Source organism: Vicugna pacos, chromosome 9, assembly GCF_048564905.1.
Source record: "Vicugna pacos chromosome 9, VicPac4, whole genome shotgun sequence".
In the NCBI taxonomy this organism is placed as follows: domain Eukaryota; kingdom Metazoa; phylum Chordata; class Mammalia; order Artiodactyla; family Camelidae; genus Vicugna; species Vicugna pacos.
Genome location: NC_132995.1, coordinates 69,476,944 through 69,721,837, shown reverse-complemented (window position 1 = coordinate 69,721,837; position 244,894 = coordinate 69,476,944). Strand labels below are relative to the sequence as shown.

General features: G+C 40.8%; 3 protein-coding genes, 2 long non-coding RNA genes and 2 other non-coding genes across 21 annotated transcripts; 5 read left to right on the top strand and 2 right to left on the bottom strand.

Moving 5' to 3' along the window:
• The first annotated feature begins 3,348 nt into the window (after nt 1-3,348).
• On the top strand, nt 3,349-24,708 carry RTCA (RNA 3'-terminal phosphate cyclase). Of its 2 annotated transcripts, XM_006197364.3 has the most exons (11): nt 3,349-3,602; nt 3,701-3,801; nt 5,374-5,517; nt 7,916-8,039; nt 10,721-10,779; nt 12,104-12,245; nt 12,494-12,618; nt 13,681-13,739; nt 19,788-19,882; nt 21,035-21,139; nt 24,349-24,708. In XM_006197364.3, exons 1-11 carry the CDS (start codon nt 3,558-3,560, stop codon nt 24,448-24,450), a joined length of 1,101 nt encoding a protein of 366 aa, XP_006197426.1. In that variant the 5' UTR covers nt 3,349-3,557; the 3' UTR covers nt 24,451-24,708. The 2 variants fall into 2 exon arrangements, with proteins under 2 accessions (XP_006197426.1, XP_015099378.1); XM_015243892.2 differs by lacking the exon at nt 3,349-3,602 and having other exon boundaries at nt 3,702-3,801; nt 5,359-5,517.
• Nucleotides 24,709-29,461: 4,753 nt separating this feature from the next.
• Nucleotides 29,462-61,227, bottom strand: LOC140698288 (uncharacterized). Of its 3 annotated transcripts, XR_012075969.1 has the most exons (6): nt 54,425-54,526; nt 52,351-52,400; nt 49,592-49,704; nt 41,761-41,874; nt 30,924-31,061; nt 29,462-29,744 (listed from the first exon to the last, which is right to left on the bottom strand). It is a non-coding gene; the product is annotated as an uncharacterized lncRNA (long non-coding RNA). The 3 variants fall into 3 exon arrangements; XR_012075967.1 differs by lacking the exon at nt 41,761-41,874; XR_012075968.1 differs by lacking the exons at nt 41,761-41,874; nt 52,351-52,400; nt 54,425-54,526 and adding an exon at nt 60,992-61,227.
• TRNAA-GGC (transfer RNA alanine (anticodon GGC)) lies at nt 36,273-36,345 on the top strand. The gene has a single exon. It is a non-coding gene; the product is annotated as a tRNA-Ala (tRNA).
• On the bottom strand, nt 46,135-47,659 carry LOC140698289 (uncharacterized). Its single transcript, XR_012075970.1, has 2 exons — nt 47,611-47,659; nt 46,135-46,386 (listed from the first exon to the last, which is right to left on the bottom strand). It is a non-coding gene; the product is annotated as an uncharacterized lncRNA (long non-coding RNA).
• On the top strand, nt 54,636-200,563 carry CDC14A (cell division cycle 14A). 11 transcript variants are annotated; one of them, XM_072968120.1, is made up of 16 exons: nt 60,562-60,689; nt 62,660-62,750; nt 78,641-78,716; nt 90,086-90,178; nt 114,595-114,674; nt 129,493-129,559; nt 132,482-132,544; nt 144,995-145,082; nt 151,821-152,051; nt 158,700-158,838; nt 170,043-170,202; nt 179,764-179,879; nt 181,662-181,709; nt 183,830-183,952; nt 184,673-185,006; nt 200,140-200,563. In XM_072968120.1, the coding sequence occupies exons 1-16, from the start codon at nt 60,596-60,598 to the stop codon at nt 200,167-200,169; spliced, it is 1,833 nt and encodes a 610-aa protein (XP_072824221.1). In that variant the 5' UTR covers nt 60,562-60,595; the 3' UTR covers nt 200,170-200,563. The 11 variants fall into 11 exon arrangements, with proteins under 11 accessions (XP_072824220.1, XP_072824222.1, XP_072824223.1 ...); XM_006197366.4 differs by lacking the exon at nt 60,562-60,689 and adding an exon at nt 61,292-61,871; XM_072968121.1 differs by lacking the exons at nt 60,562-60,689; nt 200,140-200,563 and adding an exon at nt 54,689-54,777 and having other exon boundaries at nt 184,673-185,209.
• Nucleotides 193,702-193,774, top strand: TRNAA-AGC (transfer RNA alanine (anticodon AGC)). The gene has a single exon. It is a non-coding gene; the product is annotated as a tRNA-Ala (tRNA).
• An 18,901-nt stretch (nt 200,564-219,464) lies between the features above and the next one.
• GPR88 (G protein-coupled receptor 88) lies at nt 219,465-223,365 on the top strand. Of its 2 annotated transcripts, none has more exons than XM_072968118.1 (2): nt 219,465-219,832; nt 220,232-223,365. In XM_072968118.1, exon 2 carries the CDS (start codon nt 220,301-220,303, stop codon nt 221,450-221,452), a length of 1,152 nt encoding a protein of 383 aa, XP_072824219.1. In that variant the 5' UTR covers nt 219,465-219,832; nt 220,232-220,300; the 3' UTR covers nt 221,453-223,365. The 2 variants fall into 2 exon arrangements, 1 of the variants encoding a protein (XP_072824219.1); XR_012075966.1 differs by having other exon boundaries at nt 219,565-221,570; nt 221,701-223,365.
• The last annotated feature ends 21,529 nt before the right edge of the window (nt 223,366-244,894 follow it).

Here is a 244,894-nt window from a genome sequence, read left to right as displayed (position 1 = left end):
CCATCTATTCACTACTTAATCCTTTCACTTGAGCTCAAAGGAACCAAACAACCCATTTCTTCTCTTCTTAAAAAATTAATAAAATGATTGATTATGACCTGGCAATTCCACTCCTAGGTATCTATCCAGGGAAAATAAAAACATATGTCCACACACAGACTAGTACCAGAATGAGCATAACAGCCTTATTCATATTAACTCCAAACTAGAAACAGCCCAAATGTCCTTCAATATGTGAAGGAATAAACAGAACGTGGTGTATTCATAATGGAATATTATTCATCAGTAATAATGACTGAAATACTGATACATGCTTTAACATGAGTGAAACTCAAAAATATTATGCTAAGAAAAAAAGCTAGATCCAAAAAGCCTGATTCCACCTATATGAAATGCTCAAAGAAGGCAAATCTACAGAGACAGAAAGCAGATTAGTGGTTGCTTGGCACTGGGGGTAGGAATGCGGAGTGACTGTAAAGGGCAAGAGAAAGGTTTTTGCAGGACTGGGAATTTCCCATTACCAGATTGTGGCGATGGCTACATAACTCTGTAAATTTACTAAAAATCATTGAATTGTACACTTAAAACAGGTGAACTTTATGGTATGTATATCTCAACAAACCTGTTAAAAATTGTATTATATGGTACTATACAAAAGAATAATGTAACATACAGATGAGTCACATGATAACAAAAACCTTGAACTCATCATCACTCAGTTTAAGAAATAGAACCTTTCCTATGCTGGTGAAGGTCATGGTCTGCTTCTCCTTTTAACCCTCCCTCTCCCCTTGAGACAACCATTATACTAAATAGTGTGTTTGTTGTTCATTTGTTTCCTTTAAAATTTACTATATAGGTGGATCCCCTGACAATATAGTTTACTTTTGCTTGTTTTGAGTCTGATAAAAATGGTATCAAGTTGTGTATCTTTATGCAAGTAGCTTTTATGATGATAGCACAATTTATCTATTCTGTATTCAGTGAACATTTGTGTTGTTTCCACTTCTTTCCTATTGCCATCATTGCTGCTATGAACATTCCTGATAATTCCTTTTAATGCAGGTGTAAGTTTCTTTAAGGCAGTGCTTTTCAGACTGTAATGAGCACTCGTATCAACTAATCCAAGGTCATGGAGATTTACATCTATATTTTTTTCTAAGAGTTTTATAGTTATAGCTCTTACATTTAGGGCTTTGATCCACTTTGATTTAAATTTTTTTAATATGGTGTAAGATATTCAAGTCTTTAAAACATCTTTTTGTGTATAGTGTGAGACAGAAATCCAATTTCATGTCTTCCTTATGATTAACCTATTGTTCAACACCATAAATTGAAGACATCCTCTTTTCCCACCGATCTGCCATCTCCTCTGTCACAGCAATATGTTTAAGGGCTCTAAGTAATCTATTTATCACTGAACCAATTTCACATTATTTTAATTTTAGCTTCATAGAAATACTAGGTTTCGTGAGGACAAGTACCCTCCACCTCATTCTTTTAAAGTTATTCTTGCCCTTTTGTTTTTTCATATAAATTTTAGTATGACCATTTTAACAATATTGATTCTTCCAATCCAGGAGCATGGGATATCTTTCCATTTTTTAAAGTCTTCTTTAATTTCCATAATCAATGTTTCATAGTTCTCCATGTATAAGTCTTTCATCTCCTTGGTTAGGTTTATTTCTGGGTCATATAAATTTTAGAATTGGCTTGTCAGGCTCCTTAAAAGAAGTCCTGGTGGGCATTTAATTGGAATTTCATTGAAACTATATTTTCAATAATATATCTAAAGATTCTTTGGGGTTTTCTATGTAGGTAATCATATCACCTGTGAATAATGATGTTTTTTTTTTTTTTGCCTGTCCAATTTTATGTCTTTCATCTCTTTCTTGTAAAATCTGGCTAGACTTCCATCATCTGTTGAAAAGAAGCCAAAACTGTGGGCATTCTTACCTTGTTACTGCTTTTAAAAGGAAGATGACTAATGTTTTACTGTTACATACTGTTATTAAGAATGAAATTTGCTGTAGGGTTTTCCAGATGTCCTTAACCAGGTTAAGGGAGTTTACATTTATTCTTAGTTTTGTTTGATTTTGTTTTTATCACATGTAGACCTTGATTTTTTTTCAAATGCTTTTTCCTCATCTATTAATGTGAACTTAGGTTTTTGGTATATCCTCATAACATTTTTCTGATGTTAGAATAATATTCAATCCCAATTTGGTCATATTGTATAGCATTTTATAAACATTCTTGGATTCATTTGTTTATATCTTGATTGATCCCAGTGCATCTAAATTCATAAAGTTGGTCTATAATTTTTCTTCCCCCTGTCATCTTTGTCTGGTTTTTGTATCAAAGATTGAAATAACTATTTGCATTACCAGAATTTTCTCTGTTACAAAAGTGGTAGAACATTGGGAGTAGGAGACAATGATGTTATCATCAGACCCCTGAGGTTTCTATCCCAGTTTTCTAGTTAACAACTGTGTGGCCTTGTAGCAAAATTGTTTAACACATGCAGCTATAAATCAGTAAAAACAGTACATACTTCAGCAGGTCATGAATCCATGCAGCAGCTAAGTGCTTGATAAGTGTTGGCTGTTATTATTACACTTCGTCATATTCTAATTGCTGCTCCCCTTTACTTAACTAGAAGTATAGTACATTATTATTATTATTATTATTATTATTATTATTATTATTATTATTATGAAGAATGACATTATAATTGATTACTTCTCAGTCTTTCCTATATACTTCCAATCACTTCAGGGCAGAAACTACCTTGCTCTTCTTTGTATACCTAGAGGCTTGCATATTATTTGGTACTGAGTGTTACGAATTGATCCACAAGCAGAATCAAGAAGTTGGCTGTTGTTCCTGGCGCGCGCGCACACACACACACACACACACACCCCGGGGAGGAATGAGAAGGTCATGCATTGATGAACGCACCAGGGCACACATATTTCAAGGTAAAGGCTGCAAAGAAGGCGAAGAGAACGTGGTCGGTGCACCGGAGGGACCTTTCTTACACCTTCAGCTCTAAAAGTCTCCAGTTCTGGGTATGGCAGGATCCTCAGGGAGACAGAGATATACACAGATGTTTGCACAAGCCTGCGGGACAACTGGAGGATCAGTGGCTTCCTGCAATCTGCGCGTTTTGCTGAGTTCAGGGCAGAAGTCCTCCAGGGACACGTTTCCTACCGTGCTGCAGAGCATCTCCCCTACTGCCATCCCATCTCGCCGAAAGGTTCCGATTTGCGGGAATTTTCTGGGCGCCGCCTCTTTAAGCGCCGCGCCGCGCGGCGCGCACGCGCACGCGCACTGGCTGCGGCCGCCTGGAACCCGGCGTCTGGGCGCTGAGCGTCTGCGGCGTTTCTGCTGAGTCGGGTGTCCCGGGAGCAGGCTTGTCTTCCGCCTTTACACCCAGCCCCGGGGCCCCCAGCGAGCACCGAGGTTTCGAGCTGCGGGGCCGGAGCCTGCGTCTCTTGTCCCTCCCGCTCGAGCCGAGGCTGCGTGGCCGCGGGCCGGGCCGCGGGGCGCCCCCCATGGCGGCGCCGCGGGTGGAGGTGGACGGCGGCATCATGGAAGGGGTGAGTGCGGGGCCGGGGGCCTGGCGCGTCGCGGCTGCCGCCCGGCCTGGCGCACAGGGCTTTCCCGTCTGATGTGCTCTCTCGTCTCTCCGCACCAGGGCGGGCAGATCCTGAGGGTGTCTACGGCCCTGAGCTGTCTGCTGGGCCTCCCCTTGCGGGTGCAGAAGATCCGAGCCGGCCGCAGCACACCTGGCCTCAGGTAAGTCGGGGGGCTGGAGGGTGGGGGCGCGGGGCTGGGGACCGGGGCACAGGGGTACAGCTGTGGGACTGGAAGGTGGGGGCCTGGCTGCGAGGTTTGGGACCTGGCGGGGGAGGCGGGCCGGGGGTGTTGGAGGGGTAGCGGGGGCCGGGAAATCTGGAGCCCGGCGGTGATGCTGAGAACATCCCAGCCCCATGGTTGAGGACTCTGCAGCCGGGCCGCAGGGGCCCGGGGCCAGTGCTCCGGCCTGGGCGGTTATGTTGTGCAGTCTTGAAAGCCTCGAAAGGGGCAACAGAAAATAGGCCCATGTTTAACTATTTGGCTAGAATTATCTTTCCTCATGAGTTATCTTTTGAAATGTTTCCGCACCGCATTAGGCATTCCAAGTACCCAGAGAGCTCGAAGCAGCAGGCAAGATACATCAGGGCAGAGCAACCTCTCCGGACAGAGAAAACCCCACTTTTAAACCAGTGCATTCTCAGCTGTCGCACATTTCAGCCTCATTAGAACAGGAAAGGCCCCTGAGATGTGTTATTCCAGCTGTCATTCAGATATATAGGAAGCTGACCAGAATTACCAGTTGTGGAGAGGAAAAACGTTGACACTTGACTTTGTTTCTTCTGTCTGGGAAGCTAGGTATGCCACCAGATAGGTGTCAGGTATATGCACCTGTTAGAAGAGGACCCAGGTTGAAGCCAGACTGATTCCTTTGTATGTATTTTATATATATTTCATCCTAATACGTCAGCTAACTTTTAGTCTTTTATCCACACTCCATTTTGAAATTATTAAAAGGCTGTTACTGGTATGTGGGAACGTTAATTCCCTTTGTCACAGCGGTAGTTTGCAGCAGTCCGTTTCACCAGTAGGGAACTGAATTCATTAAGGCTGTGTTAGGTGCCTTACTAGTTTGCTAGGGCTTCTATAACAAAATGCCGCAGACTAGGTGGCCTAAACAACAGAGATTTATTTTCTCACATGTCTGGAGGCTGGAAGTCCAAGATCAAGATGCTGACAGGGCTGGTTTCCTCTGATGGCCATAGGGAAGGTTCTGTTCTAGGCTTCTCTCCTTGGCTTGGAGATAGCCACCCACCTTGTGCCTCTTCTCATGGTCATCCCTCTGTGCATGTGCACCCCTGGTCTCTCTCTCTCTGTGTTCTAATCTCTTCTTTTTGTAAGGGCCCCAGTGAGAATGGGTTAGGACTCTTTTTACACAATTCAGCCCTTAACAGGTACCGAAGATTATTCAATGAAGTGCAAGCGAGACTGGTGGCACTTATGTAGTTTTATTAGTTTTCCTCTTTTGCACACTTCTAATTTGCAACAATATATCAGTGTATGTGTTTATAGCCAAAATAACTGCTCTGGAAGGACCCCTTAAAAGGATGCCTACTAGCAGGTAGCCTTGGTGCATAAAAACCCAAAATGAAGCTGACACTGAAGATATATAGCACTGACTGTGGTTAGACCTTGCTGTTTTCTTGCCATTTTAGTTTTTTTAAATGAGTCATCAAATGTGGGGATATAGGCAGTCTGAATGCACACGTTTTGATGCAGTATTATGACCTGAAGGCCTCAACATTTATCTGGACTGGAAATGATCCGAGATTTGTGCGATGGGCAACTGGAGGGGGCGGAAATCGGCTCAACAGAAATCATGTTTACACCTGAGAAGATCAAAGGTGGAATCCACACAGCAGATACCAAGACAGCAGGGTATGTGTCACTCATATTCTACTTAGGCATGGGTTCTGGAGTCAGACCTGGATGCAAATACAGGTACTGCCGCTTAGTGGACAAGTTGTTTAACCTCTTTGAGCTCTAGTTTCCTCACTTTTAAAATGGAGCTGAAACATTTATCTTTCCGGGTGAGAGACTATGTAAAGTTTCTGGTGCCTAATTGCTTATTAACTGTAGCAATTCTCTCCTAGGTATAGTATAGCCTATTTGTTTCTTTACTTTTTATTGTTTAGAAAATGAATATCTGGGAACGACTGTTTTCATGCTCTGTAGTGACAGTAGTCTTTGTGTCGTAGCATATGTAGTTCTTGGCTTACAGCTAATTATGAACAGAATTCTACTTTTAGTCTAGGTATTTTTGCCATCTTTTAATAGATACTTATGCAACTCTATAAATTTCTGGATGTGATCTTGGTCCCCCCCCCCCACTGGAAATGGATATTTAACAATTAAATTGACACTTTATCCTTTTCCAGGAATCTCTCCTTTTATTGACAAAACATGGAGAGAAGTTTTTGTGTTTTCTATATTATTGGTTGATTACCAGAGTCCTATCCATTTACCAGGAAATTTGATAGAATAAGAAACAGTACTGTAAACCTGATGCCAGTTTGTTTCAGAAATTATTATTTTAATAGATTATGATTTTTTTAGTTTAAGAAAATGTTTAGTGCTAATTGAGATTTAAGTTACGATGTGAATAGACCTCCAAGAAAAGAGATTTGCTGCTAGGCCCAAGGTGATGTTTGCTAAGGGAACTAGAGAATTTTGAGGTATCTCAGGCATTCTCCTGTACAAAAAGGGGGGGAAGTTACAATTAACCAACTATCTACAAATTAACTAACATTCTAAAAAATAGAATTTTGAAGCTACAGGAGAGAAAATAGAAACCATGTATTCCGACCCTTCCTCCATTTTGTGAATGAGAGAATGAAGCCCTTTTGGTGTTACGTGCTTTGTCCGAGGTCATAGAGTCAGGACGAGAAGTCGAATTAGACACCAGGCCTTCTGGCTTCTAATCCCCTAGAATGTCTGGGAAATGAGTTTAAAATTGATAATCCAGCTCCATTCAGGAGTGTAAAATAAGCTTGTTCCTAGCAAGAAAACACGTCTTTCTTACTCACATTGTAACTTTTTCATCCCTAAGTGGAATTACAGCACCATGTGTTTTTCTCAGGTGTCTACCTTTGTCTTTGCAACTCCTTACTCTAAAGTTAAGGTTTTTCTTTACTATTCTTGGAATCTGATTTTTATCCAGTGGAAAAGAAACACTTAACTATGTTGGGTTCCTCAGAGGGAATAAACAGAAGTTTAGTAGTTATCAACCTATGGTTTGTAGTAAACTAAACATTTCCATGTCTTTTTCACTTACTCCTAGGTGCAACCCCTTGCCAATAGGAATTATATTGCATACATTTTCTCTTACAATGCCTAACACACGGTCACTAAATATTTACTGAGTTAGTGAAATGCATTATCAGTGCTAGAGGCTGTCTAATTCAGTGCACACGCACCATTGCCGTAAGTAAAGGCTATCTTTTGGTATGTAGAGGCTACACTGAACTCCCTTTCAAACTACAATCTACGTATTAACATGATTGCTTCTCCTTCACTTTGGATAAGAAGGGAGATAGCAACTCATTTAGGAAATCTCACCATTTTGTTTTATAAAATGCTACATAGTCTATAATTATTTCTTGTGATTTCTCACGTTTGACTATAAGGACCAAACAGAGGTGAGTTATGCAAGGATTATTTCCTTGAAGGTTATTTTCCATGTAAATATTTAGCTATCAGTCTTTGTAAAATATTACTCTGTCATATCACAAATTCCATGATGGTAGAAACTTTAGCTTGGTATCTGGAACCATGCCTTGTGCATGGTGGTGACTCAGATATAATCATTAGAATATTTCTAGACCTTGATGGTTTTGAATGCATTTTCATAAACTGTTAATTTCAAGAGTCCTTTTATAAAAACCTTATACAGATACTTCTGGTTGGTTTGTTTGTTTATTTATTTATTTATTTATTTATTTATTTATTTATTTATTTATTTATTTATTGCTTCTTTGTAATACAAAGAAAAGTGTTAGAACTTACCTAAGATCACCCAGCTAATGTATTTAGTATTGGATTCAAACCCAGATTTGCTTATCATTTAAGGTCAGTTCCTTCTACTGTGAAATATTATCTTTCTTTAGGATCCGTGATGTTATTATTCAGTCACTGGAGTGTTTTTTAACTTTTAACTTGAGAGCATGTACCTGCCTTCCCAGTCATCTGTGCTTCGGCTAATTGTGATGTGTAATCATGTCTCTTTCTTGAGACTTTAAAAAGAAAATGCAGCTAAGCTATCCTGCCTTCTCTTTAGGAGTGTGTGCCTCTTGATGCAGGTCTCAATGCCCTGTGTCCTTTTTGCTGCTTCTCCGTCAGAACTTCATTTGAAAGGTGGAACTAATGCTGAAATGGCACCACAGATAGATTACACGGCCATGGTAAGGGCTTTTGTTGCTGTTGACAAACTAAGATGACCTCATATCTTCTTCTGGACCTCCATTCTCTGTATAAATGTATCTTGAGTGTTTTTGTATACGTACCTGTGTATTACTTCATGGTGTCTGGTTCTATTGTGGAAGAGGTTAAGGGGTTATGTTTACTTTAGATTGTGTGTTGTATCTTAGAACAGTGTTTATCATGAATTCTTTAAAACCCTCAAGTTATTTATCATATACATTATATTACTTATTATATAAGTCTGTTAGTTTCTAAATAAATGGATTATGATTTGGAAGAAAAAACTCAAAATAAGAATTAAATACTATGTTGACAAGATTGGTGAGGGTGTGAAGAAATTGTAACCCTTGTACACTGTTGATGGGGATGCAAAATGGTGCAACTACTATGTAACACAGATGGCTTTTTCTCAAAAAATTAAAAACAAAACTACCATATAATCCAGCAATCCCATTTCTGGGTATTATCCAAAAGAGTTAAAATCAGAATCTGAAAGAGATACTAGCATTCCCATGTTCATTGCAACATTATTCATAATAGCCGAGATGTGGAAACAACCTAAATGTCCATTGATGGATGCAAGGATTAAAAAAAAAGTGGTATATACATACAATGGAATACTATTTAGCCTTAAAAATAAAGAAATTCTAGGGTATGTGACAACACAGATGAACCTTGAGGACATTATGCTGAGTGAAATAAGCCAGTCACGTAAAGACAGTACTGGCATGACTCCACTTACATAAGATTTCTAAAGTACTCAAATTCATGGATTCAGAGAGTGGAAAGGTGGTGAGGAGAAGGGGGAAGTGGGGAGTTAATAATCAACGGGCATAAAGTTTCAATTAAGTGATGAATAAATACTAGAGATCTGCTGTACAACATTGTAACTATAGTCACCAATAATGTACTATATGTTTAAAAATGTGTTAGGAGAGTAGATCTCATGTTAAAATTTCTTAACCACAATAAAATAAAATTTAAAAAAATACTATATTTTGACTATAAATTTTTATTTTTTTATTGAAGGATAGTCGATTTACAGTGTTATGTTAATTCTAGAGTACAGCATAGTGGCTCAGTTATACATATATTTATTCCTTTTCATATTGTTTTTCATTATAGGCTATTACAAGGTACTGAATATAGTTCCCTGTGCTGTACCTTGGACCTTGAGTTGGGTACAAATTTTTAAAATGATAATACTCAGTATTGGCATGCTCATACAGCTAGTGGGAGAAAAAAGTGTTCTTTTTTTCCCCCAGGTTTATCGAGGTATAATTATTTGTACTAAAAGTCACCCTTTGCAGTGTACAGTTCTGTGATTTCTGACATATGGTTATGAACCAGCCACCACAGTCAAGATAGAGAATTACTGTAAAAAACTCCGTCATCCCTCTTTATAGTCATTCCGCACCTCAGCCCGTGGCAACCAGTGATCTGTTTCTTTTGTGGTTTTGCCTTTTTTCAGGGTGTCATGTAAAGGAATAATACTGTATGTAGCCTTTGAGTCTATTTTTTTCCACTTAACAATACTTCTGAGATTCATCCATGTTGCTTTATCAGCAGTAAAAGCTAAGGACTGTTGTGTAAGAGGGGTGTACCAGTTTATCCACTCATCAGTTGAAGGACCTTGGAATGTTTCCAGTTTGGGGCGATTATGAGTAAAGTCACTATAAACAAACACATACAGGGTTTTTTTGTGTGAACTTGTTTTCATTTCTCTTGGGTAAGTACCTAGAGAGGGATTGCTAAGTTGTAATAGTAAGTGCATATATATATAACTTTGTGAGAAACTGCTAAATTGTTTTGGTGTCCAAAGTGGCTGCATTGTTTTGCCTTTTCACCAGCACTGTAGGAGAGTTTCATCTCTGCTTCATCTTCTCCAGCACTTGATATCCTCAGATTTCAGTTGAATTTTTTTTTTGCCATTTTATGTATGGTACAATCTTTTAAAATTCAGTTTGATAGGATGTATAATGAAAGTTAAAGTTAATCTCTCTTTACCTAGTAATTCTGCTTCAAGGAAATGACCGTAATTAAATATTGCAAAATGCAGCAAAAGATAATGTTAAACGTATTGAAGCAGAGCATTATATACTATAATTAATACTATATAATATATATCTTTATGTAATGAAAACTTGGAGAATGATTATACTAGAATGCCATGTAGTCATTCAAATATTTTTTAGGAGGTATTTTATGAATTTGGGAAAATGCTTTTGTCTATAATGTTAAATGGGAAAAAAAGGATAAGACATTGTGTATGCAGTGAGAGTTCAACTATATAAAAACTGAGAAGGCAGAATGGAATGCTGTTCACTAATAGCCCCTAATTTCTTATGGCGCATCATATTGAGAAGGGTTAGGAAATACTGGCCTGTGGAGCAAATAACCCCTGGAATCAAGTATCCTGAGTTCTGATATTTTTTTCATTAGATAGACTTACACAGCCCTGACTAATTAAATGTTAAACTTTTAATTTTAGCTACATGTCAATTATTTTATTTTAAAAATAGAACTAGCCTACGCATTTTTATACCACTGTTTATCTATAGTACCTCATTACTAGTTCAGTGCAGAGCACCAAATATGCTTGTTGAAATCAGTGCATATTTGTGGTTAAAGTAACAATAATCTAATTTTAACAATTTTTCAGGTTTTCAAGCCAATTGTTGAAAAATTTGGTTTCACATTTAATTGTGACATTAAAATGAGGTAAGTTACTTATTTCTTAGCCCTTTGACCCACAACTTATGCTAAAAATAGTGGGGAAGTTAGACCTTAGAGAACTACTATTCTGGCAACCCGCTTAAATACATGACATTTCTTGTCGGAAATTGTTGTACTTTGTGACTTAAAAACAATAAATGGGCATGAGGACTTGAAAGCAGCCTTGTAGGATGTTCGCTTGTTTCTTGGGAGAAATAGTTTCAAGGGAATTACTGTACTGAGGTACCTTCATATCTGGTGTTACGCATGCTCAGCACAGACTGAATGCTCACTCTGTGCAGACAGCCGGACTGGGCACTTCAAGGTCATAAAAGGGATTCTCTTCCACAGCGCCACCAGTTATTTTCCTAAGAAACACATTGGGCATTCAGGTTTCTACTCTGTAAGGCTTCCCTTCTGCCACATAATAACAAGGCTAGATTTCTTGGTGTGGCATCTAAGTGCTTTGCAGTCTCATTCCTAGTTACTGTTCTAGCTTCATTCTCCTCCCCTCCTTTCAGCATATCATGTATTCTAACTACATGATCACTGCCATTCCTTAATCATACTGTGTACCTTTGGACTTTCATATTTTTGTTCGTGTTTTTCTTCCCCTGCTCGTCTAAAAACTGGAAATCCTGTATTTTTTTAAAAATGAAGCTCTTGTAATTTCTTTTTGTGAGTTATCAGTGATTGTGCCTCAGATGGAATTCACATCCTTACCCCTATTGTAGTCCTTCGTACAGCCTGACTTGTGTTCTAATAGGTTATACTTGGAGCCCCGTCCTGCCAGATGGGGGCGCTCCTGTGGGTAGGAGCACTGTCTTCCTCATCTGTGTGTTCTCGGCATCCTCTGTAGAGTAAATGACACTAAATATTTGAGTTACAGTTTTATTAGCGGTTTAGCTACTAAAGGGCACCTACTGTGTGCCAGACAATGTTTTAGGCAGTGGAATATAGCAGGAGCAAAATAGACAAAGTTCCTACCATAAAGGAATTTATATTTTAGAATAGCACTGTCAAATAGAGCTTTCTGCATTGAGGGAAATGTTCCCTATCTGTCTGGTATGGTAGTCACTTGCTACATATGTCTCTTGAGCATTTGAAATGTGGCTAAAATGACTGGGGAGCTGAGTTTTAAATTTTATTAAATTTAAATAGTTACTATAGCTTGAGTCTATGAGTCTATTGGACAGCACTGATATAAAGCATTTGGAAATTTCAAACATGAAATTTGTGGTTGGATATCATTCCCATGTTATTTTATTGCAAATATTAAGCTTTTTTTTGGTCATGCAATCAGTTTATGTATTTATCATACTTTTCATAGGGGCTACTACCCAAAAGGGGGTGGTGAAGTGATTGTCCGAATGTCGCCAGTTAAACAGTTGAACCCAATAAATTTAACTGACCGTGGCTCTGTGACGAAGATATATGGAAGAGCTTTTGTTGCTGGTGTTTTGCCATTTAAAGTAAGTTATTTAGATGTTCTTAGAAGTGTATGTATGTCTTGATAAGTATTGTATCATCTAAATTTTGAAATTATTGAAAGAATTTAAATTTTTAATGAAGAGAGTAAAATATTTTCTGTGCTCTCTACTCTTGAACATTGAGTTTTTATAGGATGCTTGTTAAAGTTATTAGTTATATGTATTTGAAGACTTGAAAGCAATTGTCAAAATAATTTATTTTATTCTATTTTTCTGTCTTGCCAAAATAGGTAGCAAAAGATATGGCGGCGGCAGCCGTAAGATGCATCAGAAAGGAGATAAGGGATCTGTATGTTAACATCCAGCCTGTTCAGGAACCTAAAGACCAAGCTTTTGGCAATGGAAATGGAATCATGTGAGACAGTATTCTTTTTCCTAGACGTTGGTTGAGAGCCCTGAAGTAATTTTCCCATTTTAATTAAAAATTTGTAGTTTTTTTGTTTACATTTATAGTTTTAAGAAGACATATTTTTAAGGGCATTCCCACTTAAAACAACAATATGATGAATTATGATTATTTTATTCTGAATTTTTTTCTGAGGACAGTTTACCTTTTATTACATTATAAGAGCCTTTTTGTGTATATAGTGAACTTAAATGTTTAAGGTACTCAGACGTTAGTCTTTGAAGATGATCCTAAGAGAGAGATTTCCAGTTGCTTTTCTGTACCTCAAATGTGAGATCATTTTACAAGGAAATTTTAGATATGGCAAAGATATTTAGAAAGGAAATGTAACTAGTATATTAACCCAATTAGGAATTATTGATTTAAGTGTTATAAAAATGCTTTAATGTTTTTGAAGAATAAAAGGACCTTTTGTGGATATTTAAATTTAATTTTAATTTTATTTATTTATTTTTAGTGGGGAGGTAATTAGGTTTATCTATTTATTTCTTTCAGTGGAGGTACCCGGGATTGAACCCAGGACCTCATGCATGCTAGGCGTGCACTCTTACCAGTGAGCTGAACCCTCCTTAAATTTTAAATTATCTTTTTTCAAAGTTTCTGTTAAAGGGTTTAAAGTAAATACATTTTCTACATATAATACTATCTAAAAACTATAAAACAAAGCCAAAAATCTCTGTAGAAAGTCCTTTTCATTTAAGATAATCATGGAATATAGTCCAGTGTCTGTGTGAAATAGTACCCCTCAGTGCTTATGGCATAGCCTCTGGGAGGGCCGTTCCTCACCTGTGAGTAGAATCTAGTGTGACTTCTTGTCAGAAGTGCTAATGCCCAGGTGAAGATGGAGAATACTGATCATGCTGCTCTCTGTATGAAGAATTTCACTTTTGCAATACACTAGCCAGATCAAATTCTGCATATTTTAGCAGTCACCGTTCTCCGGTGTTGCATTTGCATGTAAGTTTAGAACATTTACGGCATGGGCAGTAATATTTTTTTCCCCCTTTGTAGCATTATCGCTGAGACATCCACTGGCTGTCTGTTTGCTGGGTCGTCGCTTGGTAAACGAGGTACAGATGAATGAACGGGGTCCACTGTCCCCAGGGCTAGGGTAAAATTCTTTAATTATTGGTCACAATTAGAATGTTAGAGAATGAAGGACTACAAATTTAAAAGGACATAGTGAACTGATTCTATTTTAGAATCAATTAAATTTTCAGTCTTTCCCCCAACTTTACACTCTGAAAAATTTCAAACTTTTAGAAAAGTTGAATTGGTCAGCTAGTGGACATGCATACTGTTTTCCTAGATTCACTGGTTATGAACTTTTCAGCTACATGTTGTGTGTGTTTCTGAACCATTTCAATGTGAGTTGCAGGTACCAAGTCTCACCCCTGAGCACTGCAGCGTGTGCATCCAAGGAGCAACACCTGCGGGATCACAGTACCATTTTACACCCAGAGAATCTGTTATATTCAGACATAACCGGTTGCCTCCAGAATATGCTTTAGAGCAATGTGGTGTTTTTGTGTTTGTTTGTTTTGGTTTGGTTTTTTGCACACACACAGCATTTGGTTGTCATGTCTGTTTAGTTTGCTTTTTACCACAGAATAGTCTCTTTATAGTCTCTTTACCCTTTTTCCCTTTCATTATACTGACATTTTGAAAAATCCAGGCCATTTTCTCATGGAATTTTCCATAATTTGGATTTGTCTGATTATCTCATGATTAGATTTATTCAGGTTAAACATTTTTAGTTTGCACAGGTGATTTTTTTGTACGTTCTGCCATATCACATACATCACGGTTTACGTAACGTCAGTCTGCCTTTATCAGTAAAGCTGGCTGATCACTTGGTTAAGGTGGTGTCCTCCCGATCTTCTGCTATAAAGGTTCCTTTTCCCTATGTAATTAATAAATAATCTGGGATAATACTTTGAGACTGTCTGGTTATCCTCTATCCATACAACTTTCATCCAGTGGTTTTAGCATTTCTTGATGGTTCTTCCCTGATCAGTTATTACAATGTTGATTCCAAAATATTGAGTATTTTTGTGAAAGGTAAATTTGTTTAAGATTTGGCATATTTGGGAGAGGAGATACACGTATGCATCTGTTTGTTAATATTTAAAGTTATTCTTGCCATTGAGGCGACTTCTAGCTGAACTTCTCATTGTTTGATAGTTGTTTGCTTTATTCCTCCTTTGTAGCATCTTTAAAAGATGCTTCCCCTCGCTGTGCTGTTTACCCCCATTATTACTGCTGCATACGGGAAACTTCAGGTAATTTCAGTCTGCTCAGTTGGCAGATCTAGATCCTGGTTGGGTATCAGCTCTAACCAGCATAATAGAATAGATAAAATTAGCATCTCCGTTTGACCCGACATAAGTGAATTCTGTTTAAACGTGTGCTGTTTAAAGTGTGGTTGGTGGACAGGCAGCCTGTTGGCATCATCGGGGAGTGTGCTAGGAACACCAGTTCTGGGGCCCCCCTCATAGTGTATCAGATTAGAATTTTGGGCATTGGGGCCCAGGAATCTGTTTGAACGAGCTCTCCAGGTACTTCTAAGGTATAATAAAGTTTGAGAAATAATGATCAAAGGTACATATTTAGTGTATGCTCATCACTTGTTAGCTGCAGTGAGGAGTCAACATGAATAGTGAGCCACTGCATGCAGTGCCTTCAGCAGTCTCGAGAGGGCAAAGACAACACAAAATATAAAGCAGAGCCTAGAGCCTGTATGTTACAAGTAATAAGTGCTTGGCCGGCATTGGGTGGTATGTGAGGTCAGTTTGTATTATCATTGGGTTCCAAGATGTGCCAGGTACTGTGTTTGAAGGGTTTGGAAATGAGAGCTACCGTTTCTGCCTCCTGGCTTCATCTGGCAGAGGAGACAGCCCAGTGCTGTGATTGTGGTGTCCCAGGCACCATAGGAGCACAGGAGAACAGCTAATTCTCTGGGGGCTGATCGACCCCAAATCTGTCTTGTGCCGTTGAGTGACCCTCCAGTGGATTGCGCAGATAAGTAGAAGTTAGCCAGATAGAAAAGTGAGAGCTAAGGAGGAAGGACAAAGGGAAGCACTGACATGAAATTGTAGTTCTGTGTTTGGGCAACTATAGCCATAAATGATGAGTACAGGATCTGGGTGGGAGAGAGGAGAGAATGAGGTTTGAGGCTTCGACAGATTTTAAAGGGCTTTAGAGGCCTTATAAAGGAGTTTGAAAAACATGAAGATTTTAAGAAACGATGTAACATCAGATCTTCGGAAGTAAGTCTGCTAGCTGTGTAGAGGATTAGAGGAAAACCATAGTGGAGGCAGGAAGACAAGAGTCTTACAGCAGTTCAGGTCAGAAGTGGTGAGGGCCCACACCAAGGGTGCAGTGACGGAGGCTCGGAGGTGAGTGCCGACATGGGGGTGCTTAGGACAGCGAATAGACAGTGTGGTGATCAGTTGGATATGGGAGGTGAGGGAGGCAAGGTGAAGAATGACCTTGGTTTCCAGCTTGGATAACTGGAAACATTTACAACTTGTGCACATTGGAGGTAGTTAGTTTGCCAGGGTAGATGACAGTTTTAGATCTGTTGCATTGACATCATAAAGTAACCATTTCTCTGTTACCAGCAATACTTGGAAATAACTATTGCCAGCCCTGAAAAACTTTTTTTTCTAATATTCCATCAACTTTTCTTCCCTTTGTCACATGAGACAGTTTTTTCTTTGAAGTTGTCTTTGGACAACAGGCATGTAGAGTGCACAGTACTTCTTTTTAGACTCACAGTTGTGGGAGGGAATAGAAGATAGAGCAACGTTCCTTTCAGGTTGCCTGACTCCTTCTGGTGCCCGTCCTTATTTCCTGTTAGGCACTTAAGTCAAAGGTGATGCCATTAGCAAATGCAAAGACACCTTGTGGTCTTCTCTCTTGGTCTGGGTAGTGTAATATGTTTAGGATCTGACAATGTCGTGGTTCCCATTGTCTAGAGCCTCTTTCATTTCTGATTTAAATTACCTAGAAAATCACTAGACTCTGTATCCTAATGTTTAAGTGTTCTTATCAGAAGCAACATTGGCTGGTTGTCCATGCCACTGTATGTGGTAGAAGCAGTAGGTTCTAACTAGTCGTGTTCTTTGTCATTGTCTCAGTTACTAAAACTGTTTTTCTTACCGAACTGCAGGTCTGGCTGCTTGCTGCTTGAAAGCCAGTACAAAGAGAGGCACATGTTGGTAGAAAGGAAAGTTTGTTTTATTCTGGAGGCAGACAACCAGAGTCGGGCAGGGCAGACTCCTGTCCAAAGGCCCACCCTCCCCTCCCTCAGCCGGTCAGTGGGCAAAGCTTTTAAAGAGGGGTTTCAGGGGGGTGCAGGCGGAGGGAGGGGGCTACGCACAGAACAGCGCAGTCAGCTCTGACCGTCAGCTTGAAGTCAGTCATATGCGGTCTGACCAGCATCATCGTGGTTGTTGTCAGTGCAGTTAGTCTTCAGCTCCGGGGTGAGTGTGTTCCCATTTCTCTGAGGCCAGTTCTGCTTCCGTCATGGCTCAGTCGGTCGTCACGCAGGTCACTTCTTCCACCTGGCGGGGGTTTCAGCGTCTACAGGGCAGCTCGAAGGACACGGCTCAGAATATTATCTGTAGGCCGTGAGGAGGAAATACAGGTTGTTGACTTTGTTTAATGACTAAACTATTATTTTGTTTTGTTGGCTGTTTCCCTTTGTTTCTGTATTTTCTTATTTCTCTGATTAAACTTACTCTTTGACTAAAGTTTTTCTACAGACAAGAGGCGGGCAGAGGACATGGGGGAGGGGTGTCTGTCCTGGGAAGGCCAGTTGGGGTCCTGCTCCATTTCATTTTGATTTTAGTTTCCTTATCTATTGAGTGAGAGAATTAGCCTGAATAATCTCTGAAAAACTTCCAGCAATAACATTCTTTGATGCTGTTACAAAGGTGAGGTTTTGTTTTATTGGAGAGGATCTTGCAGTTTTGGATGAGGGCAACGTACTGTGACAGAGAGCACTTACCTGAGAGCGAGAAGACCTAAGGTTTGGTCCTGTGTCTGCCGTTATCTTGCACGGGGACGCTGGGCTTTCCTTATCTGAAAAGTGAGATTGGGCCGTGATCTGTGTAAGAATCCCTTCCAACTTTGTATGATTGGAGTGTGGACGGAATGCATTTTATCTTTATGCTGTTGAATATCTGTGTATTTGTTGATTACTCTTGTCTTTCACTTAGTTTTGTTCTTTACTGTGAGACAAATCAGTCTGCTGAGATGAATGATGCCTCTGGCTTTTCAGTTCTGTTTCCTGTGTGGAAACTGCCTATAGGAAGCACTTCCTACCCTCCTTCAGAATATGTGGTAATTCATGGCCTCTCTCTCATGCCCTAATCAGCCCTTTGGCTTTCTCTGTTCAGTCTGATAACTATTTTATGGTTTTGTCCTTTTAATAAGCTAGAAGAAACCCCAAATCATTGAATATTCATTTTAATTTGTTACATTATAAACCATTGAGACCATTTTAAGAAATACCAGAAAATTATTTGTCAGTTAGAAAAGAAGTAAGTTTCCAGAAAAAATTAGGATTTTGCTTTTTTGTTTGGAACTAACACTAATAAGAAAGATTTCCCACGTTCACTTCATTTTGTACAGTAGCTGCAGAGCACTAGCAATAGCTGGTAACGGTGCAACGTAAATCCGTCCATACCGTTACGAATGGCGCCACCACACCACTGTCAGGGCGGCTGGGGAGGAGGGAATGTGGATGCTCTGAGAGAGATCCTGCCACTTGGCGGAGAAACCTCAGTGCACCTGCTGCTCTCTAACACTGCGCAGCCAGGACCCCTGCCTTGTCCTTCATGTCCTCTGTGCATATTTGACTTCAAGGACTCACTCGAGTCCTTTGTGCTCTGTGAAACCTTCTCAAGTTATTCGAGAGCCTATGATCTGTTCCTTTTCTGAGCTCTCACTGGGTACACAGTTTCTACCATAGAGCTTTGGCACTTCCTCATATGTCAGAGAGTTAGAGGATAAGTATTTTTTATGTCTCCTTATCAAAGGCACCAGTTTCTATCACTTAGTATGGTACACACACAGTAGGTGCTCATTATTAACTGTTCTTATTAACAGCTTATTATGAACTAGTCTTGGTTATGGAAGCTTTATAAATATTATCTGTAACTTTTAACAACTTTGCAACTTAGGTATTGTCATCTCCATCTAGAAGAGTCAAAGTAGCTTCCCAAGAAGTCAACATTCATAAATGTTCCAAACCATTTCATCCAGTCATGTAAACACTTGACTAATTGATATTGTGAAGATAGAAAATTTATTATATTATTATAAATGCAATAAAGGAAAAAATAGTTAAAATTTGATTTCTACTTTGCTGGGAAATTTTATCAAAGCATATGTATGGTCAAATGAATTTCCAAACATAAAATAAAATAAAAATTAATCACATTCTTATTTTTAAAAAGACACTTTCATTTATAGCCAAGGGTTCATTTAGTTTAAAGTGAATAAAAGAATTACTTGACATTCCACTACTACTTCTGATGGACTTATTTTGTATTCAGCATTGTACCAAATATTTACAGTGTGTGTGGAGAAGCAGGGAGTAGAACATGGGGATAGATATTCTGACTTATTTTCAAAATAAAATAATATTTGTTCAAATTTTAAAGGAATACAACTTTTTAATATGTGATCTGAGAATTTTTATCTGCTCTTCCTTGGATGAAAATGTATTCTCTTGACTTTTAAAAAAATCCTGTAACTCTAATGGAATTCCCTGCAGACTAATTGTAACATATGAATTGCAAATTTAAAATTTTGAAATCGAGGCATAGTATTATAGGGTCATAACTTAGTTATAAATTGATTTTATAATTAGTACTTCTTAAGTAGGACCAAAGCAGCCTGTTTTTTTCCTCCCACTGGTACCTTTAATAAAGTATCTGCATATGCTAAACTCTCAGAAGATTAAATATACATAAAGATCTTCTCCCCAAAGTTGCACTGGATGAATTCAGAGCCTGAAAGATGTTATGCCAGTGCTGACTGGGGTATATTAAACTTTTTGCTTCTTAGTAATTAATTGTGTGTTTTTTACATTGTGCCTGTTTTAGGTGTTAATGCAGACAGGGTTGGAATTGAAGCTGCTGAAATGCTATTATCAAACCTCAGACATGGTGGTGCTGTGGATGAGTATCTGCAAGACCAGGTAGTGACACTTTCAGAATAAAAGCCTTCAAGCCTATTAGATTTCAATGTTGGGCCGTTAGATTGAATATAAATTTTAGTCACTGACTTTCAGACACTGATTGGTATGTCCTTATTCAGTCCACTTATGAAGTATTATCCTGGAATTTATATACCTCAACTTTCAGTTCTCACCTTACGTGACCTGGCTGTAGCATTTGGCACAATTGAGCACTCTCCTTCTTGAAATACTTTCTTCACTTGATTTCTGAAATACTGTTATCTTTCTGCCTCACTGGCCGTGCATTCTAGTCTCTGTGCTAGTTTGTTGTTTGCATCTTCTCAACTTAAAGTTTTGGAGAGCCCTTGGGCTTAGGCTCACACGTCTTTCGTTTATCTGTATTGAGTCCCTCAGTTATTTTGTCCAGTCTCGTGGCTTACGTATCTGTACCTGTCTGTATGCTGACAGCTCCTAAATTTACATCGCTAGCCCAGACCTTTCTCCTTAACTCCACTTACTTACATGCCTTATGCTTGACAACATCTCCACTTGGATGTGTCAGAGACCTCTCAAACTTAACTAGTGAATATTTCCAAATATAGTCTTTTTATGGTCACTGTCTTGGTAGAGTTTCCTTTCTATCATGCGTTTTCTTCCTTAATCTCTAATTAGCAATCTATGTTTTGAAATGTATTTTTCAAGATTTCTTGACCAGTTTATCTTAAGACAGTTTCCCTTATTTCTAGTCTCTTCCTTCTTACTACTCTGTACTTGAGTAATTCTGTATTAGTGTATTTATTTACCTGTTAAAGTGTGGTTTTAGAGCATGGAAGAAGCTTGTCACATTATATATACCAGCTTGCAAAGACAGTTGGTCTGATTAAATAAAGTATCTTTCAACTCTATATTTTATTCTTAACCATTAATTTTTAAAAATCTGTATTGAGAACTGCTACTAAGCATTTCTGTGCTACACCACAGACTTTTGGTAACATGGTTTTTTGTTTTTTTTTTTATCATCTTTAGGACTTCTGGAAACCTAAAGAAATAGACTTTTTTTTTTTTTTAGCTATTTTGATTTTTAGTAGTATTTTCATATGGAAAGCAGTAGCATTTTAACCCCAAATATTAGTAAATGTGTGAGATTTTTCTTCTTTGTTCTTTTTTCAATAGCTGATTATCTTCATGGCATTAGCCAGTGGAATTTCCAAAATAAAAACAGGACCAGTTACACTCCATACACAAACGGCTATACATTTTGCTGAACAATTAGCGAAGGTGAGTATTCCATCAGAAAGAATAATTGATTTTTATTATGGCCAATTTGGGGTCAAATTTTAATAATCAGAAAACTTAATAGTAATCATAAATTAAATTAATTGCTCAAGACCAGGTAGTTTCTTGGTAGCAGGACTGTGCTTTAAGCAGAGCCAGGAGATCATACATCAAAGCCCCTGTGTGGTGGGTGCTGCCTTATAGTAAGTGAAGGTATTTTAATGAGAACTATGAAGTCAAATCAGAAGGGGTTTATAGTTGGCTATAAATGTAAATTATTTATATAACATTTTAAATGTTTTATTTTCTTGTGATTCTACTGAGGTTTGCTAAAATTTTAACATTTACCAGCTCTCTTAATTTTAGAAGAGCAATTTACAATTTTTAGTGAAAAAGGATTTAACACTGAATAAGCTCATATTTATACCTTTTCTACGGGATTCTTAACTTAAAAAAAAAATTGAGATGAGGAGGGTTAAATATAGGTAGAGTGCAGTGCCTAGCGTGCACAAGGTCCTGGGTTCAATCCCTGGTACCTGCATTATAAAAAATAATACATAAATAAACCAAATTCCCCCCCCCCCCAAAAAAAAGGTTGACATGTGTATTTTATCTGAGACTAATTTCTTTATAGAAAATCTGGAAAGTAGAGGAAGGAACCTGCCCATAACCCCCCCTTGCCAGTAAAACCACTTTGACATTTGGGTATTTTCCTCCTCTTTTTTTTTTTTTTTTTTTGTCCTTTTACATTGTTTTGTTAACAAATAACCAAATAACTCAGGAGAAAAAACAAAAGAATTTAGATGTTCTCATGAAATACATTTCAATAATACATAGAAATTTAATAACTGCAGTATACTCTCAACATTAAAAAGAGATTCTAATTTTAAAATTAGTCATAATGAAGTTGTTTACAGTAATTAAGATTACTATGAGATTAAGATTGAGTAATCTGTGTGTAAAATATAGAAGGAGATGTATTGAAGGATATTAGAAGTCAGACTATGGTCCTATTCATGTATGCTGCCAGACACTTGCTGTAATGAGTCCAATTTGATATTTGAGACTACATTGTTGTCAATTTTCACTGTGCTTGGTGACAGGAGCTCTAAAAATAACCAGAACCACTATGCTGTTAAAATGCAAGTTTGTGAAAAAAGCATATTTGCTTTTATTTGTGTGTCATATTACCTTTCTTTTTTTAAATTTTCTTAATTAAAAAAATTATAATGGTTTAATTCAAACAATTACAATGTGAAGTTTATATGCCCAAATACATGACAAAAACAGCACAAGGGACAGGAGGAGAAAAATACTCCCAGTTTCTTACACTGCATGTGATTTGTACATTATTTGAAAGTAGACAGTAGACAGTTAAAATGCAAAACTTAAAACTATAGAAGTTTTAGGATTAAAGATAGAACAAAATATTTATGACCTAGGTTTCCTCCTCTCTTGAAATTGTTTCTCTTTGCATTTTTTACTTTATGCATGCAGCTTCATTTCTTGCTTTTTTCAGCCACATGTAGCATATTTCCATTTTGCTCTAGTCTTCATAATGCAATTTTGTAAAATAATATAAAATTTATAACTCAGAATTTTATGAAGGAAGGTGCTGACCTTAAGCATTTTAAAAAATTATAAAAATAATGCACAGGAGTAATAAAAAATTAAGCATTACAGAAGTATACCAGGCACAAAGCCACTGTTGCCCTACTCCTAACGTTTTATTTGTATGATTCTTAATAATGTATTCCATTTTTTGTTATTAGAAAGCGTAGATAGATTTTGGTTAAATGTGGGGCAAGGCTTCATAGGAGGGGAAGGCAGATGATATTTGACGTCAGGATACTTGCCTGTATTTTTTGTTATTCTCCTTACGCCGTATTTTGTGGCTCTTATTTGCCTGTCTCCCCACGTAGACTGCCCTCCTTGACAGCAGGGACAAGGTTGTATTCATTGTAGTTTTCACTTTCGGCAGCACTATGCGTGTCGTAGACACTCGCATGTTATTTGAAGTGAATACACAGTGGAAAGTGCTGTAAACCGGAATTTTTAGCTCTGGTTTCTTGTTCAGCTTTGTTGTGTTTTAACTCAGTAACTTGGGGTGCAAGCTGCTTCGTCATTCTGTGTTTCAGTGCGGATCATTCATCAGTAAATTGGGAGACGGTGCTGTAGTCCCTACGGCTCATTTCAGCTCTACCTTTTTCTCATGTTCCTTAGGTTTATGCATAGGCTAGAAATGATTTTCATAACTGTTACCTGTGTTTCATATTTATATCGTGCTTATAATTGGAAAAGGTATGTATATATACATAAAAGTATGTAAATTTTTTGGCTAGCTAGCTTAGAATTCAGATTTAGTGTTTATTCATTCAGCAATAATTTGCAGTGTCCACTGTGTGTCAACACGCTGCCACGATACTGAAACTGGAATAATTTGTAAATATTACGTTCAAAAGGGCCTCAGAGTGCTGGTTTTGTTTCAAAGAATCCTAAGATTTTAAGCATACCTTTGTCACAGATTCAGTCAACCTGCTCAGTTGTTTTGATTTTAATCAGTTTTCTTAGAATGAATACATTTGCTTTTTTAAAAAAATCATGTTTTCACAATACAGTGATAGAGATCAAATATTTCAAAGCTAAACTTGAATTAGTTAACAAATGGAAAATACAAGGTTAAGCCCAATAAAGATGAAGGAATATTTTTAACTGTCACCTCCCCTTGCCTTCCTGCTCTGAACTAGATCTTTTAAATAGTATATTTAGGGAATTAAATTGGCAGGGAAATTAAAGTAATTTGATACTTGACAAGATAAAAGAAGTATAAATGCTTCAGTGCCATGCTTTAGAAAAGTTGTAGGAAGTAGGTAGTGGAGATGCGTTATCATTAACAACTGGGATTTTTAAATTGATATTTGCTTAAGCTGCACTGCTGGGGGTTTCTGATTCACTAGGTACAGAGTGGGGCTCAGGCTGTATATTCTGACAAAACCCACAGGTATATGTATCTCTGAACAAGAAACATGCTTCTGGAACAAAATGTTTTATATCTAGGCTGTTGAATTTCTCATGAGTCATTTGATCTTTGTATCTCTAGCTTCAATAAAATGAGTTTGGTATTAACTACCTGCCTATGTGAGCTGAAGTTATGGGCTCTTCCCTCTGTCCCTCCTATGTTACTTACATACCAAATGGCCTTCTGGTTTCAGGCTAAATTTACTGTGAAGAAATCAGAAGACGAAGAAGATGCCTCTAAAGACACTTACATTATTGAATGCCAAGGAATTGGGATGACAAATCCAAACCTATAGGGTATTTGCCTTCTAAATGATACCTCAGTGATGTATTGCACTAATTCTCTTCATAAATACTGTAAAACAATAAGTAGTAACTTATTAAAGGACCTGACTTAAATTTGGAGATGAAGTACAGAATGTTCAGAGAAATCTCACTTTGACCGTATCTCCTGAGATACATACGGACAGTGAAATTTAAGAGTTGGTGAATATGTATGAGAGCTAATTTCAGTATTATTGAAGTATTGAAATAAAATAATCTTTTCACCTGAAGTGTGTTTTTCTTTTTGATACAGTGTTTTAAGGTAGGGATGTAGATTTGATCTGTAGTTTGTGTATAATTTTAATCACTTCACTGAAATCTCATGTAGAATATAATGAGTCAACTTTATGCACATGCGCTTGCTCTGTCAGCAGTAACATTTAATAAGCGTCTCATTCTAATTACATGTCTTCTTTTTAGTGGGCACTTGGTAAATACTGATTTTGAATCTGTTGAATATGTTGTGAAAGCTAAACAATGAGAATTGCAAAATATCAACCCTAGTAGATTTGGCCAAATCAGCCCCAGGTATGTTTTTGTTTGGCTTATAGTATTAAAAAAGAACAGAATGTGCTTTTCATTACTCTCAGTTATCTTATATCTAGCCTGCTCCCGCATTTAGATTACTTTCTGGTCCCTGTGGGCAGCTGCGGTTGTGACTCAAATGAAACTGGTTTGCTACACCAGCTAAATACGCCATGTTGTAATATAGTGAGGAATTTTCTAAAACTTAGTTCTGTCTTGGACCTTATCTGGTGATGATTAAAACATAGTTCAAGATACAGATCCAGAGGATGGTATTATAAAACATTCAGCAAGTGCAGAATTAACTTGTATAAAACAGTATAAAGAAAAAAAATGACTCCATATACATAACTGTAATTCTTGTCGGTGATTTCTGTGACCTTGAACAGTTGGGTTCAGTTTGTTTTAAAGATGATGATGGTAGTATTGCTTGCTATTTTCATTTTCGGGAAGTAAATTTTGTAAGTTCATTTCTATAACAAATAAGATATGAAATACCTTTTTATTTGAGAGTAAAACTACACTTCTAGTATAGTTGTTGGAGGGGTTGTGATAAATTTGGGGGGCTTAAGACTAATGTGGTACCTACTGTTTCTGACACGGTGTGCAGCAGTGTTACAGAGGTAGGTTGGAATACAGAGACTGGGAATTTTGGAGCGAGAGATTTAAGGTCAACAGCGTACAGGATGAGTTTATTATTAATCTTGGCTTGGGTGTGTCACTATTGTTGAGTCTCAGCTTGGTCAAAATAAAGGTGAGACTACCACAAAGAAATTTTTGTTAATTCCTGGAAGATACTTATTTTTCCAAGCAAAATTATATTTCTGTTCCTACTTCTGTATCTCAAATTGTTATTTCAGTATGCTTTTTTCTTCATTTCTTAATGATCACCTAATGCAAGTAATTCTGTTGATTTTATACTATGCATGCAATGGTCTTTAAGAATATTCTTTAACCAGTGGCTTTCAGACAGTATTCATACCACTTGAGTTTCACAAATCCTTCCCTTGTATTTCAAGTTGCAGATGTCAGTAGTTTTAAAGAATTTGTTTCCAGATTTCTCTACTTAAACAGGTACTTCCAAAATAGAGTTGTCTGCTATCAAGGTAGGACTTTGCAGATTCTCCTTTTTAGCTTCTCTTTCACAATCTCCATTTTCCCTCTTTACAAAGAAAATGTATTCTTTACCCAGTCTAATTTTACTATGGTGCAATCCCTCAGAGTATAAAAAAAATCTCAAAGGCACCAAATACAGGGACAATTTGAAATACTAGTTTCTGAAAAGCCTACTCAAACTAAGACATAAGCCTGCATCTTATTTTATATATTCGCATGCTTTTAAGTAAAGAGAGAAAAGCTTTCCTATTTACTTTCCACAGATCAACATTACATCTTTAAACAAAACTTACTTTTCTGATTACCAGGGGAAGTATTTTCGGTAGCTTTGCCAAAAGGCTACTAGGAAGTTTAAACCCCCCTTTTTTTTTTTAATTTTTGGAGAGTGCTACATAGTAAGATGAATTATGAATTATAAATTCTTTGCTTTCTACTCATCTTTACCAGGTGGAATGCATTATAGCTCCTATAATCTATATTATTAATGTTCTGTAAATAATACACCAAATAATTTCTGTTTTTAAGCCCCATACTTGATAACCTTTTTGTTATTTTCATTGAACTCCATCTCATCCCAGTAGCTAACAATATTTGTCCACAGATACATGATCTAATTTTTTAAAAAAGTGCATCAAATTGAGATATATTTCTGTAAATTTTATACTTATACTTAGTAATATTTCAAAGAATATATTTGTTATGCCCATTGCATAATGATGCTCATTGTGGTTAAGCCACAAGAAATTTAGAAAATTTTTAAGAGTCTTCACTGAAAATTTAAAAACTTAAATTAATCTACATATTTTTATTGCAGAGAAATGACAAGGTGAACTTTTAAGCATTAAAAATATGACAAAATTATAGGTAAAGTGGAATATATTCTTTTAATGGAGATGGTGGATATCAAACAGCTATGGTTTTTAGAGTCTAGTGGATAAATTTGAGAGTGTTGGAATAGTTTTATTTTAAAATGACAATATTTATGACATTGAAGTTAGATCCTTTGCTAGAACTATTGAAACTTCTGATGAAAATTTTTGAATCACACATCTGTTTAAACAGTATTTTCGCGTGTGCCTGTGAGGGTATTTCTGGGAGAGACGGGCATCCGAATTGGTGAGCTGAGTAAAGCAGATTGCCCTCCCCAGCGTGGGTGGGCCTCATGTGATCCTTGGAGGGCCTGAGGAGGCAGAGGGAAGTTGAATTTGCGCTTTGCCTGGTTGCTGGGGCTGTCGGGACATCAGTCTTCCTGCCCTCCGTGCTCCAGTTTCCCAGGCCGTCAGACTCAGACTGGAATCAACACCACTGGCTCTCTGGCTCTCGGGCCTTTGAACAACACTTCCGGCCTCGCTGGGTCCCCAGTTTGCAGACACGGGACGTCGCAGGCTCCACAATCACGTGAGCCGATACCTTGTAAGTCTCTCTGTATGTGTATGTAGGTCTCTCTCTCTTTCTCCTATTGATTCTGTCTCTGGAGACCAGACTAACACAAGTGATGTTATCAGAACTACAACTCTGTAGGAGGGGCTCTCTGGGACTGATGGTCATAACTCTCAAGAAGCGGTACTTTTGAGAGAGCGTTGCAGTTGGTGCTCTTAAAGGAGGGGGAGTGCAACCTGGCAGGTGCTTGGATGGTTCAGGTGGCGTGGCCCGGCCGGTGAGGGAGCGCAGTGGAACTAACATCCGTGCTTCAAGGAGGCACGGCAGGGCACGTGGCAGGGCAGCTGAAAGAAGCGTGGAACCACAGCTGGCGGGAGCCGCTGCTGGAGCAGTCCTGTCAGGAACTGGAAACAGGAAGAGCCCTTTCTCTTGCCTCTTTCCAAGCTCCACCTCCCCCTTCCCTTTCGCAGAATCTTACCAGAAGCCACTTAGCAAGGGAGTCTGGAAATTACAGTTTACACACCCAAACATGAACAGAATTTTGAAAGGTGTGCTTGGAGCTGAGGGACAGGGAATAACCAGCAGAGTCTATTGTTTTGGTCTTTCAGCATCCATTTATGTTTCTGTCTTAATAACAGTAACATCATTTGCTTTTGCTTGAGAAGGTACAACTATCCTTTTTACAAACAAAGGTATTTCCATCCTCTTCCTCAAAAGAGTGGCCCAACAGCCACCTAAACCATCTCTGGGTAATGTTATTGTCTGTTTTACCCAATCCCAACGAAATAAATATGTAACATACAAACCAAATTATAAAGTTAATCACCAATATCAGTCCTTATATAAAATAAAGAGGAACAATGAAAGGGAAGGGAAAAATAAGTAAATATATATCAGTATATACTTAACAAGCAAGGAAAAAAATTTGCCACCTGCTGCAGTCCTCATGTGTCCTCATGTCTGCTATAAATTCTGTTTCCTTTACCCTCAGCTGGCAGCACAGCCAGTCACGGTTCTTTTCCTGGTGGAGGTAATCCAAACTTTCACTCCCAAAGGGTCTAAATCTTGGTAGTCTGTCTTTTTTTTTTTTTTAACATGGAGAAATAAAATACTTTATTTCTAATATCTAAAAACAGCATTCTAATATAACATTATTTCAGGAGGTAAGCCCGTGTACACTTTTCCATATTTTTATATCGTCGTATAATTTAAAACCAGTGGAAAATTCCTGAATAGCCTAAATCTATTATTCGTGTTGTCTTTAATGTGTTGGTACAGTTCTGCCTTAAGTTGTACTATCAGATTTGAAAGCACTCAGAGAATGCCTTGGGCTCCAGACTTAATCCTCCCGAGCTCCATTGTTACAGCAGCCACTCAATTTACCCTTAGTAATTGGGAGCAATCGCCCCAGGAAAAACAATGATCCCTTCTTTGTTATTTCAATAGCTTGAGCAGCTCCGTGTAGCCATTGGAAATCTAGTCTTCCAGTTCATTGGAGCCATTGTCCTGACGTCTGGTGGAAGCATTCTGTCTTTGGGAATTAAAACCTCTAAGCGAACAGCAATCAAACTTGCAAGGAAGGGAAACAATTTGGGGGGGTTGTAATTAACTGTGGTAGTGGAGGAGCCACTACCACTTCTACCCCTTAATCCATGCATTCTGGCCACCCAAGAAAAGAGTGCCCTGTGTTAGTTTCTGATCCCAAGGATCACCCACGTCCTGTAGGATAGTGCCCTGACCTTTCAGTGCATTGCTCCCAATTCAGGAGGCTGTTTTATCCGCTCTGCTGCTTCGAAGGGATGTCCTACCTGGCAAACCGGTACCCTCAGCGGTATGAGCTCAGTGGCACTTTTTTAGCTGAAAAATGAGTTCTAGGTCAGAAGCAGTATGGTATAGAACAACCCGTAAGTCCACAGATAGTCATTGTATTTATCTGTTGTTGCACTACAGATTGCTTCAGAATTTAGCAGCTTAAAACAACACATATTTATTATTTCATGATTTCTGTTGGTCAGGGATATACGACCAGTTTAGCTGGGTGGTTCTGGCTTATGGCATCTCCTGAGGTTGCAAGTCAAGCCAAGCCACTGGGTGGAGCTCTAGTCATCTCAAGACTTGAATGGGGTTGAGGGATCCACTTCTAACCTCATTTTCAGTTGTTGGCAGGTTTCATTCAGTTCCTCCCAGACTGATAGGCCGTAGGCCCTTCCATGAGGCTTTTCACAAGGCAGCTTGCTTGCTTTCCCTAGTGTAAGTCAAAAGAGAGAGAGAAAGACACCCTAAAATGAAAGCCACAGTCTTCTTGTAACCTTGTGTCTAGTGGTACTCATCATTTCTGCCATATTTAATAGTTTAGGCGCCAGCCACCAGTCCAGCTTATAGCAGGGGGATGGGATTACCCAAGGGCGTGAGTAGCAGGAGGTAGGGCTCATTGGGAGATACTTTAGAGGCTGCCTACAACAACCATACTGACTGACGGAAGCACAGATCACTAAGGTTTTGGAGTAGAGAACTATTCTTTTAAGAAACAGCTCTTGATTTGCTACTGGACCCTGGTAGAGACTGAACTTCTAATCTGGGACATCTAGAAACCCTATGACCTGAGCGTCTATGACGAACTGGAGGTTTTCTCATCCACCAAGATAAAAGGAATCCAACACCAAGTGGAAATGCTATAAACAAGATTAGGTATAAGCGACTCCTGAAGATACAAGCATCTGACTGAGGAAGAAAAAGCTCAGGCCTAGTTTATAGAGGATTTTTGCCATGTGTTAGCATCAACTGGAAGCAGGTGGCTACAGCATTACAACCCTTTCAGGGGTGGCCCCGCAGAACCGTTGTGGTGGAAAACCCTCTTGGTGAGTAGACCTTTGAGAAATACATTTGTTTGTCCACTTTGTCTGGATTGAGAGATGGTCAGAAGTGCAAATATACTGATTCATGGACAGTCATTGGCAGTTCGTCTGAAAGTTGGGGATTCAGAAAAAAAACACTGGCAGATAGGTGACAAAGAGGATGGGGGAAGAAGTATGTGTATGAAACTTTCAGAATGAACAGAGTGCAAAAAAGATTGATGTCCCACATGAATACTCAGCAAGGGGCATCCATGTAGAGGAGACTTTCAGTAAACAGGTAGACACAGTGACCCGCTCTGTGGTTGTCGGTCAGACTCTGCAGTTACCTCGGTGCTTGCTCGGTGGCCACAGTGGTGGGGATAAAGGTCATGCGTGGGGCCAACAATGTGGATCCTTCACCAAGGCTGGTCTGGCTGTCCTCATTGCGGGCTGCCTAACTTGCCAACAGCAGAGACCAATGCTGGGCCCTCTAAGCAGCTCTGCTCCCTGAGAAAGACCAGGAGGCTACCCCATGGCAGGGGGATCATGATGGAGGAGGCGGCAGTTTGTCCTCACTGGAAAGCACTTACTCAGGATGTGGATTTGCCTCCCCTGATCACGATGTGTCTGCCAGCATGACCATCCTTGTACTAATGGAGGTTTGACAATATTGCTTCTGACAGAGGAGCTCATTTCCAAGTTATCCTTGTGTTAGGGAATGACAGTTTCTTGAAAAGAAAGAAAAAGAAAAAGTAGGGAGATAATCTATCATAATGTTAAAAGTAGCTGTCTAATGGAAATTAGAGTAATATGTATATATATTGCTGTTTCTTTCAATATTTTCCTATTTTCCAAATAATCACGTATCTGGAATAATAACATTAAAATAAATTATGATGGCAATTGAAGATAGTTTTTAAATTGTACTCCTGAAAGAGTCAGTTTCCTAAGAAAGAACTGCTCAGAGATGACTCTATTTTAATCATTTCAGTTCTCTTATTTTCAAACCATCAGACACAGACTGTTGTAATCTCAGCCAATGGCATTTCTGTACAATCTCAGTGATTCTCAAACTGCAGTGTACAGAAGCCTCTTTGAAGAGACTTACACAGATGGAAACTCCCAGCCCCCTCTTCCGTCCTGGAAATGGTGACTGGGTGATTCTTGGGGGGGATGCAGGAATCCTTATATTTTGAAAGGAGCTCAAGCACATGACCCTGCTGGAGGTGGTCCATGTTACATCCTTCAGGGAACACAGCTCCAGGAGGCTGCAGGGCTGGGGAGAAGCTAGGCCGCAAGGAAGTCACGATTCTGGGGTGGGGGAAACAGGTGCAAGTTGCTATTCTGTTTACAATAGGGTCAGATTTCAGAAACACAAGTAGCAAGACAACCCCAAATCCTTTTTGCCTTTGCTTAGCATTGATTCAAAACGTGGCCAGTCACTGCACTCACGTTACCAGTCGAGGTATGCAGGGCAGCTCGCTATCTGCATGAGAAATGCTGCACAGTACAACGGGTACCGGTGTCCAGTTGCTCTTTCACAACCATCTCACAGCTGCCTCCAAAGCCAGTGGAGACAACAGATCTGAGTTTGAACACTGGCTTCATCATTTATTGGTTGTTGACTCTAGGTGAATTAACTAAGCCATTGGAGCCTTGGATTTTTTTTCATGGGAATAATATTTTTGAGATCTTATGCAGAGTATGACTTCAGTTGAAACACTTAAATCATTGTAGACTTCAGTTCTTCTGTAAAATAAAGAGGACTAGAATCTGGTACTCTCTCTAGCTCTAAAATTCTTTGTATATTTTACTGGGATCCTATTTTTATTATAAACTAAGTGAAAATATTCAGGTACTTGAAGAAAACATTAAAAAATCACAATCTTGACATAAAAGCCATTCAAATAATTCTGCTTTGCTGGGCAGAAAATTTTTTATTAACCAGTATATTCTTAAATAGAATAATGATGGGTAAGATAGTGATTACGTCAGGTGAAATGGGACTACATGGTGAAGCCAAAGGGTCTCCTGGATCACAGGCAGTCTTTGGACCTGCCCTCTAAGTGCCACCTTTTCAGGCAAGTCTTGTGACTGTCCTCAGTGGACTTTCTGTCATGGAAAAAGAGTGTCCAGAGATGAGAACCTGGAGTTTCATCACACTGACCCGGCTCCAAAGTGAGGTGTTTGGAGAGTGGACGACGCTAAGTTCCTAAGGAGCCTTTGAGCTAAAATAGGGCATGGCATCTCATCTCACTTCTGATGTGTCTCAGATTTCCCCCCCTCTGTCACCACCAGAGAGTACAAAAGGAAAGATGTTCCCATCGAAGGCCAGGAGCCCACGTCCTGCCTTTTCCCACTTCCCCTCACTTTCCCGGCACCCACCCGTCCACGCCAATTGTCCAGGTGCATGTGGACAGCTGACCTTTCCTGCGCAGTGGGATTCTGAGGCACAAACACTCCCTAGGTGAGATTTTTCTCCCCAGGCGCGCTTCCTGTTGCTCATCTGGTTTACATAGTTATTAAATGTCCCAGCTGTGCAAACCTGCCAAGCGGACTTGCAGGTTTAAAGGACTAAAGGGGCACTCCTCTTGGCATTCCTCTTCTCTCTTTTAGGTCTGTCTGAAAAGCATGGTCAGGAGCACAGTTACTCTCATGGCCTTTTCCCCTCTTTCCACACTCTGGTTATTCTGTTCCCTCACCCTCAGAGGCAGCAGGTAGCATCACTGAATCTCCTTGAGTAAGCTAGGTTCAAGAAAGCTAATGAAAAGGCTAAGAGTGAAGCACAAGAGAAAGCAGAAGGGCTAGTCTCAAGTCACTCAGTGGGAAAAAGTTCGTGAGAATCAGGGGTCATGGAGAAGTTACGTGTCAAACCAGGAGAGCACTGAGGAAACCAGAAGCAGATACAGAGCACCACAAACAAACCCTGAAACTGAGCCCAAGTCTGCCGCAGAGAGGAAGAACCAGACCGTGTTCTCCTCGTATGAGGGACCCAGTGACTGACTTTCCCAGGGGCTGGTCCAGTGCAAACTGGAAAACTAGGCACCTTGCCTTCTCTGAAGGAACTCGATTCCATTCTGTATGTGGTCCAGATCTATACTCTGGCTTTTGGTAAAAGCTGCTCTGATTCTTCTTTGTGAGTTTGGCTGGTGTAGAATCTCTTTTTCTGCCCTAGAGATGCTGCTTTTTCTGTCACTCCTGTATTATCCATCAAGATCCTAGATAATCCATTTTTTTCTGTCTCTTTTTTTTTTTCTATCAGACAGTGGTATTCTTTGGATTCTTCCTCTTGAGTATCTCTCTCTTCTTATTTCACCTCCCTTGTAGCTGATCTGCAGTCACACTCACGTTTTCACCCCGTGCTTTTTTTCTGGCAGGCATTTTGGTTATTCTCAGTTTCCACACCTTTCTCTTGGAGATATTTGTTAGCTCATCCCAACTTCAGTTCCTATTTCCCCTCATTATCAATCATTTCAGATAAAGTAGGGATTATCTCTTAGGAATTCTCGTGGCTCAAATACATCTTTAGTCTTTTCGTTGTGGCTACCAACTTGATAACAGTTTTATTGTCTTGCATTGGACCAGTATATATCAAACTGGATGTTCTATATAAGAATTTTTAAATGTTTATTTTTCTAATTCAATGATTATTTAAAAATTAAAAGGAGCATATTCAGGATCATGTGAGTTCCCATTTTATAGCCAAATGCTGCTACAAAATTTCAGTATTCACAGTTGCACATATAACTGCACAGGCACCAAAGAGAACAGGGTGGACTTAACATATAATTTGAACAAAGTGGAGGCTGGACGACATCTTGAAGTATTGTACAAATGAGTATTTTTCAGTGGTTGAAATACGGAGAACAATGGGAAAAGCAGGTCACCAGAGCCAGACTAAAACTGTACTGGATGCAGTTAATACTCTGCCTTCTTTAAACCAAATCACGTCATTACTCATCTTAAGTTAGTATATTAATTAAACTGATGTTATTAATTTGAATGATGGTTATTAATTCACTTTTGGATTTGATTGTAATTAATTTATAAAATTTAAAACTTTTTAGTCGTATAAGAGTTATAAGTGTAAGGACTTTGTAACTTTTAAATCTGAGGATATTTGCACACATTATAATAAAAAACAATTTATCAGGCTTCCCCTTCCAGCCAAGGTGGAGTAAATTTACTCTTCTGCCTGAGATAACTTAAAAAGTGAACAAGATACAAGAAATAATAATTTTCAAAATATTAATAAAGACCAGGCAGTGAAGGATAGTGTCCTTTGAGAGACTGAAAAGGAGCAGTGAGCGCTGTGAGTACAGCAGCTGACAGCCAAGAGACAGTTTTCAGGTCATGGCACAGGGAGGGAAAACCCAGGCAGGGACTGGTGAACTCTCTGAGCTGAGGATACTGCCTGGGAGCTTGAGGTGAGCTGGATGGCTAGAGTCTGCAGGACAGAGCACTGGAGAGGAGAGAGACCAGGCCTCGCAGAGAAGCCCGGAGACCTGCAGAGGGTTCCCCTCAAATAGTCAGCAGAGTCCTGAAGAGGGAGTGTACGTGAGGAAGCGACCTGAGGCTATGAAAGGATCACCAAGAGGATCAGAGGGAGCAGCTCTTGGCTAGGCAGAGTGCCTGTCCGCTGCCCATCCCCATCCCCAGACCCCAGCCAAATTAGGAAACCTCACAATTCATAGGACATCGTATAGAGCACTCAGAACAGTCATGGCTCAGAAGCGAGGAATAATCAGCGCTAGAATAAATGCCGAGCTGGGCCCACTTAACAATCTTGAAGGACAGATCCCAAAGGGCCAAACTGTCTCCTGCTAACTTAACTATGGCCGAGAACTAATCTCAAGGCTATTTACAAGACTACAAAAATATCCAGCCCCTAGCAAAGTAAAAATCACAACGTTTGGCATCCAATCAAAATTTACCATGCAATCAATGCTGCAGGAAAATATGACCCGTAATTATAAGAAAAATAAATCAATAGAAACTCACCCAGAACTGACAAAGATGTAATTATACATGACAACATTAAAATATTATGACTATATACCGTATGTTCAAAAAGTTAGAGGAAAGATTGAGTATGCTAATTAGAGACATAGAAGACATTAAAAAAAAGGCCCAATAGAACTTTGAGAGATGAAAACAGTGATACCTGACAGATATTGATAAACTGATAGTCTTAAAGACAGATTAGGCATTGCAGAAGAGTAGATTAGTAAACTTGAAAACATAGCAATAAAAACAGTTTAAAAGGAAACATACAGAGAAAAATGAATTTTAAAAGGTGAACAGAGTATCAGTAAGCTGTGGGACAACTTCAGGCAGTTTAAAATACATGTGATTAGAGTCCAGGAAAGAGTGGGGAATAGAAAAATATTTAAAGAAATGAGGGCAAAATTTTCCCACATTTGATGAAAAATATAAGCCCACAGTTCTAAGAAGCTCAACAAACCCCAAGCACAAGAAGCATGAAGGAAGTTACACCAAGGTCTTACATAATTAAATTGCCCCAAACCAGTGATAAAGAGAAAATCGTAAAAGCAGCCAGAAAGAGACACGTGACATAATAGAAGGACAAAGATAAGGACAACTGCAGATTTCTCTCAAAATCAGTGTAAGCAGGATGACTTGTGAAACAGTATCTTTAAGTTGCTGAAGGAAAAAAAAATTGTAAGCAGAAATATCTTTTAAAAATGAAGGCAAAATATTTCTTTTGGACCTGCGAAATCTGAAAGCAACCATCAGTAGCCCTATGCTGCAAGAAATGTTGAAGAACTCCTCCAAGCGAAGGACAGTGACACCAAGGAAGCCTAGAGTTACACGAGGGAGTGATGGGACCAGGAATGGAGGCACCCTGGGTAAATCGCTGAAGTTTTCTTTTTTTCCTTATTTCTTAGAGCTCTGTAAGAAAGAGTGGACTGTTGGGGGGAGGGTATAGCTCAGTGGTAGAGCGCATGCTTGGCATGCACAAGGTCCTGGGTTCAATCCCCAGTGCCTCCATTAAAAAATAAAATAGATAAACCTAATTACTGCCCACCCTCAACAAAATGTAAATCAAATAAAAATAAATTAATGAAAAAGAGAATGGACTGTTAAAACAAAAGTAATAACGTTGGGGTTTAAAATATATGTAGAAGTATATTATAGAAAACAGTAGCACAAAGGCTGGGAGGACAGAAATGAGAATTTACTAATTTCTTATGCTAAATGTGAAGTAATATTATTGGTTCTGCTTCTGTGGTTGTGCCCTAACTGATTGAGGCTCCATGAAATATTTGTTGGGATTACGAATGGGATTAAATTAAATCTATAGATCCGTTTGGAGTCTTTTCATTCATAAACAGGGTAAATCTATTCACTTACTTCTATCTTCTTCAAAGGCTTCTAAGAAAGTATTATCATTTTTTTCCATAAAGGACTTGCACTTCTTTTGCTATTCCTAGTTACTTTATATTTTTAGTTACTATTGGAAATGTTTTTTAAAAAGTAAACTTTATTTATAGAGCACTTTTAGGTTCACAGAAAAACTGAACAGAAGGTGCAGAAATTTCCCATATGTACCTGCCCCAACACACATAGCCTCTACCACTATCAACAACCCACACCAGAGTGGCACATTTGTTACAACTGATAATGACACATCATTATCACCCAAAGTCCATTATTTAGTTTAGGGTTTACTCTTTGGACAGTCTATGGGCTTAAAAAAATGTATACTGACATGTTTTCACCATTATAGTGTTGTACAGAATAATCGCACTGCCTTAAAACTACTCTGTGCTCCACTGATTTATCCCTCTCTTCCCCCAGCCCTTGACAATCACTGATCATCTTGCTGTTTCCATAGTCTGCCTTTTCCAGAATGTCATATAGCTGGAATCATACAGTATGTAGCCTTTTCAGATTGAATACTTTCACTTAGTATAAGTTTCCTCTATGTCTTTTCATGGCATGAGAGCACATTTATTTATAGCACTGAATAATATTCCATTGTCTGGATGTACCACAGTTTATTTCTCCTTTCATTTTATTGAAGGGCATCTCTGTTGCTTCCAAGTTTTGGCAGTTATTGAATAGAGCTGCTGTAAACATTTGTGTGCAGGTTTTTGTGTTGACACAAATTTTTAACTCCTTTGGATAAATATCAAGGAATATGATTTCTGAATTATATGGTAAATAATCATTTCACCTGTCTGCATTTCTCTGATCTTCTCAAGGTATGGCCTGTCCATTACCCATAGTGTTCTTGGCCAGTGAAGCCCTAGGATCTTAGGAGTGAGGTCAGACTCCTGAATTTTTTATGCTTAGGTGTATCTGTAAAGCTTTTTTGTTTGTTTTGCATGACTGCTATTTTGGATGTAGTTGAAAGAAGTTGACCAAGAGCCCATGGAGGGGCTGAACCAACGGGAATTTGGGGGCTGACCTAGACAAAGTTGTGAAGTAGGAAGTTTTGCTTAAATGCCCCCTTTCTCCCCCCATGACCTTTGCTGACTGATCACTGCCAGGCAATGGACTACCAGTGTGAGGGGCAATTATTCTTCAGTGGTGTGAAGGCTGAGTAGAATATAGTATCACCTATTACTCTGTCTTGATAGAGTATTTTGTTTTTTTGTGGAGGGAGGTAGTTAGGTGTGTTTGTTTGTTTGTTTGTTTGTTTGTTTGTTTGTTTAAATGGAGGTACTGGAGATTGAACCCAGGACTTCGTGCATGCTAAGCACGCAGTCTACCACTGACCTATACCCTCCCCCTGATAGAACATTTTGGAAAAGAGCACTTATATTAGGGATCAGCACACTTTTCCTCTTTAGGTAGGAACACAAAGGAGGGAAGAAGTTTGGTAGATTTGACTCTAGAGAAAACGAACAAGCAGCAGGAATCTAATGGAGTCCAATCCTTGTTTCCATCCTAGCAGTAGAGTTGGAAAGGACCATGGGCTTGAGAACTTTTAAAATTTCTTAATCTTTTCAATACTCTAGTGTTTTCTTTTTAACATTGCTATTTTCCCTTAAATTTCTCTCATGTTAATAGTGAAATCCTCACAGAGAGTTCCTGTGTTTTTCTCTGAGGACAGCAGCACAGGGACAGGTGGAGAGACTACAATTAACTCCAGATCTTGTGCGGGGTGACAGGGTCCCAAGAAATAGTGTGGGGAATGCCTGCAGACTGAGTCCAGGGCAGGGATAGACACGATGGACGTGGAGAGATGTCCTGGGTCCAAGAAAGAGCTAAGTTTGAGCAAAAGAAAAGTGCCCATGGTGTTTCCTGGAAATAGATTACTTTTGTCTATCAGAACTGACATTCTAAAGATAAAGACCGTTCCAGTAGTTTTTTGCCTTTATAACAGAGATGTCAGCAACTGTATTTCGAACATTCTAGCTATTTTTATTCCTATTTGTTATTTCACAATTCCACGAAATACTGAAATGCTAGAGGTGGATTGTCAGGATGCTCTGTCAGAAGTTAAGTATTGTTTTCTCTAAATAGAAAATTGCCAGAGAATTGCCTTGGAACTCGGAAGGAATTCCACCCCCAGCAACCACCAGAAGGTCATTGAGGGGGTTGCCTTGGAATCACTGGAGAGCCTCCCTGAGATGGTTCCCATAGAATGGAATCACTGAGGGAAACTTCTCTCGGAATAGTGGATTCGTGAGGAATAAGCCTTCCTTAGAGGAAAAAAAGCACCACTTGGGAGAGAAGTTGTTAGAATCGTGGATAATTGGGTTTGCTTGCAGGCTGAAGTGGAAAAGTTAATACATATGATGAGATTAAAGATTCGAGAGAGAATTAACAATAGGCAAGATCAAGGTCTCACACTAGCAGAGAGAGAGAATGGGGTCAAGGGCTGTCGTTGAAGTATTAGCCTTCGGATAGATAGAGGAGGAATATTTCCTTCTCTCAAATTTGTAGGAATAAAGACATGGTAGTTAGAGATACAGGGAAATATTGAGGTTACCGAATAAAAATGAGTCGTGATATTTGGATTGTGGCATTAAGTCTTCACAAAGGCTTTGTTTAAATGCAAATGTCACCTGGGAGGTGGCTAATATTAGCCAATTAGCATAGATAATCACTGATGATTTTAGCATTGGTTAATTCTCAGATTAATCAGTTACCACTTAGGAAAGCATAAGAAAATGCAAAGGCTACAGGCTGTCCCCGGACAAAATTATGAGATAGGAGAAGTTAATTTTCTTCTTCTTGTCACTTCCTCTTTCAGCACCCTTATTGCATGTTGGATTCAACTTAATCCCAATTTCCCCTTTTCTTCAGAAGCTGATTCTGATGCTCTTTCCCAAGAATTTAGCATCGAGGTAGATGTCAGCCAAAATGGTAAGTTTAGCTACAATTCTCATCTTTGTGTTCCTGAGGGTCCAAGTGCCCTTAAGAACTGTGTGGCTGACTCTAGAAGGGACCTAAAGCTGGTGGAAACTCAAGATATGTTTATTCAACCAATTTAACCCAAATACTAGAAAATACATGTTCTTTTCAAGTAAACACGGACATGTATGAAAATTGACTATGTACTTGTTTGTAGAACAAATTCCTAAAAGTTTTCAAAGAATGAATACCAAATATAACACATTTACTGACATCAATGCACTTAAGTTAGAAATCAATCCAAAAAGGCATCTTAAAAATCCTATACCTTTGGAAATTAATCCATGTGTTAAAAAGAAATCATGGTAGAAATTAGATAATGTTAATAACTGAATGATAATAATATTGTATAAGTAAACACCTGTAGAAGACAGCCAGAATACTACTTAAAAGAGATGTGGAAAAATGCTTGATCACATTATCTTCATGGAAATAAGAACCACAGTGAGATACTACATCATGCTCACCAGAGGTTGGCAAAATTTTAAAATCAGAAATGTTGACAAGGATGTGGAACAACAGGAGCTCTCATGTGATGCTGGGGGAAGTGCAAATTAATCCACTGCTTTGGAACAGAGGTTGATATTGCTCAGTGAACTTGAAGATATATGTACCTTACAACCCAGATTTCTTCTAAATCTGTAACCTGTGGACTCTTGTATATGTGCACCAGTGTATCTGTACAAGAACGTTTACAGGAGTATTACTAGAAATAGCCCCCAAAGGGCAAACAATTCAAATGAGTATGGAGAATGGCTAAAGAAAGGGTGGTTTAGTCATATAATGGAATACTATAAAGCAGGCAAAGGAATAACCAATGAATTATTGCTACATGGAGAAATAATGGAATATGAAAACAACTTAGAACCGAAAAGGCAAGTCACAGAGACATACATCCAGTGTAACTCCCTTTATGAAAACTTCAAAAACAATAAACTTATTGTATTGGGGTATAATTACTCCCAAGATATTGGGAGAACTTAATATTTAGAAAAGTAATTACTCTGGGGTGGAGGGAGGGAAAGACAATAGACAGCAAAAGGCACAAAGCAAGTTTCCAAAGTGCTGGTGATATTCTGTGAAGGCACATGGAATGTTGCTGTAGGAAAAATACATGGAAGTCTTCTATGCCATTTTGCAGGTGTAACATATTTCTATTGTACATACATGTAGTGTAGATATTTCATGATATATTTCATGACAACAACAGAAAAAATTACTCTGGGTTGGGGCAGGATATAGCCCAGTGGTAGAGTGTGCACTTAGCATGCACAAGATCCTTGGTTCTATCCCCAGTACCTCCATTAAATAAATAAACAAACCTAAAAAGAAAAGAAAAGAAAAGAAATAAAGAAGAATTGAAGTAGAATTTAGGACTTGTGAATTAACTGGATGAGGTAGGTTAAAGGAGAAAAACCTTTGAGGATTATTCGATTTCCTTGCTTGTGAGGCTATTTTATGAATTAATAGAAAACTTTTGGAAGGCTAACTATAAACTGGCAAAAATATTGCTTTCATTGGAGTTCCAGGCCCCTGGGGGGGGGTGCCTCTTTTGAATTCTGAACCATGTTTGTGTATTACCTACACAAAAAAATGAAAAGAAGAATCAGAGTAGAGGTCTTCGTGTAGCTCAGATATGGATGTTCTAATTTAATAAGGGAAAAATCTGGTAGTAGCAACATGACTATGGAAGTGACTTCACCTATGTTTTGTGATCTGCTGCTGAATTAGGCTAAATAGTAAATCTTTTGCATTTATCATAGGCTAGGATGGGAGTGACAGTTGACCGCCTTCCGGTCAAGGGCCGACTCTTGCTAAGGTAAAATGTGGGAGCCAGGGTTGCCCCTTCAGTAGGTCAACAGGTGGGGCCGTCACCATGATTGACATGTTTAGCCTAACAGCACAAAGAAACTGTACGCTTTGCCCAAGGGCATCCTTGTGGCTGCAACAGCGCCCTTTAAAAACAATGAGATGAGGTTGACTTGACACTGTCTCACCTACTCTTTCTATATTTTTTCTCCTGGTCAGGAGGCTCACCTGTGCATAATCCCGCATACATATTAGCTAGTCCGCAGAAAGCTGCTAACCTATAAGGACTTCAGATATTAATCCTCCAAGGGGGTTCTGCATTTTTGTCCAAAACCCTTAAAACTAAAAAAAAAAAAAAAAGTTATTGTAAGCTTTCTAATATTTTACGCCTTTTTCTTTATACTGTTTAACTTGCCTCTCATTTTCCGATGTCATTTACATAATATAAACATTTTGATCATTGTTTAATTTTTATTCATACTTTGCCTCATTTCACAAAAGATCTGTGGAGAATTATAATAAGCACATACTATAAAGTGGTGAGCTACAGATAAATAAAAAATCAGGCCCAGAGAAATAAAAACTAGAGTAGAAAGTCATGCCAGGTATAAAAGTAGAACACAGAGGAACTACCAGAATTGAGTTTCAAGTTTGGTCTAGGATTCCTGGCAAAAGTGAAAAAGGAGACGTAATATGGTTCTAGTCACTCCCTCCTCCCTCCCTGCCCTCCTCTCCGCCCCTCTACCCCTACCCCTCGCTTCATCCCCCTAAAGCCCACTATTTGCTTAAAGGAAATACATAGCTTTTCCTACACATGACCCTAGAAGAAGGTTCTCACGTGGGCTATAAGCTTTTATTACTACCACTGACTCTGCATACCTCTGCATAATAAAGGACACAAAATCCAAGAGGAAATAAATTTTAGCGGAATTAGAATTGAGCGCTGGGCAATGAAGGAAACAGGAGGTGTAGCTGACAACGACTTGAGAGAGCTGTGTATTTGTTTACCAGTTTATATCTCAGTAGCAAATAACCAGGGATTTAAGAATCCTCATTTGTGTGCTTTGGAAATACCACTCAATCTCTTGATACAGTTGCATCATTTTGCGGGCGGTGGGGGGTGGTTCATATGAAAATAGTTGAAGGGATGTTCGCTTGAAAATTCTGTTGGCTGAACTTTGATTCTGTTATTTTATACTATATTTAAGTTGTTCTCTACATAATTAAATACCTTTATTTAATGAGCCACTGGGGAAATAATCGTAGTTTCTAAGGAAAAGTTCTGCTCAGTATATTTATGACTGACCTGAATGAAGAGAGAACACATTGATCAAAACTGTAATGGGCACGAAGCTGGCAGGGTGAATCTGAACCATGGGTGACAGAGTCCGGGTCTCCTTTCATCTTGGGCCCCTACATAACCACATCCCAGGTTGTCTAAAACACGATCAGATCCAGCCCAAAACCTCTCTGCCTGTGTGCGGAATTCTTCAGACCACTTCTCATCCTGAGCTTCTGTTCCCAGCCCTGCTGCTCTGTGACTCTGCTGGTTCGGCCTCTCCTGTCCCAGGATTTGCGGCTGGTCTCCTTGCTCAGTGACCTATTTGGACCCACTTCTCCAGTGAGGCCCTTGGCGCTGTTTCCTGGAGATGAGCTGATTGTCAGCCTTTGGCTCCGCGCCCGGAAGCTCCGTGGCAAGGGTGCTCCTGCCTTCCCTGCTCCGTGAGCCTGACCCGGCTTGGCCCCCACCGTACGTGAGGGCGTCGTGGGGGGTGCTCAGTGTTTATCTCCTTTGTGTGGTCGCTGGAGTAGAAGAGGGAGGAGACCTAAGTGCTGCTTTAAGTTGTTTCACGAAACAAAAAAGCTCAAGGGTGTATTTACTCCCTCATCCTTCCTTCCTCCATGGTCCGTTGTGTGCTGGCTGCTGAGAACACTGAGATAAAAATGACACACTCTCTAGCTTCAGTTGAATTAACAGCAAGGGAGGAAGTAATTTTAAGGCAACCTTTTGTGTATGTGATTGATTTGTCATGTAGTTACCTAGTAGACATAGCTAATGGGACATTTAGGCAAGAGTGACAAGCCAAAGTGGTGTGTCTGTCACGGTTGCTTTTAATTGATCTAGCACAGTGGGTCTCAAATTGGGGTGATTTTGCTCCCCTCTCCTCCCTGAGAGACACTCAGCTATGTCGAGAGACGTTTTTGGGTGTCACAACTGAGATGGTGCTCCGTGGCGGTCAGATGTCAGGGATGCTGCTAACATCCTACAATGCATAGGACGGTCCCCTCAGCTGGCGGTCTGAGAGTTAGAATCCCTGGCTAGTGTGTGTGTCCATCGCGTGTTTCTGAGGGAGCGACTGTTAGGAAAGCTTCCTTTAGCCTGATATTTATTATTTTTATTACTACTAGTAGTAGTAGCCAACATTTATTGAGGGCTTACTGTATGCTGGGCATTCATGGTAAATGGATCGCCAGATTTAATCACTGAAGTGTTTTATTTGCTCTATTTTACGAATGGAGAAACAGGTTTAGTGGGGTTAAGAAACTTGGCCAAGATCTCATTGCTAACAAGTGGCAAGGTGGGGAGCTAAATCCGGGAAGCCTGGCTCTCCGCTCTTCACCACCAACTCGGAGACCAGGCCCTCTCTTCAGCTGGGCTTCAGCTCATAAGAGGCTCCTTTAATGACAAAGGCCGAGGGAGCTCAGTCCTCTGTCGCTTACAGGCTTTTATGGGAGGCTTGAGGGGAAAGAGAGGTTAGCATAACAGTGTGCAAATCAACCCAAATTTGGAGAAGGAGAATTGAATCCTACGGTAAACACCAACATCTTGGTCATGATGAATGGCTCGCCCACACGCATGTGCAGCTGGCTCGTTCCTCTGACCCAGTTAAACAGGATTCAACCAAAATGGTTGGTCACATCTAGTTCAGGGACGATTGTTTTGATCCAGAGTGAACCACAGCACCGTAACTAGCAGAACGGAGCTGGCAGACTCTGATGCAGTCAGCTTTCATTAGCTTACACTTGGCCCTACTCTTCACCATTGTACACTTCTGCTTTATTAAGAGCTTCCAGGCAGTTTTGGGTAAAATTTTAGGATTAGACTGCTCTTTTGTCAGTTTGGGTTTTCCAGAGGCAAAGCAGCAGTCTACTGTCACCCATACCTTTTCTTGCATTCCAGGGCCTGAACACTCCTAGGCTGTAATTAGATCTGGTTCCTTAACCCTATAATCGAACTGATAGGAGGTAATGGAACACCGCGTCTGCCCATGTGATAGGGCAGAATTCTTCTGCCTTCTCACCTGAGCACAGCAGGCTTGAACCAGCCGGAAGGATGAAAAGGTAACTCAGAATATGTGGGGTCCTCATAGCCCAAGAGGATATCGTTATGAAGAAGAGGAAGTATGGGCCCCACAGATTGCAGGTCAGTGTGAAACGAGGTGGTTTTGGTTCCACTAAATTTCCAAGATGAGTTGCTCTGAGAAAGATGTATGTGTGTTTCATTTTGAGGTCCTAGGAATTTTTAGAAAGAGTAACTTCCCTACGATTCTTATCTGTTTGGCTGTCAGTGAAAACACGCTTGTACTCAGGGCCAGTAACAGCTTCTAGTGGGTTAAATGTCAAGGATGTTGATTTTCTTTTTTTTATTATCTCTGTAGTACGAACTGTCACCATGTAAAGGGGAGGCTGGCAGGTGAAGGATTTTTGTGGGTAAGCACCTCTTTTCTTGCTTGTTATCGAGACTGGTGTATTATCTTTCCCCCATATCATGCAGCAGGTCTCAGAGACACTGTTTCATTAATCGCCTCTCTGAATTCCTAGGGCCACATTTTTTCCCCCTTCTCATCCTTTAAAAGTTATACAGAGGTTGAATATCTTAGATTGAATGGTGACATAGGAGTGATAATAGTAGCTGTCATGTACTGACTACAATATGTCAAACACAAGACTGACTGCCTTCAAGGCGTGTTCTCTCTTCATCCGCAAAACAGCCCTTTTATTTATTTAGCCCCATTTTACAGAGGAGAAAAGTGAAGTTTAGATTAAGTCCCGTAGCTGGTAAGAAGCCAGATAGGTTGGGATTTGAACGCAGGTCGGCTGATACTGGGGTTCCTGTGATGATTAACTGCTCTCTCACCTGGGTACCCTTCTTGGGCTCAGGGTTTAGCCAAAGGATTACAGAGCAGAGAGACAATGCAACAAGAAGTGAAAGAATAGAGTAAGGGTAAAGGAGTGGAACTTCCTTGCAAGAGACTGCTTGGATATCTTTTTTTTTAAATGGAGGTACTGGGGATGGAGCCCAGGATCTTGTGCACGCTAAGCGAGGACTCTACCCCTGAGCTATATCCACCCCTTGATTGGATATCAATTTGTTTCTATTTTTCTCACCCAGGTCCTGCCCCTGTATTTTATAGAAGTTCTAAAAGTGGCAAAGTGCTCTAGGAAAACTGATGTAACCTTCCAGGTAGATAATACAATATTTCACAAATACCATTTTTAAGGGCACGCACTCAAAACATTTTCCTAGCGTTGTAGAGCTCAGGCCTATTTCAGATAGAATTTCCCACCCTGCCTTTTTCCCATTAAGAGGCTAGTAGAAGCTTAAATAAGACTCTTTATTAAGAAGCTGCTACTAGTGTAGTAGTCATTTGATCAGAGATGTAATATGTTGACTTGTAATTTCTATCCAAAAGTCTGTGTGTCTCTAGAAGGATGTTTCACAATACTTAAGCTTTGTACTCTTTGCACAGACCATAAATCTTTAAGGGAAAATAGGAAATCTAGGTTCCTCTTGAATGTTTTCCAATACTTCTTGATTCAGCTGTTAACCTGAAATTTTTTCACCTGCTTCATCTACAAAAGGAAGTTGCAGAGTGGTAGTTAAGTGAACTGGTATTTCACTGTGATGTCTAGTAATGGCTAATATTAATCGGTCACTCAGCTCTCTGGCCCTGCGCTGTGCTTTACCTCATGCTCACAACCCAGTATGTAGGTACTAACGTCATCTTCCCTTACAAATGATAAAAGTGAGGTTCAGAGAGGTTTGGAAACTAGCACGTTGAGTGACAGAGCCTGGACTTAATCATAGGTCTGACTCTAAAGTTAATATTTTCAATTTTCCTCAGTGGTGTCTGGGCTTCAGACGAATGAGGATGAAATGAGAGCCTTTTTTCTTTTATTCTCTGCTAGAAATCTGAGTGCTCTATTTTTGAACCCTGACACAAACTTATAGCTTTAAAACCCATTATTGGCCTTTTTTACTGTAAATGGAAGCTCAAGGCATCAGGAGGGCTGTTTGTGTTGCAACGCTCCCAATGTCTCAGCTTAGTCTTAGAAAGTCTCCATTATCTTTCTAGTTTTAGGTCCCAGAACTTCTTTGCATGTTATCTTTGACACGATGTACTCTTACGTCCCTGGCTTCTAAGACTTCCATTTGCCAATACCTGCATCTCTGTGCCCCAGGGCTTTCTCTGCAACACTCATGCACCAAAGGGAAGTGTCAGAGAACTAACACCCCCAGGGGCTGCCCTCAGCCAATGGCTGGTGGGAGGGGGTTGCCCAGCGGGCGAGCTGGGGGTACTCTGGAGCAGCTGGCTTCCCACCATGACCCAGTGCACCCAGTGGTAGCTGGGCTTGAAAACACACCCTCTCTTGGTGGACTTCCCTGCCCTGCCCACTTCCCTACTCCCTGGGTGAAGTTCTCTGCACTTCCCTAATCTACTTCTTGGGAAACCTAAAGTAAGACACTGGGTATATGGATATAATTAAATCTTAATAAAGCTCAAATGGCCCCATGTTAATAAATACTGACTTTTGGCTTATAGTTCACATATTTGCAATTAAAAGCCCCTCCTTAACAAATAGTTTTGAGCAATGTACCCAGGCACTAGAAAATGGAAAGACTGAGAAAGCCTTCTTTCCCAGATAATCCTTGGGCTTTTCTTTTTCCATCTGTGATAATAAGAAATATATATTTGGCCTTTTCCCTGTTCCTAACACAGAGCTTCTAAAACCCATGGTACTATGTGAGTGACAGGGGCGAGAGGAGCATCATCTGTTATTCACAACAAGTCTTACCTGAGTTTGTGCTAACGAGGTGACTCCTGGTCAGCCCCTGGACACCTTCTGGAGGGGGTGGGTATTGGTTACCAACCTTGTGATTAGAGGATTGGAACTTTTAGCCTCACCCCTAATCTGGGGAGGGGACAGAGGCTTGAGATTGAATTCACTAATGGCAGTCATTAAAAAAAAGGATTTGGAGAACTTCTGAGTTGTTGAACACATCAAATTGCTGGGAGGATGACAAGCCCAGAGAGGACGTGCAGGCTCTGAACCCTGTCCCCAGATCTTGCCTTACGCACCTCTTCCACTTGGCTGTTCCTGATTTGTATCCTTTGTAATAAACTGATAGAAGTAAATAAAATGTTTTCCTTAGTCTTGTGAGCTATTCTAGCAAATTATTGGACCTGAGGAAGGAGTCATGGGAACCCCTGATTTATAGCCGGTTGGTAAGAAGTACAGATGGTGACGTGGGACTTGTGACTGGCATCTTGAGGTAGGGGCAGGCTTGTGGGTCAGACCTGTGGGGTCTGTGCTCTCTAGAGAGATAGTATGAGAATTGAATTGAGTTGAGGAACACCTAGTTGGTGTCCACAGATAACTGGAGAATCACTTGGTTTGAAAAGCCCCCAGGTATTTGGTGTCAGAAGTGTTGTGTGTAGAAATAGTAGAGAACTACCAAAAACGATTTTTTAAAGATAACGTTTCCTGCATTTGAAAGGCTTTTTAGCACGCTATGAGCATTGCCAGATAGGGGGATGAGCGTAAAAGTCTGTTTCATGCCAGGTGAATTAGTTTTGTTTCTGTGGTATCTAATCACTAAAGTCTAGGAAATTATTAACTAGACAATAATATTCAGTGCTCTTAAGTGATTTTCCTTTTGGAACATTTTATGACCGTTATTCAACCTAGAATCTGTGAAGTAGACATTACTTTATGGGCAGAGCGTCTGCACTCCTCTCGAGAGCCTGCAGTTTTTCCTAATGCAACAAACTCAAAGACTTAGCATGTGAGACTTCTTTATAACTATCACTAGAAAAAGGGTTCTAGACACTCTCCCTTTAATGTAACTAAAGACATGCTTTCGGTTCTCCTGTGGGACCCAAAACTGTTGTAATTCTAAAACCATTTGAGAGCCTGCCTGTTAAAATTGTAGAGAAACTGGCACCAGGAGTTAAGCTCCAGTTCTCTTATTACCTCTGTCCCAGTGTCTCAGTTTTGGTGTCTTTTGACGAAAAAAAAAAAAAAAAAACCTACCTGAAGCTTCTTCTCATTCTCTTTCAAGAGTACTTCTTTCTCTACCCACCTCTTAAAATGTTGATATTCCCCATGGCTCATTCTGGTTTCCTTCAGCTCTCATTTCATGGACACTTTCTTGGACACAATTTTTTATTTGAAAAATATGTATATAAATGTTTACTATGTGCTGTGCACTGTTTTAAGCACTTTGCAAACTTCTTTTTTAAAAAATGGCGTCATCTTAATGGTGTTCTGAAGTAGGTACTCATATTATTCCCATTTTATGGACTGGGAAACTGAGGCACAGAGAGGTTAATAATTTGCCCGAGTTCCCACTTCTGGTAAGTAGAGGGTCAGGACTTGGACTCAGAGAGTCTGTCTCCAGAGACCATACCCTGTCAGCTCACCAGGCTTATCCTGCAATTTAGACTATGCTCACTCTTTGGAGATCTTCATACTGATCAGTCAAGCCCATCCACCTCTCCCAAGCTTCAGATCTGTACTTCATATATATTTCCATCTAATTTTCCAGCAAATACTTCAAATTCTAGATAACACAGTGAGCTCATTTTATTCCCTATGAACATCCCATAGAAGATGGCATCACCGTCCAGCCAGCTAAAGAGTCACAGTTCTGGGACTTATTCCTGGTTCCCTTCTCCCCTCCACTTCTGTATACATCTGTTTTGTGTATCCTGTCAATTGCACTTTCTACAGATGCCTTAAGTTTGGCCTCCTCTTTCGGCCCACTGCCACTTACCCTCATGGTCTCTTTCCTGAATTACCGAGTAGCAGGGGTTCCAGTTGCATCAACAATGTCTCTCCACCATCGGGATTTATACCTGCTTGGGTATAGTTCAGCAAAAAGTCTGTCTATAAAAAGAAAAGAGAAGTCTATGAAAGGGGAAGGAGAATCCAGCATAGAGGAAAGAGGAAACATTGATGAATTTGTCCAAGGAAAGCTGGTTTCACGTGTTTGAAGGGAAGAGAACTGCTTGGTAAAGTATGATGTTTCTCACTCGTATCTGAGACTCGTAGCCTCTGGGACTATATACTGTTGCTGAAAACAACATAAAATGGAGAATAGGAACCTTCATTATTGGCTACATATTAAAACTTGTTTTTGTACGTTAGTTTGAATTTTTATTTATTCTTGAAATAATCTTGTTAACAACACTAAAAGAAATGTTAAAAAAAAAAGTCCCATAATTCACTGCCCTAACAGGACAAGTGTGTCCATAGCTCAGTCAAGATTAATTACTCTTCAAATGAAATGCATACTTTTATATTTACATTTATATTAAAATACTTAATGTATTTACATTACATGAGTAAGTCCACAAATGAAATGGCCATGTAGGTATTTTTAGTGTGTTATTTTGCTAAGTTTTAGAGTAGGACCTGATATAAACTGGGAAATGTATTATGTTTTTCCAAAATCAAGGCATTGTTCTTTATGAAATCTTTTTAAATTTATAAAACAATAAATAATGAAACAATATATAATATACAAATCACCCGTAATCTGTCGATTCCAATGCCACCATTGTAATGTAAACTCTTTCAGTTACCTTTCTAAACGTTTTTAATTTTTGTTTCTTAGGCAATAGTATTTAAAACACACATTATTTTTAATAATACTTTAAAAAACATGGAACTTGATACAGAAGGTGACAATGTAGTGGTTAAGGTGATGCACTTTGGGGACAGTCATACCTGGATTCCAGTCCCAGATGCATTAAGTATTCAATTTTGGGCACATTTGAACATCTCTGAACCTCAGTATCACTATCTGAAAATGATTACACGTGATTAAATATTGTGGTTAAATCATAATTACATGAAAGGCTTGCCACAGTCTGGAACATAATAGGTGTTCAAAAATAATAACCGGTATTACCAGCTATATTCTATATATATGTATGTACATAATCTTTCTAATCATCATTTGACTTTTTCACAATAGTCAACTCATTAGATGAGTTATAATATTATATATTTAACCCTGCTATCTTTTCTAATTTATTGTATTAAAAGATTAAAAGAAGAGAAGACATTGTTTCAATTTCCATTTCTTTGATTATTGAAGATTTTTACCACATGCATTTAATGGCTGAATTTATTTTTTTATAAATTGTCTGCATCCTTTATTGTGACAGTTGTGATTTCTTATAGATTTGTATTTATTTTCTACATAAAACATAATAACTCATTATTTTCTTGTGTCCTGAAAATATTTTCTTTGGTGTGATACTTACTTTTTCACGTGATTAAGTTTTTAGAGTCAAACCTTTCAATATTTTCCTCTGCAGTTTCTTCTATAAAGGCCTGAGCTTTTACCTCCCGAAGTGATTGGATAAATAATCAGTCTTAATTTCAATTATTTAATTTTTAAAATACTTAACTCTTTCTTACATGTGAAATTCATTCTAGTGTGGGAGAGGCATTTAAATATTCCCCCACATATTTCTAACCGGTTATCCTAATATCATTTATTGAATAGTCTTCTATCACTTTAAGAAACTGCTTTCTATATTTCAAATTTTTTGCACGATCATTCAGAACCAATATCGTTATCCAAAAAATCCTGTGATCCAATCTCATCACTATATATCTCAGAGTTCCAAAATACTATCTGAGCCTCTACCCTATGTAAACTCTATCTCATTATATAAACAACTTTTCATTCAAAGAAAATGTCAGTGCTCTAGAACCTGAAGTATTGGTTTTTACTTTGCCGTCTCATCATCTCACTTCTTTTATAAGCCTGTTTGTCACTGACAGTCTATGCTTAGTAACAAAGAGTAAAGGGGCTTTTCTGAGATTTTTACGTGGAACTCAGAGCCCACAGCTGAGTTTCTTCTCTACCCCAGAGGTCCTACGTCATCCCAGGCACTCACAGGCGTTATGCTGAACTGTGGCTGATAACAGTAGGTTTGGGCCTTATAACGTCAGCCCGTTAGGCACTGATATTCATGTCTTTTCCCATCATCCTCACATTTCCTTAATACCTTTTCATCATTTTCTATGCACTGCACCAGAACCATTGAACCAGTTACGTGATTTTTTCCGTTTTTAGAAATGTTCTGTGACTCCCATTGCTTGAAGGATAAAGGTCCACATTGTTTTTTAGTAGTCTGTAAGGCCATTCACAGTCTGGCTCTTGTCTTTTTTCCAGCCTCAACCCTACCTTCCTTTCCCAAAACAGGAAGGTATGTTCTGACCAAGCACAGGTACCTACACTCTGACCAAACATCCTAGGTCGGGTTCACAAGGTCCCATCATTCAGAGTTGAAGTATGAGTCAGGGCAGGAGGCTCAGGTAGACTTGACAGTGACCCCATCCCACTCCAGCCATAGGCAGTGGACACCTAGATATCACTTTCCCAGGATACCTTCTTGGCATCGTGAAGTGAAGAACTGACAAAATAACTACCCCTTCCCTCTCCCCCCACTCCCACCCAGCTCCTTAAAGTACAACAGTGAAGGAGTTCTTTGCATCATAGTCCTTGGGTCCTACCTGTAGATCAAAACACAAGTCTTTCCTATTGCAGAGGTCCAGGGGAAGGGCTGATGTTCACCGTGGAGACAAAAGTAGAAGGATTCAGGATGCATTACAAGGCATAGCAGGCAATTCACATGGTATGACTAGGTGTGGGAAATAAGTTACGATGGGTCTTAGCTAGAAGTTGACTTGAGTAATTGGTGAATGTGGCAGTATGTACTGAGCCTGAGAAGTCTGGAGAGAAAGAGGTTTAGGGGTAGAAATAAAAAGTTCTGGCCAGGGACAAAGTGTTAGGAAAGGGTTGAGTCAGCTTGGTTAACTGAACTGAAAAACTTGTCAGGTTTTTTTTTTTTTTTTTTCAGTTCCAGGAGGCAAGTGGGTAATACTTAGGTTAATGATGCGCCAAAGCCAAAATCACTTTCAGAGAAATTAGTTAAAGGTAGTGATGAGATAAAGTCCATCAGGAAAACCTGACTAGGAAACCCACGCAAGAGCACCAAGAAAGGCACCGTGATCTAAGACAGATAGTTCGCGTTAGATGACAATTATGTCTGCACACTGGTGAATGCTTTTCTCTCTTAAAGGGAGATGGCAAGACTGGGGCCTGCTGGACCCTTGGGGGCTCCAGGGCACATATGAAGCCTTGTAGCCTTTCTGATTTATTTTTTAAAATTGTTAGGCGTCATCAACTTGTCCTCTTAAGAAATCAAGTAATCGAATCATTCATTTTAATTTATTTCTAAAAATTTTAAAAAGTTTTTTAGAAATCAGCTTCTTATACATTGCACCTTCTTTCAGTTCATTAAAATATTTTAATAAAATGTAATTCTTGTATATTCTACTTTTTACATTTGCTTAGGGTCCTTTATTAAAAATACCCACAATTTAGAAGAAATATACATTGCCTTACCACGTTCATCCTCAGTATATGCAAATTACATTTCAGGAATCTCAGATAACTCTTCCCTCTATGAACTTAATTTATGCTCAGCAAAAAATGGGCAAATTCAACTTTGTCTTTTTAATAGTAACAGGAAAAAGGAAGAAGGAAAGATCCTATTGAGTGGGCCTTTGTCTGTATTCTTGTTATAATTCTGCTTCTTTGGGGATTAATGGAGTAAGCTCCAATCTATTTACAATTAGTTTAACTACTTTGCGGACTATTTCCAGCAACTTAAAAATCCCCACCTGACTAGGCTTTTCCCATTTAATATATTTCACTTTGGTGCCCCATTGCCCTCTGGATAAAGTCCAGATTTTTAACCTTTATTACCAAGATACTTTCCCGTCTCCTCCCACTTCATACTCTGCGCTGGAGCCGAATGGAACTGCTTCAGATCCCTGAGCCTTTCTCATGATTGGTTCCCAGCCTATAGACAGACTGTTTTCTCAGCCTGGGACTTTCTCCTTGCATCTTCCTCCTTGCCACCTCCCCTGCCACCTTCCACAATCTGGCTACCTCCACCTGGCTAACTGCTATTCAACCTCAAGTCTATAGGATTCTGCATGGGACTCTTTCCTCACTTCCCAGCACTGATGCTCATCACAAAAGCTCATCCTAATGCTCTGTACTTACTCCGACCTATCCTGTATCTTGCTTATGGAGCCTGCCTGCTTGTATGTATCCTTGCCTAGAATGCAAATTCCTTAAGAAAAGAATCCACCTTGTTCTTGATTGTAATCCTAGCACCGAGCACAGTGCCAGGCAAACAGCAGACAGTACAAATTTGCTGAATGAATGAATGCTAAATATAAAAAGCAAATGTGTATTTGATGTTATGGGAAACAAAACATGGTTATGAAGAGAAATATTTTAACTAAAATTTGTACAATATATTTTTGGATAAGCAGAAGTTGTTTTTATCTGGGTGCATATTAGACAATTCATATCTCTATTATCCTACACTAATAAGTCCAAATTATACTTGAGATACAATCTGAAGAATGGCATAGACTCCTCATGCAGGAAGGCTTGGTGCATAGAGGATATAAAGTGTGGTGTTTCCCATGGGGATCAGTACAATCATAGGTGTTAATCACCACCACCACCATAGCAAGAACAACCATCAGAAATCTATCTGCTCAATACTTGTATAGCATCCTGTGATTGGAAGAATGGAAACCAAGCGTCTCTCGTTAGTTTGCTGAAATAGTGTTTTCTCCTGGAGTTTCAGCACAGGAGTAGGCACCAGAAAAGCTGGGATTCCAAAGGAGCATCAAGGGTCACCATGGGAACCACGGGGAATAACATCTGTGTTCCAGGCTTCTGGAACAGAATGATTGAGAGAACACGAGCCAGAGCAGGGGAATTTAGGAATCCATGGAGGATGTGCGAATGGGGTCGCTGGCCCCAGTACATTCTAGGGACAGTACCACGGCCTCAGGCAATCAGGAAGGAAAGACAATGTTAACTTGTCTTCAGCTGATCAGAAGAGCTTCTCTGTGAGTGTATATTTTGCTTCTATTATTTTCTAGGAGCAAATTAAGTAACAATACTTAGATCCAAATAGATACAATTTGAGGCTTGTGAAAATCAGACTTTGGAAATAGTTTGGTGTCTAATACAAACTTTAGCACTAATAACAAATATTTGTATACCATAGCATCGCATCATAACAGTCTTGTTTAACTTTGTTATTATTCCTGTGAGCAAAGAGATAACTATAATCCCCTTTTCCACCATTTAACACTATTAAATCCCCTTTTAATAGTCTAAGATAATGCATACAGTTGATGATAGAGTGATGCCTGAAATCCAGGCGTCTGATTATAAATCTGGTATTTTTTCCACTATGCTAGGCTACAGAGGAACTGATTTCCATATCCAAGTGATTCACATAAGTTCATCTCCCGACATTTTAATTACTCATTTATTTATTTATACTCCAAATATTCGTTGAGCATCTGTTTTGTAGCAGTGGCCTCATCTGTAAAATGGGAATAATAATAATACCTACCTCATAGGCAACTGGTGTGAGACCTGACATAAATTGCTGTGCTTGGTTTTTGATAAAACTTGTTATTGTTTTCCTGATAGTAACATGTACATAGTATAGTAGGGACATGTACCAAGTGTGCATGTGGGAGTGAATGCTGGAAACCTGAGGCTAACATATGTAGCTCACTAATGATGTTTCCCAGCACAGTGACGAGAGGAGGTGGTACTAAGTTGAGGCAGTTGTGATGGGCGTGAGGAGTGGTGTGAGGAATATTATTTTATGTTTTTGGAGAAAAAAGTTCACTTCTTTATTTCTTTTCCGAAAAGAGTAGGAATGACAAATAAGTATAGGTGGATTACTTATGTAAATTTAAAAACTGCATTATTAGCCTATTTGAAAAATTTAGCTAAGTGGTCAGTAAATCGAGCAATCTTATGTATATTGACCTGGTCATGGAAATTTCTTTTACTTTCTAAAACTACATCTCTTTACTGGCCGCAAAATTCAAGGATAGGATGATTACTGAATTGTCTTATTTGATGTTCACTAAACCAGTATTTCTTTTTTTTTTAAATTTTTTTGTGGGGGCAGGTAATTAGGTTTATTTACTTATTTATTCTTTTTTTTTTGAGTAAAGGCAGATTTAATCTGAGAGATACATACTGCATAGAGGTAAGGCAAGAGAAAGGCAAAGAAAGAGATGTGGGAACTGGGTGCTCAGGTTAAAGTAGAAGTAGGTGCACACTCCATAGATAAGAGTGCGGGCCTTGCCGTCTCCGAAGGGGAGGGAGCAAGAAAGGGCGGCTGGGCGTGGTGTTGCCAGTTTTTATGAGCTCAGTAGCTTTACACACCTACAGGTGGGACCATTCCAACTACCCTGGGGAAGGGGCTGGGATTCCCAGGAATTGGGCCACTGCCCACCCTTTGGCCTTTTGTGTTATTTATTCTTGGAGGAGGTCCTGGGTTCAATGCTAAGCATGCGCTTGACCACTTGAGCTATCTCCTTCCCACCAACCTGTATTTCTTAAACTATGTTCTGTAGAATGCTGGTAATCTATTAATAAATCACAGGGGTGGAAAAACAATTCACATTTTTATAGAAGCCATATGTCAAGAATAGCAATGGCAGATAATGAAACATCTTTGATTTTTTTGATTCTGAGTTTCAATTATTTTCTCTAAAATTTTGAAAAAACAGTTAATAATATATGTTATTATTGCTTGATATTTTATCATCTCAAAAGTTTCAGAACCTATGAGTTAAACACTGTAAGATGAGCTAAGTTAAGAGAAAACTGAGAAAAGATTGTTGGTATTAGAGCAAATAGTGAATACTGGTCTTGTTTTTGCCACCAATCAGCTATATGACTTTGGAAAATTGATTACCTACGGTGGGCCTCAGTTTCTTCTTCTCTTTTCTTTCCTCTATTCTGCCACATAATCTTTTATAAATGAAATATTTTGTAGAAGCCCTGCCTGCTCATCCTTCCTGCTCCATCCCTATCCCCAGGTGGGACCTCTGCTACCTCAGACTCCATGGAGTCTGTTCGAAAACTGGATCTAGCTGATCTTCCAGGTCTCTTTTGGTTTTTACTGTCTTTGTTTCTGATTTGAAATCTTAGGCAGAATTAGTAATGATGCAGAAAATGGCTGGGTCAGGACAAGATCTTAGCATCTGTGGGCAGTTTTTTTTTTTTTAAATTGAAGTACAGTCGGTTTACAATGTTGTGTTAATTTCTGGTGTACAGCATTCTGATTCAGTTACACACACACATATATATATTCCTTTTCATATTATTTCCATTATAGGCTATTACAATGTATTGGATATAGTTCCCTGTGCTATATAGTAGGACCTTGTTGTTTTATCTGTTTTATACATAGTAGTTCGTATCTGCAAATCCCTAACTCCCAATTTATCCCTCCATATCTCTCTTCCCCCCTGGTAACCAAAAGTTTGTTTTCTATGTCTGTGAGTCTGTTTCTGCTTTGTAAATAAGTTCATTTCTGTCTTTTTTTAGATTCCACATATAAGTGAATCTAAAAAATATCATACGATATTTTCCTTTCTCTTTCTGGCTTACTTCACTTAATATAACAATCGCCAGGTCCATCCAAGTTGCTGCAAATGGCATTATTTAATTCTTTTTTACGGCTGAGTAATATTCCATTGTAGAAATATACCACAACTTCTTTATCCAATCATCTGTTAATGGACATTTAGGTTGCTTCCATGTCTTGGCTATTGTAAATAATGCTGCTGTGAACATTGGGGTGCATGTATCTTTTTGAATTAGAGTTTCCTCTGGGTATATGTGTGGATAGCTATTACATGGGCCACATTGTCCACACGTTTTTGGTATTCTGGTTGTACTGTAGTAACTTTCTTGGTATATATTTAAATAAAAGCTGCTTTATATTATTTTTGGCATTAGGTAAGCCATTTATCAAAATATTTAAACAATTCAAATTACTTTGAATTTCAAATTACTCAGCAGTGTAGGTTTCTACTGTCTCTTGGTTCACAGTTAAACTGAAAATTGATTTTTAGAAAGAATTCAAAACATGTGTTCTATGTTTTCTTTTACTTGCTTAGATAACATCATCATGACTGAACAAGCAACGAAAAGAGCATGTTCAAATCAGATATTCTGGGAAATGATGATAATTTTAAAAGAATAGAATATGTAAATATAACAGCTGCCAGGTCTTTGACTATCCTGAGCAACTTTTTCTTTTCCCTTTTCCAACAAGAGAGAATATTCTCCTTTTTTTTTTACAGCTAAATAATAAAACTTAGTTCTACTACATCTTTTATTGCTTTTTTTCCCATCTGAATTTTCCATCAATGCTTTTTTTCTGATTTCAGAACTGGTCACACCAGGTCACTACTGGCCTGCATTCAGTTCTGGGACACACTTTTTGGATGTAGACATATTGGAAAAGAGAGTGACTGGACAGCAAGGGGGCTTGAAACCTTGTCATTTCAGAAAAGGCTGAAGAAAATAGGAATTTTAATCTGGGAAAGACTAGGGGAAGAAGTGGTGCAAGAGCGCTGCCTTTGCATTTTTGAAGAGTTGTCTCGTGCAAGAGTAAGTAAGGGTGTTTAGCACACTTCAAGAGACAGAATTAGAACCAGAGGGCCAGAGGGTGACAAGGTATTTCAGAGCTGCCTCCAGCAGTGAGCTCTCTAGCTCTGCAGGTGCAGGAGCGTAGGCTGTAGACTGCCTCTCAGGGCGTCGCAGGCAGGTTTCAAGCTATGTTTGCAGAGTTAGAATAAATATTGTCACTTTCCAACTTGAGACACTTCTATACTTAGTTAAATTTCTACGTATAACATTACCTCCCCTTTCTGCAGTTGAGTGAAATCTTAATTCTCTTAGTACTTCCTTTATGTGTGAAACACTATTCTTTACTGCTGTTTAAGGTAAAAGTTCCTAACATTTATATTGTGTGACAAAAAAGAAGTTTCTTCCATTATCTTCCTCTATAGACTGAAGTCATGCCTTTATTGTGAAACTACAACCAATAGAACTTTGACCTCATGATAATTGAGAGAAAAAGGGTTTTATGATCTCATTAGAACTTTGACATGTATGTGTGTGGTGTACACTATCTTGTTCACAATTTTTCTTGTAGGTTTTTAAAATACCAATTAGATTGTGCAGATTTTGGTTTTAGAGAGATTTGATTATTGATTGTTATTATTGACAATTGCTTATTTTCCTTTCATGCGACTTCAGAAAAAAACATAGGGACTTCTTAACTTCAAAAATTTCATTCTAATGCTCATATTATAAGTATGCTAGGGAAAAACTTTTTTGGTTCTGACTTTTTAATTTTAAGGACTTTTATTTGCCTGGGTAATAATTCACTCCTCATGACCTAAATTTCTAAGCAGAATTATATGAAAGAAAATGTTTTTGTAAATTCATTTTAGAAAATAAGAAGAGGGTGTTCAATTAAATCTATCTTCTCTGAAAGTGCAGATGTAGAGTTCTTTTCATTAGACTGTGTACTTTGTAAAATTAAAAGTTTACGCATTGAGCGAGAACTTGGGTTTCTTTTTCTGAATGCGATTTTTCTAATACACCACAGATAAAAATTTGTTCCCAAAATTTATTAAGCAGATTTAGATTCTACACGAATTTTAAATCATTACTTTTGGAAATAGACTGCCATCATTGAATTAATTTAGCTTTATAAACAAAGTGGTTAAGTTTAATGAGACATTCATACCCTTTGTTTTTCCATAACTTTCATATATAAAATCTCAATTAGAACTTTTCAACAAAATAATATGAATTGGTCAACATGATTGCTGACACACAATTTGGGGAAATAAATACCAGGCAAAATTCAACTGTTGAGTGCGGACAACACGTTTAGAGCTGCTTCCTTCTTTAGAATTTGATAGACGTGGCTGGGAGCCCATATAAAACACGAACTGCATCTCAACAGAGTGGAACGCTCATCACAACTCGTCTTTTCAGGACTTCTCCGGTTTTAGAAACTCTTTTGCGAGATTTTTTCCTCGTGGGAAGATTAGGTGATGGGAGAAGGTCGTTTTTAGTGCTTCTTCCAGCTTTGAATTTATATCGTTCTTGCCTTACAGTTTAAAGATTTGAATGTTAGGATAGGTTTTTCTTTTAACTATCTTACAAAGGCATGTTCGATTAGAATTACTGAGATGCTCCAAATATTTTTTTCTGAATACCTAAGTAATATTCTCTTATCATTTTCTGTGGCTTTTTAGCTTTTCGGATAGCCCAGCAAAGCTAACAGGCTGAGACCAGAGAGTTGAGCTTTACTCGCTGGCCTCACGGCGCTCCTGCGGTCGGTCGACCCTTCCCTTGCGCGCCCCCTTTCTCCAAGGGGCGATCGAGCGCCTGCGAGTCGGAAGGCTGCCGCAGATCCCTTCGGTTTCTGAAGAAACCACTCAGCGCGCATGCTCCCCTGACGCTGGGTCTGTAGCGCCATTTTCATATCGCAGGGACTGCCCTCTAATTAGGCACGCCCGTAGGACACCGAGCGTTAAAGTTGTTCGAGCTGTTCGAGGAGCTTCACAGAAACAAGTCAGGGGCTCCTCTGAGATGAGCCGCCGCCTGCCGCGCTCCAGCTAAGACTGCGTGAAGAATTCTTTTGTGTTAGTTCCCCCCGTGGACGAGCGGCCCTCTCCTCCCCCCCGGTTCCCCCCACCCCGCGCTGGCCCCGCTCCTCCGCCCCGCCCCCCTTCGGGGCCACAGCAGTATACAGGTTAGGCATTTGTGATGATTTTGCGCCCACAGTGGCGACCCAAATGAGAGGACGTGGGGAACCGGATGGGAACGTTTTACCCCGTGAGAACAAAGCACAAGTTAATTCAGAGTCCAGTACGTGTAGAGGACACCAGTAGATGTTCTTCTGAGCTAGGAGGTAGGGTTCTCTTTTCAATATAGTTTTTTCCCATAAAGGTAGAGATCTGTCAGTGGCGGGGATGGGGGTTGGTTGAAAGATTAGCTATAGTTAAGGCGGAGATCGGAGACCTGAGGTCTTTAAGTGTGTGTGTGTGTGAGTGTGTGTGTGTGTTTGTGTTTGTATGCATGTGTGCCTGCAAGAGTTTAGAAGAACAGGGGTGAGTGGGGCGAGAGAGGTGGAGAAAGAGAGGGAAGAAAAATCTGGAGTGGGAAGAAGACTGTGCGTGAAGAAAAAACTAAGGAGCGCGGGCGCATCCTTGCCTGCGAAGCTGCAGCGGCGCCCTCCGGGACCACTCAGCTCCGCGGTTTCATTCATAAGTTTCTGGTCTGGAGACTCGCCCGGTTCCTCTGGGCCCAGGGCCCCCTTTCCTGTACAGCAATTGGTGGACGGCAACAAAGCCTTAGCAACCAGCTCTTAGTGACCCTCCCGGCGCCTGGTAACTGGGGCGCGGGGCAGGCGGAGAAAGGAGCGGGGCTGTCCCTTTAAGGGATGGCCGCGGAGCTGTGAAAGTGGAGGGGACTGAGGGAGGGCGGGGAGGAAGGTCTGGGGGCGGGCCCAGGGGGAGGAGGAGGAGGAAGAGTTGCTGCTGAAAGGAGGTGGTGAAGGAGGAGCCGGAGCAGCTGCTGCCAGCCGGCGGGCACCGGAGTCCTGCCTGCTGCCGCACGAGTAGCCACGGGCGTGATCGCGGCCAGACGTCTCCTCCTCCATGATCACTTTGGGAGCCGGGGGAAGACTTTGCCCGGCCTTGAGAGCTGGTCTGCATTTCCCAGGCGGGGCGGCGGTGGCGGCGGCGGCGGCGGCGGCGGCGGCGGCGGAGCAGCGGCAGCAGCCGGGTCGGAATCCGAGTGGCCGCAGCCCCGGGCGTGTGCGCCCCGCGCGGAGCGTGCTCGGGTTCCCCACGGAATGTCCCCGGGGCGCCCGGCGCGCTGACCCCCCAGCCGCCTCCGCCTTCGGCGCCTGCTGCCTCTCTCCGGCAGGCTTGGTGTTTGGGACTGCAAGCTTCCCGGCTCCTGGGCAGTGGGGAAGCCCCCGGGGGCGGGTGACCTCAGCTGGCCACGACCCAGCCCTCCTCCGTGTGTATCTCGCTTAAGATGGCAGCGGAGTCAGGGGAACTAATCGGGGCTTGCGAGTTCATGAAAGGTGAGGAGCAGCCGCCCCGCATCCGCCAACCCTCCCCCGCCCCCAACTCTTCACTTCTCGCCTCTACGTCCCAACCGCTGTCCCCGGCATCTCCTGGGGCCCTCAGTGTACTGCAGCCGCTGCGCGCGCTCTCGTCCCCTCTAGGTACTGTCCTCTCCCCGAGGACCCCTTGCTTCCGGCTTCTCTGTCTTTCTTGCCTCCCTCGTTCCCTCTGCAGCACCCTCGGGAGGCCTTCCCGCCCGGTGGTGGGACAGCGCCGGCCTCCTGCGTGCAGCGGCTCTTGAGGATCCTGCGCCGGGTGATCCTTTCGGTTGCCTTTATCCCACTATTGCTGGGCTCGGTTTTCGGGACACCTCCAACCACACCCCCCTGTCTCTCCTCGCTTCCTCTTGAAGGCTCTGGAACTGCAGGGGAGAGGCTCGCCTCTTTCTTCCCCTTCTGCAGCTGCTGAGGTCTGGAGATTTCTGAACCAAACTTGCATCTCCAGTTCTACGGGTACCCTCAGCTTCTACCTGCTCCCGCTGGCCTGAAACTAGAGAAATTTGGGAGCTTTGCCCCCGCGCTGAGTCCCTCAGTCGAGTCCTTTTCTCGCTTCTCTAACTGGTATGCTCTTGGGTCTCTCGCTTTCTGGGAGAGATCAGGTTTCTGCAAGAATTCCACGTGTTAACGGGGTCTTTAAATAATGGGTAGCAGTTGTTATTTTGATCCTGGTGTATTAGCACCACCCTCCATCTCCAGCTTCCCTACTTCTCATATGTTTTCTCCCGTCTTTTAAACTTGTCTTTCAGATCGCTTATATTTTGCTACTTTAAGGAATAGACCAAAAAGCACAGTAAATACCCACTATTTCTCCATCGATGAGGAGCTGGTCTATGAAAAGTAAGTTTCTATTTTTTTTCTCAACCATTTAGTGTGTTGGTTCTTTTGTGAGGAAACACTGTGCACCTTTATGGAAGTTTAATTCACTTTCCCCCAGTGGTGCAAGTAACAGTACCGATTTCTTGAGGCTCATATAGTTTGGGAGAGGTGCAGGGAAAGTTAACATAACTTGAACCTGTCATCACGTCATTCCTTTTAGACCTCTGTCTGTATTAGTTCTTCCTACCACCACAGCAAACTACAAGTGTAGATTCCTAACACTCCCCAGAGCAGGACCAGGGAGACACAGGCTCTGTCCTTGCCAGATTCTGTAACTGGCCTGTGAATCAGTCACTAAGTATTTATGGAGCACCTACAGAGTACAGGGCAGTGTGTGTATCACAGGTGCTTCAGCTTTGCAGTTCACAGGGCTTCTATTGTATCTCAGGATGTTTTCGTTTGTGTGGCTCATACTTGGAAAGTGGGACACACTTACCAGCTGGAGGTCGCTGTATCCAAGTCATATCTATGAGTAAGATTTTCCCTGTGTAATAATTTTATTATTTTTTGCCTTCGAGGAAGTGGTATGGAAGTGTTAGTTTACTTTCTTTGGTAACTTTGCCCTTATTGGATTAGGATTTGAGAATATAAGATCCAAGTAGGGAACTGTTTTCTGTGAAAGACCATTGATCTACAGGAAAAAGATACTGTATAGTATAGTAAAAATTTAATTAAAAAAGAGATAAACCTCTGTTCAATAAAAGCAATGTATAAATAAGTAATAAGAAGGTGGAATTGATTTATTATGTCCTCTTATTAAAAGAGCTGGTGTTTCAGGATAGTCCAATATATTCTAACAAACATTTAATTTTACTTTCTTGTTGTCTTAACCAAACATGCAATTATGTGGACATAGTTACATGACCCACAGTCACTCTAGTAAGCTTCCTAGGACCTGTCCTGTTAAGAGGGATGTTGGCAGTTCTGACTAAGGATTTCAGGGTACCACCAGGCTTTGGAAGAGTGAGAGTATTCTCCACCTTCAAGAGCAGATCTTCTATTTGAGGGAAGACAATCTTCAACTGTCATTTCATCATAGAGACTCTTGAAACTGTTGTCTTCAGGACGTTTCCCTCAGTGGTGCTGGGAGCAGGATGCTTCTTGAATGGTTGAAGTGAAAGTGGGAATGAAAGAGCTCTTTGCTGCCGCTCATGAATGCCCAGAGTTGCTGCAGCAAAGAGGTCTAAATCCCTGGTGTCAGATTACAGCTCTGCTCCTAGACGGAACGGAGTACTGCACTGCCTGCTCCCTGACCTCGTGCACCTGGTGATGTCACTGCCAGCAGTGTCGATGGAGTGTTCATTCTGTTGTTGGGAACGTGTACTGCTGTGGCTTTATTCTTCTGAGTGTAGGATTTGGGGACCTTTTGTGAGTCCGAGGGAAGAGACTGTGTCTATGCCATTATGTTTAATTCTTCAGTGATGTGCCCGAGGTTAATATGGCATTGAACAAGCTCCCGGCCTTGAGGTTTAAGTTGCTTCTCTTGGGGTTGCTAGATGGTAGACCTAGCAGGAAATTATGTTTAGTTACCTAAACACAGTGCTCAAGGTTTATTTTTTTTTTATTTTTTTTTAACTCTAATATTGATATATGAGGAAATTTTTTTGTGGGATTTTAATGTCAGTATTTTAGGTTAGGGCTACAAATCACACTCTTCTTGTATTGATTCTACTGTATTTCTGGTGTCCTGGAAAGAAAAACTTCCTGGAAAGGCCATCCAGTTTACATTGTGGGGTTTGATGTCACTTGAAACTGTGATGAGGACTTCAGTCTCAGCAAAGTGTACAATGATGATGGGTACACGTGTTACCTTTGAGGACGCCAAAGCTTTAGATAGAAAGACAGAACTGCAGTTAGAGATAGAGAAAAGATACCTACCACAGAGAAACATAACCCCCTGTGGCAGCATGAATTCCCAGGCAGGTGGGAGCTCATCTGGTTGAGGGGTTCAGAAAAGGCTTCATGGAGGAGTTCAGATTGGCTTACAGGATGCACAGAGTTTTTTCGGGCAGAGATGAGGAGGGAGGCTCTGGAGTGTGTGAGGGAATAGTGAGTCCTCCAGTTTGCCTGGTGTGTATACAGGTCAAGTGAGGATGTGTAATATGAAGCTGAAAGGTCAGTTGGGGCAGATTGAATGGCAGGGTGAGGAGCTGCAATTTCCTTTATATGCTGTGGGACTCTTGAGGATTTGGAGGTGGTCCATGGCATGACTGGGGCTGTGCTAATTGCAGATAATGGCAGACATTTAGTGAGCATTTAAATGCATGCCACGCGCTTTTCTAGGAGCTCCGTGGCTATTAATTTTATTTTCACAACAGTTTTGAGGCAGATACTGTTGTCATCCTTAGTGTGCAAATGATAGTAAGGGACAGAGAGGTCAGGTAACTTGCTCAAGTTCACACAAGTAAGAAGTAGCAGAGGTGGAATTGGAAACCAAGCCCTCTGGTTCTCAAGTACATGTATCCTTGCTCAAAAAACTAATATGATGGCATCATTTAAGATGAATCAGAGGGGAAGTAGAAGCCCACTTAGAAGAGTTCTGAAATGTTCTAGGGGAAGAAATAAAGGCGGTGATTAGGATTGTAGGCAATGGTGGTAGAAAGAAGGGCTCTGAATCCATGTGACTCAGCAGCAGATCAGGTGGATGGGTTGGTGCGGGTGCTGAGGCATAAAAGGAGTCAAAAAAGTCTTTGGAACATCACGGTGAGCCTCCTGGAGGAGGGGGGCATTAACCAAAACAGTAAGTAGGGCAGAAGACTTGGCTTTAGTGGGGGGCTCAGGCATTCCATGTTGGTCAGGTTGAATTTAAGAAATTTATGGGATGTGCATGTCAGCGTTGGATATCACAGAGATCTGAAGTTCTTAAATTTGGGAGTTTTAAGAAATGAGAAAGCTATGATTTCTGGGGAGAAAGAGAAGATATTAAGGTCTGTATTTCGGAGGCCTGACCAGGATGAGAGAAGCAAGGGAAAGAGGTGGCAATAAGCAGCTAGAGATGTGGACAGACAGCGAAGGGGAGAGAAGAGCTGCGAGAGGGAGAGAAGCAGTGGGATCCGTCCTGCGGGCTCTGCTTCTGGGGCCGCTGGATGAGGGAGACTGCAAAGCCCCTGGAAGGATGCGTAGGAGTCGGGGTTCTTCCGTGGCTGATGGCTTGTGGCGAGAAAATTCCTGTCAGATCGTAATGTCCACGTCTCTAAGGAAAGGAGACCATTAGTGTACATAACCACACAGGGTCTTTTAAAGCCCTGTACCTGTCTACTTATTTGCTGAATGTATAAATGAAACACTGCCTTTCTGGCTAACTGATCACCTTGGAAATGCAACTATTATTTTTGAATCGGGAGGTAGACTCTTTAAATATTAGTCCTTGTGTACTCTGGACACAGCTGTGTTGTGTGTAGGTGTTTGTTTAGTTTTAGAAGGATGATAGCATTCCGTGATTGAGATGGCAACCTTCTGAGAAGCCAGTGGAGAAAACTGAACAAAGTGGCATTAGGAGGTCAGGCTGCCTATTACGAATGAAAGTCTGAATTTTCTGCTTGGTTTTTAAACAGAACTTATCACATTAATATAAAGGCCTGAGTGGCTCTAGTGAAATGTGGTTGGTAGTAAAGTACACATTTGTCCTTGGGTTATGATTTCACAGGTCAGAATTAAAATCAGAATATAGCCTAACGTACTTGTAGGAAAAAAAATAGCCCCATAAAAAGAGAGCCTTTTAAAGATTTGTCTGTGTTTGATTAAGCTACGAACAACCCACAACTCTCCAGAAGGGCTAGTTCTTTGGTTTTGGAATTGGGCCTTGTCCTCCGAATAGAGGCTTACTTTTTATAACTTAACTCAAATTGTTTTGGCTCAAAAGTTAGCAAAATCAATGATGTTAATTATTTTAACCTTTGTGTGCCCCTCCTAGCGGTGGCGGGCAGAGGATTGGGTGTTAATGCACAAAAGTCAGTTGGCTGTAAAGGGCGGTGCAGACGGTCTTCATTTCAGCCTGCCTGTGTGCATTTCTTCTCTCCTTGTGTTTGCAAAGGAAAGGTATTGAAAATGCAGGAGAGAACTCTCCATGGGCATACTCTGGGGATTGAATATTAAGCAGTTTCTGAAATGATTCAAAGGGTTTCACCAAATGTTTTAGCATGGAAGAATGAACAGCCTCTAATGAGGGCTAATTAGCTAACCGAAGATTTGAATAATTTAAAACGTTCGATTTTCATTTAAACTTTATTAAAGCCGCCTGATATGAATGCAACTAGGAATTTTGGATAAATAATTTATAGAAGAATGATTTCTTTTATGTAGATGGTAGCATAGGTTTGAGTTGAAATGTGAGCCTAGCCCTTGAGAGAAATACAGAAAAACTTCTGTTGCCTGCAAATATTTGTGGGAATGGAGTATTTAAGTTTGATAGAAGTGAGAAGAAACCCTTTTGATTTTTCAATTTTTATTTTAAACTTAATGTGTAACAAGTAGGTTAATTTACCAGAAAGGTGAATACTATCTCAGCCAGCTATATGTGATCTTGTATAGAGCCTTAGAGCCATCATTTGGTACCTCAGCTCTCTTTATAAATTGCTATGATATAGACAGAAGAGGAGACAGAGGTGAATTCAGAGACAAATTTCACCATGAAAATAAAAATGAAATTATAACAACAGCTAACGTTTATAGTCCCGTGATGGGCAGTATTTGATATCCTTTACACACATTAACTCAATCTTCAGAACAACCCTAGGAAATTAGGTGCTATTATTGTCACCACTTTATAGAGGAGGAAACTGAGGTCCAGGAGGGTTATGTAGAGCCAGTAAATTGGCCCTGAATTCCATACTCTTATGCTTCCATCACGTTCCCAGTTGTCCTGGGTATGAGGCTAGTGGGGAGGGTGCAGACAGCTTTGCCCTTTCCTGGTTCGTGTGGCCCTTCTGACTTGGGTGGTCATGACTTCGGCAAGAAACGTGCTGTTGACAGCGTGTGCACAAACTTTTTGTCCAGGCTGTATCTGGGAATGTGTGTTAGGAATTAAGATGTTTCTCCACAATTCCACTTTTGTGGGTGTAATTTTGCCTTTTCTTCTTTTGGTGAACTGCCCCCCACACCCCCTGAAAAAAGAGAGAGAAAATAAATTGAGTTAATTATCATTATATATTAATAGGAGAAATGAAAACAAAAGCCCAGTGTTCGTAAGCCTATGAAAACTGTTTTTGCAGGCTTTCTGGTGAAATGTTCTTGCTTATAACTTAAGATGTAATGATTTCTGCATAGAATTCTCCTAAAAACTTAGAATACTCTTTAGCTTTTCAAAGATGGTATAGGTTTCTACTTTCTTCCTCCTTTCTCCTTCCTTCCATCCTAACCTTGCAGAAATAACGTAGGATTGTTCAGGGCCACTTTTTCCATTCTCTGTTTTGAACACAGCTTTAGGTGTCTGCTTGTGTGTGTGTGTACACCTGCGTACATAACCAGGCGTGCTACACAGTATACGTGATGAGGAAATAGACATGTCTGTATACACTCACCGGTTGATTCTTAATTCTGTGACCCACTAGGATCAACTTTTACTTTCAGGATATCGATTTATTAAATACTTGCTGGTTTGACCTCATAGGCATTCGCAGTGGGTAGTCAATCTCTGCTCTTCATAAGGACAAATAGTCACTTAGTTCTTTCAACTTGAGATAAGCCCAGTGAAAATGCAAGATTCAACTGAGGTGCTGAGGACTCCGTTAGCACTAACCAGGCTAGTCCTACCCAGGCAGCCTAAGAGAAGGATCCACTGGGCTGTGAGAGTCCAGTGAGTAGCTGCTTGCCGTCCAAGTGCTTTGTTCGCCAAGGCACCACAGGGCGGCTTCATTATTTTGTTTGAAGTAGATCCCTGAGACATCAGATGTTCTCATTTGTAAGTTCACAAACACATTCCAAAGCCAAAAGTAAATGACTTTTATTTAGGCACGGCTTAACACACCTTTGTGCATAAAAAAAGAGAAAGAAAAAAGACTCTTGACACATTTTTATGGGAAGTGAAAAAAAAGCATAACTTAGAAGTTGTAAGTGGTTGAAAATCACTATAGGAGAAACTTGACCTTTAGGTGGGATAGATTTTGGTGCAGAGCACTGTGCTAATGCTTTTAGGAAGACACAGATATGTAAAGAAGGAAGTGAAAACAAACAACAGTACAAGGAAATATACGACAAAACCTGTAAGTGTACATACTAAAAATCCAAGAAAGGAAGACAGATTACTGCCCAGGGTGATAAAGACTTCATAGAGTGATGTTTAAACTGACTTTTGAAGGGTGTGTAAGAGCAAAGGGTGTATTTTATGATCTCTGTGAGGACAAGTATTGCCTGTTTTTGCTTACCACTGTATCCCTGCACCCAGCACAGTGCCTGGCATAGAGATGGTGTTCAGGAAATTTTAGCTGAATGAATGAGTGAAGAAGGAAAGAAGGAAAGGATGATTTCCATGTTTGGGAATAGCGAGATTCTGTTTGGTGAGGCAAAACACTTGAACTGCAGAGAGGTCACAGGTGAGGCTGGACACGTGGTTGGGGACTGGATTATGGAAAGCCATTTGGATCTCAGTTCTGCTGGTTTATGAATGACAGGGAGACTGAGCAGAGCCCTGCTTTAGGACTAGTACTCCCGTGGCTGGGAGGTGGGCGGAGGGAGGGAGTGGTCTGTTAGGCTATGGCAAGATTGGATTATGGTTGTAGCAATGGGAACAGAAAGTCCAAGTGGAGGAGAGGCTAGAAAGGATGGACTGACTGTATTTGGGACTGACCAGATGAGGGGTTTGGGAATTGAAAGTAAATTCAAGGTTTCTGGTTTGGATGATTGGGAGAAAGTGACACCTTAAAGTAGACCATGTGTCTAAGTTAGAAGGAGGAGTTGCCTTTTTCTTGCTCTGTTTTATTTTGGAGATGGGGAGGCAAAGTAAAAAGGGGAGATCTATAATGAAAATAAAAAAAGAGTCTTTGTCTTCTGTGATCTTTAAGCGGAAAATAGACAATGCCTGCCCTGGATGTTTAGGTATTTACTTGTTTAAAATCTGGGGAGGTGGGTGAGGCAGCTGATCTCAAGTTCCTTTCTGGCTCACTGACTTGGGCTTAAGTGTGGAATTCATTATTTCTTTAAAATTTCTTTTTAAGGTTTAGTTTCAATTTATATTACAAAAGTTGGTTTTATTAATCAACTAAATACTTCCAGGACCACCGAAGACTCAGATGTTGAATGAGAACCATCAAAAAAAATTGCACTATTTATTAAAGCACATAATATTCCCAGTCCTTGACAACTTGGAAACACCTGGTAAAGGATCACAGTTATTTGTAAGTGACAGTAAATTCCTTTATGGACAATAGTTTATGTGAACTATAGTTTTTGAATAAAGTGTTTCATTTATTAATTTAATATTTTGATCTTCAAGATGTTCACAAACTATTGATGAAGGATTTGTTAGTTTGGACTTCTTTTGTTATAAAATTTAATTCTGAGAACCAGAAAAGATGGTGTATTTCAAATTTGCTCTTCTTGATGGATCTACTCTAATCCTGCATTTTTCCAGTTTTGTCTGGGAATATGGCATTTCAGTGAGACAGTTTCTACAAAGAGTTGGAAAATTCCATCTTAGAATATCAAAGCAGTCTGTGATTTCTGTAAACCTTTCTAAAATGAATCCACGCTTCTGCCTTCTTAAAGAATTTACCGATTATGATTTGCTTTTTTTCCTGTAATACTCAGGCTCTAGTATTATGAATCCGTTGGTTGCACAGTTTCACTGTAATTCAAGGATAGTTTTAGGAGCCCCTGAGAAATGAAGGGCTCTCTGCTTATGTAGCAGAAGGTGCCTGTTGGCTAAACATCTTTTGTCTTTTAGTGGTTTTAATTTATTCAGTGAGTTTTGTTGGTAAATGACTTTTATGAGTTGAGTCCTTTCTAGGTGCTCCTCTCTTATTGTTAGGTTAGCTTTTGACATTACTATCAATGTACCAGCCAGTAATAGCTGCCTCCTGCCTACGGTCTGTCTGATGAGTCTAATATACTATGGACATAGAAACCAGATATCACATTTTATTAATTAGCCTTTGGTAGAGAATAAAACCATATAGACTGAGACTGAGACTGTCATAAACATCGCTAAAGGGCATGGGTTTGTGGCAGACTTTAGAAGAGGCAATGTGACTTTGTTTTTTGGTATACTTGTAATTTTCACTGATGTTCCAGCTTGAGGTTTCTGAATCGGGGATCCTTGTGTAACCAATTTCTTATTCTACACGTTTCTTTTCCTTTTAAGAGAATGTGGAGTTATAATATAGCATTTATATTAGTCCTGGTAATCAAATTATTGATCCTCTGCAGCTGAATTAATCTGAAATGCTAAAAACATTTTACCTTTTTTCTAACTGTGAGATAAAGTTTTCCTTTAACCCTTTTTGGGTTAAAAAGTTCTCCTCTAGGACTCTTTGAATGGTGGGCTTGGAAAATAGTGCCTTTCTGCCCTTCCTGTTCTGCTGGACCCTTTCACTAGTGTCAGATGTTGTGCTTTATTCCATGTGCCCCAAAGCAGATTGCTCGCAGCTCTAGAAAGCCCGGAAGGAAAGGTTTAGGATGATGTTAACTTGGTAAAACTGTCAGACAGAACTGAAGGGGCCCCTAAGCAAAAAGGAGTTGGGGTGATGCATAGTTGGTGTGAGTCTTTTTAGATTGAGGGTTACTTCTGGAGCAGGTCACATTTGGAGCAAGCTCATAATAAAGATGCAGGTGGTAGAGGAGACTGGGGATGGGCACTCCCAGCCTCTCCCTTCACCAGAGAGGTGGGCCATCTCGCCATTTGACATCCCCCTCATTGTCATTTCCTTCTTAGGTTGTTTTTGTCAATTTTGTCTATTTAGTCCAATTCTGTATCCAAAGCTAGTGAAATGTGACGTCTGGCATCTCGCCCCACATAAGTTCTTATGGAGCTTATAGTCCAGTGGGCCTTAGGGAAGCTGTTAATCAAGTATTCAGACGTAAGACTATCTGTAAATTCTTTGAAGGAAAGACCTACCATTCTCTGGAAGCACGTAGGGTTGGAACCTGGCCTGCAGGGTGGAGATAGGGTATAGGCGTGTGTGTGTGTGTGTGTGTATGTGTGTGTGTGTGTGGTGGCAGGGGAGAGATGGGAAAGAATTCCCTGAAGAAGTGTGACAGGAGCTGAGACCTGAAGGTTAAGTGGGTGTTAATGAGGCCAGGGAGGGTAATGTGCCAAAGGCCTGAGGCAGGAATGAAAAAATAGCTTGGTTGGAGCTTGCTGGTTGGAGCTTGCTAGTACTAAAATGGGGAAATGTGCAAAATGAGGCCCCAGAGAGAGAGAGGTAGTGGCTGTGCCACCCTGGGCCTCACAGATAAGTCTAAGGTTTTGGTTTTAATTCCAAAAGCTTAGAAAGGTAATGCGATCATTGCTGGGTTTTAGAGTAATTATTTTCCTTTTCAGGGCCTCACTTGTTATATGACATGTGAGGAGGGCTAGTCTTTTATGTACAAAGGATCAGTCACCATTCTGTTTTCTGCTGAAGTCACATGCATACTGTCTGCATAGCCCTCTTGCCTTCAATACCTGCCATTAAATAGAGGGGTTAATTTACACTGCTTGAGAATGTTTCTGTGGGAGTGAATTTTAATCTTGCCAGTGCATTCCTGAAGAAGTCTTCTTTTGTTTTCATTAATCTGAGACTCAAGGGGATGCTTTATTAATTGACTTGCTCCAAAGAGGGAAGTCACAGAATTGCAGACCCTGATGCTGAAGGTTCCTTGGTATCATCTGGTTTGTTTTTTGGCTTTAAGGCAAAGTGACAACACTAACCCATTTTATGGGAGTGGCAGCTGAAGCCTTAGGTGGGCCCGCGGCTTGCCCCAGGCTAATAAGGTAAAGAAAGAAAGAAAGAAAAGAAAGAAAGAAAGTTAATAAGTGGAGGAGGGTTCCTCCTATTTCCAGCATTGTGTATCTGGCCTTCCCTAAAAATGTGGATAACATACCAAAGGACAGGAGTGAGAGTTGATACTGGGGGTCTCTCTTTCCTTTGTGATCTCAACAAATGTCAAACTTTATGCCTGGAAGTAAACAGTAGGGGTGCTGAGGTTCCTACCTTGTGAAGCCTCTTTCCAGATAGTGAGTTTGTTCTCCAGCTGTGGAGAAAGCATAGTGAATTTCAGGGAGAAAGCTGGGAGATTCTTCCCCTTCTCTGAGGAGACGCTCCGAGGGAAATACCTTTTGTACCCAGACCCAATGCACTGAGAGGGCAGAGCGCATCAAACAGGGCGAGCAGCCCTTGAGGAACGTTCGTACTGTTGAATGGGTTTATCCAATGTGGATCACTAGAGTCATAGGCAACCTAGATTCTATTTTGTGTATAATAACAGTCCATTATATATAATGGCTAGGAATGTGGTATGATAGGATAATATAAAATAATACAACATAATTCAAGATAATGTAATATGATAACTGGAAAGAACCTTAGAAGCCATCTAATTCAGAAGTTTCATTTGATAGATGAGGATGTGGGGTCTTAGAGAGACTAAGACATCAGCCCGGGGACACTGAGTAATCAAGCTGGGACTAGAACCCATTGATTCGCAGTGGTCTTTAGTTTTCTGTCAGATTCTGTGTGACTCACGTGGAGCTGGGACGCTCCTTAGATGTGCGGCCTCTCTTCCCTAGGAAATTGACGTCAACGTGACTTCGTTTTGTTATACTTGAGCAAAAACTCGGACGTGTACTTTGATCTTAGATTAGTGTTTGCTGAGCATTTGAGGCCTTTTTAAAATTTGATCGTTGTGAGTTTCAGCCAGGTACAGGGTCTTTATCACCAGACTGGAGGGGTGCTGATAATATTCCAGTCACAGGGAGAATATTAGCAGAGTGTGTAGCCCAGAGGGCTGTGCTGGTTAATTTCACCAAGATTTTGCACATATGTTCGTGCACGCACACACACACACACACACATCTCACTGTGCCTTGGAGGATACATCTGTCTTAGCATTTATCAATGGTTATTATGTTTGCTTGTCTGTCCCTGGGTGGTGAGCTCCTTGTGGGTAGGGACTGGTGGTCAGCAGGCTTTCAGTAATATGAATGAGTGACTAGATGAAACATGTCAGCAGTGCTGGTAAAAAAAAATTTGAAGTGTTGGCATGCCTTATAGTGATCTTATGAAACTTTTTCATCTAATTTTTTTGTATTGTTAACACTGATTAATATGACAGCTTATAGTGCCTTGCTCAAGAGTAGGTCGTCATAAATTTTGTTAAATGCGTATTGCTCACACTATAGTTTCTTTTTGCTGAGGAGCTGAAAATTTTCAGATGAAACTTCTGATCCGTAGAATAAGGTACAATGGTGCTTTAAACAATGATTCCTCTGGGAATGGACCTCCTTAAATTAGAGTTTGTTAGAAAAACCAAACAAAATAATGGTATGGCATAAACTTCATAAATCTTGTGAGAGGAGCTAGACATACTGGGTATAACAGAAGGGCTTCTAGGCCCAACTTCTTTTTCCCTTAGGAGCTGTGGGTAGTGGGCGACTCTGGTCAACATTGGCTCTGATCCTTGGACTCCCATTCCTTGGTCCTTTCCAGAAGATGACCCTCTTCTCCATTCCCTTCCCTCTTTCCTTTCAAAACAGGGAAGACTTCGCTTTTAGCTGTTTACACTTACTGAATAAAGAGACCGATTGACTGATTTTCCCTTATTAATTTATTAGTTTCATTCTAGCTATTGACCCAGCATTTGCCAACCTTACAAGGGGAAATTTACAAATAGGTAAGGGAGATTTATTCAGTTGTTCATTCATGTATTCATTTGGAGGGGAAGCTCAGGTTACCCTGAAATAATAAAATAATATATCCATGGTTTTTCTTGCCCAGATGAGGTGAGCTTCACACTTCCTCCCCCATCCTAGAAAAACTGGGGGCCCTTGTTTGACTGTGGCTCTAGAGGCCTCTTCCTGGGAATTGCCAGAATGGAGAAGACACTAGCTGTGTCGCTGCCCTCAGGTTTCTTTATTGTGACTCAGCAGGGCTTATCTCTGCCCCTTGTCCTCTCCTTTTTCACTGTCCCCAGGTTGATGAGCTTCCCTTTCTGCTCTTCTACTCTGAGTCCAAGAGTACTCAGCTCTTCTGCTGAGTAGAAGAGCTTCTCTACTACTCTGCTCTCCTGCCTCGGTTCCAAGCTGCCCAAGTGTTTATTTTATACTTTCTAGCATATTTGACTTATTTCAATTGATTTTTGTATTTCAGTATTTCCCTCTGGCTAATGATCTGGCTTGTAAATATGTTTCCATTTTCGCCACCTCGGTGAGGAAGATTCTTACAAAGAAGCATGTTGCCGGAAGGTGTTTTCTGTATTCCTGGTGCTTTGTTATACCTGAGTCAGTGATAACCTAGCATGGTGTGAGCAACTGTGACCAATTTTTTCAGTGCTGTTGACATTTTCAGAAATGTATTTAGCTTGTTAGAAAACTATATCTATATATAAAATATATAAAACTATATGATTATATGTACATATATATTCTTAGAACTGTAAGCACTATGAGGAAAGGATATATAAAATGACCTTAAGATAGAGTCTGTTGGGTTTATATTTGTCTGTGACAATACGACTTTTTAAGACCTGTGCAAAGTTTTTGACTGAAATTCTTGGTGTGGCTTAAAAACCATGCCTCCTTTGGTGGGCTGTAAAAACTGGCCCATTGAGCTTCAAGATATTGTGAGGTGAGAAACCCTCTGGGTTTAGATTGCTTGTTTTTCTTCTACCCTTAACCTGGAACTGTGGCCCAGATACAGAGAGGTCAACCTCTTTCATTGTAGCTATTTGATGCTCTCATAGCAACTTGTCTCTTTGTGGGACAGTAAAGGGGAGTGGGGACTAGGTCCTCTTCCATTTTTCCATCCTCTACTGTTCCAGGTCCCAAACTGGCTTTTTGGAAATATGACCCCCTTGAATAAAGGGGGACAAGAATTACCAGGGCCTGATCTCACTGTTGGGAAACAAGTGGGCCCCTGAAAGCGTAGGACATTGTCATTAAACATTTCATCTTACTCGTGGTGCTTGGTAATTTCTCCAGTTATTTTAAATAGTTTTTCTATTTATTTATATTCCTTTAGCTGTTTAATAGTTTTATTTATTTATTTATTTATTTATTTATTTATTTATTTATTTATTAATCTTGATCAGTGCTATCTGAGCCAAAATGATGGAAATGTTCAGTGTCTTCATTCTCCAGTTTGTTAGCCATTGACTTTTTATCATGTGGCTTTTTAACTCTTGAGATGGGCTAATATGATGGGAGAGCTAAAATTTTAATTTACTTAATTTTAAATCTAAATAGCCACATGTGCCCAGTGGCTACCATGTTGGAGAGTACAGATCAACTTAAGGACAAAGTCTGTATTTGGTTGACTTTTTCTTATATTGTTGGATTATACTGATGTATATTCATGGTGTTTGGTGAAATAGGTGTGTTTGTTAACCATGTTGCTACACATAACTAACCAAGCTGTGTTAGAAACTGTACAGCTTTGAGTTAGACATTGAAGTTGGCTATAATGGTTAGTAAGAAACTGGAATTAGATAACCTGGATTCTTTATGCTTTCCTGAATTTTTTTACAAAGTGATTTAAACAAGCTGAAATAATTATAACTAAAAATTCCAGATTCACCTTAAAATTTAATGTGTCAATATTCATGTTCAAGAAGGAAAAAAACAAAGTATATTAGTCAAGAGTTGCTTCCAATAACCCAAGGACAAGGAAATTTCTGTGGGAGAAATAGGGCTGCCTTAATCAGTGCTGGCGGGTGCTTCTTTGTGCAGTCTTTTCATTTTGGTTCTTGTGCATGGATTACTGTCAAGTCTTGAACTGTTAAGTCATCAGGTGTTACAGGCATATTTCATTTTGGATTCACGAGTATTTTGTTTATACTTAGAACACAGCATCACACTGGGGGCTTTAGAAGTAAGCCAAGCACCTTTAACTTCAAATTGTTACAGCTTTCCTTTTTTGGCAACTCTGTTCTTACTCTCATGAAGCCACTGTGCAGGGACAGCTAACTGTGGTGTTACCTTGAATATAAGGTCCAAAATATTATCAGCTGGTTTAACATGGATAAAATACATACGTTTAGTACTCTTTCCTGAAGTAAGGCAAGTGGGTATTGGCAGATTTGATGTAGTGTAGTGGCATGTCTGTGATAGTGTAATTTGGGTAGCTGAAAAAGATCAGATGAATCCTTCAAAATAACGTTCTTTTGGGGATGCTTTTTTTTTTTTGAAATGTGTTGATATTTAGTAAACTTATAGCCCAGGCTAAATTGAATTTGGGCATCAATGAGCAAAATATTTATAATGAAGACTCATTTATTGAAGTCTGATATTATGTGGAGGACGTTCTCCTAAGCATATTAGGTATGAGCAAAGGCCCTGAGTGAGGAGCTTACACTGTCATTGATCAGGTAGGTTCTGATTCACAGTATATGCTAGTACGTGTCATAGGCCAAAAGAGTGGCTCAGATGGGAAGTTTTGGGAACTTTGAGGCAAGGGTGGTCAGTGTTCCCTGAAGGTGACTGGAAAGGCTTTATGGAGAAGGTAGGGCTTGAACTGGGTTTTGAGAAAGCCAAAGAGTGGTAGAAAGAGAAAAGGAGGGCACTCCAGGCAAGGACACCAATATGAGAGGCTGGGATTAAAAATATGCATGGAGTATCTGGGGACGAGGCATGGACATATTTGCTGGAATGAAGATTCCACATGGGGCCTATTAGAAGAGAAGATCAGCCTGGAAACTTGGGGTGTGATGGGTAGAGCTTTGATTTCTGAGCCAAGGAATTGTCCTGAAGGGAGTAAAGAGCCATTAAACATTTTTGAACAGTGGGAGGATATGTGAGAAGTGAGATTTTATGAAGATTAATTTCTCGAGTGGAATACAGATCAGTTGGGCAGGAGAGAGAGAGAATTGAAGCACTAAAGATGTGAGATGAAGATCTGGACTTCTGATGCTAAAGCAGAAACAGAAAAGGAAGAGGTGACTTAGAGTAGTAGCTTCTGTGTCTGAGTGACTGGGAGAAGCAAACTGTTTCCAGTCTGGAGGAAAAACGGACTGAGTTTTAGACATTCTGAGTTCCAGGTGATGGAAGGGAGCAGATGCGAAGTAGATGGGAGATCCAGCAGACAGTTGAAGATGGAAAAGACTGACGCTGGGTCTCAGGGTAGGAGCTGTATGTTTTCCATAGTCTTATCGTTTAATTCACTACCACAGATGATCTGCAGGCTGATGTCTGTATCCTGGAGAAGTGAAGGGATGGAGAGAGGGAGACGAGTCAGTGTGTTGCATGAAACAGAAAGTTCAAGGAGAATGAAACAGAAAAAAAGACCACTGGCTCTAAAATACTTAACTGAGAGTGAGGTGTGAGTGGAATAGTTAGAATTGGAACTTAAGAGGACAGGAGCTTTATAACTAAGGAATTGACAACTAAAACCAGGGCGTGTAGGCCACCTATGTGTTTTGTTTATGTTGGTTCTTTCATTGCCTGCTTTTCAGTCCTTTTACTTCATGCCCTGGGAGGGAGATAAAAGGAGGTAGAACTTAAAACTGTCCAAATAGTTCCCCATTGAGAGACTGGTTATAGTAACTGGAGGGCACTGGCAGGGAGAAACCATTTGTCATTTGGATTGCTATGTATCAATTATATACTGACCCTTATTCCCGAAGATAATTACAACCTGAGTACAGCTTTAATGAAAATAAAAAAATGAGCATTGATGTTACTGAAAATTATATATTTTACTAAATACTACTTAAAAAAATCTCAGTTTCTATGCAGATTTTGGACCTCTGAACTTGGCAATGGTGTACAGATACTGCTGTAAACTAAACAAGAAACTAAAAGTGAGTATTGTGGTGATGTTTATATTTTGGTATTAAAAATTTAACCTGTGAAATCTAACCAGTGGGATTGCTGTGCACACACCGTTCAGTCAGGTAATCTTGATCTTCGGACATTTATGTGAGGAGTTCACCTAGAAGCTGAAATTGATCTCCCTGATTACCCCACAAAGGACATGTTAACCTCTTTCATTTTTCAGGATCAATGGAAATATGAGCTGAACGAAGTCACTGGAATAGTGATCTAAGAAAGAAAGCACAAATCCTTTCAGGTTGCTGTTCTTGAGTCTATCAAATTCCCTCCTAGGATGATTTTTCTGAGCCCTTCAGGTCGGCTTCTGGATGCTGTTACCAGGCATTGCAGGGGGCTGGCTCGTCACTGCACGGCAGGAGCTCTGGAACATAAGCTATCTCTGTCTGATCGAGATTGAAATTTTTGCCTGGTTCTTGACTATCATCTCTATAGAGTTAACAGCCAAGTGAGATGGATCAACTAGCGGTGACAGAGCATGGACTTTACCTGTTATGACAGAATTTGGGTCATACAGTCACTGTTCATTCATATTTTTGATTTTACATGTGGCTTTTTTTCCTTCTTAAATTCCAAGCATATATGAGGAAAAGTGACACCTGTACTCCTAGTTCTGGTAAACTTATTTCATCACATAGAAAGACAATTTTCTTTTTCTCTCAAATTTCTAAATGGGGATCTTAAATATAATGTTTCAGTTTGGAAGGTGAAATCTACCTCTTAAGAATAGCCACTAAATTATACTGCTCAAGTAGTTTAATCTTTCTGCTGGGTAAAATGTTACTGGTGTGACATAGTACAGTACCTTGTACATATTGCCTTCTTAGTAATAATTTTTTGATTTGATTTTTATTGTACTTAGGTATAAAAGACAGTCTATCATGGAGAATTTCTTGTAAAATACAAATGCACCATTTTTTTGCCATTGATCTCAAAATGCTAAATGGACATGGAATAATCCCAAAGAGAGTTTTTTTTTAAGTAAAAAATCATATAAGATCTGTTGCAATCAACTTTTTAAGGAATTAATTTCCAAAGTATTGTCTGACTTGGAAAGATGTAGTATGTATATTCCTTTAACTAAACCAATTTACATCTTTCAGAAAAGAAGTTACTATCATTCAAAAAATAAGTTGAAATTTTTGTAATCACCAAGGAAGCAAATAATATCCTCAAAAGGATTTAATAAAAAATATTAAATGGACTTTAAATGGATGAATTAACAAGGAATTTGAAGGATTCATAAATAATTAAAATCTATTTCTTCCTTTTGAGGACCTGGGAATTTCTTCCCTTTCCTGATTAGTCCTGTTAGTGTGTAGTTGGTATGAACTGGGTATTATAATCAACAGTGTGAGACCCGTCTGCTCTCTAGGAGCGACCAAAGAGAAAGGAAGCATTTTTAGGAAAACATAGTTTCTGGTCTGACTCAGTGTTCTACTTACAACAATTACTTGAGTCGATGGATTGAAGTAAGACTATTTTTCTACCACGTTCTGTATTGAACAGAATGAGTAAGGGTATACAAGGACGTGTTTCGACTTGTTTTCATTTGCAAAACTTTCTTTCAACATTATCAAAATTTATTACAGTTCAGACAGTCCCCTCAGTTCATTTCAGTGATCAGGTGATCAGATGGATGCCTGGAATGAACGACAGTTTTAGCTTTAGTACAATTAGTGGGCCCCTTGTTACTTGCTGAGGGAATGAATTTTAAGTGTTAACCGGTCATGGGTTATCTCAGTGAAGTATACCAAGCAGAATGTCTTTATTAAGAGCCGAGGACTGACTTCACCGATTCAAGGCTGCAGTCACTTCAACCTTGTGGACTCTCAGTTCCTTCAGCTCTGAAATAGGGATCATAGAGCTCTCACAGAGAGGTGGCTAGGATTGTATGTATAGAGGTTAGAAAATATATGTAAAATTTGTGTAAGAAGGCTTTGTAAATTTCGAAGTCCTATACAAGAGAAAGTTACTCAGGTAACCTTTGTGAATTCTGATAGGAAATACAATGAAGACAGTTCTTCAACAAGTTTATGAACACTTTCTCTGCCTCACAGCTCTCGTTTCCATACGAGAAAGCTGGCCTGTATAATTTCAGGAATCTAAATGACCATTTAGTCCAGCCTCCTGATTTCATAGGTGCAGAAAGGGAGGTCCAGGAGAGGCATGTGACTTGCCCATGGCTGCAAGGTAAATGTGGGGCCAGATTTCAAGGCCTTGGCTGCATTGTTCATGCTCTTCTCTCCACCTCCTCCGGGAGCTGCAGCCTCTGGTTTCTCATCCTCCTGTGCTCCCCACAGCATTGCCCTAACCTCACCTTGCAGTCCCATGGTGGTCTCAAAGCCTCTCTGCCTCTTTTTTTTTTTTTCACTCCAGTGTCTATTCCTGCCACTCCCACTGCTTTGCTTCCAGGAACTCCAGGCTTTCCGATTTTGGATGTACCTGCCTTGTTACGCATCCCCAACATTGTCTCTCTTGTGTAATCCTCAGACCTTCAGTCTCCCTATTTTTTTAGGCTATCAGCTCCCTTCTGATGTCTCTTGTCTGCAGCCCACAGTCACTCATTTTGTTAAGACCTTTGGGCACCTTACTCCCATGCCTTTTGTCTTGCTCACCTTGACAACTCCCACCCTTGGCGTCTTCCCAGTGGGTGATTTCATTCACTAACTTACTGATTGACGGAAGATTGCAGTATCCCTGCCACTCCCAACCTTGCACTTTACCCTGAACCATGTCGCTGCTCTACACAATGGCGTGTGACACCCAGTCTGACGGGAATGCCCTTCCCCTCTGACTTGATAACGCTTCATCCTTTAAGACCTTGTTCAGGCACCACCACTTCTAGGAAGCATCTCTTTGTGCTTCTGGACAGGGCTGGAAGGTTGGAGGTGCCTCCTTTGTTTTCCCATAATTCTTTGTGCAGATACCTATTATTGATGGGTTATGAGTTTAATTTTATTTGAAATTATAATTTCAATTATAATTTGCAGTTTTCAGTTGCATCTATCTTTTTCACTGGACTATGAGCCCCAGAGGATGGAGGCATGCTTTATATTTTTGTGTTCCCAGGTGTCCAGCACAGGGCCACTAAGCACACAGAAATTTCTGTTGACCTTGTCATGATCCCCATGACTTTCAGATCCTCTTTTATCCTTTTGCCTCTAAGGTTTCAGAATAGCCTGCCTTCGGCTTGTGGACATCCTGACAACGTACCGACTTCTTCATCATTTGCTACCCCACCTTTGCCTTCCTTACTCTACTGAAACTGCTCTAGTGACATTGTAAACGCCAAACCTGGTGGCACTTACTTGCTCCTCAGACTTCTTTACTTCTCTGAATAATTAGCACTATTTTCACAAATAAAACTTCTTAGGATTCTTCTATATGATTTCGTAACACTTTTAGGTGCATTTTATTTTCTACTTTAGAAATTTTTATGTCTTCCAATTAAGCTTTCATGATTTTTTTCTCCTTTATTTGATACCTTATATAGATAGGTATTATTTTGCAGTACATTCTATTTCAACCCGAAATTTTGTATTTTTTTATATGTGAAAAGGTTTGTTATTCAAGTTGACTATTTGAGGTGGTGATTTATTGCTGTTTTTCCTGTGTGTGTCAGTATTCTGTTCCCAATGGCCTTCATTTTAATTATGTGAATTAAAATGGAAAATTATCCATCAAACACCTGTGTAGATTAAAAAACCAAAAACAGAAACCACTGTCAACAACCTTTTTTCTTATTTTAAGCTATACTTTAAAAAGTGTAAGTATTAAGAGTTATACAGTCATGGGTTGTAGTCTGCTATTTCTGGTCAATAATTACCATCATAAAGGAATCAGTCAAAGAAGGAAGAGTTATTGAAGTGAGAACAATTTGTAATACTGTGTATGTTGTTTAAGTTGAAAATGTCATCAGTGATTGATGGCCTAGGCCAAGAATTGTTAATCTGGTATTTCAAGGAATCCACAAACTCCTGAAATTGTATATAAAATTTTGTGTGTATTTACATTTTTCTTCTGAGGGGATTCATAACTTTTTAATAGGTTCTGAAAGGGATTTTTGGCACAGGCAGTGCTCCTGGACCAGAATATAAGAGTGTCTAAAAGAGAAGACTGTATTAATAAAAGACAAAGTAGTGGTATTTTGAAAAGCAGGACGCCTTCTTCAAGGTTAATCAGTTAAGGAAAATCTTTCAATTACTGATTCAATAATTTGAAAGTTCTATGAACATAATGTAATTGAACTGAAATAATATTCCTAAAATAATCAATGCAATTTTAACTGTTGATGTCACTTTTCCTGAGAGAAAAATGAAACTCCAGCCTGGGGGAAGAAAAGATCTAAGAGAATCACTGAAAAAAGGGGACGTTTTCTAGGGCAGTGATTTTTTTTTTTAATACCTGCTCTTATGACTCAACAGGACAATTACAGTAATCTTGGGGACTATTTTTAAAAGGCTTAAAAGAATATTGACAGAAATGTAATTTTAAACGTACAAAACATCCCACGTGGCCCTTTCAGGTTGAAAGGAGAAGGTGGGGGTGGGCATTGTGAAATGGACAATTGTATTAAAGCACTGAAAGTACCTGGCAGATGGTGGGGGCTCAGGGAATGTCCTTGTTGCTGAGTGAATCAGTGCCGTAATCCTGTCTGGTAAACCGGCACCTGCCGCGGGGTCAGGTGCTTGTACACAAGAACTCCTTTCATACAAGGATCAGACCACCCTCTTATAAACATGTTGAAGATTTCTTCATGAGGTTATCTTCTGTCTCAGGTTCATGGGCTCTGGGGGTAAGAAAAGCAAGCTACGTTCTGGGGATAGTTCATGTAATTTAAAGAGCTATCAGGGGTGTGAAAATAGCGTTAATTTCCATGGGAATGAGTGTACATAGAGTTTGCAAGGCATAAAATTCTCATGCTTGTTTAGAATCCTCGGGCAAGAAAACTCCCTTTTATAGAGAATCCCCAAATGCCTTCAACTGTATTATCAGCATGATTGAATAATCTTTATGAGCAACTTTTCTGACATTTCGACTTCCATTTTAACCAAAGGTGCCATTTCATTCATGAAACATACTGGGTTTGAAACAAAATGGACAGTAAAGAGAAACCTTTTTCTTTTTAAGGAAACTGTTCAACCTGTTTTATTTTAGCTATGAATAAAAACATAAACCATATTTTGTTTTGTGCAGCCCAAGAAAATTTTCAAGAGTATCCCTTTCCTGGGAAAGTTGGAGGTAAAACATGTAGAGGTCATGGCTGCTCACAGGAAGACCTGTTCATTGTATCGCTTTTGCAATGAGATGACCACTGATTGCTATGGAGACGCTGGTTGCTGCGGCCATTACTGGGCTAGCCTAGTCACCTGTAAGAGAATGATGCCCTGGTCACCATGGTCCCTGTGCTGTCATCTACTTAGTCTGACTACCATCACTGGCAGAGCTGGCTTGTTGAGGAAAATGCATGCGCTCTCTCTCTCTTTTTTTTTTTTTACGAAAGAGCATATTATCCAGGCTGCACTAATGTCTTTCTTAGCTCAGTCAGGCTGATGCCCACAGCTTAATACAACACCACGTTCTAACCAAATGGCTCGAAGATTTTACTTTTAAGCATGGCAACTTTGCTGAAAGGCTACCCAAAAGATCAATTTCTTTAAATTGGCCATTAACTCTTTTGTTTTTGTGTCTTGGCTTTGAGCAAAATTGCATCACCTTTTGGTTTTGAATGATTAAGGAGTTTGAAGTCTCCTGACCTAAACTGATCAAGTGCACGATCTGTGTATGTCCCTGTAATCCAAGCATAGCCTGGGCTGTTTGTGATTTGCGTGTAGCATGTCATCATTCTCTCTCTCTCTCTCTTAGTTGCCGTGGCTTGTTTTTCATTAGGAGTTGACCCTGCCCCACTAGAATGCAACCTTTCACAAAGCTTTCCTTTCTGAGATAGAAGGTGTCCGTCTGGGGTCAGTATCCTCATCTTAATTTGTGTTTTTGTATCATAGTGGTCATTGTACTTTGGTTTACAAGTACCATCAAACATTTATATGCTATGTCATATATTTGTCATGATTTATAAAAGAGTGATAGAACTTTGACTCTCACTCAGGGAAGCAATACAGGTCTGGAAATTTCCATAGGTTTGATTGTGTTAATTGATAGCTATTCAATACTAAATCTCATCTTTTAGCTATAATTTTTTTGTTAAATGAAGCACTGTAATTAAGATCACTCCGTGGGTCCTTGCTGTGCTGTGAGTGCGTCCCTAGCTAGTTATTCTCTTCCATGTGTAATAAGCCCTGGCCAATATTTTCCCCTTGTTTAGCATCAAATATTCATCAGTGAGTGCTTATGAGTCTGGAGACTAGGGTTCCGCTCCCCTTGTTACCGTGTTGCTCAGGACTGTGAGGACTGTGCTTGACACACAACAGCTACAGCATGAATTCATGCTGATAGAACCAACAGAACTTTCTTCAGCCACAGTATCCCCACTCAGACTCAGCAAACTGATTCCCTTGGGCTGCATTCAGTCCACAGACATGGTTTTTTTTTTTGAGCATGAATGCTGTTTAAAAATTCTGAATTCATGGTCAACACTGCAATTTATGAAAATGTTTATTAAATTATGGATTTCTGGCTTCTTTTAAATATTGCAGTATCTGATTATGGGCCCAGATTCCTGCTCGGTAACAGCAGGTTGGAGCTAAGTTTGCTTTGGATGGGGCATACTTTTCTGGCTTACCCACTGACCCATTTCAAATTCTCAAATGCCCCTAAGAGCATCTGAATTTGGAACCTCTGGAATAATATCATTTAAGGCAGTTGAGTTACTAAATCATTATAGGAACTTTACCTGTAGGTGTTACCACCTGCAGTGCAAGAATTTACAAACTATAATAAAGTTTTCTAAGGAATCTGGGGAAATGTGTTTTCATATCATCCTTTAAAAAGTCATATGGCATGATTTGGAGTTCCTAAAAGAATTTGAATGTCTTTCGGGACTACCTGACCAGATGGGCAGTGTTTCAGGATCCGTATAGAACATTTGCAGGGTGGGACCGGCCTTAGTTTCATGCAGTCCCTCTCTGAAATTTAGCAGGATCTTAGCATAGTGCATTTTAGCACGTGGCCCTTGAACCGGCAGCATCAGCGTTAATTACCCAGAACTTGTTAGAGATGCAAATCCTTGGATCCTTTCCTGCTCAATCAGAAACCCTAGGGGTGAGACCCAGTAACTGGCATTTTAATAAGCCCTCAGGTGACTCCAAACCAATCTGTTAAGAGGATGAAATATAATACGATAATATAATAATACAATTTAGGTTGGTATTTAGTTTGTCTTTCATTTCTGTAAAGTTTTCATATTTTTGACCAATTCAACATAAGAATTATTTAAATTTTGAGCCATGAAACTTGTGATGGCCTTATAATTGAGAACTGAGGTTTACGCAAGCTCAGTGAGAGAGTTCTGGATTTCTCCCGTCTGCCACACTTGCTGAGAGCACTCAGCTCTCTGATCTGACCTGGGAGACATTGACCAAGTGTGGTAAGCAAGGCCCTCCCTGGCTCCAGGCTTATGTTCTCTTGCTAAAAGAGAGACACAGCATGCTGGTTATATTGCAGCCTTGCCCGGGACCTCTGGATTGGGAGTCACTCCATCTGGTCCAACTGGACCCCTCTGGTACGGTTCCACTGCTTTGAGAAATGATGCAATGCAGCAAGTGACCAATAAACATACTGTTGTTATTATTACAGAGGGCTGGCTGTGTCCACTTAGGTTAAGAAGACTCAGAAGCCTATGTACTCCAGTTTCCAGATAGAAATCTAAAGTATAGCGTGGATACTGGCTGCATGTTAAAATTCGTCATGAGTCAGGTGCAGCCTTGCTACAGAGCAGGCGGATATTCCAGGGGTCGTCGCAGTATTCCTTCCGTGCCATCCTCCCCTTTATACTTAGGACTATATTCATTTGTTTTACCAATTTCTAACTTTACTTTGCAATAGTTTACAATTGTACATAGTGTTTTTGTAATCTCTAAGCTTAGCTTTTCAGGTAAAGCAAAAAGAATCTGTGCTAGAGCAGGGAGCAAACGTTAAGCTAGAAGCAGTGGTCTGACTTTGTAGGTCGTCTCCACGAAGGGCTTGGCCGGCGCACCAGCCCGTAGAGGAGACAGGCCAGGCGAGGAAGAGGCAGCTGTCCAACTGGGAGGCATGAAGTTCTCCTGACACTGGGCAGAACTTGAGAACATGCCTACTGGGCTCATTTATGAAACAGAGTCCTATTGTCTGCAGACTGTACCTTCTTTTTTTTTGCACAGAAAGTTCTTCCATGAAAAGCTCTGGAAGGATGAACCGTTTTAGCCATCAGTGTCTCCAGTGGATCCTGTTGTTTCTTCTAGCGTGTTTTGGTGTGTACTAGGTAGTTTTTTGTTTGTTTTGTTTTTAAGTGAGGGAAGTGTTTAATACCCTGAAGGAAAAAAACATGAGAAAGCGTTTGTGCGTATCAACCCAATCATATAAAGCAGCAGCTAAACAATTGGCAGAAATGTTTTGTTATCCTTGAAATTTTTCATTCTAATAGCAGAATATCTCCTCTGTCGAGCAGTGTTGCTGCTGTAAGGCTGCAGCGAGCTGACCCCTGAGAAGGAGGCCTGGCTGTGGCAAGCACGGAAATTAGGACTAGGCTTGTAATAGCTAAGGTTTTTCTCTGTTATCATTCACTTTGAATTGGTTTTGATTCCTGGAGTGAGAACTCAGCTCTCTGTGATCGGACTTAGGAGAGCTGGCCAAGCTTCTCTGAGCAGAAGATCATTTCTTGACTGTAGTGCTTTTGGGACTTCACTGAGAAAAAGACTTGAGTGCCAAAACATCCAGGCAAGGAAAATGCTAGGAGCTTTGAAAATTTTCCAAAAAGTCAATGAGAAAACTCTCATTTAAAAAAGTCAATTATTGTAACATACAGTACAGTGACTATAGTTAATAGCACTGTATTGTATGTTTATGAAAGTTGCTAAGAGAGTGAATTCTAAAAGTTCTCATCACAAGGAAAAGATTTTTGTAGCTACGTGTGGTGAGAAGTTTTTTTAAAAAGTCAATTCTGTTTCCATTCTGTAGGCAGCTTCTAAAAGGAGATCTTTTAAAATAGTTAAAATTTCTAGGTTGATTTTGTGAAGAATATTCTTCACAAATGTTATGTGATTTCTGAAAGCTTATGAAGGTAAAAAAATAACTAAAGTCCTTAAATTTTTAATTTGTATTACATTTCCTTTAGAAAATGTACAGGTATACAGTGAAAAGAAAGTTTCCTTCAGAATTCAGTCCTCCAGCTTCATGGTTCCCGTTGCCGGATGGTTTTCTGCATTCCATGTACTTTAGAATTAGAGAGAAAAACAAAAAACAAGCAGACACAAAAAGTTCAATAACAAACCAACAATAAAGACCATTGGTGATAAAAGAACAGCAATACGAGTTTGTCAATCTGTTGGTGAGTGATTGTGAAATAAATTTAATTCCACATTATTAAATAGTTTGTTATGAAACCTAAACTCTTAGTAGAAAAAGAGCATCCAAACATATAATCCGAACTTCAAGGTAGACTGTTGGTATTTTCTTCCCAACAGATGTTTTTGGGAGCCAGGAAATAGAACTAGTGAGCGTCTGGGAGCCAGAAGAGCCGAGTCCTTGTGTTCCACCTGATTTACGTTAGTGGGGGGCCTGGCCACTGGAAGTCATTCTTCAGGTGGTTTTGGATTTAGAGACAGTAAAAGATGCTTAGTTCTTAAGAGCCTTGATTGTCCTTTTAATAAATCAGACCCAACTTATTGATGGAGATCAGTCACTGGCAGAGACAAACAAACAAGAAATGTCCAGCACTACGTTGAGAAAGCAAGTAGCCAAGTGTCAGCACCACTGACAGCAGCCTTGAGGTCTTTAGATAACTTCTATGCATTGACTGAACTGAGTTAAATAAAACGGACTCTTAAACTTTATTTCATAGAGGTATTTTAGTAAGCTTGCCTGGAAATAAGGACTTCGGTAAATAAGAGACCCGCTTTGAGGCAAACACTTATTTTTTGAAGTTTAATTTAAAAGAGCAATGTTATTTTCAGAACGTGATTCTTGGTTATCAAAGAAATGCCTGACTTCCGGTAGTAAGGGTTTCCAGGCTCACAGCCGAGATACATATAGCTACATTTTCTGTGGTTACATGTTAAAGCCAGAATGTTGCAGTTTCGAGTTAGACTAGACTTCAGAGTTTTGGAAGAGTTTCTTTTTCTTGCAGAAAGTGGCAGGGTAAATAAAGACATGCAGTTGAGTTCTTACATTTTTAAAGGGGCTCTAAAAGTAGATATTCTGTGGGTTGTGGTCGATGTGTAAGGTATAAAAAGCTGTTTTTATAGTCAGTGTGAATTTATTGATAAGTACTAAAATGTACTTATTTGTCGAAGTAGTGTAACAGTTTCAAAATATGAGGAAATTGAACAGATTTTGAAATGCATCACATTCCCATTGTTCTATGTTTATTTGGGTTTTGATTAATAATTGCATTTCATTTTAACAGATCTTTTTATTTGTACCTTCTTGTCATGCTTAGCATGTATACAAACTACCATGTTGCTTATTTTGAATTCAGTTGAATACTCAAGCATGCAGAGTGTTGCCTGGCATATAGCATCTTGTGCTTAAGAACTGTTTGAATCTGTGGATTTAATATATGGCTATGTGTTAAGATGTTTGCTGATAAAATCTTTGTGATATACTCTTTGGTGATGTAATCCATCTTTTCCCATTAACCATTTATTTTCAGATAATTAAAAGGGAATTTTTATAGAGCATTATAGAAAGAAAATATTAATATTGCTACTCTAGTTAATATAGACATTTAAAAAATTTTGGACAGGAAAACAGATTGGTTGACACATTTAAAAAAATGGCATAATATGCAAAGTATAGATAACTTTTCTGGGAGTGGGTATGATATGTAGGGAATGAAAAAGGACGAATAGACTTTATATATAAGATCAAGAATAAAGATTCAGAAATGGTTCTTGCTAATAAAGATGCCAGTAATTTAATTATTTCCCACTGTATCAGTCTCCTTTCTTGGAGAAAAACATATTTGTTCTCTTGTTAATTCTTGTATCATGATTGGGCTGTAAACAGTCTGAACTAGTAAGCCTCTATCTTGTGATACTTTTGTACAAATGCCGTAGAAATTAAAGTTGAAAGTTGTTACGTTTCACTGATTGCAGCACATCTTTGAAAGTTAAAGAGAAGACTTTCTGCATATTGCAACATTGTCTGTCTGGTTCCACTAACTCTTTTCATCCCCTCTTTTTAGTCATACAGTTTATCAAGAAAGAAAATAGTTCACTACACCTGTTTTGACCAACGGAAAAGAGCCAATGCAGCGTTTTTGATGGGTGCCTATGCTGTAAGTACTTTCTTCATGATTATTTTCTACATTCGGGCCAATGGGATGCAGACGCTGTCAAGTACAATCCAGACCACTTTCCCAGTGGAACTGGGAGATGGTGAAGATTATTAGCAGCTTAGGAATTGATCCGGGATGGAAAGTGTGGACCAGTACCGATGGACTGTTTGTGCTAGGGTTTTATTTTCCAGTGGCTGATGAGAGAATCTTGGAACTGCAGTGTGTGGCTTGGATTCTTGTTGTGTAGGTGTTTTAATAAAAAAGGATACCCAGGAAGGATATTTACAGGAAAATATATATATAATGGAAGATTATTAAAGGCTGTTGAAGGTCTCCTTTTCTTGGATAAGAGGAAATCCTTGATTGGGGAGGATTATTATCATCAATCCACTTACTCATCAATACATGTGTTTGCAATAAGCAAACTGAACGTAAATCCTGCATGTATTACAACTTCCCTAATTACTAGACACGACTTTTTGAAAGTAATTTTGATTAGAAATTTGGTTCCCTGTAAGCGCTAAAATGTACATGTGAGTTCCGCATAAGCGTGTGACACAATTTTGGTGTGAATATTTCTAGAATTTTCTGCATATCCTGGGGTTGGGCGGGCGGGGGAGAGGTCTTCCCTTTTTCCTTTTCCCTCTCATCCCCCGGGAGGGTCTGCGCTTCTCTGAAGCCTGGAAGCGCACTGCTGTGTGACCTTCCGTGGGCCTCCTTCTGAAGACCTTGACGGAAGGAGGTACCAACATCAGACTCTGCCACATCAAACCAAAAGCTCTCGGGGAGAAAGCCCAGCTCTGTTGTTGGAAAGAGCATCAGCTGCAGGGCGTAGGCTGAGCACAATGGCAGGCTGACAGCCGGACTGCGGCCCAGGCTTCATTTCCGGGATGGAGAGGTGCACTTCTGCCTACCTTTGCTCACGATGTGGCTCTGGTGAAGCCTTGGGCTGCCCTTGTGGTGCTTTCCTTTCTGGCTCCGTGGACAGCATGCTGTAGTACTTGGAATCGTGACTAAGAATCAGAAACACCTTTTCTTCATCCTGAAGTGGCTCTGGGAGGATGGGTAAGCCACTCTGCCTTTCTTAGCTTTACTTAGTTTCCTAATCTGTAAAATGAGAGGGTTAGATGTAATGACCTCTAAGCTTCCTTCCAGTTCTGAGGGTGCTAGGATCATTTGTAGCGCCAGCCAGGCTCTTGCTTTTATTTTTTAAGAGCCCACACAAAAAGCTGGCTGTTGGCATGAAGGTTCAACTAAGTGCTGGTAAGCTGAATTAGGCAGGCATGCTCATTTTCACTTTACTTTGATGAATACCATTCACTTGAAGCTGATAATTGACACTATGTATAAAATATGGAGAGTAATAACCCCTGGATTCCAGCCAGGTAAATAAGCGTGTCTTCCTGAGGGGTTTTGTGATGCTGTTGAGGGTGTTAATTCGTGAGTGTCCTTTGTCATAAGGGATTCCATCAGGAAGAGGTCCTGTGCTGCCCTCTCCTTTTCTTCTCCCTCCTCCCCTCCCTCACCCCTACTTTTTTTCCTTTTCTTCTTAATGCCTGCCTTTCCTGTTTTTAGTGTTGTCCTTAATTTCTGCGTGGCACCTTTGGGATTCTGGACGCAGATTTAGTTATAATAGATGTGCTGAACTTGGGGATAAAACACGTCTTCTAATGCAGAAGTTTCCACCACTTTCAAGCAGCCAAATGAAGGAATAGCAGTCTGAAGAGGTGCTGAGGGCAGCACGAGCTTGTCTTATGTGCTGGTTACAGTCCTGAGAAGCGGTGTAAAGCAGTTATTCTTGTATTGGTCATTTCCCAATTGATTTTCTTTTCTAATTTTAGAAATGTGTTGCCCAGAGAGCTTTTTGATGCAGCACTTAATAAAAATGAAAATCGAAAGTTATAATCATTCCCTAAAGAGAAGTTTGTGCCTTACTTCTTGTTACATGTATGCATTTAACTGCTGATTCAAGTATTTTGAGAAGACAGTCAGTAAAGGCATTATACACACATCTCCGCTAAGTTCCACGTATAAGGTATGAATACTTGCTTATTATCGCTTTCCTAGGCTAGAGGGTAGGGACCTTGTCAGTTTTGTTCATTGCTGTGTCTTGGAGGTGATAAAACATTTACCCATTTTGCTATTTGGATAAATCATAATCTCCTGGGGGAGTCTTCTTGGATATAAAGGACTTCTACCTTTGGAGCAGCTGCATAACCTGTGTACGTGTGTAGTTTTCAGGGTCCGTCGCAGTGAAGATCTTCCTCTTTTTTAAAATGTGGTATCAGCCCTTTATCATGGGGCTCTGACCTACTAAAAAACATTTTGTACTAGCACAGCTCTTTGTCTCTAGTCCATAATTTTTTTGTTTGTAAAATTTGTTTAGTGCTGAGGTTTTCTGGTCTACCTCACAGGATAATTACCAAGATCCAATATCCAACTGCCTGTTTGATAGCTCCACATTGTATATCTAAATGATAGCTCACATTTATTGTGGCAGGACAGAACTTTTTATCCCCTCTCTGCACAAACCTATTTATTCCCCCACTCATTGCCTTCTTAGTAAATGAACTGCCATCAGCAACTTGCTGAATCAAAGGATAGTAGTCATTTTGATCCTTCTTTTCTCTTCCCACATTATACTCATCACTAAGTTCTAACTCTAAAATATAGGTTGACTCAGAATGCTTTTTTCCATCTCTATTGCTGTCACCTAGTCCAAGTCACTGTCCTCGTTCACCTGGATGACCACCACAGCTTCGTACATTGTCTCCGTTCACACTCTTGCTTCCCTTTAACCCAGTTGCCACACAGTTGTCAGAGTAATCTTCTAAAACTATAACTTAGATCATGCCATTGCCCTGTTTCAAATCTGCACAATGATTGCTCACTGTTCTTGGCAGAACATTCAGCCTCCTTACCAATGCCATTAAGATCCTCCGTGATCCATCCCTATCTGCCTCTGTGATCTCCTTGCTCAAGACGTTCCCATCAGGCTGGCCTTCTAACCATGGAAATACCAAGCCTGTTCCCACCGGAAGGCCATCATATTTCTGTTCTCTCTGTCTGGACTGTTTTTACCTCAGACTTTTGCCTTTCTTCTTCCATTATTCTTCTCTCCTCAGAGAGACTTGCTCTCAAGCTTTACCTTGCTCCCCCCACCTTCATCACCCTTTGCTGTTTTATTTATTTATTTTATAGCACTCTGCTATTTGAGATTACATGTTTCATTTGTCTATTTACTTGCTTATTATCTCTTTCCTAGACTAGAGGGTTAGGGACCTTGTCAGTTTTGTTCACTGCTGTGTCTAGGAGGTGATAAAACATTTAACCAGAGGTTAGGTCCAGGCATTCGTCAGCTGAACTGGAAGCTGGCCACAGTGCAGCCTTCCTGCTGTGCTGAGTCATGGGGAAGTCTGGGTGGGGGTGTCCCAGGGAAGAGATGAGGTGGCCAGCTCGGAGGGGGCTGGGGTGCTGCTCCAGGCAGCGGCTATTTTCCGGTTGGTGTGGAACTATCTCAGTATCTGAACACTGAGCATCAGCTTAGAACAGTGCCCGGCCCATGGTAGATGCTCTCTTAATATCTACTGAGTGAATGAATAATGGAATGATAAAATACGAAAGAAACAAGGAAGGTAATGTCCTTCAGGTAATTTCAGAGGGAGACTGAAAATGATCAAATTGGATATAAAATTTAAAGTAATTTCTTCCTTTTTACTAGAATATTTGTAGTATGACTGAGCCAACTATGCTCTTTCAAGATGCAGAATCAAAGTACAGCACAGGGAACTATATTCAATATCTTGTAATAAGCTATAATGGAAAAGAATATGAAAAAGAATATATATATGTGTAACTGAATCACTTTGCTGCATACCTGAAACTAACACAACATTGTAAATCGACTATACTTCAATAAAAAAACTAAAACCAAAAATCAGAGCAGATATCATAGACTGAGGGCAGTACCTCTTATTCAAGCAACATCACTACCTTACTTCTTCTTCTTTTTTTTTGATAAATTTTTTCTCCAATTCTCTTTATTATGGTGAAATACACATAGCATAAAATTTGTTACCTTAATCGTTTTTCTTTCTTTTTGTTATTTTTTATTGAGGTATATTTGACATAACATTAAATTAGTTTCGGATGTGCAACACAATGATTTAACATTTGTATATATTGCAAAATGATCACCACAATAAGTTGAGTTAACATCCATCACCATACGTAGATGCCATAAATTTTTTTCTTATGAAGCATTTTTAAGTGGCTTGTTCAGTGGTATCAGTTACATTCATATTGTTATACAGCTGTCCTACCTTGCTTTTGAGTCTTATGCAGATATTAGGAACCTACAGAGTCAGGGCTTTGCCTGCGGTTTCCCTGTTAGATCATGACTTTATGTCCCAGAAGCTTTTTGTATTTCTTTCCTTATCTGTAAGTGAGGGAGAGCATTTTTATATTTTATCTCCCAGAGCTGTCACGAGTATCAAAAAGGAGATAAAACTTACAGAACATCATGTTCAGTAGGAAATCCACAAACCCTTCTCTGTGGGTGATCCAAAAGCCAGAGTTTTAGGATGACTGGCCACTGGCGATCACAGTGACACTTAACAGATGATAGGCACTCATTTCAGGGAAGTCCCCGTTCGTGAAGCATCTCTTTGTCCCTAAGCTGGGCTGTTGAGCTCCTTGAGATGGAGGGCTCAGATTTTGAGGTCAGATCAGCTTTGCTGGAAAGGCATTTCCCTTCCAGGACAATACATTGTGCTGTTTTGGAGTTAGGATGCTGGAATCATCATAGCATCCAAAATACTCTCATATGAATTTGAGGAAGATGGCCTTTAAAAAAGTACAAGCATGAATTAATTAGGTTCTTGCCAGATGCTGAAAGACCAGATCCTCACTGGTTTATGTTTTGTTTTCAGTTCATAGAACTATGGTAAAGAGGTCAAGGAGAATTTGGAGCAGGCCATGATGATGGAGGGATAGGAAAGTAATTCAGAGGTAAAGAATTAAGAATTTTTTTCAGTGATGTGGAGGATTCTTAAACAAAAATGGTAACCACATTGCATGTTCCTTAAACCACTTGTTAAGTCCTCCTGTTGCTAAATAAGGAGCCTAATTATGGATGATCTGGGACTGGCCTGAACCAGATGTCATGTCTGAATCAGGGATGACAAGGCTGAGGTCTGCAGACTTTCTGACCATGTCTGTGTCTGCTGTTTGTTCTGTAGACTATACTTAGGCCTTAGCAATGATGTTCTACCTCTCAGTCCACTGCTAATTGCAGAGAAGCCACTCTCCATCTGGTGTCGTGGTTGAGAGCAAAGACTTGAGCAGAGCCACAGGCTTGGCCTTGAGTCACTTGTTATTCGTATGTTTTGAGCAAGTTATTTAACTCACCCAAACTCCTATTTTTTCCATCTTTAAAGCAGAGATAATACCATCCCGCCTAGCGTAGTGGTGGTGAGGACTGAAGGAGGTCGTGTTCATGAAGGTGTCAGGGCAGTGCCTGGCATTTGAAGCATTTAGGAATGGCTGCTCTAGGCAACAAGTTGTGTGGCCTTCCATATAGTTTTCTGAGCCATTGTCTTACCTCCCCTGAAGAGCTGAAGGCTGCTCCCCTCTTTTTGTTGGCTTGTCTTCCCTCCTTTCCACCCCATGTTACACTCAGTAACACTCAGGTGGTTGCTAATCTGTTGGTTGCTAATCTTTTGATTGCTTAGGGTAATTCACTGCAAAGTGTAAAGGGTGAGTAGGAGTTTTTCCCCCCTCCTAGGATGTTATTTGGATTCTAAAGGAAGAACCTATCTAAACCAAATGAGTTTCTCGTTTTTGAGATGTGTATTCAGGCATTCATTAGTTCAGCAAATATTTATTTAGCTCAGAGGAGCTCTACCCAGCATAGTGGTAAACTCTGGGAAATAAAAAAAAAATTAAGAAAAGAAAGAAAGGAAAAATGAATGCCTAGTTTAAAATGGGGAAACAGATGAGCAATAGTTTGGGAAAAGTGCGCAATGGGTGCCAAATTTGGATTAAGATTAATTATGTCAACAATGTTCTTCTAGCCTTTACATACATGAGGCCTTGTTCTGGAGTTGAGGATACCAAGGTAAATAGCTCCCTTTCTTCTGGTGTGGCTATTGGGGGACCAAGGTGGAACCTCGAGAGATTTGGAAGGAATCAAGGATGAGTAACCCCCACAGGCCTAGTTGGGAAAGAAATATCAGACAGGGAACGTGGCATGGACTGCAGGGTGCTCTTTTGTGGGCAGTAGGAGGGGTTGGGAAATGATTAAATGTATTTTAAACATATAGCTTGAAAAGAGGATACTTTAATGAATTTATATTTTAAAAATTAATACATTTTTAAAATTTAAAAATTGGCATAACTGTATTATGGGAGAAAAGTAGGAACATTGTCTTACAATTACATCACTCTAAACTTGAATTACTTACTTAGGTATAATTGCAGTGTAGTTCTGTGAACCTCTTTTCACTTGGCCTATGTATGTTTTGCTTTTTTGCTACTACATGATCAAATACCATTCCATTTAGAGAGCATACTATTGTTTACCATTTTAGATTCCTTTCAAATTTTTTAATAATGTGACAAACAGCTTTCTACATTATAATTGTTTCTTTTTGTGGATTTTTGTCTTCAGATTGCCAAAAAAGTGATCAATAGATTATAAAAAAAATCAGCATTACTTTAGCCCTTGAAGTATATTACCATATTTAAGCCAGTTTCCACTAAATTTGGTATCACCTGAAAACTTCAGAGTCATGTACCTTTGCATAATGAGTATAAACACTAAAGATTTGGAAATTTAACTGATGAAAATGATATTTTATTGTTTTACATATCATTTTAAAAATTATTACCCAGGTTGATTATTCCTGTAGATTTATTTGTAGGTTTATTAGCTTTTTGAATAGTTTGTGTTTTTAAAATTTGTTTACTGTATTTGGACCATTAGAAGTTGAAAAGCGACTATCAGTCTTTTTCCTCGGTTTAAAAAAAGAAGTCAGTTCCCTGTGTCTAGTTTGTATCAGTAGGTGCAGACCCCTAGAAATCACACCCACCAGGCCAAGTTTCTGTAAAAAATTAGGGAGTCCATGTACCTTAAATTCTGTTACTTACCAAGTGCTGTGTTAATAAGTACTTCTAACTGAATACAAAGATGGTTAATTGGAACTGCTGGTAATTGACCTATTGATTATTTAACACTGAGTGGTCTACTGAATATACAGAAAATTGTATTTGGAACAGTGTTATTTCAAAGTGGTTAATGTGTGTGTGTTTAGACTGTTGGAAAATAGTACCTGAGGCAGCTGATTCTGAGTTTGTTTTGTCCTCATTGTTTGCACCAAGCATGTTCATTTCCTTAGTCTCCAACTCACAATTCATCCATAAATTGCAATTTCAGAACTGCTTTAAATTGTCATGAAAAAAACTATAGGTTAAACTGATATTGCTTAAAATGTAGGTAAAATTATTAAGAAAAATGTTGGTTCAAAATATGAAAGGTGCTTACCTTAAATATTTATTAAAATAGTAATAAAACAGATATCAGCTACCCGTGTTCTGTCAACCTCTGTGGCTTCTCGGTAGACCTAACAGGTAGCATTTGCTTCTGCTTATAGAAATTGTGGAGAGGAAGGGAGGAGTGGCCCAGGGCTGGGGCAGGGCAATTTCCTGTTTGCAGTTCCTTCCTTCTACAGTTTGATGGGCAAGAACGCTACTGTGATATTGCCGGTAAATGGGCCAGATGGGCTTTATCCTCACAGGCTTGTATTTTTGGTGTCTTTAAGCAGGTCAGGCTCCCTAAAATCATACAGCATTTTCAATTTCAAACTCTTTGAATTTGGAAATTCTGTTAGTCTTCTGCATATGGGTAGAGCAATATTATCTTTTATTCAACTCTCCTTGCATGTCTCCTTTAGCTGTGGTCTAGAAAAATCAGCTGTTTGCTTTTCATTTGTGGAAGGTTTGTTTCTTAACTTTAACTGAGTAAGTCTTTTGAGTATTTTTTTTCTATGTTTTTATTATCCTGTTAACAAGTTTCCTCTGTGCTGAAAATAAGCCCTCAGAGCTACACGCACACACACAGACACACACACACACAGACTGTATTTAGGACTATAAATTTCAGGGGTGATACTGTGTCTGCTCACAGCGGCTTACACATTTTTGAATCTTATTAGTAGTCTTGAAAAGACATACACTTGTGTCCGTTTGTTTCATTTATATACTGAATTAGGGGCAGGTACTTTTTTAGTGCTTGGAATCATTTATTTTCTTATTTATTATCTTTCCCTTTAAGGGAAGAAACTTTGTTTTGTTCCCCACGACAGCCCCAGCTTCTAAAACAGTGTCTGACACATCCTAAGTGCTCAATAAATATTTGCATGAATGACTGAATGTTTAATTGATAAACATTAGTAATGTCGAGAAACACTTTGATAAAGTTATCTTCCACAAGTCTTGAAAGTTTAATGTGGAGTAATTGAAAAGCTGGAGCGCTTTATGAAGTCAGTACTAATTATAGAAATAACAGCAAGAATCACAATGTTTTGAAGCATTATTTTTTTTATAAGTTACTGAGTAAATACAAGATGTTTTACATAGCTCTCTAAAATTTTAGAACTGAAATGGACTTTGTTAATAGCTACAAACATTTGAAATTAGTATTATGGTCGATAGTCTGCATTTTAGCCCTAGAATTATTTCCGTTTTTCTCAATAAGGGAAAATTCTTATTTATGCATAAAAGTAGTTGTTAAAACTTGTCAATCATTTTTTTAACAGTTGTCCTTGTACTCTCAGTATATCTTTCAGCAAAGAACTAAAAGCTCAAAAGCTCAAAAAAAAATACTAGAAAAAATTTTCAGTCACATTAAAAATTTAACTTTATGCATTTTTTATGGAAAATAATTGGAAAAGAGGCAGCCAAAGCCCTGAAGACATTCGCCTTTATCATGTTACTTGAAATGTATTTGCAATGCCTGATGTGACAGCAGGTGACTGGCCCATCTGGGTTAGTCTACAGTTGACATGTCTGTACATGTCTGCCTGGGCCTCACCTGACACTGATGTGAGTGGGAGTCATCTCTGTTCAGCTTTGTATAAATATCTGGGCAGAACAGCCTCACACTTAGACACATCCCCAGTGCAGATAGATACTAGTATGGGTTTATATGCTGATGGTCCGTAATGTCCTCTTGACCTGACAACGTCTAATCTTAGACCCTCTGTTTATAAGGCGCTTTTGAATGCATACTTTTAATCTATGTATATTTTATTTCAAGATTTTTTTTTTCTATTTGAGACGGTGAATAAAACACTATTGTGTTTTATTATGGACAGTGATTTAATACATGAAAAGCCCTCCCATATGTGCTTTCTGAAATTGTAGACAAAGGAGGAGCTAATGCAATTCCTGTTGAGGTTGCTGTGTGTTGAGTTATTCGTAAGACTCTTAGTGCCCAGAATATAGTCACTTCGACAGTGAACTTAGACCACGCCCACGGCGGCTACTGGGTCCCCACGTTAGCACCGCTCTGCCCCTGCCTCTGTCTTAGTTCTCGCCCTCCCTGCGCCTCTGCCTCAGCCTTGTTTCCCTGGTGCCCACCCGCTCTCACTTTCCATAATAAATGCTCGTAAGGGTTTCTGAGTTTTCTTTATGGAAAACCAGGACCTATGATGAGGACCTGAAGCCAGGGATGTGGTTAGTCAGCCAATTCCCGGTTAAAGTAAATAGTTGGGCTAGGAAAGTCACTTCAGCCTAAAAGAAATACCTAGAGTTGCTGTAGTACCTCAGAGAATTATTTAATAGGGGAGTAACATTTGTGGTTCATTGTTTCAAATTAATGAGCAGACAGACAAGCCTTTCCATGTGAAGGTACGACTGTAGGATGATCAGACTTTACAGTTCTTTGGTGAGTGGGTGTGTGAGTCATTTAGTGAGGCCTACTTTGGGAAATTTGTAAGTTAATTGAAAAAAAAACCCCATAATTCCTTTCTCAGAGAAACTTTTCCTACTGTTTTTTTCCATAATTGGTCCGTCCCTCTCCTTACTCTCCAACTGTCTATTTTGTCATTTCTTATTCTCTGACCCAGAACCTGGCTCAGTTAGAGCTTTCCTCACCTTGTCCTGCAATTGATGATGTGCAGTGTAATCTACTAGAATGAGCTCCTTGAGTAAAGGAATGACTGTTACTCACGTTTGCATTCTCAGCACCTCACATAGTGCCTGACTATGCTGTTCAAAGGAATAAGGAACAAACGAGACAGGAAACAGCCCTGGAGGGAGTTTGGACCCCCAGTGGGGACTGATCTGGTGTTACCGGTGTGTAAGAAATGATGCAGACAGACTCCAAGCTCAAGGTCTTCATCACACCGCTCCCACCACCCCAGGTCCTGCCCTTGGCTTCTGTAACCCAGGTCTCGGCTGCAGGGCTTTTCACTGCTCCTTAAAACCTATGGGAATGGACCCATCCTGTACAAAGAATTCAGGGTTAAGCGGTACATCTCCTAATAGCATTGCAGGGTTTGGCCTGCCTTGGAGTTGGGAAAGCCTTGAATCCCATTAGTTTGAATGTAGTCAACTATTTATGTTCCCTTCAGAAATGTCTGAAATTTTGAGAAAATTCTCAGTATTTGCAAGTGAGTTGTAGGTTAGGCTGCAAGCTGCATGTTTTGCCAGGAGCCAAATTTTAAGGTTTATTGTTTTCCTGGAAACATACCTGTGAAATAATGGAAATAGTGACAGTATGTGGTTAACATTTTAAAATAGTTTCTAAAATCATTTTGTTTTCTTGTCTCTAAGTCAGATGTATGAATTCAAAACAACAACTTTTAGGATATCCTATGATATTATTACCACAAAGTTTAAAAAAATCTACTAGATATTAAATTTTATATTTGTATATTGCCTGATGACACTATTTTACTTCTGAATTCATGGAAGAGGAAGTCAGATAGCAGTTGATGATTAAGATCCTTCTATTACAATTAAAATTTGGGGGATTTACCCGGAATGTGGGCAACTGGATTTCCTTGATAAGCTCTATTTGACTTTTTTTTTTTTTTTAAGGAACAGTAGTAGTTGACCTAGACCTTGGGTTTAATACAAAGACTGCAGGAAGAGATGAAGGAAGGAGTGTCTCTGGCTTTTACGATGTCTACTCTAGCAATCTGGAGAGTAATTTCTCTGAAGAATTGCTATGGTGGAGCTGAATACAGTGATTCTCCACTAAGTTACAGAAACAGAAAGACCTCAGATAGGATCTCTCCTTGCCCTGCCTGCCCACCCCTACCTTTCTCTTCTCCTCTGCCTCATTGTACTAAGAGACCCAGAGAGATTACGTAACTCGTCACAAGAGGCAGAACAGAGGGTACAAGAACTCCCCTATATCATTGGCATTCCGGTTCTTCCAGTCCCCCTCCTATGTAGACACTTGCATTCCCAGTTAACACCACGTTCCCTCTTTTCTCACACTTTGCTCTTGGCTTTCCTTCACGCCTGTTACTCATACACACTCCTCGTTATCCCTGTACAACTCTCCATCTTCATCTTTGTTTTTCCCCTACAATTTTCACTTCTTTCTCCTTCCTCTGTTTCTGATCATGTCTTTCCTGTTGCTTTGTTTCCTTCCTCCCTTCCGCCTCCCTCCTCCTTTTTTTTCTCAATTGGCTAGTATATAGAATAGCAATATTGTAATAACTGGGGTTTTTTTGGTTACATGTAACGGAAACTGGCTCTGACTTGCTCAAGCTCAAAATTTCAGAATGAATTTCCTGGTAGTTTAGTCAAAAGGAGGATGTGGAGGTCTTCAGGAGCCTTCACTGTTAAATAAAACTCTGCATTCATTTTCATAGGAAGTAGTCTTTACCTTTCCCCACCCGTCTGCTTCATTTGTTCATTCTGTCATTCAACAAATAATTATCGAGCAGCTGTGCTGGATGCTCTTCTAGGCTCTAAGGATATAGCGATAAACAAGAGAAAAAAATCCCTGTCCCTGTAGAGCGTATATTCTGCTGGGCGAGACAGCAGTGCTGGCTGTGTGGTGATGTGCTAGCGTTTGGCTGGCTGCTGCACGTTGGAAGTTCAAAGAAGCCATCTTTGAGGTGATGACAGTTAAGCTGATAAAGACTAAGAACATTCTAGGCAAAGGCAATCGCAAGTACAGAGGCTGTAGGGTGGGAATGAGCTTGAGTGTGACTGAGGTCCCAAGGAAAGCCGACGTGGCTGGGGCACAGAGGTGGAGAGGCTGATGCAGCAGATGAGATGTGAGGTCTCTGCCAGGGCTTGTATGTGGGGGGGAGAGTTTGGATTTTATTCTCCATAACATGGGAAACTGTTAGAGAGTTAAAATGATCTGATTTGCTCTTAAAAAGACTTTTAAAACCCATCTTCTAGAACTCTGCCCAAAGCTCTCCATGCTAGAGTTCTCTCTGTTTTGTATTTCTCTCATGCTGCTGGGCCATAACGGTCTGATTATTTACATGTCTGCCTTCCCTACTATCTTCATTTTATATCCCTAGAATATAGCTCAGTGTCTACACGTGGACACGTGAATGAAAAGATGGATTTGTCACATAGTGTCATGGGCATTCGCAAAGCCTGTTGTGCCCTTGGAATTTCATTGAGAATGGAGACTTCCTTTCTTGCGCTAACTACCACTTAAAGCTAAGGGAATAATATATATTTGTAGTTCTGTGACATAATTTAGGCACTGAGCCTTCTGACTTCTAAAAGGATAAAATTTCTAATACTGATTTTCAAATACAACTAGGTATCAGAAATACCCATGGGCCAGACCTGGCATATCTGGCTAATCAGAATCTCGGGGGAGAAATCAAGATGTCTATAGTTTAAACAGCTTTAAAGGTTTTTCTGAGGAATATCTGAAGGTATTGAAGTTGGGATCCCTGGGCTAGGAAGATCTGAAGTAACATACAAGAGTGCTTTATCAGGTCAGGGGTGTATTTGCCTTGTTCTTGGTCTTATCCATGGTGCCTGGTACCAGTAACTGCTGAGTGAAGAAATGAATCACCTGTGTGTAGAACTGTGAAGAATTCTCTGCTCATCTCCTTTTTCTTTCTTCTCCCTCTTCTTCATTTTCTTTGAAAGTCTTGCTGCTGATCAAAGGAAGGGGGTGAGAAATTGCTGGGGTGAAAAGGGGCGTTTTCTGGAAGTAGTGAGGTCTGCCTATAGTAGTGAGCCAGAAGAGGAGGGAAATTTCCAGTAGCTGCAGGGAAGGTGGATGGGCTTCCTGTGTATTACAGTTTGGATATGTGTGCAATAGCTCTGTGGTTTGGATTTAAGTTACTTTTATTTCAGTTAAAGTTTCTTTCTCTTGTTTCAGTTGTACTATTTGTGAACTTTGTAAACGAAAGTATTTAGGGAATGTGGCTACTTCTTAAAAAATGTATATACATTTAAGAACTATAAATCCTATTATTTCTTGAAGGATACATCTGTCACGTGGCATATATTTGAACAGTTTGGGCTAACACACAGTAAAATTGCCATAGAGTCCTCTCTGCAAACACCTGGCTGGTGGGCAAAGCTCTTGTTTCTCCTGCTTTCTCTAAGCAACAAGTCTTTGTAAATACTGGAAGAGAACAACCAGTTCCTTGTTTGTGTTCATTGTTGGTTTTCTATTCTTGAGTCAATTCAAGGAAGAGAGGCTTACGAGTTACTATGAGATTCTAGAGCTGAGATTTAGCTCACATGTTGTATGGCTTCTATCTTAGAAATTTGGATAACATCTAACCTACAAACATCTTCAGCTTGAAAAAGAGTAAGATGACTATATTCAAAAAGGAAAAAGCCTTTTTGTTTTTGGTCCCTCAGGTGCATGCTCTAGTTAGCTACGAAAATGAATACAATGGATTGTCTGGTCCACCTCCTTCCCCCCTCCTAGGAGATCTTAGGTTGCTGTAGTTGCCATAATCATGGGAAGGGAGCCACACTTTGATCTCATTACTCTCCCACCTGAGGTGAGGGGTTCCATACCTGGCAAGTTTGGCCATCTTTCTCTTGTGTATGTCCAGAAAGTTTCTGACCTGTCTTGTTTACTTTTCATTTCAGTTACTTCGCTCTAAATTACATCAAGAAAATCTTATTCTTCTTGTATTTGCCTTGCCTTCCGTTGCCTCAAGATTTGAGACCAGTCATAATCATAATGCCCAATACTGAAGAAAGCTATGCATTTTGAAGTGGAATTAGATATAATAAAGTGCCAGTCAAACAGCTGAAATAATTCAGGGCTCACTTTAGAGTCAGTGTAAACGTGTTCATTGCTGTCCTCGTGTTTTCCCAATCTGGCTTTTCCTCAGCTATTAGCACTGAAGGAAGATAATTTTAAAAGCAGGATCATGTATTTAATTATTTTGTTTTAGTTTTTAGCTTTTGAAATAATGTTTTCTACTACTTTTTATTTTAGATATCTGATTTTAATGATAAGAGGGAACGTATTATCATTTTCGGTCTAGCCTATGAAACTAACAACCAGAAGGGTTTATCTTTGGGAAATGACTTCCAGAAATCTAAATATTAGCTTTTACAAGTAAGCTTTTGGAATAGAATTCATTTGCAAGTTGAGGATTGCCTATAATTGGTCACAGGTGTTAAAAGGATTTAAACAGTAATTCTTGGTCTATGATAGTGGATCTGTCATCTGCACCTTCACCATAAATGAAGTTATGGTTCTTGCTTGATCATTTCAGTCCTTGGTTTGAAGAACACACTCTTCTCACTTCTTTTAACTTTCTTTCTTAATTTGAAAGGCTTTATGAAATGAAACTCATACCATATCCAGAAGTCAGCAGTGAAACTCAGCATGAGGAGTTTTTGATGTGAAACCATTCCACTTGAGAGCATGTATTATCCAAATGATAATCTGGAGCGAGTCCATTTTCTGTGTTTTCTGCAGAGACTGCCTTCTGATGATGAGTGATAGATGTTGTACAGGGTCACGTTTGCCTGTGTGTCGTAACATAGACTTATGCACAGCTGGTGTGAGACTAGGGGCGCAGGTCTTCTTGGGACCAAATATTTTCTCCTTTTCTGCTTTAAAGGGTCCCTTTAGACTTCTGTGTGCTGAGAATATTGGCTCAGTGCTTCCTTGGTTTGCTTAGTAAGGGCTGGGCTAGTTCAATGAGAGCCAGCCAGCTCAGCAGTATCTGTTTTGGAGCATGAGCTCTCCTCGGGCAGGAGAAGGCTGTGCTACTGAGACATTGCTTGCAAGAGATGTGTATTTGTCCTGGCTGTAGCTGTCAGTTCTGGAAGGACATCTTTTCAGGCTGATTATGAAAATCCTAGTTTCCATCAAATTAGACGGGAAGATACACATGGCTGCTGTTGTCTGCAATTTTCCTAAATTGCCCATCAAAGAGCTCCCACGGGTTTTACTCTAATTTACCCCCATGAGAGTGATGGAGAGAGTATTTCTATGTTAAACTAACTTTCACATAGATAGAATAAAGTCCACTGCTTAGTCACTGTGTAGAAAATCTCAAATTCAAATGAAAATGTGAAGAGATGACACATGAGAGCAGACATCGCCTGAACCAAAAGACACAGTCACTTCTCGACCTCGTTCTCATGAGGATGCCAGATGATTGTTAGGTATTTTTAGGGCAGAAGTAAGCAATGGAAATAGAGACCTGACATCAGGCTCTGCCTTACTTCTGTAATTAGCGTTGTCTCCATATTTGTTACGCAGATGCATTGTCTTGTCCTCTGCAGGCCTTGTAATCTGTGGTTTACAATAGACTCAGAACTTGAAGAACAGGAAGAATGACTTACCTTCTTTTACAACGTGTTAAAAGACTGCATGAGGCAAGATGCATTCATTCTTGTTCTGCTTTAATTAGACCAGGAGAATAAACTTAAAATAGACTCAATAATGCAAGTTGTTTTAAATACACAGTTACATTTCTGCTTTGTAATTAGACTTGCCTTTCTAGATTGTGAATGTTTAACACTGAACATTTTTATTTCCGTAAGCAATTAGAACAAAAGTGGAATCAGTGGTGCATTTGATAAATGCCTTTTTCCTATTTTTAAATTTTATTTTAAAGTTGAATGCAGATATTGTTTTCTCAGTCACTGGTTATAATGGGAGGAAATGATTAGGAAGAAAAATGTTGCTAAAAATAAAAAAAAAATTAAGCATTTTGTTTGTGCTTGTGTGTGACAAATAAGAGTTAGTGTTGTCTTCAGGAAAAAGCAGTTCATAAATTAAGTGCCCTGACACTTAAGAAGTCTAAGAATCAAAGTCTTGGGAGCCAAGGAAGAGACTTTAAAAGGTTTATGTTTCAGTTCTTTGCAGGGTTTCTCACCTGATAGTGTGTTTTTATAGTCCATTCCATGGACTTCTGTGATTTCTTTTTTGTAGGTAACTGATAATCGCTTTCCTCCCCTAAAAACAAACCCAGCCTGGTAATCTTACTCTTCTGTTCGTGAGAAGTTCACATAAGGAAAAATGAACACAGTGTCAACTCTTCTGGTCACATGTGCTTTGTTGGAGAGAGCCGCGGGTCACCTCAGCCGTCTTCTGATACTTTAACAACAGATTGTTAAGACAGGAGCCAGTGCCTTTATTTTATGGTTGTTGGTGCTGAGGTACCAGGAGACTCAGGAGGCCGTTTGAACAGGCAGAACTGAGAGCAGGACCAAGATCTGTATATTCAAATGAGAGGGTTGGACTGAACGATGGTGTGTGTGGGCTGGTTTTGGTATATTGCAATCATGAGGGACGTCTCCGACCTCACGATCTGATGTTTGTATGCATAGATAGGCCTTAGGGCTAAGCTGTCAGAAATAACAGCAGTTGTGGGTCCAGTCAAAGTGTGGGACCGAAGTTTATGTTTCCTGTGGTCCCTTAACAGAAGAGCGATGTGCCAGATACAATTCTGAGCACTTTACGTGTATTATTAATTGACTTAATCTTCTCCATCAACGGCCTGATGAGGCAATTACAGTATTATCCCCTCTTCACAGGTAAGGAGATGGAGGCACAGAGAGTTAACGTGATACAGCTCAGAGGTGAAGGGTCTGGGTTTGAACCCAGGCATCTTGGCTGTGGACTCGGGGCGGCACCTGACCACGACACTCTGTCACCTGCTCTCCGGGCAGGTGATCTCTGGATAGATATTCTGTGACCATGGCATGCTTGTTCTCTCTCTCTCTCTCTCTACTATTTGTTCACACAGCCGTCCAACATTTTTTGAGTGTGGGCTGTGTGTCAGGCACAGTGGTTGAGTCCTGCAGAGACGGAAGAGACCAAAATCATGCTCTCAGTTACAGTCTAGCCAGGGAGACAGGCTAAAATAACCTCAGAACGGTGTGATGACAAACCAGGGGGAGAGTTTGGAGAAAGGCAGGGGCTTTGAGAACATAAGGCAGGAGCCAAAGAAGGCTGCCCGGCCAAAGTGACTTAGCGCCGTGGTGCCAAGAAAGGGGAGGAGGCGGCCATCAGTGCCACCGTGATGCAGGGGAGGCTCCAGTGGAGTCCAGTCCCTGTGTGGACCATTCCCCAGCCCGCTTTAGAGCCCTTGTCATCCATATCTTTAAGTACCTTGAGGACGACATTGCAGACTTTCCCCGTGACCTTGTATGTGTGCAGGTGCCTATGCAGGTTGTGAGCGTTAAGTAAATCCAAGTTGATCTTTGGTGACTGTGTTCTGTCCCACCTCCTGCTTCCTGCCTTTTATCACGTGTCCAGAGTAGCTGAGTGTAGCCTCAGAACAGATACGGGGGAGTGGGAGAGTGAGTGTCTGGGTCAGGTAGGATGCCTTGCGTCTGGAAACACTTTCTATAAGCTAAAACAAATCATTTGATCCAGAGCTATTCTGTTTGAAATCAGTCTGTTTCTTTCTCTTTTAGCACATTATAGAAAAATTGTCTCTACATGCCTCATCTGATGCTTTCCTGTAACTGGGCTCAGAAAATTAATTTCACTGGCTCCGCTGGGCATTACCACTAAAGTAGTGACACATTTCAGAAGACTCACTTACTAATTGTTAAATAAGCTGAGTTAACCCTCTGGGGTGGATGCACTCGTTGTACCTTAAACTTAAAACTCAGGGCCCCTCACCGGCTCGGGTCCCTCCCTCAAGGTCTTTGGAGAGATCCAGTGGTGGTTTTGTAAAATTTGGGAAGATATTTGTATCCTTTCCTTTTCTCCCCAGAAGTGGTGGGAGTGCTGACTTCACAGCTCTCTATCAGTGTTCCTGTGGCAGTACCTGACTGGGAAAGGCTGTTCTCAGCATTTGTTTCCTCTTTCATAAACAAGTAAAAATACTAAATAACAGGAAATCAAATGCCAAAATTGAAGAATACTCTCTCAGATGGCCAAATCAAATCTTCAAGAGTATCTTCACTTTCCAGATCACAAAATATAAATATAATTAACACAAGGGTTCAGGCTTTGTTTTAAAATACATTACGCGCGCGTGTGTGTGTGTGTGTGTGTGTGTGTGTGTGTGTGTGTGTGTTTGTGTGAGTCGTGCTTTGGCTTTTTTTGTGGAAATAACACCTGAAAAGAAAGCTAAAAACATGGTCAAAGCTGAGGGAAATGTCCCCAGGGAAAGACCATTGGCAAATTCATGACTCAGAGTCTGGTTTAGACTTCTATATTAAGCCATCTGTTGTTTAAAGAGTCATCCATTGTGTAGCAGAGAGATTAAATGATCTGAGTAGAGAAATATAGTGGCAAATTCCACACTGCTTCTGAAATTCACATACATTATTTTTTGACAGGCTTTCAGGATTGAATGACCATCAGATTTAGTTTAAAGAAATGGTTTGGAAGTATATGCAGATTAATTCTAGGAAGCTTTTATTTACCATACCAGTTTGGTCTGCTGTTCTAAAAAATTAGTCCAGACTCGATATTTGTTTCATTGTTTCTCAGTGTGTAGTGTGCACGTTTTTTGTTTTATCTTACTTTTTCTTCCAATTTTATTGAGGTATAATTGAAATACGGCGCTGTATAAGTTTAAGGCGTACAACATAATGATTTGACTTACATGCATTACGAAATGATTATCACTGTAAGTTTAGTGAACATCCATCATCTCATATAGATACAAAATTCAAGAAATAGGAGGAATTTTTTTTGTGAGAATTCTTAGGATTTACTCTCTTAACAACTTCATATGTAACATAGAATGGTGCTAATTATATTTATCATTGTACATGACATCCTTAGTCCTTATTTATCTTATAAGTGGAAGTTTGTATCTTTTGACTCCTTCATCTGGTTTCCCCTCCCCTGAACCCCCACCTCTGGTGACCACAGATCTGATCTCTTTTAATATGAATTTGTTTGTTTGTTTTGAAGATGGCCTACAACACTATGTTAGTTCTTGTTACATGATATTTAGTATTTGTGTACATTTCAAAATTATCACCATGATAAACCTAGTTACGATGTGTCACCATACAAAGATACTACATATTTATTGACTCTGTTCCCCACACTGTACATTTCATACCCATGACTCATTTATTCTGCAGCTGGAAGTTTGTGTCTCTTTATTTCCCTCACCTGTTTCTTCCCCTCACCCCCTTTACCTCTGAAATTTGCATTCCCTGATGATTAGTGATGTGGAGCATCTTTTTATGTGCCTGTTGGGTATCTGTATGTCTTCTTTGGAAAAATATCTTTACAGATCTTTGGCCCATTTTTTAATTGGGCTGTTTGTTTTCTTGATATTGAGTTGTATGAGTTCTTTGTCTATTTTAACATTAACTCCTTATCAGACATGTCATTTGCAAATATCTTCTCCCATTCAGTAGGTGGCCCTTTTGTTTTGCTGATAGTTTTCTTTGCTGTGCAAAAGCTTTTTAGTTTGAAGTAGTCCCATTTATTTTTGCTTTTGCTTCCCTTGCCTGAGGGTGCATATCCTAAAAACTACTATTAAGACTGATGTAAAAGAGAACACTGCCTATGTTTTCTTCTAGAAGTTTTGTGGTTTCAGGTCTTACATTTAAGTCTTTAATCCATTTTGAATTTATGGTTGTGCATGGTGTGAGAGAGTAGTCCAGTTGGATTCTTTTGCATGTAACTGTTCAGTTTTCCCAACACAGTTTACTGAAGGGGATAACTTCCCCATGTTGTATATCCTTGCCTGCTTTGTCAAAGATTAATTGCCCAATGGCATTTTTCACAGAACTAAAACAAATAATTATAAAATATGTATGGAAACACAAAACGATCTTGAGAAAGAACAAAGTTAGAGGAATCATGCTCCCTGATTTCAAACTATATTACAGAGCTGCAGTCATTAAAACAGCACAGTACTGGCACAAAAACAGACACATACATGATCCACAGAACAGCATAGAGTCCAGAAATGAACCCACACTTATATGGCAATTACTCTGCACAAACATTTAAAAATTTTTAGAGTTATGTATTTTAAAATTCTTTTATGTGTGGACTCAATGGCAAGTGATACTGGTTTTCCATTATAGCAATGATATAAAACACTTCAGAATAAATTGATGTAAGTTAAGAGAGTATGTCTGTTTAAAGAGAATAGTAACACATGCATGTAGTGGCAGAAGTTGAGCAAGTTGATGATGATTAATTGAAGTTTGGGAGACATTGGCTTATTGGTAAATAATAGATGTTATACTAGTTTGTAGTACTGTAATTTTAATTATTGTTAAATAAGACTCATAGCTATTGGTAATATATATGTTAGAATGTTGGCTCTTTAAGAATCTTTTATTAAAAGTTAAAAGAGTTGTTTTGGTCCTTGGTACCTGGCATCAAAGTTAATTAAGCAGGAGAAAAATCACTTTAATTGACTGACTCCTAGTTAGTTAAAAGTAAGAACATATATGTCAAATGCTATTCTGTTGAGAAGGTTTATAGGATTTCCTAGCAAAGAGTAGGACAATTTTATAAGAGCAGTACAGATACCCACTATTTCAGGGATAAATTGGCGTGATAAACCAAGCACTATACAGAAAACTTTTGTTAAGTTTTATCAATCAAAAGTTGGGGACGATTCTTCCGGTTTGGGTTTATATATGCTAATACCTAGTGAGAAGAGTAGACAGCATGTTATTTTTTTCCTGAGAAGCAGAAAAGGAAAATCAGGGTATTTAAATGGTGCTTTTAAATTAATTTGATTCAGAAAATATTTTTAGAAGTATTAGTATATCTGGTAGCAAATTTATGAGTGTTAATTAAATGTAGATTTTATTTTTAAGACGAATACACATTTAATATTTTATAACTGATTTAGTTATGAAATAAGTTAAAAACAAATTAATACACATTAAAAAAACAAATTAATGCATGTTAGTAAAAAATACAAGAAACATGCAGATAGTATAAAATATAAAGTAGAAAGTCCTCCTTCCTCCTTCTGATCCTCCCCCAGCCCTATTCCTCAGGCACAACTACTGGTAACAGTTTAAAGTCACTTAATTTTGAAAGTCAAATGTAACATTACTATATACAAAATAAATTAACAACAAGGACCTACTGTATAGCACAAGGAACTATATTCAATTTCTTGTAATAACATAGAAAAGAATTTGAAAAGAAAAAATATATATATGTATACGTATAACTGAAACACTTTGCTGTACACCTGAAACCAACATTGTAAATCAACTGCACTTCAATAAAAATTTTTTAAAAAAAGAAAAGAAATCCCCCCTCCCCCCAAAAAAGTCAAGGGTAATGGCATTTAGGAATTGGAAGAGTAGGAATCTCCTCCTGCCCACCCCAGTTCTGCTTCCATTGTCTACATCTCTGCTTTCAAGCAGATGTGCTGTGTGGGCTTTGCAGTCAGATCTGTGTTCGAATTCTAACTTTGTCACAGAGCAGCAATGCGAGTTTGGGAAGCTCCTGATCTTTCTGAGCTTTAGGTCCCTCAACAGCACAGGCTTAAAAGTTGTTTTCTTTGAGCTCTAATCAGGCCTAGTTTGTCTGTCTGTCTGTCTTTCTCTTTTTTGAATAGGAGACATATCTGAGAAGATTGGGTATAAGAGTCCATGACATTTCTTCTCCTGGAAAGCTGGAATTGGGTTATTTTCATGACCAGCATGCACGCATTCAGTAATGCACTCACTTAATAGACACTTCACCTCTCTCCCGAGTACCTATTGTCAGGTTGTAAAAGGACAATGCATTTACCTGCCCCTGGAATCTTGCTGGAATTTAGATGGCCTCTGTTGGGTTTCACTTTGCACTTATTAATAATTTAGCACTGGGATAAAAATAAAAACAAAGACTCTCATCTTACAGTGTGAGAACATGGGTCATGTGTGCTAAGTCATGCGGGTAAGATGAGTAGCAAAACCCAGTGGGGTAACCAGTCTAGAGAAGTCTTTCCTGTGGGCTGTTGCCTCCCTCCTGCAGAATGACTGCCTCAGAATTAAAGGGAATTAATGTAATTGCTCCTGAGGAGGGAAATGTATTTTTGCTTTCCAAAGGGGGTTGTATAAGCTTTAATTATCTAATCCAAACACAGGAGCTTGCTGCAAGCAGCTTTCCCTTTTAACAGGAGTAGTCAATTTTCAAATACTGCTGCATCCTTAGGCTTGAAAAATCACTGTATTATAACCAACTCTGTTCAGTGTATTATGTAACCTGCCCATTAGGGAACAACGAAGTCCTGTTTTAATATTGGTGACTGAAAACGGTCTTTAAAGCTCGGGTTGGTTTAAATGGATTTTTGCAATTATTTGAGCTGCAACTCGAGATGTGGTTCTCTGTGGAATCTGTGTCTCATGTCTCGATCTTTCTTTTGCTGTGGTTTCATTTTCTGGGCTGTTTTTGTTTCATATTCAATTCGCTTTGTTTGATGTGTGCTTTATCAGACCTTCATGTTTACTTGTCAAAAGAATATGGAGCTTTCTTCTTAAAGTTAGAAGTATTTTTTCTGTATTTATATTAGTTTTCTTTCTTTAGAGGGTTGAGATGTTTTCTAGTCCTGAAATTATTAATAATTAAATCCATGTAATATTGCCAGTGGAACAGCTTACAGAAACTTTGTAAGCAGAAGAGGAAAACCCTACTTTTTAAGAAGTGGACTCGGCCATTCTTGTTGAAATGCATAGGGTTTTGATGTTGGGACATATTAAGGACATAATGTCATTAATTCTAGGTAGAAAGGATTTTAGGGATTGAATTTGAATCATACTATAAAGGAAAAGGATCAGTGCTCTTGTCTGAGAATTAAAACATTCAGCTGCACTTAGAATAAAACCAAGCTCTCCTCCTGGTTGCCTTGCTCTTCGCAGTCGGACCACGGCCTGCCCCGCCCTTCCTGCCCCGCCCTTCCTGCCCCGCCCTTCCTGCCCCGCCCTTCCTGCCCCGCCCTTCCTGCCCCGCCCCAGCCACACCCACACCGTCTTCCTCTGCGGGACTCGCCACGCTCTCGCCCCCGGCAGGGACCCCAGCCCCTCTCGTTCCCCCTTTTCCTTAGCCATTCCTGTGTGCTCCTCCTGCACACCCCACCCTCCGTGGCTCCCAGAGACCCCTCCCTGACGACTTTACTTCAGGGTACTGAGTAAGTCTATTCTCTTTCCAGGACTCTGTTTATTTCCTTTTCAGCACTTATCTCAGATTGGATTTATTTTTGTTAGTTATTTTTTTGCCCGACAAGAATGCGAATTCTGCTGAGAGAGGTGCCAGTACCTGATATAGCTCCTGGCGTGTATTATTTAGTCAGAATGACTAAACAGAAGTCGTTTACTGGTTTTAAGAGCTCGTTTTTGTTTGTTCTTGGTCGAAGAGTAGTTTATTGTGCTGCACCAGAGGGATATAACTATTCTTGATGTTAAGAGCCAAGCCAACATGTTTTCTAATGCTCTTACCTGTATGCATTTCCCTCCATTTCGTTGTGATTTTATTGATTGTTTAAGAAAGCAACGTGAGCTGTCCTCAGAGCAGATGGAGAACCCGGTAGACCTCCCAAGGGTCTTGTGCCCTGAGATGTCTTTCAGAATTTATCAGGAACTGAATTACCTCACAGTGGGTCTTCTGTGAAGGACAGGCAGGCCTGTGTTGGTCTTTGGTGAACACACAGTTCAGTAATGGAGGTACAATTGTTCTGCTCCCAGAAGGGAAAACCCTGCCATTGTATGTGTTCAATGTGCCTTGTAAACAGCCCCAGACGGCCCCTTTATGGATCTGCCCTCTGTCTTAAAGCTTCTGCTCATCCTTAAAAGCCAAAGGTTACCATTTAGCTTCAAGCTAAAAAGGAAATTTTGGCAGCTTGCTTGCTGTCTGAAGATCAACATTATCACCATGACAGCTGTCACTTTCAAAGTGCAAGAAGTGAAATGCAGATTTGGTGAGTAATTATATTAGTTTTGTGTCATTCTTTGGTGGTGTTCTAAGTGTTGCTATTTATTTGTCTTAGGTGATCTATTTAAAGAAGACTCCAGAAGAAGCCTACAGAGCACTCCTGTCCGGCTCAGACGCCCCCTATCTTCCATTCAGGTATAACCGCTTGTGAGACATGGGCCATCGCACTGGGCCACACAGCGCGCTCCTTTAGAGTTGGATTATTGTGTTTTTTAATTGTCCTTAGACTGTGACCATGGTGTTTTATGGAATGAAATGAGATGGTGATTTTTATTATTCATTTTTGTAGAGACAACCCCTCCTGCCCTCACCCATCTAGTAAGAATAAAATAGCTTTTCCTTTTTAGAAATTAATTTTTTCCTTGAATCCTTCCTATATCTTGACAGTTGAAGTACAAGGAGTGCCTGATGTACGACCTAATAACCATGTGGAGGTTTGCTAGATCTCAGTACGCTACATCGTTGATTCATCCATTCATTCTTTCATTTTGTGAGCATGGATTGAGCTCTCACCAAGTGTTGGGGGCTGGAAATATAGAATAAGACCCTCAGAGTACCTTCCCAGAAGTATATATTTAGTGGGGACCCTACATTCTCCGTTTAGCAGACAAATGTAGCTTCCATCCTAAGGAAGGCTGTCTCTCATTACAGTGTTGGGAAAGAATATTTTGTTAAGTATCACCTGAAGAAGGTGTTTTAAAAATTTCAAGTAAAGTTGAGGTTGTTTAAAAAGTAGAAGGGAGCATACATCAAAGCTCCCACGACAGTCATCTCTGAGAATTGTGAATGATTCTGATATTTCTGCCCTTTTGCTTATTTATGTGTCCAAGTCTACAAGCATACAGATTGCTTGTTACTGTTACTAGTGTCATAATTACCGACAATAATGAAAGAGAGGAGCAGGAAAGATTGAGGCGCTTGTCTGTGGTGGGTAATTAATTTGTTACCTGAGAACTAGAATCTTTGAACAATTAATAAGATCAGAATGGAAGGAAAGACAGTAAGAAAGTTATTAAAATGTAACATAGAATTAAATCATAATTTTCATAATTGTAGCCAGTTTTTCCAAATTTTTAAATTTTAAATATTTGAAAATATAAATAGATTAACATGGTTCCAATATTTTTAAAATATATGAGAAGCTTTACAGTGAAAACTCTCTCCCACCCTTGATTCTTATCTGTCTGGTCCTTTCCAGATAATTACTGGTACTGGTTTATTCTGTATCCTTCTTAGAGTTTCTTTATGCACATACAAGCAAATAAAGATATGCATTCTTATTGGTCCTGTTTTTATCACAAAATATCACATACTGCATGTACTGTTCTGCATCTTAACTTTTTTCCACTTAACTCGTTTTGGATGTATCTTTTCACATCAGTACGTAGAGAGCTTCCTTCCTTGTTCTGTCTGATTGCTGTATAGTGTACACAGGAATGCATTTAGTCACTCTCTTATAGGTAGACATTTAAGTCATTTTCTGTCTTTTTAATTCACATGATCTCAAATGTATTTTAGAAGAAAGAAACTGAGACAATATTCTGGAGAAAATTATAGTGTTGTTGTTAGACATAAAGAGTTTTGGTTACGTACCTGAAAAAAAGCGCTTAACACAAGCATCAGGAATTTCTTCCCTTAGTTTAGGCACATATTTCCTACTAAAAGTTTGCCCTTGAATGCAGCTCTAAGTTGTATCTGTCTGATAACTCAGACACCAAGAGTTGTGTTTACATTAAACTGCGTTTCTAAATCCAAACTCTCCATAAATCATACATTTGAAACAGAAAATACCACAAAGTGTACATTTAAAATTTAGTGAAAAGTTTAATTGAAAAAAATACTACTAGTTTTCTGGAATTTGACTAAATAAACTTAATTTTTTTCCTAATGCTGAGATGAGACATGAGTGATTTTAGTGTACAGCCCAGGCCGACCAAGGCCAATGCAGTATCATCAAGAAACATCTTCACACTAGTTCTATCGGCCATCATCACCTTAGCCTTCCTTTGGAACCTGGAGTCTATCGTCCACTAAGTTTTCCACCCCATTTGTTGTTAAATTACACTTTTATCTTCATTGTCTAGCTTTAAAAAAAAATTCCACTTCTGTATTAACATGTTTATTTAAAAAATAGGAAGCCTCCAAGAAACTTCCATTTAAATGTAATTGTTTTACTGTTTAAAAAAATTAAAAAAAATGAAGACAATTTTGAAGGCTTGTTGGTACCAAGTGTGGTTGGTACCTTTATATTCCCTCTTTACTGAAATGCTCATGTTCCCGTTCGTGCTGTATTGTTTTAGTGGCTAATAAAAGGGGTTTTAAGGTTTTAAATAATGCTGTTCTTCAAGATTTGTTGATTTAACAAATGTTTATCTGAGCAGTCTCTTCTGTAATGCCTCAGCTCATTTTTCTAGAGATACTTGGCAGGTCCTGTGCTGATAATTTTCTGTTACGTTTTGTGTATTACATTTTGTTCTTGCCCCATTACATTTGCTTCACACACCATGAAAACAAGTGTCATGTATTGTAGTTAACTGTTTGCATGGCTGACTCCCCACTAAATATGGCTGACTCTCCTCCTGAAGGCGGGGATTGGGCTCTTTTCTTACTAGTGTGCCAGGGAATACATGCGTTAATCCACTTACTGCTTTTTCTGTGCCAGTCACTGTGATAGTCTTATGGATCTAAAGATGATTAGGACAACCATGCTCCAGGGAGCTCTGTGTATAGTTTGTAACTGTGTAGGTGTGTAAAACAATTACAGTGTCTCATTAGAGTTATGAGATAGGTGGTATGAGGAAGGAAGCTTAACGCTTAAACTGAGGATTGGAGATGTTAGGGGTAGCTCCCATGAATGCCTTTCATGTTAGGGTGAAGAATGGAGAATAACAATCCCAGTGCTGGGTTTAGGTGCTTTAATTTTTCATTTGTATGGCATAGGTTGTCTTTTGTAATGATAGGTTAGGGAGAATACTATATAATATGTTTGCAGGGTAAGTATATCATTATAACCAAAAGGATTATATGATTGAGTTTTTCTATTTGGATTTATCTTAAAAATTTTATTTTAAAAAAGTATTTATTTATTTACTTTATTGAAGTACAGTCAGTTACCATGTGTCAATGTCTGGTGTACAGCACAATGTCCCAGTCATGTGTATACATACATATATTCATTTTCATATTCTATCTTAAAACTTTTAAATTATAGTTTTCTATTAACCTAGTTAAAAATTATCTAAATATAAAGCAAATTAAAAAAAAAGATTTGGGTAGCTTTATGACTTATCTTTTTTCTTTCAATTTTAATGAGATATAATTGACATACAACACTGTATAAATTTAAGGTGTACAGCATAATAACTTGACATTTATATATTGTGAAATTATCACCACAATAAGTTTAGTTAACATCTATCACCTCATATAGTTACAAAATTGTTTTCTTATAATGAAAACTTTCAGGATCTATTTCCTTAGAAACTTAAAATACATACATACATACAGTAGTGTTAACTGTAATCATCATGTACCTTACATCCCCAGTACTTACTTATCTTATAGCTGGAGGTTTGTACCTTTTAACTCCTTTCCCCCAACCCCCCCACCTCCCACTCCCATTTACTGCCTATCCTTGGCTACACTAAATGTAGTAGACCTTGGAGACAGTTCAATTCCTGGCTTGGTGACACTCAAGGAGTGTTTGTTGTGATGTTGCTGTTTGCAGGTCAGTTTTAGGGTGTTCCATTCAATTGTAAAGTTGTTGTGTTGGAAACTGTACTTTTCATTTGTACTAAGGATAGCCAGTGTGTTTATCAGGAGTGACTTCAGCCGAAAGCTAGAGGAAAATGGTACTTTTCATCTATCTTAATTCTTCGAGTCCACCCATCTTTAATGTTGTTGTGGCAGTGTGCCTTCAAGGGAGCAAGCAAGGGGTCAGAGTCACAGAGCTTGAACTAGCCAGCCTGGTGTGATTCTTCTCGGGTTTTCTTCCTTTCAGTGTACCACCAAATTTATAGTCTATACTGTTGACCAGTCATTCTGCAAAGTCATATTAATGGCAGCCTGTCTAATGTCCCACAAGACCACCATCCCTTGGTGGAATTTCTAGATTATTTTCTTGGCGGTCAATGGCAGTGGTTTTCAAATCTGCATTTTTGGGTGTTTATAAAACAGTGTTTGTGAAAAATTCCTTACATCTCACAGAAGAAGTAACCCATCTAAACTGTACAACTCTTCTTTTAAATCTTTTTTGTGCTTTTAAATTCAGTGTACATTTACTTCTTTGTTTATTGGTCCGTATGTATTACTTTGGTAATTTGTTTTTAGTATTGATGATTCATAAATCTACTAAAACCCAATTTTTCTATGATATATAAAATTAAATGAGGAATAAAACTATATGGACAATAAATAATATCCCGGGGTCCAGTTTCAAAGACAAATATAGAGAGCGTGACATGAAAAATGATGACTCGGTACTTAGGTGAAGTTGAGGTAGCGTCCTGAGCTGACATCCAATGGAATAAAGCTGGTTGAATGTTGCATGTCCTATCACCAGTTGTTAGTTTAGTGGGTTTTTTTTCTTTTACTTTTTTGGGTAGTTCTCTTCTTGGATAAATCCAGGAACATATTCTAATGTGGCTATTTTATTTTAGCTTGGAGAAGAGACCTATAGGTCAGTTTTTCCCAAAGTTATGTTGATTCTCATACTCGGTTTAAAAAAGTCTGGGAAGCTTTAAAAAATATTGATGCCTGGGTTCTACACCGAGAAATTCTGATATAATTGGCTCAGGGTGAAGTCTGGGTCTTGGGATTTTTAAAAACTACCTACATGATTCTGATATGCTGCCAAGGTTGTGAACTACTGAGGTCTACTACCCTGGCCAAAAAAAAAAAAAAAAAAAAAAAAGATTTAATGGTCAAGTAAACTTAGATTTACAAAACACATTTCCATGTTAAAGATTCTGAATGATTCTAAGTAGTAAACTAATCTGTTTAACTTTAACTCAGAATTTTCTGCAATACTTCATCCTGAATGCCTCCCCTTTCCCCCCCAGTTTCTATTGACATGGAGCAGAACTAGCTTTCCGAAACTCTCTTAAGGCACATTTCCTGATCCACACCTGTATGGAATAAAACAGATCTCTTGGGATTAGAATAACACACTGCCATTTGTGGAACTGTTTTTGCACTGTTTCCTGAGAGTCTTGGAAAGAGATGGCTTATCAAATAATGGTGTTTTATCTACTAGCAACAGGAGTAGCAAGTTTTCTCTTCAAGCAGGCTCGAGTCCAGAAACCTTCCTTAACAGAGGACCACAAACCTCTCACTGGCAATCCTTTAATGTCATTTGCCATTTAAAGGAACCCATACTGTTTGTGTTCAGGGATGGGTTTGTTTTGTGTGCGGGATGACCCCTAGTGATAGCCCTGTTGCTGAGCTAGATCTTAATGTGGCTGAGTCTTTATGGGAAATCTCATCTGGGCACGTCAGAACTTGCAGGTCTCTTAACAAAGGCTCAGAAGGGTCAACCACTTAGAACTTGGCATTAGGCTGCCTGCCTTCTTCTAAAGCAATGTAAACATGTGCTGGTAGATGCTAGATGCAGTTATGAAATATATCTCTTTACATAAATGTTAAGCCATATGTTTGTTAGCTTAAATATGAAACTGTGATTTTTGTCAAAGTTAATTTAGCAATTAACGTCATACTTCAAAGGGAAGGTTCTCTTTACCATGTTTTTATCCTGAGTATCAAAAATATAGAAAACAAAATTTATTTTACTCTCTGTTAAGGCTTTCCTTTCATTTTCAACTTTTCTTTATGATGACTACCTCTGCTTCTCAGTGTTGATCTTTAGGGTCATTTCTGCCTCCATGGATCTTTAATAAACCTTTGCTTTTGATGCTTGATACAATGGGAAAGAATCTGCATTAGTTTTGAATAGTGAGGATGGGCCAATTTCCTGAGTCTTGAAAATGAAGGAGGTAGATGGTTTATCCAGTCCAAACTCTTGGATCTATTCTCAACAGCTGGGGTATACTGAGTAACTTGGACCACCCTGAAAAGCAGACTCTATCAGGTTTTCTTGTTAAAGTGGTGAATAAGCACCACTATACAGAATATAAGGACAGAAACAACTGTCAAGTTCTCTATGACCCACTAAATACACATGAGAAAGTAAGTTATGGGCCCAGCACACTTCTGCTGAGCCACTCTGCTAAGACAAGGAGGTGAGTTGTATCTTTTCTTTCCCCTTTTTTTAGAGCATGGCAGTGCTTCAGTGGTTTGAGTTGTGAAAACTGGCTCAGACTCCTTTTTTTTTGGTTATTCCTGTTTTTATAGTTTCAGATCAGTGGACCAAACTTTCTGTAGAAGAGTAAGTGCCAAATTCTTTGTACTCTACATAGTACTTTTCCAGTAGCCAGCCTTAGTTAATAAAGGTGGTTTGGAATAAGTTTGCAATCATTTACATTAACAAACATAATTATTTTCTTGAATGACTCATAGATGAAGCTCTTATTTTCAATACTGGAGTCAAAGACAGTTTGCTATTATTTTTATCTTTGAAGCAAAATTAGCGTGGGGAGCACTCAGGGGTTGATAAAGAGCCCAGAGAACAGCCCCTGGTCTGCTTGTCTGGTGCCTGTTCTTGCTAGTTCTAGACAGATTCTATTCTGCTGCTTTATATGTGACCTTTTCGGCTGTGACTTAGAAACGAATTTTCACATACCTCTGTTTCTTTTGATGAGCAAAATGATTAGTGAATAGCTTTATGGTAAATCTGAAAAGCAGGAGATTCTGTGTCCCATTTTTTGTTAGGCACTGGTCATGCTGAGTTTTTGGCTCTTCCCTGTGAATCCGTTCGATTTTGCTCTTTCATGAATGGGAGATAATTTTGTTCTTCCCACTGATTCTTATCAAATATATTTTTGGAGGTCTAGGTAATGTAAACAATTGACTCTTTCTTTCCCCTGGAGCTTGAGTGTATATTTTGTGGATGAGTTCAGAGACTGGAAGCCAGGTGTACTTTGGATAATTGTGTAAAGTATTGTGGGATATTGTCTAATTCCCAGGTATCCATACAAATTAGTCCCAGGCTGAACTGTCTAGTACAGTAACTACTAGCCCCATGTGCTGCTGAACACTTGAAATTTGTTTAGTCCAAACTGAAATAGACTATAAGATTGAAATACACATTGGATTTCAAAGATTTATTTTGAAAAAAACTATCTTGTTTGTAATTGTGTTGGTTATATGCGAAAATGATAATATAGTATTTCAGATTTATTAGATGAAACAAAATATTAAAATTTAATATCATTCATTTCTTCTTACTTTATTTTAATATGATTATAAAAAATTAAAATTACATATGTGGCTCTCTTTTGTGACTTGTGTTATATTTCCCATTAGAAAGCAATGGTCTAGATTGCACTTTTGTTATTGTGTGGGGTTAATGATTAAAGACTGTTTTATATAATTTTTGCTTTGAAATTTCAGTAGTTCCCAGCTACTAGAGTTGTTCAGGCATATGTTGAGTGGTCTCCTGGCAATGATCATTTATTTATTCTTTTATGCATTCACTCATTCATTCTATAGCCACAACACAGTAATGAGCCCAACACTGTGCTAGACTCTGGGCATACAACACAGAGGACACACTCCCTGACCTTAGGAGATTCACGATTTTGTGCTGGTTGTATAGATGGGATTCAGTTCAGTGCTTGGAAGGGTGCTTAGATGACCTTTGACATCATTTCTAACCCATTGCTCTGCAGATATTTGCATACTCCTCACTCTGTGCCATCTGGAGAATTTACAAAGCACCCTGGAATCAAGATGTGTAGATTATTTGCTCCACCTAATATAGCTCTTTTTTATTCTGTAATGTAGTCCGTGCATTGTAAACACTGTAACTTTTTTTTCTTCTTTTCAAACAATGTCATTACCGAAAATGCTTTCTTGCTGTTTTGTGTGAATATGTTCTTTCATCTCTGTTTTCATCTCCTTGTTATTAGCATTTACAAGGTTGCTTCATTCTGAGTGATTTCTTAGATTTGTAGGTTGCCAGGAGTGGTGTGTTGTAAGCTGGCTCTGTAAATAAAGAGCACTTGCTGATTTCTGTGATGTAAATATTCCCACCCATGCTGATTTGGGATCTCAAAATTTTTGAATGTCTAACAAGTGACTCTTGAGAGCCTGTAGAAAGACTAGGACAATATGAATCAATTTGTGGATGGTGATTCTAGTTTTCTTTAATTTTTCTTCTCCCAATTGCTTCATCTATTAAAATATTCATACATTTAGGTTTTTATTCAACAAATATTTACTGGCTGCCAGTGATTTTTATAACTACTTGATAATAGCTTTATGGTTCAGTTGACTGTTATGCCAGAAGTCACATTTAGAAGGACCGAGTTGCCGCGATGGATAGAATTTAGATGGTCAAGCATGCGGTTGAGCTAAATCTGCATTTGGATGTCTCTAGACAGCGGTTGGCTGTAACATTAGTCTTCTGCCTGTATTGGTGGTTAGAGACACATGATTTATTCTTTAGTGGAGATGAATGATTAGAAACTCCTGGGTCTTTGGGGGTATTACCTTATGTCCTGAACGAAGAGCAGCCTTGTGTTCACCTGTTTAAGAGAGTAATGCAGTACATGATAAAACTATCATGATAGATCAGGACGAGAGCTCTAGTTTTCCCAGGCAGTACAGGAGGGGCAGACTTTGCCCTCAGTTGATGTCTGTGGGATTTCAGTGGTCCTTTATGAGGCAGGTGGAAAAATACATGTCCTCTTATTCAACTCAGTAACTATTTGACTCAATAAATATAAATGAATGCATGGATGAATGTATGAAAGAGCAAAGCAGGAGTTAAGTAAACAATTAGGAACCATAAATGCAATAAAAACTGTGAGAGTATAAAACTTTGTAGCACATTGGGATAGTGTTTTAAATCCTAAAAGCTCTGTGCAGCCTCTCTAAAGTGTCTGGGTTAAAATAAAAGTGTGTTTAATACCACTTGACAAAGGAAAACCACTTCAAATGTTACTGCCTTTAGCTTTATTCAATTACTACTCTTTGGCAAAGAGAACAGAAGGAGACGACCTTAAATGGAGAGAAGGGATTTGGGGTTAGTGCAAGAAAGCTTTTCTTGCTGCTGAGGACCGAGGTGTTAGGCTGTTGAGCTAACAGAGGTGGCCATAGGATGCTATAGAACATTTTCTTGGGATGATCTGCTAAGTTCCTTTACTTAATTTAAACATTTATTTGCAGGCATTTATTGACTACCTACTTCATGCTGGGCACTATATTAGGTACTAAGGAGACAATGGGGAGTAAAGACGTAGAGAATCTGTATCCTTCAGGATGACTTTAGAGAGAGAGGCAGAGAGTCAAATAAGCACATCAGGATACAATGTCAAACTGTAATTGAGTCCAGTGGGGAAAAAAAGGTGGGGACCTATCTAGCCAGGGTAGGGTTGGCAGTTTGTCCCCCAAGACAAGTGGTCTTTGAGCTGGGAGCGGAAGAGCGGGTAGGGTGACACAGGCCCAGGCCATCGGAGAGCTTGTGATAGAGGAACAGAGGTTCCGTGGTGTGAGCAGAGTGCCCCCCTGAGGAGCTCAGGGAAGGGCATGTGATGGGCACAGAGCGTGAGGGAGCAGGGAGGGAGGAGGAGGCTAGAGGGGCGGGCAGGGCCGGATACCACAGGCCTTGTATCCCTGATAGGATTTGGGCCTTCCCTTGAGAGAGCTGTGGGAAGTCAGTGAAAGGTTACAGTGTAAGGGTGACTGGATCAGACTTGCCTTTTAAAGGCAGCGCTCTGGCTGCAGTGAAGAAAACCGATTAGAAAGGCTAGGAGCAGATGTGGGAAGGCTCTTGTAATCTGTGAGAGAGGTACCACATGGGAGGCAGAGGACTTGGGGAGAAGTCACTCCTTCGAGGGGCTTTTTTTTTAACACCTTTATTGTGGTGTGGTTCCTGTACAGTAAACCACACATATTTCAAATGTACAATTTGATGGATTTTGATAGATATACACCAATGAAACTACCACGGCAATCGAGATAGCTAACCTGTCCATCACTCCCCAAGCGGTGCGAATGCCAAATTCTCAGTTTACCCCTTCCCACCCCTTTTACCCCCTGGAAACCATAGCTTTATTCTTTATGTCTGTGAGTCTGTTTTTGTTTTGTGAATAAGTTCGTTTGTGTCCTTTTTTTTAGATTCCACATATAATCAAGACATTTATGAGGGTAAGCAGTGGGGCGTAGTGACAGATCAGATAAGGAGAATGAGAGAGACAGGGACTTCCAGGTTCTAGTGAGTGATTGTGGAAGCTGTGTCTTTTACTGAGTTAGGAAGGGCGAGAGGACCAGATTATTATTGTTGTTGTTTTGGGGTAGGGGGCAAATTTAAGAGTTTCTTCTGACACAGTGAGTTTGAGAGGCCTTAAGACACCCAGTTGGAAATGTCACGTATGTGGTCAGCTGTGCGGCTTCGGAGTTCTAAGGAGTTTGTGCTGGAGAGAAAATTTGAAGGTCTTCAGCAGATAGATGGTGATTTATGTAGGTGAGATTGCATAGGGCAGTGGTTCTCAAAATGTCCCTCCTAGCAGAACATTGATACCACCTGGAAACTTGTTAGAAATGCAGATTCTCAGGCCATGCCCCAGACTTATTTAATCAGAAACTCAGGTGGGGCCCAGTATTCTGTGTTTTAAGGAACTGTCCTGGCAATGCTGATGCACACTGAAGTTTGAGAATGCTTGCTCTAGGGAGAGAATATGGAGTGCGAAGAGTTAAGAATCTGGAATTGAACCTTGGGGAACTCTCACTTTTAAAAATTAGGAGGTGAAGGATGACTTTAGGAAATTAGGAAGGAGTGGTCTTTAGAGAAGTAGAAACAAAATCCAGGAGCAATGAAGAGAATATTCAAAGGAGGAAATTAACTTCTTGCTGACATAGTAAATAAAATGATGCATGCAGAATGTTCCCTGGGCTTAGAATAAGCAAATCCAGAGAGACAGAAAGTACATTAGTGATCGCCAGGGGTGGAGAGGGTCGGGGAGAGAATGAGAAATTACTGCAAATGGGGTTCAGAGTTTCTGGGGTGGTAAGAATGGTTTGGAATTAGTGGTATGAATTGTGACTATACTAAAAAACCACATTATGAATATACTAAAAAAGTCACTGAATTGTACACTTTGGAAAGGCTACAGTGAATTTTATCTCAAAAAAAAAAAAGTCCCTTGGGCTTAGCAATATAGAGATCATTGGTGACCTTAGTGAGAAATGTTCATGGCACGGATGAGGGAGAAAACAGAAAGGAGGAGAGTAAGAGGTGAGAGGAGAGAAAACGGAGGCAGGAAATTGAATGATTTTTTCAGTCTTGTTTTAAGAGAAGGCCAAAGTGAAGCTGGTGGTGGAAGGGAGCTGTAGAATCAAGAAAGGTTTGGATTTTTTTTCTTTTAAAGATGGCAGGGACCTGAAAATTTTTCAGTTCTATTGGGAAGGATCTGGGAGAGAGATTTGCAGAGGAAAGAAATCATCAATTGTGTTGAATGATGATGTAATTTCACAGTGGGACGGGATTTTTTGAATTAATAGAATCTGGTGTTTTCCTAACCTTCCCCTCCATTTATATAACGATGTAGGTGAAACCCATTCTCAGAAGCAATCTCCCCAAATCAAACTTGAACGTCTGGTGTCTTGCTGGTGTCCTGTTGGTGTCCTGCTGCCTTCCAGGCCTAACCGCTTGCTTTCTGATGGTTCTAACTCCAGTGGGTGGTTGAGAAAAATCAACAGGGAGGATTGATTTATAAAATGGGAGATAATACTGCTTTTCTAGAGGAAGAGCTCTCCGGTTCTTAAGTGTACTTTCAATGACTTTAGTCATTTCCTGCATTCTCACTGCTAGAAGACGCCAGTGCTGCCACTTCCTGAGCCTTTTGAGAATTCTCTGGTGTTGGTGGGCTCGATTCTCTGATTTTTCCACTGTCACCTTAGTGTTCAGTTTTCTTGGTCCTCTAATTTATTATCGTTACGTATCTGATTTTCAGCTTTCAGAATTTTATTACTATTGTTTGTTCCCTTATTCTCCCTGACCTTGTTGGAGTCCATGAAAAAAAAAAACTTAAACATCTTTTTACTGGGGTTTTGATAGATACATGAGTTCAATCTGCCACCTTTATATCTTTCTCTTCTATCTCTAGAGAATATGTAACATGTTTTTGTGTCCCTTCGCTTGTATGGTTACTCTCCTTGGACTGTGTAGGAGCCAGGTGCCACCAATAAACCATTTCTCTCTTGCTGAGTTATGGGAGCAGGTTTGGGGAACCTATTTGGCTTCACATGGCTGTCACGAGGATTACATGTATTAACGCATCTAAATTACCCAGCATAGTAGGTGTTCAAAAAAGGTATGTCATCAACTTTCCCCAGTCTGGAGGAGGTGACTTAATTTTATTTTACCCCTTATTATATCTCAGTTTGTGAACTTCCGCCTGTCTTTTTAGCTTGCTGTGACTGCTTTGTGTCCTGATTGTGTCAAATGGTGTGTTAAGTCTCCCTTTACTCTCAGGCCTGCGCATTTGATCACCAGGTCACCAGAGCTCTCTAAAACTAAGTTGCTCTAAAAACTTACAGGCTGAAGCACTCAATTTGTAAAAATTGTGGCTGTGCTGGCACAAGAGATCTGATCATCTCACCTGCTTTGCAGACAGCAGCAAAGACTGGGTCTGGAGCTTTTCTCGTAACTTGTCTATGTGAATTCGTTTAGCTGAGTCTTGGTAGGAAGACACACGTGAGGAAATAAGGAACGCTTCCAATTATTATCATTTCCTTTACTCTTTTTAAATATAGAGAAGCTTTTTCCTAAATTTTTCTTTTCTTTATCAAAGCTATAGTTTTTAAGCTTGAGTCTGTGGAGCGAACTCAGAGAATCAGTGAATTTGGATGATGAGAAAATATGTCTTTATTTTCACTCACCTTGTAACTTATAAATTTACATTCAATTATAAACGTTGGAAAGAAACTATAGTACTATTAGGATGGAAATGACTTTTTCACGATAGAAATTACAGACATTTTTATGTACCATTATACTGGTTGCATATATCTTAAGATTTTTATATTCATTCCTTCTTTAAAATTATAGTTGTTAATCAGACCTGCTACTAGGTCTTATTATATATAGATAAAAAGTGCATTTATGGTATTATAAATTTGTTTTTTATATTTTGATAACTTTGCATTTAATTGCATTAGTCTTCTATTATTTGTATGTATTTCATTTGATGCATTTAAAAACATTATTCTGAGAAAAGGGGTTCACAGCCTTCATCAGATTGCTGAAGGGGTCCACGGCACACCAAAGATTCTGAACCCTTGTCCCAAGGAGACAAGTTTCTAAAAAGGAATGTGTGGTTATTTATATAAACTGGTATTTTGTCTTAGATCCCCAGCTACTCCTTTCTCTGGTTTAGTCCATTAAAATTTGCTTCTTGATATATGGCTTATATTTTTGCAAGATATTTGAAAAGGAGACTATTTTTCACTGACCCATGAGTTCAGATGATATTTTAAAAAAAGCACTCTTGAAATCAGGCTTTAATATCTAGAATAACCCTTCCTTAACAGAGGTTAGCTGAAGTTTCAGAACTTAAACATTTCTGTTAAGCGGCTTTGCTAACTTACTATTTTTAAACTAGGTCATCAGGATGCTAAAACCCAGTGATGTTGATGTTCCATTTCAGTTTGAGGCTCAGCAGCCCTAGGCTGAAGTTACCTCTGATGGTTGTGATACAAGACTCGGTTTTATGTTAATTATGTATTTAAGCCCTTAAGGGTAATTTTCTCCCCATGGGCCATTTTCTGTGCACCACCCTCCCCTCCCCTGACCTTGGACCGACTTTGTGTAGTGCATTTGACTTTGTGATTGGCAGGTGCCTGACAGTTCCTTCAGGTCAGCAGTGGGGGCTGGGCAGAGCGACTGAAAACCTTGAGGTCAAGTTTCTTGCCTTGGGCACCTCAGAACATCGCTAGTGTTAAAGCCCCAGTGCCAGTTCTTGCTAACTGACCTGAACTTGATACTTGAGTTTTATGTTGCCTAAAGCAGGCCTGCTAAGTTGCTCTGAAAACTTAAATAAAGGATGAAGCACTCAATTTTCGGTGTAGTAGGTCTCCTCTCCTTTGGTAGAACACTTCACGGTGCGTTAGAAGCTCTCCTGGATCCCGAGAGGATTGTTTGGAAGCATGACCACATTTTCCATAGCATTTTTTTGGGGGGTGGGGGTGGGAAATGGCAATTTAGCATTTAATCCATGAAAATAATTGCCAGGTTCTGACCTGCCTACATTGTCCCCCTTAAATTTTTACACTTGTATTTGCTGTGTTCCTGACACGATTGTTCCGCTGTGAATTCCACTCATTTTCATGTACATTTCACTTAATGAAACAGCCACTATTAATAATAAGAAGAACAGTCATAATATTTATCCAGCACTTCCTTTATGCTAGGCACTGTATGAAGGACTTCATAGTTTTTAATGTAATTTGACAACAATACTATGAATGGCAGCTACTGTCAGGAACTTCACTTCACAGATGAGGAAACCAAGACTGAGACCGAGAGGTAAAACAACTCTCGCCGGGGTCTCAGCCAGTACGTGGGAGAGTTGGAATCTGAAGGCAGCCTGACGCCGGAGCTCAGGCTCTTAAATCTCCTTTCTCATGAACTCAGCCTGTTGGATTAGTGCAATTTCAGAAGTGCTTCCGTTAAGCTGTAGGAGTAGTTAACCAGTAGGACCTGATGCGTAACATAAGGTAACCACGTTGACATCTGTGAAGCCAAGCAAGCCTGTCTCCACGGGACTCTGGTGTTTTATCACTTGAGTGTAATAAATGCATGTTGTTAATGTGATGTTGTTTTGTGTGTTCATAGGGATGCTTCCTTTGGAAACTGCACTTACAATCTCACCATCCTCGACTGCTTGCAGGGAATCAGAAAGGTAATAACAGCCTCCTTGCTGTAGCTGACGTGGTAGTTTGACAATGTGAGAGAGGAATGATGTCAGTATCGCTGTTTGTTGTTGGAGAGAAGAGAGCGGAGGCAGTAAGAAGGCAGCTTCCCACTTCTTGACCAATGATTGATCTGTGAAATACAGACCACAGGGCAAATCGGGGGGACTTTTTGGGGGGGTTACCCTTTCTCACATATACTATCTGTGTTACGCTTCTGTCTGCTGTGTGCCTGTGACCTTGCTTTGTCACCTGCTCAGCTTCATTATCAAGCTAGATCTTGGTGTGGGAGAGACAGGAAGTTATCTAAGCCACAGCTTCTCTGTTAGCGTGGAGAACATTTCCACCTGTTTTTCTAATTGGCTAGTATTTCTTGCCCATGAAGCAGTGAGTAGGCCAGATGTTATTATCTCATTTTTACAGATGAGGAAACAACCCTGGAGAGATTAAGTCACTCTCAGGGCCACAGGGAGTTACTGGGAGGGCTCATTCCAACTGGGATTTCCATATCAAGCTGGAGTTCTTTCTAATATTGTGTCTGGGTATGTCATAAATCAGTGGTTGTCAAAGTGTGGGAAGCTGTGGCAGGTGCAAATTCTCAGACCTTATCTGAGACAGACTGAACCATAAATGCTGGGAATGGTGCCCTGCAGTCTGTGTTGGCACAGCCCCTCCAGGTGATTTGATGCACTCTAAGGTTTAGAGTCATAGTTATTTAGTTATTTATAGGTACTATGGAGAAGTTAACCTTAAAGATTTTTGAGAACTTTGGAACATGTGTTAGAAACATTGATTTACATGCGGAGAAGTCACGCATGCTGTACTGTGAATTCTCACGAAGGTTCAAAGTACATCATTCGGTCTCGAGCATAGAGCCATGATTTATCAGTCGGGGATGTAAGTGCACATAACCCACGGGCAGAGGTCATCCTGGACTGTAAATGTAGTATCAGCAGTGAGACTTGTTCCGGTTTCTTTTCTCTGATGTAATATAAAATTGATTTTTTCCTGTTTTTTTAAGTTGAGAAAATTGGTAGGATAAACATGCTTACTTGTTTTATGTGTATGTTTTTGACTTTGATATTTCACTTTAAAATGAACTAAAACTCTGTAAAACTTTAAAATCGTTATTACATGTTTTTGTTTTTGCTTAAAAGCTATCAAGATAATCTAGCCCATCCCCCCTTGCAAATAATATCACCAGCCCACACGTCCAGTAGCATCAGTTAAGAGTCTTTGTGGAAATATGACCAGTATATAATCCACAATTATAGCATTTAAAAATATGACCGAGGGGGGAAAAGTTATTTATTTATTGTTACCTTTAGTGTTATTTTGCCTGTGCTGCCATCTGGAATGGGCTGTTCCTTTTATAACACTTATGAGATTCAAAAGGAGTTTGCTTTGGAATACCCCTACCTGTTATTATGGTAACTGGTAACTTGATGTAGACGTTTATGAAATCCTTCCTGTTGCACTGGAAAGGTGTGACTTTGTTCATGAATAAGGTTTTCTGTAAATTTCTTGTGTCATCAAACGTTGGGGTTTATCTTACCCAAATGTAGATGGGATTTTAGAGGATCTGACAGACTGTTGAACATGTCTTTAAGCAGCTGGGACACATTGCCCCTCTGTACACTCTTACATAAAGCACCGTGTGCTGGGCTGATTTTGTGAACACAAGTACCATATGTGCCAAGAAGGAAGGTTATATATGTGTGAACTACATACACAAACAACACACTTTAAAGAAAGAGGCAGGAAAGTGGTAGTTCAGGGTATATTTTTTCATTATTTTCTCTAGAATGATGCATATGGATGAAGTAAGTTGCTTTGTTTAAAGGTGAAATAATTTAAATAGACTGTTCTGCTTATCCTGTCTAAACCAGTGTTGTCAGAATTTAGTATTTCTAAGAATCACCTAGGAAGACTTGTTAAAAATGATGATCCCACCCACAAAGATTCTGGTTTCCTAGTTCTGGGGAAGGGCCAAGGGAACTGTATTTTAAATATGAATTACCTTCGGCGCAGGTGGTCCGTGTCCTGCATTTTGAAAACATTAGTCTCTAAAGTATTTTCAGAGACAGATGTACTAAACTTGGCTTAATAGTTTCTTCTATTTTTAATGACTTGATTATATAACTTTTAAAAGTAACTGTGGTTTTTGAATTCTAATGGAATCTGTATCGCTTCATGACTTAATAAAAAAAAGACTCTGTCCTCTTCAAAATATTTTATCTGAGCAAGCCAGATTTTTTTTTTTAAAGTTCTGAGTCACTGGTTATAAAAAAGAAAGGAGTATGAAATTTTTCTTTGTGTTGTTAAAAAGATCAGTTCTTCCTTCTAAATTGTAAAAGTAGTCAAGTACATTTTTACTTTGTCAGGAATTATCACCATAAAACAGGTTCTCTCAGCATAAGAGTTTTAGGAACAAATAAGGGCCTATTAAGTAAAAATGCCCTTTTTACTAAATATCTCATTAATGATAAAAGGAGGATAAAACCTAAGAATAATTGATTTTTCTTCTCTTATTTGAAAAGTTAATCGCTATTACATATTCTGCCATAGTTAGGTATGACTTAATCGCATAGTTCCCAGTAAGTTTTATCTATGCATCTGCTAGTGTGTTCCATTTTATATACCTAAATAATTTTACATACAAAAACAAAGATATATTAGAACTCAAGAGGGATATTTTGTGGGACATACTTTCATATTTTTCTAAGTGTTTAGTCCCACTTGTAACACAGTCTCAAAGCAAAATTGCAACTATTAGATGACTTCTAGATATATTACAAATCCAAGGTTTCACCTTCAGATCAGTCAGAATCATTTGTGAGCAGGAATTCCAGGAACAGCTAGACGCCTTTATCAATGCCACATGGAAAAACTAATTCAAATTCTGCTTTCAGGGATTACAGCATGGATTTTTTGACTTTGAGACATTTGATGTGGATGAATATGAACATTATGAGGTTTGTACATTTTAATTCTTTGCAAGATATAATTTCACATTGATTAAATTGTTCTTTTTCTCCCTAGCATTCAGGTGTTGGAAATTGATTGGATGCTAAATAAAACATTCTGCAGTTTTCTATAATTGTTGGTTTCATCCTTTTAGCTTTGGCTATTGCCTTTGAACCCAGAGTCATCAAAATTTTAGTTTAGGAAAATGCCATATATCTCCACATCATCAAACTTTTATTGACAATTACCTTGCACGTTTAGTTTATAAGAAAAAATGATTTAAAAGTATAGGTTGGTAGTGAAATCATGTTACTTCTATTTTAAATTTTAGGTCTTGGTTAAAATAAAGTCAGGTTTGTGCCTTATAATATTTTTGACTGCATATATTTTGTTTTGAAATATGGCTGAATTTACTCAGTTCTAAGTGTTGGCTGAATTTTTTCCCACGGCGTGGTTGCAGAGCTTTCGAGCAAGGTCTTGCCTGCTCAGCGAGGCAGAGTTTGGGCAGAGGCTGTCCAGGCTGCACTGTCTGGAAGGAGGTGTTGCAGAGCACTTCCGGAGTAGTGGAGGAGGAGCCTGGGAGTCCTTAACTTTTCTTGAAAGATGAGATGCCTGTGAACTCTGAGGAGGCTGACCCGTCTGTGAAAGTGAGCTCATCTGTTGGGGTTCTCCAGAGGAGCAGTAACATTTATCACTCTCCTTAGCGAGACGGGAGTAGCCCTCATATTCTGGGCTCAAAGTTCGGGATGTGTCTATTTGGATATCCTGCTGACACGTCAAACTTAACACATCGGAGAAGGAACTAATCATCTTTCATCACGACACAGGCTTCTGCTTTGCTCATCTGTGTTAATGTCATCACCATTCTACAATCACCCTAGCTCAAGACTAGAAACATGCCTTTTTTTCCCCTCCCTAATCTAATGAGATTTGAGTTCCTGTTGCTGGGGCTGCAGGGTGTGCTTCATCTCTCTCTTCCTTTCTGTTCTCCCTTCCTTGTCTTAGCTCGGGTCGCGTATCCCCTCCCGTGGACTGTTATGACCGCTGGCTAACGAGCCCCGGCCCTCCTCTTGGTCTTTCATGCGCTTGAATGAGTGATCTTAAAACAGAACTCTCGTCTCGTCTCGTCTTGGCTCCAGACTGGCTGCCCCTGCTATTGCCCCATTGGCTGAAAGGAGGATGAACGCCTGTGTCCTGGCATTCTTAGCTTTGGAGCAGCCTCAGCGCACCTTGCCAGCCTGTCTCCTGTTTCTTCTCTGTACGCTCTCTGCCTTCCAGCCCCGCCCGGCCGCTGCCTTACTGTTGCTTGAGTGTCCCTGTGCCCGGGCCGAGCTCTTTCTCCCGGGTGCCTGTCTCCTTTGACATTGCCCTCCTCCACTCGGGTGTGTGAAATCCTACACAGATCACCGCTCACTCTCCACAGGATTCTCTTCTCCTCAATTTCACGTGTCACAATTTGTGCCTTCCATTTTTCTTACATCTTGACCATTTGCGTGCAAGCTTTATTTTCCATCTTAGATTTTAAAGTCCTTGTGAGTGGGGCGTGACTAAATGGAAACTATGTACCGTGTTCTTGGATAGAAAGATTTCACATCGTAAAACTGCCACTTCTCCCAAAATTAGTACATTTAGTATGATTTATTAAAAAAAAACTCCACATAATTTCTCCTTCTTCCTTTTAAACTATCAAAGCATAGCTATTGTGGCATTTTTAGTAGTGTCAAAAGAAAAAAAATTCTGCCCCCACCCCCCTTAAAAAAATCTAGAAACAAAAAGGTGATGGACTTATAAGGGGAAAGTTTGAATAAATAACCTGTAGTACATATATAGCATGGAATACAATGTACTTATTTAAAAAAAATTGATTTGAGCTATACCACTTGTCTTGGAATGATTTCTGTTATATATTGATGAGAAGAAAGGGGATACAGAAGAGTGCTTATAATAGAACCCCCCTGATTTAAACAGACAGTAACAAGCGCCCTCTCTGCCCGTGCGTATGTGTGTATGTCTGTGTTACCTGTGCAAAGGCAATTTCCTGCAGAGCTAATGACGTGTGAATTTTGGAGACCTCCCCCACTTCCATGGGAACCTTTTTTCGGTTCATCATTTTGTATTCTTTTCTTAAAATGGGCCTCCAAATTAGGTAAGTTTTAGGTCCCCCCAAAACCTGAATCTCTGTCCTAGAGAGAAATATATGACAAAACACTAAAGCCAGTTCAGTTGAAGGTGAGATTGGGGTGGAGGTCATGGGGGGAGAAGAAGGATCGTAAGCCTCAGTGAAGAGAGAAAACCGTTGCTGTCTTACTTCTCCTTCATCTTTTTAAAACCTTTGATAGTGATGTTGAGAGTTCGTTGAAAAAGCTGTTGAAAAAGCTGAAACATAGCACAGTTTTATTCTTGCGAACCAACCAGCCAACCAAAAATCTGGAAAAAATGTGGTCACACCTTAACCTGCATAAACACCAACAGTAACAACGAGCCAGGTCATGGGAGGAGAGGAGGCAGGTGGTGAACCTTTGAAAAGCTTTCTGTCGAATGACTTCCTTTTGAGAATGATACATCCATTCTCTCACAACGCCTATGAAATAGAAACTCACAAATAGAAGTGTGATCAGCGGGTGGCAGGCATTTCCTAAATGCTGCTTAGAGAGAGTAAGTGGTTAAGTAACGGAGTTCTCTTCCCGACAATCTGTCATGTCTTGTCAGAACTTCTCCCACTTTGCTCTGCTTTGCTGAGTCTGGACATTTGGTGGACTGGTGGAGTCGCTCGATTCACATGTCTCATTAGCTCCAACAAAGTCAGTATTCCAACGAAGTTTGTAGTTTCCAAATAAAATGTTATCATTGGTAGCAGATTGGGGTCACGTAAGGCTTAGATGATAAGGCGATGGTCATGTTTAAGCTTTCTCAAAGGCACTTCTTGACTTAACCACATTTAATACATAATACGACTCAAGAAAAAGCCTAAATTAATGATGCTCCATCTCTATGTGAGATGAAAAGGGAATCATGATAAGAATTCTGCTTAAATGCTGTTAATGACAAGGGTGGCAGAACACAGGAAAAACTCTGCAAAAGAGTATATCCATCTTTTTCCTGCAATTCATGGGTCTAGAGCAGCGCTGTCCAATAGAAATACAATGAGAATCATATAGATATATATACGCTTTATAAATATAAAATTATCTATATTTTATATAGATAACATATAATACATATTTAAAATATTCTAATAGCCACATTTAGATATAGTAAAAAGAAATGATGAAATTAATTTTGATTATATATTTTATTTAATGCAATATACCAAAACTATTACTTCAACATGTTATCAGTATAAAAATTATTAATGAGGTATTTTATATGTCTAGTTTTGAATTAAACCTTTGAAACCCAGTGTGTAGTTTACACTGCAGCACATCTCAGGTTGGGCTGGCCACATTTCTGGTATTTGGTAGTCATACATAGCTGGAGGGCAGATTCTGCAAGATCAGGCTGGCCGATGAGCTATCCTAGCCCCTCAGAAGGACATGAAGCCTAGGATGAGCAGAGCAGATTGCATCTCATTGCTTCAGGTGATCTAATTGTTCACATAGGAGTTAACTTCAAGGCTCTGTTTTATTTAGAAGGCTTCAGTATCTCAGGGTCTTGCTTTATTTTCATGTGACTTATATGTAGTACATTGTATTAATTATTGATAAACAAAAGTATCTTCTCAAATATGAAATCAGATCTTTTGCCAAGCTGTTGTGGAATTGTACATTCTTCATCGTTGCCCTGATCAAACAGATAATTCTGGGAGCTATGCTGTGAAGGTCCAGTAAAGTCACTGCAAGATGGGCTAAAAGCTTCTGCTAAGAATCAGACCTTCCCAACAGGTTTTTTTTATAGTGTTCTCAAAGAGCTTGAGAACTAAGAGCAGCCACTCGTTTGAAATCTAATCTTTGATCAGTTCATTTGAAAAATGAAAACAGACCTTTTGCCCTAGGGAAAAACAATGAAGATGAAAGAGCTTGAGTATTTAGTCAAATTACGTGCCTGTAGGTGTATGAGGAACTGTGTCCTCTCTGGTGGTAAAGCTTAGTGGTTCACGCTACTACAGGACAGTGTTCTGCCTGTGAGACCCTGAAGTAGCCCCTGTACACAGAGTCTGCCGTCAGTCAACTTCTATTCTTTTTTGAGGGAACTATCCTGAACAAGCAGGACCTTGTCTAAACACCACCGGTCGTTAATGATGCTCCTCTTGAGCAGTCATTGTTCATCAAAGAGAATTTGAAGTTGGGCCTTGAGTTCCTGATTTTGGTTGTCCCCCAGACAGAACAAAAAGGGACTTACTACTGTTTACCAGAAGGCTTCTGCATTTGCCGATGTCCGCAGGTTGGCCATACACAGACGCGCTCACAGCAGCGCCCTGTTCCTAGCTGGGGGCAGGAGAGAGGGAGAGAAATGCGAAGAACCAGAGCTTCCGTGGCAGCGTTTGGGGAAGCCTCGCCAGGGAGACTTGTATTACCCCATCCAGAATTTGGCCCGTGTGATTTCAAGGAGTGGTCTTAAATACCCTTTTGGGGATCAGATGCAGCTTAAAGTTCATGTAAAATCTTCAAAAGCTAAGAAATTACTGTGACTTCTTTCTTTGATCTATTTCATATCTACCGTTATTTTTTTTTTCCTCCATAAATCACTCCTTTTTTTTTGTTTTAAGAAAAAAAGCTTTCTGTGAAATGATTTTGTCAGTATGAGGCTATTTCCCGGAATATCGAGTTCTTATTGACTTGACCCTGTGTTTTCACACGCCGGCAGACCTGGGGCCCTCCTGTGCTGCAGGTTACTTGATGGACGTGGTTAGAGCTGTGCTTGGCTTCTGCAGGCCTGATGACAGACAGACCGGTTACTGCCTGTTTGAGAGTAGAGTCAGCACAGGGCTTCCTTTTGTTGCTCCTGTCACGGCACACGTGGAAAATGTGATAATATTTGATCAGCACCCTGTGATCACAGCTCACAGCTCACAGCTCTTGGCAACTGGCCCAGCACGCTGGCTGCCCCAGTCCCTGCCCAGGGAACTCCATTCTTTTACACCGACTGGAACGCTTTGTTCTACAGGAATAACAGGGTCCAGGTAAACTCATTGTTCTGTGAGAGCCAAGAATCGGCTTCACACTCTTTATGGCCTCAAGATGGTAACTTTTCAGTTAATTTATTTTTTTGTTTTTATTTTTTTGGACTTCTTTTTTTTACTGAAGTATATTCTGTTTACAATGTTGTGTTAACTTCTGGTGTACAGTGATTCAGTTATACACATATGTATGTATTCCTTTTCATATTCTTTTTCATTATAGACTATAAGGTATCTAATGTAGTTTTCTCTGTGCTATACAGTAGGACTTTGTTGTTTGTCTATTTTATATAGTAGTTAGTATCTGCAAATCCCTAACTCCCAATGTATCCCTCCGTACCCTCCTTTTCCCCTAGTAACCATAGTCTGTTGTGTCAAGACACAAATGAACTTATTTACAATTCAGTTAATTTATTGAACATTTATTAAGTACTTCTTGTTTGCTCGGTATATTTGCTAGGCCAATTTTTTTTTTCAGAAGGCTTTCTGTGATTTTCCCTCTTCAGATGTGGGGTCCTTAAGCCTTTGTTCTTACCACCTGCTGTCCTAGATTCCCGGCGTTCTTGTGCCTCATTCTGCAGACGTTATCACGTCTGACCCTTCCCACTGGCTTCCGTCTGTAGGCTTATGACATCGTCTGCACGGAATTTCGTGCTGATCTATAACAGGCCGAATGTGGAAACTTTTGCTCCTGAGACATCCTAGCAACTCATAAATCATCACTGTTGCTGTCTTCACCTGAAGGCTGCTCTTCTGAGAAAAGAGCACTGCTATTCTATGAGCTAATTTCGCATTATCTTGGCCACATCGCCTTGTAGCCCATTGGAAACTATTTGTGAGAACGTGTTGGTGGGTTCTGGATGCTTGGGACTGACTCTTTCTTGAACCCTGGGCCTCTTCCATCAAGTCCTCACATCACTCTCAGAGTCTGTGTTTTAGAAATTCAGTCTGATTGTACCACTCCCCTGTGTGAATGCAGCGCGAAAGGCCCTCTGGACATGGGCTCGCCCCTTCCATACTCCGTCCTTGTCCCTTCCCTCCTCCTCCCCACGTCCCCGCAGGCTCCCAGGGGGCAGTGCTTCTGCGTTTGTGCCATTGCACTGCCCTTGTCCCCGCCTCCTCCCTGTGATCCTTTCTCCTCTGCTAACTCATTCTTAGCTCAGTGGGAGCTCTTCTTACACAGCGGGTGTGACACTGTTTACACACCTGTGTCTTCCCTGCACCCCGGGCACTGAGGTCGAAACCCTGTCTTACTCGTCTCTGTATCAATAAGTAACCCCGGAGCACAGTGCACTCAGAGTGGGCACTCGTTAAATGTTTGTAGAATGAAAGAACTAATGAGTAAAGAGTGAATGAATTCTAAAAACAGAAGCAGAGCACGTTTCAAGATATTTATCTAATTTGTTAAAAGTAACTACTTTTCAGTGGAAAGCGACCATACATATTAATTAAGAATCCGTTCTGATTTTGCAGTAACACTCCCGGGGGAAAATTTATTGACTAAGGTGGACAACTTCTTGAGATGATGTTTCTTTCTTTGATTACCAGCCAATCTATGCTGCAAGAATGAGTTGGTTTTTAAAACTTTTAAACCGGTCGTCTGCAACACAGATTGCTAGAGATTGTAATCTTCAACCAGGGCTTGCGCGTGATGTTGATTAGTTGCGTATATGAACAGAGACTGTCCCCAGGTTGACTGTGTCATCCTTCACTGCAGTTAATGAGTAAACCGTCGAACCGATCTGGTGGTGCAGACTGCCGACGTTGCCCTTTTGTGCGTACCGTGAGAACTAGTAAGGTTTGTCAGGCCTCTCATCTCTCCGTTTGTCACCTCAGGTCAGCAGCAGGAATGACTGTGGAACATCCGAGGTGTGATGTTTCAAGGCTCTGCTCTGGATTAGAATTTGTACAGCAAACCAGAGTGTACTCTGGATGCTGCCTGATCTGCCTGCTACTTGTTCATGGATTATGGGACTGGGAGAATGTGAATTCCTGCCAGAGGGCCGGGGTCCAGCAAGCTCCAGAAGGCAGGTGTGCGGGCTTGTCCTCATCACACCTGGAGGAACCAGGGAGGTGTGCCTCCCACAGGGATTTGACTATTCAGAGAAGTATTAGAAGCATTTCCCTGGAGCCGTCCTGTAGTGTTGATTATACCTCTCCAAGCCCACGAGGTTAAGGAAGCAGGATTCCTTCCTGGACACTGCCAAAGAAGAGGGACCCAGTGTTCCCACGTCTGCTGACGCGCTGCCCCCATTGCTGGTTCAGAGATTGTGTCAGTTCCAGCTATAAAATGTTTTGAAGTCTAAGATACTTACCATGTTTTTTTTTTCCTTCCTCTTTAATTATTGTTTGGCCTCTGACCCTTCTTTTACCTCCAAACTTCTTAAGAGAGCAATCTTGACTCTGTTTTAACTCAGCCAGTCAAAGGCCAGTTATGATCTGTTCTTTACTTTTGCAACTCGGGTGAAGCTGCTGATGCTCTTACAGGAGTCAGAGAAACCACATGGCTGTGCTCCGTCTTCTTCCTGCTTGATTTACTCGGTGACTGCTCTCGAATTCTAGAAACTCACTTCCTTCCCCTCACTTCTTCAGTTCTGTCTCCTGCTTTTCTCCTCCTGCCATCTCTGGCCGTGTGTCTCTGTCTCCCTTGCAAGTCCTCTCTCGTCCTTTGCCCACCCGAAATGCTGCTGGTCTCTAGGGTCCTGAGATTTCTGGTGGGACACATTCTCCGTAAATGACGGGATAGTTTCCAAGTTTCAGCAACCGCGTATGTGCTGATGGCCTCAAATCTTAATGTCTTCCGTACTGGGATGGAACCTGCGAACACGCACAGAATTCTTGCTCTCTGTGATTGCATCAGCAGGGGTGTTCACTGGGCTGGGCTGGGCTGTGGCAGGCGTCCCCTAAATGTTTTCTGCATTTAGAGGTGAAGCCGTCGTCCACATGGAACACGCCTCTTTCCCTCTCCCACACTGTCTCTCTCAAAAGCAAATCTAAAGTAATAATCTAGAGGTTATCATTTAAAGCCAGATGGCATGGACACTTAATTTAAACCAGATACCTCGAATATTGACTTTGCTTTAAGCCCATAAAATGCCAGTCGTTACAGCGTATTTGTGTTTATGTAATACAGCTATACTGTCAACACTGTTTCATTGTTTTAAAGTACAGCAATACAAAGAAGGCAGCTTCTTCATGAATAAAAAAGACTTCGTAGTTCTGTCTTTGTTTTTCTTTATCTTTCATAGAATGTGTGACACATTTTAATTGGTGATTACGTAAGTTGTCTCCAATTCTTTTGCAGATGCAGCTGATGTTAAAAAGTTAAGAGACTTACACATTCATCTTGCATGTTTCTGATTTCCTCATAGGAAAAATTCCCAGAAGTTGAATTACTCTGATGAAGTGCACATATGTTTTTAAGAGGTTTTATTACTTTACAAATTGCCCCTCAGAAATGTTTATAAATTTACACTCCTACCAGCGTTGTCTGAGGCTCTGAAGTTTCTTGATGCATTGGAAATGATAATTTTTTAAAAATTTGCTAATTTTATGGCAAAAATGATCTCTCTGATGATTTGTTTTTGATCTGAGGAATGATATTTATTTTTTATTTTTATCTTTGTATATTATTTTTCATATTTTTTCCATTATAGTTTATTACAGAATATTGAATATAGTTCCCTCTATCTTCATTTTTAAAATAGTCTTTGTGCCACGGTTAACCTCTAATGTACTTGTATTACAGCACTTAAAGTTTAATGCAACTTTTTCTTTAACGGGTGTCTTAGTTTGGCTGCCCTAACAAAATACCATAGACTGTGTGGCTTAAAGAGACATTTATTTCTCAGTGTTTTGGAGACTGGGAAGTCCCAGGTCAAGGCACTGACAGATTTGGTGTCTGGTGATGGATGGCCCTCTTCCTGGTTCAGAGGTGTCCACATTCTTCCGCGTCCTCACAGACAGAGCTCTTTCTTTCATAAGGTTGCTAATCCCATTCATAAGGGCTCCGTCTTCATGACCTAATCACCTCCCAGATGGCCCATTTCCTAATACCGTCACATTGGAGATTCGGTTTCAACATCTGAGTTTTGTGGGGACACCAACATTCAGTCTAGAGCAGTGGGTGGAATGCAGATGATACCACACCTGCCTCAGAGCGATGCTCTGAAGATGCAGTGAGCTGTGTGTAACAGAGGAGCGCCTGGCACAGAGTCTGTGGCACACATGTGTTCACTGCTATTGTTATTAGTGTTAGTTGTCCCTTGTTTTCAGACTCCTTCAGAGCACAGAGCACAGAAATGCTTTTTATTATTTTATGTGTGACACCAAGTTACAGTCTTTGCTACGTAATAAAGGCTTAGAAAACGTTTTAATGAATGTCGAATTGTGCTTAAAAGCTGTTTATCCATGTTGTCTTAAAAACATGTATTGATAAAAGGAATCAGTCCTATAACTGTCAACCTGAAGGTCTGTCTTTTCTGTCTTACTGTCTATTTTGGTCGTAAAAAGGCCAAATGTTTTTCAGTTTTTGGACTAGAAAATAAATCTGTGAGGCATGCTTTACTGGCACAGACGTGTTTCTTAGAAGTTGTAGAAACTCATGTTTCCAAGCCAAATTATACTTTATTCACTTTTTTTTTTCAGTTTTAATGCTGTTACGTACTTCATAGGAAACTTTGATTTTTTTTTTCAAGTTATATTTTAAATGCATGAAGAGAGTTAGCCATTCCAAAGAAATCTGGTGAATCTTTTGTAGACTGAAGGATTCTGTAGTAATGTGAATATTAATACCTAAATGTATCAGTTTGAAGAATTCAGATTTGAATTTTGGAGTTTCCTTGTAGTGAAGGATCCCTGTGGTTTTTCTGCATGGTGCTTGGTAGGCTGTAGGCTTTGGACTGAAAGAGGTAACATCATTCTCTTCCCTCATTCTTGCTTAGACGTTTGTTTATAAAATGTGGTTGTGTTGGAAAGTACCTTAAGCTCCTGTCTGATCTAGATTTCTTGGAAGTCTGTGTGTGCATGTGTGTGCGCGCGCGAACGCGTGCACGTGCATTTAATTAGAAAAACCAATGAATATCATCTTAAATATCCTACCATTGATAAACATTGACATTTATATACTTCACTGTGAAGGAAGGCACAGACATTAATTTTGGAAGCTTACCAAAGTAAGGTTAATGTTATATTAGTCAGTTAAAATTATAACTTCCTTACTAATTTTTTTTCAGATTTAGATCTAAGACACAAATCTCTTTGTTTACTCCATCAACCTTATCCAAGCTATTGAATATAGCCCATAAATAACTAATGTTTATCTTTTTGGGTAGGCGAATTTGTAAATATATTCTTTTGGTTCTGTGAGTCCATTGCCTATCTCCATATGATTGATTATAAAAGGTTACTATTTAACGGAACGGATGTCTATAATCCCAAAGAAACAGACATAGCACAATGTGTTTATCCAGGCCTACTTCATGGTCAAGGGTACAGGAATGGTGAGCACAGAAACTTGTTTTCTTCTACTGTTCATAAGATAACTGCTTTTAGCCTTTTGATGATTACAGCATACCTTTATTTTTGAATTTTTAAATAATGTTTTAAGCTTAAGAATTACTTGAGAAGGATATTGGACTATTTGATTTGAGACTGCTTTATTTAAATAAGAAAATGTTTAATTACCGTAAAGAGTTGTATATTAGATTCTTTATTCAAATTGTTCTAACTAGATAGCTGTGCTTGAGATTTAATTTGGCATGTGTAATCACAACACTCATAGCATCTCTAAGATTTTATTTAGGGCATTGTGGAGATTTTATTACAATGTTTATTACAATTAGATTAATGCAGTTCAGACATTTACAAGGTGTCATGTAAAGTTTCATTTATAACTTTTTATAACTGGAAAGAGCCACCTGCATTTTAAACATGAAAATTGTACAGCGAAGTTTTGATTTTCATGGAAATCAAATCCAACGAGTAGTTATAAGTAATGAAAGTAGAGCCCCGGATTTCCTTGGTGGCATCTCTCCAGTTTATTCAACAAATACTTATGAGCTCTTACAGCGGAGTGCAGACTCCGTATTGGACAGATTCCTACCACTGAGGTCTGTGCCATGTAGTGGAGGAGAGAGCCTTTCATGTGGATGCCCTTGGCCCAGCAAAGAGGACTGCCTTCCTTTCCTGCCCGAGGAGGTGTCTGTGCAGTGCTATGGAGGGTGGAGACTTGGAGACTAGAAGCTGTGGCTGGTGGTGGGGGTGTGAGTGAGACTGGGGTTGGGCTACGGTGCTTATGGGAAGAAGAGACACATATATATTTGTAATGCATTGCACAACTGTGTCCCAGTTGCCTGCAGAGTCTTGGGAACCCTCAGCCGTGCCTCAGTGTTTCATGGGTTCAGAGGCACACCTGGAAGGGAAGGCAGTGAAGGAGATAATGAGCAGTGGGAGGGTGCTCGGCCCCTTGCCTGGCCTTTCAGGCCTTTTCTGAGGATCCTGGAATGTGCAGACCAGAGGCCAACAGCTGGTGGTCAAAATCAGCCCATGGGTGTGTTCCATTTGGTTTCCTAGTATTTAAAAACTTAATTTCAAACGGGCAACATTTCCAACATAGAGAGATTTTACGTGGAAATCCAGTTGGCAAGTGGGCCACATTTAGTCACCTTCCTATGGGCAGTTGGCCAGAGCTGAGGAACAGCGGCCTTTGTTTATGCCTCCTGCCTGACCCTTGTAGCTGCTTGGGTTTGCAGCCCCCGCAGTAGACCTTGGCCGGCTCCAGTCTGTGGTACCCCGTGAGGGTATGGTAAGCCTCTGTCCCTCACTCCTGCCTTCTGTTTCCCAGTCCAGAAATCAGCACCGGCAACAGATACCAACCTATAGACACAAACAAAAAATGAAGGTGTGTTCATCATGACTCTGATATTTATCGTTTTTTGTCCTTTGTTTATAGTGTGTTTACCATGCTCATGGAAAGTGCTTATATTTTCTGTCTTCCCTTATTTTCCTTGTTACTGGGACAAGCAGTGTTTGTGTTCATTTCATTTCATTGCAGAGTGGCCAGGAGACAGTTACTTTAAGCAAAGTGCATCCACTTTAAATAAAGTTTTCTAAACTTCTCATAGAGTCGAGACAAATTTTTTCCTGAAGCGGGTTGAATTCATACACATCATTTTGAGAATCAGATGCATGTTTTTATCTTAAGCTATATTATTTTGTCTTCATATCTGTCCAATTAGTCTAGTACTAATAGGGTGAAAAGCAGTTTTATTTGTAAGGATTTCCTAAATTGTATAAGAATTATAAAATATTTTTCTTCTCTTTTCTTACAAAATTCTCCCAGCGAGTTGAAAATGGTGACTTCAACTGGATTGTTCCAGGAAAATTTTTAGCATTTAGTGGACCACATCCAAAAAGCAAAATTGAAAATGGTAGGTTTTTCTTTATTTTACCCTCCAAAAATTTATTTCAGTTCATCTTCTTTAATTTCTTAATTTCCTCAGATAATCTTTACTTTTGGTAATATTTTCCAGGGAATATTTATTGATTAAAAAAATGGAACAGTAGTAATAGTGTGTTAAATGTTAGCGTTCAGTAAGTGGAACTATAATCACTGCTTTAAAACTAGCACATTTTTAGGTTGCTATAAATAGGGTGTTCACTTTACCTGGCCCAGTGATCAAAGGAGAATCTGAGAAACAAACTGCTCAAAACAAGGAGCCGGTTGCTGAATTCCGTCAGTGGTTCTCCGGCTGATTTGCTGGTAGAGTGCTACACATTAAGGTCTTCTCTGGGGGCACCATGTTGAATAGTGATGACGATGATGACCATGGGTGTCATTTATGAACTTTTTTACTGTGTGCTAGTTACTGTCTAATCACAGCATCACCTCATTCAGTGCACACACAAGTCTGTGAGGTGTAGGTACTCTTATCTCCATTTTACAGAGGGGGAAGCTGAGGCTTATGAGTAGGGAATTTGCCCAAGGTCACAAAGTACCCGGCAGCCCCGGTGGTACTCCAACCCCAGCGCTGGCCTCCTAAACATTGCCGCTACACTCATCTATTCAGTTCCGTCATGGCAACTAGGAATAATTTTCTAGCTGAGAGTGATTGGGTAAATTATTTGCAGTATATGTATAACTAGGGGCATATAGAAGAAGAAAAGGCAAAAGAAAATAATAAGCTTCTTGAATGAAACATGATCAGCTATGTGAGTTTCCCATTCATATGTATTTCTACTTATTTATTTATTTTTAACCTAACATTCCCTAGAATACAAGTAATGATAGGCACCAAACGTTTAAGAATAATTTATGGGAGGAGAGAAGTACATAAAATTAAAAAAAAAAAAACCACCTATGAACATATCAGCTCCCTTTTTGCTCTGTTCGGTCACAGAGCTGGAACAGTAGTCCTCTGAGGGAATGTAATTTGAAACTCCTAGTCTAGATTTCTTTTTTCATCACCATCATCACCATCATCACCAGCAGCAGCAGCAGCAGCAGCAGCATCATCATCATCATCATCATCATCATCATCATCACTTATTCTAAAATCTAGTTTCGCTGTATATGCGTGCATTTTGATTTGATAATTTGTTTGGGTCTCTGCACACGTGCTCATCATTTCACACCTGGGACATCTCTCCAGGGAGCTCTGCTTGAATCACAGTTTTCCTCTGGGGATGGGTGGTCCAGGTCCTTTGAGTTATCCTAACAAATAGGAGGTCTCTGTCCCGAAGCCAGAATTAGATTTTCTCATTCACCAGTTTGCTTGTGAATCTTTTTAGCCCCAGACATTGATTGATTAACCTTTTGTCGTGTTGGGTTGTATTTGTTGAGGGCTTGGGGAAACCACTTTCTCTTGGTCTTTCAAACCAGGATTGATTAAACCTCCCTCTGGTCTTTTGTGAAAAATGATCTGACTTGGATCCGGAAAACCTCAGTAAGAGTAGGTTTGTTGTTGGGAATTCATTTGGCGAAAGTGAAAGAATTTTGCCATTTAGGATTCACCTGTTTCATGAAATTTTCTTAAACAGAAAGTAAGAAATATAATTTAAAAAACCATTTAAAATATTTTTATGGAAGTAATAGATGCTTTTTGAAAAGAAGAAAATGCAGATGAACTAATAAAACCAGCATAAAAGTGACCTATAATTCTACCCAAGTTTTCTAGGTTTACTAGTTGGTGGTGGGATTACTAGGGATTTTAATTTTCTTTCCAGCTGCTTCTTTGTATTTTTTGTACGTATTTTTTTCTCAAAGAATACACACACACACTGATAAAAATATTTCTTTTCTTCTTGTTTACAAGCGTGGAGTCATAATATGATTACTGTCTTACAGCAGCTTTTTTTATTTAATATATCACAGAGTTCTTTCCGTGGCAGTAGCTATGAATCTTCATTATAATTTTTCATATTTGCATTCAATGATTGTGCCATAATTTTGTTAATAAATCGATTAGTTTTTGAGTGAGATCTAAGTCATTTACACTTTTTCGCTTTTAAAAAACCGACGTAGTTGGCACACATGTCTATTTTTTTTACATTCTTTTTTTATACATTTTTTTTTGCAGCTCTAATTCCTTCTCTAAATTCCTAGAATCACTAGATAAAAGGATATGAATATTTTGTGTGTCAGTTCTTAATTGCCACAAATCTTAAAAACTCTTTTTGGCCCCACGTGGCAATACAGGGAATAATTAGCCACCACTTGCGTATGTGCCAGGAGTGGTGTGGAGCTTTTCGTGCACACCCCCCCTGTTTAATAATCAGAGCCACCCTCTGGAGCAGGTGGTGGTAGTTCTGTGGAAGAGAAGATGGAAGCTTGGTAACCTAACTTGCCCAGGTTCACAGGGTCGGAAAGTGGCAGCGTGTCTCTGATTCCAAATTCTGTGTTCTTTTTAATTTTACTACAGAGGAAGTACATGTTCATCATAGAAAATTTAAGCAGTCCAGCTAAAAAGTCACCTGCACTTATATAATCTAGAAATCACCACTGTTAAGATATTGCTCTCTATGCATCTTTTTATCTGTGCATGTATTGTGCCCCCTCACACTGAGGAAGAAAGGTCTGAACATGCTGCTTACCTAATACCTGCCAGTTTTTATGATGTGTAGCACAATTTCATTTAAGGCTGTTGTTGGTAAAATACTGATATTTTACTGGAATCCCCGTTTTCAGATCTGATACTCACTGGAAGCTTCATCATAGTTTTTGTAAAGGCTTTAACTTCGTAAATCCTTTTGAACTTAAGACAGTAATTTTATGATGGAATTAATGAACTTGCTCCACTGACAGTGAAATCCTGGTGCTCTTTCTTCTTCTTTCTTTTTAAGTTGAAAAACCCTATGTTTCCTGAGATAGCTACAAGTCATTTCAGGGATTTGTTAGTAGGAAAGTTAGATTTTTAAGCTATTTTTAACACTCAAATAGCTGTTGCTAGGATGTAGCAAAAGGAAGCCCTAAAATCTTTCTCGGGATCGGGCAGAATGCATTCTAACAGCCTTAAGTGCGGGCTGTGTCAGCAGAGACCAAGGGGGGTGTCTTGCAGCCGTCTGTTCGCATTGTTTTGACACAGGGGAAGACAGGGGCCCTACCTTTTTTGGTTAAACAAGTTTGAATTGATAAATGAATAATACAGCAGTAGAACAAAGCATATTTTGGATTTCAGGTTTTCCCCCCAAACCCCCAAATTCTCAGGTGGCAATATCCTTACCGTCTCTGATAAAAAAGAAAGAGGGAAGAGGGTGTAGCTCAGTGGTTGAGCTCACGCATAGCATGCGTCAGGTCATGGCTGTCATCCCCAGTACCTCTGTTACATAAAATAAAATAATAAGTAAGTAAACCTAGTTAACCTCACCCCCCCCCAAAAAAAAAGAAAGAAAAAAGGGAGAATAGGAAGAAGAAAGAAAACACAGAGAAAGACAGTTTGAGATGGGACTCCAGCAGTAGAAGCGTCAGCCCGCTCATTGAAGGAGAAGCCAGGTGTGAAGAGCCTGGGCTTCTTCCGCGCCTAATTGGCCGTGTGAGCTTCCGCGAGCCCCTCAGCGCTTCTCAGCATCAGTTCCCTCGTATGTCAAACGGTGGAAATAGGATGCACATGGCAGGCATTTGGTGAGGAGTAGAAATATTATAGGAAGTACCTTGCACAGTATCAGGCACATTAATAGGTGTTCATTAGATAGCAGATATTCTGATTGCATTTTTAAAATCATTTTTATGAATTTTTTTATCATTCACATTTTTATCATGAACCTAAAAACATTTTATTACATATTTTTTTGCTTTCCACATTTGCCTGCCTATTTTGCAATTTTTACTTTTAATAACGAGTGGGTGGGCCACTCGTCATTAAACTCAACTGTTGTTCAGTTCCCTAACTTTAAATGAGGAGCTGGGAAGAGACGAATTCTGCAGTCTCTTAGCTTTGAAATTGTTTCTGTTGGGTCAGCGCCAGGGCCCGGCCTGTGCTTTACCGATGCCAGGGCGCCATCTAGCGGCCAGATGGAGTAAGGGTCGGATGAATGTTTCCTCAGCTCCGTGCACTTTTCTAAATCCAGTCCCCCATCAGAAGCATCCAAATACACTGAAAACACCCACAAACAGTTGTTCAGAAGTCAGAGGATATTGTCATTGTTGGCTATAACTCGTTTTTGAGAATTTTTAAATAAACTTGCTCACCAACTGTAGGAAGTAAAGCTCCTAATGTTCATGTAATGTCCCTTTTGAGATCTAACCAATAGAATCAAGTTAGATTTTACCTGAAATCATCCCCAGCACAGGCCCTGGAAGTTGTCTGCCAGGGTCCAGACGCTGCCTCTGTGCCTTCCTCGCGGTGTGTGCAAGCGCCAATTCACTTTTTCAGGCACAGTGGCTAATTGTAAGGTTTAATGAGATGATACACGTGAAGCACTTAGCTTAGGGCCTGGCACACAGTAAGCACTTAATAAATGTTAGATGTGGCTGTTACCATTATTGTTACTACTTTAGTGACCTATTGCCATATTTGGATAACTGTCCAGTGTTCTTTTCTCAAAAGATACACGTGGTTTAATAGTAGGTTTAAGTATATTATCTGTAATGCTGTTTACTCCTGCTGGACGTTCCTATATGAAAAGAGAAGTTCTTACAGCCTTGGTGAGGAGCAGAAGGGACAGATACCAAGCAAACCATCAGCACACTTCATGACACACTTCATGGTATGCTAGGAACCCAGAGTCAGAAGCGCTTGCCAGCTGTCACACCAGGGGATGGCTTCCCATGTGTGCTCATGAGCCCTCTTCCTTTTCATCCCTTCACGGTAGAAAAGCTGTTTCCTTATGCCAACCACAGTTCTTTTTCCCTTTAGACTGGAAAATGATTTGAACAAATAAAGCAACTAGGAAAACAGATTTGATTTTTTTTCCAAATTGAAAAGCATCCATTTTTTTTTCTTAATGTGTGTGTATAAGTCACGATTTCAACACAGAAGATTGTAAATAAGCTGTGTATTACTTGTTTGCTCGAAAGCAGCATAGCTTGTGAAAAGCTGGTCTGAGGATTAGTTAGCCTGTTTGCCAATTCTGCCTCCATCCATTGTGTGACCTTGGACTAGTGAGGGCTTTGGTTGTAGGCAGCAGAACCAACTCTGGTAAATTAAACCAAAAAGGCATATTGGAATGATGTCGGGGAGCTCACAGCCTCCAAGGGAAGGCTGGAAAATGAGGCTTAGAACATGAGCAGGATCTAAGGGAGATTGTCAACCAGCAGGGTCCAGGCAGGAATGGAAACCACTTTATTTCAAACAGAGTGAATGCAGTATAAGGAATTTGTTAGAGAGAAGGCTAAAAAGTAAAAGAGCAACTCTGGAAAAAAAAAAAAAAACCAACAAAACCCAGCATATTAAGGAGGAAATAGCGGCTGCCTTTAAGGCTGCGGGGACAGCTTGGCTGGGGCCAGGAGCTCTGAAGGGCGTGCCACACAGCCAGGGCTTGCATTTTGGGGGCTGACAGGTAGAGACGGTGAGGCTGGGCTGCAGGCTGGTGCGGGGGGGGGGGGTGCCTCCTGCCGCTGAAGCCATGCTGGCAGGAAAACAGCCCCGCCTCTGGCCTCCACATGCTCCAGATGTGCTTTAGGGCCTCCCATCTTTCGAAATGACAGGAAGCCAGTGGGAAAGGTAGGGGGAAATCTCATATGCGGACCCCAGCCCTGGCATATGAGAGCTGGCTTGCAACTAAGAGAAGATAGGAAATGACCAGCAGATGCAAGGTTTGAGGCAGCAGGAAACAGAGCCAAGGACACAGTGCAGAAACTGCTGGTTCACTTTGCTGGCCGCTGGAGCCCACCGTCACGAATGAGTCCTGAGTAAGATAGAACCTCACCTGATATGCGCTGAATAGGTTCCAGCTGTGCTGATCAGGGCCCCCTTAACCCCTGGGGCGGCTGGGCAAGGCCTGAAGTGGCCAAAGCCCCCAGTGGTCACCCTGATTGACTGGCCGAGTCTAGGTCACGTGTCTGTAACCAGCTGACGGCAGCCCCCAGGGGTACTCTGTTGATGCCGGACCCTCTCATAGCAGAAGAGAGGTCGGGGCTGACTACTTGTTCTCCTCAAAAAAAGAAAATGTCCTCAAAAAAGGATTACTCAACCTCTTGGTTTCCTAACCTGTTATATGGGGTTTACTATTTTTATCTTGATAGGTTGTTTAGAGAATTACAGGAAATTGTATGCCACTGTGACTTGTACATGGTAGGTGCTTAATAATCCATCTCTTTTTGTGGGAGATTGCACTGAGATTAAAACGATCCATCTGGCAAAAAAGCCTTTAACTGTAAGTCAAAAGTATTTGTCACGTGGAGTAAAAAGCACAGAGAGTCTTCCAGGCTTTTTGCACATTCGAGCGCCCCAGGGCGGCCTTGGTTTGGCTTGGGAGGAGTGTGTTCCCAGGGTGTGAGTCCTAGAGGTTGAGGTTTTGAACATTCATGAGCCATTTCCAGTACTTAGATTTTTTCCCTTCCTGTGGTGTGTGCTCGTTATTTAGACTTTAGGCTGCTGCGACCCGACTCTCATGAAATGCGCCTGCCTGCCAAGCCCTGATGAGATCTTCACTGTGAAGGGTTTTCGCGTTCCCAGGTTCCGGAAGATGAAACGCGTGCCTTCTGCTTACAGCTCCTCTTTTCCTCCCAGGTTATCCTCTTCACGCTCCCGAAGCCTACTTTCCTTATTTCAAAAAGCATAATGTGACTGCCATCGTGAGGCTGAACAAAAAGATTTACGAGGCGAAGCGCTTCACGGACGCGGGCTTCGAGCACTACGACCTCTTCTTCATCGACGGCAGCACGCCCAGCGACAGCATCGTGCGGCGGTTCCTGAGCATCTGCGAGAACGCGGAGGGCGCGATCGCCGTCCACTGCAAAGGTGCGGGCGAGCCGCGAGCCTCGGGCGGCGGGGCTTCTGAGAGGGGGTGGGCCGCGAGACAGCAGGCCATGTGAAACAAAGCCACTTAGTATCTTAGGGGAAAAAAAAAGTCATGTTTGGTTTCAGAAAACGAGAACACAAACAAGGGTTGTTAGTTCCCCTTTCTCCTTCTCTTGCAAAATTGCCCACCTTTCCCCCATCCTCCTTCACCCATCTGATATTAACGCTCCCATTATTTGACCCAGCTATCTGGAGCCCGGCTGCACCCTCCCTCCACCCCTCCCCTCCCCTCTTGGTCTTTTGCATCACGGAACAGAGTGTCTCCCCAGCCCATTGCCTGGGGACGGCAGCATACCGGGGTCATCGCCAGCATCCTTGCCACGGATGTGTTACTGCCTCTTTGAATGACTGAAAGACTTGGTTATGTGAATACATCCCTGGTCTCTAGGGGCGAGTACTCTGCGGCAAAGGTTGTTCAGATTATAGGAGATGTAGGATTGCCAGCTTTAGCAAATAAGAATACAGGACACCCAGTTAAATCTGAATTTTAGTTGAACTACTTATCTAAAGATTTCCTGTTCGCAGACGCCGACTTCGAGCACTTCGACCTCGTTTATCTTTTTTAGTGTGTCTCAAACGTTGCACTGAACATACACTCTGCATTTTACCTCGCAGCCTTGTGTCAGCTGCTCAGAAAATATGAAATAACATTTGGTCTAAGCCTGCTTATTAGACTCTGAGGAGGCTCACAGTCTAGATTTTCAGCACGGTTCAGGTATTTTACTGGGGTCTTTGATTTCCGTGAGGAGGAACCACTTTTGGCCGCGGAGCACATGCAGCTCTTCATTCTGCCGCTGGGTGGTGCTGTTCTCCGGTTTCCGAGTCTGAGAACCGGTTTGTCTCGTTTTATGCTAATTGTCTAGTAGGTGTTGGGGATTGTGCCGTTCTTTTCCTGTGCCTGGTGCTGCTGTAACTGACTTACTCAGATGAGCATGGCTTTGGTTCTGACAGAAATTAAAATACCATTTTGTAGGCCCTTGTTCCTATGTTTAAGAATTGAGTAGGTGGAGGTACTTTGCCGAGCACGTGAGCAGCAACGAGAAGCTGCATTTTGCCGGAGCCCCGGCGAGGGAAACGAGCTGCACGTGGCCCCCGGCTTCGCTGAGGGCTCCGTCTGCCAGGCTCCGTCCTCGGTGACGAAGGCCCCTCCCGCTCCTCCGGTTTCTCGGCTGGCTGGGGCCCTGCCTTGCCGGACCTCCTTTCTCCGGCGGAGGGGGGGGTGCATCTGCTGGGCAGGTGTCTTTTTGCTCACTCCTTGTAGACGCCTGCTTTGCTTTCTGCCAGGTCATAGTCGGGGGGGGGGGGGGCGGTGAGCTGGCCTGCCCCTGATGTGATCCAGCCTGACTTCGCCTCTCCATCCCATTTTGCTAAAGATTGCCCAGGCCGAAGGAAAAGCCTGCATTTCACATGCGGTCGGCCCTCTGTATCCGTGGGATCCCCCTTCCACCAATTCGGCTGCCGGAGACTCCAGCATCTGCGGATTTTGTTATCCGCGGGGTCCGGGAACCAATCCCTCGCGGATACCAAGAGAGGACCGTATTTCAAGTTATCCCTGGAATTTGAGAGCTAATGGGAATATGGCAGCAACTAACGTTTAACAGGAGATATGTGGTCTTTTTAAAGTTTATTTTTGTGTCATAAAAATCAATATTTTTTCCTGGGATTAATTTGGCCTTATTTCCTAGTCAATTAGTTTAACGCTTACCAACTCACATGATTTCTCTGTGTGTCATGTCTTGGATTGACAAATTTAAGGGAGAAGAAATGCAAAGTTTTCATTAAAACTCAGGATCTCTCTCTTTTTTCTTCCTAAGTTTTTAATTTTTAAGTTTTTTATTGAGATATAGTTGATATACAATAATATAGAAGCTATAAGTGTACAATATAGTCATTCACAACTTTTAAAGGTTATGCTCCATTTATAATTATTATAAAATATTGGCTATATTCCTCGGGTTGTATAATATATCCTTGTAGCTTATTTTATACTTCATAGTTTGTGCCTCTTAATCCCCTCCCGCTATTTTCCCCTCCTCTCTTCCCTCTCCCTGCTGGTAACCCCTAATTTGCTCACTATATCTACGAGTCTGTTTCTTTTTTTGTTATGTTTACTAGTTTGTTGTACTTTTTAGATTCCACATATAACTGATATATTTGTCTTTCTCTATCTGACTTATTTCACTTAAAACTCAAGCTCTCTCTTGATAGCACTCCTCACCTAACAAACATTGGAAAAATAAAACTCTCTGGTGTTAAGCATTCTTGTTACAGACATCCTCTTTATTACGTCCTTGGCCTGTGAATGGTGACCTTGTAAGAAGTGTTAAGGAATATGTATATTTTATATTGTAGAGATTTTTATATTTTAATCAGGATCTTTAGCACTGAGGTCAGTTTTTACATAGGAACGTCACATTCACATGTGGTGGCATTTATTTGAGAGTTTTATTCCACTTGCCTCCACTTGTACACACATGTAGGATTGTTTTATAAGGATTACACCTTCGATTTAATTACAGCTGTATTGCTTTTAATAGCATACTTAGCTACTATTGGCATGTTAATTATTTTAACATCTGCCCTAATTAGGTGAGCTTAATTTTCTGGGAATTAAAGCAGCACTGAGCATTTTAATTGAACTGCAGGAGGGGGAAGAGAGGATCTTATCACGGTGTCAAATGACCTTTGGTGGTGCTGAGAAGAGCGACTATTTCACGCCTCAACATAAAGTACTAAAAATAGAGACAAACCAGAAACTAATTTGCTGGGAATGTGTGAAATCTTACAACGATTCAGTATCTGCAGTTTGCCTTCTGCTTGATAAAAGGAATGGCTATGATGTGTGAAACTTTCTGGCACAAATAATCATTGAAAAACCAGCAACATTATGATGTTCCAGGTTGTGATTTTTGATGTTCTGTAGGCATTTCAGAAAATGCCTGAAACTGGAAGGCCATCAGTGTTCCACCCGGTATAAATAGAAGACTTTTCAGCGTCTTCTCTCGCTATGCCAGGGAGCCCTTTAATTATGAACACTTCAAAAAATTTGTTGAAGTTTTTATAGAAACTTAGTGAAATGTTCTTATTCTGTTGAATTGTGATAAGAGCGCCTAAGTATTGAGTGCTAAGTAGGCTCTTTTTATAGATATAAATTATAGACTTTTAAAAAGGGGGAAGCAACTTTAGTTTCAGAGAAATTTGAAAAATTTCCGCACCACCTTATTTTTTTGGTGTGTGTGAGTGATGAGGTGCCTAACCGAGGGGACGAGGGAGCGGGCAGCCTCTTGCGGGAGGGGAGGGGAGGGGAGCCAGAGAGGCGGTGGTGTCTGGGTGGAGAAAGAAGTGTTCTCACCAGACGGAGACTCCAATCGGTGGTTTGAGGGGGGTACCCTGTCAGCCATCCGGGCTTCCTGCCCCAGGCTGTCCAGCTGTGTTTTTATCAACATGATTATCTGCAGTCTTGTCAGATGTCTGGGGCATTGACAACTCTGTGGGAACAAAGTATCTGCTCTGGGCAGAAACATGAAGTAGATTCTTCTAGTATAGGAAGAAAGTCCTACTGAGACCATGATTAAGCTTCATTCTTCTCTGAAGAATGTGGATGCTTGATCTGGGGCAAAATGTACTTCAGATGAAAACAGGTCACTCACGCACATGCACACATACACCCGCTCATCTAAGAAAACAATGTCTAAGTATAATTTTGAAAAAGGAAGGGTTAATGGAAGGGAAATGCCAGGCCTCTATAAACATGAGCTTGATTGTAATTTCTTCCACATTTTTGATATGTATTCTCAACCTCCAGGTAATAATGCCCCCAAGGGGGCAAAACTATTTTTGGGTGTTAAACACAGTTTTCTTTATCTGTATAAAGTGCAGATTTACACATAGTACATAAAGAGATATGCAGTCTACCTCTGGCGGCAAAATCATGGGGGACAATTAGGAAAAAAAAAGCCTGGAGAGGCTGTTGTTTGGGGAGGGGTGAGGGGGCAGTAGTGAAGAAAGGCTGAAAAGCACTGATTTAGAGATATACTTTTTTTTTTCACATATTCACATTTATTAAACTAGGGTAGCTCCGAAAATTGATAGCATATCATAGTTTGATTTTTTCTTACTTCATGGAATTTAAACACTAGTATGTGGAAAAATTATCTTAAAAAGCACAAGTTATCATCTCAGCCAAGCAGAAAAGCACAGAAAACAGTTTTCCCAATGCGATGGGAGCAGGAAGAAAGGGTGTGAATAAAATACATACGAGAGGGGAAAAAAGCCAATGGCGTGTTTTACACCATTAGATGACAAGATGGTATTTTAGATTTGCTGAGAAACTGTGTATTTCCCAGTCCCGAGGCGACTAGAGAAGACTGTCTTTAATGTTTCACTAGGAGAAGCTGATAAAAGGACTCCTCTTTTTGCAGAGGCTAGGGGGAAGTGTCAAACACATCAAAAAAAAAAAAAAAACCAGCCATCAACTTTCTCCTGTTTCCTTTTCTAACGAAATGTTTTCATGGATGAAACTGACATTGTACCAGTTTTCCAGGCCAGAAGTATCAGTCATCGCTAACCTTCCCTGGGACCCAGTCAACACGTTTTTCCAGTTTGGCTCTTCCCCTCTGTTACCTCTGTCCACCCAAGTCCATGTCCCGTCCAGCCACCCTGGCTCTCCTGCCCCAGCCTTCCAGCATCTCTGTCTGGTCCCTGTCTCTGTCTTTGCCAACCTGGAGCTGTGCTGCTGCCACACCCATTTTTTTGTCCCCAAATCCAAATCGATGGGAGCTTTTTTTTTTTTGCTCTTTCCATTGGCTAAAGGAAAAATCATATTTTTACATGATAAGAGTTGTATGTTTATTAGTTGTTGAAAGTGTCATGGATTTCATATTACTTTTTAAATGAGTTGAATTGTGTTAATCAGAGCAGCATCTCCACATGGTGGAGGAGTAATAACATATACAGGCAGGAGATGTGACCTGCTCAGTGCGCAGAGCACTGTGCATCTGGATCTGGGGACTCCAGAAGAACTCAGCAATCTGCGGTGTCTTCAGCCCACAGCTGATAGCCTGCTTGCCCTAAGTACCGACTCCTCCACTGGACTCGGAGGTGCTCTTGGTCGGCCCCTCCACACCCCTCCAACCTTGTTTCCCACTCAACACACATTGTATGCATTCTCCAGACCAGCCCAGCTTCCACTCATTGAGGAAAATGCTCTGTGACCTTCCTGTTCCTTAGAGTCTGCTGGAGTCCTTGTCATCACTGACACATTCTTTGAAGACACCAGCTGCTCACACGGCCCCCTCCTCCTTTCTCTGAGATCCCCTAATTTCTTTGCTTCTTGGTTAATATTCTTGTGTCCACAACTACTCTGGTAACTCACTGTGGTCAAAAATTGTATCCTCCATTTGTTTATATCATTATCCTATGAGCAGAGCCCTGTCCTGGGGATCTGGTAGGCAGTGAATAAACATTTGAATCTAATGTTTAAAAACAAGGACAGAGCCACTTTGTCTTCCCATAAGAAACACTGTATATGATAGGATGAGATTAAGCAGTGGGAAAATAACTCAGCATAGTGCTCTGCTCATGGGTGGTACTTAACAAATGAAAGCTTATAGCACTGAATTTAGTTCCAAAAAGCCAGATATGGAAAGATTTAGAAAATGCATATAACTAAGCATTAGTGGCTTAGTACTATAAATCTCATGGGGACAGACATCCCGCTTGATCATGCTTCTGGCCCCAGTGTCCATCACAGCACCTTGTAATCAGCCGGTCTTGGTATTTGTAGAATGAGTGACTAAATGGATGAGCCAAGAGTGGAAAGAACTCTGGGATGATAGCAAGTGGCTATCATCCGGTAGTGGCTGCTCTAGCAACACCTATTGGCTGAGGAAACAGTGAAACCCTGGTCTCTGAAGGAGTTACACAGAGATTAGGGCGGCCACCTGACGGACACAGCATCGAAGCAGCTGTGAGTTAGGCAGCTGATGGGGCCTGGTGATGCTTACGGTGTCTTCTAATTCTGATTCTATAATTCCTTTTTCTAAAATAAGTTAAAAAAAAAACCTTCACCATTTAAATAGGCTTAAAAAATGGCCATGATAATACAATCAGTTACACTGGTGACCCAGGGGTCACAAGTACAAACTGTTACCTGCAGGTTCAGCTCAAGCTGGGCTGGGGCTGAGGAGCAGGAGCAGGGAGACACCTGACAGGCGACATTTTGCAAGTGCTTGTCCTGCAACCAGCATGGCCTTCACAGTATTCACCATGACAGTCATTCCCAAAGGCCTCTGGGATTGAACACTTCATAACTTTTTGAAACCCTTGCTCTGATTTTTATATTTTTTTACATGTTTATTTTAACCATGTGATCTATTTTTTTAAAAATTCAAATTTTTGAGTTAGAATTATCTTTTAACCCCCCCCCTCCACCCCAATCATGTAAAACGCATTACATTTTTGTCAGAGTTTAAAAATTTTGCATTGCATTCGAAACCGTTGCCGTTTCTGGACAAGGTTTGCCTTCAGTGTTTTTGTGGGTGCATTTGCTGTACTTTGAATTGCTTGTTCTGTTTCCTTTTCTCACAGCTGGTCTCGGAAGAACAGGGACGTTGATAGCCTGTTACGTCATGAAGCACTACAGGTTTACACACGCGGAAATAATCGCTTGGATTAGAATCTGCCGGCCCGGCTCCATCATAGGACCCCAGCAGCACTTCCTGGAAGAGTAAGTCGACCATCTCCAGTTCCTCGTGCCGCCGCCGTGTGCCTGATCGTCTCTGCCTCTTGTTCCCCGGCTGCGGACTGTGTCAGGCCCGTGGTTCTGAAAGGGCTGCGTTGTTAGAGACGTCTGTGCCTGTGACGGCACGTTGTTGATCTGACAGCTAATGCGTTCTAACTTGGAACCTTTTATATCTCTTAGATCGGGTGAGAGTGAGCAGAAAATCACAGAGCCATCTCTGCCTACCTTTTTTCTGTCATTTTCTATGTGTGATCTGGCTACAGTATAATTTTCTTATGTCATCCCACTTGGCACTTTTCATTTTTCCCTTTTGTTTGCATGTCTAAAAGCAAGATGAGAAAAAGCACACAGCTAAGGTCAGTCAGTGACTTCAGCGACGTTGCTGCTCCCCCGACAACTCACTGTGCTGCTCGTGTAGCTGCAACTTACGAGCTACCAAGGAGGCAGTAAAGAGAGCTGGGTGTTAGCCCTGGCTGTGCCCCTAACTAGCGTTATGACCGCTGTTTAGAGGAACCCGTGTAAGTTCCTTTTATTTATTCACATACTCATTCATTAACTGTTTGTCAAACCCCGGTCCACAAGGCGGAGAGACTTAACCTGTAAGGGCACAACCCCTTAAAATTTCGGAAATTACCCTCCATTTACCCATTAATGAAATGATGAGATGAAATTAGCACTAGCTGATTTAGGTCTGGCTCTAAATTGCGATCAGTTGGTGATATACTGAAATTTCAATTTTTTCTTTTTATATCTGGGATTTTTTCCCCCTTTTTATTCTTTTCACTTTTCTTTTTCTTCTGGCTCTATTTTGAATGGCATTCTTTTCCAGATAATTAATTCCTTTCCCATTTAAATTATTTCACGTAGGTGAGAAACAAACGATCATGAATTTCATAGAAAGAGGCTGTAAGCTAAAGCTGTGAGCATCTGAAATGGTTAAAAGGATGTGAGCTTGCTCAGGAGTTCCTTTAGGTGCCAACCCCAGAAGGAGTAACTGGGGTGGGGGGGAAACAAAGGCTGGAACATGAGCAGTTATACTTCAGAAGAATGAGGCGGAAGTGTAATGAACACACGAGAAAAAAATACCCAAGATCAGGATCATTAAGAACATAGTAAGTTCCTAGGTTTTTGGCCTGTGAGATACAAGTGAAATTACTGTGCTGTCTTGGAGCTTCCTTCTGTGTCCCATTCTCTGCCAGTGGTTCCCACAGTTCTGCATTTTGCATTCAGACTTGACTCATGGAGCTTTGTGCTGTGTTTCTGCCAGGTGCTTATTGTACTAATCACGTACGTAAGTTGAATAAATGGCCTTCGGGTTAGAAAGTAAGAAACATTCCTAAGCTTGGATCTTTAAGCCATCTCTTAAAATCACTTGGAAGAATGTTCATTCATTAGGTACCTACTGAATACTCACCTTGCCCCCGGCTCTTTGCTCCGTGAGGTTCACAAGGTGAGGAGATGTAGCTGAGAACTGCCCTGGTCAGGTTCACCGAGATTTCTCAGGGCATCGGAGAAATGCCACCAGCCTCCCGCTTCATGTCTGCAGCTCCTCCTCCCTCCTCCCTCCTCTGCCTCCTCTCTCTGCCGGGTCTCAAAATAATAACAGCAGGAGTTAGGGTTACGAGGCAAAGGCACTCTAAGATGAAGAAGAGTGTTTCATTTATACTTAAGCCATAAAATTTAGGATCTTTACTTAGGTGGGAGTATTCATCTGTGAAACTGAGGTGCAGGGATGACTTCCGTGTCCAACTGAAATAGTAAAGTCAGTTATTACGAATGCTTAGGTCAGAACCTTCCTGAAGACAAGTTCTCTGTCTGAGGCTTGTACCTTCCATGTTTTGCAGTACTTCCTGTGGAACCAGTGTGGAAAATACCCGCATGGGCTTTCCCAGGCTTTTGGGTTGCCTCCGTCCAGGTATCGGTCTGTGGCTTAATCTGCTTTGTGCCTCTAAGTGGCCCAGAGGTCGTCTTCTCTTTACTTGATCATGTACACTTTTTTTTGTTCTCTCCTCTCCTGCCTTTCTTTTTCAAGCCTGACTTGATGTGCCTCCTGGCAGAGGACATAGTTTAAGGAGAGGCGGCTGGGACACTGAGGGTGGGTGAAGTCTGAATTGTGTTCCCGGCAGCCGGCACACAGAGGTCCTGAGATGAGGACAAGGGTACCGTTTCTGAAGCCTAGAAAGAAAGCTAGTGTGGGGGGAAAATAACGAGCTGGGAGTGGGTGGCTTGAGAGGTAGGCTAAGTAAATTTTCATGAAGTGAGCGAACTCATGTAACCACCCTCCAGATCGGGAAATAAAACATTTACCGACAAATGAGCGGCAAGTACCCCTTGTGTCCTACCGTTCGCCACCCAGTCCTTCTGCCCAAGTAACCACGGTTCTTACTTCTAAATCCGTTGCTGAGTTTTGCCCAATCTTGAACCTCACATAAATGGAACCAAACACTATGTGTGTCTGACTTCTTTCTCTCAACATTATCTTTTTTTATTATGTGTATCAATAGTGTGTTCATTTTCATTGCTGTTTAAGTTGTTTTGAATATATGACATTTTAGCTTTTCTGGTGGTGGATATTTAGGTTGTTTCCAGTTCTTGGCTGTTTCATATCTTTTGGTACACCTGTCTGTTGGATGTATACCTGTGAGTGGAACCTTCAGCTATAACAGGTGCTACTGAAGAGTTTTGCAAAGTAGGTATGTCCGTGTACCTTCCTATCAGCATGGGTGGGAGTTCCAGTTTCCTCATATACTTACTAATACTTGGTAGGGTCAGTCTTTTAAATTCAAGCCACTGTATTTTGTTTGCAGTGGTAATTTGCTTAGTAGTTTTAGTTTGCTTTTTCCTGATGACTAATGAAGCTGACCATCTTTTCATGTAGTTATTGGCCATTCATTTATTCTCTTATATGAAACGTCTTTTCACGTCTCTTCCCCATCTTTTTATCAGACCATCTTTTCTTGTTGATTTATGGGAGTCTAAATATTCTGGATGCAAGTACAGTGTCCATTCTCTGTAATGTGCATATAGCCCCCTACTCATGTGGTTTGCTTTTTCACTCTCTCAGTAGTGCTTTTTGATGAACAAAATTTCTTGATTTCAGTGCAGTCCCATTTTGTTAATCTTTTCCTAAATAGGTAATCCATTTTGTATTCTATTTAAGACATCTTTGGCAACCCCAATGTATGAATATATTCCTTTATGTTATCTTTCAGAAGCTCCATTGATTTTCCTATTGAATTTAGATCAATAATTCATCAGGAATAGCTTAATTGTAGGTTAACATGCAGTTGTAAGAAATGACAGAGAGAACTCTTGTGTACCCTTTACCCGCTTTCTCTTAATGTAAACATCTCTCCTAATATTAACATCTTGCAAAACTATTGTATAATATCATAATCAGGATATCGGGGTTGGGGTGAGGGTATAGCTCAGTGGTAGAGTGCATGCTTAGCATGCACAGAATCCTGGGTTCAATCTCCAGTACCTCCATGAAAAAAAAAAGAAACAATTAGGTTATTGACACTGATACAGTTCAGTACAGTTACAGGTAACATTTCCATCACTGTAAGAATCCCTCAGATTGCCTTTTTATAGGTGCTCTCCCTTCCTGCTCAAACCCCCTCCTTGACTCCTAACAGCTGCTCCTTTGTTCTCTCTTTATATATTTTGTCATTTCAAGAAGGTTATATTTATGGAATCATAGAGCATTTAACCTTCTGGACTCTGCCTTTTTTACTCAGTATAGTTCTCTGGAGAGCCCTCCAGGTTGTTGCATGTATCAATAATTTGTTCCTTTTTATGGCTGCGTAGCATTCCCAGGTATGAATGTGCTGCTGTTAACCATCCACCTGTTGAAGGACAGCTGAACTGTTTCCAGTTTTGGGCTGTTATGAATAAAGCTGCTATAAATGTTCCTGTACAGGTTTGTTCAAACGTAAGTTTGAACATAACAGAAGTTCTCTGGGATGAGTGCCCAAGAGTGCAATTGCTGGGCTGTATGGTGCATGGTTAGTTTTATAAGAAACTGTCAAACTATTTTCCAGAATGGCCGTGCTGTTTTACACTTTTGCCAGCAGTGTTTCAGTGACTGAGTTTCTTTTCATGTTTTCCAGCATTTTTTTCTTAGCCTTTCTGATAGATGTGTAATGATACATCCATCATTGTGGTTTCAGTTTGCACTGACGCTGTAACTGTAAGTAGTAATGAACAACTTCTCATGTACTTATTTGCCATCCCTGTAACTTTTTGGTGAGGGACCTGTTCAGATCTCTTGTCTGTTCTTAGCCTTGCTTGTTTTCTTTTTATTGAGGTTTGAGAGTTTTTAATATGTTCTAGATACTAGTCCTTTGTCTGATAAGTGGTTTGCAAATATTTTCTCTCAGTCTGTAACTTGTCTTTCATTCTCTTAATGGGATTTCTTAAATTTTGATGAAGTCCAATTTGTCAGCTTTTTTTTTCTGTTTTACATCATGCTTTTAGGATCAAATTGAAAATCTCTTTGCTTAGCCCTAGATCCCCGTAGTTTATCATATATTTTCCTAAAAGGTTTATTTAGAGTTACATATTTACATTTAAGTCTGTGATTCATTTTGAGTTAATTTTTGTGTAAGGCGTGAGACTGAAGTCAAGGATCATTTTTTTGCCGCTGGATGTCCAGTGACTCTGGTACCATTTGTTGAAAAGGTTATTTTTCTCTTCACTGAATTGCTTTTACATCCCTGCCAAAAATTAGATGGCATATTTGGATAGATCTATTTCTTTGTTCTTTATTCTGTTCCATCGAGGTAGGTGTCTTTCCGTCCTCCAGTGCTACGCTGTCTTGATTGTGTACCTGTATAGTGAGCCTTCACTTCAAAAGAATGATTCCTCCCACTTTTCTGTCTTTAACAAAATTGTCTTAGCAATGCCTGTTCCTTTTCTTTTCCATATAAATTTTAGAATAATCTTCCATAGCTACAAAAAAAATCATGCTGTGGTTTTGGTACGAATGTGTTAAATCTCTGTATCAGTTTGGGGAGAACTGACAGCTTTCCTGTTACTGAATCTTCTAGTCCAAAAACACAGTATGTCTCTTCATTTATTTAGGCCTTCCTTGATTCCTTTCATCAGCATTGTGTAGCTTTCATCATGTAAGTCCCATTTTGTTAGATTTACACCCAAATATTTAGTTTTATTTTGAGTGACTGTAAGTGATATTGTATTTAAAATTTCAGTGTCCATGTGTTAGTTGCTCATATGTAGAGATACAGTTGATTTTCTATCTATATTTATTTTGTATCCTGAAATTTAAGAATATGTGTGTGTGAATTCCTGGGAATTTCTGTCTAGACAATCATGTCATCTACAGATAGGGACAAATTGTATTTCCTTTCCAACCTCTATATCTTTCACTTCCTTTTCTTCCCTTGGTGCACTGGCTAGAACTTCCAGCACTGTGATGATTAAGACTGGGAGAGCAGACATCCTTCCTTTGTTCTCAGCCTTGGTGGGGAAAACATCCAGGCATTCATCATTAAGTATTAATTGGAAGTCTATCAGTTTGTGGAAATTCCTCTCTATTTCTGTCTTCTGAGAGTTCTTATCATGAGCAAATATTGAATTTTGTCAAGTGCTTTTTCTGCATTGATTGATGTGATTATGTGATTTTTCTTTAACCTGTTAATGTGGTGGATTACATTGATTTTTTTTTTAATACTGAGTGAGCTTTGCACCTGTGGAATAAACCTCACTTGATATATTATGAATGGGGATTTTGCAGATGTGATCAACTGAAGGATCTTGAAGTGGAGAGATTATTCTGGAAGCTCAGTGTAATCATAGAGGCACAGGAGGAGTCAGAGGAGGGGGTGATGTGACAATGGAAACAGACTGGACTGAAGCTGGAGGTAGGGGCCATACACCAAGGAGCATGGGCAGCCACTGGCAGCTGAAACAGGCAAGGAAACAGGTTCTCGCTTTGGAGTCTCTAGAAAGAACCCGCCATGCCAACATCTTGACTTCAGCTCAGTTAAACTGATGGTGAACTCCTGGCCTCCAGAACCGAATGAAAGTGAATGTGTGCTCTTCTAAGCTTGTGGTAGTTGTTACAGAAGCTTTGTTCCGTGCAGACAAATACATCTGTGTACATAGTGTACATTTGTGTAGAGTCAGTAAGTATGTACAGTAAGATATACAGACCCTAATGTGAACATGTGTGTCCTGAACTTCTCTCATCCAGCACATTTCGACTTTGGAGTATCTGATACGGGAGAGTCCTGCAGCAGACATGCTATTTAAAGAAGACTGGGCTGGAGCAATGTGTAAGATCAATCAGGTGGAAGGAGTCTCGCGGCAGAGAAGCTAAAAAGGAGCCTACTAATGTCTGAGGGGATGGGGACTTGTCAGAGGGGCTAGAAGTGAGACTGAAGAGCTAGAGATGGGCACCAGGGACATGTCAGGCAAATAAATCTCAGGCTCTGAAAACTGACTAATGATATGAGAGATGAAGAGCTTTGAAGTCTGACTAATGATATGAGAAATGAAGGGAGTGATGTCAGTGATGACGCAGAAGCATGAATAAGTAACACGTTCATTAGGAAAGAAGTAAGAGGATTAAAAAGTTTTCTGATAGCTTTTCATCTGTTGAAAATGACTGAACAAGTTAGAGGGATTGTATTCTTTCAGAGGTGAAAAATCCAATCAGTGCTTTTGAGGTAATGTCAATTCTTAATCTGTGACTTTAGGAAAGCTGGTTTGTCACATCCTGCTAGTCCTTAAACAGCAGCATATGTCCAGGTGTTGATTTCTTTGTCTTGAAGAAGCCTTCCTCTTATGTCACCAGCAGTATGAGAGATGTTTATTAGCATCCTTGTGAGCTGATGGATTTATGTATTGGCAAATCGAGATCGCTCTTTTGTTACAGTTTGAAATTTTATATTTAAACTTTTTTGCAGGATATAAATAAAGCTGTTTGCAAAACAACCATCAAGTTGTTTTCTCTACTTAAAGCTGATATTCATAAGCTAAAAATACTATTCTGCACCCAAAATAAGCCTTCTACCAAATATCCTCAGAGTTCTTAAAATGCTGCACAGACGTAACTCTTTTATTACTGAGCCAAGTCTAAACTCATCCTTCTTAGACAGACCTATAGGATTACAAAGATGAGATCAGGCTGCTTTTAAGCAAATCAAGCAAATTATAAAATGTGTTTGGTTTGTTGTATTGACTGTTCGCTGTGTGGTACTTACTGTGCTGCCCTCTCGATCACGATCCTTTAGAGGAGGGTCCTTGAGACACAGGCAGTAAGTTCCCATGGGGACTTTCACTCACAGAGAGAGATCTTTTTCTTATGGGGACTGATGTGATGCTGTTGTTGTTTCTGCTGAGACAGAGAAAACTTCGGTAAAGCTTAAACCTGGACTGTGCAGGAAGTTCTGTCTTTGCAAAGCAGTGCTTCTATTTTGAAGCAAGTTATATTTAAGGAAATGGCATTGTGTTTGAACTCTTTTTTTATTCCCAAATCCATAAACCCAAAATTCCCCCATTCTGCTTTATTATCATAGGTATTTTCATCAACTTCCAGTAAGTCAGATATTTTTCAGCGTTGTAATTTAGTTGTAAGCCTTCAGTTGTCTGCAGTGCTTCTCAAATATTAAAATGCGTAGCGTTCACTTGGGGATCTTGGTTCAGGAGGCCTGGGGTGGGACCTGGGGTGCTGCCTTTCTAACAAGTTCCCAGGGGAGGTGATGCTGCCTGTCCGTCAGCCGCCTTGTATAACAGGGGTCTGTGGCCCATTTTTACTTGTAGATATCAGTTTATGCCACGTTCAGTTTGGTGCTGCTGGCATTTGGTCAGTTTCACAAGTGGACTGAGCAACATCAGAAACTGACGGTTCAACCATTGCTCTTTAGTTCAGGAAATTACTAAAAACAGGATGGAGAAAACCTATTCAGGAAAATGGAAAAGTGCTTAAAAATATCCAACAATAATAGCTCAAGTTTTCAATTACAATTGATTCCTACTGTTTTTATTTATAGTATTTTTTTTTTGGATACATGTACCAGGTCAAGGAATGTGGATGAAATTTTTTAGCAATCTTTTTTAAAGACTTAAGAACTTGTCTTTCCTAAAATACAGAAATTAAAACCTGAAATATTATAAAGAGAAGAATTTAAAACAACAGTAAAAACAATATTGTGGTTTTACTTATTAAAATAGCAAGCACATTGCAGTTTGCACTATTTATCTGACAGTCAGTTTTGCATAACACTCAGTTGTGTTGCTCTTCAGTGTTTACTGTTGCATCATTTAATCCATTATTGACTCTCAGTTGGCACTGAATTTATTGGCTAAGAAAAAGTATGATTCTAACATGGGTTTAAGTAAAACGAAGGTATATATAAGAATTTTTGGCAATGGTGGCATCAGAAATTTATCTTGAAATACTCATGTCAATTACTATAGATAGAAGATTGAATGGTTTTTGTTCGTTCTGTGTCTGTGTGAAAAGGGTTAGAGTTGAAAAAATATATAAGCCATAAAGCATTAGGTTTAGTTGCAAAGTTTGTATTTTGATGTGATACCAATGATCTAGCTTCTAATTGTGGGATTGCATTCCTAAACGAGAATTATCTAGTTGAATCTTTTTGGGGATTCCCTAAGTCATTTTTGTCTCTTCTTATTTGTTTCAGAACCAAGAGCCCTCCCCTACACCCTCATAAATTCTTTCTAAACATCTTCCTGTGAGATCTTCCATTTGTCCCAAAGTAGGAGTAGAACTCCTGTCTCCTTCCTACCTCTTGAATCGTGGGTATACTTTCTAGTCTGTCCTCCTTGGACATCAAGGTAGACTGTTTTATTAGCCCAATCTTTTAAACCAGGAGCTACCTCTGTTCCCATAATAGCCTTAGGGTGGTGGTGGTAGCAGGCACACTGGACTGACTGGGGCTCAAGTCCCAGCTAGAATAGGCCTGGGTCGAGCTAGAAAGTCAGCTGAGTTTCTATGTGAAAAGACCAGTGGTGGTTTTGGATGGACACTGGGGTCAGGGTGGGTCGTACTGGGAAAACAGGTGTCCAGTATGGAAGAAGTGATGAAGAGTTAAGATGGTGTGGAGATGGGATTAGGGTGCAGTCAAGGAAATAAGGGGGAAGGGTCAGCAGAAACAGAAGCAGCCGCACAGCGGCTCCTACTGTGTGCTGAATGCAAGACCAGAAATGTCTGTAACAACGCAACCGACGCCTTTCCTTAGAGGAATTTTAAAAGCATGTATATATTTTTAAAGACTCATGAAAGCTTTATATCAGAATTAATTATAATTTGGCCTGTAATGAAGCCAAGTTATTTAGTTTTTTTAATGTCCCAGGCTTGGCTAGTCCACACCTGACTAACCCAGGGCCGGAACGTGGCCAAAAACAGTCACTCCAACACTGGCCTCTGTTCAAATCAAGCCACATTTCATCCTGTCACTTCAAAGCATGTGATCTTTTTTTGGCAGAGGGTCAATAAAGTCACTCTCTTTTAGAAAATGCACTACTTTACTGGAAGGTTTCCTTTGAATTGTTAGGTTAGCTTCATTGGATTTGATTTTTAAATGCTGAATACTTAAAAACACATGTTTTACTTCTTCTGTTTAAGGTGAGGCTTTTAAGGAGTAACAGACATCACAATAAAAGCTAGCGTGGTTTCCATTGTCAATAAAAAAGGTACTTGCGTGAAGTGCTGCTTTTTCTTAAGGAGCACCTGCGTACAGCATCGCTTAGCAACACGCAGATCAGCTTTGACACTTTATTCATCTGTAATCTTCAGGTTCAAATCAAGTCTTTCCAGGGATGGGACAGATTGAGTCTTTTAAACTGAGCAAGCAAAAGGTGTCACTTTGTCATTTTCATCTTTAAGTGGGCAGCAGCATCCGAGTCTTCATGTTATAACATTTTGGAACTGGAGTTTTTTTCAGTTTAGCCTTCTGGGTCTTCCAGGTTTTTGGCTTCTGTTCCCACTTCATGGTTTTGTTGTGTTGTTTTGTTTTGTTTTTAAATTTGGTCTTCCCTTCAATTTTGAGATCAAATGTAAAGGACTCAGCATGGCGTGTGGAGCCCATCCAGAGTTGGTTCCCACATCCTCCTCCTCTCTTGTGAGGCAGAAGGGCTTCAGTCAAGTCAGACAACAGCCGACTCAGTTTTTCATACATGCCGTGTTCTTTGATACCACTATTTCTCCAAGCCCACGTTGTTTTCCTTGTCGGGGAATACTCTCGCTGGCTAAGCCCTGCCCATCTTTCCAGATACTTCTGGACTCTCAGACAACTTCTTTCTGATTCTTTCACTTTGAGTTAGGGGCACCGTCTCCTAGGATCCTAAGCAAACTTGATAATGCTCTTGTTTCATTGCCTCTTGGCATTCCTTATGATAAACCACAATGTTTTAGTTTAATTCTATTCCTTGCGGTATGGTATAGTATAGAACGAAAAAGATTCTATGGGATAATTTATCTTAATGTATGAGAGTGACTCCATCAATAAAAATAGAAACCCCAGTTTGTCATTTTGCTTAAATATTTTAAGTTTTTTTCTTAGAACCTTGAAAACAATTGTTAAGTATGCCTCATTTAAGTAAAGGAAAGCCTATAGATGAACATCAAACACATTTTCTTTTTCCCAAAGGATAATCTAATTGAGGCTATAAGCTTTATTCTTGTAAGGGTGGGTTTGTAAAGTGATGTGTTCAGGGCTTTTCATGGGACCACAGACAATTAGGTGTTCAGTACTTTCTAAAGATATTATCTCCATCTAACTCAAGTTCTTTCACCCACATCTTTGAGTCCATTTCACTCCAGCTATTTTAACAGACATACCAAATTGCTATTTGAGAAATATGTTAGCGATTTCAAATTCATATTTAAAAGACAAGTTGGCTCACAGTCTTTACTGCTGTGGAATTGGTTCTAAGCATCTGAGAACATTAACAGTCAACCCATGTAGAGCGATACAGGTATATATTAGAAGGGTGTTTGTGTTTAGTATAGAACTTCAATAGAATTCATTTTGGCTTTCAGAAAGTGACTATTTTCCTCTATTCTAAGACTTCATAATCTTTTTAGTCTGATTTGTAAATGTATATCTGCTGATCTTTTTGACTGTAAGACTTCATACTTCTGAGGATGTGATAGTCATTTATTTTAAAGATTACTTTGTTTTTTCTCCTTTTTACAGAAAACAGGCATCGTTATGGGTCCAAGGAGACATTTTCCGATCCAAACTGAAAAATAGACCATCCTGTGAAGGAAGTATTAATAAAATTCTTTCCAGCTTGGATGATATGTCTATTTGTGGAAACTTACCTAAAATACAAAATGTGGAGAGATTTGGAGAGGTGAGTTTTTTTTCCTGGGAGGATTTTTGTGTCTCCTTAAGACTAACATTCTGCATTTCTTCGTTTCCCAGTTGAACACATATAACATAGTCATATCTCTTCTCTGAAGGCTGAGAGTACTAAATTTTTATGCATGGAGTCATCATCTATAAAGCAAGAATCAGAGCAAAGAAAGCAATTATCCTTAAGAAGAAAAAAAGCTGTAATTTAAAGAGTACAATTATAAAGGAGGCCACTCTGGGTTGGAAAATATTTACAAAAAAGAAATAAAAAAGCAAACTTTCTATTTGAAAGTGAAAATAGATATCAAGAAGAAAAATCTTAACGTGACAATCAAAGAAATAGTACATACCACATGTCGTACACTGACGCCGTAAACTCATGATTTCTGGAGGGGAGGGCATAGCGCAGTAGTAGAGTGCATGCCTAACATGTAGGTCCTGGGTTCAACCCCCAGTACCACCATTAAAACATTTTTTTAAATAATAAAATAAAAAAATTCATGATTTCTAAAGTAAGTCTAGAGTTGAAAACATAATCAGGGGCAACTTTTTTTATTGAGACTCTATTATAAACAAATCACTTTAAAATGGTACATTTTCTGATTTAACCTTTGTAACTACTGGGTGAGTTAGGCAATATTATCCTTTTTATAATAAGGACATTGAATATTAGAGAAGTTCTAATCTCAATGTTAGAAACATGATTCAGTCCATGTCTATCTGATTTCAAATCCATGTTTTTTCTATTACACCTGCTACCTCTGAATATACAAGATAGTGATTTACTAAGAATTAGGACCATGGGCATTTTTGGAGCTAGAAGCAGCCTTGAAATAATTTGTTCTAATTTCCCCTCTGGTGTGGATCGGAAACCTGGGTCCCACAAAGTGTTTACTTGCCCAAGTTTGCAGAGTTTTTAATTAGTGGGACCTCCCTGAGAGCTGGGAGTTTAACTCCTAGTTTAGCTCTTTCTACCATAATATGCCTGAGGGGAAGCTAAGCACCAGGTTAATATTTATATTTTTATATCCCTAAAGGGGCAAAAAAAACTATTAAAATATTTAAGCAGCAAGTATAGATGTATATTCTTTTTTTAAAAAGTTTTTTAGATGTGCATTCTATTAGGCAGTGACCCATAGGACATGGACAAGAGCTTTGAATGGACTTAGCCCTCAAGGAATCCACAGTGGAAAAGACGTGTCATAGCTCTGTTAGGTCAGCAGCTGGCATCCCAAACAGGCTTTTTTTTCACCAGGAAAGATAACCAGAGTGCTTGGAGTTAGGGAGAGTGAGTTTTCTTCCAGAGAAAGGCTGGGAACTGCTGGAGGAAGTGAGTTTTCAACCCTGTGGTATGTTCTCCAGGATGGCCACTGATAAAGGGGCCAAGTTTACTTGTTTGAGTCATCTGTCCTGACCAAACGTAAATCTTGGCCAAGGTCATGTTGATGTCCAGAGCTTTTGTTGACCATTTCTCATCTCTGTGTTGTAGTTTGGCCCATTCAGAGCAAACAAAAGGATCTGAACTGACATTTTATCGTGATACTATAGTTAAGCCAGAAGACTTTTCTTGTTCTGGTCAGCATTTCCTCCCCAGGTTGAGTTCAAGTGAACAGGGCTTTGGAATTATGACCTCTGAAAAGGCAAACGTAAAACCTATCTGTCTATCTGAGAAGCATACTTATTTTGCAGGGACGTACTTGTTTTTTATATCATAATCTGTATTAAATTAACATCTGGTGGTGAGAACATTTCATTTCTCATACTTTCTGTAGATCTCAGTTTGTTGAACTTGAGACTAATTAACATTTATTTATCACTGAAAGGGTGAAGAATGCAATATGATTGAAATTTAAAATTAGTCAGTTTTGGGGGCTTAACAGACACACATTACTATATGTAAAATAGATAAACAAAAGAACCTACTGCAGAGCACAGGGAACTTACTCAGTTTCCTGTAATAACATACAATCGAGAAGAATCTGAAAAGAAAAAAATATACGTATGTGTATGTATAACTGAATCACCTTGCTGTACACCTGAAACTGACCTTGTAAATCAATTACACTTCAACAAAATAAATAAGTAAATTAAATAAGTCAGTTTCAAATATGAGCATATATTCAGATGTTGGCTGTCCCGCCTCCCTCCTACTTCCCTTACCCTCCAAGTTAATTACTTTGGCTTTCTTTCAGAAATGCTATTATTTTTGAAATTAGAGGGCAGAGATGAAAGCGTTCAGAAATACCAGAGAATGATGGTGCGGTTAAGATTATAGACAGTGACATATCCATGGGTTTGGACCACTTTATAGTTTGGTGATGCTTTGTGCAAGTGACTCTTCTGATCCTGAGCCTTTTTATTGCCATGCTTATCTGGCGCTGTCTCCAGAACGTTACACGAATATGGGGAGTTAGTTTACTCAAGTGCGTGCAACAGAGTCAGTGATTTCCTTATCATTCTCGTGAATTCCAAGCGGGAATATCAGTTGAGAATGCCGCAAGGGTTTTTGTGTGTTTCAAGCTCTATACCAACGTTCAGGGTAGAAGCCTGTGGGAATGCTGGATTTATTTAGTGTATACATAAAGAAAGTGCAAAAAAGCAGTGTTCCTCTAGAGGTTTTTGTTTTGTTTTGTTTTTTAAGTAAAATTGGATTGAAAGCGGAAGTAGCAAATTACTTTATGACACCTGGGCCTGTAGGAATTTTCCTGTGGTTGGTCATTAGGAAGCTGAGGAAGCTCTGTGGCTACCTGATTTGGAGAGCTTGAATATGTGGTTTTCCAGTGCTTACGAGGTGGTTGAAAGGAAGCTAAGCTGAAGCACCAACCAGAATGGTTCAGGTCAGAGTCATGGAATAGGCTATGGCGTTAAAGAAGTGGTTCCCTTCACCCACTTAGAGTTACGAGAAACCTTTTAACAGTAGAGGCTTAACCTTCATTGCACCTGGTCTTCATTCGGTGCTGGGCTGGGAACTGTGAAATACACGCAGCCCGTCTTGTGGGACCAGGTTGGGCTCCCTGCTTCCTGCTCCTGCCTGTTCTTTTCCTCCGTGGTCCTTACCTCGCCTTCCCTGCTGGGTGACACGCTTTATAAGGACGGAGGCGTCCATCTGCCCTCGTCGTAAGTCTATGCCTAGACCACAGGCCTTCGTAAATACTACTTGAGTGAATGCTTCTGTTTTCATGGAAAACAGACATGAAATTGGTAATAATCCAAGTTATTCAAGGGTAGCATGTGCTCAAATGCAAAATAGTACCAGCCAGAAGTGCTCATTTTGACATTCAGGGATCTTAGGGTCCATTCCATGTTGGGGTTATAAAAAATATCTTTAAGAAGATGGAATTTAAAGCACTTTATTTAAAGTGCCAGATATTTAAGGAGTGAAATGAGGAGCTTATAAGGCAACAACCTAACCAACACCTACTGCATGCCTGGCACTGTTCTAAGCACTTTACATGGATTACTTTTTAGTCCTTATTACAGCTGTATGAAATAGGCACCTTTACTAGGCCCATTTCACAGATGACATAAGTGAGGCAGAGAAAGTTAAGCCATCTGCCCAAGATCACAAAAGTACACAGTGGAGCTGTCGTTTGAACCCAGGAGCTCTGGCTCCAGAGTCTGCCCTCAGCCCCTGGCCCAGAGGCCTCTCTCTGTACCCTGCCTCCCCTCTATGGGGTCCTCTGTGGGGCTCTGGTACGTTACATACTGTCATTTTGACCGTAACCTTAGCCGGCCTGTCCTGGTAAATTTCTCCTGTAACTATCATTGTTTTTATCCTTTTCTTTTCCTGCTCTGGGCTGATAGCCCAGTGTCCACACACCCGTCAGTATGTGCTCTTGACGTAGCGAGGCTGATTAGGTCGATCTGGGTGCTGCTATTTAGATCAGTTCACATAAACTGACAGTCAGGTAAATCAGAATGTGGTGTTCACCACCGAGGTGCTGTGATTTATGAAGTCCTTTGCCCATGAGCGGGGTGCACCTTAGAGGAAAATCTGTGAAGTACAAATGAAATCTCTAAGACCCTGCTTTCCGTTCGTAGGACTAAGGCGTTCCAGTTCCAATCTGAATGCTGCTGGTCGGGGGGGGTGACTAGAGATTCACAGTTTGGGGCGCTCACCCTGGCTGCGGTGGGGAAGAGGTGCTGGTGTCTGTATGTGGCCAGTGGTGCAAGGGAGCTGGTGATGAGGCAGTGGTCCAGGTGATAAAGGTCTGAGCCAATGGCAGGAGGAGGGAGAGAAGACAGCTTCTTTTTATTGTTCAGAAGCAGCTCAGTACGAGGATGACCTCTTTGCCTTTCCCCAGCTTTTGTGTCTTGTAGGTTTAACATCTGAGAGCTGAAAAGAATTTTAGAGATGACCCAGACATTTTTCCTCGCCAAATCATTTAAATCTGCTAAAAATTCCATTTTCAACTTTTTCTTTCAGTCCTGAGACTTCTATTTTTACTTGTTTCTATTTCAAACTCTCCTCCTATGTCATTTTTCCATTATAACTCTCCCCTCTTTATTCCCTGGTGTGCTGTACTTCATCTAATAGATCCTTTCTTAATGGCGCGCACGGCAGCCCCCCTGGTCGCTTACTCAGTCACCATTTTATTAATGTGTTGGTCAGTAATTACTTTATCCAACTGAAATCGATGGGCAGAGTTTAACTTACTTGATTTTAGTTTTGATCTTGTCTGTATATAGAGGACAATGGGTGAAATAACATACATCTTCAAATTTTATGCTATTATTTGTTCTTTAGCTAGACCATCACCTGTAAATCTGTCTTTAAAAAATGCTCCTCCATGGGCTTCAGTTGGCTTTCATTTTCTTGTCTATGTGAAGCGGGCTGGCATCCAAAAGCAAATGCACTGATGCTCAGAGCCTCCAGAGGGCGACAGGGAGTCTGAGAGCAGACCCTTTGCTTGGGGAGCCAAGATACAAAGGTCTTCCCTGGGCTAGTTTTCTTCATCCTTGTTGCCAGCAACCATGTGGCTTTGTCTCAGGGACGCTGCTGCGACCCGGGCAGCTCAGACGGAGCAGGAGAGGGGCTGCACTGGGACTGTGGGGAGAGGGGCTGGAGCCCGCGGGGACAGGGAGGCCGAGTTAGATAATCGGCATTTATCATTAGTGTCTTTGTTCATCGTTTGTCATCGTGAGGGATGACTCTGGTATAAAGAATGAGGCCTACCGGCACCTGATGAGAAACGTCTTCAGACTTCCCCAGGTCCGCCAGTTCTCGGGACTCATTTATGCCTCATGAAACGTGGAACTGTGTTTTCTAATGTACGCTTCCCCACACAGGTGCTTGTGACCTGGTATGTGTGGCAGGTGCCCTAATAAATGCAGGGCTTAGCGGTGTTCCTGTCTGGGTGTCAGTGTAGGGTTCCCGGAGGCCAGAGTCCCCTCCTATGTAGCTTTTCAGTTTCTTGATTTTATAATTTAATTTCAATGTGTTACGAACAACATTGTATGTAACTATTTTTGTCAAGCGTTTGAAGACTGTTAATCACTTAGGAAGAATTTTATAGCTCATATGTTTTATATTCTCCACCCTAAAAATGGCTGAAACTTCTTACAGCAGCCTCAGAAATAAAAGGGGATATAGGTTGAGATTTAAAAGAAACAAAACATGGTTTACCTTTTAGCAGATTTTTCCAGCCCTGTACTCCATGTCCAGACCTTTTCTCGTCCTCCTCCTTGCCCAGGTCCTGACTTCCAGGCAGTTTCTCATGCCCTAATCCAACCTGTCATCTCTCACCAGACCACCGCTGTGCCCTCCCACCCCAGGCCTGATCTCTGTAATTCATTCTCCTCACAGTAATCAGCTGGGAGGAAATATTTGCAACACATTTGAATGAGGTTTTTTTTTTTTTTAATGTAAAGAACTCTTAAAAAAACCAATGTGAAAACTCCATGTGCACAAATAAAACAAAATGGGAGCCCTGATGTCTGGTAAATATAAAATAATGCTCTACTTGCCTAGAAATGAAAGAAGCACATGCTATTTATCTATCAAGTTGTATGAGATTAAAGAAATGTATGCGCTATTAGCAAGGGTTTAGGGACCAAAAAGCTCTTAGACATTGCTGTTTGGAGTTGAAAGTGGTGTTGCCTTTCTGGAGGGCGGTTTGATAACGTGGCAGAAGACATGTCAGCAAGTCCCCTTCCGTGCATTTATCTTAAGGCAGTAATAACAGGACAGTGTTCAGAAACCATGTGTTTACAGAAGGATGTTTGTTGGCGCTGCTTATAGTGATGAGAGACAGAAAACAGCCTCACCTAGAGAAAAATAGCAAAATTTGGTACATCTAGACAATGAATTTTATGGACCCATAAAGAATGATAATGCAAAGGGGTTTTAAATTTACTCTGAAACACTTGCACAATATATTTAAGTGGAAAATGTTAATTTCAAAGCAGCACGTATAATTCAGCCTCTTTTTGTGAGAGAGAAATATGTCCTTTGGGTGTGTTATCACACAGGGAAAAGTCTGGAAGATTCTGTGACAGAATGCCAATGTGTTTTGCTCATGATAGTAAGTATACAGATAGATTTAATATTTTTTATCTCTTTTCTGTAGTTTGTTGTTACCTAGGACAAACAAGTATTGTACGATAAAATACATATATTGTTTGTTTAGAAAAGACATAGTTCTCTTCTCCAGAGGCTGAGACCTGGGACATGTCGTGTTTTCTTTGAGAACTGAGGTCCTTAAGAAAACTCCTTAAGAAGCTTAAGAAAAAAATTAATTCTGGGTAGTTAGGTTCATCACTGTCTGTTACATCATTTTTGTTATTTTTCTACATGTTTGAAATCTGTTATAATTAAAAAATTTCACCTTTAAGATTTACAATAAAATGAGAAAGATAAACACATGTGAAGTGTAACATAAAATACACTGTTACTTCATTCAACTGTATATTTTTAAATTAATTTTTAGCTTTTCAAATAATACATGACCATGGTTTGAGAAATATTAAAAGTATTGAATTCTAATAAAAAAAAATCAGGTCCCTATCCCGCCTCTCTGTACCCCCAGACCCGCTTTCAAAAGGGGGAACCTTTTTGCAAATTATACTAATATTTTCACTGTCATATTTCTAAATATCTTGCTTATAATGCTATTTTTAAAATTGATCAATTTTGGACATTTTTCTATTGCCTCCTGGTTATGGTAGATAGGATTAGTTCTCCTACCTTGCTGTCTACTTCCCCTCGCTCCCCAGTGTAGCTATATTATAATTTTTTGGTTAAACCCAATAATGTATGCATTATTACCACGTAAACATTGTTCACTGTTGAGCTTAGCAGTCTACTATGACTGTTTTCTTTGTTGAACTTCTCTTATTTTTCCTATAGTGAAATGCCTTTTTTATTTGTGTAGTTTTCTTTATATTTGTGAGAAGAGAATGCTACTCTCCCTGTCCCACAAATTGTGTCATGCAATTTACATTTTTTTTTCCAAAATCTCAACACAGCAAAAAAATCTTACCAAGTCCATTTTTTTTCCTGAAGACACTTCTGCCTTCCAACCCAGGCTGGTTGTGCTCTAGCCCAAACGTGGAGTTCTGACCTGGGACCTTCTCTTTACACTTTTCAGTTGGATCCCTAATTTTCCTGGCTCTCATGTCTTCTTTTCCTGGAGCACATCCCTATAATACTTTTCTCAGGAAGATTTGGTGGGTGGTAAATTTTTGTACCTTTGTACCTTTGTTCTACCTTTATACTTGACTGATAGGTTGAATTTTGGAATTTCAGGATGAAAATCACTTTTCCTTAGAATTTTGAAGACATTCTAGAGCAGGGAACACAAGATCCTTCTAGTTGAATGGACAAACAAGATCTCCTGGATTTTCCCACAAAGGCCCCCATTGGACAGTGAAACTGATGGGGTGGGGACCACGTCAAGTCCTTCAAGAAGCTTTCCTTGCCTATCTTATGAAGGCTAATACACTTCTTGATCCCACCTCATGTTCTGGAGACTCTGGTGATGTGCTAGTCCTTCCATCAGGCACAAGTGACTGGTGACAGCCCGCTACACTGCATGCTGGGCGATGCTAAGCTCAGCTTCTCAGGTGTACCAGCCTGCTTGCAAGCCTCGCCTTCAGGGCTGCCCAGCTTCTATTCCTGCAGACTTCCTCGGGTGGTGATAGGTTTACCCCCACCGGGTTGTATGAACAAAGATGAATAATATAGATGGTTCCTTGGGACTTTATGGATGGGCGCCTTTAGATGACTGTAAGAGAGCCTTCTGACTCTGAGGTTCCAGGATCCTGTGACTGTTGAACTGGTGTTCTTTGCCAGGATGACCCACCCTGTGATCTTGGCTTGGCTTGATCACTTGTACTCATTCTTTAAGACTCAGCTAAGGGATGGCTCCCCTAGGAAGCTTTCATCTTCATTTCTTCTTCTTTCCCACTGCCTGAATACTTTGTATGTGTGTTTTTCTTTTTTAAACTCAGAGCTGTAGTAGAGAGGTGTGGTCTTTTTACCCAGGACATGCCTGCTGAGCCCCAGATGTATCCATGGATCCCAACATGGGTGAAAAAGCAGGAGGAAAAAAGGCATTTTGATCCAGGAGTGGCTGTCAGAAATGACTAGAATGTGACTGAGGGAAGTATATTTTTGTACATTCTTCATCAAAGAAGAATTCTAGCTTTAAAGAGGAGAGGAGACTCTTATGGCTAGAAATGATCTTAGCAAACTCAAAGCTTTTGATTTTTTTTTTCAGGTGAGGAAACAGGCAAAATACAATCTTTATGGTGCAATGTTAGTATGCTGTGGTGTATATTTTAGAAAGAACATTGGATCTGAGGACAGGAAATCTGATTTTAAAATCATAGCTCTGTTGTGAACGGTTTAGGGGAGCTTAGCAATATTCTTAACTTCCACAAACACCTCTTTTTTTCATCTTTAAACAAAGGGTAACAGTGCTCTCCCTACTGCCGCTCCCTGGGTTGTGAGAATTAATTGTGAGCTGGCAAGCAGAAAGACCTAGTGTGCTACTTCCATATTTTTTCAGCTGTAAGACTTATTTCAGCAGGAAACACACTTTCCCAATCTAGTGAGTTTTAACTCCTTTCGGAAAAAGTTCGAGTGCTTTATTAACAAGTGTCCAATAATAAGTTACTGTGTAGATATCCTAAACTCTTCTGTCTTTCACTTTTGTAAACAAGTTATGAAAGTTGCAGTGATGGATCCTGGTCGTTTCTGAAAATGTATCTGTGCTGTATCTCTTGAGCCAGCCCGCGTCTAAGCTGTATTCCAAAGCATGATTATGTCTGCGGGAGAGTCCCTGAGGTTGTGGGCCATTGGAACAAAGCTCCTTTTAAGTCCCACCACACCCACACCCAGGCTGCTTTGACTTGGAATTTGGTCGGTATATTTAATTGGTGATTAGTCCAGCTTTCTTTAGTATGTATGTGGCCAATGCTGAATTCATGGTGCATTAAAGCTATTTAAGATAATCTATATAAAATATATAATAATAATTCATAAGCTATTAAGGAACTCTATCTAAAGCAGAATTATTCATAATAACCTTTCTGTGGAACATGCATTTTTTCCCAGAATAATTTAGAAGAGGATGAAGATGTGGAAATGAAAAATAACATAACCCAGGGAGACAAACTCCGTGCCTTAAAAAGTCAGAGACAGCCACGCTCCTCGCCATCCTGTGCATTTAGGTAGGTCTGTTTTAAACTTTTAAATTTATTTTGTACCGCCACTTGTGACTACAATATCTAAGCCTCTCTCTTGAATATCATTCTGTAAGTACCATGTCCTCCTCTCATTTTATGGTTTATTACTATTTTGTGTTATTTATTTATTATTTTATCCCCGTGGGGAGTAGCTAAATTTTAGAAGCGAATTGAAAACAAATGCTGCATCTTAATCTCTGGGATTCCGCCTTAAACAGCTAAGCAGTTGGTTGTCTCTGGGACGTTGTTCACATTCCCACTGGAATTCTGAGAGTGGCATGCCGCTCTTCTCCTGTGGGTGGGTTTCCTGTCTTGTGATGAATGTTCGCAGATGTGCCGAGGCTTTTGTGTTTAAAGTATGCGGAAACGTATTGTATTCCAAGCTGTGGTATGCCCTAACTCCTTAGCCTTACTTCCTATTTTTGAGAATTAAATAAGCAGTTCTTATCCATGCCTGGGAACCATCTTGGTTTGTAGGTCTGAAATTACTCATCAGAATCACCTGATGGGACTTAACTTCTGACTGCAGCCTTTGAAATCTTCTGATAATTCAGCTTAGGTTTAAAAGAAAAGCCTTCAGAATCAATGTAGGTACAAAAATCTATAAACATCAACATTCTCTATTGGAATATAAGGGGTGGCAAGTCCACAAATGAATATAACGGGAAATGGCCACTTTCCTTTGACTTTTAAGCGAGGGAAAATGCATAGCAAGAGGGACGTTTTGCTAGTATGTTACACATCAAACACATACTCACGTGGAACTTAGTTTCCACGTGTTATCTGGGAGGATTACAAACACTGAAGTCAGATTGGGTCTGGTCATACCATTACCTATGCTTTGAGTACTGGTTTCTTGCCCTGAAAAATGAAGGTTCATACAGCTCAAAGTTGAGGTCACTATTTTCTATAATAAGGTGGGAAGATGGGCTAGGAAGCCTGGTAGTTAATAATAATCACCAGCTACCACTAGGAGATAGAGGAAATGTACCATTTATTGAGCAGCTGCGATGGGCCAGGAGCCGTGTTAGGTGCCTGGTTTAGACGTGAGGATTAGCTGGGTTTGCACAAATGTAAGCACCATTAACCACGTTTGAGTTGGTTGCTTGATGCTAGAGAGGTTGACTCACTCCCTAGCTGATATTCAAAGCCCGTGCTGTTCAAAGTCCATGCTCTTTTCACTGTATGTATTAAGTCAGTGGAAGCTTCTTCAAGATCGGTTTACTTTACCAGTCTTTTTTATTCACCATTTTCCCTTGAAACTCTAAATTGCTTTATATTGATTAAAATTAATTTCAGACAGATTTATCTGTGATTTTGAAGAAATCATAAGGGGGAGGAAGGGATAAGTTGGAGTATAACTTGGCAAATAAAAAGGCAAAAGAAACGAGAGAATCTTTGTGATACAAACTTTAGAAGGCTCATGTTTTTCTTTCCTTTTTCTTTTTATCCTCAGAAATTTTTTCGTTTTTGGGGGACTTAGTTTTTCTTAACAGCATCATGGCGTCATCATCAAACATGCTTTACCCTGAGTAGACGCAATGCCGTCCTCTGCTTGAAAAGCAATTTGCTGTCAATGAAATTCAAGATGAAACAAAATGACTGAAATAGATTTCTTGCTGGTTCTAGGATTTATTTCATAAAGTGAATAAATACTAATACCCGTTTGCAAGGTTTTCCCCTTTTACCCACTGTCTCCAGATGATACGTCTTTGCCTAAGTGTGTGACCCTGGTGACGTGTGATCATTTGTCTTTGATTTCCATAGGTTGGAGGATATGAAAGGGCATCCAAGAGCAGTGTCCCAGCCTTCCAGGTACTGTCGGCGAGGTTGAGTTTCCTGTAGCTTATAAATGAATGCTACCTATTAGATGCATTTCCCAACCCTGCAATCCAAGGGAATAAACTGCACACAGCTTTTCACTCTTAAAATTCCTTCCTTGCTGTTTCAGATGGTTAAAATATGCTTTATTTTGAATGCCCATCATGAAGAAGTTTTGTTTTCCTGAGGTGCCCACAGGGCTGTGTGGCAGTGGGCATGATGCCAGTGTACACTGTGTGCCTAGAGCATTGTGGGGTCTCTAATCAGCTACAGTTGCTCTGCAACATGCCTTTCAAGGAGGGAGGTTATAGCTCACGTAGTAGAGCGCATGCTTAGCGTGCACGAGGTCCTAGGTTCAACCCCCAGTAACTCCTAGTTACCTCCTCCCCCCAAAATAAAACAATTAAAATAGTACAATAATGAATAAAATATTAACAAAAACAATAACAAAAAAAATGCCTCTCAAGCCAGTGATAGGTTGCACTTTGAATTTTTTTAACATGTCTGTTAGTCTTCTTTCCTCCTACTTTTGCATTAGTTTTATTTCCTTACCTCTTCTCTGCTGGAGGAGGAAGCATTAGTGTTTTTCCCTGGACAAACGTGCCCTGAACGCTCCCTGGCGGTCTCTGGCTGCCAGCGTCTCAGGGTCTGTCCGGCCCAGGGCTCGGCGAGGGCAGTAGGAGTGTCTGACCACACCTGCCATCAGCGGAGCGGGGAGGAAGCAGATTCACCCCTCCCCTCTGCTCTTATGCAGCCCTAGCTTTTAGGGTTGTTTTGTGGGGGCAGTTCTGAGAGGGCCCAGACTTCTCTAGAAGCTTTGAGCTGCTTCCTTGGCCAACTTTTCCCATTCTTATTTTAGAGGCAAACCATGTTACAAGCTGCTGTTTGGAGGGAAAACAAGGTCCAGCTACATTCAGCGATTTGTCCAGAACAAAGCAGATACAATATTAAAACCAGGCCTGGACCCTGGCTCTGTCCAGATTGGAGTCAGTTTTCCCTTCCTGTTCACTCAGCAAACATTTATTGAATACCTGCTCTGAGTCTGGCCTGTGCCAGTCACTGGGCATTGAAATGAGAGGCAAGTCTTTGCTCCTGATGGAGCTTATATCAAGACGAATACCAGACAATGACGTGTGGGGGAAGAGCTATGATTTACTATAAGAACGTATGATGGGATGCTCACCCTGCCTGGGATTCAGCCCTAAGAGGTAGCTGCTGATTGGACCATCAAAGGATAAGCAGTCGGAGGGAGTCAGATGAAGGTGGAAGAGAAAGGAGGAGGGGGAAGTAAGGAGAGAAGATGCCTTGGCAGGAAAGGTAGCAGATGAATCCTGGACAGAGGTGTGGGTGCCATCCACTCAGGGAACTCAGGGCATCTTGCGTGGCTGGGGTAGAAGTGTCCAATGGGAAAGTGTGGTGAGCTGGGCCTGCTCAGAGAGGCAAATGCCAGATTTTGGAGGGCCTTAGAAGCCAAGTGAAGAAGTTTAGTCTTTCTCGGCACCGAGGAAAGATGAAATGGTTTAACAGTAACGTGACATGATTAGATATTTTGGATTTTGCTGGAGGCTACTCAGAATGTGCGTTTTAAAGAAGATTAAAAGGTGCTTCTAAGAGTCAAGGATGAGAAGCAGTGATGGCCTTACCTAGGGCAGTCTCAGGGTGGGAAGGAGAGGATAGATTTAAAATATAAAGAAATAGAATCTAGGGTCTTGGGAGGCATGAATGCCAGTGGCAAGGAAGGGAAGGGAAGTGACCAAGGGTGGCAGGATCGTGGTTACCAGCAGGACTTTGGATCCTGGGTTTGGAACCCGGCTCTGCCACTTGCTGGCTCAGTGCTTTGGACGAGGAGCTTTTCCTCTGTGCCTCCGCTTCCTCCCCTCGCCAGGCACTGGGTTGTTGTGAGGATGAGCGGCTTTAACGTCTGCAAGGTTCTTAGAGGAGCGCCCAGCGCAGAGCGAGGGCTGCAGCAGTGTTGGCTGCTGCCAGAGTCACCATTACTGGGACCTGCCATGATCTCTTTAGTGTTGATCAGTTTCTCCTGTCCTAGTCACCTGACTGCGTGTTAAGATAGCACAGCTTCTGTGTGACGCTCTGCCCGTTTTTTCTCCACAAAGATTGAGTTCTTCCCCACAAGGATCTGCATCTACTTTGAAGACCTCAAAAGTGGCTTTGTCCCCATCAGTGACGGCCAAGAGGATAAACAGAGGTTCCTTGTCCTCCGGCGCCAGTGTAAGAAGGTAATTCTTCTGTCCTTCTGGGGCCCCTGCGGTGGCGGGGTAGGGGGGAAGGTGGCAGCAGACAAGGAGTTCGGTGAAGTTTGTGAGAGGAGGGGACCGGGAGGAAGGGGAGAGACCATGAAAGGCTTGGTGGCCCTCCAGTCTTCTGTTCCTGTCTTGAATTGTCGGGGACACGGCCACGGAGTGGATGCCATGTAACGTCCCTTTCCACAGCTTGCCTAACGTGATCCAGAAAACGGAGTCCAGTTGCACGTACTAGTAACACGCGATACTGTCATTTCTCCCCCGAGGTGAATGGGCAGAACTGAAGTGCGTAGGGGCACTTGCTGTGGTCATATGATCAACTATAAAGAGGTTAAATCTTGTCCTTAAGCCTGCTTTGTACTCTCTCTTTATAGAGTCCTTTTCATTTCCTTCCTGCCTCAGGACAAATAGGACCCCCACATGGTCTGTTTCACGATCTCTGGTCAAAGCGTTTTAGCCCGCTTCTCGGGTCTTAGCTGACTCCTTTTGACAGGGGGAGTTAACACGTATAACTAAAGGCCGCATATTAGAATATCACCAAGAGCGGTAAGGAAGCCCTTGTGTCACCATCAGCACCAGCCAGACTGTCTTCATCGCATTCCCCCAGCGTTGAATGATGTGTTTTAGAACTGTGACCTCGGCGTGAGTATACACGGTCGTCTCTGTTTTACCCCCTCATCTGTGTTTTTCATCCAGCTTTTCCATAAACTCCCGGCTAGCCAGTTCCCTCGGGAACTTGAACAATGCAGCAGATGACCCAGAGAACAAAAAGGCTGCCTCACCCTTGAGGGTGGGTTTCATAGCCAACCCGTTCACCAGCCTCCTGAATGGCAGCCCCCAGCCGCCTGCCAGGAATGACCCTGAGCTCAACAACAACCAGTCCAGCAGAAGCACCAGCAGCACTGGGAACCCCCTGAACAGTCAGCCGAGCCCCCAGTGCGCCAAGACGGAGGAGCCCAGCACCGCCCTCCGGCCCTCCTACACCGGCCTCTCCTCTTCCTCAGCGAGATTCCTGAGCCGCTCCATCCCCGTAAGTTCGCAGACACCAGCTCTTGGCCCTGAGAACCCTGAATGCAACTTTGGTGCCTTGCCTTCCCCTCCGAGGCTGCCACCCAAGAAATTCAATAGCTCCAAGGAAGCCTTCTGACCGATGCCTTCCCTCTGTGCTGGGAGACTGTCTCTGCATGTGCATTCTGCTGGCTCCTCTTCAAGTAAATGCCAAGTTTCAACCCAGTTTTCTTCCTTCCTTCTTTTTCTTCTCTTCCTGCTCCTTTTAAAGTGATTTCTCTGAGAAGGGAAACAGCTGTCATTTCCCTTCCTCATGGACACTATTGACTTAAGCTACTTTTCAGTTAAATTTTCAAATCTCTCTGAGTATCGAGTGCAAAGTCAGGGGCTGAGGCATAGGAGAGCCGGCCTCTGCTCTGGTTGGAGTGGTACCCTGGCTTCTTCCACATCAGATGCCAGAGGATGAGTTTGGAGCATTTACATGTGGAAGGTGCTGAGTGGATCGTGTCTTCTCAGAAAAGCACCAGGCCCTTGACTGTGTCACCTCCTGCAGGGAACTGACCCAGAATTAATTACATGGCAAACAGAAGGTGCTTATAAGGCAGGCTTGTAAGTAGGTACCCAGGATGTAGAGGAGGAGAAGGTAGGGTAACAAGATGTTTAAAATTAGCTGTCACTCTCCTAGAGACAGGATGGAAGATCTCCAAACATGTGAGCCCTTTATTTTGGTTACTAAGCCCCCTTTTAAAGAAATAATCCCTATTAGGGTAAAACCTTGTTAATCTAGGTAACAGCTAAGGGGCCCCGCTTTCCTTAGCAGTTTAGAAAGCACTTTTCTAATGTGAGGATGCAGCATGTGTGTGTGTGCGTGTGTATGTGTGCGTGCGTGCGTGTGTGTGTGTGTGTGTCTGTGTGTTGGTTGCACTCATTACTACTCCCATTGCTACCTCAGGCCTCTTTCAAAGTTTTTTTCCCATTCTAGCCACATAAGTCCTTTCTGGCACACATGATTTTCCCCGTGTGATTGTATTCCCAAGGATGTTCTTCAACATTATTTTATTTCCCTGTATAGATTACAGACCCAGCCCACCCCACCCCTGAATTCGACTCTAATCCCACTAAGTTATGGGTACACATATATCCGTAAAACTTAAATCCCGGTAACTGGGATTAGACGGAAAATGAAGTGTATTTACATTTTCACGACTAGGTTTTAGAAGTCATAGACTTCACAGCATGAACTGAATTCAGTCAACATTTTCATATACTGATTGTGGGTGAGCCTCTTTTTTAGACCAGAGTACAGATCATTCTGTTTTCAGAAAAAATGTTACACATACGGATACATAGGTAATTCTATGAGTATCTTGCAGATTTCACAGCTAATGGTTTTGTTTTATAACTGGATCCCTGAAACATGGGTAGCTTGACAAGAATAGCATTCTGCTGGCTCTGGACCTCAGTTTTCCTCTTTGAACTTTCTTTAGATGATTGTTGGAGCCCCTAGCCCGCCATGTTTACAGAACTTAATTTTGGTTTCATTCCATAATTTGTTGTTTTTCTTCACTTCTCCTCCCCTTCCCCATCCCTCTCCTGTCCTGAATAGAGTGATTTTTCCAATAATTAAATTTAAAGTAATACTCTGTGTCTGCAGCTGCTGCTCTTCCCCCTTCTCCTTCTTAAATTGGTCATCTTATGGTAATGCAGAGTGTTTCTAAATAGAATTGCCAGCAGGACAACACTTTCCTCCCTCTCACCCTCCCAGGAAGTGAGACTAGCTGGTGTCCTAGAGCCGATTTTGCCCCCTTCATCTTTGCCTAGACAACTTCTTTGACAGGCGGGGCCCCAAGTCCTACCCCTGCTGGCTCACTGGCAGAAAGTCTAATTTAAGATGGTAATTCCCATTAAATGTGGAATAAAGTAGCAAGCTGAGAGTTTTTTTCCTTTATTAGTTCACTGCAGCTTTTCTAATGGTTACGGGTTTCTTGTCTAAATAAGATGGCCCTTCTTTCCAGTGCTTCTGAAGATGGGAGACATACGACCCTTGAAGAACTAGGAATAAATTACTCAAAAACGTTTTTAAACCCTTGGGTAGGCAGTGAAGTCTGTATGGCAATATCCTCCCAGCACCTTTAAGAAAGACCCAGAAACTCCCAGAGGGTGAAGGTGCCGGGCGTTTAGAGGGAGTCTAATATTTTAAAAGCTGCAATTAGCATCTCTCTTGAAAGCCGCAATTGCTCTCTCACTTTATGCAGCAGTTCAGCCCCCAGAAAAATGTGAAAATGATTTCCTCATTCTGTCATGAAATGGTTTAACCCAGGAGACAAGAACAAATGTTAAGGACTCCTTATGGCTGCGACAGAATTCTGAGAAGCAGGGTTGATTTTTATTTGTCTGGCCTGGTCTCTTGGTCTTGCACTTTCTCCTGGCCAGTGCAATGCACCAGGTTTCGTTTTGGTTGACCCACTTACTGTGAAAAATCAGTTTCCCCTCCCTGACGTTCAGAGGAGTTTTCAAATGCTTAAGAAATGAGGGACGTGTGATGATGGTGTGGGTGGGGTGGAAGTATTTTATTAAATTGAAATTACTTGAGGTAGCTGTCTTGAATATTTGCTCTGTGTTATTTTTAAGAGACTTACCACTGACTTGCTATTCATCTCCGTTGTCCTCACCTGACCCCGCAAGTCCGCGCGAGGTCATGATGCTTTCCCCGTGAGTTCTTGCACACTCTGCCTTGGTCACTGCGATACTCAGATTCCCACTCTGCATTTTCATCGTCTACTGGCTTATCTGTATCCTCCACTGGACTGTAAGCTCTGTGAGGGCAGGAACGGTGCCTCTGTTTTTCATAGATGTGTGCTCTGTGCCTGGCATATATACTAGGCACTCACTGGGTACTTCTTGAATGGGTATATATTATGGATGATTGGGTGTTTAAATGAATGAATGTGATAGGAGTTATTGCTCTATTTTAAAGATAAATAATTTGAGGGTTTGAGAGTTTAAATATTTGCCCTAGATTATACTGCAAATATGAAGCAGAGCCATAATTTGCACCTGGGTCAGTTTGACTCCAAAAAAGCACATTCTTTTGATTACATTATGTCATATATATATACTGTGGTAGATGTTTAAAATAGAGGGATATCTAAAAGGTAATCTCATTTTTTCACAGGAAGAGTTAGGAAAAGCTGTGAAGAAGGGGTAACATTTTAGTTGGGCTTTGGAGGATGAATAGGAGCCTGTTAGGAGTCTAATGAGGAAAACAGGAAGAGGAAGAATGGACATTTCAGGCAGTGGGGACCGCAAGAATGGAGGTACAGTGTTAGTACTGTAGTTAAGTTCTTAGGTTCTAAAGACAAGGAGACCTGGGTTCAGATCCTATCTCTACCACTTCCTTGTGGTGAGTACTTTGGCAAGTTATTTAACTTCTCTGAGCCCCAGTAGATGAGGATAATAATAATCAGGAGCAGATCTAGGTTTTGTGCACCCTGAAACTTACACAATTTGATGAGACCTATAAAGAGTACAAACTATTTTTGTAAATTTTATGCAAACATATGAATGTGTATTTTGAATGCGGTTTGTGCGGACTGTGAGGCCTTGAAGCTTATGTGGTAATGATAATAATATCTCTGTAATAGGGTGATTGTGATGATTAATTGAGATAAATCATATGAAGTAGTTTACACAGCACATTTAGATAATGCTCAATAAATTTCGCTATTACTGTCTTAAGAGCAATGACTATTCCAGTGTAGCTAAAGCCAGAGATGGTTACCTAAAGACAAGGCTGGAAGATTAAGCTGAAACCAAACTGGGAGGTGCAGTGTGAGCTACTGGAATCTTTTCAGCAGGAGTGACTTGATCACATCTGATTCGATGAAGATAACCCTGGCAGTCACGAGGCTGGGAGCTCTCAGCAGAAACCCTGGAGGCAGGAGACCAGATTGAGCCCTGTCTGCTGTCCCCGGTCCCTGGCTCAGCAGGAGTCCTTGGGGAATTTCTGTGCTTCTAAAAAATTATTCTGTGTTTCAGTGCACATAATAATACAGAAACTACTAAACAATAATATATGACCTGTAGCTCTAACATGTTTATTATGAATTTTAAAATAATATATATATATTTTTAATGGAAACTTAACTACCTGAAGGAAAATTCTGATCCTTAGTAAACATCTCTTTTACAACATTTTTACATGAGGAGTTCCAAAATAATGTGCTTTGTTAGAAAAAAAATACATATTATATATATATAGTCAGGTTGGCTACAAAGAATTTTTTGTCACTTCTGTTGTTGGGGGTTACATTAATCTTTGCTTATGGGAACAGCCTTTTATGAAAAGCTTCTGTTGTATTGACTGTAGGGTATTTAAACATAAATAAGATACGCAATCCTATTAAAATCTTTTTTGTGACTTTTAGAAGTATTATTAAGTGGTAGCTTATAGTAAGTTTTGTTATTCACTCTTCTATGTTGATCTTCAGACACTTTCAAGGATGCTCTCCTGGCGAGGTGGCAGGTTACGTCAGCGATGCCATCCACCATCTCTCGGGATCTCCCCATTCTTCTCTGTTCTGCCGCTTTCTCGTCTTTGTTGTGTTAGCCTTGCTGACGATCTTCCTAACTCAGTCTTAATTCACACTTTAAAGTAGAGCCACAAACTCTTTCTGTAAAGGACCAGATGGTCAAGTTTTGGTTCTGTTTCCTGACTACTCTCTATATATCAATGAACGTTCCCATGAAGCTTTATCTACAAAAACAGATGATGGCTGCATTGGGCCCGCAGGCTGTAGTTTGCCGAGCCCTGCTGGAGAGCTCTGCCAGGTAGCAGGTCCCGGTCTCATCGTCTTACTCCCCTGTTCACAAGTGGCCAGTGATCCCCTAGTGCTGGGACACTGATCCTGAATTCCTTCGCTGAGCGTTCAGGCCCCGTGTTCTCTGCTCGCCGTAGCGTTCCTTGCTGCCTCATTTACCCTGCTTGTCCCTGAGTGTGGTTCCCTCTCCGTGTCCTGGCCTTTGGAAGGCCCTTTCTTGGAACCCGCCTGCCTTCTTCCCCAGCTTCTCATGTTATGAGAGAGCATGTTATCTCCCGTATACCCTCTGAAGCCTTTCTCAAGAAATCGAGCCCGCCCAGTGTTTTACTTCTTAATCTCTGTTCCTATTCACGTAGGATATTTAGTGCCTTATCAATATGTAATGTTGCTTTACATACACATGCATCTGGGTGTGTTTACACGTTGTTCACCTGTGCAGCTTTAAACATGCAGTCTCCGAATTTTAAACTTTCTGTATCCATTTTATAAAATTCTTTTATGTTTTATGGTTTCTAACGCAGTACTCGACACTGAAAGGAATGAAGAATACTCATTTGGTTTAAAGTTGAAAGGAAGATTCAAATGAAATATTGTGCACTGCTTTGCTTTAACAGTCTCCTTATGCCACAGTTGAAATTGGCCTCAGTGCAATTCCCTGTCCTGGTGTTCATGAGCCATTCTCTTTTTCCTTCAAGTTCTACAGTTTTGCCATATAATCTAGACGTCGACTCATTATAGTTTATCCTTCCTGGCCTCAGTGTGTGCTTTCAGTCATAGGGCTGATGGCTTTTTCAATTATTATCTCAGACAATCAGAAATTATCTTTCTGGATATTGCTTTTCTGCCTTCCCCCTACTCTTTCCTTTTGCAATACTTACGTTAGAGCCTTTCAGTCTGTCCTCAGTATTCTTACCTTCTGTTTTATATTTTAAACTTCCTCTTGCTCTAGCTGTGTTCTGATTGAATTCCTCCTATTATTTTCCAGTTCACTAATTCTCTTTTAGCCGTGTCCATTCTGCAGCGTATCTCTAATCTGTTGACCTTTTGATTTCAAAGGCCGTTATCTTGCATGTCCAGCATTTATAATTCATTCTTTATGATAGCCATCTGTCCTCACTTGGACCTGCCTATTTTGGCTTCATAAATCCTTGTTCTTTTTATGGGTATTCTTCATCGTCTGTCCTTGAGGATCTCAGACGGTAAGTTGTTTGGAGATTGCTTTGTCATGTGTCTGTGATTTCAGTGAGAGCCCGTCTGCTGGTTGCAGGCTTTGTCAGTTCCCTTGGTGTTCATGTTCCGTGTGTGTTTTGGAATTTTCATCTGTAGTCTCCCTCTGGGTGGGAGTTTTGGGTTTCTCTCCCCTCTCTATGTTTTCCTCCCTGCCTACTGGCTTTCTTCTTGTCTCCACTTGACCCCTGGGCCTTCCAGTCTAGAAACAGATCTTAATGACCCAGGCTCTCTTCCCTTGGTGAGCTCGGCAGGCTGGCTTCTCAGGCAGGGACGCAGCTCTGCACAAACCCTGGCCCAAGGCAGCGGTTGTGGCTTCACTCAGTCCCTTTCAGATGGGAGAGCCTGACTCCAGCCTGGGTTTCAAGCCAGCAGCTTTTGTCCTGTGTGCCCCCAGGAATGGGACATCTGCCTACCTCTGTGGGCTTCCAGCTCTGGAGCCAGTGGCCTGCCACTGTGTCTTAGTTTGTTTCTAGGCTGTAAAATATTGAATTTACTTTTGTGCCCTGTTGTGCCTTTTCTTCCTTGTATGTTAAAAATATTTGGTTTATACACAGAGAGGGTCATTTGGAGCATAAATTTCAGCTCCATCTTGACATGAAGTTGGTTCAGTCTGGGTGATTTACCATTCAGGGCCTTTTTCAGTGTCCCCCCAATCCTCAATTCAAACTCATTTCCCTTCACTTCTGAGCATGAACTTCCTGCTTTTGCTGTATGGAACTTCTTAGGTCCTTGAACATGCCCTGCTCCACACGCCTCCATCTGTTTTTCACGTGCTGTGCCCCCAACCTGGCTCACCTTTGCTTCTCAGACCCCCTTCTTCTCAGAAGTTGGCCTAAATCCTACCTCCTCTTCTGAAGCCTTCCTTGACCTCGCCCAATTATAGCAGTCATGACTTTTTCTAGAGTCGTCCCATCTGTTCTGGCCATTTGGCCTTCATCATTTCTGTTTTGTGTTGAGTCACCTGTCTCATGGATGTAGCCCTTGAATCCCCACCGAGCTGGTTGGTAAACTTGAGGTTACAAACCACACCATCTCATTTTTGTTATCTTCGTGGGCTATGCAGCTAGCATTGGACTCTGCTTACTTATTTGATTATTGATTTATTTATTCCATGCTGTCATCTTTTCCAGTATCGAATAGGTCATTTATCTCTTCCAGAGAATTGAAATTTACTGTGTGTATGCGCATGTATGTGTACGCCGTTTTAACTCAGAAGGGCAAGTTTTTATTGCAATGCCCTGTTACACACAGACACACATACTTGTGGGTGTGCATGCACATGCAAAGCACAGATGCCCCATGTACATGACTTGTAAAGTCACTGGATTTGCCCCCAATGGAAGAAGTCTTTGGTAAATGACATAGGCTCTGTTTGATGTTGAATGTCTAAACTCTCATAGCTGATATGTGTGGGAGAGGACTGTTTTATCCATAGAAGCAGATACTTCTGTCTCTTGGTCAGAGCATTGTGAACCTCCCAGCCTGCTGTGATATTAATGAGGTCATCGTCTGTGGGCTTTGGCATTGTCAGATTCAGTCTCTGATTGGAAGTTATTAGAATGAGAAGAAAGGATATTAAGAAAGTAGTATCTTAATGAGCTCAGCCACTATAACAAAAATACCCTAGGCTGGTAGGTTATAAACAACAAATTTATTTCTCACAACTCTGGAGGCTGGAAGTCAGAGATCAGGTCCATTAAGACTGAGTTCAGATGAGGGCTCTCTTCTGGGCTGTAGATTGCTGTCTTCTCTTTGTATCCTCACATGGCTCTCTCCCACGGCCAGGAGAGCTCTCTGGGTCCCTTTTATAAGAACACTAATCCCATTCACAAGGTCTCCACTCTCATGACCTAATTTCCTCCCAAAGGCTCGACCTCCTAATGCTGTCATATTGAAGACTTTGGCTTTACTTTTTAGCAACCACTACTGCTAGCATTCGTGACAGCATTCGTGACAACTGTAACATTTTTCTAATCATTGTCATCATTATCATCATCATCATCATCATTATCACCATGATTTATCTAGTACCTCCTACGTGCCACACATTGTTTTAGGTACAATACTTACATACTATTGTATTTATTTAACCCACAGTTTACAAATGAGGAAATTGAGACTCAAAGAGGCAGTGACTTGCCCAAAGTCTCACAACTGCTGTATTCTAAACTTCCTTGACTCCAGTGATCTTTATTTTTATTCACTTGGAAATCCACTTCATAGATGTTCTTACTACTTAGAACATTGCTTCTGATATCTTGGATTCTCTAAGGCTCCTGTCAAACATTTACCCTTCTCCTTAACTTCCCCATGACCCCTTCCCACCTCCCTCAGTTTACCTCCTTCTGTAGCCCACATGTCATTTCTGCTTCCTTTTCCCAACATCCTCTGTTCCACATGGACCTTTTTTCTGTAGCCACTTTATCACTAGCCTCCAAAATTAGATCAATTCAACCATCTCGTGTCTATTTCTAGTCTCTCTCGTCTAAGCTCTGTTGGAGAAAATCCCGTGACCTTGCTGGTTGACTCCATTTCAAATGAATTTCTGATTTACCCTGGCCCTTCAGTGCTCATGACTAGTTTGCTTATCCCATTTTGGCTCCCTTTCTCTTCCCCACATTGGCTGATCCAAAGCTTTTTTACATTCTTCACAGCTCCTCCAAGGGGGGAGGGTATAGCTCAGTGGTAGAGCACATGCTTAGCATGCATGAGGTCCTGGGTTCAATCCCCAGTACCTCCATTAAACAAACAAACAAATAAATAAACCTAATTACCTCTTCCCACCAAAAACAAAAACAAAAAACAAATTAATTAATTAAATTAAAAAAAAAAACAAACAGAAAAAAACATAGCTCCTCCAACTTCCAGGGCCAATTAACCTGACCCTGAGTTCTGCTGAGAACAGAATTTTTCAGGAATAATTTCCCTTAACTGTCCTCTTCTCTGCCTCAAAGTTGATCGGCATCAGACTTGTCCCTTTATTCCCTTTTTAAAAAAGAAACCCTACTATTTTCCAGTGACAACTCCACCTGTATGTTCTTTCCAAACTCTTCTTGGGAGTTGCCCCATCCGCATCCTTGCTCTCTTACCCCTTCAGTCTCTTACCTTCCATTTGCCTGTCTCCTCACCTGCAAACAGGTACAGGATGGCCTTAGCCAGTTATTTCTCTCAGTTCCGTCACCTGTCACAGTGTCTCCTTTATGGCCAAACGTGAGCAAGGGAGGAGGCCCCCCCATCCTGGTGAAAGTCTGTTGCACAGGCTGCCACCGACTCCTTTAAGGCAGAGCTGACGAGCTCCTGTTAGTTCTCATTCTTTGTCTTTCTGCAGCGCTTGATAATATTGATCACCTTTCCCCCTTTAGTTTTGTCTCTTTTGAGGTTTGGAATATTTATTTTCCCACTTCTCCTCCCCTACCCCCCCCCCCCACACCTTAAGTAGTTACCTATTTGTCATCTTCCATCTGCCCCTTAGTGATTTTTCCCAAGGCTCTGACCTTGGTCCACTCCTGTCTCTGGGTAATCATCTCCTGAGCTTTGGACTTACACTTCTGACTTCCTGTGGGCATTCCTGGGAGAGAGTACATGCTCTTTCAGTTGTCCACTCCTCCCTTGTTTCCTGGCTTACTAATTGCATTTTTCTACATCCAATCATCCAAGCTAGAAATTGAGCATTGTCTTTGACACAACTTCTGCCTTTCCCTCTGCCACATCCAGCCACTAAGCCCTAGCCGTTTTCCCTTTGAAATGTCTTTCTTTTTTTGTTGTTGTTCCTCCATTCTTCTCACTGCTGCTTTAAGCTCTTTGTGGACTATTGGGCTAGCCCTTTAAATGTCCTCTCTGCCTTCAGTATCTCTTGCCTTGAAACTTTCCTCTGTGCTGCTGTCAGCGCTAGATTTCGAAGACACAGCTGATGAAATCATTCCTGGGTTCAGACTTGTTCAGTGTCTCCACTTTGTGCTCAGCACCCCTTCTGGATCCACTGACCTGCCACTTGGGGCCCTTCCCCATCAGACCACATGCCTCCCAGCTCCATCCTCTCCAGCAGCTCCTCTGGGCATCCTGACCGGAGGCCTGCAAAAGCACCACACCCTGCCTCCTGCTGAGCCCTTGCACTTGCGTTTTTCTCTGCTTTTCCCCCTGTCTCTGCTTGGTTTCATATTTCCTGGCCTGGCTCACGAGTTATCTTTCTGATGAGGCATTTGTGACCTGTCCACGAGGAATGCCTTTGCCTTCCCGTCTCCCATGGGGCTTGGCTCACGCCCCGACCGTGGTTGCTCTCGTGTTATAGTCACTGTACCTGGTTCTCTCTCTCTCTCCTCGGCCGGCTTCCAAGCGTCTCAGAGGCATCTTTGTTTTCTCAGGTTCTGAAGTATAGAAAGTGCCTAATAAATACTTATTTTATTTATTGAACTACAAGTTGGATAACATATCTAGGTTCACGAGCATTAAGCGCAGGGCTAGTTAGGAGCCTGTCACCATTGCAAGCGCAGGAAGCACCAACAGAGCAAACAACGTCTCCACTTTAGCTTGGATATACAGTAACCTGAGAGTTTTTTTTTTTTTTTCTAGAAACGTGGCTTTACTAAAATAAGAGAAAATACATTTTACCCAAGCTTGCATCAATATAATTTTGGTGTGCAGATGAACTGAAAACACGTAATGGTTGGCTGAGTCAAGTTGGGTGTCAACAATCTGTCACCTAACAATTGAGCTCTTTGTGATTGTTGAAGAGCACGTATTAAGTTCCCCCAGAAAAAAGAATCTATTAAAAGTTATGTAGGAAGATGAAAGAATAGTTTATACAGCATTTTAGTTAACCCGAATTGGCTTGTTAAATCTTGAGGTCTCTGAAATGCTTAGAGAACACTAAAGAAAAATGTTTTATTCTTTCAAAGCTGATTTTATCACAAACCTTAGCCTTTTTGTGTTACTGTGAGGCCAATAAAACCGTACCCAGCTTTGCTGCTTCTAGTGTTATCGGGGAAGTATTGTCATGTTAGCAGAGGCAAATGCTTTCAGACACGTTCAGTAGTGTTGTGAAGCCACATTTGTGGAACTATGTATCAGTGCACACATTTTGTGTGTTGTTAGCTTGCAAGCAATACGACAACTGGCAACTCCATCGCAAAGCCATGAAAGACCCGGAGTATAGAGGCGGTTACAGGTAAACCTATTTTTCCCCAGTGTTTATTTTTTCCTTATTTGCTCATTAAAACTGGAGTTATATGTGATACCATATTTTCAAATGTGTCTTTTTCAATCAATGATGCCCCTAAAACAAATCACTTTTTAAAACAGTGGTTTACAGTATTGTGTTAGTGTCAGGTATACAGCAAAGTGGAAAATAAGTCACTTTTTAAGGTGCTTTTTGCCTCTGTAGTTAGAACTCAAGTCAGGGTAACTAGGGGACTTTTTTTTCTTCCTTAAGAGACTTGGGGAAATTGGGAGATGCGGGAAAGGTAAAGTCAGTGTGGCAAAACACATGGTGATTTTGAGTGAGGATTTTGACCTGGGAAACTAATGTTCCAGATCACAGTGTCTTTGCTTCAAGCTGTTTGAACGATAAGACATTATTTTATTAATTTGCTGGCCAAGACCTTAACTTCCATTATTCTTTGCAATGTGCTGTGGTTGCTAGTCAATTTGTAATTTTCTTTTTTTAACTATTTGTGCAGTATTTTGTATCTGTAATTATTAGACATTTTTCTACCATGATTAGGTAACTGGGCTGTTTAAAAAAGAAACACCTCCAGAATAGCTAAAATTTTAAAGTCACTACCTACATCTGCCAAAACAGATTAGTAGTGCATTTCCAGAACAGAACAAATTGTCTTGATCTCCTTACCTAACACTTTGTTTTGTGTCAAATCCAGTTGCTTTCAGAGCAAGAATTCTTGATGGAAGCTTATATTTTGACATAAAAATTGGGGGGGGGGTTGCAAGTGTAAGGTAATTTTATCCTTCTTTGGCAGGCTGTATTACTCGTTTATGGTATTCATACTGTGAAAATACCATATAGTCATGATAAACTTGATCTGGTCTTAACTCACTATAATCCTGTTGAACTTAATGGCTGCATGAACTTGAATATTCTCTTTGAGAAACTAAAATCTCTTGGTTCCATAAATAAGTGCTACCTTGTAAAGTAGTATTTACACCTTAGGTCTCCCTTCCTTCGTACCCATACTGTCATTGTGGAGGGGTTTTTCCCCTTGATATTGCAGATACATTAGGCATCAGTTCTTGTGGTAATGATAAAAAAAATTGGCCAAGCAGAATTAAAACTTTAATCAGAATATTTAAACATGGGCATTCTTATAAAGAAAATTTCCTTATAGAATATTCCAGAAAACTCTTTTGGAATTGGTACTATTAAAAATCATTAAAAATGCATGTATCTCCTTTACAGTAAAAAATATTACATTCTTTTGTATATTTTAATATTTCTTTGCTCACTCAGAATCATACCCTGCTCTTTAGTTGTCTGTGTCAGGTGATAGAGGATGTTTGAGCGAATACGTAGTGATCACAGGACAGATGTCTTGAGGCACTATATTATGGTGGCTAAGAGTCTGGGCTTTTACAGCCAGATGCTGGAGCTCAGATTCCTTCCTAGTGGCATGATCTTGGGCTAGCGTTACTTTCCTGCTTTGTGCCTCAATTTCCCCATCTGTAAAATGAGTTGTTCAGAGCATTTAATGAATTAATACATATAAAATGTTTAGAACTGTGCCTGGTGTAGAGAAAGTACTCATAAGTAGCTTTTGCAGAATAATTGACCTGTTAAGTAATGTATCTAGTTTATCAAGAATTCCAGATAGTTATACTTTAGTTGATCTATTTTTTGAATAATAAGATCAATAACAATAAGGATACTGTTTATGGAGTACAAAATATATTTGCACTTTACTACAAAAATTAAAAGTGCTAATAATTGCCTGTTGTATTTTCTGGGATATTAGGAAAGGCTTCCGCCAGAGACTAATGAATGTATACCTCATGTGAATGATAGAAATCCCTAATATTCTTGACTAGTTCTGTTTTCCAGTTCAGTAGGTGTCATGAGTCCATAAAACAAATAAATATGTGTACACTCATATTTACCCCCTATATATTGATGCATTTGTAAAAATCCTTTTCCCTGGATGAAAGTTAGTTTAACAAAGGTCACTTGTCTAGTATCTGTTCATTTGCTGCATCTCTGTTTATTGAGAATTGATGGAACCTTAGAGGTGCTTGCAAAAACAACTTTGCTCTAAATTTACAAGCAGTCAGAGGCGCTTTATCATTTCTGTTAGTGATAATATGAGTAACTGTTCTGATTAGAACAAAAACAAAAGGTAAATAGTCCCAAGAAAGCTTTGGCCAATATACAGATTGCGTGTGTGGCATTCTTGCAGCTGGGGAGACCTCCTGGCTCTGCCCTCCCTGCCTACTGGCCAGATTTCAGAAGAAACTGGGAAAAAGCATCTAGAAAAATGATAGTCCACTTTTAAGCTCTAATCCTGAGCTGGCAGCTGATGTCCCAAGAGTTAAGTGTACATGGGCTTCAAGGCTTTGGACCGGTTTCACTGGACATTCTCAAAGTCTTACCTCTTTGATTCTCTCTGTGACTTCAGGTATATTTACATGCCCTCCGTCTTGATCGTCTCTCCTGTTTTCAAGCCTCGGCGTAAACTACATCTCGTAGTGAGAAAGTCAACTTGCCAAGCCTTTTCCTATCTTCCTAGCTACTCTTGACATTTCACTTCTTCCTAGAAGCTTGCAGCCTGGAGAATGCACCCCGTTGCCCCCACCTTCCCCTCCAGTCCTTGCCTAATCCTTTGCTTGTGCACAATGTTACTCTTATCCTACGTTTATTATCATTAAATGTTGGCACCTTTGTCTTTTCATTTGAGGCACATGTGAGAATATGGTCTTTTGCCCTTTGAGGGCAGGGACCATAACTTTTGATTCATGGTGTTGATAGACGTCTCCTTAGTAAATGGCTGTTGATAGGATATAAAATTCAGTAGGATTTTGAAGCTGAACAGTTTGAATCCTTTTGTAAATTATTTGCAAAATGGACAGATTCTTTTTTTACTGCCAACTACACTATCAACAAAATAGACCAGTCTCAGAATTGATGACCTATCAATAAAATGCTGCAGATCAATTTGAAAAATAATTATTGGAGGAGGAGAAAAGGGAATTTGGTAGCAAATCAAGTAAACTTTGTTTTTCCAAGGTATTTGATGAGAAGAATTGTGCAGAAAAATTGTAAACGCTTAGACAGATTTATGTTCCTTCTTTCTAACTGCTGTTTGCTGTTCAGAAATAACTGTGGCAGACTTGTCTGCTCATCCTTGTGTCTTTTCCTGGTTTGTCTGTTATCAGTACATTCTGATTCCATGTCCCAAGCACACGCCTTTTAGACGTTGTTATCTAATATGATGTGGGAGGAACTTGCATCGTTTATTTTTCTTGAAAGTTGCCCACTGTTTATTATGTTATAGCTGCAGGGTTCTTCTGCACAAAAGCTTTCTGGGTCTTACAATCAGATTTCAAAGCTAGAAGTGCTTTGTGTACCCCGAAGTAGGAAGGATTTGTAAGATATTTATTAAATTCAAATATTCTTAAGGAATCTATTTAAATGACCTCTAATTCTACTGCATTAGAAAAATTAACATTCATTTCATATATACTGAATTAAATTAAAAAGTATATATATATTCTTAAAGTATACTCTAATAATCTTCTGTTCAGTTATAGATGTCATTTAATTTTTTTGAGTAAAACCCAATAGTATTGCACAAAAGCTTAGAAGTGAGTTTAGTACTACCTACCAATTTCCAAATAGTACTTAATCTTTAATCACTAGTATTAAATTAGCAAGCCATTTAACATATAAAGTTTTCTTGCAGTCACTTTACTAATTGAATATCTCATTCTTAACAGATGCTTTGTCTCCCTTGTCTTGTTCTATTTTTTTTTCTTAGTTTATTTCATTTATCTTTTATATAAGAGACCCACACTGCCTTGTGTTGAAGGAAGCAGCTTTATGATGTACGAGGAATTGTGTGTGTGATGGAATTTAACCTCAGTTTATGTCTCTCCCCCGCACAGTCCCTTCAGTCTGAATACGTTCATTACTAAGGCCTTGCCGCTCTGCTGAAAGCTGTTCCACTGTTAGACAGTTTCTTCATCTGGACGAGCAAACATAGAGAGAGAGCAACTGCTTGCCGAGGCGTCTCTCTGCCTTCTTACCTTAAAGAGAGCACTAAGATAAGACCTTCGTGAGACTTGAACCCAGAAAACTCTGGTTAATGACTACTGTATAATGCACTGAAACCATGTTTATGGAGATGTCAGTCCTTTTTAAGACAGTTTTCATGCTGAATTTGGTATTTTGAAAGGTGATTTTTAATGTGTTTCGGTAATACGTTTGTTATTACATTTACATGTACAGTGTTACATTATGTATGTATTGTGAACTTTAAAAGGCTATTTTGATAAATTTATAAATATATAAAATTATGTAAAAACTAGACTATATTTTGATGTAGATTTTCTTGCTGTTTGCTACCAAAAATTTGTATTTTGAATTTTAGTATGGTTTTATCTACGATGAATAAGTAATTCCTCTTTGTTAAGAAAGAGTGAGGGAGAAAGTTTTTAGAAAGTGATTTTTATGCCCTCCCCCCTACGAATACGGTGCGCCAGTTCATTCTTTCGAAAAGTCAGTCTAACTTAGCAGGTTTCCCCCGTTTATCTCTAGCAAGCGCGCAGTTGTTTGCTGTGGCTTATTTAGACCATTTCCTTTCCCTTTGTTTTTGTTGCTGAGCCATTTAGTTTTGCATCTTTGGGGGCTTTAAGAAAATTTAACATCCAGTTGAAGATCAGAATTCACTGACTATTTCTCTTGAAAGCATGATTTTTCTCTATGAAATGACTCAACAGTCCCAATGCCTTTCTTTCTTTCCTCCTCGCAAAAGAGTTCTTAACCCAATTAGAATATTCTCATCTTGGTACGAGGTTTTTGCCTGTAATCTCACATGGTCTGGCACCAGTTTTAAATCAATGAAGAGAGAAAAAAAACTGAACAAGATGCTGCTAAGGAGTTCCATGTATTAATGGAGATACGTTTAAAATGGAGTGCAACCTCCTGACACACACTAAATGTATTTGAAACCTAAAATGAAAATGAGGCGACTCCTGGGTACTTCACAGCCCTTTCAAGTATGTGTAACCTTATACTTAGGCTCTAGAAGCCTGGAAGCTTCTTGTCCATGGGGATTTGGGAGTCTTAGATCCTGATCGTCTTCCATGCTGCTTAAGAATGGACTCCTCAGAGACAGTTAAATGGATTCATATGAAGTGCTTTTCTCTCATTGAGTTATTTATAATGTATTTATTAGAAGGGGGTACCTTGAGACTATTACACATGCTTCAGCAAAACATCTTTATGTTTTACATTTTAAAAAAAGTATTTGAATGAATGTTTGACTCAGGTTTGTCAACTTAACCTGCAAAAACTGCAGTACCAAATAATTGCACTGAACGGATGAACAAATTAATTGTATGTTTTAGGAACTGAAAATTAAACTAAGTGGAATTAAATTGTATACCTTTTCTAAGGCTGAAATAGTAAAATATTTTATTTGAGTTATTATACAACATGATTGGTTAATTATATAGGAAAATGATAGTGTTTTTAAAAAATTTTCAGTGAAAAATAATTCAGATGACATTTGAGAAGTGGGGGAAAGGGAACCATATTGACAGTTTTAGTTCTGTGAACACTAATCTGTGTGCAGCTATTAAATGATTGTAAAACCGACTACTGTAAATTTTCCATAAAAATGTGTGTATATTGGTCATATGTATCTACATGGGTATGTCTTAAAATTATTTATACACATGTGCATACATAGACAAACCAAGAAGTATATGTATATAATATAGAAAGTATATAGCAAAGTGATTCTACTCCAATAATAAAAATTGTTTGACATGTATTTTGTTATGAATAGTTTACCTTCAAAAAGATATTTTGTTCTATTTTAAAGTGTAGAAGAATACACTGCTAATAAATAATAAAAGTTTTATGCAATTTACATTTTCCCTGGCTTTTGTAATTTGGATTTAGAGTTACCAATGTACTGAAGTATCTTTATAATTTTATGTATGATTCACTCTGCTTGGTGCCTTTCAAGTTTCTCAGATTCTCCATTCCGGATTTTCAGTTTATCTTTAATTGACTTTCCAGATCATGGCCTTTTCCTGAAACACATGCCAATGAGCACAAAGAAATCTTACACTTTGAATTTCACAAGAGTCAGATAAGTCAGGCTCTTGCTGTCTTCCTCTCTCTGTAATTTTCCTTTTTGTTAATAAAACACTGTTTATGATCAGTGTTTGGGTCCTGCGTGATCGTTTATGACTGTTGTATGATATATGACATCAGTTGCTTTTGCGAAAGAATAGGTGTCTTCCCTACAGGAGAAATTATAGAAATAAATCAGATGGCACAAACCTCGCCCCTGTTTTATCTATGCACCCTGAAGAGCTGGCTTGGGAGGAAAAAGTTGCGTTATTTCTTGGAGATATCTTCTGTATTAAGCTGGATCTCTTTGGGTTGTGATGTTTCTGAGGTTTTCCTTCTCTTTTGTCTTTTAAAAATTTTCAGAACACATAGGAAAGTTTGTGGGTGGGAAGACAGTTTCGCTTCTTGAGTTGGGAATCTGCCCGTTAGCTGTTCTCACAACACTGCGGGAGGCAGTTGGGGTACCAAGGTTGTCGTTGAGACCATATCTTAAAGGAGATTCCTTACCAATTCATGAACGTATCTACAAGGGCAGAAAATCTTTTTCTAAAGATTGAGTTCTTATGAAAAAAGAAATAGGAAAAAAATCAGTTAACTAGTTCTAACAAGCATCTCACCTACCGGTCATTGAGTTCTCATGGTTTTGTTACGCTTAGACATCAAATGACTTATAAATCTCAACACTCATCTGGGAAGGCTACACTATATACGTATTCAGCTGGGATTCAAAAAACAGCAGAACATGAGTTTGCCAACAATAAGCCCCACAAATCTATTTTCATAATTGTTCTCACTTGTATGCTTTCCTTGGTGACCTTTATTAAACCATCACTATGTTGAAAATTTCTACTTAAACCCGCTGTCAGTGTGTAAGCTGAACAAGTACTCTGTGGTGTCGACTGAGCTCTTTCCCAAGGTGCCCTCGAAAGGCAGAGTTAACGATGCCTGAGACAGCCTTGCAGTCCTCTTGGCAACACTCAACCAAGCCAGAATTTGGTCACTGCATGTCGGCTCAGAAGAGTAACCAGGGAGGTTTCCAATTACAGCGAGATATAATTTACAGCATAAGAGAAAACTTTTATTTACACGTAGGTTGCATAGAGGTGGCACCCATGGCAGAGAAAGGAACATAGAAAATCATTGCATTAAGTTATTTTGAGCTGGATTGAAATGTTAATATATTCCCACCCAGTTCCTTCTCTATGGATTGAATTATGATAATCATCTCAAGGAGGGGAAAAACAGCTTTTCTAGAAAACTTAAAACTTTTTTTGATGAGTTCAAGTAAAAACTGATACTGAAAAGACGGCTTTTAACGCAGAACTCAGTTATTTGAAACTGGCTTTAAATGGACAAACATAACTTAATTGACCTTTTCCCGCGCCATGTCTTGTTTTCACCGCTGTGCCACCAAAATGGAGATGACTCGCCACTTGCTCTTTCTCTTTGGCTGTTAGTCAAGTTGCTCAAAGACTTTTTGAGAAGCTGGGCTGTTAAGTGAGAAATGAGTCGAATCAACTGTGGCAATGACTCCAGCTGCAAGTGTTTATGTTTACATTACACTTCAGGATCAGCGATAACGATCTATCAAGTGCTTTTTGTTTGTTTATAGAATGGCTGTCTCCCAGAAGGATCTTAGGTGGCTTCAAAGATTGGAGCAGATGTATCACAGAGGAGTGAGAAGGGGCTTCGGACACCAAGTTTTGAGGCAGCTGATGCTGGGACTTAAAGCTGAGATGAACAGCCTCTCAAATGTCATAGGATGTGGATTTTCTCATCTAAGTTTGAGCACATTTACACTAAGTGCACACATTTGGTCAGCTCCAGGATGCCTGATTAGAGTTTACTTTCCTCAAAATGTTAAGAATAATACATGATGCTTACCTGTAAGCTCTATGCTGTGCAGTAGGTCCCTAGAACTTACTCATCTGTATAACTGAAACTTTGTGCCCTTTGACTAATTTGCTGACAGAGATCTTAAGTCTTCTTATCACAAAATAATAACAATAGTAATAATAAGGAGGATGGGAGGGAACTTCTGGAGGTGATGGACATGCTCCTGGCACAGATTGGTGATGTCTTCATGGAGGCACACTTAGCTCCAAACTCACCAGGTTGTATACGTTAAATATGCACGCGTTCTGTACATCACTCGTGTCTCAGTAAAGCAGTTTAAACATTTTTTTTTAAACAAGAGCTCTCAAAAAAAAAAAGAGCTTCTCTCCAAGAGAGATTGTCAATCTTGACATCTAGATCCCCTACAATGATTGTGTCAGGTACATGGAATAGAAAGTTGAAAAGACAGTTTGAAACCAGAGATCAGAATAGTATAATAATAGTCTACAGGAGTATCTGTCTATTACTCTCTCTCTCTCTATCAATCTAGTACATATCTGGCCTTTACTGAGAGCTGATGGAGACTAGGCTGCAAAGTATAACATATGCCTTTTGCACTGAGAAGTATTGTATTGGAAGTTACAGGGGTCCTGGAGACATGAGATTAAAGAAGCCAGTCCATTTTATCTTTGTTGGGAAAAAAAAAAAGTAAAACTCTGGAGGAAATGGAACCATTTAAAAAAAATCTAGATTTCTTGCAGGCAGAGAGACGTGTAACACCATACTGCATATTCTGAGACAGGCCTCCTACTCCAAGGGGCAAGTTCCAGGCAGTTTTTTTCGGTTCAGAAAGATGCAACCAATTAGCTTCTCATGTAACTTGGGCTGTGACGTTACATGGTGTCTGCTGACAGTGACCAGCAGGGTGGGACAGGCCTGGTTCCTCCCGATTTGAGGAAACATAAAATTCACTTCCTCTTTCTCCCTTGGCCACTTTTCAGACCAATTTCTTTCACAAGTATAGCAGCTGATTCCAGACTCGCCCTGCTGCTTGAAGCCTGATCCATGGCTAACATTACCACTTACATCACAGGCCTTCGGTGACCAAGGAATAAGCGCCCAGGGGCCTTGTCAAAGGGCGACACTGCAGAAACCATAAAACAGGGCAGAGACGTGGGTGGCAGAATGCCTGGGCTCAGAGGTTCTGTCCTGTCACCACAGAGCACCACGCTCTTTCTCAAATACCACACCAGAGCCTGAGTGAGGGGCGCTGGCCCCAAGATGGCTGTGCTGTCATGACAAGAAGCGGGACTGCTGAGAGGGACCTTGACCATCCACAAGCTGACAAACTGAGACTTGAGAATACTTGGATCTCTTTGATAGTCAGATTGATGGGGAAAAATTATCCTTGATTTTCCTGTTTAAGAGGCAGGTGGTTAGGACCATTAACTGTCAAGGTAAACCAAAATAGGAAGGTTCCACCATCTGGTCTGGAGGAGAGATAAAAGTCTGTTACTAAGCCAGGAACTAATTATTTATCAGCCAGTCTGGAGACGGGAGAAACCCCGTTTGCTGGGGTCCCCAGGATCACCGCCAGGTTTACTGATTTGCTACAGTGACTCACAAGAGTCAGCACGTGGTTGAATTCACAGCTAAGACTTACTATTATTGGAGGAAAATCAAAATCAGCAAAGGGGAGAGCTGCACAGAGCAAGGTCCGGAGAAAACCGGCTGCAAGCGTCCAAGAGTCCTCTCCCAGGAGCCACGCAGGATGGGCGTAGCTCTTCAGCAACCGGTGCTGACAACACATGTGAAGCGCTGTCTACCAGCAAGCTCATTAGACACTAGCTGGGCACCCAAGGTTTTTCACTGGGGGCTGGTCACATAAGCACCCTGCACCCAGCACGAACCAAGATTCCAGACTTGCAGAAGGAAAGCAGGCGTTCTGTGTAAACCTTACTGTCTGTGTGGTCCGGGGACAGTGAACCACCCTTACCATCAGGGCAAGTCTGACTGCAGCACAGGCATCTGTTTACCAGTCAAGTTCCCAGGCACAAGCCAAGGCCAAGCGCGAAAGCAGGCTTTTCTAAGGACACCAGGCCCAGGCTGGCCATGTGAACCCTTTTTTTGTACCCCTGTATCTCAAGCAACTAATTGTGTAGTAACTGAAGCCCGTTTAAAGTACTGTGCAGTTTTACCTTATGAAGTTGACCCAGTCTCTGTTTCCAGAAGACTTCTCTGTGGAGGGGAGTTGTGATCCAGGAGACAGGCGCTCTCTCCTTTTGAGTCTCCACTGCTCCAGATGGACCGGAGTTCTGGCTTCTGTTTTGTTTATAAATGGGTAAATTTGGACAATCCCTTCCTGGTCATGGTAGACGTGCCACCACCCAATGTCTCCAATATGCTAATCCCTCTCATGGCAAACTGGAGTAGGAAAAATTCCCTGAATCTGCTTTCAGAAATGAACTAGTCTAAATTTTTTTCCCTGAACATTTACCCATCATTTAATAGGTAAAAGAAATAAAAATATAGATTTAACAGTTTTTAAAATATTGCAATTTCAAAAATATTAAAATAAAAAATATTGGAAAAATAAGTATAAAATATAATTCAATAAAAATATTAAAATATGAATTAAAATGATAAAATGTTTATATAAGTGGATAAACTGCTTAAAATGAGAGCCAAATTAAAGGATAAAAAAGGCAGTGAAATAATGCCACTAAGGAATTGAAGATTTAAAAGAATGAGGTAGAATAGTCGAAAATAAGTTAAGAATACATCAAACAAAAAGACCTGGATTAAAAAAAAATTAAGACATAAAAAATAAAGATAATTTTAAACCACTCTTAACAAAACAACAGGGCTGCTTGTGCACAGAAAGTTACAGATGCCCACGGGGCTCCCATTCAGCCGGTCCCAGGGCAGAGCCACCCTGCACAGGTGGGAGTCAAAGTCCCCAGGCAGAATATTCTAAAGCAAAGACCTACGAGCAAGACATTTTGTCAGTTCAGAAGATCCCAGTTAGATTTGCAGCCTGGCATGTGCAGACCTGCAAAAGCAGTTAAGCCTTGGGGAAATGTTAAGAATACATTTTTTGGAGTGATTACTATAAGCCAGATGATGTACAAAGTGCCATAAATCTATAAGTCAATCTATAAGCTATCTTACTATAAAGGTTTTACAGTAAGTTTTACAGTATAGTTAAAACCTGAGAGATTTTAGGCAGTAGAAATAGACATGCAGAAGTGAAGTGATTTGTCCAAGGTCATGACAACTAGCAAGAACTCCCCAAATTTAAACACCGCCTTAATTAACACCAAAACCCATCACATGACCTTTTTACCATATTACACGTTGCCAGTCTCTTTTAAATATGGCCTGAATGCTGTGAACGAGCGCATCAAAATAAAATACCACACATGCCAGGTTTTATTGCTTTGAATGTAGAGCATGTTTCAAGGCAGGGAGTCTCTGAGATGTATACATAAATTAATCATCTCTTGCTGAGTATCAGCTGGCATGAAAAATCAAAAAAGGCCAAGAATTCAGACATTGAGACATGATGGAAAAAAACTCTTGAAATTAAAAAAAAAATGTTTAATGCAGTGTTGAAAAAGATTAGCTGGCCCAAAAGAAGAGAGTTCAGGTTTGAAGTTTCCACAGCCACCTGCCCATGCACTTTTATTTTCTTATTGAAGTATAGTTGATTGACAATGTGTTAATTTCTGGTGTACAGCACAGCGATTCAGTTATACACATATATATTCTTTTTCGTTATAGGCTATTGCAAGCTATTGAATATAGTTCCCTGTGCTATACAGCAGGAACTCATTGTTTATCTAACTTTATATATAGTAGTATCTGCAAATCACAAACTCCTAATTTATCCTCCCTCCCCCTTTATGACATGCTTGAGTGAATGAAGACCTTCTTTTTTTAGTGCTCACACAATAATGAGCAACATCCAATATACAGGCCATTTAAAGAATTTTTAATATACATTTTAACATTGTCTTAATAATAAACCCTGGGCAATTCTTTTCCAAATTGTACTGTTCTCTTGGTTTTAATGGGCTCCAACACTGTGCATTAATATACCTGACTTACATCATAATTAGAATCCCATTTAATCGAATATTTCATTGAAAGCATACATTGGGGCTTTAAGTTACTATGCTATTTTTATTTAAAAGAGTAATATGATTCTTGTAAAAAATCCAAACTATATAGAGTAAAAGATTCAAACTCTCCTTTCCCTCAAATCTGCTAACCTGAGGAAATTGTGATAAGAGATTAGACTTCCAGAAGTTTTTCTAAAGCATGTTCTGTACTTAAATAATGACTCTATCTGAACATCCGAAATGTTATGTGTTTTCTTGTTCCTGCACAAATAGGCTCAGTGTTCCAAACGACGTGCTGGATAAAAATAGATCCTGTCCCTTCTGAGTTCTGCATTAAGGCTTCTTCTTACCTATTTTTATGTGCCACACAGCGTCAGTCCTTTTAGTGGCCGGCTTACTTTCCACCTTCTTCAGAAAGCTTTTTCCTACTTGGGTTCCGGTGAACTATCATTTTTTCCCCCTCACTGAGCTGTGACATCCTTAATTAAGACCATATGCCTTTTGTTGCTCACCCAGGTACCTGCCTTAGAAGACGTATGGGTTGAACCCTTTTATTTCACTTCACTTTTCTTTTTTTTCCATATTTTCTCCACCTGCTCCAGAAGTTAAGTGCTCTGTAGATTTCATTTTCTTGGATAGACTTTTCATCATTTGATCTAGAAGTCAGAGTGAAACCTGGTTCAGGACAGCTTCCTGCTGGGAGCAGAACTCTGAAGAGCCTTTATCAGAAAGGTTTTGGGAAAGTTTCATGGGCTGCTGTCGCTGGTGTCTTTGCTGGTCTGGAAAGAATGGAGACAGTGAGAAAGGAGTCAAAGAAAATAACTCATATTGATGCACAGAGATTGGCAAATTGACTGTGGATTCATATTTCTTTCATTCATTCATTCAACAAAGCTTATTGAGAAGCTGCTAAAGACCTACAGATATGAACTAAAAACCTCTGTGCTCAAGTTCACAGTCCTGTGAGGAACACAGACACCTCCGCCATGCCCACCCAGGCCGCTGACACATTTTCCCTGGGAAATGCTGACAGTCCCGAGAAGGCAGCGTGCACAAAACTGGAGGAGAGCGAGTGGGCAGAGGAGGCTTCCCAGAGGAGCAAGCATTTGCTGAGATGCTTTTGAAGACAGGAAGAGGTGTAGGAGTAAATGGTATTTTTCCCCTAATTAAAAACCTGAATGTGTTCACCTGGCAAGGAATTAGAAGAAGCAACAATCTTTTTTTTCACCTGGGTGGCTTAAAACAATAGAAATAAATTCTCTTTGCAGTTCTGAAATCTAGATGCCCTAAACTGAGGTGCTGATGGGCCATGCTGTCTCTAAAGGCTTAGGAGAGAGTCTGTTCCATGCCCTTCTCTTAGCTTCTGGTGTTGCTGCGATCTCTGGCATCCCAGTGCTTGTAGACGCATCGCAAAATCTGTGCCTGCATTATCACACGGCGTGAAGAAACAACCATCTTGAGGCCAGTGGAGCCATCTGGTGCTCTGGCTCCCACCGGCTCTCTGCCCCAGCAGGGGCCATCCTTTCTAAACTTTAAGATGGGCCCAAGAGGAGAAGAGATGGTTTGCAGGATGAATGAACCGCGTGCTTAACGCTTTCCCACAAACAGACAAAACTGACTAAGGGAATGGGGCAGGGGTTGTGTTGGAGGGGTCATATAGAAACTGCAAGAACAGGGGCCCGAAGACACTTAAACTTTATCAAAACGTAACTTTCCCAGCAATTTCCTCAACTGGCTGGTTTAAAGGATGTATATAAATTTAACATTAAAACAGTTATAACGTGAGATTCATACTGAACTATGATTCTTAATTCTGGCTGCAAGAGGGTCACCTGGGGTGGGGGGTGGTGTTTGTTTTAAAAATAGTGACACCAAAGTCCTACCTCAGAGTAATTATACCAGAAAGTGGGGGCATGGGGCCTCAAATTGCTCTTTTAGGCTTTTAACAGGTTTTTAAGAACTTCTTCATTAATTACTGGTGCACAGTAGGGTTAAGAAATTGAGGGGTGGAAAACAACAAGGTTTCCAACCATTTAACACTGTCTTTTTAAGGGGGAGTGGTATAGCTCATTGGTGGAGTATGTGCTTAGTATGTATAGAGGTCCCGGGTTCAATCCCCAGCACCTCCATTAAATAAATAAATAAGTAACACTAATTACCTCCCCCACATCAAAAAAAAATATGTTCTTTTAAAAGAAGATTTTTAATTGTTCAGGGTGGCTTTCAAAATCAAGATTTAGATTGAGAATTAAGAGACTATTTATATTTATTTATAATTAACTATTTGTTAACTAGCAGTTAACAAATATCTTCCTCAAAGGATTGGGCTGGGAACCCAAGAGAATAAGGGAATAAAAAGAAGGGGGGCAGGGATGAGAAGGGATCTTCTCCACACCTTCATCTGTGTCTTCAAGGAGTTCACAACCCAGTTGGGGAAGTTATCTAATCACGTATTGGTTGGTTTTTGTTTGTTTGTGTCTTTTTTGTGTGGGTTTTTTTGTTTGTTTGTTTCGTGTGTGGGGGCGAGGGTTTTGAGAAATATCCGCCATAAACCAGCTTAGGACTCAAGGAGCTTGGAAGTGGCCGGACCTACGGCAGAGCTGGAACCCGGATCTGGAAACCAGCAGGAACGCCCTCTCTCTTTCTCTGCACGGCGGACGACAGGGCTCCTGACAGCTGCGGCTTGTTGCAGCTTAAGCTTCAGTAAGCTGGAGGGGCACTGGCTGACTCTCAGACTCCAGTCCACACCCCTGGGAAGGGACTCACGTTCACCCCTGGACTTAGAAATCGTATCTACTGGGTTGGGATTGGGGTCCCTTTTAAATCAAGTGAAGGAGAGCTGTTTCCTTAACAGGAGTTCTAGTCCCAAAAAGGTGTGTGGAGGGAGGGGTTTGCTGGGCCGTCAAAACAAGCGTCCGCTCCACTTGGATAGCAGGACGAAAATGCTACAGGCAGCCCCGGAGGACAGCGTGGTGCAGGAGTACCGGCCAGAGGAACAGTATGGAACACTGCTGGCCCCGCCTGAAGACAAGCTGGACGTTTGGAGCAGCCTCTTGGCAGGGCTGGGTCTGTGTGTACACTTAGGTTTCCACTGTGTGTGTGGGGGGGTCATGGAGGTGCTGGGAAGATACGAGGTGGTGCACAGGGTGCTTGGCGCACAGAGAATCAGCGATGACTCCACACCCCAGTTCGCAGCAAGCACAGGAAGGGTTAGTGTTATCTCCAGTGTTTGTGGGACATCGATGTGGGGCTGTGTAAAAAGCAGTCAGAATGGGACAATGGCTTCAACTCTTAAATCCCACAACAGGAGGCTTCTAACACATAGCTGGCAGTTGCTTTCACCAAGGCTCACAGGGCTGGCCCAGTGTCCAGAGAAAGTTTTCAAGGATTAGAAAATAAAAGAATATGCTGAGGAAAGGGGTCTCTGCGTCAGGTTTTCCTGAGATGAGGAAAGTAGAAAATATTAGTTTTTCTAACCACTGCTGATCGCCTAGATGAGGTAGAAGCAGCGTAGTAGATTCTGGTTGTCTTGTTAATTTCCTAATCAATCTAATTTAGACTTGAAAATCACAGGAAACTTTCTTGGATTTTTCTTGTTATTTTGTTCGTGATCCTGTCCATCCTGCTTAACTCTAATTACTGATGACAATAATTGTGATCATACACCCAAAAGTGTATGATCTTTGTTCTTATCAGTGACATGTGAAAACACACACACACACACACACACACACACACACACACACACAAATACATCCTGCACACGGACAGCACCCTTTTAAAGTAATTTGATCTTAACATTTAAATTACTTAAAATAATTCCTAAACACTGGACAACATGAAACTTTCTCCATCCAGTTCCCATCTCTATCAGACAGAAATATTTTTTAAGCAGATTTAAAAAAAATGAACTATATTCAACCCTTACTGGAAAAAAAGTCACTTTTGGACAGAGACCAAGCCAAAGCAATTTTAGTTCAAATTGGTTTTCCTGGAAAAGCTGAAAATGTAGTTCAGAAAAGAAGTGCCTTGGCAACTTCACAAATCAACACTCAAAAACTAACAAGCTCAGTCTACACATCCTTCACTGTAGTGATTCTCAAATCCGAGTGTAGTGAGGACTGGCCTGGGGAGCTTGTTCAAATGCAGATTTCCAGGCCCCAGCAGAAGCTCTGACCCAGACCCAGGTGGATTGGTACTGAAGATTTGAAGATCACAGTTCACTTAACTGAGAAGACAAATGTAGAGATTTGTAAGTTGACAGGACTAGAATGAGGAACTGTGTCTGTGTTTACTATGTCATTTTGTCACAAGGTAAACCCAATTTATCCCTTAGCCCGCCTCGGTTGGGGCCACCTGTATTAGTGTCCCAGGCCAACCTGGTCTGAAGCACAGGTCTGTCACTACGTGTATGACTTTGGGTAAGTCATTCACTGTCTTTCGATTTCAATTTTCTTTTTTGTAAAGAGAGGAGACTGGATGACGTCAATGGTTCTTAACCTTTGGGGGATTACAATCTCCTTTGAGAAGCTAATAAAATTCTTTCATCTTTGCTCTAGAAGAATACACAAATATACACGTACATTTTTGCACACAAATTTAGGAAGGGTCACAGTTCCCTTAAAATGCTTACAGGGACTTCCTGTAGCAGTGACTCTCAGAGTTAGAGAATGGTTCATCTAAACTATGTTTTGCACCTTCTCCCACTCAGATTGTTCCTTGTTCCGTCAAGGGCCATCCCCCATCCCCCCGCCTCACGCAGGGAGTCACCTTTGTCACAAATAGGTGTGGCACACTTACACGCTGGCCACTTCATGGCCACGCCAGCTGTTTGCTTAAATCTAATCACTTTAAGACTCCCTCAGAGGTAAGTGACATTATCTTCAATTTCCAAATGAGAAAACTAAGGTTTGTAAAGGTGAAATGACTTGCTGGAAGTCACATGCGAATAACAAACAAGCTCTGGATTTGACCTTGAACTCTGACCCTCTCTGGCTGGATAATTCTTTGTTGTAGGGGTCTGCCCTGTGCCTTGTGAGATATTTAATGGCTTCCTTGACCTCTACTCATTAGATGCCAATAACACTCCCCAACCTGAGTTGTGACAACCAAAAATGTCTGCAGACATTGCCAAAGGTACACTGGGGGACCAGCCAGCCCCCGGGTGGGAGCTACGCCCCACAGTACACTCCCCCGGCTGTATTACCATAGTGAGCTGCAGTCACTGAGGACAAAATAGGGACTCTCTCTGAGGGCAGGAGAAGAGTTGAGAACCATCGTTCCAAGATCTCACATACCCCAGGTAAAGTGCTTCAGGATGGAACACATTTCCAGCTTCATGGGTCTCTAAATTCATAATTTCTACAAACTATACCATTGAGCTTTGGTAAAACGCTCACATGTTGTTGAATTGCTCTCAGATTTCGCTGTAAAACGAAAGCTGTTGTTCCTTTGAAAAACCTCTACTACAGTCAAAACTGGCCCATACCACCATGATTCCCAGTGGTGTTCCTTCCGAGAGAACAAGATCTGAGGAAATACAGCTGGGATTTGCAGTGGGGCTTGGTCTCAGTGTGGTGCTCAGGGAGTTTGCTCTGTGGCTTGGCTAACAGGAGTCAGGGAAGGCAACAGGAGGGAGCAATTTGTCACAGCTGCCACTTACCCACCAGTTTCCTGAAGGATGTGAGACAGTTGCTAGATCTTACTTTGGTGGATTATGAAATTGAGTACTAGGAAAGTCCACATTGGGTCCCATCTGGGGTGGGTGTGGGTTTATATGGAAGAGGGTGTTGTTATGAACAAAAGCTCTATTTAAAATAATCTGGGGGCATCGAGCATGAAGATGTGGTACATGAAGAATTTAAAGTATTTGAGAAAAATTGCAGTGCATTGAGGCATGACTGATGCTGGTTGTACCTCTTGAGAAAAAAATTGAGGTTGAATTCGCATCTATCAGAGGTGCCCAAGGGACCTATTCAGTCTACACATGTTTAAGTATTTAGAACGTGTCAGGCCCTCTGAGCAAAAACAGGGTCTGGCTCTTAACTAGCGTCCCATTTGGGGAGGGAATAACCACAGCTGAGAAGTCTGGCTGGGGTAGAGATATGCTCGGGTGTGCTGCGGGGCACATAGGGTGGACAGTCCATCATGGAGATCAAGAAAGACTCTTTGCATAAGGTGAGGTCTGAGCTCAGGCCTGGAAGCTGAGTAGGTCTTGGCTGGACAAAAGTGAGGGCAGATTGTGGAGAGACAGCCAAGGGAATAACATGCACTGAACAAATGGAGATGCCTGGATGGGAAGGAGAGGGGAGGCTAGGGCACACTCCATACTCAGGGATGGCGAGCCAGCAGCATGGCCGGGGCAGAGGTATAGGAGGGAGAGACAGGGTGGAACGGTGAGGATGTCAGAGGTCGCACAGTGACTTAGGCGGGACTGTCTGAAGACTCCTGCAGACCTCAACACTTTTGGAGGCCCCATTACAAATCATACCAAATATGGAAATGGATTCCTGATTCCAACTTAAACTAATTTATAAACAATGAGTTGAATTGCAGTTGACTATTCTGTTTTTTCAACTGAAGTATAGTCAGTTACAATGTGTCAGTTTCTGGTGTACTGCATACTGTTTCAATCATACATATACATACTTATATTCATTTTCATATTCTTTTTCATTTCAGGTTACTACAAGATATTGAATAGAGTTCCCTGTGCTATACAGAAGAAATTTGTTGTTTATCTATTTTACACATAGTAGTTAGTATCTGCAAATCTCCAACTCCCAATTTATCCCTTCCTGCCCCCTTTCCCCCCAGTAACCAAGTTTGTTTACTATGTCTGTGAGTCTGTTTCTGTTTTGTAGATGAGTTCATCAGTGTTTACTTTTTTCTTTTTTCAGATTCCACATAATAGCAAGTTAATTCTATCTCAAAGTTTTCTTTTTGTATTTCAGAGCCAGCCAATCTTTTTTTTTCGGATACCAAACCTTTTCAAAGGGTATTGAGAAGCTGGTGTGCTCAAGGCACTGTTTTAATAGGCCCTAATAATAATGCCTCATTTTAAACTTGCAGGTTTCAACCTGCGTAAACCTGACGACTGCCCCCTCCATTGCCCAGTGTCCATTCTCTCCTTTCTCCTACCCATCCTGAGTTTGAGCAGGGCACACGAGTGCTCAGCTAGAGTGGACCCATTTCTCTTGCAGCAAGGAGCAGCCATGTGACCAAAGTTTTGATCACGGGAGTGTGTGCTGAAGTGATGCGTGAAATTTTTATATCACATCCTTGAAAAGGAAGATGGCTGTCCCTCTTTCTTTTTAATCCCATTCCTGCCAACCGGAATGTGGCCATGGAGTGGTAAAAAAAATATCAGCCACACAGACAAGGATAGCATCCTAGGGCCGTGGCTCGTGAACTGCAGCACACGTCAGAGTCACCTGGGGGGCTCGTGATAACGCAAGTGGCTGGGTCCCATCACCAGAAATTATGACTCAGTGGGTCTGAAGCATCTCCAACAAGTTTCCGAGTGATGCCGATGCCGCTGGTCAGGGACCACACTTTGAATACTGTCACCCTAAGGGATGGTGGCGCACTAAGAAGACGCCTGGTTCTCTGGATCACCCTGTGGAGTAGGTCTGTCTTCTATCTGGACTGCCCATTCTCTGTGAATTATTATTTTTTTAAACCTCTATAGCTTTGGATCTCCTTGTTCCATCAGCTTAACCTCCAGCAGCTAATCCATGTTCAGAAAATTAAACTTAACCAAGAGAGGCAGTGTGGTGTGGTGGTTAAGTATGGGGTAGTGGGTTTGACTCTCAGTTATGCCACTTCCAAGCTGATCCTGGGTTAAGTTATTTAACCTCTTGGTGACTCTGTTTTCTCATCTATTAAATGAATTTAAGGGGACAAGGCCCACTAGACCTCATATCCCCTTTCTAGACCACGTTCATTACCAGGGGCCCAGAACTCCCTGCCTGGTGGCCACGAACACACTTCCGTGAGCTATATGGACCTCCTCTCTGGCTTTGCCCTTCTGACAACTGACTGTGCGTTCCAGGTACCATCCTGGGTCTGAAATATAGCCAAGGAGTGGCTGTGTGACAAGGCTGTGGATGATACTTGGGTGGGTAGGCTGGAGTGTCCCATGTTAAAACAAGGCCCCTCTAGCACGTGATGACAGAACAGAGTGGGGAAAAAAGAGGAGGGGAGCTGTGGGCAAGAGGCAAGCTCTCCACGTCGTCACATTCCAGTGGCACGGAACAACCTATAAATCTGAAAATACTAAATTTGAGCCTGGCTTTCCAGTCTACTTGTCAAGATAAGAGAATAGGACATATTTAACAGCTTGATAGCTTGATTTATGATTTTAAAATATTTAGACATATGGCATAGGGTTGTCTATCGGGACTCCTGCCTTGGTCTGCAAATTTAGGCCCAAGCCTGGCTACCTTGCAGATCTGGCATAAAGATGAAATAAAACAGGAGACGAAAAATACTCAAAAAATACTTGGTACACATGGTATGTGTACAGAATTAGCAATGATATACTTCAGACTCTTTCGACGGCAAAAGGGGCCTAATGAAAGGTTTCAAGCAGAATGTGACATCTGCTTACTATTTTTCCCTATAAATATTGATTGAGGGTCTACTATGTGCCTGCCTGGCATCATTCTTGGGAGCTGCCAACAATAGTAGTGGACACAGTAAAGCTCGCATTTCCAAGGAATGTATATTAGAGTGGAGGATGGGAAACAGATAAAAATATCTAGTATGACAAAGAATGTCTTTTGGTTTTAGAAAGATCATCTCGCTGGCAGGAGGTAAGACTGCAAGTAAAGAGCCTGTTGCGATAATTTAAAGAAGACAATGGTTGTCTGATGCCAGATAGTGGCAGGGTAGATAAAGATCAGTGAAAAGATTTTAAAAAAGAAATGTGGGGAGAATGCTGACACTTGGTGACTGGTGGATATTGGGAGGAAGATAGAAAAGAAGGAGTTAAGGATGCTAGCTCAGATTCTGATTTAGGCACCAGGATATTGGTGATGCTGGTCACTGAGATTTAGAACACAGGAGAAGGACGGACTGATCTGGAAAGGAGATTAGGGGATCTGTTTGAGAAGCCCATGGACATGGACATGCCCAGGAGGCAGTTTCATATACAAGTAGACTTTTGGCCAGTTGGAAATTGTCTCCGTCGTGAGAGCCAAAAGCAGGGTGGGCTGGGCATTCCATGAGAGTAAAGGAAGCAGAAGCAGAGAGCAAGCACTTTTGCCAGGAAAGGGAGCAAGCTGTGCAGGCACCTTGAGAAGGAGGTGAAGTGCAGAGAGACGTTACTGGATGTAGTGGAGTCGGCACCACTGTAAAACCAATAGAGAGTAAGCAGTGGAGAGGAGAGAGACTGGAGACGCATCAGAAGGGGGAGTTCACAGAGCAAGTGCCTGCAGGGGTAGGAGGAAAGAGATACTAATCAAAATCATTTAGTGTTTCACCATGGAAAAAAAGTGAAATCATTTATACACTCATCCATTCATTGACTCAATAACAAGTATATTAATTATAACTGAGTACTGTTCTGATGCTAAGAATAAGATGGAAAAAAAAATCCTCATCTTACATTATGTAAGTTCAGTAGCTTAAAATAATAACAAATCCCCAAACAAAAACTTGGCTGCTGCCAGGCCAGGGCTAAAGCAGGCAGGGCCTTGGCAGAAGTGTGTGTGACTGCAAGGCACAGGAGTCCCCCAGCAAGGACTTCACTCATTCCCAAGTAAGGCAGCAGCGGGGACCCAGGACCTGGAATCTGAACACCCACCGCCCCCCTCCACCACCATGTGAGAGGAAATTTTTATTATGACAAGTTTTAACTGTAAATGATTAGAGAACTCTCTTGCAGCCTTGTGGTGTTTGATATACTCAAAGCCTCAACAAAGACAAGTAACAGATAAAAAACACTGGCAATCCCCCAACTCAGCTAATTCCATTTAGATGCCACCCTGCCCCCACCAGAGTTACCGTCACTAACTGACACTGTTTTTGAAAGAGATGGAGGGAAGCAGAGGAGGTGCATTTTGTGCTTTATCCTGAATAAGCCCCCTAGGGACAGACTGGAAAAGACTCCTGCCTCATGACCTGAGACTACATTCCATGTTAGATAGAGTAGGTATGTTTCAAGTGTCAGACTAGGGCGGAAAATGTCAAATTTATGCACAGGAATTCAAAGACAGTTGCCACAGAAAGAGCCTTGGAAGTCACTGAGTGAAACTTCTTGTTTAACAAGATGAAAACGATCCATCACAAGGCTACTTGGTGGACACTCAGCTTAGAACCCAGAGGTCGTGAGAAGCCCACCTAGCTTTTTTTTCCCATTATGTCACGTTACCATATTCCATATTGAGTTCAATTTTCAAATAAATGATTTTCCCAGTGAGAAATGATTTACAGGGGATGATGATGTTCATGAAAAATTTCCCAAGTAGAAGATTCCAACATCAGACTGCAAATCTCTACCTAAGACAGAGCACAAGATGAAAAGTTCTGCAGGGAAGAAATAACTTTGTCATTTGCACTGTGGATGGATCATTCAGGCCCCCTGCTTTCTCCCAGACACCCACTTGTATGTAGATTTCAGACCATTTCATTTTTACCTTCTAACTAATTCATTACTGAAACAGAAGCCACACTCTAGAAAGGAGTTTGGTGAGGAGAAAAAAGTTGACTTTAAGATTTAAATTGAGACTTGGTGATTTTCTGTGGATAATTATCTATGTCTCACCTTATCAAGGAAAAAATGAATTTCAGTTAGAATATAAAGTAATTCTTGCTGAAAATATGGGATGGAAGAGATCAGTCCTGGATATTAGAAGTATATTGATCTCTCAGAAAAATCTCGCCCCCAGAATGCATCAGACTGGGATGAAATATATTGTGGGTGTATTAAATTTTATTCTAGCATTGATGGGAGGGAAAAAAAAGGAAGAAAAGAAAAATGAAGCCGGGTGAAAAATAGGGTGATTGAGAGACAGAGAAAAGACAGAGAAACTTGTTAATTACAGGACTTTCTGAGCAAGATATTTTTCTTCCTTTCACAAGTTAGAAGCTATTGAATAATTCATGGCAAGCGTGGAAAGGCTGCCTTTTCCCCGGGTGATGTATAACTGAGCAGGAGGGAGCTTCGAGTGGGTTCACCACATCAGCCACCACTCCTGCTTCTGAGCACAGGGTGCTCTCCTCTTGAGCTCAGCTTCTGCTTTTGCAGCCAAGCATCCTCGCTGCTGCTGCCTGCCTACCTGCCTACCCGCCTGGGTTTGCAGCCCTCCACTTGACTTCCTCCAGCCCTGCTGCCAGCTGAGAAGTCTCCCTGCAGCTCCTGGTTTCTGCCTAGGGCCATGTGTGCAGATGCCGCACTGGAGAAGGAGGCACTTGCTCCTGGCTCTCATCCCAGCTGAGTTTCTCCTGTTGATTTCAGGACCACAGATGCTGAGGAGGTATTTCCTGGCATCCCTCCCTCTGCTGCCACCAGCTAAGGACCAGATCAAAAGTAAGAGACCCTCAATCCCTTTGCCCTGGCATTTCCCCCAGACGGGCTGTCTCTGCTTTCTCCTGGAAACTAGGGGCTTCGTCTAGCAATATCCCCGTGTGTGTGTGTGTGTGTGTGTGTGTGTGTGTGTGTGTGTGTGTGTGTGTGTGTTTTAGAGGGAGAAGGGGAGGCTGTTCTTTGTATTGCTCTGTCCTAGGGTTTCCCTGGTACCTGCTGAATGCAAAGAATGTAAAGACGACCTTCTCCTGGCACTGGAGACATTTCCGAGGCAGGCACCTGTCATTCGCCTCCCCCGTTCTCCTCGAGCTCCCTCTCTCCCCCTCCCCCAGCCCATTATCCTGCTTCAGCCTTGTGTGTCAGTGGCAGAGGGCTGAAAGGATGCCTTCGTCCCCCCTGCAGGCGAGTGCCAGGATGGGCCGCGCTGCCAGAGGCCGACGCTAGCCAGCGAAGTGTGAAGAGTTGGCCAGAATGACCAACTCTTCCACGTCCACTTCCTCCACCACCGGAGGATCGCTGCTGCTGCTCTGCGAGGAAGAGGAGTCGTGGGCGGGCCGGCGCATCCCCGTGTCCCTCCTGTACTCGGGCCTGGCCATCGGGGGCACGCTGGCCAACGGCATGGTCATCTATCTCGTGTCGTCCTTCCGGAAGCTGCAGACGACCAGCAACGCCTTCATCGTGAACGGCTGCGCCGCGGACCTCAGCGTCTGCGCCCTCTGGATGCCGCAGGAGGCGGTGCTCGGGCTCCTGCCGGCCGGCTCCGCGGAGCCCCCCGGGGACTGGGACGGCGCCGGGGGCAGCTACCGCCTGCTGCGGGGCGGGCTGCTGGGCCTTGGGCTCACCGTGTCTCTCTTGTCCCACTGCCTGGTGGCCCTGAACCGCTACCTGCTCATCACCCGGGCGCCCGCCACCTACCAGGCGCTGTACCAGCGGCGCCACACGGCGGGCATGCTGGCGCTGTCCTGGGCGCTCGCCCTGGGCCTCGTGCTGCTGCTGCCGCCCTGGGCGCCGCGGCCCGGCGCCGCGCCCCCGCGCGTCCACTACCCGGCGCTGCTGGCCGCCGCCGCGCTGCTGGCGCAGACGGCGCTGCTGCTGCACTGCTACCTGGGCATCGTGCGCCGCGTGCGCGTCAGCGTCAAGCGGGTCAGCGTCCTCAACTTCCACCTGCTGCACCAGCTGCCCGGCTGCGCCGCCGCCGCCGCCGCCTTCCCGGGCGCCCCGCACGCGCCGGGCCCGGGAGGCGCCGCGCACCCGGCGCAGGCCCAGCCGCTGCCCCCCGCGCTGCACCCGCGCCGGGCGCAGCGGCGGCTCAGCGGCCTGTCGGTGCTGCTGCTCTGCTGCGTCTTCCTCCTGGCCACGCAGCCGCTGGTGTGGGTGAGCCTGGCCAGCGGCTTCTCGCTGCCCGTGCCCTGGGGCGTGCAGGCGGCCAGCTGGCTCCTGTGCTGCGCCCTGTCGGCGCTCAACCCGCTGCTCTACACGTGGAGGAACGAGGAGTTCCGCCGCTCCGTGCGCTCCGTCCTGCCCGGCGTCGGCGACGCGGCGGCCGCCGCCGCCGCCGCCACGGCCGTGCCCGCGGTGTCCCAGGCGCAGCTGGGCACCCGCGCCGCCGGCCAGCACTGGTGACGCGGCCAGGGCGCGCGGGAAGCGGAGAGTCCCGGCTTCCAACGCCGCTGGTCACCACCGCCTCCGGGCCTTGTAAAGTATCCCCTGCCTGAGAGGAGACTCCTGTGGGCGAAGACCGGTAATAAATCTGTGCGAAGATTTCGCCTCGACCCAGGAAGAGACCCGAACCAAGGTTTTATCCCTACAAGGTGTCCGCGAGGACATTATCGGCCGCCACCTGATTTTTGCCCTTTGTTTCCGTGTTTTAGAGAAATCCTAAAGTCAGAACACCGGAAACTTCAAGAACTTGCATACCGACATTTTGAAAGAACCGGTTAATTCATTTCAACACTGTTTTGGAAAAACAGCTTCGATAACACGATTACCATTTCCACTTTCATCGTCTTATAAGATATGCGAAGGCCCTTGAGTGTGCATGCGCCAAAGGAAGTAATAGTGATGAAGGAAATAATATTTGTGAAGCGTTTTAGAAATTAACCTGTCTTTGATGATGCTTCTGTTACAAGTTTAGCCTTGTCGCCTGAAGAATGGAGCCGCAGATGTGCACACCAGTATGTTACTAGTAAGACCTCACGTCCTTTATTCTTAAAAGGGGATTTTATAAAAGTACAGTCGTTCCTGAATGAAACTGAATCTTAGCCAGTGAGAAAAATAAAATCCCAGATTTATTATTTTACACCCCTTTTTGGCACCAAGACTGAAAATTGGCATCGAGGGTTAAAGGGACAAATTTCCATTGTGCTGATTGATGGTCTGAGCCAGCAGTGGAATTGTGGAAGAAGTAAGGGGGTCGATCTATTTTAGGTACCAGTTTCAGGTTTTCAGTAGCATGCACACTTGTTGCTACCCTCATTTTGTCGTCACTTCCCTTGCCTTATGAGTGTGATTGCAGCTGTGAACATTCTGTACTATAATGGTTGCTAAGGAGAATAACTCCTGTTTTCTCTTTGACATTTAAAATATCTCAGTGCACATGATATAATCAAACACGAATACACCATGACTGCATAGCTAACATTAACCTCTATTGCATGCTCTTAGATGCTACAACTTACTGGGCATGTGGTATACTAAAGCAATACCCATTCGACAAGGACATTTTTACTTCTTCCAGACACCAGGAGAAGTGGCCTTCAAATATTTGAAAAGAGACACAGAGACATCTGTGGCCACCTAGAGTTCTTCTTGTCTTGACCCAATTTATGAGAAAACTCCCAGGTGGGACTTTATCTTGCAAATGGAACCACAGTCAAGACGGATCAATGATATGGTTTGGCTCTGCAAAGCGATCTGTGCTCTTTCAGGGTTTAGACAAGCCACACGTTAGAAGGTAGCTCTGTTTTTAATGTAGTTCCTATGTATTATCATGACACTTAACATGGATATCGTATCTCTTCAAGGTGTTATAAACTCAGTTACATAAAAGGAACAGTTCAAGTAGGAATCTGTTCTAAAATGTATGATTTGAGGTGTGTCCTTTTCCTCTTTAGTTTCCTAAATTTATTTAGAACTATTTAAAGTGCAGAATTGTGTGAAATCACTTTCTAAAACGAAAGTGGGAGTAAAGTAATGAAATAATCATCTATCAGCAATTCTGACTGCTAACGACATCAAATCCGGGGCCGAACAGCCTTGCTTACCTGTGTAATTCAGGAATGAGAACAGCTTGCGTTGTTGCCCTCCTGTAAGCCAAGACCGTGGGAACATTTGTGCATCTGAATAATTACGAGACTTGCAGGAAACATTGACGTGTTTGTAGAAAAACAAAACAAAACAATTACGTTCAGCACCAGTAGATCAGCAGTCATCTTATTAATCTCTCCCCTTTGTGCATGCACCATTTCTCTCTTCCTAAGGTTTCATCTGTTCCCATTTTTCTTGATTCAAATACTTAATTAAAGTTCAGACAACTATTCCTCTGAGTTTTTTTCTTCTGTCTCTGGTCTTCTCGCATAACTCCTGGAGAACGCGATGACAGATGGCACTGTATCCCAAAGCCCTGGGGATGAAAGTGTCTTCTTTGCTCCGTCTTTATTGAGTTTTACTTTTAGTTTCTAAAATTATTTCTACCTTTTATAAGTATGTCAGCATTAAAAAGAAATAGATACAATGTCCTTTCTGTAAGTATAGTTGATTTGGGAAATACACGGTAACAACAGAGAGCAGAAGATCGTCTGTTTTTGGAGGACACTTGTCTAAATCTCTATCAAAAAGCTCTTCTTTTAATTAAGCCTTTGTCCTTGTTCTTTACTGTGGATGCTACAATTTTCCCCCCAGTTCCTCTAAACACTTGCCAAGCATGTAAACTTTAGCTTTTCAAGTGCCTGGTATCTCGCAGGATTTCCGGCTAACGCTGAGAACCTCCTCGTGGTGGCTCAGCGCCATGTGGGAGACCTACTTCAGGTTGCATTTACCAGTAATTAACTCCACAGGACTGATTCACTTTTAATTTCCAAGTAGCAATGATGTGTCTAAAAATGCCTTACTCGGGCGAAAGCTGGGAGTGTTGGGAGTCACCGCTTTTACAAATTAAGGTAATGAAGATTGTGTTCCTTTTTAAATGAAAGTGCATATTATCCACTCAGGAATAAAAAAAATCCTAATTGCTGTTGTGGGCTGCCCTGCTTCGCCTTTTCTCCTATTTTCCTTTAGGGATGTGCCTGGTAAGACACGTAGCTCACCCCCAGCCCCTGCCCTCGCCCCTTTAATGGCTAAATTCTCGGCTGTGATAGTATTCCCCCCAGCCCTTCTCTCCTTCCAAAATGAAGTGTGTGCGTGGACAGTAACTCTGGTTTGTACTGAGGCGTCCACAGGCGGTGTTTGTTTTAACCGCTGCAGGGCTTTAGCTCTCTGACTGAGAAAGCCCTTGAGAAGAGCTGCTCACAGAGAAATGTTGGTCCGCTCGGGCCTCGTGGTTCAGTGCAGCTCTGCTCTTCTGATGACAGCCGTCTTGACCGACTTCACTATTTCACGTGTAACCTTTATTCCATTCTCACGAAGACGCAGATACGACTCAGTTCTCTGGCGGGCCTAGGCGCTGACTCGAGGGAGGGCATCAGTTGCATGAGTTTAAACTCAAGAACCTTGAGGGGAATGGTGGTGTCTCCCACTCTCAGAGGCCTGCCCTTACTGTCTGTGGGGTGTGGGGCAAGCATGGGGCTTCAAGGGGCTCTTGGTCTGCAGGAACACGAGCAGGGGAACTCTTTCCTGCTGCCTCTCTTCTCGCTGTCAGTTCGCTGAGGGGCCTCCGCATGGGGGCGCCGACTCAGCCCATAGAGCGGAGCTCTGCACACATCCGTCTCTCAACCAGCCCACTCGCCCACCTCTAGGATCTAGGGGTGCACATACAGGGGGTAGAGCATGTCCTACAAGTGACCTTGAGGCATTTAGGCAGTGCACTTGCTGAGGTGCAGGCTCCGGGTGGGCACGTTTCCCTGGGACTTCTTTCCATGAGGGGAGGGGAGGGGCCGGAGGGGGGTAGGAGCAGACCCCTTCAAGCACGAGACCCGGTATCTCGAGCCTAAGGGCAGTATTGCTTTCACATGGGTCCTCCTCAGGTATCCTTCCCTAGCTCCTCCCACCTGCAGGGACTCCTTAAACAGGTGCCACACGTGGGGGTTCCCCAGACGCTTAATCACGTCAGACCCAATGCTGCAGGTAAGGAGGATGGTGGGGAGGGAGTGGGGCGGGGTCCATGAAACAAGAGAGGTCAGAAGGCGAAGGTTATGGAAGGGGACTGATGGGTATGTGCGTGTGCTGCTCAGTTCTCTTTACTTGTGTGTATCTTTGAAATTTTCATAATGAAAAGCTTAAACAAAGTGAAGCCAAACTCATTAAGAAGGAAAAAAAGAAAGAAAGAAGAAAGAAAAAAGAGAGGGAAGGGGGGTGTAGAAAGGAAGGGAGGAAGGAAGGAAGAAAGAAGGAAAGAAGGAAGGAAAAAAGTAAAGAAAGAAAATCAGGGAGGAGGGTGTAGCTCAGTGGTAGAGTGCCTGCTTAGCATGCGCAGTGTCCTGGTCAGTTCCCACTACCTCCATCAAGAAACAAATAAATAAACCTAATAACTACCCCCCTATAGATAAATACATAAGTTTTTAGAAAAAAGAAAATTAATGTGCCCAAGGTCATGTAGCAACTTAAAGGGAGGAGCTGGGATTCGAACCTTTCTTCTTTGTCTGATTCCAGAGTGGGATGGTAACCACTGTACTGGAGGATAAGATCAGAGTTTTTGGTCAGGTGTGGAATTCCCTGCATGATGTGACCACTCGCTAACTCCCCCATCTTTCTCTCCCCTACTTGCGTCCTTCTCTATAGCCTAGTTGGTCTCTACGCTGCCTTCTAAACATGGCCCATGTTCTGTGTCTGAGTCTTGTTCATTCAAGGACCTTCCTGGAGTCTCCTCCCATCTGGTCACTTACCCAACCCTCATCCTTCCTCCCAGGAAGGCTCGCTAGTTTCTCCCCCATCATCAGAGCTCCCCTAGCCCTGAGCTCTCCCCCCACAGGACTCCTGCACCACTTTGTCCTTACCACACATTCCCTTGTATTATCTTTGTCTTATTATCTTACTGTCTTGTGTGTGTGAGATCTTCAAAACTAGATAGGAAAGATTTTTTGGTTTATTTTTCATGTCTTCTTTTTCTTTTAGAGCAAATATTGCCTTTTATCTTTAAGTAACCAGTTACCTGAACCTGAAATATACTAAATAATTAATATATGTTTACAGTTGAAGACAGTAATTTTGAAAGAAAAAAGATTCAGTCCTTTCCTTGCATGTATATTTTTCTCTTAATGAAGTAACCAAGAATAAATCCTATCTTCCAACTCGTATCTTGCCAGAGTAATAATATATGGGACTATGAACTTTGTGTGTAAATCATATGCAGTCAGTGCTGGCATTTGGGAGAAATTTACATGCCTGTTATCCAAGCTCTGTTCACACTGACAAAAGCAACAAAAAGAAGTTTCAGTCCTAATTACTTCTTGAAATTCAAGGTCAAATTACTAAACATATATTAAGTAATTCCACACACACTTTTTTCTCAGGACCTTGCGTGGTAAATCTGTGTATTTTTAATTTCTAAAAGCCATACACATTGCTAATTGATGGCCATGCAATTTTGCTAAAATCCCGGGAGAAGTAACTGTGGGAATGTCTTTACTTCTTCTTGTCAGGTTACTGGACGGCAGACCTGGAGATCATTCAGCCCAACCCCCTGCTATTTTTATTAGAAAGTTCTTTAGTTTTTAGTCTTTCCTGGCATAAATTAGGCCCATTTCCCATTTTTCTATTCTCAGCTAGTAGATAAATGTGTGGCATCCTTTGTATAGTAATACTGTAGTAGATACTGTTTTTAGCGAAATGAAAATTCTATGAAATGTCAGCATATTGAATTTCAAAAAAAAACTTGGCCTTAGGAAAGTGTTATTTCTTGAAATTAAAGTGTGTTTTTATATCTGAAGATTAATGTCTATTTTATGGAAAATTTATAAAATATAGAAGCATAGGAGAAATTATTTCATTCATTACTACTCTTAGCATAATACTGTACTCATCTACTTCTAAAAACCTTTTCCCCTGTATATTAAACTGTACATAATTACAGCCAGAAAATATATATGGACATATGTTTATGTGCATGTGTGAGTATACACACACTCGCTATATTTGAAAAGTGTAAGCTGAAGAAAGACGTTATAAAGAGGGGCTGAGGGCTTGTAACAATTAGGATGTGTTCACCTACCGGTAATAGACTACCTAGCTAACAATGGCTTAAACAGTGATGACATTTCACCATCACACAGTCGAGAAGTCTGCAGGAAAACAGCAGGTAAATGCTTCCAGAATTTGTTCAGCAGCATCTTGATGTCATCAAGTGCCCAGGTTCTTTGCATCCTTCTGCTCCAACATCCTCAGTGTTCTTGTGTGATGGTTCCCAGATGCTATGACCACAAGATGGCACCCACAAGAGAAGAACCCTGTCTTGTCTCTCTTTTTCGTAAGAGAGGAAAGTCTGAGAAGCTCCCGCAAAGACTTCTCCCATCTCATAGGTCAGAAGTAGGTTACACAGCTACCCCTAAAGGAACATCTGGCATTAAAAAAATATATTGTGAGAACTCTAGCCAGTGCTTGTCAATGTGCATGATTTATGGTTTGCCATTTGTACTGATCTCTACCTACCCGGTACATTTTACCTCTTTTTCAGAACTTTTCAGAACCTGCTGGACTGCAAGTTAAAATGAGTAGGTCCTTGCAGTGGAGTTTCCAGTGTCCAGAAGTCATTTATTGTTAAGTCTGTTGTCCCTGAGATAGGATAGTCTCTGAGCCCGTTTACAATGAACAGAGGGAGTGTGTGAAAGTCCGCAACCTGCCCGGTCTCCTTCTGTCTCTGTCCCTGGCATAGTTGTCTCTGGCTGACTGTGGAAAGAGACCTCCTGCTGGGGGCGGAGCCAGCAGAGGTGAGAGCCTTCCTCGGGCTTCCTCAAACATCAGCACCCGGGCAGCAAGGCTGTTTCCAGAACATACTGGGGTCTGGAGGTGGCCAGGAAATAGCACCCCTCTTCACTCGCTGAGTTTTGGACCATGTGATAAATAAGAATATAAAGTGTGCAAATGGTGAACCACAATATCACCTCTAAACAGATAAAGTCTAGGTTAGAGGATGTAACTTAACGCGAGGGCTGAAGTGGGCTGGCTAACGCCCCCCCTCCCAGTCTAGTCCTGGGAAGAAGCAGGCCAGCTAGCTCTCAGGGTCCAGATGGAGAGGAAGGAGAAACACACCACATCTCTTGGGCTTAATAAGATCTTGTGAGATCAGCTCTGCTCTCATGAGCAATTTGGCTAGCATCTGCTGCCTGCTCACCAGGTAACTCTCTTCCCCTCTAAGAAGCAGACTGAAAAATGGGGCAATACAAACACAATTGCCTTCTCTGGAAACCAGCTGAATGAGAAAAGGGCATTCTCCTCTAAAAGTACAGACCTGTGATGAAGACCAGTGAACCAGGGTATAGTTAGGAGGGACAGGAGAGCTTTGGGTAGAGTGGCTCGGAGGAGCCACGGACCTGCTCTTCTCTTCAGTTTTACGTGTTAGAGGAAGTGCCTCCCAATTTCTGGGACTAGGTAAACTACCAGGGAGCGTTAGCCAGGCAGCACATAAACTAGACCCCAGATGCAAACTTATGATGCAAACATGTACAGTATTCAGATCTGGGAAAGAATAATTTTTTGCCATATTCTGGAGTACCACTGAGGAAGGAGATGCTTGGCTTGGAGAAGAGAAGATGATATGGACAAATAAGATGCTTTCAAATATCTGAAAAGCTGTCAATCAAAATAATAATGCCAGCTTCCATTTATTGACAACATGCTGCATGTCAGACATTGCTAGGCACTTTATATATGTCATTTTCTCTGACTTTCACAATCCTATAAAGCAGGTATGATGACTCTGCTTTTGCAGTTGCAAATGCTGATTCTTTGAGAGTTACGAGTTTACCCAGCTGGAAAGGGAAAGAGCTGACAGTTGAACTCAAGTCCAGCTAACTCGAAAGCCCAAGCTTGTAAACACAGCACCCAACTGCAGAGGAGGCAGAAAATGGGTGAGGGGTGTGGTTCTGGAAGCAAAATTTGGCTCAGTGGGTGGGAGATAGATTTCAGCTTAATATGAGAAAGAACTTGTCTCAATAGGCGCTTAAAATAGAATGGGCTGTCTCAGGAAACTGTGACTCTCCTAACACTTGAGGAATTCAAGTAGGGTGTGGAGGACTAGCTCTGGAAAGAATGTCTATTATGTGGGAAGTTTTGTCAGATCAACTCTGAGATGCCTTTGAAATCCAATTTCTAGGATTATATAATATTTCTTTTGCTGCTTGGAAGTGACAAGATCTTTCTTGTCCTGGGCTCACAGCATTTCCAATAATTAGTCAGAAGGACTGTGTTTGGCAAAAACCGTGCCCACATCAGCCAATAGAAAAGTGAGCCGAGGCGATCAGGGATGTCTCTCCTTGGGCACAGGGACATAAATATTCTGCATTCTTGGAGACTTTGCCTCATTTCTGCTGCTTTCTGTTGGTTTTCTTTTTGTTCCCACCTCATTCCCAAATACTTTTTTTTTTTTATGGAATATGGGTTGAAAGAAGTGCATCGTGCTTAAAATTTCTCAGGCTAAATATTAGGGTCTTATGTATTACCTAATTCACTTAATAACTTTGATAAACACCATACTTTGGAAGACTTTGCTGGGAACTGAACAAATTTCAGAGAAGACTATTTGAATGAGAAATAAGCCATCATTGGCTCCTGACTAAAAGGCTGCATTGGTTGAAAATTCCTGGTTTTTTTCTCATATGACAAAATCCAAAGCAGATTTTAACCAAAGTTTACTTGTATGTTCAGAATTGGCACAGCACAGTGACAGTCTGGTTCCTCCCAATGTTTTGGCACAGCGAGAGACAGATTGAAATATGAAATGTTACCAATACAAAAGCTCAGTAAATAGCTTTTTTGGATTTGTTGGAGACCAATAACAGACCAATAAACCTAAAATCTCCAGACTGTGTGCTTTCCAATTTATTTGAACAAAAATTTTGAAACTGCTCAATTTATCAGCACTGACATATCGTGGTTTGGGGATCTGGAAACGATGCCAGTGACTTCTTGTTTTACTGGGCGTGAATATGACTTTCTTTAATCTTTGTCATTTCCTGCTCATTTGGGTTGTCTGTAGAATTCTGCTCCTTGCGGGTGTAGGACTGAGGTCCACGTTTTCTTGCTAGTTGTGAACAGCAGGTGATTCCCAGCTCCTAGAGGGGCCGCTTTCCCTGGCTCATGGGCTCCCTCTTACATCCTCAGAGCCAGCAGTGGTGGACTGAATCCTTCTCACGTCTTCCGACCTATCTTTTAGACTTCCGTGCACTCTTTATGGACTTGAGATTAGATTGGGTCTGCCCAGATAATCTAGGATAATCTCCCCATCTCAAGGTCCTTAACTTCAACCTGAATACAGAGTCGTTTTTGTCACATAAAGTAACACAATCACAGGTTCTGGGGGTTAGGACATGACATCTTTTGGGGGAGCATTATTCTTCCTACCACAGATATCGAAGCAGGAGTGTGCACAGTGTCTTTGACACCAAATGAAGAAGTCAAAATGGGGAAAAGAGATAAGGTAAAGTAAGAAGGTAAGATGGTATCAAACCAAACCAAATATTTCTTATACTTATCCTACTTTTGGGCCGATTTTATGACTGGGTTTTTTAGGCCTATGTCATCCTTGACTAAACATAAAAATCTTAGGCCTCCCTGGTGATTCTGAAACTTTTCCTCTATATCCTTATTAATCAAGAAATGTAGATCAAGTTTTAATTTTTAGTGTTGGTATTACAATTTTTTTGAAATATAAAATGGTACCTCAGATATATTTAAAAAACCCCACTCCCCCCCTACTTCTGCTATACAAGGCCCCCCTGCTGTCTTCCACTCCCCACCAGCATGAAACAGGATTCTGTCTGTGAGGCACCGCCTCTGTGCTGGCGCCACATCTCAGCTGATGACTTTGACCACATTTCTACAACATTTGTCAACCCAGATGCTACCTGACCTTGAAGCACACCACCATCTTCAAGCCATTATACACACTGCATTTGTTTGCTTGAGAGCTTGTAGTTCATTTTTATGTGACCTGAACTTATTTACAAATGTAGTTCAAAAAAATCTTTAATTATACAGTGTCAGTTTCTTATGAAGCAATTGGATAGAATTGTGTGGAACACTGTGTCCCTGACTAGACTCACAGTCAAATCTTCATCTGGTTCTCTTTGGATTACATTTCCTCCACCCAAGTTTGAGTCTGCAGTGTCATTACAAACAGGATGAGAGGCCACCCCTCGTCTCAGGAATAGCAACAAGCAGCCCAAAAAAGGGCTCTTTGAACCTCCAAGCTAGGGTGGAGATTAAAGGAGAAATGCTCCTTGTCTTAAAGACTATCTTCTTTCTTCATGAAAGAAATCAGTAGTCACGCTGAAAAATGTAAGAACAAGAGAACTCATTTGAGGAGATGAAAATCTAAAAGCATAAAAGAAAGGTAATTTGCTGTAGCTAAAAATAGACCCTACCTTGATGCGTTTGCATCACATGGGTTGTTAGCAGCCGGCCCAGGCTTTGTCTGCAAAGAGGCGGTGTCAGAGCCTGCAGTCAAGAGTCAGAAACAGTTGGTTTTAAAGTGCTTTGCTTCTGACCAGAACACATTCCAGTGATGCCTTCTTCAGACTCTCCCCACAGAGATAAGGGGAGGCCTCTTATCACATTTTTGGTTCCAATCATTCACTGTATACCTATGCAAACAGTACGACTGTGGTCCCTGCCTTTCCGGGACTTCGGTCCAGTAGGGAAGAGAAACATAAAGTGAATAATCACACACGTTCTTTCATCACAGTTGGGATAAGTGACAAAAAGCAAAACTGCTAAGTGGCTGTGAACATTTATAAAAGGAGGAACTAAACTGGTTTCCGGAATGCTCTAGGGTGCTCTCTGTAGCCTCTTGAACTTCATAAACTGTATCCTTTGTTTAGAAATCGGGCGATTCCATCCCACTTCTCTACATTTTCTGGCTGTGCGAAAGTGTCTTTGACCTCCGCAAACTGAAGTAGGTACCCTCCCTACACATGTAGCACCTTGTGATTAACCTCTAGCTCATATCTTGCATACAGCAATTTGTGTGTGTGTGTGTGTTTATTGGTCTATATTCCTCTCTGGACCATAAATTCCTTGAAGACAAGGACTGTGTCTTGTTCAGCGACACATCTCCTGGTACATAACAGACACCAGATAAACGCTGAGAGTGTGAGAGCCAGTTGACATTGGGACACTGATCTCTTCACTGAAGCCATTTTATATGTTAAGTTCTCTCTCCCTCTCTCTGTCTCCCTCTCCTGTTTCTTCAGCCTGGATCCTTCACATCAGCACTTCAGTGTGTTAAAGCTGATTCCACGGCAAAGAAGCCCTTCCTTAATCAGACAGCTCCATCCAGCGCTGCTTCACTTTTCTTCTTGCTTTTATAGCCACGCATCTTGGAAGACGTGTGTCCTCCTGCTGTCTCCACTTTCTTTTGTTCACCCAACCCACTTCCTAGCCCTCGTTTTACCGCACTGTCTACCTTATCAGTGACATCGCTGCTGCCAAATGCAGAGTCTCTGACTGGCTTCTCTGCAGCATTTCACACGGTGAAACACTTTGTTTATGTTCTGTCTGCTCCTTCCTGGTCTCCGCGGTGGGCTCCTCTTTCTCTGCCCACTCCTTAAAGCCTGGTGTTCCTGGGGTTTCCCGTCTTGGCTTTCTTCCGTGCTCCATGCACACGATGGGATATTATCCACTTCAGTGATTCAGAAACCATCTGATCCTGCCCAGACGTCTCCCCTGAACTTTAAATCTCTAAACCTCTATTTACCATTGGTATTGAATGGTGCGAAGTCCATACTCCATGAATTGACTTTTTCAGTCCTCTCCGTCTCCTAACCCTTTCCAGTCTGGCCTCTGCTGTTCTTCTCATCCTGCTCTTGTCAGAGTTTCCGTGGTCAGTGTTGAGCACAATCCTCAGAGACCAGACGTGACTGGGTGCACCATTCCCAGATCATCTCTGCAAAATAATGACTGGGAAGTGGGGAAACAAATGCCAAAAGAGTGATCAAGCCAGCCAAACATTGCAGCCAATTATTTACAGTGCAGCATACATTTACTCTCAAAAATTAGAGATGAAGATGATTGGAGGCATCTGGCGACACAAAGTAAGTGGTACACGGTGGAGTCAAAACCGGGGGGCCTTTATTTACAGTTACGTACTTTCGTTTACCTGTCATTCATATCGATTCCTGAATTTGACATTCTGATTGCATGTGCTCTATTTGCAGTGTGAATTAACCTGGAGTTAAAGTCTTGTATGCTTTCTACCCTCCGGACAGTGGGTTGAATTACAAACATAATCTCTTCTGAAGCTTTACGTCTTACGTGCGTTTATTTGGCTGCTCATCTCACAGGGTTCTCTCTGAGCACTGCTAACCAGAACATAATACTTCATTGAACAAAGCTGCCATCATTTATTCCTTTTGGCACAGGTCAGCACAGCCTGCCTTGGCACATATATACACCATTTCTGACAATAAAGATAATTAACACAGAATGCTTTCATGTTAAGTGCAAATTAAAATCTAATTTGAGAAAATCATTTTCCTTTCTTCTGTGAGTTGATGCCCAAAGAAAAAGGATGGATGGGACAATGGTTAGGAGCACTGGTTTCTGAGTCCAACAGTCACTGACTTTACCATCTCATAGCTGTGTTACCTTCCGCAAATTACTTAGAGTGTCGGAGCCTAGTTTTCTAATGTGTAAAGTTAGTAATTAATGGGATTTTTTGTAATTTTTTGAGAATAATTTTGCCCAGTGCCTGACATATCATAAGCACGAAATAAATGGTGGCTATTATACCTCAAAAGACACATTTCTAGGGCCCACATCTTAAGGCGTTTACTGGACCTAAATGGAATGACGTAGTGAAGGGAAATTCAACAGGGCACCCCAGCCTGAGGCTTGACAGTCCTTTCAGTCTCAGAAGGTTAGTTAGTCCAATTTCACGAAAAGTATAGTCTGAGAAGATTAAACTGGCAATTCATTTTATTCACAGCAAAATTGTGGGGAAGGTACAGAGATGTCCCACCCTGACGAATGCACCATGTCCCCCATTATCAACATGCCCTGGTCCCCTCTGGGGCTGTACATTGGTACAAAATCACCACAGTCCCTTGTTTATATTAGGGTTCACTCCTGGTGTACATTTTGTGAGTTTGGACAAACAGACACTGATGTGTATTTATCACTTCAGTGATGGAGAGTGTTTTCACTGACCTAAACACCCTCTGTGCTCTGCCTATTCATTACCCCACCCCACCCCTGTGCCCCTTACTAATCTCTTTACTGTCTCCACAGTTTTGCCTTTTCCAGAAGGTCATATAGTTGGCATCATACAATATGCATTCTTTTAATACTGGCTTCTTTCACTTAGCAATAGGCATTGAAGCTTTTTCTATGTATTTTCATGGCTTTATAGCACATTTCTTTTTAGTGCTGAATAATATTCTATTGCCTGGATAAACCATGGCTTTTTTGGTTTGTTTTTTGTCTTTGTTTTACCTATGGAAGAACATCTTAATTGCTTCCAAGTTTTGGCAATTATCAGTAAAGCTTCTTATAAACATCTGTGTGCAGGTCTTTGTGTGAACAGAAGTTTTCCTGTCCTTTGAGTAAATACTGAGGAGGGCAAATGCTGGATCGTATGATAAGAGTATGATTGGTTTTGTAGGAAACCGCCAAGCTGCCCCCCCAAGTTGTCACGTCGTTTTGCATTCATAGTCTAACCCTATGATCCAGCAATCATGCTCTGATACGTATCTGAATGAGCTGAAAATCTATGTCTGTACAAAAACCTGCACAAGAATATTTCAGAAGCTTCATTCATAATTGCCAAAACTCGGAAACAACTAAGGTGTCCCTCAGTAGGTAAAAAAACTGGTACATCCAGACAATTTAAAATTTTTCAGCACTAAAAGGAAATGAGCTATCAAGCCATGAAGGAGGAATCTTCAAAGCATATTTCTAAGTGGAAGAAGCTAATCTGAAAAGTCTACATAAATTGTATGATTGCAACAATACGACATTCTGAAAAAGACAAAACTATAAGACAGTACAAAAAAATCAGTGTTTGTCAGGGGCTTTGGGGATGAGGAAGAGAGGGATGAATAGATGGAGCACAGGACACTTTGAGGACGGTGAAACAGGACAGGCTGATGCAGTAATGATGGACACATGTCATTGTACATTTGTGAAAACTCACAGAATGTATAAAACAAAGAGAATCCTAATGTAAAGTATAGATGTCAGTTAATAAGACTATCAGTTTTGGTTCATCAATTGTAACAAGTTTACCACACTAATGTGAGATGCTACTAACAAGAAAATGTGGGTGCAGGAGGGGGAGAGGGTAAGGGTGTGTGTGAAAGCTCTCTGTACACCCTGATCAATTTTTCTATAGACCTAAAACTGCTCAAAGTATATTCTCATTTAAAAAGCTCTTAAATTGTCAGTTTCACTTTAGGTGTTTGGGGAAGAATCACATACATCAGTGGGAAAATAAATCTCTATATTATTTCTTTCAATTTACAGAGACTGTCAGAATTGGCAGTGCAGGGAAGGAAAGAATAAAATCTCACAGCCTCTGCTTGATGCTTGGGGGCTGCAAGCGGATGGCTCTCTGCCTAGCAGAGCACATCAGTGTGTCTCTGGATGAACCAAAAAGGCCCAGCAACAAGCAGGGCATAGAGAGAGAAATCTGCTGCAAATCAGGTGAAGGGGCTCTTCACGCAGGAGAGTACGGAGGTGAGGGAAGTACGGTGCGGGACTGTGGGAGGGAGGCTGGACCCTCCGGAGAAAAGGAAGGGGTAAGATGCTTTTAAGCCCAGAATGCCTCAGAGGGTACATTCAGTTGCTTTTGTTACTATAAAATTTTTCTGCATCTTCAAACCATCAGGAAAGTTCGCCATCCCCTCCATTGTTTACGTGAGTGGTTTTGTTTAGGAACTCTGTGAACGGGGGGGTGGGGTGGGGGCAGTGTCACCGGGGAGGGGTGAGGAGGAGGGAAGGTGAGACTCAAGTGAGTTTCGATGTGTGGCAGAAGCACGGACTTGGAGACAGATATGACCACGAAACACAAGCCCCTGAGCTTCTGCAGAAATCTTAGGCAGAGCAGTGATCTTCCCAACCGAGCGAGGGGAGGGCTCCCTGTAGTTTCATATCCATTTCAGAGGACAGTGTGATTTCACTTTACATCTGGATTACGTGTCTCAAAGACATTCGGTTGCCAGATTAACCACTTTCTTCTCCTTCAATGTCTTATCTTTCACGGGATGTGGGTCAGTGGGAAGCAGCTGTGGTCCAGCCACAGTGTAGGTGTGACCATGGGGAGGACTTACACGTGACCCAAATCAGCAACGTAACAGTGGAAAGAAAGTGATTCTGAATGTTTCCTATTCCAGGCAGTGGAGTGGTGGCCTGTACGTAATCCACTTAAATTGTAAAGAAATCGCTGCTCAGGGAGGTTGTCGGGACTCTAGTGGGTTCAAATTCATGTCGCTGACTCCAGACTCCGTGCTCTTAACCCTCCGTAAGACGACAAGGAAGATTTGTCGTTTCTCTCACCTCTGGCTTCGTTGTGTGTTGGAAGAACACGTTGGTTAGTCTGCAGGGACAGACTGCTTTCTCACTGAAACATCTAAAGCCATCACGGCAGTTTTGATAGGCCCAAGCTGGGAAACAAAAATAAGTCTGCGACGTGAACTCTGGATGAACTCCACATGCTCTTAGCAGCGCTTTGTGGGTATTTAGCCGCGCCTGTCGCTGTTTTTGATTAAGACTGGAATTTCAATTACATTTTGGATTTTCAACATGTATTTCCATAATTTTCTCCTCCTCCTGCCTCCTCTCCCCTCGGTGCTTTCCTGCTTCTGCACGGCAGCTCCTCCAGGTCGACGCGGCGGGCTGCTCGGCCAGGGTCGCGCATCTGTTAGTGGCGGCGGATCGCCCGATCCGGCAGCAGGGGACCGGCTGGCCGGCCATCCCTCTGAAACCGCCCCACACAGATTGGTTTCAGATGGAGCAGTGCAAGCACAGGCTCTGGCTGGAGGGAAGTTGTAAATAAAAGTGACAGCCTGTAATTTCCTTGTGTCTTTTGTTTTGCAATTTGCAAGTGGACTCTGTGAGATAGTAGCAGGTCCTCCGCATCTGTCCCTCTGCGGAAGAAACACTTTCCTTTTTCTGATTTCGAGAGCAGTTTTAGTCTCCTTAACAATCACATGGATTTTTTTTTCCAACTGTGCTGTTGATCAGAAGTCCTGTCTTATACACACTGCCTGAGCAGTAAAGTGCCTCTATTAACCTTGACACTTCAGGAAGAGAAAATTTGTGCATTTTATTGGTGTGTAAAAATAGGCATTAGCTTGTAGCTTTGGAGGATGCAGGTGGTTAGTCAGATTCCCTGTGTAGGGGAAGAGCCTCATAGTGAAGGTTATAAGATGGCTACACACACACACACACACACACACACACACACACACACACAGAGGCAGTCCCAGGTTAAAGTAGATTAAGCAATTACCTGTATCAGATCTCGCTGGACCTTAAGAACTTTCCCTTCCTCTAATATGGAAATGTTGACCTTTGTTGCCTGTAGACACGTAATACTTCATTCACATGAATACAATTCTGTTGAATTTTATCATACGAGTAAAAGCAAAATTTTTCAATTGTTTTTAAAGAGGAGACATTGTGTTTTGGGATTTTCACATGCAGAATCCATTAAAATGATCATCAGATATCTATTTAGAATAAATAAACAAGAAATTATTTACCTAGGTAAAGCGTAAAGTGTTTCTCACAGAATTGGATCTGTCTTGTAAATGTGCCTCCCCAGCTACCGTTTGGACCAATCAGATCCGGCAGGAATGTGAGGATTTCAGCTTGTAATTTCCCTGACACATCACTCAACCTCAGAGATGCTAGTTTACCATAGTTATTGGAGCTCAGTAACTAAAGCATAAAAGTAACTTTCTAAACATATTGAGCACAATGAAACACATTAAATCAAATCAGATTGAATTAAGTTAAATTGTTCATAGACAGTAACTAATAATCAACAGTGAAGACATGGTTATTAAAGATATTCAGAAAGAAGTAAGCATGACATGAACATGACATGTAATAATATAAGAAAAAGGAAATAAAAGATATACAAACTGGGAAAGAAGAAATAAAACTGTCTTTGTTTGCAGGTGACATGATTGTTTATGTAGAAAATCTCGTAGAATTGACTACCCCCCCCCAAATAAAAGCCTCCTGAAACTAAAAAAAAAAAAAAAAAAAAAAAGCAAAGTTGCAGGACACAAGGTTAATATACAAAGCCTTCTTATGTAGGAAAAATGAACAATTGGAACTTGAAATTAAAAACAGAATACCATTTATATTAGTATCAAAAAAAGAGAAATTCTGACATATAAGTCTAACAAAATATGTGCAAGAACTATATGAGGAAAACTGCGAAACTCTGATGAAAGAAATAAAAAGATCTAAGTAAGTGGAAAGATATTCCATGCTCATGGGTATGAAAACTCAATGTTGTCAGCATGTCAGTTCTTCCCAACTTGATCTATAGATTCAATACAATCCCAATTAAAATCCCACAAGTTATTTTGTGAATACTGACAAACTGATTGTCAAGTTTACATGGAAATGCAAAAGACCCAGAAGAGCCGACCCAGTACTGAAGCAGAAGAACAAAGAGGACTGTACTATGAACTTCAAGAACAAAGAGGACTTCAAGACTTACTATAAGGCCACAGTAATCAAGACAGAATTGGCATTGGTAAAGGGATAGACAAATAGATCAATAGAACAGAATAGAGCGTCTCGGAAGAGACCTCTGGAAATATAATCAGTTCATCTTTGACAAGGGGGCAAAAACTCTTCAATGGACAAAGGATGGTCTTTTCAACAAATGGTGCTGAAATAATAAGATCCACATGCAAAAAATTAATTTAGACACAAGCCTTATGCCTTTCACAAAAATTAACTCAAAATGGATCATAGACCTAAGTGCAAAACATAAAACTATACCCCTTGGGTATAGTGATGAGTATTTAGACGAAACACCAAAAAACACAATCCATGAAAAAAAGTAATAACCTGGACTTCATTAAAATTAAAAACTTCTGCTCTCTGAAAGACGCTGTTAGGAGAATAAAAAGACATGTCACAAATGAAAGAAAATATTTGCAAATTATATATCTGATAAAGGACTATTATCCAAAATATACAAAGAACTCTTAAACTCAACTCTTAAAACTCAACAATAAGAAACTAAAAAGTTTGATTAAAAACTAGGCCAGTGACCCTAACAGAAACCTCATGGAAGAAGATATACAGATGACAAGTAAGCATATGAAAAGGTACTCAACATCATATGCCATTAGGAAATTACACATTAAAACAAAGAGATACCACAACACACATATTAAAATGGTCCGGATCCAAATCGCTTGACAACACCAAACACTGACAAGGATGTGGGGCAATAGGAATTCTGATTCACTGCAGGTAGGAAAACCAGATGGCCTAGCCGCTTTGGAAGACAGTTTGGTGCTTTTTGTTTGTTTGTTTTTTGTTTTTTACGAAACTAAGCATACTCTTACCATATGATCCAGCAATCGTGTTCTTTGGTATTTTACTCAGATGAATTGGAAAATGATGTCTGCCTATGAATGCTTTTATGGCAGTTTTATTCATAATTGCCAAAAATCGGAAACAATTAAGATGTCTCTCAGTAGGTGGATGGATAAACTGTGCTATAACCATACAATGGAATATTGTCCAGCATTAAACAGAAATAAGGTGTCAAGCCATGGAAAGACATGGAGGAAACGTAAATGCATATTGCTAAATGGAAGAAGGAAGTCTGAATAGGTTGAGTCCAACCACACGATGTTCTGGAAAAGGCGAAAAGACGGGCACAGTAAAAAGCTCAAACAGCGCAATTATTCCATATGATATTATAATGATGGAAACGTGTCATTATACACTCGTCAAAACCCATTGAACTGTGCAACCCCCAAATGAGCCTTGATGTAAACTATGGGCTCTAGTTAATAATAACGTATCAATATTGGCTCACCAATTATAACAAATTTACTACACTAATGTAAGAGGCTAACAATAGGGGAAATTGTACATTTTGATCAATTTTTCTCCAAACCTAAAACTTCTCTAAAAAATAAAATGTATTAATTAAAACATATTGAATCAGAGGTAGGGGAGGGCAAAAGCAAATGACTTGGAGATGAACCCAGCTTGCTTCTCCTCGTGGCCAACTAGCTCTGGAACTTTCTTAGAAACCAAAACACACCGGATTTGGGTATGGTTTTCAAAACCTCACTGCAGATGGGAACTTTGTCCACCTGGAGAAGGTATGCCTAGAAGATTCTTACTGAAGGAAGACAGAGTGTTTGTGGAAGTGATCAAGTTAGCTGATGGTGGTGCCTCTTTCCTCATGATCTTAACTGACTGATATGGCAACTGTTTGTGCCCAGCGAGCTGGCCTGGCTGCCACCCATGGCCACCATAATCAACCACCTCACCCTAGGGGTTGATGAAGGCACTCTCAGGAAGTCCGAGAGGGTCCTTCCCCCACAGGTGTCACAAAGCTATTGGGTTCCTTTGAAGCTGGACTCTGTCTCCCCCTTTTTTAAAACCCAGGACATGCTTCCCGAGGACTGGGTCAGAATGTCAAGGTAACTACAGCTGTGGTTCTTCCCAAGAGCAACTCTCCAACGCTCCAATTGCTGGAACCAATCATCAGTCCAAAATATCATTCACCTTCTACAATGAGAAACAGAAAAGTACTTTAAAATGTGTCCTCTTCCCTGGTTCTCAAAAGAAGCCCTAACATTTCCTCATGACTCTGGTCACTCCTGAGAAAACAGGTGGATTTGTCTCTCTTCCTTAGACCCTCTCATCTCATGTGAAAAATACCACACTTATCCTTTTAGCCTCCTATTCTTTTATAAAAAGAGGTCTTTTCTAGTAACATCAAGGGATGTTCTGTGTGAGTTCACAGAAATTGCCCTTGGTCATTGAGCTGAATGAATCTGGATGTTCCCGAGTCTCTCTTAACATCCTCTTATGGATTTATTACCCATTAGTTAACGTTCACTCTTTATGAACCTAATTACTGTGCGGCTTCCATTGTGCAATTATAAAACATCTCAGCAATGCAGATGGGAATGTAGTGGCCTTTGCTGGACTTTGATCAGCTTGGTTTACCTCCACAAGTGTACCAAGCTAGGGCCATCTTTCTATTTTGGATTTTCTTGTGGGAGAATTTCTGGTCCCTAAAACCTTTCTTTTGGTCCCGGGATTAAACCCAAAGGTGATCTGTAGAAATATGACCTATCCCCCTAGAAACATAATTGATATTATGGGCAGTATTCCTCTGGACTGGGAACTAGTGTGTGAAATATTGTGTTTGTAAAATCGTATGTTTGTTTGAAATTCAAATATGCATATAGAACCATGAAAATATAAGAACGCAGGGAACTTTTATGTGGCTGACAGGTAGAATCAAATAGTGAAGTTAAGCAGGAACCAGCCCCTGGGCCCTCTTCTCACCCTTGCCTCGACCCCCTGCCAGGCACGGAATAGAAACATAAGGATGGTTCAAATAAAGTCACCAAAAGGGAAAAGGGAGGAAAGGGGGAGAGAGACGTCTGGTGGTCCCATGAAGGCAGGCCAAGATTGCCGGGCCCTGGAGCTCAGGGGACCAGACCACATGTCCAGGTCACAGGCCAGAGTGGGAGAGAGTGGAAGGCAAGTGCTCTAAAAGCTGGATGGCTCCCATACCGACCACGGGCTTGAACTCCGTGTAAAGCATCTGGACATCACGACTGTGTAACCTGAGGAAACTTCAGTTCCCAGGTTGCTGGATTCTAGATTTGTGTTTCAAAATCATCCCCGGTGCTTCCTCCTGGGTGCCGTGTTCCTCCTCCTACGCCACCCCTGCATTCTCACCCTGCCCCTTCCCGACCCGGCTATCCCCGCTGCCTCACGTCATGTTGAACCAGTGTTCGCGGCAGTTTAGGAGGAGGGAAAAACTGCTGAAGGCTAGTAGAACCTAAATAAGATTTTTTCTCCTAACGTAAATCAGAGATTGGAAAAGCAGGCACTTTGGAGAGAAAATCCTGTGCTGAAGAAAGACAGTAGGCCTGCTTTAATTCTGTGGTTCTCTGGACCCTCTTTTCTGAGGTCAGGGAGGTGATCTTGAGCCCGGTGTTTGTTTGGAGACTGAAGCTCCAGGGACTTCTGTTGGACAGACTGTTCCTGACTCTAGGGCAAGCCTGCTGAGCGTGCAGAGTTCAGCCTTTAAAATAACATCTCTCTGGACAAGGATCTCTCAACTGGGTGAAGGGCCTTGTGCATTAGCATGAGGCAAAAGGTAACCATAAGATTTTGAACTTTAGTAAACTGAGAGGGCTTGTGGGTTCCAAGAGGTTGCTTTTTCAGTTTTTTTAAGGAAAACTATGGACAGTTTTTATAAATTGCCCAAGATGTTAACAGATTCTTTATTGTTGTCTCTTGTGGATACTGTCTGGCAAAACAGATTGCCTATTAAATCTAATGATCGCCAGGGAATCTGGGCCCAACCCATAGTCTCTTTCTCAATCATTTTTATCATTTCTTTTTTTTTAGGGGGGTGTGAAGGGGGGAGGTAATTAGGTTTATTTATTTAATGGAGGTACTGGAGATTGAACCTAGGATCTCATGCAAGCTAAGCATGTGCTCTGCCACTGAGCTATACCCTCCCCGTCTGTCTCAATCACTTAATTTTGCATAGAAATATTTCAATTAGGATAATTGAAATGCTATTATAATTGGTGAAATCCTGGGCACACTATTTACATTTCTGAGTCCGGTTCCTTTTTGTAAGTTGGGACCGAAGGAATTTTGTGAGAAATAAACAAGATCTTGCAGTGAAGACCCTATAGCACGTGGGAGGCACCCACTAAATGTTAGTGCCTTCTTCTCTCCGTCTCATACGTTTTAGCGAACTTCTTGAATCCTTTCTCTTCGTAAAGACTTGTAAATAAGGATGACATGAGGAAAGTTTACCTACTGATCTGTCTGGTAAAAGAGAAAGATTCATTTATTTAACTAAGGTTCACGGAGTGCTTTTTGTATGAAGCAGCTGGAGAATATGATGAAACCACGCACCGCACACTCGAGGTCCCCAAGGAGCTTCTGGTGCAGTCGAGGCCATAAAGCAGGACACAACGGGCATTCTGTCAATGGGCAAATAGTAAACACTCTGAGAGTGTGTAGGAAAAGCAGGGTCGTTTCTGGTTGGAGCCAGCACAGTGTTGGAACAGAACGGAACCAGAGATATGATATGAGCTTGTATCTGTTATCAATGACATCTTCACAAGCCTGTGCAGTCCATCTTCACAGATCCACTTTATGGGTTAGGAAACTGAGGCTCTGAGAAGTTAAGAAAGATCTGAGGGCACGCAGTGAGTGCATGGTGGAGCTGAGACACGAAACCAGTTTTACTTAATATGTTCTCTCTTTTCTCCACCCCACACTGCTTCAACGTACTAGGGACAGATGATCACTCCAGGCAATGCGTCCGTTTGTCACAGTGGAGCTGATAGAGGTGGTAGAGGGTTCTCTCTCTGGCAGGTGAGAAAGAAGAATGTGGAGGAAGTCGTGGACAGGACAATGTATTCTCTCTTCTGGTTGTGGAATCTTATCAAGGCACCATTTCCATGAGGGAGACCCACCAAACAGCTGGATGTATAACACCATTGACACAATCTAGGAGCAATCTACGGCTTGCATAGGAAATGCCACTGATTAATTAAAAACAGAAAAGAAAAATGAGGGCACTTCTGCCCTGCACGGTCACCCTAGAGCCAAATCGCAATTCTGGCTCTGCTGTTGACTTTCTGCGGCTCTGAGGCTTCCCATGATTGTCCTCCTGTGTCTTGGCGACTCCCTCTTTGTGATCCTTCAGGCTCCAAGCAAAGGGTTTCTTTGGTTGTTGTTTGTGCGTTTTGTTTTTAAGGTGTTGCACTGACTTTTCTCCTTGATATTGTTGCTCTGTTTAGACTCCAGGGACAGAGAGCCTCTCTGGACAGTTTGGAGCCTCTCCAGGAACGCTAACCTTCTGTGAAGGGGGTTGCTCTGAACAAAGGAAATGCTTGCTTTTCAAAAATGCCTCCTTAGGGAGGCCGTCAGCTGCCTCATTTTTGTGCAGTCAGGGGAATTTCATCCTCAGATAACGGATTTGAGAGGAGTTGGCTGTGACTTCCTAAGAGACTCCACAAGGACAAACGTCAAGAAGACCGTCACCCCCATTACCCGGGGGCCAAGGTCTCCTTGTTTATACCCCCTGGAGCTTTTTCCTGCAGTCCTATCCCATCCGTCCCCATCTCATGCCCCATCTGGAGTCTGGAAGGAATCAGTCCCTGGAGCAGTATCTGGAATTTCCTATAGGGAATCAGTTTATAGTGTGCCTTTTTCTTTTATTCATTAATTTGTTAGTCCATTCATAACTTATTCATTCATCTGAGTAGACTTCTCTACTGTTTAAAAAAAAATTTGTTATATGACATCTTTGTTTTCTAACCACAAGTCTGGAGAGGAAGCTGACTTCCTTTGTTTTGTTCCTCTAGAGACTTGTGAAAGGAGAGTGTCAAAAGAATTAAGTGCTTGGACGAATGGCATTTTCACTCCCTATCAAGTGGTTGGACCACATTTAACTGTGGAAGCGTTTGGCACGGAAGGTGAGCCAGTTTTCCAGCT

What these genes read in the sequence shown, in the direction of transcription:
- CDC14A (XM_031680387.2), top strand. Translation starts at nt 60,596, where the DNA reads ATGGGAACGTTTTACCCCGTGAGAACAAAGCACAAGTTAATTCAGAGT. An exon ending in GCCCCCTATCTTCCATTCAG is followed by an intron (nt 114,675 to 129,492) that starts GTATAACCGCTT and finishes GTGTGTTCATAG; the next exon opens with GGATGCTTCCTTTGGAAACT. An exon ending in TCCGGCGCCAGTGTAAGAAG is followed by an intron (nt 183,953 to 184,672) that starts GTAATTCTTCTG and finishes TTTTTCATCCAG; the next exon opens with CTTTTCCATAAACTCCCGGC.
- RTCA (XM_006197364.3), top strand. Translation starts at nt 3,558, where the DNA reads ATGGCGGCGCCGCGGGTGGAGGTGGACGGCGGCATCATGGAAGGG. An exon ending in AATTGTGACATTAAAATGAG is followed by an intron (nt 10,780 to 12,103) that starts GTAAGTTACTTA and finishes TACTTTTCATAG; the next exon opens with GGGCTACTACCCAAAAGGGG. An exon ending in ATGAGTATCTGCAAGACCAG is followed by an intron (nt 19,883 to 21,034) that starts GTAGTGACACTT and finishes TTTTTTCAATAG; the next exon opens with CTGATTATCTTCATGGCATT.
- GPR88 (XM_072968118.1), top strand. Translation starts at nt 220,301, where the DNA reads ATGACCAACTCTTCCACGTCCACTTCCTCCACCACCGGAGGATCGCTG.